We start from the raw sequence: 276,642 nt of genomic DNA on the forward strand, positions 1-276,642 counted from the left end.
TTCTTAAAACCTTGGTGCATGAGAGTTAGGACACCCTGTATACTGTTGTATCGTCAGGTCGCGCATGCGCTCCTGGAATGACCCCTTCCGATTAGACTGATCAACGAAGCACGTGTCTGCTATCAAACAGTCAACCAAAGCTACATATACCTGTAATCATCTATGAATAAAACACACTTCTCGTTCTTGTTTCATCTCTGCTGCTGGTCGTCACACTGCGCACCAGAACATGGTGTCAGAAGTGGGATAGATTTGCGCAAGCAGTAATGCATCGAAAGACGGGCGTCTCAGTGAACCGACAAGATGCATTTAGTGAAGCCGCCGCAACCGCTGGTGCTGTCAGGGAACACCGCAAGGAATAATAATAATATTTGGGGTTTCACGTGCCAAAACCACTTTCTGATTATGAGGCACGCCGTAGTGGAGGACTCCGGAAATTTTGACCACCTGGGGTTCTTTAACGTGCGCCTAAATCTAAGCACACGGGTGTTTTCGCATTTCGCCCCCATCGAAATGCGGCCGCCGTGGCCGGGATTCGATCCCGCGACCTCGTGCTCAGCAGCCCAACACCATAGCCACTGAGCAACCACGGCGGGTACCGCAAGGAATTGGTGCCTGTTGAAGCAGAGGTTCGAGCTGTTCTTGCAAGGAACGGAAACGGCAGAAGCACCGAGGTCGAAGCCAGCCAAGACTGCGCTCCTGCTCGCCATTGCCGGAGAGGACACCCTAGAGGTATTCAACAATTTTTTGTTTTCGGACAACGGAAGCAAAGAGGATTATGCAACAGTGACGGGAAAGTTTGAAGAATATTGTCGACAACAGCAAAACGAGGTGCATGAACGGTATGTCGTCCGTGCAAGGACTCAAGCTGAGGGGGAGCCTTTTGAGCATTTCGCTCGAGACCTGAGGAAGCTAGCCCAATGTTGCAATTTTGGGGACCTAAGTGATTCTATGGTCAGAGACCACATTGTTTTCGGCACCACTAACCCAGAATTGCGAAAGAAAATGCTGAAGGTTAAGGACCTTACATTACGCAAAGCCGAAGAAATCTGCAAGGCGGAGGAAGTATGTGCCGAGCAAAACAACGCATGGGTTCAAGCAGAAAAACAAGTGGTACCAATCGGAATGCGCAGTTCGAATGTTCAACGTGCGCAGTGCAAATGTCTGGCGCGCGAGGAACTTGCCTCAGGCTCCGAGCAAAGTTACGCTCAACCTGAAAAGGAAGTAGCGCAGATCAAAACAAGGAGGCAATTTAAATGTTCCAAGTGCAACCGCATCCACGAACGTGGAAGGTGCCCAGCCTTTGAAAAAAATGCTTCTCGTGCCGTGGCGCTAACCACTTTTCGGCTTGTTGTTGGAAAGGTCCTCAAGTAAGCGCTGTGAGGGACTAGCGCGACGATTTTCAAATCCTGGATGTTTGCGTGGGCAACAAAGCTGATTTGGTTATCGACGCCCAAGTCGCGTCCCAACTGGTGTCTCTGAAGGTAGACACGGGCTCGTAAGCCAACTTGCTGCCTCACACCATTTTTCAAAGGCTCAAGGTGAATCAATTTTTGAAGACAAGCCCCTCTGTTCTGCGCTCATACAGTGGCCACGTCATCAAGCATATCGGCGTGGCTACGCTACCAGTGACTGTGAACAACCGGAGCGAGTACTTTGACTTTTTTATCGTCAGGAAGAGCAACCAGGCCATCCATGGGCGGTCGGCAAGCGAAACTTTAGGACTGGTGTCGCGTACTGTGGGTTCTGTTTACATGAACACTACTGACCAAATCGCGAAGGAATTCCCAGAGTTGTTTCAGGGTTTTGGCTGCCTAGCACGCCCGTACCACATGGTCCTGCGGGAGGAAGCAACACTGGTGGTCCAGCCGGTGTGACGGGTGCCCCTGGCATTGCGCGAGCCCCTCCGTGAAGAGTTGGACCGCATGGAACGTGCAGGCATTATCGTCAAAGTCAGCGAGCGAATGGATTGGGTCAGCCGCTTTGTCGCGGCAAGGAAAAAGGATGGCAAACTTCGCATATGCATTGATCCTAGGCACATTAACGCAGGCATAAAGTGAGAGCACTATCAATTACCAAAAAGAGAAGTTATTGAGGCAGAGCTGGCCGGAGAAACATTTTTTACGCACCGCGACGTGTAATCTGGTTTTCATCAAATCGATCTTGATGATGCCACTTCAAGGATATGCACAATTGGAACGCCGTTTGGTCGTTATCGCTTCTTGAGACTTCCCTTCGGAATCGCTTCCGCACCGGAAGTATTTCAAAGAAAACTATGAATGAAATATTTGACCAGGCCCCAGGTGTGCGTATATATATCGACGACATACTCATATGGGGGAGCACGAGGAAACAGCATGATAGCCGCCTCCGTATGGTTCTGTATTTAGCAAGTAAGGCCGGCCTAACGTTTAATGCAACAAAGTGTAGATTCGGGTTGACTAAAATTGACTTTTTGGGCGACGTGATCAGCAAACTAGGAATAAGTCCGAACCCTACAATGTCGTCAGCATTAAGCGAAATGCCTCAGTCAAGCGACAAAGCAGGCGTCCCCAGAATGCTGGGGGTCGCAAACTACTTCGGTAAATACATACCTCGCTTGGCAGAAAGAACAACGCTACTGCGAAGCCTAATGAAGAAGGACACGGTCTTTGAGTGGCCTCAAAACCATTGCAACGAGTGGCAAGCTATATGCCGTATTCTAAGCAGTGCGCCTCTGCTAGCCATATTTAATCCGACCCGAGAAACCAAAATCTCTTCTGACGCATCACAGAATGGGATCGGCTCCGCCCTGTTTCAGCGGTATGGTGACAGTTGGCGGCCAGTGGCCTATGCTTCTCGGACAATGACCGAGGCGGAACAAAGATACGCCCGAATAGAAAAAGAGACAATGGCTATAACATTTGGGTGCGACAAATTTTTCACATCGTCTACGGTCGCAAATTTATCGTTGAAACCGACCACAGATCATTGCTAGCTATCGCGGCTAAAGCCATTGCAGACATGCCTCCAAGATTACAGCGTTTTTTCTTGCGCTTATTGAAATACGATTATGTCCTTCACTTTGTCCCAGGGAAACAACTGCTCCTGGCAGATATGCTATCCACATCGTCGCCCGTCTCTCCCCGCAGCGTGGATAACTTCACAGACGACTTCGACATACATGCAGTGGGCACGGCTTCAGAAATGGTGAGCAAGAAAATGTTAGACAGACTAGCAGAAGGAACAGCCGCTGACCCCGACTTGCAAATTGTGTTGCGCTGCCTTAGGAACGGCGAAGAAATTAGTGGCACGATGAAACCTGTTTCCCCTGAGTTATCAGAAGTTCAAGGCATTGTGATGAAGGGATCAAAGGTTATCCCAAAGCTCTTGAGAGCTGAGATGCTCACTCGTATTCACGAAGGACACTTAGGCATAAATAAGTGCAAAGCAACTGCCCGGCGCTTGGTGGTCTGGCCAGGACTGAGCGGCGACATCGAAAATTTGGTCAAGTCGTGTGCCGTTTGTGAAAAATACGCATATAAGCAGCCCAGCGAACCGATATTACCTAGACAGATCCCAGAACATGCCTGGTACCGTGTTGGGGTTGATCTCTTCATGTACGGTGGAGACTCCTATATATGTGTGTTTGGTGCATTCTCAAATTTTCCGGAAGTTGAGAAACTAGCTGACACAACAAGAGGAACTGTCATAAGTAAACTTAGTGCAGTTTTTGCACGATACGGAATTCCTATGGAAGTCTGCACCGATAACTGTCCGCAGTTCTCATCCCATGAAGTTGCCCTGTTCGCATCCAGATACAACTTGAAACACGTGATGTCAAGTCCAAGGTTCCCGCAGTCCAACGGTCTCGCCGAGAAGGGTGTCCAAATCGTCAAAAGGATCATGAAGAAAACAAGTGAAACGACGGCGGACTTCTGGCTGGGTCTACTGTCCTATGGTTCGGCCCCTCTTGAAGATGGCCGCTCCCCAGGAGAATTGCTTCACGCAGAAGGTTACGTACGCAGCTGCCAGACTTCTGGCCGTGCCCCAGGAAACAAGCACTTAGGTGCCAACCTCGGCAATTGTCAAACAGGAAGCCCCTACCCGAACTCCAGAAAGATGCAGTAGTAACAGTACGGGGAGACACGTGGGACCGCAAGGCTCGAGTCATGGACCTGGTGACGCCGAGGTCCTATCGCGTCGCTACAGCGGACAACCAGATACTCCGACGCAACCAGCAACACCTTCTAACCACACGTGAGCTGTTCTAGACGGACTTGGGAGAAGATGAAGCCGAGAGCTAGGAGATTTCCCAGGCGACGATGCCTGGGAGGGCGTCGCCATCTGAGTCGACCGCAACTACGCCATTTCAAGGAACGACAGCTGCTTCACAGTCAACAATGCTGCCAACGCAAGCGGTGGCAAGGCGATCCACCCGGCAAAGACAGCAACCCAATCGTCTGCATTACGGCCAGGATTTCAAGCAAGTCTCGTATCTTACTCTCCACTTATAACATTATCCCGGGGGAAGATGTATCGTCAGGTCGCGCATGCGCTCCTGGAATGGCCCCTTCCGATTAGACTGATCAACGAAGCACGTGTCTGTTATCGGACAGTCAACCAAAGCTATATATACCTGCAATCATCCACGAATAAAACACACTTCTTGTTCTTGTTTCATCCATGCTGGTGGTTGTCACTGCGCCCTGGAACAACTGTCACGTTGTAGTTACGTTAAAAATTCAGAGCCTTTCCAATCTGTGAAGGTGGATGACCAGGGGAGCTTTATATTGAGGATAAATATGTTGATAATAAGTATGCTTTTGAAAATAAAAGATAAATACCACAAAGAATGTCGTCCTCTTACGATTTTCTTGTTGTTTCATTGAATGCCGAACCTTCCCAAGAGAAACGACATTAACCACTTTCCGTCTGGCGGAGGCACGTCTATGCTAAAATCACCCACAATTACGATGGGCGTGGACTCGGTAGTGGTGGTCCACCGAAAGGTGCATACGCTTGGCGTTTGAGTTACGATCTTCGTCCGTATTACGTGCCGTCCGCCGTCACCGCACACATTCCCGCTTCTGTTCACAACGGTGTTCTTCGCAGACGCGCTGTTCCTCCGAAGTCCTCGCCACACACGGCCTACTCATTGTGCGGGTGGAAGGGAACTGTGATAAGATTACGTGGTGCGCCTATAGAGCCCGTGGCGTCACACCGCAATGCATACTATACAGTGGCTCTTCCGGTTTTTCTTTTGTTGTATTAGGATCTATTTTTTATCACATTACGCTTTGACACTTCTCGCGATTAAACGTAGCTGGTGTATACCTGGCAACAGGCTTTTCCTTTATGCTTTAGCTCTTTTAGCTCGAGGGTGGCCGCCATCTTTATTGACTACGTACACAAACCGCCAGAACCTAGCGCATAACAGGCCTGCTGGTAAACACCAGCAAAAATTGTGAACCACGAAACTTATTCTTTATTGGGTGAACCTGTGGCCAGAAAACTAGCTACTCTGAAAGCATAACGATAGCAGCGAATACAGTTGCAGATCGTCGAAAATGTTATTTGCCGGTCAAGCACGTCGGCTTTTATACATGACTCGTCGAAGCTTTCAGCGTAATCGTTGGTGCACACGTGCCACGCAGAAATTACGACACAATTTGTGTCGCGCGTACAGTCTGATTACACAAGGTTCGGCGAGAACATACAAAGCAGATAGAATCAACAATAACATTCGCGTAAGTTGTAATTATATAGGCGCATCTTGCGCTTAGCGATAACCCTAAGTTGTGAACAGGTGAGAAGCAGCCCCCGAGAAAAGTGTCAATATATATATATATATATATATATATATATATATATATATATATATATATATATATATATATATATATATATATATATTTATGTATTTTGTGTTAGCCGTTTACTCTTGAGTAAATACTCCCTGTAACATCTTTTGGTAGTGGAGATTGCGGGCTCTATACCTCCCGGCGGTGGATCTTCGGAGTGGACGCCCGTTTCTCCCGCCTCCATGGGCGAAGACAGTACGCCATCATCGCAGCCCGAGCACGCGGCTCCGGCAACTATGGTCCTTTCGGATACCCTCGACCTCAGTACATCTGGCCGTACGGACAACAATAACGTCGACGATTGGCTCCTATTGCACGGGCGCGTCAGCAAGTACCACAGGTGGGATGAAACGCTAATGCTCGCCAACATAATTTTCTGCCTACTGGGCACAGCTCCAGTATGGTTTAACACGCACAAGGAACTCACAAGTTGGGATGTGTGCAAGGAGAAGATGCGCGAATTGTTTGGCCGTTCGGTCGTACGACAAATGACAGCTCGGCACGAACTCACGGCCAAAGCGCAGACGTTGGCGGAATCGTACGTCGGATATATCCAAGACGTGCTAGCCTTATGCCGCACCATTGAAAAAGACATGCCAGAGGCGGACAAGCTTGGCCACGTGGTGAAAGGCATAGCTGACGATGCCTTCGCAATACTCATGTGCGAGCACTGCAGCACGGTTGACTTCACCATAACAGAATGCCGTCGGTTTGAACAAGCAAAAAGCAGGCGCAGTCATCATCATCATCATCAGCCTGGTTACGCCCACTGCAGGGCAAAGGCCTCTCCCATACTTCTCCAAATACCCCGGTCATGTACTAATTGTGGCCATGTTGTCCCTGCAAGCTTCTTAATCTCATCCGGCCACCTAACTTTCTGCCGCCCTCTGCTACGCTTCCCTTCCCTTGGAATTCATTCCGTAACTCTTAATGACGATCGGTTATCTTCCCTCCTCATAACGTGACCTGCCCATGCCCATTTATTTTTCTTGATTTCAACTAAGGTATCATTAACTCGCGTTTGTTCCCTCACCCAATCTGCCCTTTTCTTATCCCTTAACGTTACACCTATCATTCTTCTTTCCATAGCTCGTTGCGTCGTCCTCAATGTAAGTAGAACCCTTTTCGTAAGCCTCCAGGTTTCTGCCCCATACGTGAGTAATGGTAAGACACAGCTGTTATAAACTTTTCTCTTGAGGGATAATGACAATCTGCTGTTCATGATCTGAGAATGCCTGCCAAACGCACCCCAGCCCATTCTTATTCTTCTGATTATTTCAGTCTCATGATCCGGATCCGCACTCACTACCGGTCCTAAGTAGACGTATTCCTTTACCACTTCCAGTGTCTCACTGCCTATCGTAAACCGCTGTTCTCTTCCGAGACTGCTAAACATTACTTTAGTTTTCTGCAGATTAATTTTTAGACCCACCCTTCGGCTTTGCCTCTCTAGGTCAGTGAGCATGCATTGCAGTTGGTCCCCTGAGTTGCTAAGCAACGCAATATCAACAGCGAATCGCAAGTTACTAAGGTATTCTCCATTAACTCTTATCCCCAATTCTTCCCAATCCAGGTCTCTGAATACCTCCTGTAAACACGCTGTGAATAGCATTGGAGAGATTGTATCTCTCTGCCTGACGCCTTTCTTTATTGGAATTTCGTTGCTTTCATTATGGAGGACAACGGTGGCTGTGGAGCCGATATAGATATCTTTCAGTATTTTTACATATGGCTCGTCTACACCCTGATTCCGCAATGCCTCCATGACTGCTGAGCTTTCGACTGAATCAAACGCTTTCTCGTAATCATTAAAAGCTATATATAAAGGTTGGTTATATTCCGCACATTTTTCTATCACCTGATTGATAGTGTTGATATGGCCTATTGTTGAGTAGCCTTTACGGAATCCTGCCTGGTCCTTTGGTTGACGGAAGTCTAAGGTGTTCCTGATTCTATTTGCAATTACCTTAGTAAATACTTTGTAGGCAACGGACAGTAAGCTGATCGGGCTATAATTTTTCAAGTCTTTGGCGTCCCCTTTCTTATGGATTAGGATTATATTAGCGTTTCTCCAAGATTCTGGTACGCTCGAAGTCATGAGGCATTCCGTATACAGGGTGGCCAGTTTCTCTAGAACAATCTGGCCACCATCCTTCAACAAATCTGCTGTTACCTGATCCTCCTCAGCTGCCTTCCCCCTTTGCATAGCTCCCAAGGCTTTCTTTACTTCTTCCGGCATTACCTGTGGGATTTCGAATTCCTCTAGACTATTCTCTGTTCCATTATCGTCAGGCGTGCCACTCGTACTGTATAAATCTCTATAGAATTCCTCAGCCACTTGAACTATCTCATCCATATTAGTAATGATATTAAGGCACACATCTGATTCTTGGCAATTCCTAGTTTCTTTTTCACTGCTTTTAGGCTTCCTCTGTTCCTGAGAGTATGTTCAATTCTATCCATATTATACTTCCTTATGTCAGCTGTCTTACGCTTGTTGATTAACTTCGAAAGTTCTGCCAGTTCTATTCTAGCTGTAGGGTTAAAGGCGTTCATACATTGGCGTTTCTTGATCAGATCTTTCGTCTCCTGCGATAGCTTGCTGGTATCCTGTCTAACGGAGTTACCACCGACTTTTGTTGCACACTCCTTAATTATGCCACAAAGATTGCCGTTCATTGCTTCAACTTTAAGGTCTTCTTCCTGAGTTAAAGCCGAATACCTGTTCTGTAGCTTGATCTGGAATTCCTCTGTTTTCCCTCTTACCGCTAATTCATTGATCGGCTTCTTACGTACCAGTTTCTTCGGTTGCTTCCTCAGGTCTAGGCTAATTCGAGTTCTTACCATGCTATGGTCACTGCAGCGCACCTTGCTGAGCACGTCCACATCTTGTATGATGCCAGGATTAGCGCAGAGTATGAAGGCTATTTCATTTATAGTCTTGCCGTTCGGACTCCTGCACGTCCACTTTCGACTATCCCGCTTGCGGAAGAAGGTATTCATTACCCGCATATTATTCTGTTCCGCAAACTCTACTAATAACTCTCCCCTGCTATTCCTAGTGCCTATGCCATATTCCCCCACTGCTTGTCTCCAGATTGCTTCTTGCCTACCTTGGCATTGAAGTCGCCCATCAGTATAGTGTGTTTTGTTTTGACTTTACCCACCGCCGATTTCACGACTTCATAGAAGCTTTCGACTTCCTGGTAGGGGCGTATACCTGTACAACCTTCATTTTGTACCTCTTATTGAGTGTCACAACAAGACCTGCCACCCTCCAGTTAATGCTATAGAATTCCTGTATGTTACCGGCTATATTCTTATTAATCAGGAATCGGACTCCTAGTTCTCGTCTCTCCGGTAAGCCCCGGTAGCACAGGACGTGCCCGCTTTTTAGGACTGTATATGCTTCTTTTGGCCTCCTAACTTCACTGAGCCCTATTATATACCATTTACTGCCCTCTAATTCCTCCAATAGCACTGCTAGACTCGCCTCACTAGATAACGCTGTAGCGTTAAACGTTGCCAGGTTCATATTCCAATGGCGGCCTGTCCGGGGCCAGGGATTGTTAGCACCCTCTGCTGCGTCGCAGGTCTGACCACCGCCGTGGTTACTTCCTTCGCAGCTGCTGGGGACTGAGGGCCGGGGTTTGATTGTTGTGTTCATATAGGAGGTTGTAACCAAGTACTGCACCAGGGTGGACAATCCTGCTCTGGTGAGGGAGTGCGTTACCGGTTCTGGTCACCGGGATCAGGCCACACTCCAAGTCTGTTTATGCAATGATATCAACACGCGGATTTTTTTTAATCCAGTGGAAAATTGCGCGGCACCGGGATTCGAGCCACGGACCTTTTGCACGTGAGGCCGGTGTTCTACCTCTACGCCACCGCTGCCCTATCAGGCGCAATCAGGCAGGCGCAGTAATCACCCCTTTACGAGACTCCCGAACACGGCTGCGACATCCTCATGCGAAGATCCCGTGACGCCCCCTTCGTTCTCGACGCCTAACAACCTAACTAGGATTGTTCACCAGGAGCTCGGAGCTGTGGCTCCAGCCGCGTATCAGGCACGTGCTCACAACCATTTGGCGACAATACCCGCCATTCAAGACGTCGTCTTTCAGGAGGTTGTGAATATGGGCATTGCATCAGCCACCTGTCACGCACCTCAGCCCGTGTTCGCTTCCGGTCCTCACACCGAACACTACGCCGCCCCAAACGTTGCTGCTGCCGCTTCCGCTCTCCGGTTCACACCCCGCTACTGAAACCCACCTGAGTGGAGGACGCCGGACGACTGGCCAATCTGTTTTTCTTGCTCTCGCTTCGGCCATATTACATGCCACTGCCGCAATCGTCGGTATTAGTGACCAAGCTTCCACGTTGACCACAGCGAAGATCGTGGCCCGTCTTCTAGCACAGCTTTTTTTGAGGACCACCTTCAGGCCAGTGAACCTCACCGTCTGTCTTCGCGCTCTGCACCAACGTACGCCGCATTGCCGCTCCATGACACTGGTCTAGCCGATCGCCGTCACGTCAGGGTCGCCCGTCGCGCTTCCCTGAACGCCATCGCTCTCCATTCCCCGCTTACTCTGGCCCTCACCCGGAAACTAGCCAGTGCAGCTCCGGGAAGTGAGGCTGCATTGACGACAAGGACCGACAAACCTCTATTGAGCCCTACTTCAAGACGCAATTTGTTAGGTGTTCTCGTCGAAGGTGAGACCGTTACTGCTCTTATTGATGCTGGCGCCCATGTATATTTTGAGCTCTACGCTCCGACGCCATCTACGAAAAGGGCTGACACCTGCCGTCTCTCCTATTGAGCGAGTAACTGACGGCACCCGAACACCAGTTCTTGGTATGTGCCCTGCCCGCGTTACTGCTGCCGGCCGCCACACTTCAGTTCTTTTCGCTGTTCTCGCCGCTTGCCCACATGATCTCATTCTTGGTATTGACTTCTTGACCGCCCGCTCTGCCGTCGTCAATTATTCCCACATGATGTCATTCTTGGTACTGACTTCTTGACCACCCGCTCTGCCTTCGCCAATTGTTCTACTTTGATTTTGCGGCTCTAACGGCCCTTGTGTCCTGATGGCGCTCCATCACGTAACAATCGCCTATGTTCTGTGGAGTTTCTGCGACTCACTGCTCCTTCTGTCACCGTTAATTTGCCCCAGTAACTGATGGTGACTATGTGATTACTCCCCTCATAGATCTACCTTCTCGAGCAACATCGCACTTCCTTAAACCATAGTGGTTGTTGCCAACAACAGAGCGATGCTTCCAGTCCTCAACTTTTCTACTTTGACCCATATTCTTCCTCAATGAATTTCACTAGCCGAACTGTCACCGCTGGAAGAATGTACAGTTTCTGCATTAGCTGCTGACGCTGAGACCATGCCTAAGCCTGTGATACCGGCGCCAACCAAGGCACTCTTGAACAAAATGATATTCCCCGGTCTCTTACCTTTCGAAAGTGAAGCACTCCGCACTGTTCTATTTTCTTATCTTGACGCTTTTGATCTTGAGAACAGTCCACTAGGCCGTACACATGTCGTGGCCCACTGAATCGACACCGGAGACGCCAGCCCCCTTCACAAGCACTCTTACCGAGTGTCTGACTCTGAGCACCAAGTCATCCAAAAGGAAGTAGAGAAAATGCTTGACAAAGATGTCATAGAGCCTTACTCTAGCCCTTGGGCATCCGCTGTGGTGCTTGTGAAAAAGAACGACAACAGCTGGCGGTTTTGCGTCAATTATCGCCATGTTATTTGGGTAATGCAGAAGGATGTACATCCTCTCCCTCGAATTGACGATGCGCTCTACTGCCTCAATGGTGCCAGATATTTCTCTTCGCTAGATCTCTGCTCTCGATACTGCCAAATTGCTTTGGATGACCACGAGCGCGAGAAGACCTCTGTCATGACACCCGACGGCATCTACCAATTTAAGGTCATACCTTTTGGGTTGTGCAACGCACCTGCAATTTTCGAACTCATAATGGGCACTCTTCTACGAGGTCTTTGTTTTTGTGTTTTTGTTATCTGAATGGGGTCATGTTTTTTTGCGCAGCTTTGAAAGCCACCTCCCTCGTGTATCGGCCATTCTCGACATATTTCACCGCTCAATTCCTCTAAGTGCACCTTTGGGCGCCGCCAGATCAAATTACTTGGACAATTAGTTGGTGCCACTGGTCTCCAACCAGACCCTGAAAAAGTTCGTGCCGTCCGGGAGTTCCCGGTTCCGCAGTCTTCCGATGAAATGCGCAGCTTTTTTGGGCTCTGCTCAAACAATTGGTCGCTTTGTTCTCAACTTCGCAGACGCTGCTCGACCCCTGATGGACCTCCTCAAAAAGGATGAGGTCCTTTCTTGGGACGCGGACCAAGTTACTTCCTTGCATCGTCGATTTCTGCCCTCACATCACCAGCTGTGGTGGGTCATTCTGACCCAGCTGCTAGAACAGAGCTTCGCTCTGACGCAAGTGGCCATGCCATAAGTGCTATCCTCGCCCAAACACAGAACGGAGCTAACAGTGCGATAGCATAAGCTGTTCGCCTCCTGTCAAAGTCGGAAAAGAATTACACAATTTCTGAGCGAGACTGTGTAGCTCTCGCCTGGGCTGTCGCGAAATTCCGTCCGTACCTATATGGACGGGCGTTCGTGGTCGTAACAGACCATCATGCGCTCTGCTGGCTCTCAACACTTAAAGACCCCACAAGGAGGCTCGGCCGTTGGCCATTACGATTACAGGAGTACATGTCCTCGGTGTGTACAAATCTGGTAAGTTACACACTTACGCCGACTGCCTAAACCATCACCCTGTTTAATCATCCGACTCCACTGAAACAGAGCCAGACACATACGTCTTAACAATCACATACTTCATCGATGTGGCTGGCCAACAACGTAGAGACCCATCGTTGCTCTCTCTTATTTACCGTCTGCAATCCGGCACCGTCGACTCCTCAGTCAACATGTTCTTGCTTCAGGACAACGTTCTTTAACGCCACAACATGCATCTCGACGGTGCAGAACTCTTGCAGGTTGTCCCGGCTCATCTGGGCAGAGATATCCTCATCGAGTTTCATCACGCCCTAACTTCCGGGAACTTAGGCGTCTCCAGAATTTATGATGGCATACGACGACACGTTTTCTGTAAGGGCTTTTATCGTTCCGTCCACCGCTACATAACCTCTTGGCACTTGGGTCAGCGTCGGGAGAAACTTGCGACTCAACTTGCTGGTCTCCTTCAAGCAATTGACTTTCCAACCGAGCCATTTCATTGAGAGGGACTGTACTTGCTCGGTCCCTTTCCAATTTCTACAGATTATACGACACGATATGCGCTTACTCGAGCGCTGCCAACCAGCTGCGCCACGGACGTAGCCGACTTCCTACGGCGCAACGTCATCCTACAACATGGTGCTCCACGTCACCTACTCAGAGATCGCGGTCGCTACTTCCTGTCTCGTGTGTTTGACGATCTGCTTCGATCATGTGCTACGCATGACAACTTCACCACCTCATATCACTCTCAAACCAGTGGGCTCAGTGAACGCCTCAAGCGCTCACTGACCGGCATGCTTTACATGTATGTTTCTGATGATCACCATGAATGGGACTGGAGTTTGCATGCAACTCATCGCGTCATGACACCACCAGCTACTCAACCTTCTATCTTCTCTTTGGCATCTATCTCTTATTACCTTTTGACACCTTGCTCCCTTCTGATCCGGCGCCCACGTCCACGAATTCCTATGCGCAAGATGCCATCACGCGTGCGCTCGTCGCGCGCCCAGTAGCCCGCGCTCGGCTCTCGTTATCGCAGACTGCACATAAGTCCATTTACGATCGTCGGTACCGGAATACTGGTTTTCCACCAGGCTCTCTCGTCCTTTTCTGGCTGCTATCTTGTCGTGTCGGCCTCTGTGAAAAGTTAATGTGTCGGTATGTGGGGTCCTACCGCGTGCTGCGCCAGGTGACTCCTGTCGCGTATGATATAACCCCATGGCATCCATTCCATCGACGGCCACAGGACGAAGTGACATCGTACGTGTTTTCCGCCTCAAGCGTTACAACTGTGATAACCCATACTGGTGCCTTTTATTACTCCGAGGAGGACATTCTACCAGCGTCTATGTGGAATTCACTTTGTTCAGGGCCCAGCGGGCGCTTTTCGCCATCTTTTCCGTCAGACATACTAGGATCAGTGTTTCCTTGTCTCTGTAATCCGGTGACCTCTATTACACTGTCTCAATCCTATTTCATGCTATATAAATGATCTAACAGTGTAATCGAGGTGTTCATAGAAGTAGAGGCGATGCCCATGAAGACCTAATTTCTGACGTTGCCGGTGGGAAACAAACCCAGAATGCTTTACTAGACGCGTAAGTTGGGACTTTACCTACATTATTTCAGCAAAACGTGACTGTCCACATTGATGTAATGTTTTCATAAATGTAGTCAGAAATAATAAACACCTGTAAATCGACTGTAAAACAAGCTGACCATGACTATGCGGCAAACTTCTTTCTGGTCCGTTGTTTCTACTCTAACCCACCAATTGATACTTGCTTTCGGTAATTACGAGTTCGCTCAAGAGATTTAGCAAACACATCGCTACTCAGAAACGAAAGTCCGCGAGAGCAAAAAACATTGTGTCTCGCCTGCAGGCAGCAATTGTCCGTAAAGAGCTGTATGTTTGGTAAAGACAAAATGCAACAACAAAGCAATTCGTAGTAAACAGCTTATTTTGTGTGAAGCAACACTAGAAGCGCGGCAAAGGTTTTTGAATACGTTTTAACACTGTCGCTGGGCGTTAAGTAGATTTGGTAAGTTCGAAACGACGCAAACGCTTTACCAATGTTAGTGAACAGTTTCGTTTAGTACCGAAGCAACCCATTGTTCGGGCAAACCTGGAAGGCAGGTAGATATTTATTGATAAGAGCGAGATAAATTTGTGCAAGACGCACAGTTTACTCCTAAGAAGCTAAATTAGCAATGCAGTGCGCAGCATGTGCAGTCTTGCACCGATCATAGTTGCACGTACACTTCAACGTGGCCTCTGTTATGCAGTTGTCAAATTCTCGTCCTGCAATTTTCTTTTCCCAAACGAGCTCGCAGCTGCACTGACCGCAGTCTCTGGTGACGCTACCACCCCATGGGTTAGAACCAGAAGCTCCAGGCACTAAGGAAAGAAAGGCATATGTTATGTAAGGTAAAAACAGAAATAAAAACCTGTGGGGGAAGAGTTCCCGTAATAAAAGTTTTAATCGAGTCGAATAGGCATATTTAAGAAAAAGGAGCACAGAATCGAATGTTTTCTTATTTCTAATGAAATTGAAATATAAAGTATAACAGTAATTTGAAGAAGGAACAGTAGGGCACTGGATGCCGGCACAATGTTGTCTTCGTATGAGAAGTATGATATAAAACGGCTCAGCAAAATATATTGAAAGGATGCCAACATTAGGAGATTTGCCAAACAATAGATTGTTCTGCCTGGATCGAGACAACAATTTAGCACATAGGTTGCCTGAAAGTGATATATTTTTATTGGCTTCATTGTTTTAGTGGTCTTTGTGGAAGGAAGTTAAATAACCATGAGCGATATTATGCAGAGTCATCCCAAAGTATAATAAATACACCTGGCTACGGTGCAAACACTAGCCTGTCCTTTATCACACAAATGTGCAAAGCACAAGAAACAAGACTAAGGAAATCGAGATAGAAATACAGCAGACGAACATCACTTTTCATTTTCTTGCTTTTAGTGAGACGTGGTTTTGTTCAGAGGCGGATGTCATTGCTGGCTGAAAACATATAGCTGAAGTCGGGAAAGATGAACGAGGTTGAAGTATTGCCCCATACTTGCGGAGAAGCTTGTCTTTTGACGTCCAGAGTGATTACATCGGTGCTTCCAAGGAGTTAGAGTCTGCCATTATACTAGACCTGAACATTTTTATCATTGTACATAGAAGCTTTCCTCGAGTCGGTTTCAGAAAATGCGGCTTCAAATAAATGACGCGTTATTGCCCTTGGTTATTTCAATGTTGATGTTACGGCGACATTTCTTACTCAAATTGCTTTCAGTGAAATGATGCATCTCTATGTCTATGTTAACGCACTCGATACCCCGACGCGTTTGAACAAATCGCCAGCAACAATAACATTTCTCTGTTGCTCAAACATCCGCTTTAAAGCGGTCTTTGCTGGAGTGTTTTCATCGGGTCTGAGTGACCACTTTCCATTCTTCGTATCTTTTCTGTAGGTAAGAAACGTGTCATTCCTATTTATTCTCGTAGAATTAATGAGTCAAATAGGATCGCCATTTTGTGTGAGCTAATGACTACAACCGATTGGACGGACGTCTATGGTACAACTAACCCAAATGAAGCGTATATCTTCATAACAAAAATACTTAAGCCTTATAATGTCACTTTTCCTGAGGATGGGATTCGAAAGCATCAGAAGGTTAGAAAAACTTGGATGACTAAACCCCATAGGAATTTCACTTCACTTTATTCACCTTAAATTCTCCCTGGCGGGTATTATGAGCGGGTATTTCATAAGGGGTGGGTTAATATATTCAACAAAAAAATGCAAGTCACTGTCTTATAACATAAGCGGTTACAGCATTTGTAATGGGTACGACATCGTCGGGGAGGGCGTTTCAGTCCACAAGAGGACGGGGGAAAAAGGAACCTAAAAAAGTCGTAGCTCGAGAAAAAGTCCGGAGAATCTGAAACGGTTGGGCGGTGCGGTGAGATATGCGGGTCAGTTGTGTAGTGTAAGATGTTTGATTTAGAGGGCTATGTTAAAACTTGTGGAGCAAACAGAGGCTCGCGATGCGGCTGCGAGCTTTGAGGCGTTCGAGACAGGGCCGGCGCCAGAATTTTTTGACTGGGGGGGGGGAGGGGGGGGGCACCCATGACAGGTGAGCTCCTTCGGGGGGGGGGGGGGCAGGGAGGCGGGGAACTTATGCGTTGTGTTTTGACTATGTTTAACTGGGCTGAAGGCTTTCCAAGCAAATCAGTTTGAATAAGCTATTCCAGCCATCGCATAAATTATAAATAAAATTTAGGATATTTGCACGACAGTTCGTCTGCTAAGAAAATAAAAAAATATATAATACATGGTAAAGCGTACATACGTATAAATAATAGTATTATATAAAAAAAAACAGGTCCTCAGCCGCAGCAAAATAACATCAGTGAACTAGATCTCAATATAGCTTCAACAGAGTATATTTCCCAACAGGAGAGAGAGAGAGAGAGAGAGAGAGAGAGAAAATAATAAATTAAAGGTAAGGAGGTTAGCCAGGACTGAGCCCAGTTGGCTACCCTACACTGGGGAAAGTAAAAAGGGGACGAAAAGGCGGAAATCATTCGGTCACTCAGTTCGGATCACAGACGGGGGCTCAACCCCCTAGCTTTCAAATATCGCAGCAGCGCTTTTGTGGCTTTTTGAAGGTGCGATATGCGAGGCCATGGTCCAAAGATTTTGTTCAAGATGAACGGTTTTATATCTAACTGATTGAGAGCTGTGCAGACGTCAGCTCTCATTTTCAAAAGATGAACAGTAGCACAGTCGATGTTCTATAGTTTCCTCGAGACCGCAGGCATTGCACTCGGCGCTATCAGCCATTCCAATCAAAAACGTATATGCATTGGTGAATGCGATGCCCAAGCGTAAGCGGCACAGCATTGTTTCTTCTTCTCGCGGAAGCGCTGGTAACAGCCGCAGTTGCATAGCAGGGTTGAGGGAATGCAATCGATCTTCGGTGAGTTCAGGTGTGTGCCACTTCTCCAATGTCATAGAGTGCGCTAGCTTGCGTAAGTGTTTGGCTGCATCAGTCCGCGATAAAGGTACAGAAACAAGGGTTGCTCCTACGTGTGCTTTTCGAGCAGCTTCGTCCGTGAGGTCGTTGCCGGAGATACCGCAATGGGGGGGGGGGGGGGGGGCAGGCACCTACTGAAACACGACGTTGTGTCCTTTCGCGATCATATGATGGTGCGTTTCTCGCATCTCCGACGCGAGTTGTTCACAGGACCCGCCACGAAGAGATGACAGAAGACATTGTAAGGCCGCCTTCGAATCGCAGAATATTGTCCCCCGATTAGCCGGTTGATTGTTATTATAATCAACAGCACTTCGGAGGGCAACAAGCTCCGAACCGGTCGATGTTGTCAAGTGAGAAATCTTGTATTGGATGCTTACTGATCGTGATGGTATAACCACTGCACCGGTGGAGCTGGTCTGAGTGGAAGAGCCATCCGTATATATGTGGACTCGGCCAAAGTAGAAAGTGTGCAAACAATCCAGAGCTGCTTGCTTCAAGGCGAATGTAGGTGGGTTGGTCTTCTTTCTTATCCCTGGAACCGTAAGACGCACTTGAGGTTGTTTTAAACACCACAAAGCTGAGGATGAACGTGCTGAGGGTGTGAAGCCCGATGGTAGGGAGGCCCGATGGTTGCGGACCTCGTTGGAGAATGATGCCCGCAGTCGTCGTTCTGGCAGGCAGTCAGGAGAGTTTGAGTGCATCCGTGAAAAATGACGAACATGGGCCCCAAGTGCATCGGTGCTAATGTAAGTAGTGATCTGATGGTCTTTAGCCATTATAATGGTTCCTGCTGTTGAGGCGCTCCGCGGAAGGCCTAGGGAAACACGTAGCGCCGGTGCTTTCACGCTCTGAAGTTCTCGAAGATTTGACTTGCATGTTTAGCAAGCAAGGGAGAGCTATAGCGTAGGAATCAGATAAAAAGTGGTCGATATAACTGTAGCATGGAGCCCACTGACAATACCCATGTTTTGCCGGCTATGAACTTGAAGATGTGAACAATAGATGTGAGCTTCTTCAAGTGGGCAACAAGTGTACAACCTGAGGGCTCTAAGAGAGATCCCGGTCAACAATGACGCCCAAAAAACGATGATTCCTCTTGGAGGAGATAGGCTCGCCATTGATGCATACTGGATAATGCGACATCACTTTTCGCGTAAAAGCGACTAACGCACATTCTTCTGTTGAGATGGTAAGGCCTTGTGTGTGAAGATAGTCAGATGCCTGTGTTGCTGCTTTCTGTAGCCTTGCGCGAACCTGCAGGCGAGTGACCGCTGATGTCCAGATGCAGATGTCGTCGGCGTAGATTGAGACACTCACTGTTTCCTGTAGGGATTCGGCCAGCCCAAGAAGCGCGAGGTTGAAAAGAATAGGCCTTAGAACACCGCCTTGGGGAATGTCTCGGCATGTGTAGCGGTCGGTAGTCGGACCGCCTTCCGTAAGTGCGAACAAGGACCTTTCTGTCAAGTAGTTTCTGAACCGTCGATATACTCGCCATCCAAGTTTAAGTGTCAAAAGAGCATCTAGGATGGTGTCATGGGAAACGTTGTCGTAAGCGCATTTCACGTAAAGAACAACAGGAGAGAGAACAAAGACATCTAAGAAATGTGCATCTCAACTCCAACTTTGGTAAAGATCCGCTAGATTACAAAAAAAGAATAATAGACCCTTGTCGCACCGCCTGGTGATTCTAAACGATGAAAATGGGAAAAAATTAACAAAAGACATATGGGAAAAGAACGACAAAACAAAGAAAAGAGAGGATAGAACTGCAAAGATAGAGCACGCTACAGGCATTTCCGTCAGTGTCATATCTGACCATACAGTATTGCATGTTTCACAAATACAAATAACGGCTCTCGGACTATACACGGTTCACTACACAAGCTAGGCCATCGACGGGGCCTCTGACAGCACACTATATGGTGTCTCTTCCAAAGAGACGACAGGGACAAGGATGGTTTCGTAATAACTACAGATGCCAAGGTCTGCGCTGTGACAGTGCCAATGTCTGCGCTGTGACACGACAAAACAAAGCCGGCATTTCTTCGATGGCGAAGCGGGTGTTCCGATACCGGTATAGGCATCCGTCCTACGCCCGTGCCGCAAACTATTTCCGTGATAGCGCCGCAGAGGCGCGATGGGCTATCATTATACTGGCATACTAGGGCAGACGCTTACGCCCATTACTGTGCGCAGCATCTAACATGCCGACAACACTCTGAAGATGTATCTTATTGACAAGAGTTCACTCGACCGCAAGCACGCCTAGGTCGCTCAGACGGTTAATCGTCATCTTTCTGTGAACCTAAGTCTTCAATCTTCGAAGGCACGAAAATGTGCGCTCGCAAGATGATGCCGATGCCGGTATCGTCACGGCGATAACACCCGCTCGTGCACTTTGTGGAAGGCTAGTTTATATTTTCCACAGAAAGTCACCAATTGCCGCAGTGTTTCTATCTTGCACTTCCTTTCGGATTCAATGCGCTGAGGAAGTTTTGTTACCATCTTGTACTCAACTTCAACGCTTTTGATGTGGCATGCATAGTGGTCAGCGGAAGGCTTCAGCAAGGAAATGTCCATAAAATTCTCATTCCGGGATCGGAGGGTGCTGACTCCGCAGAGTGTATCATTATTCTCCGTGAACCGCCTAGTCAGCTCCGCAATCAGTTGGTCCAAAAGGCTAGAAAAACTTTGAGTCTCAATGTTTCCTTTAAATCTGAAGACTCTTCAGCGCGCCCTCCTTCGTTCAATACATACTGTTCCAAATGAAGCGGAAGGTGCGTCATTCCCTGTTTTTCTCTTTGGGATACCGCGTTCTCCGCGCCCGGCCAGCATCAAATGCGTTCTCGAAATTTCTAATTTCGGAGAACTCGTCAAAGATTGTGCTTGCCATGAGGCATGGCTGCTGAGTGCCTTGGTAAATAGGCTTAAATGAAAGAGAAACGAGAACTGCATTTGCTCAAGCAGACCCCTAGCTTCCGCTGCCCGCCTGTTGTTTGTAGCGATTACTTCGGCGAGACATCGAAAGATAGCAACAAAGCTTTCCATTTCCGATGTGCAAGCTGCCATCTGGCAGGCCCATCGTGAGTCGCTGAGACGCTGCAGCTTTATCACTGGCTAAGACAACCTTTTGGGCACATCTACGTACAGAGAACAGGCGTCAGGCGCACAGACGTACGCCTGACGTACAAAGGTACAGGCGTCAAGCAGGGAGATACGATATCTCCAATGCTATTCACAGCGTGTTTACAGGAGGTATTCAGAGACCTGGATTGGGAAGAATTGGGGATAAAAGTTAATGGAGAATACCTTAGTAACTTGCGATTCGCTGATGATATTGCCTTGCTTAGTAACTCAGGGGACCAATTGCAATGCATGCTCACTGACCTGGAGAGGCAAAGCTGAAGAGTGGGTCTCAAAATTAATCTGCAGAAAACTAAAGTAATGCTTAACAGTCTCGGAAGAGAACAGCAATTTACAATAGGCGCGAGGCACTGGAAGTCGTAAGGGAATACATCTACTTAGGGCAGGTAGTGACGGCGGATCCGGATCATGAGACGGAAATAATCAGAAGAATAAGAATGGGCTGGAGTGCGTTTGGAAGGCATTCTCAGATCATGAACAGCAGGTTGCCATTATCCCTCAAGAGAAAAGTATTTAATAGCTGTGTCTTACCAGTACGGGGCAGAAACCTGGAGGCTTACGAAAAGGGTTCTACTCAAATTGACGACGACGCAGTGAGCTATGGAAAGAAGAATGATAGGTGTAACGTTATGGGATAAGAAAAGAGCAGATTGGATGAGGGAACAAACGCGAGTTAATGACATCTTAGTTGAAATCAAGAAAAAGAAATGGGCATGGGCAGGACATGTAATGAGGAGGGAAGATAACCGATGGTCATTAAGGGTTACGGACTGGATCCCAAGGGAAGGGAAGCGTAGCGGGGGGCGGCAGAAAGTTAGGTGGGCGGATGAGATTAGGAAGTTTGCAGGCACGGCATGGCCACAATTAGTACATGACCGGGGTTGTTGGAGAAGTATGGGAGAGGCCTTTGCCCTGCAGTGGGCGTAACCAGGCTGATGATGATGATGACGTACAGAGAGTGAATTGCAGATGCACCCAGGAAAGCACAGAGGCATTCCGAAACAGAGAAAAAATCCCTCACCAGTTTTGTCACCTTGCAGACATCTACGATGACCACATTGAGACGGTGTTTCATGCAGCGGAAGTACACTGCCTGCGGCACTGTCCATGTGCATCGACGAGGACGGCCAAGCGTCGTCAGAAGTGATGCCGTACACAGTCTCTTCTAGCGGAATCAAAATGGAGCGCTGAGAAGGATTTTCTTTTCCGTCTCCGGATCTCCCATTGTTGAAACAGAAAGGGCGGTGTGGACGCATTGTTGCTTGGCCTGCTTGCTTGCATTAAAGAAAAAGTCGACAATGGACATTTTATGCGACATCCTGAGGCAACCCAAAGGTCCTGTCGTGTCGACCACACGTTGGAGCCTCTTCCGGTGGTGAGTCGGGCTGGCTTTTCCTGCCGCGACACGACCACTGCTTGCGAGCGAGCAAGCAAACTTCCTTAACTGGTTGGTGCTACCGCTACAGTGAACTAGAAAGCTCGAAATGGTCATCGCAATGAGCGGAACGGCTGCGCCGCATTGGGAATGGCATGCTCAGGCGCGATCGCAGCTGTGGTGCTGTCGTTGCTCATTACTGAAGTTCCCGTTACGTCTCAATGCAGCGATGAGCATTTCTTAGCGGCTTACCAGAGGCAACCCACCCCATTCATCACCCACCTATCCAGAACTCAACGCAGCTTTTACGCCAGCTGTCGACGGGTAAAGAGAAGAATGGAGGAAGGGGACCCAGGCTGACGGTTACTGAAGAACAGCACCTACCTTGGACTTTCCGCTTGCTATTTGGTCACAAATTTCATGCCATCGGAGGCGGAGTTCGGCTGAACGGCGTGAAATCCTGGGCGGGATATTGCGACCGATTCGACGTCTGTGACTGCCCGCGATACAATAATCAGATTTCCTAGTCTAGTCGCCGAAGGAAGGGATAAAAAGCGGAGACCTTTCGTTCAGAGAGGCTGACATGTCTTGATGTGAACTCGGACGTTTAATATGCTCCTACATGGAGTGGGCTTCCGTACCTGAAGCCCGTGTACGTACTGTAAATAAACCCTTTTAAAGCGAAGCTTTCTTTTCCTCTTTCTTCAACTTTCCCGCTGATGCTGCTGCTGTCTGGCACACAGCGTCGGAGGGTGGTTCAGAGCGTGTGTATATATGACAAAAGCGCTGCAGAAAAAGCGACGCGAGAATCTTTCTTGCACCTTTGCACCGCGTCGAACGTGCACAATACCCTCTGGAGCTCTCTGGGCATGACCACATTAGCCTCTAAGCAGCTGTAATTATCCGTGACCCCCGGCAAAAGTATTGCGGAAACTGCACATTACCTTTTTACTAACGTGCAAGTCCAGAGGGTAGCCACATAGAATGGCAAAGAGGCGGGGGAGAGGAAACAGAGATAGGATAGAACAGGCGCAGTCGCTAAACGAGTGAATAACAGCCTTGCTGTTCTTCGCTCGCAGTTCCCATTCAAAGGGAAGGGAGGGGAAGATAGGGAAAAGGTGACGTGAGAAGGCAACGGAACGCTATTATTTAGATACGACAGCGGTTGCGGGGAAACGGGATATGTTTTAGTTCAAGGTACGGTACGGTACGTTTCTGCCATTTCTGAAAAATAACGCCATGAAAGTATGTCAAGCGGACAACTTACGCAGGGCGTGCAGAAAAAGAGCCGCTATAATCAAAGCACACCGCAGGCTCTAGGCGACGCCACGGTAACGTCGGTGACAAAGCTGTAACGACGGCAATGGAACGACCATGACAGCATCAAGACCCCGAACAGATACCTAGTGGTACAAGTTATTATACAACTTAGACCACTAGGTCGGAGTAGAAGGCATGACAAAGACAGCACGATGAGAGTACCATGACGACAATGGAGCGCCCACGACTGCACCACATACATTGTGGCTCAGTCAAGTGGACAACTTGGGGCACTGGGTCGGCGTAAGGCTAGGTAGATGGATGGATGAACGAATAGATAGATAGATAGATAGATAGATAGATAGATAGATAGATAGATAGATAGATAGATAGATAGATAGATAGATAGATAGATAGTCTTAAAATGGTCTAAAGAGGCAAATAATGCTATTCACATTAAAGAAGTAAAGATTGCTTGGAAGCACATGAAACCTATACGGGCTCCTTGAATCGGAGTGCATATATGTATGGTTACGCACTAATCGCAGCTTTTAATATGTGTAAAGTTGATTTCACTGGCCTATTCCGCTGAAATCAAGTTTGTCAAAGAAGTTTCGCCTTCTTTGTTCTGTTTCCTTTTCGGTTTGGGCCGAAAATACTGCAAATTTGTCAGAATATAATAACTAGAGTGTGGACAAAATAAAACAAAGAGCAAGAAAACTGCATGCTGCCGTGTTTCATTGGTCACTAAAACGTTTTAATTTGATGATAATCCACGCACTACTACAGCCGATTCGAATATGCCAGCTGTATTTTGTTTAGAATGGATATTTAAAGCGATGTCACCTATGCAGAAAGCACAGTTTGATTTATTGAGCTTTTGATCTTGGAGAGGCGGACATTATTTGCACAACAAATCGAAGTGGCTATAGGAGTAAATAAGAAAATTACACTAGTTATGTTTTAGTTAAATGTTTTATAGTAGATGCATTGAAATTTACAAATTGTACGGGGTCATATTATAATACATATTTATTTAGAAGGAATGCTTAGGATGACGCCAATTTCGTGATATTCACGTCAAACATGCAGTAGACTGCAATCTATTTTCTTTTTACATATTTCTAAAAAAACGTAATTTTAGTCACTGGCGCACAAAAATAACTCGAAAACCAGTGTATTGTGTGGCACAGATTATGAAATAATATCTCGCTACTCATGTTATCCCAGAATTGGTTCGAAGTGCACATGCCTTGCTAAGTCACCGGCTACAATTCCTAAATTGAAACACATGTCGTAAAGTAAACGGTAAAAACGTAATTATTAAAATGATTTTATTTAGCCGAACACGCATGTGAGTTTCTTTTTGGAAATAATGTCCGTCTTGTTGGGTAAACCACCTCAAGGCCTAAATATGAGCATGTGCTACAGGCAGTGTTTAAGTACTCTTGCGGGTCAGATAAAAGAAAAAAAACACCCACTGTATCTACCCACGTCACACAACTGCGCTGTTATTCCTGCATGTTCCTACATCTGCTCTTCCGTGGTTGACACAGGTTCCTGCATTGCCGTTGGCAGAGTTGTGATCACAAGACTACTATTCCACTGAACCATTTGCGAAGACCCTTGGCAACGTGTGCTCTCCAGAAGAGGGCACTGCAATTTAAGACGCTGCTTGATTGTCACGACAAATCAAAGCCGCTGTTTCAAAATGCAAGAACTACCTCTGAGTGTGTTACTCACCATCAGTATATCAATCAATACGCATGCAGCATAAGGAGCACCTGCCCGTCCACAATAGGAAATGTTCTATGCTCTAGACACAAAGAGCGTTTTCTATAACTTCTTTTCCGGGAAATTTATGAAGATATAGATAAGACGATTATTGAATGCAAGATCGCCCAGCTAGACAGACATAGCAGTTGAACATATTCCTAGAGGTGGGCAGCGCAACCCGGACGAAGGGCAGCCCGGACAAGTCGTCCGGGTTGCGCTGTCCACCCCTAGGAATATGTTCAGTCGTCCACTCGCCCAGCTTGCTGTGGTACCAGCCGTTGAAACACGCAGAAAATTTCCATAATGAGAAACTTGTCAGTTTTGCCCAAAGGTTCAGCCATTGACTAGCGATACTAAGGCAACCAGCGTTGCGATCGAGCTCTTCGCGCGGCCTTCCAACTATACGAGATGGCGAGATGTTAGCGAGACGTAGCCCTCAAGGCAACCACTGCTTGGCATAAGGAACAGCTTCTTGGCAGCTACCAGGCGTCTCATACGCTGGCCGGAGCAGGAGCACCGTCAGTGATGTTGCAGCTGTCGCATCTTTGTGGTGTACGACGTGAGAGGGACGGAAAACCGTCGGCATTATTCAGTGCCCAGTGAAATTTTAGATGCGGTTAGATTAACGTTCTTTTCCCTATTCCATTCAGACTACTGCATCAAAAAATAGCAGCTCAGCAGGAACGATGGTGTGCTTACTGTATCCCTGCGCAAAACGCTGGTGGCAGCAGCGGGAGGCAGAACGCTGGCTTTGCTTCAACTACTGAGCACATCAAGCATGTGCCCATGAAGCGTCCACTCCACTTAGTCGTTTTAGCAGCTTTGCGTAATAGTGCCGATTGAAATAAACACAATAACAAGATGTTTGCTGTAAAATAGGGTAGAAGTTATACTTACACCCTTGTGTAGTTCCACTTGTCTGCCCTCCCTTTGCCGCTAAAATAGCATAAATATGATATGTTAGTTAGGCAGAGCATTGGAACAAGCTTCATACGTTTAAAACGTGATCTACAAAGCTTTATAGCAAACGAATATGTACGGGGCTCTTTTTCTGAAACCGTTGACCTTTTTAGTTTAATGTAGCGTTCTGCTAGTTGAGCAGCTATTATTTCTTTTCAATATCAAAAATCGTCAACTACGCAAGTAAAGGTATCATGTTATGTGATGAAAACGTTCTAAGCACGTCCCTCCAGGCAACTCGATATTTGAGATTCATTAAACATCTGGCGCGCCATTTCGGCGTTCCAGTTAAGATTAACAGAACAAGTTGAAGACATGTTTTCTTGGAAACAAAAATTACCAATGTACTTTGCAGCACATTTAAGGTCTTGAAAGTGATGCTGTCTTACAATCTCTGGTAAGCAGCCTTAACCTCACTACAGCCTGGCTTCGATTTGGCGTTTACATGTGCCCGAAATCTGTTGGTTAAAAATATAATTACTATATTTCACTTATATCTGGCAAATTATCACGGAATTTGCTATTGTAGCCATTATCCGCCTAGCCACGTAGCCCGTCATCACAAGCTACAGGGGCCATTATATGAGTGTCTCGCATAAAAGGAAACACCTGGGGCGCTATAAAGTAAAGCTATTCCAAACTTTTCTATTGTAATTCTGGAATCAGCCCACCGGGATTGGTCAAAATCTTTTTTGGACCACCCCCACTTCAGCTGTCTGTCATGCGACGTAATGAAAACAGCGATAGCTCCCTGTCTGATATGACGTGTAAACACTGATTATGCATGATTTGACCGAACAAGACAAAAATTGTTTTTTTTTTCTGAATCGACGCCTTTTCGCCATTAACCCTAGGCTATTGGCCAAATGTTTTCGGGCTGCACCTACTTCACCTGCTTCTCACGCGACGTCACAAAACCGCAAAATCACACCGCGTCAAAGTGATGTGTACGCGTTAAAGATGCATTAATATGGCGTACAAAACTGAATTTTCTTCGGAGTAGCCGCAGGCTGCCCCGTTCCGAAAGGAATAAAAGATGGCTGCCGCTGATCGCTCAGGCACTGGCTACTCACACTTGGCGGAGAGAATGGGTTTATTTGCGTATAATAAAACTTTTTGCATGGCCGTGTAACCTTTTCGAGCACTTTAGGCACGTTTACGACCTCGTTTTGCCAATTCTTCTTTGCTGAGGATCCGTTTTAGCGTCATTATTAAGCTTCCGTTGCGTGGAACCGCGATTTGCGACCAGCCACCGCAAGCTAAGTAATGGAAAGCGGACGAATCACAGACGCTGGCACCACCGTCTTCATCCGGTTATCGATTTTCAGTGCAGTGGCTCGGCCCCATTGACTTCCTCTCCACTTGAGCATGCTTCTTGCCTCCTGTGAGTCAATTCGATAAGACAAGCTGCTCAGTGAAGGCAGTGTTATTCGTTTTTCAAGCGAACAAAACTGATCTCCTATGAACGAGGAGAGCATTTCATTGGTGTGTTGAAACAACCCTGCGGGTCACCGCCCGATGCTTGCGTCGGCGGTTACGCAAATTCGACGTCAGGAGATTGGAATAAAAACATATTGGAATAGTTTTACGTTATAGGGCCTGGTTTTATAACTTTATTCTAATTCTGGAATTTCATATAAACCGAACTGCAAAAGTGTTTGATTTCTGTTTTCGATGGAAATATTTTTGTTGTTTTCCTTTTTTATCAGACCTTGAGATCAGAGGGAATGTTACCCACTAATCTGCAGGTTGGCGTTGGTGGCGCGCAGTTCTTACCAGTTTTCTTTGCGCAATAGAAAAGAGTAGTTAAAAATAAAATTGTTTTGTGAATGATGTTGCTGTTATTAATGCGAAGTTTCGTACTCCTCAACACTCAGATCCATTGTTTTTAAACATTCAGTATCCCATCTCGGCATCTCTTTTGTGTGAGGCTTTTCCAATATATTCCACTAAGAGCAACGTGGTCGCACAATTATGCATAAATTAACATATTGCACGCAAAGTGTTGCTGGCGCGTACTACTAATGTGATCATGGAGTGAAAGCACTGCCTAATCAGCTGGGAGGGGGAAATATGTGCTCCTCAAATAATTTGTTGACGTAATCCCTGCTATCATTACACAGTCCCTAGCAGAACTTTTTCTATAGGTATGTGACGGCTCCACTTACCCAGATCCATCCCTATACCAGCTATGTCACCCACGCGTTCTATGGTTCCTCTTGCTGAAAAAAAAACAGCGAAAATAAAGAGAGTAAGAAATAAACATAAATGTAAACAAACACAGAGAGATACGCGCACACACACGCGCGCACGAGATGACGCCGCAGCCATTGCCACGTTGACACCTGTGCGCACATTGGGGACCATCATGCAGCTAATTTCATTTCAGCACACGGCTGAGAAGCCCATCGTCGTTCACTGTTACGGCAGGAACTGGCACACAGAAAGCTGTTGCAGTGGTTTGCCGATGGAAGGCTTGACGATTTATGCATAAATTTCATGATATAGAGATGAGGTGTTGCTTTATATATTGTGCAGCAGTAACTTGGCGACTGACTGTGATGTTATTTATTCTTTTCCTTAAGGACAAATGTTTTGCTTCATATCTGCCTTTTCTCCGCAATCCACGTATTTCATTTCCTTGCATTTTCATTCTTTAAAGACCCCATGACGGGTTATTACATAAGGGGTATCTGCAAAGCACAACTGCGTCAACCTCCTGAAGATGACTCACAACAGTGTAGATGCAAATATATTTCACCTTAACATTTCCTATCTTTAGAGCAGGAGAAGCTTGATGTGGGCGAGTTATTTTAACATACTTGAAGAAAAGAGCGCTACAATAATGTGGACTAAAAGAACAATAAGTACGACGGTCAGGCGGTATCCGTCGTACATGTTCTTCTTTTAGTCCACGTCATTGTATCGCTCTTTTCTTCAAGCGTATCTTTAGAGGTGCTTCTATATGGGCCATTATATGACTGCCTATGATGTATTTTTTCGAAGTGTAAAAATGAATTGCCTAAATGCGAATATACGCTGGCTACAGCCCTCCAAAATTCTGCTTCGATTTGGAAAACGCTCTGCGATAAAATTCTTATACGGATATACCTGTTATTATTCCTTATAGTAATATGCGTGAACCTAATACTTCCATATATGGTAGCATATTCGCAGCAATATTGCAAGATTGGTAATTTTCAAGAGAGAAAGCGCAACTAGATATCATCACATATTCGCAGTTTACATGCATTCAGGAAAACAAATTTCCTGGTCGTCTCAAATAGACATGGTAAACTAGCGCACAGATGCAGCTCTACTCACCTATCTTGGCGGCCGGCTTCGGCACTTTTGCAGCAACCTTAGCTAGAATAGAAGATACATAAGATATACTCATAGCTTCTTCTAGTTAGGAGGTCCCCCCGACAGTTGTTACTTCGGGACCTCCGAATGTGTACTTATACCCTTCTTGTATTTGTTTTGTCAAAAATAAATATTGATTGATTGATTGATTGATTGATATGTTTACCACAGTCCATACATTTAAAAAAATCACCCAATCGGCAACACTTATGAATGTTGCGAGAAGTTCCTCAGTATAGGAAACGTGTGTACATAACCCGTGACAGGAGATATGTGTTTCGACGCTGTATTTGTTCTTTAAGTACGCAGCTTAGTGTTCAGGTATTACGTACGCGACCGTCTACAAGCAGTCGTTACGTATAATTTCGTAATTTTGAGGGGACACCAAAATTAGCCGGGGTCCTCCCGAAGTAGAGTGTTGCAAACTGCACAAAATCCTATTGGGCGTTATCTAAAATCTGTCTAAGCATTTGGGTGCTCGTCATGAAAACTTCATCATTTCGAATGAGGAAGTGAAGGAAAATCAAGAAATACTCGATTACGAGGTATTTGGTCTAACATTTTGATTAGCTGCTGTTAATGCAAAATGTCTTGAAAGCATTCATGATGACTCAAATTTAGAGCAGTTGTTGACTGCAGCAGTCGGCATCAGGTGTACACTGACGCAAGCTTGGTTGGGTGATCAAGCGCTCGAAAGGAGAACATTAAATTCTAATTCGTTAAAGAGTAAATTCTAAATTCTCCGCTATGGCGACATCGATAAGTGCGGAGGAGAACATTCTCAAGCTACTTTCTGAGACGTTCAATCTGCAGTTGTCAGATGAGGCAATTTCCCGTTCGCAGACCCCTGGGTCGTATATACCTAACAAGCGTGCGCCGTAATCTCACAGTTTCCTCATGTTAAGCTTAAGAAAGCCTATTGTCCTAGAAATCAAAACATCTGTGCAAAGGTATCTCTGTTGCAGAGGATTTTTCAAAAGTCGCCCGAACAACCAGAAAGAAACCTGCTAGACTTTGCGAAGATAACTGGACAGTCATAACGTTTCGTACAATAATGTGATTGAAAACAAGACAGCTTACGCCTATTGCCCTGTTACGGACAGTATTTGCGAATGTGAGGTATGAAACGCGACGTTGCGTTATCATGCTCTTCCTGAAAAGTCAAGAGTGCAGGCGGAACTTTCGCAGAAATGGCCGAAAAATGTCGTGGTTTCTGCCGAACGGGGAAGCATCGATTGCTATATCAAATTAGTGGACAGTTATACGAAGTGATGATAGTAATTTTATCGCCCGTATAATCTTGCAAGCATTCGCTTACTAATTAAATAAACAAGCAAGGTCTCATGCGCACACATGTAAACATGAACACACCTCACTCGACGACCGCAGAGACTCGGTGTAGAGACGCTGGAGTGAAGTAGCGCGGCATCAGCAGCGACACAATTGACCTTCATGCTGTCTCTCACTGCAGCCCGAACTCAATGTAGAAAGTACAGCGCATACGAAGCTACCGGCACTCCGCGTACTTTGTCCACATCGCAGATCCATTTGAATAGGAGGCCAGCGCCGGCGCCCACTTTGTTCACGTTGTAGATCGGTTGAGAGATACGTCGGCCGCGCGGCCGCGCTGTAAGCAGCTGCCGCCGGAGTAGAACGCCATCTCCCTCACTCGCCTCCCCCTCTTGCATCGCGCACGACCGAAGACAGGGCGCTTCCGCTCCGCCTTCCTCCCTCGCGCGCACGAGATTGCGCGGCGATTGCCGGCTGACCATCGGAAGCTTTCATTCGCACATACAGCGCACGTAGCACGGCGACGATGTTAGCGTGACTGGACTTTAGACGGAGCATCACGGCGAAGACGACGGCGACGGCAGGAATACGCTCGGAGTGCCCATGTAGTTGCTATCGCACTAAAATGCTTCTCGGAGTACGTCTGTTTTCTCATGAAGTATTTGTCGCATAATAAATAGACACGGTGCCCTCTCGTCGCCGGTTTGCACCTCCTCAGCAGACACCATCATTTAACAGAGAATCTGACCCTTGGCGAAAATAGATAACGCACAACTCTTCAAGGCATTGAGAACGAATTTTCGTGGTACCTACATTTTTGACGCAATGGCGTCAAATCTCAACGGTCAGAATGTCTAATCACGAAGCGGTAACGCGGAAAACGTCGAGGAACGTTTTATTTTTTATCAGAATCTGTCGATCTGCAGTAAGGATGTCGTCGCTCACTGGAAGCATGCTGAAAACGGTGATAGGTGAGCGCGATAGCCATTATGCGCCGGAATTAGTGGCAGGCAGACGACATCTGCGGCCGTAACTGTGAGAAAGTATTATTGAGTTCATCAGGTCGATGTTCCTGCGAATCATGTTTCCTGGAATGTTAGAGTATTTCTCCGATAAAATCTACGTGTTTTCGTGGTTTCCTGTTGAACTGCTTTGGTAATTACCCAGTCAAAACGAAACCAATCGGATCGAAAACTGAACGACGCTTTTACACGTGATACGCAGTTCAGCGTGTTGCCGCAGCCATGCGTACGCCTTTGATTTCCGCTAGTCTCTAATAATATAGCAACTGCAATATTAACCAATAATTATGTTGTACTTAATAGAGCCGACATACGTACAGTAATCTCATAAACTACATCCGAAGTACCATTCAGGCCTTGCTTCTACACTTACAGGCTTTCGAGACTTTGCTTGAAAATTTAATATAACTCCTACTTAAATCGCGAAAAGCGTGCTGGATTCTATAAGTCATGGCCATTTCTTTTCCATCAACGTCTCACAACCCATTCTGGCCAGTTGCCAGTCCCTTTAAGCTGTGACAAAAAGTACAACCTTTACGAACGTTCTCGCGGCGCGCGTGCAGGCGGTGGAGTAATAATGGCGGTGAGCGATAATTTCACCTCTATCAGCGATTTAGTTTCATTATTATTGGAATTAGTCTGGGTATGCGTTCATCGTATATCACAAGCACGTCATATTCAGGCCGTCTGTAGCCCTTCGAGCACACCACCAGGTTCTTCCTTTGAAATGTACGACATTTTGCTTAAGTTACAAATAAGGTTCTGCGCAGCGCCTGCTTTTCTTGTAGGAAGCGTCAATGTTCCATAGAATTGCAAGAACGCCCGTACGCTGCGCATTAAGTGCGCGCTAAAGAAACTCAACGTGTCCCAATTAATCCGGAGTCCCCCAGTATGGCGTGCCGCACAATTATTTTGTGATTTTGACACGTGAAAACCCAAAATAAGTTTTTTTGTCAATTTCCCTATACACCACGAAATCACCCTAACCCAGCAGTTCCTCAGTACGTGACGCTTTCGTTAAAACCTGTCTTACTCGATTAGTTAAGCTACAACATCCGCACGACGTCGTCGAATGCAAACGTCTTAGATTTTTTGCTAACCCTAAGCCCTTCAGAGTCACTCAGTGTCACTGCGCCACTCAGTGGAAACCGTCAACCAGCGTAACTTTTGCCAGGTTTAAGCGATCGTGCTGATTTTTCCAATACTTCACTGACGTTGATGCAAATTTCTGAGGCCTATCAGAGATTACAAGAGAGGAAACTTCAGTTTGGCAAATGCGGGGCTTGAAAATGTCTTGCGCAAGTTCCTGTCATGCTATCATGGTAAGTCTGTAAACGAGAACTGGCTTTTTTACAATCAAAAGTAATAGGGCCAAACATTAAAAATGAGCGAACTCCACATTGCTGGACATAACCAAGGTAATGTTGTGTGCCGTCGCTTGAAGATAATGATATTATTTTTTTTTCGTACCGTAAAATTAGACAATTGCGCCTAATTATATAATAAGCTTTCCAAATATTGTAATTAGATGACAAGTGTGAATGAGGAACTTGTAGAGCAACATGAAACACTCCCGATACAGCTTTCTGTTACTCAATACGTGCTACATAAAAGTGTTTTTCCTAGCGTGAAAAACACCTCACCACCAATAGACGCAAGAATGACGAGGCACCCTGCATGTTTTCGCGGGCTTCTTTAACGCTGGACAAAACAATTTAATGCAGCACATACCGAGCAACAGAAAGCCGTATCGAGAGTTAGTTACATGTTACTCTAAGATTCTCTCATTTACGTTTTTCATCGAAATATAACATTTCAGAAGTTAAGTAATATTGACTAATGATCCAATGAGGCGGAATGAAGAAAAATAGTTTGAGTATCTCCAAGCGACGGCAAACAACATTATCTTGGTTCTCTCCGGCGTCGTGGAATTTGCATGTTCTTAATGTGTGGCTCAAGTTATGTTGGACACCCTGTATTTGCATGGTGTGAGACTTTGTTAATGAAACTCACTATTATTAAATATATGCCAACGAGACTTATTCACCGTATTCAGACAAAACACTGTTAACCTATTCTGTGAATACAAATGCTGTCCTTGCATACTCATGCTGGCCACATAATTAACAATGCTAATCGCGCTCTTGGTTATCATAAATGTAATTTTAGTCTAGCTCGCCCCAACTTAAACATGTTGCTTTATAGAACATTAGTTAGGCCCAAGTTTGAATATGCGTCTTACATTTAGGATCCTTATGTCAATTTACGTAATATCAGCGTATAGGCCACAGAGAATCAGGCACCAAGTTTAAGTTTATCCAACTGCTCGCGTGCAGGAAGTGTCACTTTATTGAAATCCGATCTTTATTAGCCAAACAGGTCGCTTTGCCGCAGGATCTGGCTTCTCTGTCCATTGCATAACACATAACAGTACGATCCCAATTTAAGCGACTCTGTTGATATAATCATTGTCAATTTCTTTCAGAAACGATCATCCCTTCAAAGTTAACGTCCATGTCGCCGCACTAACCTTCATTTCCATTTATGATTTACACAATAAGCGCCCACTGGAATCCTCTTCCCGCTTCCTGTGTTTAAAGAAGTTTAAAGAATTTAAAGAAGGACTTATTAACAACTTGTTGTAACCCTACTGAGCTGCTACATTTTTGTTTTGTTTTGACACCACCCACTGCTCTCTGTAATGCCTCGGCCCTGTGAGAAAAAAAAAATGAAATGAAATTAATAGTACAGTGGAATGTTTACTAAATGACGTAAAAATAAGAAACACCATACCTTCAATATTTGCATAATTAAAAGCCGAAGCTCTTGGGCTAGATAATTTGTCCTGCAGCACTTTATATAATATGGACGCGAGGTCAAGAGCTCCCAATTTGCCGTAAGCGGCATTGCTGTCCCACTTACGATTTACTTGTGCTGCAGTTTTCCATCGCAACACTCATTGGTGCTAGCTATAGTTCGTTGCTTTTAAGAATAAGGGAATGACCGAAAAAAAGCAAGCGCAGGAGCAAAAGCGATCAGTGTTTGTGTACATTCGTGGCTTATAACGTTCGCCTCATTTGCTTTCTCAACGTTCCTTTAATAGTACTGCGTTTTCCGCCGCTAAAAGCTACTGGCCAGAACAACAGCTTATTTGCAATAGCTATTGTGTCCATATTCCTCGAAACCGATGAATGAAGAGTTTCAAACCAACGGTCATGCTTTAGGTACTCGAAACACACACCTTTCCTAAATGTATCAGTATTTTAAGCGCTAAAATGTTAATTGCGACGTCTTTCCTGATTGTATATTTGGCTTTTGCAATGCTTTTGTATCTCCTGCTACTGTAAAGAATTGACTGCGAAAATGACATTTTCTTGAGACACCCAATTTCCGATTATCGAAAGCACTCGGCCAAATTACACGCGGTACACTTTGGTTTCATGGAGAGTCAGTGTAATGCGGTGGCTTTTGGGCGGTTTCTGTGATTTCAAATTCCCATGAAGATATGTCCGTTATTATTAGGCCCAACGAAAGCACGAGACAGCAGGTAGGTCTGCAAAGTATACTCACCTATAGCTCCAACGATCCCCGCGTCTACAACAATGGGCGCAATGGCAACGAGTGCGACAGCGAAAGCGCTGGCCCTCATGATTGTTCGCCTTTGCAGATGACGGGTCGGCGAGAGCAGCCTGGTTATATGCAGAGGCAGTGGCAGCCGGATGCGGCAAATGCAGCTTGTACAAGAAATAGGCGAGCACGATCTCCACGGCATTTCTCACAATGCCCAGCGGCGTGACAATCTTTTATCATTCATCTGTGTCCTGTTTTGAGGAGTGAGGTGTTATTATTGAAACTGTTGCTACAGATGTTGCAATGCAATTCGGGGTATGGATCACGGAAGCAAATGTAATGAGAAATAGCTCCTACTTAAGTTTGAGGAGTGAGGAGTTATTATTGAAACTGTTGCTACAGATGTGGCGATGTAATCTGGGTATAGCTCGCGCAAACAAATGTAATGAGAAATACCTCTGACTTAAGTCTGTTTGGAGATATAATTACACCATCTGCGGTTAAGTGCACCTTCGCTAAGGACGTTCTCAAATTTTGACCTTTAAAGCGATAGCTTTCTGCGGCCCTTTCCCCTACATTGCGGTTTGTACCTCCCTGTTTGGCTGTTTATGTAACTTTGAGACGGATCTTGACACATGTCTACATATAATATAGGTATCGATAAATTAGGTTTCCGAGAGTTTGCTGTGAATTGAGGCATTCTGATGCCGATATTCTTTGCGCCCTCTCCTTCACGTTAATATATGCTCACCTGACATACTGCATCAAGTCGTGGGGTTGAACAGACAATACTTATCTAAAGCCGTTAAGACGATCACAAATGCAAGCACTCAGAATAAATTCATTTTCTGACTACTTTCGACCCAACAAAGCACTGTTTACTGAACTATGCGTGCTGCCTTTTGATCTCCTTCCTCTTAAAAGGCTTCTAAATGCATCCACAACATAGTAAAAAACAATAACCCGTCTCATATATATATATATATATATATATATATATATATATATATATATATATATATATATATATATATATATATATATATATATATATATATATATATATATATATGTACTATTATACTACAATACGAAGGCACACCTTCGGAAATTTTTAACTTAGCCGGAAAAAGAAGTGTTTATGATGAGCGTATGCTGGATCTTACTCGTGCAAATATTTGGAATAGTCTACAGTATGTGCTAAAACTTGCCAATAACTTTTCCATTGCAATAAAGAATCACTGCCTGAAAATCAATGACGCACTTTTAGTTTATGCTTACAGTTGATTTCCATATTTTGTCGGTGACGTGGTATTGCTGTGCGATGTGTTATGATATTATGCACATTGTGTGATTCTTTGTGATCTGCGCGATGTGACATTATTTGTGGTTTTTGTGATGTGATAGTATAAATTCAATCTACGTTGCTATATTCCTTGCATAAGTTCTACGTGCTCCTGTTAGATTTATTAGCTTTTAGCTTATAGAATTTTATTACTACTAGCAATTGGTACTCTAACGAGTGCGTAGAGTGAATGTTCACTTTTTTCCACGTTTCCTGTAAACTTATGTGTATTAACGTTCTTAAATTTGACAAATGGTTGCTTGCAGTTCTTTTGTCTTTCTCCATTGGACCCTTCACTAGCCGTTAGCTATGTGTCCAAGCAATGTTTTGCGTACATTCGGTACTGCAAAAAACAACAATAACAAAATAAAAGCTGGTTTTCCTCGGCACAGAAGCCGGGTGCTCTAACAATCAGGCCACGGACTCATGTCTAATAAGGCGGAGTGAAACACCTCTACCAATTTCACAAGTACAAAAAAGCGCAGTGACGCGATAGGCGCAATAACAGTTTATTTACACAAAATGAATGCGCGCATCTTCTAGCTGACGATGACGATATATCTTACGGAGCGTGTTCATCGCCGCAATTCGCTGCACGCCTCTCATCGCATTGCGTCGATTTGGCGCATTTTACGAGGCCAAGCACTTTGTGCCTTGTGATACACCGTGTCTAAATACGGCATATAGGTTGCACGTTCTGTGCAATGCCAACCATGGTTGCTGAGAGACGCGTTCTTCAATAAATATGCAGTGCGTCTCTTGTCGTACCCCTCTGAAAAGTTATCATGTACCGCTTCCCTCAGTGTGTGGGATGTGCAGAATTTTTTCTGTGTGTACGGGCGACGAACAGCACAAAGAGTTTGCCAGACTCAACTGTAGTCGACGTCTACGCGACAGAAAGCACTTATGATTTGTAGACATTGGTTGTTTGAGTTTGAAGTAAGCTTGTCTATTAACGCTTATGTGATGATACTACGCCGCAGTGTTTATATCCATAATGAATAAGACGGAATGTTTGCGATGGCAATATGTAGGATTGTAAGAAAACTAAAACTCAGTGCAAAACGAAGCGCACATACCCGGTCGTCCCTGTGGCACATAATTTTAGGCTGCCGAATCACCGGGCTCGGCCCATGTAAACGACAAGATTCACAGGGCGCCCATCCGCCTGCGTGCGTCTTCGCATGAAAGTGGCGGCCCTAGTAGAAGAACGGTTCGCATTAAAAAAAAATAGACATTCTCGCCCAAAAGGAACAGCTGAAAGCGCTAACAAGGTTTAGCGTAGTACTCGATGTCCTCACACGTTGTTATAATACGCGGAGGCGACACCACGCAACACTGGAACGCTAGACCACTGTTTCTGCGCAGCATTAGCGGTGCCCATCAGAAACAACGCTGGTGCAGTGAGCAACGCCGGTAGTGGCGTTACAGGCGTCAATCCTCGATGGGACGCGAGATGAGACGGATAAAAAACCGACGGCGTTTGACAACGCCAATGAAAATATTAGATAGATCGAGGTTCACGTTTACTACACACTTCACTCGGACCAGTGCATGTGCAGTCGCGGGAAATATGAGCTCCAACACGGTGTCCGAGGTCGCAGGTTTCCCAAGATGGCGCCGGCGTACGAGAATTCGGTTACATGAATACTGGTAATCGGAATGGTGTGTAGTTCTCCAATTTTTCGCATTTCTCCGCCAGCGTGCAGTAATGGGGCCCCTTGAACCACTGGCGCCATGTCGCAGCGCGTATTGCACGGGACTGTGGGTGCTTGGTGTAGTATCCACTAGCCCCTCCATGCAAACGATAATGCGTGACCGCCATGGTTCATGCCAACAGCGGAAACAAGAACGTTGCCCTGGCTCCGACCGACCCTATTGAGGAGAGCGTCATGCATGTGGTGCCTCCCCTTGGCTGCGAGTTTTGCAGCCAAACATACTACGTCTTTGGGGGCCCCCTCCAGTTGCAGGTGCTGTAGTGGCACGTGCAGTGGCAGGTGCTCGGTGCTTGGACAGCACGACGGTGAACGTACCGACGGCGCGTACGCGCCAAGAGTGTCCGTGTAATGGCTACCACCAGAAAGAAGCGCTTGGAAATCGCCGCGAGCATTGTCACTAAAATTTGTCAAAGTTACAAAAAACATGGACCTCATCGAACTTACCCTTGGGGGACAAATGCCCAAGTTGTCTCCTAGTTACGTAAGCACAGGACCAACACTTAGCATAGGCTTGCCCAGGCTGCTGCCTCAGCCGCAGTGCCTCGATCAGATATGATCCCTGGGTACAGAACAACAGATGACACAAAACACTGCCAGTATTGATGCACAACACAGATCTTGCAGAACACACACAATACTTACAACACTATATGCTAAGAGGAAGCGTCCATCACGAATATGAGATTTTGGCATACAGTTACAATAGCCCCGCATGGAAGCGGTGTTACAACGCGTATTGTACTTCAATACCTTGCAGCCGAATAACAAGCACAGCCGACAGGAATGCCAGGTGTCTTTATTATGATGCCATTTTTCGGAATCGCGGTATGCCTAATCAACCGACACATAGGTTTGCTTCGAATACCATTGTTAGGCCATTGTTTTCCATTAGAAGGCGTTGAACTTCGCCAGTCCTTAGTTTTCCGTAGGTGCTTCTAACTTCGGTGAACGCACCAAACGATGCGCTTTCTTGAACGATCGAGAATGCAGCCAGAGTATATTTCGTCAAGTGATGCCACCAGTTCCATTGCCGTAAACTCAATGCAGTTCCACTGTGGGATACTCAAAGTACCAGGTATTGTTTCACCGGTAGACGTATTGGTAGCGTAGGGACGCGATCAAGACGCTGTCTTTCAAACATCTGGCGCAGGAATTTTGATTCCTAATCCACATGGCCCTAAAATACCCATTTTTCCTTCTTCGCACTTGACTTATTATTTTTCTTTTTAAGTGAAATTTCCAGTCCATGCACTTCCATACATCAACTGATCGCTGATAATGAGAGTTTTTTGGGTGTTTCTATCCGAGGTGATACATATTGTGAAACAAGGCCAGAGCTTTCGGTTTAAAGGAGTTTACAGTATATTGTCCCGGCACAAGAATGTCGAAGACCAGAAGAAGTCAGCAACATGCATGGCAAACGCCATTTTTTGAAACATTACACCAGCTGGATTTTGCATAAGAACTATCGTTTAGCGCAGTATGGTGTGCTATGAAATAAATATATAGTGTGGTATAGAAGCATTCCCAACGAGTAAAATGAAAACAGCTTCTTTTATACACGTGGTTATGTCATTCTCTTAAATTAAAAATAACCGTGGTCCAATCACGCTTCGCTGAGGTACACCAGAAGTCATTGAAAGATAGCTACGATAATAAAGAATTGTCAATGAACTGTGTTCTGGATACCATTTTAGGGGTGATCAAATTATTTTATCAAGACGGAAAACCAAGTTTGCTAACTTTATTTAAATGTAGAGAATGTGAGATGGTATCAAATGATTTGCTAAAATACAGATCCGTTACATTAATTTGGTTAGCTTTGTCTGGTTCAGGCGAAAAAGGAAATAATATAAGCGGCGTGGGGGTGGACAAGCCCTTGCAGAAACCATGCTGATAAGGCGTTGCTGAACAACTATTTAGCGCATGCGTTAAACTTTCATCCACTAGAAACAGTCCCGTACTAAAAATATCTGTATTTCATTCTCGGACTGAGCTGTTTAAATACATTTTTCTGCAGACCAACGGGCAATGGAATCAAATACGTGATCGATACCTATGTCTTGCCTGTACATTTTGTAGGGACAGGTACAATCATCGTAAAGCCACGTTTCTCTGAAACCTGCGACAATAGGGTTGTAACACAGAAGTGTTACCTGCAGTTTACCGGTTTCATTGATTATGCAGCGTACGTTTTTATTCAACAGGCGCAAGGGCTGTGGTAAAGGACCATAGAAATTCCACGCGCTGTTCAATGAAATGTTCCCAGATAAGAGTTTGCCGCATTTTAGATTCGTCACATGCGAATATTTGGTCATTGACAGGAAGCTCATTGTCGACAATGTACACGCGCTTTCCTCCTGTTCTATCGCTTGCCGCATTCCCACGCTTGCCGCATTCCCACGCCTGCCTTCGCCTTGCAAGCACGTCTTAAGGATGTTCGTTTTTCATGAAACTTTGGGTGTCTTTAATATTGCACTCGCTGTGGTTGCTCAGTGGCTATGGCGTTGGGCTTCTGAGCACGAGGTCGCGGGATTGAATGCCGGCCCCGGTGGCCGCATTTTGGTGGGGAAGGAATTCGAAAACACCCGTGCATTTAGATTTAGGCGCACGGTAAAGAAGCCCAAGTGGTCCAAATCCCTACTACGGCGTGCTTCATGATCAGAAAGTGGTTTTGGCATGTAAAACCCCGTAATATTATTTCTCCCTGTTCTTGCACAAATCGAACCTGAAATTTAATAAATTGAAACGTGGCCTCATCGAAAAGTGCTCTTTGACTAACAAGCGCTAACTATGATCGTCCTAGTGGAGGCACGATAATTTCATTATATCTTTACTGTGAGGACGTGGAATCAGGCAGCAGAGGGGGCACTTTCGCTTATTGGTATAAAACATTAGTAGTATAATAGGGGCGTTAGGAATCTACTCCTTTTATAAAACAGACACTGTCATAGTGAACTGACAAAGGCATGGAAGACCGCCAAAGCCTCGACCTTCTCAGCCGTCATCTTCTTGGATGAACGGCGCACTCTGCTTTTCCAGGTATCGATAATATCTTCACTACATTCACTTCCCCTGCGGAAAAGAACCATCCTGGCTCCTTAGGGACAGGAAACGAAAGCAGGGTCATAGTACGGATATAGTCGGTCTATATACATGATCTCACGCCCTCAGCGTCGTTGATGTGAAGGCGGCTCAAGCGGCTCGATGACGTAATTCACCGGCGAAGTGTGCTTGACAACACGGTGAGGGCGGTGGTATTTCGAAACAAGTTTCGTCGACTGACCGGGACTGGTTAACGGGATCCAGAGCCGTACAAGTGAGTCGAGGGTATAAGACATTGAAGTCATCGAGGCAACACGATGGTGTTTTTGTCGTTGCTGATAAGTAGTGGTGAGGGAGCGCGCAATTTGGGCGACACTCTTCAGCGTATTTATCGTCTTGAGAGCCTGTCGTCGACTCACGTCAGGGTGGTACGGAATGATGGTGTCTAGCGTGCAAAAGGGCTCGTGTCCGTTAAGTAAGAAGTATGGAGACAATCCAGTTGTGGTCTGCGTACCGCTATTATGGGCGTACGTCACGAAGGGAAGAACACGGCCCAAAGAAGGTTGTAAATAATCGAAGCTGGCGTGAAAGCGTTCAAGTAGGGAGAGGAGCTGTGCGTGTTGCTGCGGCGTAAGATTGGCGTCGACGCATCGAGAAAGGGCGTCAGAAAAGGACGGTGCCGAGGGTAGAACAGAAGCATCAGCGACACCACTATGAAGAGAAGAAAGTGGGTCAAGGACGACGCATGTAGAAAAAGGATCGAATCGTCAACACTGCTAAGCCACTCGCCCCGCAGTAATGTGGAGGGGCAGAGAAATGGATTGGAAGCATAGATGGTGATGGAAGTATCGTCAATTCTCAGTGCGGTGAAGGGAACAAGAAAGTATTTGCGAGTACAGCGGTTTTAGGAGTAAAACATACGGCTGAACCTGTAGGGACGCCACAAGAAAGAGGTACCAGAGTGTATAAGAAAGGGGGTATCGTAATGTCAGCGGCAACAAACACTTTTGCAGGCAGATACGGCGAGTGAACGAAAGCGAGGTTACACAACGGCGGAAACACGACTTCGGCCCGAGCAAAGTCGATGACGGCATGGTGATGGGAAAGGAAGTCCCAGCCCAGTATTACATGGCGGGAGCAATGCGAAAGCACAACTAACTCGATGGTGCGCAAAACATCTTGAAGAACGACGCATGCTGTGTACGCCGCGAAAGGTCGCATACGTTGTGAGCTCAGAGTGCTCAGAAAGCGGCGTCGTTACTTCTCGAAGTTCACAAGAAAGTTTTTCAGTCATTACCGACACAGCGTTTCCCGTGTCAAGAAGGGCTAGAAAAGGCACATCTTCGACACAGACGGCAACAACACTGGAAGGTTGCAAACGAGGTCGTGAGTTCGGAAGGTGCGCAGTTCTTGCGCCCGGAACTGCGGCTTCGAATTTTACTCAGGGGCAGGCTGAGGGCGTCGCAGCCTTGGTGAAAAGGAATCGGCGACGCTGTGAAGGCGACCGGCGTGCGTTGAAGGTTTGGCCAGTCGAAGATTATTCAAGTGAAGAACTTTGAGATGTCGATGTAAAACCGTAGTTATTTGGTCGTAAGTATTCACGAGAGGCAGGCATTCTCAGATCATGAACAGCAGGTTGCCATTAACCCACAAGAGAAAAGTTTATAATAGCTGTGTCTTACTAGTACTCACGTACGGGGCGGAAACCTGGAGGCTTACTAAAAGGGTTCTACTTAAATTGAGGACGACGCAACGAGCTATGGAAAGAAGAATGATAGGTGTAACGTTAAGGGATAAGAAAAGAGCAGATTGGGTAAGGGAACAAACGCGAGTTAATGATATCTTAGTTGAAATCAAGAAAAAGAAATGGGGGGGGGGGCATGGGCAGGAAACGTAATGAGGAGGGAAGACAGCCGATGGTCATTGAGAGTTACGGAATGGATTCCAAGGGAAGGGAAGCGTAGCAGAGGGGGGCAGAAAGTTAGGTGGGCGGATGAGATTAAGAAGTTTGCAGGGACAACATGGCCACAATTAGTACACGACCGTGGTAGTTGGAGAAGTATGGGAGAGGCCTTTGCCCTGCAGTGGGCTTAACCAGGCTGATGATGATGATGATGATGATTCCCGAGAGAGAAATTCATGCCGGCGGCAACACTGCACTACATGGCCTGGGATGCCGCACGAGTAGCATATGGGAAGGTTGTCAGGGGTGCGCCATGGGTGGGGAGAACGAGGCGCCGGGGGTGAGCTAGGATGGACAGCCTGGTACGCAGATTGAGGCGGCGCGAGAAAGGTGCCTGTTGGCACGTAGTAGTTGGCGACGGATAAAGACCGTGGTGTGACTATGGCTTCGGCGTAGGAGCGCGGAGGCAGAAGCGTGACGACGGACCCCGCGTAGTTGAACGGAGCAGTCGGTGGTAGCACAGGGGCTGCCGGTAGCACCTCAGAAACTTGTTCGTGAATGACGTGTTGTATCACGGGCTGCAGCGTATTTCAGGTAAACCAGTACGAATACATCATAGCCATTCAAAGCCTGTTTGTCCCCCTTCAGTTTGCACCACCGCTGATTTCAAACCTTTCTTCGTTCAGACAGCGACAGACTGGAATTATCTTCTGAAGCGGTGCACCACTTCCATCATTCATACTTGAAAGCATTCATCGGAAATATTACCAACTAGATATGCCCACCCCTCTTGTAAAACACCAAGTGGGTTGTTTGAGGTATCAGCCAATAAATAAAAGCAAAACTATGAGGCGGAAACCTTCTTCGTGGTGTGGGTTCGAAAGCCACACTATATTCCTTTCCAAGAAAAAGACGAATTGTTGGTTCCGTTATACCACTGTTTCGTGTGATTTTGCAATGCTACTCTGGAGAGAATGGCTTCTTCGACAACGCAGGTCTGGGGAATTGAATCTTTAGTATTTAGAAAAACGGTAGTCAGGTGTCAAAGAGAGCGAGAGCGAAATAAGGTATACAAAGACAGGAAGGTTTATCAGAGGGAGCTATGGTTGGCTACCTTGCACGGGGGAAGGCGCAGGGGGATAAAGAGCGAAAGAGAGACGAGCAAGAAGAAAGTTCACGTGTACATTATAAAGTGACAGTGTGTGGCGCTCTTGAAGTATATCATGTAGACCAAAGGAACATGAGTAGCTTGAATAAATGCTTCTGTGCGTAGTTGCTTTCGCAGAACAGACTTAGACCCGCTTCTTTTATAATGGACGATTGTCCATTTCATTCTGCCAAATACACATCAATTGTCTTTCAGCCCCATAGAGCGGTCCTAAACAGATTATATACATGAGCATCACACCACAGGTGCACCGTCACACGTGGGACTGTGGGACATTGCAGTAAGTAAGGCACATTAGTTTGTCAATGCGACGCTGAGACGCAAACGGTTCAACATGGTATTTTCACGTCGTGATTACCCAGTTCATAGAGAGAGAGAGAGAGAGAGAGAGAGAATAATGCAGAGAAAGGCAGGGAGGTTAACCAGAGCTAGTTCCGGTTGGCTATCCTGCGCAGGAGGAAGGGATAAGGGGGATAAAAAGAGAAACAGAGTGGAAGGGGGAAATATAAAGAAAGGGAGACAAGCACGAACAAAGCGCGTACACTACAGAGCGGTAGGGGGCGGCATTTATATTCTGTGGTGAAGCCCCGTAGATCGCAAGAACCTTAATAGCGCGAGTAAGTCCTTGAACGCGGATGTACTTTCGGAGCATTGGCCTAAAGCTTTAATTCTGAAAGTGGACGATTGTCCAACTGGTCCAGTACTCTGCACATCACTTGTCTCTGAACGCTGCATCGCGGGCAGACACAGATAATATGTGCGAGCGTCTCGTCAATGTTACATGTGTCGCCCGGGGGGTTGTTGGCCATTCCAATCAGGAAAGCATATGAGTTTGTAAAGGCAACGCCTAGCCACAGAGAGTAGAGCATGGTCTGTTCCCGTCGTGGTAATCACCGACACATGGTGAAAAAATTCGAGTCCCACAGGGGCAACGTACACTCACGGGACATCAATCGCAGCTCAGCCGCAGCGTCTGTTCGCGAAAGCGGAATGAAGACTCGTTGACCACTTTCATGTGCAGGTCGGGCGGCTCCGTAGGCGTGGTCATTCCCACTGATGTTACAATGTCCTGGAAGCCACTGAAAGATTATGTTGTGTCCCTTGTCATGGCTTTGATGATATGTGCCGAATTTCTGAGGACAGTTGTTCATTAGGCCCGTGGCGCATTGGACTTCGTATGCACTGAAGGGCTGCCTTGGAGTCACTAAAGAATGTCCATTGTTGCGGTGGCTTCTGCTTAATGAAATGAAGTGCAGCATGCAGCGCCGCGAGTTCTGCTCCCGTCGATGTGGTCACATATGAAGTTCTTAATTTGATTTTCTCAGATTTTGCCGGGATGATGACTGCAGCAGCAGAGTTGTTGGGTTTTCCTGAACCATCAGTGTATACATGTTGCCGAAATGTGTGCACGTTGTGAATGTGCTCCAATTTCGCCTGGTTCAAAGCTTTCAATGGCGCTCCAGCTTCCTTTCTGATTCCTGGAATTGTCAGTTGCACTTGCGGCCGATGCAGACACCACATGGATCTGACAATCGTGTAGCGGGCGTAAATTCTGATGGCAAGTAGGACTGATGTCTTACAATAGCTTTAGCAAAACTTGAAAGTGGCCTTTTTGCTGGCAAGCAAGCAAGATGGTGTGAGGGAATCCGAGTCAGGTGTCGGATGTCCGCTCTCAGGATATCCGTATGAATGTAGACTGTCAAAGCAGCGTCTCTGGCTATGGCCACTGTCGCAATCGATGACGTAGTTTTGGGAATACCGAGACAAGTCCTGAGTGCTTGGGCTTGCACGCTCTGGAGTTTACGAATATTCGTAGTGCAAGTATTTCCTAGTACAGGTAAGCTGTACCGCAGGAAGCCCAAAAACAGTGCTTTATATAGTTGCAACATTGACGGTACTGTTGCACCCCAGGACTCCCCGCCGAGAAGCGCAAGAAGGTCCACAATGGCGGCCAAACGATTTGTCATGTACGAGATGTGAGGCCTCCAAGACAAGTCTCTATCAATGATAACGCAAAGAAATCGGTGCGTTCGTCTATGTCGTATAATTTGGTCATTAATCCGCAATGTATAAGGGTCCATCGCTTTGCGAGTAAAAGTAACGAGTGCACATTTCTCAGCAGAAAGCTCCAGGCCTTGTCTTCTTAGGTATGTTGACACAGCCGCCAAGGCTTTATGAAGTCGGCCGCGGACTTGTACACGCATCACGCCTGAAGTCCATATGCAAATGTCGTCTGCTTATACGGAGAGCTGAACGGTTAGCGGTAACGAATCAGTGAGACCAACGAGCACCAGGTTGAAGAGGGTAGGGCTGAGTACTCCGCCTTGGGGTACACCATGACTGGTATAGCTAGATGGCGTTGGTCCGTCTTCAGTCAAAATAAAGAAAGATATTCCATTTGAATACTTGCGTATCCAGCGAAAGGTGCGTCCACCAATCCCTACAGCTTCTAAGGCGTCCAGAATTGCATGATGATCTACATTGTCGTACCCACTTTTAACATCAAGGAATAGGGCCGCAGTGATTCGTTTCAGACGTTTCTGGTGTTGTACGTATGTTACCAGGTCGATAACGCTATCTATTGGCGAGCGGCCGCGTCGAAAACCAGCCATTACCTCTGGATAGACGTTGTAAAATTCCAAGTACCATTCCAACCGGTTAAGGATCATTCTCTCCATTACCTTGCCGACACAGCTGGCCAGTGCTATTGGACGGTAAGATGACGATTCCAACGGGGATTTGCCAGCCGTGAGGAGGGGAATAAGCCGACTGGATTTCCACGATGTAGGGACCAGGCCGTCATGCCATGATGCGTTGTATAGGCCAAGAAGGGCATCTCTGGCCTCTTGACCAATATTTGCAAGCGCAGAGTATGTGATGCCATCGTGTCCTGGTGACGAAGATCGCCTGCACCCAGCAAGCGCGGCCTCCAATTCTTTGATGGAGAAAACAGCGTCCATACGAGGATCTCGGGAGCAAGGGGGCACAATGGGAACAGGTGCGCAGGGTGAATACGTTAGCGCCGGACCCACGATCCTAGCGCAGTAATCTTCGGCTACCTCGACTTCTCGGCGTGCTTGATGTAGGGCTAGAGACTTAAATGGACGACGCTGTTGAGGAGCTGTTCGAAGTCCACGGATTGTTCTCCAGACAACCGACACAGGTTTACGCGGGTCGAAATACTCACAAAACGATTTCCAGCGTTGATTTTGCAGTACAGCAAGGCGACGCTGAATTTTCTTTTGAATGCGTCTGGCCTCTCTAAGGTCGCAGAACGATTTAGTCCGTCTGTACCGTCGCTCCACTCGCCGGCGGATTGCATGGAGGCTCTGTATTTCCGAATGAAAATCTGTGTATTTCTCTAATGGCTCAAATGAGCGCATAGCATCCTGCATAGCCTTGGCGATATCAAATTCTAGTGTGGACGAAATGCCTTCGTGGCATGCGTCTTCCATAAGTGATTTAAACACGGGCCAATCTATTTTTTTAATATTTGATGGAACGGATTTGTTGAGGCCTTTTATCTTCAGGTAGGTAGGAATGTGGTCGCTTCCGTGGGTCTCTGTATCTGCGAACCAACGGACGCAGCGAGTGAGGAATCGCGAAACAAAAGCTAAGTCTAAACAACTACTGTACGTCCAGCCGCCCAGAAACATGGGACTGCCATCATTTAGACAACAAAGTTCGTGGTCGCAAGCAAAGGACACGAGGTTTCTTCCTTTGGAATTTATCTTGTTGCTTCCCCAAAGTGAACGATGCGCGTTGAAGTCCCAAAAAACAATCAATGGGCCAGGTGTCGCATCTATAATGTCACACAGTCTCTGCCTATCGAAACGACTTGATGGAGCAAGGTAAGCGCCCACTAAAGTAAACGCAAGTTTTAGGTTTTTCACGGTCAAACACACATACTGATTAGTGTCATGTGGCCGCTCTGAATGAACGACGTAGGTCAGTTCACACCGCATGTAGATGATCACTTTGCTGATGTCAGTACAAGCCGATGAGACATGAGGTTCCTAGCCTGAGATCCGGACGGGTTTCTCTAGCTTCGGTTCACAGACAACAACAATGGGGAATGATTAGTGAAAACGTAATGGCGAAAATCACTGCGAGATTTCAGGCCACGGACATTCCATTGCATAATAGATGCTTACTTGACTTGTCTGAAGAACGGCTGACGCAGTAGAGCCATTGTGCTTGCTACTCGAGGCTCGCAAGAACCGGATCCAGGCCGTCCAGCACTTGTAGTGCACCTCGAGCAGAGGGCGTCTGCATGTCATTTATCAACACGCGAATGACTTCCATTAGAGATTTTATTATGGCGATTACTTGCTTGTCTTGACCTCGCACGTGATCTGTGCCCTCATTGGTTCGTCGGTAGTCCACCGTCGACCTTTGTTGGGCTGGAGGACTTAATGTCGGAAGTGCAGGCCAGTCGTTTGCAGTAGAGGTATTCACTGCGTCATTAGACGCCGTGTTGTTAGTGTCGGTGAGCGCCTTGGGAGCACTAGCTTCCGGAAGTAGCGTCTGTCTTGCGATCAGTATTTCTAGTAGACGAGGATCGTCTACGGTGACGGCGGACACTACGCTGTCGCACTTTGGCGGCGCCCTCTCTGTGAGTTGAGTTGTCTGTTACCATTTGTTTTAGGACTTCCCGCTCTGTCTTGTGTCTTGTGACGATGCTTCATGGGGACCAGAGCAATTGGCACACTTAAATTGAGTCGCACGGCAAGCATCAGCGCTGTGCTGCTCAGAACATTTTGCGCACACGGTCGAATTTTCGCATATGCCGCTGACATGCCGATCTTCAAACAATTATGGCACTGAAGTGGTCTTGGAACGAACGGTCGCACTGTGTGACGAAAAAATCCAACTTTCGCGTGGGACGGCAAGCTACGTCCCTTGAAAGTTATCCTCGCACAGTGTGAATCATTTAGGCAACGGATTTCAATAATGGTTACATCTGCTGTGGCAGGTTTGACCAAAATAGGCAGATCGTTGTCGTCGATTGACTCATCGACATCATAAATCACATCTGATATAGTATTGCTGTCCTGTGGTATTATGGTGGTATTATGGTGGTATTATCTTGCCGAGCGTTTTCACTGTACTCCAGATATCCAATGCTGCTCTGTTCTTGACATCAACCGCGAGAATGTTCTTACGGGTGTTAATTCTCATATCCGGGATCTGATTTGGAACAAGAGCCTCTAGTGTGACCGATATGGCTTGCCTGTTTAGCCGATTCAGGTTATCGGTCGCCGTCTCGGGCAAGAAGAGGACGGTATGAGCCGTGTCATTGGCCTTTACTGCCGCCGGCGTCCTTGTGGAAGACGAGGAAGCTGTGACGATTCTCCTCTTTTCTTTTCGCCTCACGACAGTCAAGTAGTCGCCGTCATCCGAGAAATCTTCTTCTGAAGTAGAGTATTAGAGTAGTACAACAAGGTGTCGTCACTGCCTGTGTCGCTCATCAGGTGATTGCGCTTCCTCGGAGCGCTTGACGCTGTGACGTCGGTCTCCTCCGGACGTCTAGCTGACTCCGCTTCCATCGCCGAAGGTCTCGGAAGCGGCGCCTCCCGAAAACACGCAAAAATACTCGCAAAATGAGAGCAGTAGAAAACGGGGTTCCACACAAGAGCCACTTCCCAGGTGGTATATATAGCTGGGATTTGTTGGGATATACCGGGATTTATTGCTCATGGTTAACGCCGCCGACACCCACGACACCGGCTTTTCTGCGACACGAGCTCTTTAACGCTGTCGCGTTAAAATGTTCGTCTCTGCAGAGGGTCCATAGTACAGTCGACTATGAGCACTCCGAAGGGGCTAAAGCTGGACATCAACGCGGGTACAGCGGCTGAGGAGATGCTTCACAGCATCCTCACAGTTACAGTGGTTGACATAGCACATTCAGCCAATCGAATGTGGAAGGCGTATCAGTTTCCAAAAGCCACGCGCAGTCGAAGCCGGCACAGCCGTGTAGTGTCGTGCCCGCGGATGTTTGATGAGAATCGTAATTGCAATGATGGTTAAAGTATGCCCAAAGGACTGTTGTAATGCTCCAGTGTCTTTCAAAGAGCCGAAGCCACGTTCCGAGCAATTGACTGAAATTCTCTGGCAGCTTCTGCTCAACAGTAGTGCGCTGATCGGGGAGCCCACTGTGGTGGTGGCGGTGGTGTTGGCAGCAGGCGGGGTTACCTTGGCATCCATAGCCTGAAATTGTTCCGCCTGAGACTCCTGGGAGTTGAGATCATGGGTAGGGCACCAGGTGCCGAAGAGCCCAGCGCGTCGCACGAAGGCAATCAGGAGTCGTGGCACTCTCCTCGTGATTTCCCCAGGTCCTGTGCGAAAGAACATTCTTTGTCGGGCTGTCGGACATCCCTTTTCATTTCGTGTAGAACTGCGGCCATAATCAAATGAAACGTTCTATGTCGCCTACACTACCACGGAAGGCGCAGAGCGGGGAAGTGCATCGTCCAGTCTCGAATAACCAAGCCAAGGTGTACGCGGAGTCGGTTCTGATGCGGTTCAACAGCGTTGCTTCTTCACGAGTAAGTTCATGGTTCACACAGGCTTGGTGGGGAGTCTTGTGGGTCACCCAAAAGTCATTGCGGATTGTATCCTTAGAATTCTGAAAGATGTCTTGCGCTCTCACTTTTGGGACGCATGTTAGCTATGGACGTGCAAGAACGTCAACTTTCTGATTCCCTTCAATTCCTACGTGAGACGGGATTCACTAAAATTTAGCGTTAAATCCCTTGCTCGTGCCTTGAATCAGTGCTAGAGATTGCTTTGTAAACTTTTCTCCAGGTGGGCTAATGTTTAATTATTGTATCGCTGACTTTGAGTGCGTCAGCACCAGGATGTATCGTGCAAAATACAACCGTAGGTTTCGCAAAGCAGCAGCAATTGCGGCGCTTTCTGCTGTTGAAGACGAAACTTCGCATTCCAGGCGGCCACACCTTGACAAATTAAGAGACGGTACGCAGAATGCCGCGGCGCAGCTATCTGTTTGTGCACACACCGACCCGCCTGCGTTTAATTGTAGGTGGCCTTGAAACGCTGTGCGCAAGTGGTCCAGAACAAGAAACTTTGCCCTGGGCGGTTGAAATAGGGCGTGTCGGCGGCTGGTTGGGTACAATGAAGCTGCAAGTAACATCTGAAAAAGACCACAGCGGGCCGAAGTGACTGTGTTTAGAACATTCCAATCCTAAAAATCGGAAGCTGTTCAGCGCCGCATGGAAATGGGAGCGAGTTCTTGGTTTTAGCCGTCGGAGAAGCGCTGTTCCTGCGCGGGACTTGCCCAGCCTCCATAGTTGCGTCAGCAAGGCCTGAGATGCCAAAAGGTGGAGTGAAAGAGACTCTACTTCATTATTAACCTTCTGATTTGGAGCTTCGTGAGAAATTCCCATCGCCAAGCAAAGTCCCTTCTCTGCACTGCCTCCATGCGGTCGAATTGGTGTAATGACGGTGACAGTGAAAGCTGACAGAGAATGCGGCTTGTGATGAGTGCAGCGTTGAGTTTAAGCGTGGACATAGGATTGTTTTCCCAGCGTAGACTTGCCATTCGACGAAAGACGTTGACTCTTTGCACAGATGCAGCCACAACACATTGAACCACGCATCGCCAGGATCAGCAGCAAGGTGGGGAATTACGAGGTAACCACTGGAAAATAACCTCATGGGCTTTTCTAACAACGCCATTGTACTTTTATATTTTTTCGAGGAAACTATGAACAGACTCTTTCAAATGTCTGTTTGAGTCGGAGAAAATGTAATCCGTTGAACCAGTGTACTTTTAATTAAATGTTGTCTTCCAGGAACTGCTGTCTTCTGCGAGACATAGCTTGAGTGGACAGAATACCTGCAATGCAGTCCAGGCTACAAAAAAAAGGAATAAGTTTTTGCCATTAACATAGTCATTTACAAGTCTTCTGAATGAAAAAAAAACGCAGTAAATATATAGTGAGTATAATAGCTCAACGGTCAGGATAAAAAAAATCATGAGCGTTTAGTATAGCCTTGATTGGATCTGAAGTGCCGATTGCTTATCGGGTGCATGTGGTTGGTGGGCGGGCGGAAGGGTTGGGGATCATGACGAATGATGCAGTTGTCGAATTTCAGTGAACTATATAGTGCAACATGGTAATATGTTCGCCCTCATTTAGGTGCCTTAGGAGAGAAGGTGATAAACTGACTGTTGATGCTGGCAAAATAACGCTGTCAGACCAGTGGAGAACAATCAAATCCCTTTCGTTTGCACATGTTCCAGCTTAACTATATTAGCTGCAAAAGTAGGTGACCAAACAAGACAGATACGCATCAGTGTTATACATGATATTTGTATGCAATGAGCTTGCGCGCTTTAGTGGCACATATTAGCGCTCGTTTTACGAAGCCAACTTAGGTTAGCGCTTGCGCAGGCTGGTTATATACGTAGTCGTTCAATTTAGGTTCTGAATTGTATTCTCTCAGGAATATGTACTACAGTGCGCGAAATTATAGCCAATATTGTCAGAGCCATGTACGATAGGCCCCATTAATGCGAGTGACGCTGCCTCGCGAAGACCACAATGCTTGAACGAAAAAACCAGTCAAAAACACAAAGGACAAGAGGAGAGGTTCACACCACAACGACTGGTGTGAACCTCTCCACCAGTCGTTGTGGTGTGAACCTCTCCTCTTGTCGTTTATGTTTTTGACTGGTTTTTTCGTTCAACTATGTAGCAACTGGCCCAGATTTCAACCCTTCTGCCAGTCGTTGTGGTGTGAACCTCTCCTCTTGTCCTTTGTGTTTTTGACTGGTTTTTTCGTTCAAGTATGTACCAGTTGGCCCAGATTTCAACCCTTCTGCCAGTCGTTGTGGTGTGAACCTCTCCTGTTGTCCTTTGTGTTTTTGACTGGTTTTTTCGTTCAAGTATGTACCAACTGGCCCAGATTTCAACCCTTCTGTCAGTCGTTGTGGTGTGAACCTCTCCTGTTGTGCTTTGTGTTTCTGACTGGTTTTTTCGTTCAAGTATGTACCAACTGGCCCAGATTTCAACCCTTCTGCCAGTCGTTGTGGTGTGAACCTCTCCTCTTGTCCTTTGTGTTTTTGACTGGTTTTTTCGTTCAAGTATGTACCAACTGGCCCAGATTTCAACCCTTCTGCCCAGTCGTTGTGGTGTGAACCTCTTCTCTTGTCCTTTGTGTTTTTGACTGGTTTTTTCGTTCAAGTATGTACCAAGTGGCCCAGATTTCAACCCTTCCACAATGCTCTTCATTACCGTGGTCCACATTTCCCTTGATCTTGCATGGCAATGATGGACCGCCATTGGAGCCAGCATAAAATTGCACGACCACTATTCTGCGTATTATTACTGGCAGCAACGGGAGCGGTCATGAACGAATGATATGCCACAGTATCTGCGATATCGGCCTGACGTTATGTTTTCGCAGTGTCTGCTAGTAAATTGACACTAGCTGCAAGTAACGCGCAACAAGGACTCGCGCCTAGAGAGGCTCCGTAGGCACCTAGCTCGCTCGAGGAGAAAGATCTTAAGATTAAAATTGTCGCTTTAACTTCCCCAATTTGTACACTCTTATAAGTTTGTTTATTTATTTATTTAAGTACTCATTTATTTATTAACTCAGTTACCTCACAGGCTCCCAAACGACTATTGAGTTCGTGGAGGGTACAAAGAAAACAACAACAACAACAACAACAACAACAACAACAACAACAACAACAACAACAGTAAGATATTCTACAATGCAAGCACGTGCTAATATGCGCAGTATTAGAGGACTCGGAAGTTCTTCTGTACGTTTCGAGCTTTTTTTTACTTCCACTCAAGGCACGGTACACGAGTGATTTTTTTTTTACATTACGCCCCTATCGAAATACAGGCGCCATGGCTTGGAACCGTATCAGTAATGTCAGCCTCAGCGGCCGAAGGCAGCATCAAAGCAGCTACCGCCGCAACGACGGTAATACAAAAGCCATTGTGTACTGAAAACAGGCGAAAGCCTCTGCAGAATTCAGGTGCGTCATAGATGTCATGAAATTCATGCTTGCATGTAAGGCAGTTAGAACAATTTTGAAGGTGACGCCCTATAAAGAAGTACGCATTATTCTCGCCTCGAAAACAGCCCATTGTGTGTAGACTTTGTGTTTACGGCGAAATAACATGTCAAGGTGTAGGGACTGTGAAGGAGCAGAAGCAATACCGGAAATACTTAATAAAGAATCGAAATATTTACTGCAAGAACTCGTACAGAAAGCAAGCAATATCGGAATTGAAGCGAGATTAGCCTTCACATTTGGCGAATATCGAATCAGAATAGAGACCACTCTCCAATGACCGATATACATGAAGGAAAATGTCCACCATGCGCGAAGGCACTTTGATTCTATCTTGTCGCTGAAAACTTGACTGTGTCCTTCCCTAAGTCTTTGAGAAATGAAATCCTGCTCACTCCGAACGAATGCCGCAGTAACTCTTCATAAGCCTGAATCAAACCGAATATCCGGCCCGGAATTTCGGTTTCTCTGTAGCAACCTAAGTAATCGTATTCATTATGCTCATATGGATGGCAATCTGCTATGAGCATCAATCAAGGTGTCCTTCATGGCTTTATCTCAGGCCTTTTTTTCTTTCTAGTGTCTAATAACGACTTACCTCATGTTCTGATGATTACCGTCTATATCTCCAACGGAGATGTCATGGCTATATTTACTTGCGCTATTACTATCGACTAGCTACAGAAAAAAAGGTATGGAGTAGAAGCTCTTGTTACCGAAGCAACATGGTAATCATACATGTGATCAAGATTGTTCTTGTAATATGTCTGCTCGCCGCTCCCCCCCCCCCCCCCCCATCACACATCATAACAAATAGAAATTTTGGCATCTACGAACGCCTCTCGAAGATAGAAGGCATCTGGTGCTCCGCGGGGTCGGGCGGTTTCATCGAATCCACTCTGCAGGAGGCAGTCGAAACCACCGAGTTGTACCTCAATCACGCGGGCCTTAAGCGCTCCTCCGCAAAAACGGAGCTGTTGCTGTACGGCCCAACACGACAAGGAAAAAGGCCAAAGGGATGGAAAGCCCGGACAGAGTGCGACAGAGTGCATAGACGGTCACCCCATCTCCAAGGTGGACTCCATCCGTGTCGCGAGAAGGATAGTCGAAGCGGGCGGATCAAACACTCAAACGGCCCACAAGCTGACGACAAAGAAAGACAGCGTGATACGACTCGTACGCAGACTGGCCAGTCGTCACCACGACCTCATAGAAGACAATCTGTTACGTCTCGTACACGCGTTCGTTCTATGTCACTTTAACTACGTCGCAGCAATGCGCAAGTAATGCAAGTAATGCACAAGCAATGCATAAGTGCAAACAATCGGAGCGTGACAAGCTCAATACACTCATCCGAAAGGTAGTGAAGCGAGCCCTCGGGCACCAGATCGCCACGCCGACGGATCGGCTCCTCGAGCTCGGAGCGCACAATGCGCTCGAAGAGAGCGCTGAGGCTCACAAGAGAGCACAGGTGATACGACTGATGACCACAAAGACGGGCCGCCACATCTTGCGCGAGCTCGGCTACTTCCCATCCACCACCCAGGCTCCACCGTAGTTTACGCCGGTTCCCCGCGATCTCCGCGACCTGATCACGATCGCAACGATTCCGCGAAACGTACGCCCGGAACACAATCGACGCAGGCGCCTAGACCGGGCGACCGAATTCCTCAAGCGCATAGACAAGAAAGTGGATGACGTCACGTCCGCTTTCTTAATACGCGGTACACAGCTGGACGCAGCTGTGTACCGCGGCAACCGAGCCTTCGCCGGGGTCGCGGTCTCGTCCTCGCATCGGACCCTAAACGTCGCCACGGTACGCACACGCAACCTCGAGGTGGCGGAGCAAGTGGCCATAGCCCTGGAAATTCTCGGTTACAAGCGAGAGGTAGTATTCAGCGACTCGCTACCGGCCATCATAGCGTTCGAGACAGCAGTCGTCTCCGACCAGGCGTTACGCATCCTCCGTGGCGCTGATCCGAGCCCCCTCAAGCACTAGGCCGTCATGCGGTTCCCGCCCACCTGGGTCCGATCCCAGACGCACCGCCCAACCTCAACGATAGGGCCCACGACGCTGCGCGTGCGCTTACCGATCGCGCCGTAACCATCGCGCAACCGAGCGTCGACAAGTTGGAGGCGAATAGGGACGCCCCAGTAAAGTACAACGAAATCACTGCACATGTTTACCTGGGACGACGTCTCTTTCCGGCCCCGAAGCACTAACTAAATAGGCCGCAGGCGCTAACGCTGCCCTTGTTACAGACACATACCTATTATTCCAACCCCGTCACGTTACACATCATATACCCGGACGTCTACCTCAACGACGCGTGCCCCTCGCGTGGCGATACGGCGATACTCCCACACGTGCTATGGGACCGTAGGAACGCTCCACCCGACTCTACCTCGGACAAGTGGAAGACGACCCTAGGACGCCCGCTGCTCCAAGACCAGGGATGGGCCGTCCAGCAGGCCCGCGTCGCGGCCGCCAAAGACTCACTGTCAGTCCCTGCGTGGGAGACGCCCACTGCGCGCTGACCTGCTTCCTGCAGGACCTTTAATAAACATTATCCAATCCAATCTATATATGTTTTCTTTACAACTTGATACGACTTTTCGGTAACAAAAAGTTTCATAGTGTAATTCAACCTTCAGGGGAAATCGCTCGTGCAAAGGTGTTTTTTTTTCAATATTTGCGTCGTTATCAAGTTGATAAATCCAGCTTTGTATGTTTCCAGGCTATTCAGTAAGGTAATTTCAGATTTCGAGAACCGTAGCATGAAAGGCAGTTCGTCGACTTATGCATGCAATTGCATAGGCGGTGAGCGGAAACTCGCGCTTTTATTCACCCATGTACTCATTGATGTCATTCACCAGTGTACGCACCTTCATTAAAGAAATTCGTAATTACACTCTTCTTGAGGCGAGTTTGACAATACTTATTCGGCAATGTCATGTGTATTGATGTTTAGCAAAATCACTACAAAGTGTGGCGGCGTTGAGCCATGAAGGATCGTTTGAGATATAAGTCTGCACCAACGACGTATGCCTGTTACTGACGTAAAGAAACAGTGTTACGGCAAGGGTAGAATAAAAAAAAAGTTGAGATATCGCACAGGTCAACCAATCTAAGCGGATACTTAGCACACTTCGTGTAACTATTGGCTCCATGGCGCTTGTTTCCTGGACAAACCTGGCACGCACGCGGACAGGGTTGTCCCAAACTCCAGTATCACCGTGTACCTCTCACATGGGCTTGCGTCTTTTCTGCAGCTGTCACCGCTGAATGAGCGGTCTGGCACACGGACAAAGGGGAAATCGCAGCAGCAAATTTCAGCCATTTTTCTGCAGTGTTTCCATTCGCTACTGCATCCCGAGCGTACTTTTGAAAGCGCCAGCTAGGTAGCCATCAATGGCGACTTTATAGGTAGTCCACTATGCGTATAGTTAGGACAGCGTGAATTGAGCCACACTCGATGCAGGCTTATTTGATGAGTTATTGAGCCCTCTGGAATTCTGAAAATCTAAAGTCGCTCAATAAAATGAGGTTATATACTAGCAGGATTAAGCGCTATTGCCTTGCCAATTAGATCACTATTAAACAAAAAAGCAAGCTCTCAAGATTTAATGTTCAATAGTGTAGAGAGGAGGCGCCCTTTCTCGCACTACATCGTCAGTCGAAATTTAATGGCTATATGAATCGGTTGGAAGACCTTGCGCGGGACCTCACATCCCTCTTCAAGTTCTACGCAGAAACACTATTAGTGAAACTTTTCTAGACGAAAGGGGCTTACTAGTTTCAGGGACACCGCACTTGCCGCAATTGCAAGGAACAAGAAATAATTGATCATGTTTTTCACGCTGTTGGGGAGCGTTGCGTTTTTGGGTTGTAGTAGAGGACAGCTAAAACGGAACTGCTGCTAGAACATCATGGAATAATGACCTAGTGGTGGATAATGACGTTAGAGTTCCTTCAGACATGAATAATGTTACATTGCCTTCACTGTATTTGGGGCTCCTGTATGTGTGGATACTATGGCGATAACGCATGGAGGGCTTGCGCGTACATACTTCAGAGAAAACAAATTCCTATTTAGTTAATGTCCAAACAACAGATCCTCAGTGTGCACCTGAATGATTGCCATGGACAGAAGCCCTGACGACCCTTAAGGAATTCCTGAAATTTAGAATTACGCTGGGCTGACGCCTATCTGCTATGCGATGGAAAAGTGGACATTTATGTTCATGTTTGTGATGTCGAGTTCCGACAATAAAAAGTCGCAGTTTCGCCATAAAGGCGAAGCATTGATTGTGACAGCCAATTATTACACAGCTGTACCAAGTAAGGTTAGCGATTGTATCGGCCATACGAAGTGCTGAACACATTTGCTTTCTCGCTAAATTAACAGGTAGAATGTCAGGTGCGCGCAGGCAAGCATCAACTCATCTCTCTCGATGACAGCGGACATTAGCTGTCCGCACTGGCCTGATGAAGAGCGGCAGCTGCGGTGAACGAATTATCCTCCGGGCTGTCTTTCAATTCAATGTGATCTAGTTGCCCGAGAACAGAGCGGACACGAAGCCATCAGCTATCTCAGGTCGGCTTGCGTTCGAATCCGCCGCTGACTGCTTCTAAGACGCGTGTGGCCGCGCCATGCGCCGCCCCGGACGGAGAGAAAGCCAACACGTGCTACCCTGCTCTCCTTCAGTTCCTTAACGTGCGCACATCTGCCCGCTCCACCCCCCACCTTCCTCCGAGCACGAAAAGTCGGCGCGCCCGCTCCCAGGCTTCAACTATACAGCAAGTAAAAAAAAAACATAGGAAGCATTCCGTCACGCAGCCAGCCTTTGCAGGCGAGCGCTCCGTGAAGCCACAGTAGTGGCCCAACACGTGACCTCTTGGTTCGAGATCACGGAGCAAGATTCGAGATTTTCTGTCAAGTTTTGGTTCGCAGTAGCTATGCCAGTAGTTTTTATTCGGCGTGCGCTTGTTCAGCTGCCCTGCCGTGGCTCTGCCTGCACAGCGGGAATACTTAAACCAACCGCGCACTTTGGAGTACGATCACGTGTTGGCCCACTCGTGGCCCACCATATTTCAGCTTTAATCGCGTTGCGGTATGCTCCGTTCTCTTTTTTTCCCTCCTGAGTATAGGTGTGCGCCGAGACAGGTGTGTACTATGGAAACACTAGCCGAGACTTCGGCGCCGATGTTGCTTGTCGGCGAGAGCGGCGCGCCATTTAAATTGAGAATAAAGATTCCTTTCTTCAGATAATCCATGTTTGTTTATGATTCTGTGTAGTCTTGTTTGACTGTTATGCCAGTCTCAAGCATAGAATCATGTCAAGCAGGGAGCAATGAACGCTATACAACCAAAGTTACCCTGCCCTCCGCATGTCTGCACGTGAGTGTCGCCACAAGTGAGCGCATTGTGGGATTCCGAAACTTCTCCTTCAAAAGCGCAATATGGCGCAACGAGAATAAATAGCGGCCTCGAAACGTCGCAAACACAATTTGAGGGTCGTAGGCACTGTAGTAGCGGGTAGAATCGGTGATATGTCTGAAAGCTGCATCAACACGAAAGATGCAACTTGTAGCGAGATAGAAATTTCTGACCTCGATGTGTTTAGTATGCTGCTTGGGAGTTGTCCCATTATTCCGGCTGTTGCATTCGAAGGAATTTATCAGCAGTTCTACATGCAAAAAACTACATCTTTTTACATGTCTACTACATGGTCCTGTTTCTTTGTAGCCTTCATTGAAAAATTAAACGCCACTGACGCCGCTAGCTACGATAAAACAGTTTGGACGTGCAGGTTAAAAAGGAACTCTTTATTACGGATATAATTATGCATCCGAGCAACGCCTACGTTTCTACTAATCCACACTTCGTTCATTCAACTTGGTGGTGAGGAGTTAACAAATTGAGCAAATTTGTTTTCTACCACGTCATAGAAATGTTCACCTGCTGCTGAAAAAAAGGTATGCCGATTCTTTCTTCTTCAGGGAACAAGGACCTTATCAGAAAACTTATATTAGGAAAGGGTAATTAATATTCTGAACATGTGAGTTCACTTGTCCAGTCGGGAAAGTGCGTTATAACATCTGATTGGTTTACAGCTCAAGGGCTTAACCCAGAAAAAGTTGGTCATAAAAGAGCTTTTTTTTACGTAAAGCATATTGAATGAACACAATCCCATTCAGAACAAGTGGAAGCAGGGTTAACATATCTAGAGCGTGTCACCCCGTACAAAAAAATTATTGAGAAGGCATTGAACTCTCGTTGGTAAATGTTGAGTTATTTATTGAGGAATTATTGAGTTTGTTGGAGAATTGTTGCGTTGAGTGTTGAGGACTCTTGAATATTGGCCACTGAAATTTAATTGAAACACCATTGGGTACCTCAATGTTGAATAATTGTTAGGTTACCATTGAAAGTCCATTGTACTTAGACTACCCGTTGTGTTCGTTTTGTTGAATGGTTGTTGAGTTACCATTGATTCTCCGTTGAACTGACGTTGTGATAGTTCTGTTGACCTGTTGTTGAATTATTATTGCCACAGCACTGAAAAGCACATTGTGGCACAGTTGAGATGGCATTGAGATTTCAGAAGTCGCCATTGAAATATGATTGACGTTTCGTTGGGCTAGTGGATTTTTATTCATATATTGAAATTGCTTTGCTGTTCGCACTTGCATGCCCCGGTGCCTGCTCATAGCTTTCCCAAACACAAACAAAATCAAAGGAGAGACTGATCAACTTGAAGTACCTTTATTTACACTAAAGATGCGTGCACGTGAAACATTATTACAGTACATAATGCACCACTACATCGAACCTGGAGGCATAGGCTAGTACCTACAGCACTCTAGCAGTGTAAATACATCTGAAAAAAAACCTATACATATGAATTCAATCAAAACGATCATTGTGGTCTTCACTTTCGACTTAAGTTTATGACTAGAAGGCAAAGCGACTCAAAAGGCAGGGCTTAAGCATACCCTTGTAACAACCAACTTTGAACACATGAACACCTGAAGCTGCTTGCGTGTGAATACACAAAATACATCTGAATATATTACATTAAAATGTTTCGTGCACTAACACATCACCGGAAGAGCTACAGCTGACTGTGAGAAGGCAAAATAACAGAGTTGAAACAAATGACTTCACGTAAATATATACAAGCTTTATCACACGTCTTTCACCGCGATTAAAACAACAGAGATGAGAGCTTGCTATTGAATCAGCCACATATCAACGGGTGTCTCTTGCACGACGCCAAGGTGCTTTTGGCGTAGAACACCTTAGCAACTGGGAATTTGCTGCATGCGTGACCTGTGAGAAGGGAATGTGGACGGAAAATGAGATTACGCGGATTAAGAATCTGCCACACAATGCGCATAACTACGCACGAAATAGAAGTACACACTATACTGGCAAGTAAAAATTTCCGACTTTGTACGAGTGCCGTCGAGAAAAGGAAGAAATGAGTTGCTACGGTAAATGTTAACTAAAACACGCACAGCGATGTTTCACAGCGGGGAAAAATATTCCCGGCTCTCTCGCAGAACCAAAGACCACGCGACAGTGCATAGCCGATACCAAGCAGATATGGAATCTTTGGGTAGAAGTCCAGCAGAAGGAATGACCTAAAGATACGCCGAGAGCGATGCGAGCGTGAGCGTGCCTGTACGAGTGAGAACATGTACCGCTTCTTTAAAGCTAGCCGCTCCGGCGTGGCTCCGATCATCCCGCGCGATTTGTGTGCAGAACGTCGCGTACACCCCCTCGCGGGTTTTGCGCGGTTGCGTCCAGGCAGTGAGCTAGCTTCATGCACGCGTCATTGTTCACCGCGCAAACGGTACTCGAGTACGACGCTTAGCTCGAGGCGACAACGCGCCGATTGGCGCTCCTTTCGCTTCTGGAAGCAATGCACATTCGGATAGGTCCAACTCAAAGAGGCAGCAGAGAACGGTGGCATGTTTCGGTTATCGCCTGTAAATGAATGCTCGCGCCTTTGGGCTAACTCTAATTGCTGTCGCTCTTGGACGACTCCGCTAAATTTTGCTGCGCGTTTACTAAGGTCGACGGCGTCGGCCGTGCACGCAGGAGCCTCGAAGGAAGGAACTTTACTCGTTGGGATACGTTTCGAGACTGGTTTATTTACAAAAGATAGATCGAAGAAAGGAGAAGGGAAAGGGAGAAGTTACACAAAGTCCACGTTCTCTTTTGGCCGCACCGAGGCCTTCGTCCTTGTCGGGGCGCCCGCGCCTCGCACTGAGTAGGCGGTTCGCCGAAAAGGCGGTGGAACGGATCAGGTTGTTTGTAGATGCGCCGGCCGGCACGTGCTGCAGTGGGGCGCCTCTCGTCCGTTCGCCGGCTCCCTCTTTCCCTTGTGTCGTCGGTCACCCAACCACGGGTGCAACAATGTATGGTGCTCGTTGCGACTTTCAACATCCTCCCCCGCAATGAGCGCCGGCTCATTCCGGGCCACCATTGTTAGCACAGGCAGGCACCTCACTGAGCTCGAGTGGGTATAAGGCTTGTACGGGTCGTCGCAGTTCGCTTTGGTTCGGGAGAAGGATCTTGCAAGCACGTACTCGGCCATCTCTTCCTGGAAAAGTCTCCAAAACACGACACATTTTCCACATCTGGCGTGGAGCCCGATCATCCCCGAGGAGAACTATGTCTCCCTCACCGATGCCTCTTCCTCTGCGTGGCTTTGTAACATGCGCTGAGCGAAGCTGCAGTAGGTATTCGCGTCTCCACCGTTTCCAGAATGAGTCAACAAGCCCGGCGCGTCTCCTCCATAGGCGTGTTAGTGTCTGTGCTGACGATTTGACTTCGGTAGTCTCCCGGAAGGGAGGCAAGCTCGTTAGCCTGCGACCGACTAAGAAATGTGCTGGAGTCAAGGGCATAAGCTCCCCCGCGTCCGAAGAAACGAAAGTCAACGGACGAGAATTTACGGCCGCCTCGACTTGGGTTAGAACCGTGGAGAGGCTGTCATGGTCAAGGCAGCTCCTTCCGAGCACTCTGCGAAGGGTGGCCTTCACGGTTCTCACCATTCTCTTCCAAAAGCCACCCCACCACGCCGCTCTCTCAACAATAAATTTCCAGCTGATATTTTGTGCGCTAAAAAAAGACTGGACCTCGCTTCCCTTTATGGCGTGGAACATCTGGTTCAGATCTTTAGATGTCCGTTTAAATGTCAATGCGTTGTCGGACAGAACCGTCTTGCAGATTCCCCTCCTTGACACAAATCTCTTAAACGCCATCAGAAATGACTTCGCCGAGAGGTCTCTAACAAGCTCGAGGTGAGCGGCTCGTGTTGTCGCACAAGTAAACAAAGCAATATAAGCTTTGTGTTCGGACCCGCTATCATTGTAGAATATGGGCCCCGCAAAGTCGACACCCGTCGTCTCAAATGGCTCAGCCTGGGTCACTCTGTAGGGGGGAAGCGGGGCAGTGGGCTGTTGTGCAGCTCGGCAACTCTGCCTCTGGCACGGAAGACAGCATCGAATGACCGTTTTGATGGCTTGTCTTCCTCGAATAATCCAGTAGCCTTCTCGAAGTTGGGATAACGTGTCCCGTACTCCGGCGTGCAGTAGGCGTCTATGCTCCGAAGAAATGAGCAAGCGTGTGGACGGATGAGACGGTGATAATATTACGGGATGCCTAGCGCTTTCTTCTTCTGTGCTGTACTGAAGCCGCCCGCCAACTCTCATTATACCGTCAGCGTCCAAGAATGGGTTCAACGCTATCACTGACGATGCCCGGTCGAGCGGTCTGGCGGCACGCAGCGCGCAAACATCGTTCCCGAACATGTCTAATTGACAGGTTCTTTGCCAAAGCTTTTCCGCGTCGGCTACCTCTTCAGCCGTCACCTCGCCCGTAAGTTTCGACCGGCCTCGGCAGTTTAGAATGAAACGCCTGGCCCACGCTGTTATACGGAGCACTCTCGTTAGTGAGCTATGGTCTTCCAGGTTCATTAGTAGTTCCGGTGCGCTCTCTGTGATAGTGTGAAGAATATGGACCGCTCGCTCTTCTGCCATGCAAAGCTCGCCCTCCCGGATATCTGACACCGCAGTGACTCGTTCTTCCGTTTTAAGCCACCCTGGGCCTGTCCACCAGTCCTTGCGTCCGACCAGCTCCGCAGGCAAGATCCCACGGGTAAGCAAGTCCGCCGGGTTCTCCTTGCCGGGACAATGTTGCCACGCAGTTGGGTCTGTTAGCGTTTGAATTTCCTGCACTCGATTGCAAACGAAGGGTTTCCACCTTTGCGCAGAGCTCCTTATCCAACTGAGTGCGATAGTTGAGTCTGTCCAACAGTGCACGGAAATGCCGTCTACGTTCAGTTGCTCTGTCAGGTAGCTTGCGAGCCGTGCACCAATCAGCGCTCCCATCAGCTCTAGCCGCGGCAGTGACAGTCGCTTCAGTGGAGCGACTCTGGCCCTTGCCATTAATAGTGCTATGGTGATTTCACCCTCTTCATTTTGCGCCTTGATGTAGGCCACTGCACCGTATGCTTTCGGGCTAGCGTCACAAAATAAGTGCAGCTCAGATTTCGTTCGGGCATGTCTTAGGTTACGAGCCAATATTCTTGGGACTGATATCTGCCGAAGTTGAGGAAGCTGTTGGCACCATTTATCCCATGTCTCCTGTAAATCTGAGGGAACCCTTTCGTCCCACGCCGTACCTCGCTCCCAGAGGCTCTGGAACATGATCTTTGCCGTGATGGTAATGGCCGAGAGAAAGCCAAATGGGTCAAAAATGCGCGCCGAGGCCTGCAATACGAATCGCTTCGTGTCTTGCCGACTTGCCAAAAATCCAATCAGGGCGGTCATCTCAAAAACGAATTCGTCTGTGTCAGGCCTCCACTCTACACCGAGAATCTTTGTGGGGCCTAGCTCCGGTAGAGTTTTTTGGACGCTTTCAGTCTCGGCAAACGATGCAATCAGTTCTGGGTAGTTTGATCGCCATTTTCTGAGGTTCATACCTGCAGCCTTGAGTATGGACTGCGATTCCCTGATTATGCGCTCTGCCTCTTCTACACTGTCGGCACCAGTAACCAAGTCGTCTACATACAGGTTGTCACTCAGGATCTTGGCGGTGCGAGGAAATTTCTCGTGTACCGTTTTGAGATGATGACTTAAGGTAGCTGCGAGGAGAAACGGGCTACATGTAACGCCGAATGGCACCCTTGTAATGCGGTACTCTTTGATTGGAGGGAGCGCGTCGCCCTGCCCTGGTGTACCTTGATACCACAGAAAGCGGACAGCGTCGCGCGCACTCTCTGCAAGCTCGATTTGAAGGAAAGCCTTTTCTATATCGGACATTATGGCCACATTATGCACTCGGAATCGAATCAGGATGTCCGCTAGGTTTGGATTTAGATTAGGTCCTGCGAAGAGGACGTCGTTCAGTGACAGCTTTCCCGCCGCTTTGGAGGAGGCATCGAATACGACTCTCAACTTAGTTGTTTCGCTACCAGGCCGGACAACACCTCGGTGCGGCATGTAGTAAATGGGCCCCAGCGGGGACTCACCCAGTTCGTTCGCTTCCTCGGCGTGTCCAGCTTGCAGGTAGTTCCTGATTGCCTGATCGTAGTCTAGAACGGTTTCTTCATGTCCGAGCAGCTTCGCCGTTAATGAGTGAAGTCTGTGCGATGCTATGCTCTTGTCTGTTAAGTCTGACGCGTTTTCTTTCCATGGGAAAGCTACTTGGTATTTACCGTTCTTCTGGGTGATGGTTTCTTCAAAGGCCCGAAGAACGCTGTCTTTTTTGGCGGTCAGCTGTGTATCGTTGACGATCCCAAGGTGCTCCAGCTCCCAGAATGACCTCAGTTGACGAGAGATTTCGTCGGGTGCTGTGGTCACACCTACCCGCATCACTCCGGTGCTCGATAGAAAGGTTGCGACGGACGATGTAGACTGTGCCCTGCAATGTCCATCCAAACGCAGTCTCCATGGCCACGAGCTTCTCACCAAGACGCTTGACATTTTCTGTTGCTATATCCCAGTAGTGATCGGCCCCGATAAGCAGCTCAACTCCAACACCAGGATGGTAGCCGTCAGGCAAGGTGTCAGCAAGCTGGAGGTCTTGTTCACGAGCGATGCTAGCCGTGGAGTCGTCAGGTGGTGAGAGGAGGTCTCCGCAGATCTCGGGCACCTCTAATGCTTCGATCCGAACTCTGGTGTTGTTGCGCCAGTTTCGCAGCCAGCATTCCACGCGATGACACCTTCTTTCTTCAGACGGTCTCTCGCTTCCGAAGGCGTAGATAGCTAGCTTCTCCCCTCCTATGACGCGAAGATTGAGGCGCCGGGAAACATCCTGTCGTACAAACGTTCTCTGGCTGCCACCGTCAAGCAGCATTCTCACCAGAGCGCTGTTGTGCTGGCCCTCCGCATACGCTCGTGCAGTCTGCAGAAGCACACGGGTCTTTCCCAGTGCTGGTCCCACCTGAAGCGATGATTGTACTGCTGTCTCTGCTGGTGCAGCATCTCCGATTGAAGGAGGGTGTGTCGGTCTTTGATTGAGCTCGCAGACGCCAGTTGCGTGTCGTCCAGAGCATTTGGCACACTTCAGCCACCTTGCAGTTCTACATTCAGCGGCACGGTGCTTCTTTTTCGCACACTTGTAACAGCGCCTCTCTCTTGACATCACCTTCTTTTTCTTGGCCATGGGCACGGGGGCGACACAGTTCGCTGGTTGATGTCCCTCTGCACCACAAAATGGGCATTGCGTTTCGCCGTTGGTTACGGTGAGAACAGATGCCGATGGGTTTTGCAGACGAACATCCCCTTTGATTGGCGCTTTCTGTCTGATAGCGGCGTCCTGGTACCCACGGCGTAGTGCACTCTGTGCTCTCTCTCTGCTCTCAACCTCCTCTCTCATAAAATCGAGGAAACTGAGAAGCTCGTGTTGTGGCGTTTCAGGTGAGGCAGCCTTCCGTCGGAAGTACGCCAAGCAAAGCTCACTTGGGATACTTTTACGAAGGACGGTGAGAAGCAACGTGCCGTAGGTGCTCGACGACACTCCCAGTGCCTCTAGACTTCGGACTCCCGAGCGGATTTCGTCGTAGAGGCTCCTCAGCCTTTCGATGTCCCGCAGATCGTGCACTGGGCGGACGTCAAGCAAGCGCGACATGTGGTCCTCAATTATGACGTCCTCCTTCCCAAATCTCTCAATGAGGGTCTTCACTGCGATGTCGTAATTTCTATCGCTGATCGGCAACCCCTCTATGGCAGCGGCGGCTTTTCCGGTTAGATAACTGGTTAATTATTGGAACTTCGCTATTGCAGGCAGGGTGCTGTTCTTGTGAATAGTCGATTCAAATTGGTTCCAAAATTGCTGCCACGAGCGCAGGTCCCCGCTGAATTTTCCGATTTCTAACTTCGGTAACTTGGTTGTTGCTGATACTGGCTGGAATGTCGCAGGTGGAACGGAACCGATGTGGTATGCTTCCTGCTCTGATGCGTTGCCTTTGACTGACGGAGTTGTCGACCGGCTCTCGTTGGCTGTCTGACTCCTGAGAGCTCTCTTGATCTTTGTTTTGATGGAGCAGATCTTCTCCGTGTATGCAGCGCAGGCTTCTAATTCTGCATCTAATTCTTGAAGATCTATCTTCCTTTCGATGCTCTCGTTAACAGATTTCAACTCATCCGCTTGTTCGAGGATAAGGTCGAGGTGTTCCTCAAGCTCACCGACTTGGATGGTTGGCGATTGCAGTAGGTCGCTGGCAGCTGCGATGATTTTTTCGATTGCTTGTCGCAGGGCAGCTTGCTTCTTCTGTAGTCGTTCCATGGCGCTTTCGATGTCAGCAGGCGAAGTATTCCCGGGTTTCGGCACCAAAAAATGTAAATGAATGCTCGCGCCTTTGGGCTAACTCTAATTGCTGTCGCTCTTGGACGACTCCGCTAAATTTTGCTGCGCGTTTACTAAGGTCGACGGCGTCGGCCGTGCACGCAGGAGCCTCGAAGGAAGGAACTTTACTCGTTGGGATACGTTTCGAGACTGGTTTATTTACAAAAGATAGATCGAAGAAAGGAGAAGGGAAAGGGAGAAGTTACACAAAGTCCACGTTCTCTTTTGGCCGCACCGAGGCCTTCGTCCTTGTCGGGGCGCCCGCGCCTCGCACTGAGTAGGCGGTTCGCCGAAAAGGCGGTGGAACGGATCAGGTTGTTTGTAGATGCGCCGGCCGGCACGTGCTGCAGTGGGGCGCCTCTCGTCCGTTCGCCGGCTCCCTCTTTCCCTTGTGTCGTCGGTCCCCCAACCACGGGTGCAACAATGTGTGGTGCTCGTTGCGACTTTCAACATCGCCTATTAAAATTGTACAGTACACCTTCAACGGCAACCCGCCGCGCTAGATAAAGATGCTTACTGCGGTAGTTTTGGCGGCGATAGGCGATAAGGTGAGCCCGTCGGCGGCTGTGTTTTTTGCCGACGTCGTCACCGCACCTCTGTTCATTTGTGCTGTGTATCCGTGTACAGTCACCGCGCGGAAGCTGTGACTAATCGGTTGGCCGTTCTCCGCAAATCCCAAAGAGGCGAAATATGTTTCGCGGTGCGCCGCATCATTAGCCGCAACATAAATTGAGGCGCGCTTAACCGTTACGGCACAAAAGGTGATCACACTAACCGTACGGTATACGATGAGCCACTACGAAAAAAAAATAATTCTAATGTTCCACGAGCCAAATCAACGATCTGATTATGATGCACGTCGTAGTTGGGGACTCCGTATTTATTTTGACTTCCTGGAAATTTTTACGTGCGCACAATGCACAATGCACGAGTGTTTTTTGCATTCCGCCCCTTTGGAATGCGGCCGCTGCAGGGATCGTATCCACGACTTCGAGCCCCAAATTGCCACGGCGGCCGCCATAGTTACGAAATGTGTAAGCGTGAAGTACAACGCTGCCTTCCGGTACGAGTGTGGTACAAGCGCAGCACAGCTGCACACCTGCTGCACAATTATTTGTCGCGGTTCTCCTAAGCTCGTAGTGCCTGCCTAAATACCTTGAAAGGCAGCGCGCCTCTCACGTATTGGAACGCGATAACAAGCGCTTAGACGGCCCATGTGAGCCCCCATGAAAGATGACGTGGCCACTGTACAAAATTATCACTGCGCAGAGAAGCCGGGTAACACTGAACTTAGTGTCACATATTACTTCCCCCCTTTCTCTGGCTTCTGGATTGGATTGGCGCGGCTCGCTACGTGCTTACGCGCGCTTTTCTGAGCGCAGATTGATGTGCGCCTGGTTTCTGCCCTAGGCTTTTATACAGTCGCTTTTTCGAGCGCAGATTGATGTGCGTCTGGTTTGTGCACTGCGCTTTTATACGATCGCTTGTCGCTGCTTTCCTTTTCTCTGGCTTGAATCGGTGCGGCTTGGTGCAGGCGCGCATACTTGGTGTGCGCCTGCTTTTTTTTTTTTGCGCTGGTCTTTGAACACATCGCTCGCTGCTCGCGCTTATATATAAGGAAGTGCTGCGCCGCGGGCGTAGCGTGTATGTAAGCGCGCCAGAAAACTGCGCCTTATTTGTTTTCTATTACTTTGCCATGTACCTTACCACTGAGTAGCACCGAGTGATCGCTTCTAACAAACGCAGAAATGAGTCTTTGCAGCGCGTGTGGCCATTAATTGACTCCCACCACAGCCATGTGAGGTGCGACTCCAGCAGCGGTGCAGTTACCCTGCAGCCGGCGGAGAGGAGGTGGCGCTTCAGTTTATTAACTTGCTAGTTTTTGCGTGTGAACGCCCGTGATAGCTCGTGAGGTCGTGCGGGACGAGCTGCTGGCGCGACACCCACTCGGTGGCCCCGAAGGATTGTGCAAATTGATGAATGCCTCCTTCGCGGCAAGCGAAAACACAATCGAGGCCACCTGATGACGGGCGACAAGGTTCCGCCGAGCCGGCAAAATCACGGCGGCATTGCAGACCTTGGACCACGGGTATTCGGCATGACCTGCGTGACCACCGGGCAGTTCCGAATATTCAAGGTCGACAGACGAGACGCGGCGACGCTAGGCCCCATTATTGCAGCCAACGTTGAACCGGGGACCACCATCCACAGTGATGAATGGGCCGCATACAACTGCATCCCGAACTTAGTGGATGCTAACGGATTGAGCCTCAATCTTCAATGGGAAACTAAACCAGACAGCATGAAATTTGTGGACCCGATCACGGGCGTTCACATGCAAAAAATGGAAAGTTATTGGCATGCAGAAAGTGAAGCGCCACCTCCTCTCCGCCTGGAGTCGCACCTCACATGGCTGTGTTGGGTAGTCAATTAATGGCCACACGGGCTGCAACGACTCATTTCTGCGTTTGTTAGAAGCGATCGCTCGGCGCTACCCAGTGTGAAGGTACATGACAAAGTAATGAAAAACAAAGCGCAGTGTTCTGACCCTTTGCTTTTGTATGAATGTTTCCCGGCATTACTGCGCGCTTACGTACACGGTACGCCAGCGGCGCAGCGTTTTCTTAAATATAAGCGCGAGCAGCGAGCGATGTGTTCAAAGACCAGCGCAAGAAAGCAGGCGCACACCAAATATGCGCGCCTGCACCTAGCCGCGCTGAATCAAACCAGAGAAAAGGAAAGCAGCGACAAGCGATCGTATAAAAGCCTAGTGCAAAAACCAGACGCACACCAATCTGCGCTCAGAAAAGTGATGGTGTAAATATCTAGTGCAGAAACCAGGCGCGCATCAATCTGCGCTTGAAAAAGCGCGTGCAAGCACGTAGCGAGCCGCGCCAATCCAATCCAGAAGCCAAAGGAGAAGGGGGAAGTAATGTGTGACACTAAGTTCAGTGTTACCGAGAAGCCGATCATTATGTTCCAATTGTGTTCTTTCATAGAAATGAAGAAAACGTTATTAGACAGGAACAAATGAAGCAATGCAATTTTACGCACATGGGGCGCCGCTGCCTCTTCTCCTACCATTGTATCAAACGAAGTGACGGCGGCAGCGAGAGTTAATATCGCGCGCATTTGCTCCGGGGCATGCGGTTTGCTAGAAGAAAGTGAACGGTGTGCTTAACATCTCACGCTCGTCAATGTCAAAATAGAAAAAGAGGCTACGTGCCCAAGAAAACGAGATTACTTACCTATCTTCAGAAGTGCGGCTGCGACTGTTTCGGGGTGCCTTCTCATCATGACCTCTGCCGCGCAACTCATCAAAACTACCAGGTTCGCACATCAGTAGAAGACTAGTAGCTGGGTGAGCCAACCACTTCAACGGATAAACGTCCCACTTATCGTCGTTAAAGCGTTTCACTAAAATAAGCGTCATGATGTCCGAAAAGAAAAAAATACTTTCGTCAAGAAGCACGAGGCGTGAACCACCGCACAACTGCAACCGAATAACTGAGTCCGAAAGCCGTTTACAGCTTCACTATCGTATTCAGTTATAAAAACTTTTCAAACACAACATAACGGCACTTAAAAATTACCGACGATTACATTACTTCCTAATGCGAAATTTGAGCGCAGCAAATAAGCTGTTTCACCTTTTCGATAGATTGAGGCAAAGAAATCGAGCAACACATGTATGCGCTATCACAGAATTTTTTTTTTATATTTCCCGTACTCCTGGATCATCTCGACGGCGGCGACGGTAAGCTTCTGCTTCGGCGGCACGCACCTCTGGATTCTGACGGCGACGGCGCTGGGCCTCTGCTCTGGCAGCTCGTTTAGCAGCAGCAGCAGCAGCAGCAGCAGACGGAGGACTTCCATCGGTCGTCTCGCTCATGGCTCAGAAAGAACTGGCAGATAATTTCGCAGTGGCGAACGGCAGCGGCAATTTCGGCTCGGGCGGTGCACATATACAGATCCGCCGCCACCGATCTGGCTCTCTGATTGCCACCGCACAGGGCGAACGGCAGCGGCAATTTCGGCTCGGGCGGTGCACATATACAGATCCGCCGCCACCGATCTGGCTCTCCGATTGCCACCGCACAGGGGTTGCATTGGAGGAGGAGCGAAGAAAGGAATTAAGTTCGAGCCGGCGCTTTGACAACCGGAGACTCGCAGGAAGAGGGGGGAGGGGGGCGGCGTGTACACCCAGCGGCAAACGATGGGGGCAGAAGCGCGCGCAGCAAGCGGACAACACGATAAAGGGAGGAGGGAAGAGATAGCAGCGACTGACTGATGCCGCTGACGCCCATACAGGGGGGGGGGGACCCTTTCCTCCTCTTTCTGCATGGCGTCGACGGTGTTCTATGCAGTCACGTTATCTTGACTCTCTAGCGGCGTCAGCGGCATCCAGCGGTATCAGTCGGTCGCTGCTAGCGCTGGGGGGATGAAAGGGGGGCGGAGCTGGTTACGAGGCCGACGACGACGCGAAACCCAGGAACGGACGCCAAAGAGCTGCGCTCTAAAACCACTAATTAATTAGCAATTATTTTTTATCAACTAACCTTTACAAATTTTTAAGAACAACCCAATTTGTAGCATAAACAATATATACTACGACCAAAAAATGCGACTACGAAACTAGCGGTAACCGTGTGTACTGTTGCAAAAGTGTGCGCAAAACGAAGCTCGGTTGCGCCCGCTTGCGCGCACACATAACGCACACATACACACCCGAACACTACCTTGACGTTTGTCGCGCCACCTAGAAATAAAGATTACTACTAGTTTTGCAATTTTTACAAAAATAGAGCTTTTAAAGTAGTTTCTAGCGTATTTGCAGATGACGAGGTGGCAAGTAAGGTATGCTAAGAGTCCGTTACCTGTATTTCTTTTATTTTGCTTTGGTGTTCTTCTCTGAACATACTAGACCTGCAGGCTTGGGAGATGAGACGACGACAATCCGGCGAAGCTCAAATAAATCGCGTGCTTCTTGCAAGGCGAGAGACGGGAGCAGCCGCAGATACAGCGATTAGCTGTGATACTGTTGCGGCCGTTGCTGAATCTGAAGCTCTTTGAAGTCGATGGTTAAAGCGGCTACGCGCTGCGATCTCAAAGCGCGTTCGTTCTTTGATCTCTAGTACCACGCACATTGGATAAAAAAACTATATTTGCTTTGCGGACAGAGGGTACGTCGTAGGAAATTCGAAGACCTCCCCCGTGTATGTTTGTAGCGTGTGCGCGCTTGCATCATACGGTTCCCACAGCGCGTCTGATGCTCGAAGGTAGCGTGGTCGCCTGTCGGCACCTGTCTTATCGCCGACCGCGCTGCTGCCGTGTCTACATTTGGGGAACTCCACATGCGCGTAGTCATCGTGTTTACAAGTGAATTTCGCATTCTTCAGCTCCCCGAAACGTGCTCATTTCGGATCGTACCAATGGTTATGTCATCTAGTGTATGTTAAAACGACGATGGCATTTGTACAGCGGCGAAGAAATAAATCGTTATGAACTTGGGTGGTCATGAATCTAGTCTAAAGTTGCAGTTTTTACGTCGCGAAAATGGCTACGAAAGTGGGGCGGTCCCGGAGATAGGCGCTTCAAAGCGCCAGCTGTAGCGACAGCACCAGGAAGTGGCACGCGGCGCACGTGCCAAGCATTTCAGAGCTTAGTGGCTTCCGAATGAGAGGAGTATGCGCGCGCTCGTGGCCTATTGGTTAGAATGCCGGGCTCGACGGCCGACCTTCGATTCCACCCCATCGGTCACACATTATTTTCTTTTAATGAAAGCGAGGCGAAAGAAGAACCTACCTGCTGCAAAGTGACAGGAATGAGGTTGGAACGCATCGCAATAAATGTTTGAAATGTCTTCATATGCGAGTCCTAATTATTGTATACTGGACTCAACTGCTACACAACAAAAAAACAACTAGAAAAATCAACACAAATTACCCAATAAATTGTTTATTGAGAACACTCAACATTAATATTGTTGTGCAAGGGTTGAGTGAACTCAATTGCTCTTGAAAATTTGTTGAAGTCCGTTGTTTCAACAATTCCCCAACAATATATCAATGGTTAATCAACAGTCATTTTTGTACGGGACGTGCGTCGGTGCTGGCTTAGCAATTCTAGATGTATTCACTGACTCTCTGCTCAATTAAAAAAACATCTCATATAAACCCAGGCAAAGCAAAGAAGAAAAAAACGGTGACTTCGGCGCAAAACACAGCAAGGTTCTGCATATTTGTGGAGGAAGGAATATACACACGCACTCAGCATAGAAGCTTTTAGATATGCGCCAAACTTTGTTTTAATGTGCCGGCTGAAAAGCAAAAGACCCACAAAAGGTTTCGTATTTCTCTCACTTTCGACACCTCTGTATTTGGTCCTCGCAGCCCTTAGTATGAAAGGGCCAGAATTTCAACCGGTTTAGCAAAGATGGATATAGCGGAACAGCTTTTCAAAATTTCGATTTTTGTTTACACGCCGCCGACGTCGCCGCCGCCACCAACGAACAATGGCGGTGCGCCGTCGCCGATGAACACCCGGCGCCTCGCTGCCCGTCGAAACTGACACGGCGCAGACGGCGCGCACCTCTGTTCCTGCATGCTTTTTTTCAAGGGCGCCACCATATTGCGTACGCAGTGGCGCCATCTATGAGAGATTGGCATGCTGCTCTGAGTGTTCCTTGTTGTATGCCAAGTATACGCTCAGCTGCTGTTTCTGGTGTTCGGTATCGCGGCGCACGGTCTATTTAGAATCCACGGCGTCTTGTACCTGAGAAACTCTTCTGTGCAACGCACTGAAACGATGGAGCACCTAGCGAGATGTGTGCTCGCGTGTTTCAGCCTACAATCGTCGTGGAAAATCAGTTTTGTATTTCTGAAAACTTGTTTCATTAATGTAACCCTACTGCAGCATTCTCAGTGTAGTTCCAAGCTGTGGTCTAGCAGCAATGAGTACTTCCGAAACATATGACGATCCTTACAGCTTGGGGACTGTTCTGCTAAGGAATAACTAGCGCTGTTTACTTTGAAACGCTTTCATATTGTTATCTGTAATTATATTGCGTAACTACCTAATTTTTTGACAATGTTGCTGCCCACGGATAAAATAGTTTTGGTTTGCAATAACAGCATACCGCATAGTGGGATTTACACTTGTTTGGTCGCATGACCATCTGCGCACTGCGCGAGCGTCCGAAGCAGGGATACGTGCTTAATGATAGATGTGTTTGTTTTGTACAGCGCATTGTCTAAGCATGCGGCATGGCCACGAGTTAGCGCGTTTTCATTTATCTCTCGCGAAAAAAGAGAATGAGTGCATGTTTTCTTTTCGATTGTTTTTCATTCCGTCATCTGCGACGCATCTACATATGTTACGGAAGTTGTGTCTTCACAAGTAGCCGCCGCTTTCTTTTTTATGTGCTCCCCTTCGGATATTAGTGCTTCCCAGTACTAAACGGCAATGGCGAAGCAAAGAGCTTAGATGAATCATGCTAGTTTACCAACCACTAGGATAGGATGGGATACGAATAACTTCATCAAAATGCCAAAAATCGACGGTTTAGTGCGTCGTGACGTTGGCCAATCGTCGACCTGGAGTTATGCCCTAATCCGCACTACCCCAGTTCGGGCCGTTTTTGGTGGATCGTGAGGCCTGTGCTTTTCGGGACAACCCAGGGCCTGCTGGACGGCCTATAGTTGAATGTCTTTGTCTGTGGACTCCACTGCACTTTGAAGTTCGGGTGGGTGTGTCCTGGAGGTAGCTTCGGTCGGGAACCGGGCACAGTGCCACATGATGTGCCATTGGTCCGCCGGACCCACTGCACAAACACCGCACACACCACTCGAATGATGTTCTAGGTGAAGCACGTGTAGCTGGGCGGGGCGAGGAGTGACCCGGTCTGTACTTGCCTTAGGATGACGGCCTCCTCCCGACTGAGTGCGGGGTGGGGAGGATGCATTGTCCGTCGAGCTAAGTGGTAACACTTGGTAACTTCGCCATAACTAGTAACTCGGTCCTTGGTTTCAAATCACCACACCGAACGATCACTCTCGGGGGTGCGGAGGGTAAGCGCTTGCGCCTCCGAATGGACCGTCTCGTTGGGGTTCGGTGATGATGCACACTCGCCGGCGTACGCCGGGAACCACTTGATACGGATGGCGCTGCCTCTGTCTTGGCGCTGGAGCTTGCGGATGATGGCGGCCGCAGGCGCGCATACTCGCCCCTTGGCAAACTCGCCCCGGCGTTCCTCGAGTCGCTGAGCATGGTGCGACACTCGGCCTCGGAGATCGCCAGAGCGATGGCAACCTCCTCGGCGACTGTGGCGTCCGGGCACTACACGCTCGCTGCCGTTGTCTTGGTGCCGGTAGCTGCCGCGAAGCCTTCGCGCTTGCGTAGGGTCAAATAATTAGCGGTCATCATGACCAAGGGGTGGCCAGCAAAGGAGTTAAAGGAAGGACCGGTGCAACCTCGTTACGATTTCTTGAAACATCGCCCCTTGGGGCGCCACACGCTTACGAAAATCACCAGGGCATGGGCGCAGACTTGAGGCACTCTGGCACTGGCAGTTTCGACAAGCCTTGATGTAACGCATTACGTTTTGAGTGAGATTAGACATGTAAAAGTGTTGGCTGTGGAGGACCAAGGCGGAAGTGCCCGTCAAATAAAAAAAAAGGAATTATGCGGATCCAACGATCCCGCTGGAATCGATGTGAAGCGAAGTTTCGTGAATTGCTTCACGAAATGCTGTGAATATGAAATGCTGCGTTTCTGTGTTTTTTGGGCTAAAGAAAACTGGCGCGAGCACGTGCTCTCATGTACCCAAGCTACGCAATGCGACAAATCATGTGTGGTCATATTATTTTTCATATATTCTTGTTGTTTTTAAACGTACCAGCAGCTTCTTAGTCCGTTCCCCGCTGTGGGTATGCGATATACTCATACATAGGCATCGCTTGAGGCCTCGCACACTCCCACCACCGGCAGCGCAACTCCATAAAACGCATGCGGTCGCGTTTAGGCGACTTCAAACAAACACATACCCACAACTGAAGTACATGAACAAAATCAAGGGGGGTAAGGAAAGCGACATCTGTAGGCGCTGTTCACAAACAGGGAGAGTCACACACATAATGTGACGATGCACCTCACTCCCGTTTTCTCATCCCCCGCTAAGTAGCGAGACTGGCTGGACCGCCTGGCTTAGGGCCGGGGACATCGATCGTAAGCTTGTACTGGTGGACTGGGCGGAGAAGGCCAAGCAGGCTCATGGCCTGACTTGAGCCCGACGCCTCAGTAACCTCCCCCCTTTCCCCTCCCCCGTTTCAACAAAGTTTATCACCGCCGCCACCACCCCTACCACCATCATCATCAAAACCACCGCCACCGCCAGCACGCGGCAATAATCTCATAGAGATAGTTAACGTTGCTACGATTTCAAGCGTTGTTTTTGAAACCTCCTTGCACGACAACTGCCATCCGCTTCGGAGCTAAACCCCGGGTTGTGGGCATGTGCCAGTCTTGGCTCTACATTGTCCCATTTTTCCTCATATTCTGACACTGCTGAGGGAATGGTTGTCCGCGGCAGTCGGTTGATGCCCCTGCAAGTAGACTGCGGAAATCTTAGAAGCTATTTCAAGACGATTAGTTGTCGTTGTGGCACTTTCAATCATTTTCAAACGCTTCAAATAAAGTATCTTAGAAGAAAAGCACACCTGCTAAAACCTATGTAAATGAACAAGCTCTTCCTAGAGGCACACACTGCAGAAGCAGAAGCCGTTCATTAAAAAAGGAAACCGTAAAAATTTTACTGCAACCGTATTAGATTTACCTAGTTCGTCCGTCCGTTCCATTACACTGACGAAGGCTGCCGTCGCCAGCGACGACAGAACATGACCAATGACATTTTTGACCATTTCATACCGCATTAGCAGAAAGAGTCGAAAGCATAAACGGTTGTTTATGGCCTCCAAGTTGGCGCACGCTGGAAGGCTTTGCTCGGGCCGACCCATTCGGCGCGCTCCCAGTAAATAAGTGTAATGCGCTGTGCGCGCCGCCGCGGCCTGAAATGGTGTTTTGAGGCGAGGCCTCTGACGTACACTCTACACTGACAGAAGCGGAGGGAGCCGTAGAACGCAGACCACGCGAGATCCTTTGCGCAGCCTCTTTTTTTGGGAAGCTTTCTTTGCCTCTTCCTTCGACTTTCCCCCTGCTTCTGCTGCTGCTCCACTGCTGCTGCTGCTCCACTGCTGCTGCTGCTCAGCTGCTGTTGCTGCTGTTGCTGCTGTTGCTGCTGCTGCTGCTGCCGCCACCGCCGCCACCGCCAAGGACATCGCGTCGAAGGGGGAGGGGCCCCAGCGTGTGCATACATGACAAGAGTGAGTCAGAGAGGAAACGCGAGGCTAGAAACTCGTTTTCACCTCTCCGCGTTGAATCTGCACAAAGCCCTCTGCAACGCCCTGGCCGTAGCCACGTTAGCCTATTGATAGCTGTAATTACCCATGACTCTCCTCAGAAGCATCCCAGAACCTGCAGCACTTCAATTTCTACAAAGGTGCAAGTCCAGAGGGGACGTGGGCAGCACTGTAGGGAGGAGGGAGAAGAAGAGGCAGTTCTAATACAAGAGAGGGTGGCAGGTGTCGTAAAAAGGCAAGCAAACACTGGAGAAAGCAAGCGGGGACACTGGATTAGCTTAACTTCAAGGTAACTTACAGTGCGTTGCTACTATTTCTGAAAAATAAACGCCATGCAAGTATGTCAAGCGGAAAAAACTACGCAGGGTGTGCAGAAGCAGATCCGCAATAATTAAAGTGCACCCCTGGGTCCAAGGGACCCTACGGAAGGGGTCAACCATCTAATCAAAACTTTTGTGCCCGCCACGTTAGCTTTGCGGCTATGGCATGCTGGACCCGGTGATTTGATCGAAACCACGGCAGTCGCATTTCGACGGGGGCAAATAGAAAACGCACGTGCACTTAAATTTTGCGACGCGTTAAAGAAATCACGGCCTGCCTCATAATACGATTGTGGTTTTTGCCCGTACAGTCCCATAATCCAATTCTAGTTTAATACTTCTGCCGCATTGCGATGTGCTATGTGAGGCAATGGCTATGCTCAACCCTCTCAGAGGTTATGAAATATGGCGCACAACAACGCCTAAAACAAACGCCTCTCCCTGTGTGTTCAGTGCACTACACTGACAAATGGCAGTGGTGCCCGCAAGGTAACGTTTAACATCAACTCACCACTCTCGTGTTAGACTAAACGCTGAAGAAATTAAGCTTTAGCCGTCAACATCACCGCTAATTATGGTCAATCAAAACATCAGCACGGTATGCTTCGCGCACATCGATTCCGGAGCGGAAGAGGTGCCCTGAATATATCGCACGCAATTTTTCAGCTGTGCCTCAGAACCTGCCGCAAACGTTAATAATAATAATAATATTTGGGGTTTTACGTGCCAAAACCACTTTCTGATTATGAGACACGCCGTAGTGGAGGACTCCGGAAATTTTGACCACCTGGGGTTCTTTAACGTGCACCTAAATCTAAGCACACGGGTGTTTTCGCATTTCGCCCCCATCGAAATGCGGCCGCCGTGGCCGGGATCCGATCCCGCGACCTCGTGCTCAGCAGCCCAACACCATAGCCACTGAGCAACCATGGCGGGTTCTGCCATCTTTACCTTCTAGTCCTTTGGTGCCTCTATTTTATCATGTACTCTTCTATTGGGTGCTTCTTCTTAAGCTGCACAAGAATTTTCACAAATTGCATGTGGCAGATAGCACCATTCAAGCCTCGATCTAAATTACTCGATGAGACGTATTTTACCTCTACAAGAAATCAAAATGCTTAATTGAATGATAGACGGAATTTTGCAAATTAACGTTTTAATTAATCCCTTCATGGGACATATTTCAATCTCCGAATTATAGCCGGTGAGTTCGCAAGGCGTGGCTACTTGGAATCAATTCCCAGGAGTGCACCACTTTCAGAATACGAATTTCTGTTGTGCCCGAGGACATGCGTTGACGTTTCAGTTACTCTTTTTTTTTTAGGAAAACACAATCTTTGGTATTGAAGCACAAAAGTAACTGGAACACCAAGACAGTTTGTCGGACACACTGAAAATTAATATGTCGGAACTGGTGCAGCCCATAAACTTCGTTCCAAGTGCGTAGGCCTTGATAACTCACTAGCTATAATTCGTAGACTAAAATGCGCCATATTATAAGTAATCACTAAGTTAATTAGCATAATTATGTCATTAATTCTATTAGGCCTTTTGATTTCTCATAGAAGTAATTGCCCTCTCATAAATTAGCTTGAAAAATGCTTGATCAAGTGTTAGAATTGTTCGTTTTGAAAATTTGGTGCAGCTAAAACAACAACGCGTGTAATCTTACCGTATTGAATTTGTAGTATGTATTATCCGTACTTTTTGTACATATTCAATTTTTACTGATAAAGCTTGCCTGGACACACACAGCACATAATGTCTTTGTTCATGCCTTTGTTACATTAGTGCATTTCTGGTCTGGTTGAATAATGCTTGCTTTGCATGTACGTAACGAAGGTTTCCCCATTATTCAAGGCATTCCTGAATGAATGTAAGGTAATAAATAAGTAAGCAAACGTACCGTAAGCTGACATGCGGAAACGCGACTAAATTTTTTTCGTTCCGCGCAATTAACGTTTCAATCGGTAATGTTTATAGTTGTGGTAGTGCCTGCTTGGGTGGCATCTAGATGTACTAAGAAACATGTAAATATTTGCATAATTTATGGTTTCACGATTGCGCACAATTACTTGTTCCTTAGAGCCTTGAGACTGCGGCAAGCAGTGAGCATTAGTATGCAAACTAATGACAGCTACGAGTGATGCGCGACATGAAGTTCCGTCAGGAAGGACTCGGTTGGTAGCTAGCTCATTTCAGGAGGGAGTTTCTCACACTAAAATTGTTGGCCTAATTTTTCTTATCTGCACAATAGGCTATTATTTATCCATTTATTTATTTAGGCTACCTTATAGGCTGTCAAAGGACTAATGCGTGAAGGGAGGATACAAAGAATACCACAAAAACGAGTAAGATTCATTTATACAATACTAGCCGGGGCTAGCAAGTGCAGTATTAGAGGGCTCTGAATTTATGCCGAAAAGGTCGGGTTTTTTAAGTGCATCCAAGGCACGCCACAAGAGTGTTAATACATTTCGCTCTAATCGAAGTGCAGCCGCCTTGGCTAGAAGTCGAAGCAGTGGGCTCAGCCACAGCGGTCGAACGTAACTTTAAGGAAGCTACCGCCTCACGGCGATGATGTAAACACTATTGTGTAATGAAATGATGTGAAAGCCTCTGCAAAATTCAGGTGCAGGTCATACGTGTTGTGATATTCATATTTTTATGTAAGCCAGGGAGAGCAATTTTGAAGGCTAGGCACTAAAAATAAGTGTCCATTCTACTCGTCTTAAAAACAGTCTATTGTCTGTATCTTTTCAGCGAATATAACATGTGGTCAAGGTTTAGCGACAGTGAAGAAGCAGAAGAAATACAGGAAAATTTTTTACAAAGAATCAGAACATTTATTGCGAGAACTCGCGTCCCAAAAAGCAAGTAATACAGAGTTGGCAACGAGAGTGGCGTTTAGAAGTGGCGAACGTCGACTCAGAAATCAAACGGCTCTCCAGTTTCCGCTTACACGATGGAAGAAATTCTACACGCGCTACGGCGCTTTCGTTCTATCGTGTCGCCTACAACTTCACTGTCTCCTTCCCTGAGTCTTTGAGAAATCTTGTTCAGTCAGAAGGAATAGCCCAGGGATTCTTCATAAACTTGATTCTTACAGCATATTTATAGTGCAGGGAACTAGTAATCCACCACAGGCAGTTTTGTTGTACGAAAAATTACGTGCGAAAGGCCATAGAAATGTGCTTCAGTGGAGACCCGGACATCCTGATATATTGTAGAGGATGTGGAAGCAAAGCTTGCTCACACAGTCACCAACTCAGTCACCATGGCCATCTCACGAAATAACATTAGAGCACTGCTCTACTATCTGCGCTAAGCTTACCGAAACTATCGCAAAAGTCACTATTTATTAATATACTCAGACGCAAGTTTCAGTAGAAGTGAAAGCGAACCGAAGTCATACGACATTATTACGGACACTCGCGATTACCTGACATTATTCATAAGGCTGCTTGGTGTGGCGCTACGCGGGATAAGGGGCGCAGAAAAAACGAGGGCAAGCGCTTACTACCGATTGAAATTTTATTGCCAGTTACAAATCTTTATATAGAAAGAAAAACAGGGGGAAAATAAACGAAATGAAAAAAAAACAATAATGTCCTCACCACCGATTGTTCGCTCAAGCGTAGTATAAGAATTCCGACTCCCTTAGTGGTAAGGCCAAGGATGGCTTGCTTACCTTTGCAAGGGCATCCTTGACGTGCCACGCTAGCTGATTCAACAATGATGCACGTGCGCTCTTCCATGTGCGTAAAGATTATTTCTGTTTTTCCGATTGCTTTCTCCAATTTCTATGCAGGCCTACAGGCTCCACATTTCGAAGTCAGCGACTGTCGCCGACAGAAAGGTCATGCCTCTACAATAAAATTTTCACCTTCATCCGTCTCTCACTGCTCCGCTGGACCTTAAATGCTGCCAAAAACGAACGAAGTCGCGAAAAAAATTGGCAGTGGCTTAGCTCGGCTCTGCCAGGATGTACGTAGCGAAAGCTAAGGCATAGCATGGTTGGCCTTGGTTAATCTTGATTGCAAGTCCAGGTTAGTCTGGCTGTCTAGCTAAGTTGAGACGTTCAGCCAGTCGTTCGGCGCGCTGTTCGTCTGTTTCCTGGGGGCAATTTGTTTCCTCTTCATCTTGCTTCGATGTCGATTCCAGGCCTCCTCCTGCTTATCAGAATTGCCGCCGTCCATACTGCCGCCTCAACTGTGGTTGTGGCGCACGCGAGCTCTCCTTTTCAATCCTCCGACATGTTATCAGGCATGCGACGCAACTGGCGAAGCGAGCGGAGGCGAACGCAACGACGAGGAACGCGCTGGGACGTGATGTGGCTCCTCGGAGCACGGTCACGCGAAATCGCAAGTTCGCGGCCAGTAAAGCTTTCGCTTTAAGACGACTTTTGTGACTCGTAGATATTTATCCTTGTGGCGTACAAGTTTCATTGTTCAAAATTAATACATCAAAAGGAATGATTACTCCCGTCTGGCTGATGTAGAGTCAGGATGATTTAGAGATGGGTAAGTTTGGACGAATTCAAAGTCATCTCTGAGGAATACGCCGTAATATGGACAAAAGGAGGGTGACGAAAACTGTGGACGGGAAATACGGTGCATGCAAAAGTACGTCCCTTAGGCATTTCTGTCGGGCCTGTTTTCTATCTCGGTGTTCTATTGTCCCTTTGACGTTAGCTGCCGTCTGAAGACCGAGAGCTGAACTACACGACGGCAAGTATCTCGCATCTCCACTTGCGTGCAATTTGAGTTGTGAAATCACTATTGCCACAGCAGAACCTGCAAGCGTCCTCAATTCAAGCCTCGCCGCCATCTTTTCGATAGTGCCACCATTTTCCATTGCTCATGGCCCATCACTAATTCGAAAGCGAGAAGTGGTACTACAACTGGCACCGCCAGCAGTGTAAGCCTTCGTTGCAGTGCACCACCTGTAACACTAACGTGCTAACGTGGCTAGAGTTCCGTGCATTTTTGTTCTTTGTGTTCAAAAACTGACATTCAGTGGCTCATACCCCCGTAAGCATTCATGCTCCAGCAAGCAAGCAAAATATTGCAATGGCTCACAGCCCCGTAGCTCAGAGGCTACAATCAGTGAACAAAGTGAAGCAAACAGTGCTTAAATTCTTTCTAATCACGCACACAACATGCCGAGCAGCATGTACAAAACAGTTATCATCAACGGCTCATACCCCCGGGAGCGATGTCTCATACCCCTGTGAGCAAAGGCTCATATTCCTGTGAGAAATGCTCATGCCACCGTAAGCAAGTAAAAAATTTAAATGACTCACAGTCCCGTAAGGTTCATGGCTACTCACTTTGCGCGAATTAGATGCGATGGCACTACGCCTGTTGTCGCTGTCGATAACTTCGATGTGGATGTGTCTGTAGCGAAAAGCGAGCAGTCTACGCTTTCCGTGTTGGAGACATATTCCTTTCGATGCCAGACAGATCCGCCCCAACCGGCCACCCAGCGGCGTATGTGTATCGATTTGACATGATGAAAGAATGTGATTACTGTTGGGAGTGAAATAATGACCACTGATCAAGACAATAAATGAGTGGGCGTACTATTCGCCACAATGACCACCCATCAAGAGAATAAATGAGTTCGTACCTTCTTCAAAATTATGTGTCATCTCCGTGTCGTGTGCGAAACAGCTTCTCTCGTCAACTATCTTCGCAGAGTGGAACGGCGCATGATTTCTTGTGCTTTCGGTACGACTAGTTCTGTTTTATTTGTGTGTAGTTCTTGTGTACCCATTGTTTGGCGTAATCTTTACGTGGAAAGAACACCCTGACACAAATTCGTTCTCCAGCATCACAGGAGAACAAGTGGGGAACCTAACCGTCACAGTCGACCAGTGGCCGTGAACGTTAAGAGCGAGCATGTGGCACACATATAACAAATCAGCTTATGTGGCAATCTGTACTACTGCAGCAAAATTAACGGGGCCGGCTCTGTTCCCTACGCAATTTCACATGGAAACAAGCGGTGTCTAAACATTCTAGCTACAGCTAAGCTGTGCTTTCCAGCTCATATTTAGTTTAATGAAGCGAGCTCTTTGCATTCCTCTACTGGGCACGCCACTGCGCTCAATGGAATAAAAATTCGTCCCGCTACATAACCTCTAGTTCATCAAATATGAAGCACAATACAATAACCTGAAACACATTAAATACGAACACTCAGTTTATTGCACCGATGGCTAAGAGGCTAATGGCAATGGCTTCCTGCTGCTGAGCACAGACCTTACAAAAATGTACTTTTCGTTCTGATTGAGTGTGTACAACATTCATTTCGGGTATGTAAAACACACTCAGCGTAATATTATAATGAGTAAGCTTGGCAGAGATCTGATTGAATCAAGCTAAGAAAGAATCAGTTGACTCACGCTTCATACAAATTGATTTGAATAAAGTTAAGAAGTGTCATTTGGCTCACACTCGTACCCATTCAATTAAATACACCGAAGAAAGCTTCGGTTGACCAACAGTGGATACACATTATTTTCTTATAGTTAAGACAGGGCCAATTGAGCCACACGCGTTACTCGTCTAATTGACGAGCTATTGAGCCCTGTCAAAATGTGAAAATGTAAAGGTAGTAATTGTAATGAGGTTTTATATTAGAAAGATCGGGTGCTGTTCTGTTGCCTGTTAGATTACTATAAACATACAAGCATGCTGTTCAGATTTATTGTTTATTTTCATGTAACAGAGATGCTCCCTTTAACACTACATTGACGGTCGAAACCCATGGCTATATATGTCACTTAAGATGCCTTAGGTGCCGGTAGACAATCTCTTTTAAGTTGTACACAGCTACTTTGCAATGAAAACATTTGTACAAGAAGCGGGCTTAGTAGTTAGGTGTAAACCCTAGGGTCTACACCTGCCTTATTTGCAAGAAACCGGAAACAATCGATTACGTTTCTTTACGTCATTGGGAAGGGGTGCATTTTTCGGATGTACTACAGAGGACAGTTAGAAAGTCACAGGCCTGCGAGGCACACGCAGCACAGTCAGAGCGTAAGCTGGAGGAGCGGCTCCATAGGAGTTCCATTTTTGGCACCGCGCACTATAGGTCTTCTCGGCGTTTTCAGGATCTGAACGGTCCGCCTGCGTCGCTGGTGAGCTGCGGCTTGTGCTGCGGCTTGGCCTGCTCTCTGTATCTCGGTCTGCTGAGCCCGATGTTGCTTAGTTGCAGCAGCGCGCGTAGCTCTACGATTCGTTTCTTTAGCAGTGGTTCGTACTTTGCGCGTGCCGAAGAGTAAACAAAGGCATCCAGACTACGCGGTGCACATGTCGCATCCCTCGACCCATGGCATGGTACGTTGCTGTTGATTATCACGATAATGATGGTGTATTGGGATTCCCTTCAAAGCTGGATGGTGACAAATGGTTTCCTAGCCTGCTTTAGTTAACCAGGCCCAGCTACTTGCAGCATGGAACTGCTGTATGCAGCTGCTACATGCCGGGACACCTGGTGGAATATAACGGAACTGCAATCCAAAGTTTGTATGCATCGGCACTACGCGGCGCGCATGTGACATCGCATGCCAAATGGCACGATACAATGCTAATGATGCTGATGCTGCTGATGGTTATTTAACAAGGAGGTTAGTCAAAATGAGCTAGATGGAGTTGATGTTGCTGTTGTTGTGTGGCCCAGTTCATGCAAGTACAGCAAAGCGCAGTGAGATTTCAGACGCTGCTGCATTGGCCAATTGCCGCAAACGAAGGACGTGGGTCGGCTCCGCGAAAAGATGATGGAGAAGACACCCACGCGTGCTAAGAAAAGCGGCTTAGTTCCGCCGTAGAAGCGCCGCCAAGTGCGCACCCTTGCTCGGAACAAAAAAGAAGGCGGTCTGAGCTGAATGAGAAGCGTTCGGGAAGACGGGCGTGAAATAAGAGGAAGGGGTTAGGCTTGAAGTCACCGCCACTGCTAACGCCCAAGCGCTTCCCAGATGTCCCGTTGACCTATTCGATCTCGATTGTGCTTTGTTTGTGGGCCTTGCCGCCAGACGGGGTAGCGTAGTCACGTAAATTGGGCGACGCGACACGTGGCCATCTGGTTTCGGTGTCATTGCTTAGCATCCGCGCGCGCCGTTTAAGAATGTCTTGAGAAGAGGGCGGTATATTTACCACAACTTAGCCGGCTGCGACCGATGGATGCCTTTATGTGCGATCTCCATCGGGCCGTAATTACTGTGTTTGGAGCGTTCAAGCGAACCGGCCCACAGCTGCACGGAGGGCCGAGTTTTCTTAGTGCTAGCAGGCAGCCCCCCCTCAGGGACACATGTCTTCAATAAGCCGTGACTTCGTGGGAGTATTCTCTGAGCTTGCGTGGCGGCTTCTTGCAGGAGATGTTTAGTCCGCGGGCTGGTGCACAGACAAAGGGGAACGACACAGACAATTTATGGTTTCAAGTGCGAACCTGAGCCTGGCCTCCAGTGCCGGAGGACAATAGGGCCAATACTCGGAACCTAAGGTAGGGGAGAGGCAGGTGACATGTGTCTCTGATCAAACCTATCGCCTTGCGTGTTGTAGATTGTGTCACTGTTTCTACCAATAACGTGTCGATCACTAACGTTTTTGTGCTATTGGGTGCAATCGTGTGAACCCGCATGTGTGATTGGCTGGTTTGTGACTCTTTTGCGCAACTGAGGGTTTAAAGAGTCATGTTTGGTTGCGTGAGAGAGAATGGTGGTCTGGGCTTGGACGCGGAGGGACGCCTTGGCGTTTTCCTCCCATGTCTTTATCTTCCCTATGGGAAGGTGGAGGCATTTGAGGAAAACGCACACCATACAGGCGGCCGTAAGCAAACAACTTGAAAGGTGTACTTGCAGGTCAGATGTTATTCCCGACGTCTTATCAAAGCAACACACGATTTCACCATTGCCTATAGAGGTGCTGCAATTGCTCTAGAGAAGCATGTATCGATAATTAAATACTATTACAAGAGCAGCGCGGCAGCACACTCCGTGTCCTGCTACGACGACTAACCGCGGTGGCGAGGGCTTTTTGCCCCGAGCAAGATGGCGGCGACCAGCCACTTCCGCTCCAGAAGATTTAGTATATAACTTCCTTGGATATAACGGCACCATTCTCTTTGAAAAAAGGTTGTGACGGCCACCTAGCCTGCTTGAATTAATGAGGTATGCCATACAAGTTTTTCATTAGGTCAATATTTATACATCTCCATAATCTTTTTCTTCCTCAAGACTGCTCCATCTACTTTGTACCGCTACCTATGCAACTGCTACATGGCAAGCCACGCGGTGTATTAATATGCAACTGGAATACAAAGTGCATCCATATAGACACTACGTTGCGCACATCTGACATCGCAAGGCAAGTGGCATGGTACGATGGTAACGATTATATATTGGCATCCTCTTTGAAATGTGGTGGTTACATAGCCACTTAGCCAGCTGGATTTGACAAGCGGCACGATACGATGCTAATGATAGTGATGACGAGGATTTATTGGCTTCCCCTTTGAAACACAGCAGCGCAAAAAATTTGGGGTTTTACGTGCCAAAACGATATGATTATGTGGCATGCCGTAATGGCGGTATCCAGAAATTTGGACAACCTGAGGTTCTTTAACGTGCACCTAAGTGTACACGGGTGTTTTCGCATTTCGTCCGCATCGAACTGCGGCCGTCGTGGCCGGTATTCGAGCCCGCGACCTCGCACTTAGCAGCCCGACACCATGGCCAATGAGCACCCACGGCGGGTAACGTAGCAGTGACATAGTCACATAGCCAGCTTTATTTAATGATGTATACAATAAATATTTTTTCTAGCGTTCTTGCATACATATTAGCACCTTCTTAGCGAGACGCTAAGAAGATGCCTGGATAAATTCGTTCTAATATAAGACCGCGCGTGGAAAATAGGAATACTTATAAATGTCAGTTCTAGCAACATAAGGTGTGAGAGAGCCTGACCATCAGGTTATCTGTGCTTATCAACCTTATTAGACATTATCTAACTCATATTAACATATGTTGGCTCTGATGAACCTTATTGGACTTAATCTGGCCCTTATCATCCCTTATATGTCGTTATTGACTTCATCAGAATTGCTCTGGCCATTACAAAGACTGATCGTTATCTAGGACCTTATCCATAGACGTCGAACCATTATCACCGCGATCAGACCCACATATTCCCTCCTCACTCCTTATCATCTTTATGCACTCATTGATTGCTTATCTGTCTGTGTTGCGCGTCAGCACAGACAACGGGCTACAAACAGATTCCTATGGTTCAGTTAGCATTCTGCAAGCGTGGGTGTTTAGCCCAGTGGGTGAGACACTCGGCTTCTGAGCATCACGAATCAGGGAAAATTTTTCTCAGTGTATCCACGTAGAAATGCTCGCAGATATAAAAGCACATGCATTGTTTGTATGTGAATGTGGCGCGCGTATATGTTATGTGTAGGGCGTTGTTTTGTAAGATGTGTCTATTCTATGAAAGTGGCTATAAGGCTGACCATGGGGTTTTATGACCAGGGGTCCTATAACGTAAAACTATTCCCATATGTTCTTATTCTAATCTCCTGACGTCACATTTGCGCAACCGCCGATGCAAGCATCGGGCTGTTAACCGCAGGGTTGTCTGAATAAACCAATCAAAGGCTCTACTGGTTTGTAGAAGGTCACTTTTGTTTGCTTTAAAAACGAATAACAGTGCGTACACTGAGCGGCTTGTCTTTTCTAATTGGCTGGCAAGAGGCGAGGAACACGTTCAAGTGGAGAGGGATCCAATGGGGCAGAGCCAGTGCACTGAAAATTGATAAGCGGTTGAAGGTAGTGGTGCTGGCGGCTGCGATTGTTCTGCTTTCCCTTACTTAGCTTGCGGTGGCTGCTCGAAAATCACGGCGGCATGTAACGGAAGGTTTCAGAATGCCGCTAATATGGATCATTATCAAAGCAGAGTTGGCAGAGCGAGATCGTAGACGTGCCGAAAGTGCTCGAAAACGTTACACGGCCACGCAAAACGTTTTATTATACGCAAATAAACCGAAGTTCTCCGGCAGGTGTGAGTAGCCAGTGCTTGAGCGATCGGTGGCAGCCATCTTTTATTCCTTCCTGAATGGGGCAGCCTGCGGCTATTCAGAAGAAGATTCAGTTTTCTTCTGCATATTAATGCATGGTTAACGCGTACACGTCACTTTGACGCGGTGAGTTTTCGCGGTTTAGTGATACCGCGTGACAGGCAGGTGAAGTGGGTGCAGCCAGAAAACTTTTGACCAATAGCCGAGGGCTGATGGCGAAAAGGCGTGGAATTAGAAATGTTTATTTTTCTTTTTTTCCGTCCAATCATGCATAATCAGTGTGTACAAGTCACATCAGATGGGGAGCTATCGCTGTTTTTTCGTGACGTCGCGTGACAGACAGGTGAAGGGCATGGGGTCCATAAATGTTTTTAACCAATCGCGGAGGGCCGATTGCAGAATGGGAATAGAAAAGTGTGGAATAGCTTTAAGTTATAGCGCCCCAAGTGCTGGCTCATAATTTCAATCTCCAGGGGTATACGAGATACGAGGGGCTTTGTGATCTTGGGCCGGCCCATAATGCGAATCTCAAAACATGCCGCCTAGTTTTTTTCTCGCGTTCTAGCGACACTAGGAAAGTTACTCTAATTAATGTCTATCATACAAGGCATCGCTGTTTCTCGCTCATTGTAGCAGTGTCACTTTCTTGTTAGTCGGGCTAGCCTAAAAGCTTATTTTGACTGAATAAACAGACGTTCAGTTGACGAAGAAAGCAACATCTTCAATTAAAACACGATGACCAATCTGTTTATGAAAGTTAGTAAAAAATAAATACAAGTGAAATATGCAAATATTATAATTTCTGAAGAAAAATGAATAAAAGTTCTCTGTAGAAATGAATGAATAATGTAGAATGTAGAATGAATGTGAATGAATAAAAGTTCTCTGTAGAAAGCGTTGTAAATGGAGGTCACGGTTTCCATTCCCTGCAACGGCATCTATAATATGATGGTCCTAAGTGCAAACGTGTTCCTCTAAAAATATTCAGAAGCACCTAAAGAACGCAGGTAGTGTGACAATAATCCAAATCAGCCTCCTAACTACCTCCTCCCCTTTCATAAATAGAAAGAAGGACACCCAACACATGCAAACCGTGTACAATGTCGGAATGAAAACCATATATTTTGATATCATAGTGGCAGCCTAGTGCACCGGGGAGAGGCGGAAGAAATGAGCCGGTTGTATAGATGGTACAGTTGAAGCAACTTTTAACATAGATTGAGCAACGTAGATCAGAATACACGCCGTACACATTGCCATTGCATCTAGAGATTGGATCGTAATCTTTGACCACTCCGTCGTAAAATGCGCGCGCAAGAATATTCGGCCTTTCGGACTACACCGAGTAACCAAATTTGTGTTTTTTAAGCTACCACTCTGAAGCCAAAACAGAAGGGAAAATGAGCTGGTTAATCAAAGCGATTTGAAACTTGCACTCACGGATTGTTTCCTGCCACTGGGTTGCTAAACGGAATGAAGAACTTTTACGCCTATACGCGAAAAGTGCTTCTCTTGAGTTCCATGTCGTTCAAGTAATGAGACAGCATAATTTAAGAAAAAAATGGGGCATTTAAAATGCTCCGAATTTGAGCTACAGGCATTTGTCTTTATTTTATTCGCATAATTACTATCGGAAATTGGTTATCCTTGCATAATTATACCATTCACATACATCCTCTAAGAAAATGATGACATGTCGACTCCTAAACTGCAGGATAAGCCCACTGCTCAATACCCGTGTCAATGAACAGTGATAAGCTTCTTTTTCAAGTTGCATGCAGCAATAGAAAGAAACAGATATTCGAGGCACAACTAGCTAAAGTAAAAATTAACATTTTTTACTCCGAAATAAACAAAGCTGCAGAGTGATTAGCTCTCCCTGATAAATGTGGAAGGCGTAGACCCTGCCACCAATCGACTTTCAAGGTCCATAGGGCGTTATTTCGATTGCAGTGATGTTTTTATAATTTGACACGAAGCGATCAGTGTCTTTATGAACAATATGAAAAGCATCAGTGGAGTGGTTATAGTTGTGAAGGCTATGAGAGGAAGAGGAGAAACATGGACCTTCTTTTTTCGCGGTGTTGCGTATGCACTGAGCAAAGACATCGCATTCAAGCCGCCAGAGTTAGAAGCAGCTAAGGTATGAAGTATACTGTAAGTGAAATTATTTAGTAAATTGTGACAAAATCATTTGGTACATCTACAAGTAAACCTTCAAAGAGCAAGCCTCAATCGATTGTCCCTTCCGCTAAGCATCAAAAGATGGTGTTCTCCTTAGTGACAAGAGGTGTCGCACTGTCGGTTATGACCGTTGCTGGTGCACGATAAGGAAGGATAAGGAAGCGGATGCGTACGTGGGCAGCAGCAGCTTAGCCATGATGGCTGCAGCCCCCCGAAATTTCTTTGTGGTGTCATGAACCGCCTACCAAAACGGCCCTCGGCGCTGGAAATCATTCTTGATTTTGTCTAGAATGTCTTTTTCACGCTCGAAAATACATTTTAGCGCGAACATTGAGAACTCGGGCTGCATTTCGTGGCAATGTCCATGCACCTGCAGTCAAATAACGCAAGGAGACCCGTCCGAACACAAAGTCTCATGGACACTTTGACGGCGAGCAGGCTCGTGGCGGCAGCTCGCGGAAGCCGCGAAATCTAGGGAGCGCATGGCTTTCAGTTCCGAAAGTTTATGGGTACAAACTTCCCATAAACTTATGATGGGAAAGGTGCATTGACCTTTCTGAAGTCGTGCTTTAGATTATCTATTCAGGAACACTGAGCAACCCGCCGTGGTTGCTCAGTGACTATGGTGTTAGGCTGCTGAGCACGAGGTCGCGGGATCGGATCCCGGCCACGGCGGCCTCATTTCTGTGGGGGCGAAATGCGAAGAAACACCCGTGTACTTCGATTTAGGTGCACTTAAAGAACCCCAGGTGGTCGAAATTTCCGGAGTCCTCCACTACGGCGTGCCTCATAATCAGAAAGTGGTTTTGGCACGTAAAATCACATATTTTTTTCAGGAACTTTGTAGGTTAAATGTTCTTATAAACATTTCATGCCAAAGGTGCATTGATTTTCTAAAGTCGTACATTGAACCATACAGCGAGACAAGCCAAATCAACACACCATCAGACAAGTTGACAAAGCACACAGCGTGGTCCGATGAGACGAAGCGCTTTGGTGGTTCATTTGTGTCATGTCACAGAAAAGAATATCATAATTTTTTTCACCTCCACCAAAGCATCCGTGTCAAGACACTAAAGCCAGAAAAGGTAATTACGTTCTTATTTATTTTTTCAACTTTGGCTTTTATTCGCAAGGACACATTGAACCTCTTCAATTTTCTTGTTCTCGCTACCCGCGGGCTGCCAGAGCCAGCCAGAGCGCATGCGCATTTCTCGTGTTGCCTCGACCACCGCGCGGCGCACCTCGGTGCGCGTTCGTTTTTCTCTGGCAGAGTGGAGTTTGGCCTGGCCGAGTTTCGGACGCTTTCTGGCTAGCAGACGAGAAAGGAAACAATGGTTGCTCACTGCCATCACTGAGGCGACTCGACGGATTGCAAAGCGTTCGGTTGAGAGCATCACCTTCACTTCGATTTCGTCGCAAGCTCTCCGGAAGGTCTTTTGTCTCGCCGGTGTAGGATACTGAGCAGTGTGCTCGTGGTTCCCTGTGGCCCCAATCTCTCACGTTTTCTTCGATGTTCCTTCGCTAGCTACATTAGTTGCCCAAAGTAGGCATTCCATGGTGGCTAACATGTTTTCCTTTGCATTTTTTTTTGTTCATTTCGGTGCTCCCGCCCAACCAAGGAAAGGGGAACATAATCGGCGCAGCGAATTCTCGCGTGGTGAAAGTTCGATTTCGTTACTTCTGTTTTGCCGAAAGTAATGGGCCACGGGACTCTTCAGTTGCCAGATACCCTTATCATATCAGTGACATAGCATTTATATGAACACTCCAGGCGCATGCCTGCCATCGCCGTCATGTTCCGTATAAAGTACAGGGACTATAACATTGTCGCAGCGCGCTGCGGGCTGCATGTGCAAGTGAAAGTGTATGAGTGGGGCGGTGGATGGGTCAGCCGTCGATGGTGGCTCAGTCTTGTGTACGCAAGAGCCAAGGGAGAAAAGCGGGAGGAAGCGTGCCGTCTTCCGTCACTCGCTATTCATCAGGGGGAGTGGAGGGAAGGATGGAGGGGGTGTGCCTTAGGATTCTGTCATCTGAGATCTGAGTTTATTTGCCTTGTCTACAGAACTATATACCGTGACTTTTGCAAACGTACCCAGATTTATTAGGAAAGTCTTAGTACGTAGATTAATATTTATTATTGCTTAGATGCGTAGGCAATGGCAATGCAGTTATTATTCGTGTATTTGATCCCTCGACAAAATATGTAAGGAGAATGCTGAGCTGCAGCGTGATCCCCCCCTCCCCCTCCCATTTCCCGCTCGAACGAAAGTTCTGGCTGCGCTACTGGTGAACATTATCACTGGCAGTGTCTTGCTGAAGGCTTTTACTGCGCAGCGCTGCGTCAGATAATTAGTGGCGATCATGAACCAGGGGTGGCCAGCAAAATAGTTAAGGAAGCACTCGCGGAACTTCACGGCAATTTCTTAAAGCATCAGCACTTTCGGGGCTACACGCTTAAGAAAACCGCGAGGGGCGCGGGCGCATACTTGAGGCAATCTGGCGTTGCCGGTTTCGGCGAGCTTTGACGTAACGCTTGACGCTTTGGCGGGGCTTACTCCAGTTGAAGTGTTGGCTGTGGGGGATCGAGGCGAAAGCACCCGTGAAAAAAAAAAGGGATTATGGTGATCAAACAATCACGTTGGAATCTAAGCGAAGCGAGGCTTTCGTGAAGCACTTGAAGAAACGATATAAATTTGACCATTTCATTCTTGCGTCTTTGGCGTGAACAAAGCTAGCGCGCACGCGTGCTCTCATTTACCCGTGCTACGCCGTGCGACAATTCTTGTGTAGTCATATATTTTTTCATATCTGTTTATTGATATTAAACGTACCGGCCGTTTCTTGGCCCGCCCAGTAAGATGTGCTCATGTTTCCTTGTGCGGGCACGACACAGTGCTTGTTAATTGAGTTAACTGCAGTTTATGCAGCTACAACACTAACTTTTCTGTGTAAACTCTCTGATAATTAATAATGTCACGTACGCGTTTGTGCCGCTGTGGACGAAGGGATGTTATTATGTGAAGAGTAGGTTGAAATGTCTCGGCGATCGGTACGTGGTGTTTTACCCTGACTACTGAGCTACAACCCCGTCTGCTACTATTTGTTTTATGGTCATAAAATAGTCTCGCGCCGGAAGTTTCTGCTTTGAGCAGCATCGGAAAGAGCAACTGTTGCTACCTTGGTGAGCATTGGAAAACAGCAACTGTTATCCATAAAAGGAGTGACCGAATAAAGAGTAGCTGTCAGTCGCTCATAATTGCTCCCGAAGAGACAAATAGCTGAAGCAAGTAAGCTACTAACGAGAAAAGCTAATCTCTGTATTCCACTTACTGCTTTTTTGCCTGGAGTGTGCAAACAAGACAGCAACGAATAGATTTTCTTTCCGTTGAAGATGACAATACACACAATACAACAGTAAGTAATCTAAGCTTTATTTAGTGATCCCCCAGTGGCACGTTTAGGCTAGAAACATCCCTTACATGTTGGAAGCCAGCTTATACATGCAGAGCTGCGTCTCCTTTTTGTCGCACTGATAACTGTTGCACGTACAGGTGAATTCGAATGCTTTTTTGCAGCCACTATCTTTTCGATGTTTTGTTAGTTCCCAAGCGATCTTGCAGCTGCATTGATTGCATATTGCGTACTTGGTACCACCTGTCACCAGTTCTGGGTGCGTAATAGTGGTGTCAACAACTGAAAAAAAAAGATCTCAGGTAAGTTACGTAAGCACAAAAACTGCGAAGCTTAAACTTGCACAATTAGATTTGGTGAGCATGCAATGAGGAATGTCTTAGTAAAACAGACGAAAGCTATGGTAAATGGGTTTGTATCTAAACCACATATTTTCGCAGTTCTGCCCCATGAAGGACCAGTCTGATTGTCTTAAAGAATTACTGGAACGTCACATGCTTCGTTGATGCCACAATAATATCATGTCGTTACGCGATCCCATCATTCGATAATTATGCATCGCAATCAATGTGCCACTTGCCATTCATTGCCTTCTGTACGTTATTAAAAGATCAAGAAGTTTATTACGTTTCGCTGCTAAGATCCAGGTCGCAGGTGCGATCCCGGCAGCGGTGACTGCATTAGGACGGAGCATAAAAAGCTACAGGAATTCTTAGAATTGTCTACTAATGCGTTAGCCTTGTTTCGCTCGGCTGTGACTTCGTTATCGCTTAGTTTTGCTCACTTGCGTTGCCTAGCTTATGCCCGTCTACCCATGTTCTTTCTGCGGGCAAAGAATGCTTAAGCTTTAGCAGTCAGTTTTGATATTTTCGGGTCGCATCCGGTTCCTTCACTGCAATAGTGCCAACTGCGCCGGCACGCAGGGCAGGAGCGCGGCTCCACAAAGCAGAACAGTGGGAAAGGAACACTGGCTGCCATAGTAGCGGATGAGGCGTTGTGTTAGGGGCGAGTGCATGGTACTTCGATGTTTTACTCGCCCGCCGCTCTGTTCAGGCGGGAGACATTCTTTGATGGAGCTATCGCCGCCAAAACAACCATTGTCGTGCCCAGCTCGCGTGTCGAGACGTGATCATTTGCCGCATTTCGATGGCGTCCCTCGGAGCAGGCACGAGAATGGTGGCGGCGCTGTCTCCACCGTGTACGCTGCGGCGGGCAAGGAGGACATCGAGGCACCCTAGAAGAGCGCATTGCTGCGAAGCCATCTCAACCTCGCTGTGGCTCTCGCAAGCCTGTGTTATGCGCGCGTTCCTTGTCCATGCTAGCCTTCGCGTGCTCTCGGACTGTTTGAAGTTGATTACGATTTTGACCATACAGGATTGTCATGGCGCCGGAGCAAAAGGCGAGACTGCACAAATGAAGAAATAAAGTAGGTACAGAAAGATACAGGAAGGCGAAAGCCAAATCGAAACAAAAAGTTTTAAAACGCATGAAATTGCATATCAGTCGGAAAACAGGAAAATCAATTAGAAAAAACATGTGTCAAGTGTCGAGAAAATACAGATTTTTTTCTGATTATTGAAATGGTTGAGGAACCTTGCATGATATTAAATAAAGCATGCTCACCGTTAAGTAAATTAGAAATCTGCCACTGTAAAAGCTGATTGCCGTACTTTGTTCTGGTTTTTACCTGAATAAAGTTCCTAGCTCTTAAGGAGTAATTAGTTGTGGTATTAGTGCATACAGAAAAAACGTTCTCACGATTACTTTTGAATTCTAAGAATGCTTGTTCGGATAATTTTTGTTTATATAGAGTAGCTACACTCAAAATACTGCCCTGGTGAAAGTACTCAGAGGTATGTTCTTTAATAATATTTAATATTTAATATTTGGGGTTTTACGTGCCAAAACCACTTTCTGATTATGAGGCACGCCGTAGTGGAGGACTCCGGAAATTTTGACCACCCGGGGTTCTTTAACGTGCACCTAAATATAAGCACACGGGTGTTTTCGCATTTCGCCCCCATAGAGGTATGTTCGTACATAGATATGTTATCAATATTACGAACACAATTTTGCTGCATTCGGATTAGAGTTTCCAAGTTAGCTTTAGAAGTGACGCCCCAGATAAGTAGACAATACTGGAATCTAGAATGCAGTAGAAAAGTACAACTGACGTTTAAGTTTTAAAGGTAACAGCGTGCGATGCTTATTCAGCATACCGATTAATTGTGCTAAGCTACCTTTAATAGACAGTTTTAGTTACACGTACGTAGAGACTTCACGTACGCAAACGTGGAAAGCCTAGGTACCTTACGTGTACGCCCTCTGAAACGCTTTTAGCTACACGTACGCGACGCGGGAGAAGAGGGACCACGTAGCTCCATCTATCGGGAAATATGAACACTGCGGCAGCCAATCAATGCGAGATGAGCATTTCAGCCAAGCCAGTGGTGTTGTGCATTGATGCGTGCCGGTCATTGTTTCAGCAATGCCTGGAATTGTGTTGTGCAAGCGTTACCTGCTGTCATCTTTTCCTGGAATGAAACAGATGACCTGTTGATGACAAAAATGCAGCGAGAGCTTATGAATGGTTCGTTGGACGACTTGAAGTACCACTTCAGGCACAAGAGAACGTCGGAGTTGCTTTGCTATCGGTCGCAGCGCGGACTGCTCGACATAAAAACATAGAGCCCTCACTGTTCAGGCAGCAATTTAGATTTGAGAAAGAGGATTTCAATAACTTGTTTCGTGCTCTTAAACTGCCGGAGACCGCAAAGAGTGCTCGAAATGTGACCGTGCCCGGTCGGGAGGCGTATCCATATTCGGCAGGTATTCATCTGTGATGTCGAGTGTGGCGTCAGAAGTTATTTTCTACATCGTAAGCGAGCAGGTCTAAATCATCGCTTCTCGAAAAGCGAAGGCGCGAAGCTGCTCCAGCCATCCCGTCGCCGTGTTTCGATGCAAGCCGTCCGCGCGCGCGGCCCGCTATCGCTTGTTTGCGATCTCGCGAACCTCCCACGTGAAGATGTCTACGTGCGCAAGAAACGGACGCAAAGATTCGAATCTCACGTACGCCCGTGAGACCAGCGCGCGGTCGCTACGTTCTGCGCATGCGCACTGCTTACACGCAGAAGCTCTACGTACGTGTAACTAAAAGTAAACAGTAGAACGTAACGGCCGCGCGGTAACTTGCCCGGCAGATCAGATTTCGACGATTGCCCACCGTGTTCGCCATTATTGCTGTGCTTTCAGTGTAACATGCTCCTGTGGCCACAAGTTCGCCCAATAAAACGCTAGTTTTGTCATTCGCAGTTTTACAGCTGTATCATGCACCGTCACTACTTCGTGGCATCTGGTTGAGGCGCTAGTGCGTTCATGATTAAATAAATAAACAAATAAATAAATAAATAAATAAATAAATAAATAAATAAATAAATGTGCCGAACGCTATCGCAAATCCACGACCCAAGCTCTAGCCACAAGACAACACCAACGTCGCCTAGGACCAGCGAGCTAGCCGCAGGCTGTAAGGCCTACACCTAGCACGGACGTTTGTCTGAGAAGACCAGGAAGTGCACGGCCACAACAGCAGCTACAATGACAGCCCCAGTATCGCCAACACCCACTGTGCTTCAACAGCCCAAGGAAACATTGACCTTCCGCAGTTCTACGTTCGAGGACCCGGAAAGCTGGCTGGAGACGTGTGAAAGGGTCGCTATGTTTAACAGCCGGAGCAGTGACGACAAGCCGCTACATCTCTATTTCGCATTGGAAAATGCCAACAGGACGTGGTTCGAGAATCGAGATGCGACCTTAACGACGTGGAACCTCTTCCGAAGCGCCTTCCTGCAGACATTCACAAGCGTCGTGCGAAAAGAGCGCATCCAAGCTCTACTAGATACCCGAGCACAGCTGCCCAGTGAACCATAGCGATCTTCACGGAATAGATGGCCCGACTTTTCCCGCACGCCCAACCAGAAATCTCGCAGGAGAAAAACGTCTGCTTCCTGACGTAGGGCGTTAAGCAAGACCTTTTTGATGGACTGATCCGCAACCCGTCGAAGAACATCGCTCAGTTTACTACAGAGGCGTCGACGATTAATGAAGCTCTGGAAATGCGCACTAGGCAATATAACCACACAGTCCTCACGCCGCAGTGTGCCATCCAAGCACTGTGTTCCAACGACCTTGAGGAGACCATCAGGGGCACTGTGCGCGAACAAACTGCGCCAGAACTTGCCTTCGCCGCAGCGCCAGGTGGCCTCGGTCACTGACATGCTCAAGGACGAACTACATCGATCACTTGGAGTTCCGTAATTCCGCCATCCAGCGGAAGTCCGCCACTGCCAGCACGCCCGACCATGATCCAGCACAGCGTTCCTAGGAAGATCAACGTTTGGCGCGCCCCCGACTATGGCCCGCTGTGTTATCACTGCGGAGAAGCGGGCCACGCCTACGGCCGGTGCCCATACGGCGAAATGGGACTGCAAGGGCTCACCGTCAACGCTCCGCGCCCGCAGCAAGCTGGAAGTCTTTGCGATATTGCCGACTACCTCGCCGCTATTAAGTGAAGCCCTCGATGACCGTCTCGTTCGCCGTCACCAGGACACTACCTCTCGCCGTAGCACCGACCATAGCATAGCCTGGGGCCGGTACGTCAGCCTATATCCGGAACACTGAAAGCAGCAACCGATGGAGGTACGGTTGATATTCGTCGAAGTGACGAAGATACTCCACCGCCGACGAAAACGCCGGGGGCACTGTCTCAGCGACACAACGGCGACACGCCGCCATGTTGACGAAGCCTGCAAGCAATGAATGCCCCGACCAAGGACCTCATGACGTGACGTACCAGCCACACGTCAACGCGATACAGCCACGTCCACGACCTAACTGCAACGCAAAACAAAGAACCACAGACCTCGACGTGCTTCTCGACGGCCACGCAATCACCGTCTAAGTGGATACAAGGTCCTCAAATCCAGACAGCTGGAGGACACCTAATAACGCCAACTGGAATTTGCACGGGACGAATTATGGTTAATAACCAGACATAGCCTGGCACCTTCGTTATCCACCAACGGTGTTCGCGAGATGTCATTCTCGGCATGGACTTCCTGAACCAGCACGGCATAATCATCGACCTGAAGTCGAAGTGCATAACGCTGTCGGAAAACCATGCCATACCGCCGGAGAACTGTTGTAGTCACCACGCTCTGAGCGTGCTCAAAGATCAAGTGTGCATTCCGCCTCGCTCTAGCATCGTTATTTCCGTCGGCACCAAAACACCCTCAGACGTAGAAGGCGTCATCGACTGCGATCAAGGTCTAGTGCTCGATCGTGAAATTTGCGTCACAAGAGCAATCGCTCGACCGCATAATGGAAAAGCGAAAGTGATGACGACCAACTTGAGCCAGGAGTTCAAGGACGTCAACAAGGGCATGACGATCGCATCCATCGAGGAAATTGAACAAACCAACAATGCGTTTGTCCTCTCAGATTGCGCTTCATTTATCCTGACGAGCATAGTTCCTGAACCAGACTTGGACATAAATCCAAGTCTCAAGCAAGCAGCAACAGCTCAGAAACCTCCCCCGATGATACCAAGACTGCTTTTCGATGTCATCAATGATTCGAAGTACACCAGTTGCAAACCATTGCATAATATAAGAAAAGTGCGCTCGACCACTCTGCCAGATCCCTTACCGAGTTTCGACGAGAGAACGTGAAGCTGTCAGGCAAGAAGTCGGCGAAATGCTGCGCGACGACATCATCCAACAGCCTAAAAGCCCGTGGGCATCTCCTGTGATCTTGGTGAAGGGAAAAGACGGAACCCTGAGTTGCTGCGTTGTTTACCATCGATTGAACAAAATCACGAAGGCCGTGTACTGCCTCCCACGGATAGACAACGCATTGGATCAGCCCTGCAACGCTAAATACATCTCGTCGTCGGATCTCAAGATTGGCTACGGCAAACAGAAGTCGACGAGAGGGGTCGCGAAAAGACCGCCTTCACCATGCCAGACGGTCTCCATGAGTGCAAGGATATGCCATTCGGACTGTGCTCGGCACCTGCAATGTTCCAGTGCGTCATGGACACGGTGTTAGCAGGATCGAAGTAGCAGACCTGTTGTTTTTACTGGAAGACGTCGTAGTCTTCGGTTAAACTTTTGGCGATAACCTTCAGCGGCTTGTGGCTGTGCTAGAGGCCATCAAGTCATCAGGACTCACTCTGAAGCCGGAAAAGGGCCGCTTCGTTTACGACGAGCTGCTGTTCTTAGGACACGTCATCAACAAAACCGACCCACAGAAGACAGCTGCCATCTCAAAGTTCCAGCTGCCCATAGACAAGAAGGCGCTACGTAGATTCCTTCGGATGTGTGCCTACTACAAGCGCTTTGTCAAAACATTTTCACTCATCGTCGAGCAGCTGACGCATCTAACTATGCCAGTGGGACAGTCACAAGAGGGCAAGAAACTACACCGTTATTCAACTCGAGTGTGTAGGGGTTGTCTTCGCCGTTCAGAATTTCGGTCCGTATCTGCACGGCCGCACCTCCACGTAGTGACTGGCCATAATTCACTATTTTTGCTTGTTTGGCTGCGCGACCCGTCAGGCCGATTGACCCTGTAGCGTTGCGCCTTGAAGAGTACACCTTTCCCGTCACCTACAAGAGCGTACGGTATTACATGGATGCTGACTGCCTAAAGCGCCTCCCTCACTACACACTAAGGCTGACGGTAATGACTTCGACAACTTTCTCGTTTCTATCGCAACTGTCTAGTTTCCACACCTATGTACCTTCAAGAGCGAGCAATGTTAGGATCTCCTCATCAAATCCCTATGGGCCGCTGCGCGTGAGTCGGTTTGAAAGACACCATTTACTGTTCGTAATGGTTTGATGTACAAGAAAGTTTTCAGCCGGCGGCCCGTCATTGCTCCTAGTAGTGCCCGAAAACCTGCGACCCGCGGTTGTTCGTCCGATGCACGACGATATCATGTCCGAGCACATTGGCTTCGCAGTCACACTGCACCGGCTTCGCCAGTGCTTTTTCTGCAGAAATTCTTGAAAAGAACGGTGCAGCATGTCGCCAGCTATACTGTTTTTCAGGTTCACAAGCAAACGACGATGGCTTCAGCAGGCTATGTATAACCAATTATTCCATAGATATCACTCTTTGAAAAATATGCATCGGCTTGCTTGGCCCGCTTTTGAAGACCTCAGCTGGCTACCAGTAGTTGGATTATATTGTGCATTGATTACCCGTCTCGCTACATGGAACGGGGGGCACGTCCATCTGCCACTGCAGCAGACGTCTCTTCCTTTTCGTTGCGTCATGCCATACTACGTTACGGTACTCTACAGGCTGTCATCGATGACCGTGGTCGCCAATTAACTGCCGACGTCATTGAAGGACTTTTACAGATTTGTGGGTGTGCCTGTCGCCATAACATTTCTTAGCACCTTCAAACCAACGGCTTCACTGAGCGTACGAATCGAACCCTTACCAACATGCCACCATGTATGTCACCGCTGACCAAAAATTGGGACGCCGCGTTTCCTTTTATTATGTACGCTACAATGCTGCCAAGCAAGAAGTTACTAGATATGCGCCGTTCTTTCGGCTATACGCACACTCCACAGAGCCTTCTGGGGCGGCCTCCATGAACATTTACTCAAAGAAAATTCGGCCGACACTTAACACTGCTTACGTGTGGAAATGCGAAAGCATTGTGCTGTTTGTAGAGCTCGGAATGGCTCTCCTGAACCTTATTTTACCGTTGTTTTGTCAAGACGACCCTTCAGTCACCCGAACTTAATGAAAAAGCACAAGCGCATCTCGAACGTTGTCCTCACAAGGCCATAATAATACTCGGTATGATACCCATCAACTTTCTCTCAGTGACTATGTTTGGTTGTGGATATGTGTTCGGTAAAAGGGACTGCACAGCAAATTTCTCACCACTTACTATGGACCGTTCCATGTACCCAGTCGCTTGAATGATGAGAGCTATCTTGTCGCAGAAGTGACGGCGTGTAATCGGCATTCACGCGTGACCCAAGGCGTTCACACGAGGCGCCTCAAACAGTAAAATTTACAGGGCCCTTGAGCTCACTCGGTGTCCATTGTCTGTCTGAGGGGAAGATAGCGCTGCACTGGGCGACTGAGCTACAGGAAGAAGTATAGTCGGGCGCGTGAACTCGGCTGTATTCTGCGGAGGGTGGTCCTTCGCATTGGCTTCTACCGCATCTAGTTCCATCGTGTAAATAAACATCTGCTGTAACATCGTAAATATATGACTATTTAATGCGGTGGACGTTATAACGACGACGGAACTTGTACTTCGCCAAAGAAATGGTAATCCTTGGATTACATGGTGATCATGAAGTCTGCACGACGTCGCACAGTTTCTACGTAGCGTAAGCTGCTACGAGGAAAGTACTGGGTAAAGTGGGATGGTCGCGTAGATGGTGAAGCGTAACTCGCCAACAAAAGCGCGAGCATTCAGAAGCAAATAAGTGGAAATTGCACACCATTGTTACGAACGGCCAGGTGCTGTGCAAGTTTGCCAGCCATTTACGCTAGCGGTGGTAACCTCATCTTGGAACGCCGCCGCCAACCTCTAGCCTCGTCGCTGTTGCGAGTGAAGGAGTTTGACGAAGCAGGCTTTGTGCTGAAACCGCCACCGTAGCGCTCTAGCCTCGTCGCCGTTGGGAGTGAAGGAGTTCGACGAAGGAGGCTTTGTGCGCTGCACGACAGCGCCACCCTGTTCTGCTGTGAGTGGGGGAGTTGCCGCGGGAACACCGACAGGGGCCCCTTCTACCCGGAACGGCTCAGAGTTCTACGAAGCCCCTCTGACGTCGGCTCCGGACCATTACACCTGTGTGTATGTGCGGCACGTGTATGTGAGTCCTCATCCTCCTCCAAAAGGGCTGGTCTACAGTGACGTCGAACGGTGACGTCGAACGACGACTGGACGAACGTTTCCGTCCGCTTGGAATCAAGGGGGGACCAAGTGCTTATAAGCAGCGATTGCCGGCTGCTAGTGTGTGCTCGTTGTCGTGCTAGAAATGTACTAGTGAGTTACGTGCTCGTTGTCGTGCTCGAGATGTACTAGTGAGCTGAGTGCTCGTCGTCGTGCTCGAAGTGTACTAGTGAGATGTGTGCTCGTAAGCCGTTTGCTGTATGCGTCGTCTTGCGTGCTCCATTTGGGAGTCACGCTAGACTGTCGATGTATGTCTTGTCTAAGATGCAAATAATGTAAATAAATCCTGTTCACCGAGTTCCTCTCTACAACCGTCAATTCCTTCAAATGGTGGCAGCGGCGAGATCGTCCGACGACTCCTACATCTGGTTGACAGCGGTGGTATCGTCCGACAAAATCTGACACCATGCACGTTCCAAGTGTTTCAAAGATCTGGCTGACTTTGCAACGAGACAAGCTAGTTAGAGCGCCCAACTGCTGGGCTCGATGGCAGAGACACACTGCTTAAGCGAAGCTTTCTTGCAAAGTTCGAGGGCGTTTTCGGACGTATCTGGCCTCTAACGCCTAAAGCGCGTAACTGGGTGGTGACCCCATCATGGAACGGTACAGCGAAAATGTAGTTCAAATTTCAAACAGAGTTTCATAAAATAATTTGTATAGTTTCCAACTATATTACCTAGAGGGAAGTATTGCACCACCGTCTATGAGAGTTTTCGAAAGAGCGCTGTGCCCTCATGGGAATTACGACATAAGGCTCTGCAAGGTTCGTGTTGGCTGGTGTTGTGCGTGGCTTCGTCTACTGGCGTCAACATGGCTACACAGACAACGCGCCCTCAAAATATAATCTTCATAAAAGGTTTTATTTATCGATATTAAAAAAATTACCGACGATTACGTTACTTCCTAATGCGAAATTTGAGCGCAGCAAATAAGCTGTTTCACCTTTTCGATAGATTGAGGCAAAGAAATCGAGCAACACATGTATGCGCTACCACAGAATTTTTTTTTTATTTTTCACACGTATTCCTTTAACAAAGACTCCACTAGGTAAGCTTCTGCTTCGGCGGCACGCACCTCTGGATTCTGACGGCGACGGCGCTGGGCCTCTGCTCTGGCAGCTCGTTTAGCAGCAGCAGCAGCAGCAGCAGCAGCAGCAGACGGAGGACTTCCATCGGTCGTCTCGCTCATGGCTCAGAAAGAACTGGCAGATAATTTCGCAGTGGCGAACGGCAGCGGCAATTTCGGCTCGGGCGGTGTACATATACAGATCCGCCGCCACCGATCTGGCTCTCTGATTGCCACCGCACAGGGCGAACGGCAGCGGCAATTTCGGCTCGGGCGGTGCACATATACAGATCCGCGGCCACCGATCTGGCTCTCTGATTGCCACCGCACAGGGGTTGCATTGGAGGAGGAGCGAAGAAAGGAATTAAGTTCGAGCCGGCGCTTTGACAACCGGAGACTCGCAGGAAGAGGGGGGAGGGGGGCGGCGTGTACACCCAGCGGCAAACGATGGGGGCAGAAGCGCGCGCAGCAAGCGGACAACACGATAAAGGGAGGAGGGAAGAGATAGCAGCGACTGACTGATGCCGCTGACGCCGATAGTGAGTCAACCCCAGCTGCGGAGTTGGTTTCAGGGACAACGCCGCCGATGCCGACACAAACAATATGATACCCTCGCTTCCGCACCGCTAAGAACCAGGTCTAGCCGTGGGAAGGTGGTCACGTATTCGTCGACGTGCCGGGGCCTACGTGAAATAACCGGCGCGTCGGCAACTGAAGAGCACCCTATCCGCCACACAAGAACAGGGGGGGGGACCCTTTCCTCCTCTTTCTGCATGGCGGCGACGGTGTTCTATGCAGTCACGTTATCTTGACTCTCTAGCGGCGTCAGCGGCATCCAGCGGTATCAGTCGGTCGCTGCTAGCGCTGGGGGGATGAAAGGGGGGCGGAGCTGGTTACGAGGCCGACGACAACGCCGACGACGACGCGAAACCCAGGAACGGACGCCAAAGAGCTGCGCTCTAAAATTTTAATTAAGTGTATTCACCTACAATGCATACTCAAACGAAGAAAATCGCGAACAGACGACAAGTTGTCCCAAAGCAAGCGAAAATCTTGTCTTTCCTCTAACTTCAGCGGCCTGCTGATGCTTTTCACGTTTCATATAATTGTATATGCAACCACACGTCCTCATTATAAAACAAAACGCGTTTTTGTACAATAATAAAGTTACAGGGAACTATTTACGCGCTGTTTTAGTAAAAAAATTTATAATGGAACATACGGAATGGTGCTACTCAGGCGCGTCTTCAAAGTGTCTTGGCTATCCAAGCACGTTGCCAATCCGAAGTCACCGTATGCGGGTATTCCCATGCACATTCACCGCCAGATTTCCTTCTATAGGGAAAAAAAAATTGGCAGTGGCTTAGCTCGGCTATGCCAGGATATACGTAGCGAAAGCTAAGGCATAGCATGGTTAGCCTTGGTTAACTTTGATTGCAAGTCCAGGTTAGTCTGGTTGTCTAGCTATGTTGCCGCGTTTAGCCAGTCGTTCGGAGAGCTGTTCGTCTGTTTCCTGGGCGATTCGTTTCCTCTTGGTCTCGTTCCGATGTCGATTCCAGGCCTCCTCCTGCTTATCAGAATTGTCGGCGTCCATACTGCCGCCTCAACTGTGGTTGCGGCGCACGCGAGCTCTCCTTTTCAATCCTCCAACATGTTATCAGGCATGTGACATAGCTGGCGAAGCGAGCGAAGGCGAACGCAACGACGAGGAACGCGATGTTACGTCATGTGCCTCCTCGGAGCGCGGCCTCGGCTAAATCGTAAGTTCGCGGCCAGTAACGCTTTCGCTTTAATATATCGAGATACTCTATGCAGTAACTACTGGAGGGCTCTGTGGCGCCATTGTATACGGCAGCTGCAAACAAAGCGGCTCAGACGACATGGGACGGATGGCCAGTACATGTATTCGTCCTTTTCTCTTCAAATGGCTTTGCAAACTCATCATTTTCTATTAAGTAGGTGGCTATAAACAATTCAATCAACATTATTAAAACTGTCCCACACCAGAATTTGAACACAGGACCTCTAGCACACAAGGCTGCTTCTGAAGCCATTACGCCAGGATCGCATGCGATTACAAGCGACATAAAAACCCTTGCTCTCGTACAACCGCGTGCGTTTAGATCCTGTTAGGGTTGGCGTCTGGCACTACGTGCAGAAAGGAATTTCAACCGACCATCTCTCACCCTGCCTTGTCAAAATGAGGCGTGACTTCGCCTGCTATGGTTGGCGTCCCGCACCTCGTGCAGAAAGAACTTTCTCTCACCCGACTTTCTTCCACCAGGCCCCGTCGAAATGAAGCGTGACTTCCTAATTCGCCATGACCATTTCGAGTGTCTGCCGGTCTGGCGGAAGCCCCGCAGTGTACAGGCCTGTTTTGTGTGTGTGTGTGTGACGTTAGAGGGACCTGTTCCTCGAACGGCCAAAAGGAGAACTTCCACGAACCAGCAACGCGCAAGGGAGACGGACAAGCGTCTACGATTCCAGGAGCCGGGACGGCCTCCTCCTTCCAGCTGGCTTTCTGTGCCGGTCGCGTGACGTCGACGGAAGCAAGAGCCCTCCTCCTTGCAGCAGACTTTTTGTGCCGGTCACATGACGTCGACGGAAGCAACATCCCTCCCACGATTGTAGAGAGCCTATTTAAGGGGCTACAAAATGTACTTTTGATCACTTCATGCTCTTCTCATTTTCTTTCTTCTACCTTTGAATAAACCGTGCAAGTTTCGCACTAGAAATCGTCTCGTCCTTGCTTGGTCGCCATGGTATACCGGATGCCTGCAGCCCGCCGACAACGCCACGCTACCCAATAGGTATCGTCGGTCGAGCTTCGATAGGCAGGCGCCGCTACAACTCGTCAGCAGTACAATACGCTTGCCTGGAGGTCGCAACAATCTGCAGTTGCACAGGACAGTGACGCATAAGAAGCAGCGCGAGGGCCACACGACGATATGAACACCACTGAAAATTTAGAAAACAGAATATATATATATATATATATATATATATATATATATATATATATATATATATATATATATATATATATATATATATATATGATTCGTATGGGACAGGGAGATTATGGAACCGGATTCGCTTCCAAGGTTCCCTTGTTAAGGGCACGAAATCTTTCGGACCTCAGGTTGCCCAGAAACATGGTCGCTGTCCTATTTCATATAATGCTTTTGATGTACTCTTGCATTGTCCTGCCGCAGTCCGTGTCCAGGAAGTTCCTGAACAATGTCTCGTGAAAGACCTTGTCGAGGGCTCTCAGAACAGAGACACCGAGAGCAATAAGCTCTAGTTTACATAGGTGAGCGGGACCATCCTCGGAAGTGTGGGCTACGTAGGTAGTCCGCCGAAACGCAAAGAGAACGCTAGGATCCTCCTGCACCTGAGGGAAACCATTAGAGCAGCACCGATCCAATGGAACAAGCAGCTCTAACATACTTGAGGAAGCAGAGAGGAATGGCCCAGGGCCCTAGCGATGGCCTCTGGAAAGGACCTAAACATGAGGTTTGTTGAATTCGCAATAATACTGCCATTTCAACGTGCATGCTCACTCGTTAGTGCCTATTCCCATCATATCATGGCGCTGTTCCTGTTTTCTTCCACTGGATCCTCCCGTAAAAACCGATGGCTTAGCCATTGCCGCACAGTCGCGTCGTAATTGACATAAAAAAAAGCTAGAAAGGTATTGCTGGCATGCTTATGAAGATTCAGCGCAAGAATTATGCGGTAGGGGGTGCGTCAGTAATTTGTGTTCCATAAATTCCTTATCGTCATGCCATGCGTAGTAGCATCAGGAATTTCAATAGACTTTTTTCACTATGTAAGTAACCTTTCCACTTACCTGGTGCCATAGCTAGGCCATAGATGCCCCCCATGGATTGTCCAGCTCCTCCTGCTAAAAGAAGAAAGGAAATATTACGCATAAAGAAACCATTTTATCAATAAATAACGAAATAATCCTGCATATGGGGATTTCAGAGAAAAGTGAAAAACTATATAACACTCGTAAGAGTTTCTGAAGGATATCACGTGACTTAGAATGATCGGTGAATTGGTGTACCTACACGTCAACTTGCAATATGTCGTGTTAGCTCAAGCAAGGTTGGATTATATAAATTTCAATATTCTATTTGCGGCATGTGTACAAGTGTGGAATTGAAGCGAAGCAGCATTTGGCAGAAGTGCTGCGCTTAGTACTAAATCAAGTAATATAACCATAAATTTCATTTGGATGCATAGTTATTAAAATGCAGCACTCATACGTCGTAAATACGCAATTCTTAAATTAAAGTTATGGAGTTTTAGCTGCCAAAACCAAGATATATTTAGGAGGCACGCCGTAGTGGAGGACTCCGGAAATTTGCACCACCTGAGGTTCTTTCAGGTGCACCTATATCTAAGTACAAGTGTATTTTAGCATTACGTTCCCATAAACATGCGGCCGCCATGGCCGGGATTCGAGCCCGCAACCTCGTGCTTAGTAGCCCAACGCCGTTGCCACTAAGCTACTACGGTGGGTTTTCCATTGTGTTTCGCTCAATCTGTTTAGCACTTATATAGGGTTCTCTAGTTATAGCATAGGAGTTCTCGTAATGGATCTGTTCTCTTTAGCGCCCTGCTCATGTGCCGAACAGAGACATGGTCAGTAAGAAGAATATTTAGTGACACACTTGGTGAACCTTGCCTTAAAAAGTTAAAAAGAACAGTTGTCTACATGCACACCAGCTGACCCTGAAGGTCAGCTGGTGTGCATATTAGGTATTATAATATAACACTCAGGTATATTACTATAACACTCGGTTGGCATGAAATTATTATCTGACTGTTCCCGTAATATAGTTCATGTGGCAGAATATTGCGTCTGCTACCTTTAAGAATCAGCTGGTGTGTATGCAGACAACCGCTTTTTTTAGATTCAATTATTTAAAAAGATCCCCTGTGTTAGAAGATAAAGCTGTTTTGCCTGTGAAAACAAATTTTTCGAAGATAGGGAAATAATCTGTGAGAGAAATCAAAACGACCAAGCATATAAATGAAGATGTTCAGATAATATATTCTCATAAATGATTTCCGATATATATCAAAATGCACACTTGAACCGAGCAGCAGTGAAGTCAAGTCCTTAGTACAAAAACTAAAGTTAGCTTCACGCTGCAATGTAACTTGGCTGTGGAGCATCGGCATTGGCGGCAAGGAGTTACGGAGTCGCCATCTGTCGGAAGCTCCTCGCTTGCGTAGTATGAGGGATCACGCGGCGCGCTCCTCATAGGTTTCGCTTACGGCGCTCAATAAAAACACCACACGGCAGCCCTCCTGGACATTTATGCAGGTACTCTCAAAAGGAGGGAAGTTTTTGACTGTCGATATAATAATCTTGGGCAAACTGAAAGCACAGAATCGTTTATAGACGCGATCTCTTTACCGAATACGTACAGTACGTGAACGCCACTGCGCGCGGTCGCCGCGATGGAGTCTCCCGAACCGGCTTCTTGCGTGAAAGGTAGGCAAACGATGAGAGTAAACTATGTGAAATATGTTCTTATAGTGGGCTGACCAAATGGGGCATAACAGGATGGAGCCTCAATCCAGCGTTCGCACGGGTTCGCAGCGACCGACTGCGCGTCTGCATGCATGTGCGCGCACAATGTTTTGCTTTCGCTGTGAGCGCGTTTTCGCACCACACCGTGAGCTTTAGGACGCAGCATATGAGTATTTGGCAGTAGACTAACAAACATTGTTGCGTGGAGGCTATCGGAACTGTTCAAAAGTAATTCCGTTATAGAGACTTCGACGCCTAGCTACGGCGACTGTGATGTACCGTCGCGACGATCCAATCTTTTTTTTTTTTGTCTTCCAAATTCTTGGACATATCAATATTGTTTCTCAAGGTGCGTTGCACTGTATGTTTATCGGTCTTTTCAGCGTGCGATTTCCCTCTGCTTGATTTTCGTAATCCAGTGCATTAATTCATAACACAAACGTGACCATATGCAGTGCCTTTTTATAATGTGCGTCTGACCGCTCCCTTTCCGTTCCACTGAACTTGACAGTATCTAGCATCAAAAAGTTCATAGACCAAACCCCCATGACATTAGCCGAGCAGCGGGCGCGTGCGAGCGTCTCGGTGCGCGTTTTCTGCTTGCTACTCACCGAACATCGCGCAATCCCGGAGCCGTAGCAGGAATGTCCCTCGCGTCTGTGCATGCTGCATACCCGAGTTGTAACCGACGGCTGTCTACCGGTTCTAAGTTTCGTCAGCCAAGCTTCACGCAGCTCGTTGCCCTGTGGCTCGTGTGAATACGGCTGACACCGGGTTCCGTTGCGTGCGTCCGGAACTGCGGCACCGAGCAGTAGCCTACCTTGTTGCACGCCTCCAAACGCAGCCACTACCTATTATAGTACTTTCAAATGTTATCAAACAGACACCGAAGGGGGTAAAGCGTCACCACTTAATCAGAACCGCGGCGCAATTGGGACTTTAAACATTCGTTTTCAGCTCGCTTCGGCGCTTCCGAAGCAGCCGACGCGGCCGCTATGTCCACGTGATCCCTCATGCCACGTCAGGCCGACGGTGGCGCTAGCTTTTCCAGTGGTAGAGCTCACCGCCAATAGTGTCCAGATCGCACACTAAGGGCTATTGGTTTGAACAAAATTATCGGTGACAATTCCTTATATTGTCAAGGCGTTAGACGCTGATGTTACGAAGATAGCCGAATTCCAAGTTGAAGCCTGCTGAGCGCAGTAATACAGAGTACTGTCCCAAGGAAAAGAGCTAAGTATGCAGTCTTTCGTCGTGCCATGTTTTCCTTGTCGCCGACAGTCTACTCCATAATAGCTGAAGGGGCCGTTATGTGGATATCCGATCATTGCCATAGCCGTCGCACTATCCGCACGTAGTCATCACGAGCGCTGTTTTTCCTTTTCACAGCTTTTCAATATCCACGCCTGCTTGTTGCCACCGAAGCGCTGGGGTTGGGTATTTGCGCGTGGAGGATTTAAATCGATATACCTATTAGAACGGCTCTCTAATACGGTGTCTGTGCGATGAACAGAGCCTTATAGCAGTTAACAGGACAAATAGGTGCCGTGGACTGGAAACGCGGTAGCGCAGAAGCAGGCATTCAGCTATCGACTACGCCTTAGTGTCAGGAACGGTCTAAGAACAACTAGATAATGTTGTTATATATGAGCGTGGAAAAGGTAGCCAGGATAGCAATTACAAATGTTTAACCTTAAAAGTTGAGAGATACTCTATAGCAAAACATGAAGTAATGACAGCAGAATGCTTAAATATGAGCGAACAACAAAGAAAAGAAATCGCAAATAACACAGAAAAGAAAATGAAGGCACTTCCTACAGCAGTGCGGGAATTGGTAGACGCTGCAGTAGGATATAATGCCGACACGGCACAAAAATTGTTCGGTTGGTAAGCGGAAAGCCCATAAAGGGTGGAACGATGAAGTAAAGAAAGCCACAGAAGGATCATCCAGAAGCAAAAAAGTTGAGCTTACACAAAGAAGAGATACTCGTTAGATGGAACAAATACCGACAAAAGAAAAGGGTGGCGAGCAAGCTTGTGGAAGAGAATTATAAATGCACAAGGGAGCATTGGTTGCAAAACACTCGCAGAAGAGATCACAGTGCAGTAAAACAGTCTGGAACCATGCTATAGCACTCGCACTCCCGACTGAAAATTTGCTAACGGCTATAAGGGATGAAAATGAAAACATCTTCGGAGACGATGCGCTGTGGTACATCAGATGCGCCTTTAGATATAACTTTAGAACGAAAGAAAGCGCAGTTCCGACTCAAACAGATCCAGCGTCAACAGACCAAAATTTAGCATAGGAAATGTTTACTGAAAAGAAAACAGAAGAAAATGTCCTGTATCACACGGCTGCAAGAACTGATGGAATTCCAAGACAGCTAATTAAACACATTGTTCCAAAGACCAAGGCACTGCAGACTGATACCAGAGAACATGTGATTAAAGCAAAGAAAATTGCGGTTGGATGGCGTGAAAGCAAGGTGAACTTCATCTAAAAAGATATATTGTAAGGAAGATAACGAATGTACGCACACAGTCAGCAGCATCGGCAGCATCAAGTGTCTTTCTGTCGTGGCGTCGGCGTCGCCGTGGTGTGCCGTATTATGTCCAAAGGCAATAATACCGTCGCCACGCGCCATTTGCTGTATGTGCCAGTGAAAGGTTGCGAAGGTCAGCTGACGGTCGTGGCTCAATCTCGCGCGCGCGAGAGACAAAAACGGGGAGGACACGCGCCGTCTTGCGTCGCGCGCGAGGCACCGGGGCGAGGGCCGGTGCCTCGCAGGCATATCTTGAAAGCTATCTGCAATGTGGACAAAGTGCGGTGTCACGCGGGCCTCATTTTCAATGCGATTTGCGATGTGTAGACAGTGCGCCGAAGGCTGGTATCTTCGTATGCGCTATGCTTTGGTCGCTTAGTTAGCGTTAAGACGAGACGCAGCACGAAGGTCAATTCGCTCGCTGATGCTGCTGAGCGCCCTCACTCCAGCATGTCGTCAGCGAGTTTTCAGGGTCATCGACTGAGATGTGTTCATGTTTACCGAGCGGATCCGTTTATCTTCAGGGAGTGAGTGAGGGAGAAAACTTTATTTCGAATCAGAACGATTCGCGTCCGGCAAGTTAGTGGGCTGGGGCACCCGTCGAGGTGACGACCAAGGGTTCTTGACTTTTGGCGGCTTCTTTGGCCCGATGGACGGCGCAGAGTTAGTCTTTCAGGTTCGAGCTGAGCAGCGCGGCCTGCCATTGCGCGCGGAGGCTGTCGATGGAGGCTGCGCTCGCATTGTCCTGCATTAGTTCCTGGCATTCCCATAGAGTCAAAGAGTCAAATAGTTTATTGAGACAACGCACGGTACACTTGCCTAGGGCGCAGACCAAAAGGCAAGTGGACGCGTGACAAGGAGTGTGCGCCCTTCTTGCTCCCATTCCAGAGCACAAGACATTCAGCGCATAAAATAAACACTAAACGAGATGGAAATACAGAGTGCTTGGTTAACAATGAAACTGGAGTTATTTCGTATTGAACATTTATGTACAATTAGGAAAATACTGTAAGAAACAACGGAAAAAAAACAAAAGGAATGGTCTTGCCTGCAGTGACAACAGATACGTAGTGATGCTATCTTTAAAGCTTTGAATGATTTACTTTCCTGGATAATTTTTACAGCAGGATGGTGATCGTTTTAAAAACCAGAAATTCTGTAGCTAAGTTTCTGGGTGCCGTAGTTCGTACGTATTTTTTCTTTATTATAACATATGTGCCGGGTGTTGTAGGCGTGTGTGTTTGTTAGATAATGACGAAAAAAAGCCGTAGGAAAAAACCGTAGGTACGTAACTAGCTAACGCTATCGTTTTGTTTACAACATCCCACAGTGTAAGCAGTTCACGTTTTCTAAAGAATGGGGCTGTGTGGCTAAGGTATGGCGCATTATCTATTAGGCGCAAAAATTTATTTTGTTATAAATATATGTTTTCTATGCTTGTTTTAGGTGCTCTGCCCCAGACAAGAAGACGATACTGGAAACGCAAATGTAGCAGTATGTAGTATAGTTGTTGCTTTAGCCAGATAGGAAGGAGGTCTTTTATTTTATAGCATGTGTTGTAGCTTGGCTCTGGTGCCGCACAATTGGCATCTGTCTGTTGTGTATATGTCTGGATAAATAGCGTGCATTAGCGTCGGGCTCTTGTATGAGTTAGTTTGTAATTGTCGCCATTGGACAGCTTGCGATCTAGTGAGTTGTGGATGTGGTGGTGGATAAGTGCATCTTTGCATCTTGTAATGGTAGGTGATGTCGTTGAACGTGGTGATTCTATCTTCCCATTCCTACACCTCGGAGGGCCCTGTTGAGGGGTATACATTCGTCGCAGCTCGGAAAGTCCGTCCTCGAGCTACGCTGTGTGCCGCCACGTTAGGGTTGTCCTCTCCTGTTGAGTCGGTGGTGTGGGCTGGTATCCATAGGATTTAGGTGCATCTGTCTTCCTTTGTTGGTTTGCCTTTTCTGAGTATGCTTAGCGCCTCAGCTGAGATCCGGCCGTTGGCGAAGTTGCGTACTGCCGTCTGGGAATCACTGATTATATAGTATGCGTTGGTTTGTGCTATGGCTAATGCTATAGCCGCTTCCTCCGCCGTTTCAATGCGTGTAGTGTTTATAGTCAAGCTCGTGCAGCATTGTCTGTTGTGGTTAAGTACTGCTGCGACAAAGCGGCGTTTGTGTTTGTAACGTGCAGCGTCTACAAAGGCCGCGACCTTGTTCCTTCCGTAGTTCTTCACCATGTTCTTTGCCCTGCTTTTTCTCCTGCCCTCGTGGTGCATAGGAATCATATTCTTGGGTAAGGGGGGGTCCGTCAGTTTGGCCCTTATTTCCTTAGGTATGTCCCGTGTGTCTCGGTGTTGTATGTGGGAGCGGATCCCTAATTTATCTGGGATGTCTCTGCCCGCCGTCGTCTAGGAGAGGCGTTCGTATTGCGCTATACGTTGCGCTTCTATTAGATCCTCCAGCATGTTGTGCAGTCTCAGCTCAAAGAGTTTCGCCGGGCTCGCGCTTAGCATGAGTCCAATCGCTTGTTTATATATCTTCATAATCAGGCCGTGTAGCTTCTTTGCTGCGGCACCCCATCTGTGCTATGCCGCCACATACGTGATCTGACTTATGACGAGCGCCTGGATGATTCTCATGACGCGTGCTTTTTTCATTTCCTCGTGCCTGTTGGCGATTCTCTTGAACAATCGCATCGTCTGAGAAACATTGGCTTCGATGTTGCGAATAGACCCTGAAACGCTTTTCGAACTTAGTAAGAAAAGTTGCCGATCTATCGTAGTGGTTGCTATGAACATGCGAGCCACTTAGTGCACTGCATGTAACACGGAAATTGCAATTTGCTGTCTACCATAACGCAATGTCGTCATGCAGCGTCATCGAAGGCAGCCGGTCCTTCCAACGCTATTGGCGTGATCGCGAGAGCCTTCTGAGTATTACGTAAATTACGATTTTGAGTTAAACTAATAAAAAATGGACATGTTTGCAATCTCAAGAAGACCGAAAAAATCATTCAATCTTTGCACTTCATGTAGCTTTTCCCGCTGTGCGTGGCCTCCAAGATGGCAGCGGCCTGCCCTGTAGTTTACTGTGACCGCCACAGAGTTACGCCACGAGCCCATTTGTGGCGGGACACTAAACTTTTGGCGCGGCCTTTGTGCTATTGGACTCTCCGTTGCGGAGATGCCAGTGCGCTTGCGGATACGAAAATCGAGAGAAAGCCGTGTAATGGTGCGATAACTCCCCTTATAGAGGATTCGAACAATTTTTCAGGGTTAAGCTTTTTGAGACGACGTCCTTTAGTAGTGATTCTATTCTATGATTAATTGAAAAGGTGTTTCAGGGCTGCTTTGATCACGGCCATTTAAAGCCAAAACACGATAAAGCGAAGGAATGTATATAAAATAAATTAGCTGTGGTTGAAATAGAAATCCAGAAAATAATACCGACAATGGAAAAAAATTATAGGGGACGAAGAAATAACATGGAGCTGGTGAGATCTGAACCCACATCCTCCACATGACACGTTCGTTCCACCAGCAAATGTGCTATGACGACGGCTACAAATCCATCGACAATCTCGGGTATCTGTATTGTACTAGATCTAGCCCTGGAAATGTTAGCCAGTGCCACTGAGGGCCACGACGGGAAGGTGAGGAACAGCCCTTTTTTTAGGCCGTAGACGTCACATAGTCGGCGAACATTAGGAGCAGGCACATGCTAATAACCAAGCGGAATAACGGAATGTAACCAACCCTTATATATAGCTTTCATTGATTACGAGGAAGTGTTTGAATCTGTGGTAGCCTCAGCGGTCACAGAGGCATAACGGAATGAGGGTGTAGACGAGCCCTATGTAAAAATACTGAAAGATATCTATAGCGGCTCCACAGCCACAGTAGTCCTCCATAAAGAAAGCAACAAAAACCCAATAAAGAAAGGCATCAGGCAGGGAGATACGATCTCTCCAATGCTATTCACAGCGTGTTTACAGGAGGTACTCAGAGACCTGGATTGGGAAGAATTGGGGATAAAAGTTAATTAGGAATACCTTAGTAACTTGCGATTCGCTGATGATATTGCCTTGCTTAGTAAATCAGGGGACCAATTGCAATGAATGCTCACTGACCTCGAGAGGCAAAGCAGAAGAGTAGGTCTAAAAATTAGTCTGCAGAAAACTAAAGTAATGTTTAACATTCTCGGAAAAGAACAGCAATTTACAATAGGCAGCGAGACACTGGAAGTGGTAAGGGAATACGTCTACATATGGCAGGTAGCGACCGCGGTTCCGGATCATGAGACGGAAATAGTCAGAAGAACAAGAATGGGCTGGGGTGCGTTCGGCAGGCATTCTCAGATCTTGAACAGCAGGTTGCCATTATCCATCAGGAGAAAAGTGTATACTAGCTGTGTCTTACCAGTACTCACGTACGGGTAGAAACCTTGAGGCTTACGAAAAGGGTTCTACTTAAATTGAGGACGACACAACGAGCTATGGAAAGAAGAATGATGGGTGTAACGTTAAGGGATAAGAAAAGAGCTGATTGGGTGAGGGAAGACACGCGAGTTAATGACATCTTAGTTGAAATCAAGAAAAAGAAATGGGCATGGGCAGGACATGTAATGAGGAGGGAAGATAACCGATGGTCATTAAGGGTTACGGACTGGATTCCAAGAGAAGGGAAGCGTAGCAGGGGGCGGCGGAAAGTAAGGTGGGCGGATGAGATTAAGAAGTTTGCAGCGACGACATGGCCGCAATTAGTACATAACCGGGGTTGTAGGGCAAATATGGGAGAGGCCTTTGCCCTGCAGTGGGCGTAACCAGGCTGATGATGATGATGATGATGATGATGATGATGATGACATGCTAATAAGCCTACGTATACCCACGCGCCGAAGCTGTATGCTAGGATCCCGCCGGCAGCATAGTATCTTTTCTTCCACTTTCTTTCTCCTTTTTCCTCATTATATTGTACATTTTTATTTCAATCACAGCTAATTTTCTCTGTGCTGTCTTTGGCTTCATTGTCTGTTCGCTTTACATCGTTGTGATTCACTCTAATCGAGCTCCTTGGTTCCTTTTCTTCTCGTTGAGACATAGCGAGGGCCTCAAATATGGTAGCCTCGATGTTATTACGTAGCATACGTGGGTTTACTAGCGATATTCCTGCGGAAGACTGCTGTTCGTATAAAGTTTGCTTTGTTTGTTATTGAACCACTTTTCTAGACTGGCTTTCGTCCTAATGCTCTAAATCTTTCTTCTTATTCGGTCTCACTGCTATGTTCAGGAGTCTGTGGCTAAATCTTTCGATTTTTTCTTCGCTGTGTTCCTTGAGGATATTCAACAGTGAAAGTGAGGCATTGTTCATTGTTGTTTGCAGGATGGTGTGGTGGGAGTGTTCATAGAGCTGGTATAGCGTTCAGTGTTACTCCTTTAAGGATTATATTGAAGGATTCGTCAACCGCCAAACTAACTTCAATTTTTAGATTGAAAGAAGAAATAACCAACAGTTCATACTCGTTCAGCACCAATGTTGCAACACTGCTACTAATAAATAGAATATTGGTCCTTGTCAGATCTCATAAGTCTGTCATTAGTATGGGGTGTCACTTGTAACACATTCTAAGCACGTGTCCAGTGTGCCCCCCGCGCCATGCCTGCTTGTGCCACTGCTCAAGCCATAATTTGAGGATCGTATCTGCAAACAAGATGCTCAGTAGAGATAAAATATGGTCCTCCAGTTCAATCGATATTACTGGATATGCCCATAATAATTGGTAACGAGGCTTGTTATGGCAAGCTTACCCACATTTCAAAACGAACGAGAAACAGTTCACTGTGGCCTGCATTTAAGCTTACTAAAAGGCATGAAATCATTTTCATTAATGAGGTATGAAATGGAGTTCATTTTTGACAGACTCGACTATTGCTGCAGTTCGAAATCCAGCATTTTGCATTCTTGAAGGTATGAAAGTGTTGCACTTAGACCATAGTTATTACTTTATTAGACCTACTCTTTGTTTTGTGCATGGCAGACGACTGATAACACATAATTAAGGCAACGTTTTATTTCGATACTTTATTTATACAATAAAATATTAAAGCAATAAACATATTTCCATCTGCCATGCAAAGATGGAAATGCGCAGTAGTAAAATTTGTGCAGTAGTAAAATGCACAGATTACGGTTGTAACCCCCAGAGGAAAGGTGATTTAACTGTTCGTATGACATAACTCTGAAGCGCCAGCTCATATTAGCAAACGTATAGGCATGCATCTCCAAAACAGTAAGAGTATGTAAAAGGTCCCTGAAACTGTAGAGTAGCCGGTATATTCGATCCCGATGCATAACTCGCCACTTGAAAATTCACAGAGATGGTACACATAAGCACCTTTTCACATTCCCACCGAACTGGAAAGCCGAAACGTGAAACATAAAAGCAAACATATATTCTCACCATTTTCACGCATCAGCAAATATAACTCAGTCTTATTCCGCCTAAAATATGAATAACTCATGCGTTTTTAGTAACTTGAAGATAACGTGCCCAAATGACCCCTCGCAGCATGCAGCTGAATGCCTGGGGCGGAGTTTCGAACTAGCATAGGCGCTGCACGTAACTTCAGTGGTCGCAGATTACCCATGGGCGAAAGACAGCGTCAAGTGCGCGGCTTATTTAACGAAAGCTGCCCGCCAGCAAAATAACGCCTTCTGGTATGTGACTCCTTCGATCAACAGCGTTCCGTACACAGTACACTGCCAAACTGAATAAATTAGAACGCACAAGACGCACGCTAAGCACGCTTTCCATAGGCTCGGAATCATGAGCTGGTAAGCAAAGAATTTCGTGCGTCACCTCGCCTCAGGTCTTATTCAACGTACCATGATTCCGGCAGCGTTTGCGGCTTTCAAATCTCTTGTGCCTAGCAGCAAGTGATAATATCACGTGCAGTTATCGCGAGGACTGGCTTTTTCGAATGACATCGAGCTACGCAGCTCGCTTGCCTAGTCCGCTGTCTATCGCGTCGGCAAAACGTCGCGACGACTATCTGGCGATAGCATGTAATATGCTCACAATGTGCACTTCAGTTAGGATGCACTTACCGTGGAGCATTTGTTGTTACATCGAATAAATGACGAACGACTATCCTGTTTGCGCAGCGACGCGAGATGGCTGACACACCGTCTCCCTTGGATGGCCTTCGTTCCTGGTCGCTGGACGGATCACTTTTCTCCGGTGCTGTGCTGATCCGCGATGTTGTGCGCGCGCGCGGTGGGGCAACTCCAAGTGGAAAAGTAGAGCGCTCGCTCCTCTTCCCTTTGCACTGTGGCTCCCTGTTTTATTAGAAGCAAAACTGTGTGCTCTTTGCTCAGCGTGTGTTAGTGATGCATTGCCTTTTTCGAGACCAGCCTCCTACAGTTGAAGGAGGAGCTTGCACTACCATTTGTTCTTTATTTCCGCAAGAGTAGAACGGACATTCTAGCCTCTCACAAACGGGCAGAGTGAAAAGAACATTTCCCTCTCTCCTTGTTGACGAAGTGAATAGTGCATTTCACTCCAGTCGACATTTTACAAGAGTGAAACAATGCTGTGAGGACTAAATCGACCCATTTACTCTTGCGATAATTTCCCTAGTTTCTAGAGTGTCCACAATTTCGCTAACGTTGCACGGTCCCTCACAGAACTTCTAAAGAATCGCGCGGTTTTTTTCTTGGGTTTGGAACAAGCTACTGAGTTCGGTGAGCTAAACGTGCGGCTCACTTCACCACGAGTTATCGCCAATTTGACGTGACTGCTACAACGGAAGTTCGCAACGACTCCAGCGGTCATAGAATCGGCGCTGTTTTGGCTCAGCGCCAGCAAGGCTGCCACCGTGTTTCTGCGCACACTAGCCACATTCTATCGCACGCGAAGCGCGATTACTACATTACTGAACGGGAGTGCGTTGCCCTCGTTTGGGAAGTGGGTAAATTTCTCCCCTACTTGTACGGCTGGCCATTCACAGTTATCACCGACCATCATGCCTTATGCTTAATTTCGTTCCTAAAGCATCCAGCTTGACGTCTCGGTCGGTGGGCTCTACGATTACATGAGTAGTCATACACAGTTTTCTAAAAGAGCGGCCGACTGCATGTAGATGCTGATTGCTTGCCGCGCCATCTAATAGATTCACCGGAGCATCCAGATAGCTGCGAGTGTATCTGCGTGCTGCCGCTTAATGCGTTTCAGAACATGGAAGATGAGCAACGCCGTCACCCCTATTTGCGAGACCTCATTCTCAGGCCAACACCCGGGACACCTTCCCCTTCTCTATTTGTACAGCAAGGTGACATCTGTACCACTACAACATGCAACCTGACGGTCCTGAACTGATCTTGGTTAAACTGCCGTCACACAGCTACACGATGTTCCTATCGCGGGTCACCTCGGAGTATCTAGGACGTATGACTCTCTTCGGTATCGCTTGTTCTGGCCCGGTATCTACTGGGTCGGCTGTTACGTCGCTTTCCGTGAGCCATGCCATCGACTCAAGAAACGAACATTGCTCCCAGATGGCAGCCTTTAACCTCGTAACCTACCATCGGAGCCATTCTTTGAGGTTGGTCTTGACCTTCTCGGCTCTTTCCAGCTATCTTCATGCAGAAATGAGTACATATCAGTCACTATTGACTATACGACAAGGTGCACGATCACTGGAGCACTCCTAACCAGCTGTGCAACCGGCGTCGCTGACTTCCTCCTCGAAGATATTTTACTTCACTATAGCGCTCCTCTACAGCTCCTCACAAATGGGGGTCACTATATGATACCAATCGTTGTCCAAGACCTCGGGCATTCATGCGCTAAAAACACAAGTTGACAACGGCGTACCAATCTTAGACCAACGGCGTCACAGAGCATCTTAATGGAAGCATCAAAGACATCCTTGTTATCTATGTTTCTGCCGAGTATCATGACTGAGACGCCGCTCTGCCCTTAGTAATATTTGCCTATAATTCCTTCCGACATGACTCTGTGGAATTTTCTCCGTTTTATCTCGTGTAGTACGGAACAAATCCCTCGTTGACATTAGACTCACCCCTTCCAGCGGTTCTTGACACGGCCTCAAAATACGCCCGTGACGCCATCTTCAGAGCTGTGGAGGCACACGAGATTGCACGCCTGCGTGTTACCGCTTTGCAGGAATAGCAACGACGCTGCTATGATGATGCCCGCCACCGTGATGCCAACTTCCACTTTGGTGATATCGTTGTTGTTTGGACACCGTCACTGCGAGTTAGCCTTTGCTAAAAGCTGATTTCGCCTTACTCTGGCCCGTAGCGTGTCTTGCGCCAAGTGACCGGCGTATCATATGAAATAACGCCTCTCGATTCTTGTATGTCTCCACCTTCCACCGATGTCGTCCATGTCACCCGCCTCAAGCCATACCACTCAGACGATCTAGCAAGCACCGGGATGGCGCCACTGCCACCGAGGGTCATGATGCCATGTACTGCCAGAGGCGAAGCTGAGGACACTACACAAGACGACGACGCTCGCTTATGTCGGGCGTACTGTCTTCCATATTGTAGGCCTTGTATGCCAGTAGGCGCCTTGTAAATACTGTGTAAATATGTTTTAAACCTCTGTTCTGCCCGTAACAATAGCTAAGTAAAATTTAAGCGCGAAGAAGCTTTAGACTCGTTCTGATCACGCTAATATTCCCTTGTTAAACCTTCCAAGTATGGTTAAGGTGACTTCATCAATCTACTGAAAGAAATCCTTTTTAATTAATATGTAGAATTTGCCATGCTACATTAGAGTCCTCACTGCGATTTTGAAGCATGAATACCTTGTGCGGCATTATTATTCGATTGATACACAGCCAGACTTATCCTTTGACTACATGACTTGCAAAAAAACAAAAACAAGGATGTCTGCTCCTTGGAAAATACATTAGTGGAAAAAGAAATCTTGTCATTAAGCGAGATCTATGAAATAGTAGATTTCCGACTAATAATTACCGAATAGCGCTATTGAGGGGTGAAGTGCGATAATGGAAGACGTCACATTATTATGTCGGACTATTACGAAATTCTTAGGTTATACTTTGCAAGAACGCAATTTAGGCGGAGGACAACGTTGAATATTCGCTGTGGTTACTTAGTGAGAGTTGGTGTTACTCCGCTAAGCACGAGGTCGCACGATAAAATCCCGGTCACGGCAGCCGCATGCCGATAGGAGCGCAATGCAAGACCACCGGCGTACTTACATTTAAGCACGCGTTAAAGAACGCGACGTGCTCAAAATTATTTGTGAGTCTCGCGATACGGCGCGCCTCATAATCAGATAATAGCTTTGGCACATAAAACACCACGTTCTTTTTTTGTATTGAAGAGGTAGACTATTCATGGCACAGCTGTCGCAAGCAGAAGTGGCACGATAACCTTATCACTTCACTGATGTCAAGCTAACCTCCGCGCCAGCACGACTAGCAGCTCAAATGCATTCAAGATCACGGCATTTAGAGAAGTGTAATAAAGATAATTCTAAAATAAATGAAGACTCTGTTGGGCGCATTCGGAAGACTACATTTCGGAACAGCAGCGCTGGCAGTGTGGTAAAGACGCCAGGCTGCTGAACACAATACGCTGAGATGAGCGCAAATAGAGGCATGCACAACATAAAATACTAGTGTACCTGGTATAGTGTTCTTCTTAGTGTTTGTCCATTTAGTCCTGTTACTTTCCAAAGCACGAATTACCACCACCTCGCCAGTTTCCCTTCTGGTATGCCTACCTAACTATATGTCAAGTTAAAGGAAGAGGTGGAACACATTTGATCATGATTGTCGATAGTAATCCATATAGTATTTAATAAATGTAGAGACACAACATATCGCCGCCGTTAAAACGAGTTTATGAGATGTGAACTGAGGCGGGATTCTTCTTTTGCGCATCCCTAAAAACACTTAGTGCCATCTAGTGCCGCCGCCTAGAAGCCAGCGTATTGTGTACGAAATGTATGGCGTGCCAGTGTGTGCGAACGATGTGTAATGCGGCTACCGCGCTTCTTTCTCACACTTCTGTCTGGGTACGCTGCGCGATCTGGTGGCACCGCCGAAAACTACGCGCCCGTCTTCAGAGACCGAGGATAGTATTAGTCCAGCTCACTGAGCACACCAGGAAAGTCAACTGTGAACTACGTATTACGCATAAGAATAAAGTAGGAACACTATAGCTATTTTAACGTAGTACTAAGGCTGAATAGTACAGATGTAAAACTGTGAATTCGAAACTTACTTTTTATCTGGCCAACTTGTGGCCCCAAAAGCAAGTTACACTCAAAGCACAGCAATAGCGGCGAACATGGTCAACGATCGTTGAAATCTGATCTGCCGGTCAAGCGTGTCAGCTTTTATACAGGAGTCATCGAAGGTTCCAGAGTAATCGATAGTGCCCGCGTGTCTTCCTGAAAGTTCTACACAATTCGCGTCGTCCATGCGATCGGATTACAGAAACTTCGGTGGCAAACGCAACCATCGATACCATTCGAGAAACTTCCTATACATGCGGGTGCGTCCTCCTGTGAGCGGTAACATTTGTTAAACGGTGAAAAGCGTTCATCCGAAGAAGATAAACAAGTATACCTGTCAATGCCCCCTTCTCAAGAAGCATCGTCCCGATGCTACAAACATGACAGGAGAGCGAAACACAAAAGTCACTTATCGAAGATACAGGCCAAAGTAACACAGCGAAAAAAAAAAGAATGTCCAAAGGTCAGCTACGCAAAGTCTCAAAGTTCATTAGCTCTGGTAGAATGGCTTAAGAGGAAGCTTTAGCTCGGGTGCTCCTATCTAAATACATGTAAAAGAAGAATTCGTTTTTCTCGGCAACCACTGCACCAAGCTTGACGAGGTTTGTTGCATTTAAAAAGAAAATTTAAAATATGGTGACTGTTGGTTTCTAATTCTTCTGTTAGGTTGTCAATTTTTTATTAAAAATTGGCAAAATCGAATATCTTAGAAAAACGAAGCTGTCAAGTTTACAACCCTGTCTCTCAACAACGAAAAATGATAATAAAGTTCTGTGAATTGCATCTAATAGTATATCTAAAGTTGACAAAATAGATATGTTACACATCATTATAAAAAGTGTAGTAATATGGAAATACAGCTTTTGCAGAACCCTTGTAACCAACGTAACAAATTCAATTAAGATGTAAAATGACATACCGAATTTTTCAGCTTTGAATGATCCCATGGATGCCATTTACAGACCGCGAGATCTGTTCTTGATGCAAAGCTATGAATTTGTAAACTTCGTGCTTCTACTTCTTTCAAACCTTCGAATTTTTGAAAATCTTGTTAACAAATTTCAAGCCCTAAATTGAAATTGCGCTTCAAACAGTCACTAGAACTTAACTTTCGCTCACAAATGCAACAAATTTCATTAAAATCGGTGCAGGAGTTGTCTCAGAAAAATGTTTTTGCGTTTTTGCATGTATTTCAATAGGCCGCGTCGGAGTTGGGCCCAAGCTAAAGCTTCCTCTTAAGTCGCACAACGTCGACTATTTCAGGTCGTGAGCGGCACCGCTGTGATAACGAAATGCCGTCTGGTACGACATCATAGTCGAGTGCGCCACTGCGTCTGATGATCTTGTAGGGTCCGAAACAGCGGCGTAAAATCTTCTTGTCGGTATATTGGGGTACAAAACCAAACACGGTCGCCGGGCTCGTACTCGACGTAGCGTCGTCGAAGGTTGTGGTGTCGGCTGTCGGTCTTCTTCAGCGCGCTGGAAATAGATGGCGACGTCAAGATTTTGTTCTTAGGTGACGTACGGCAGCATGGCTTCGAGAGTCGTGATCGGGTTCCTGCCGTAAACCAGCTTGACTGGCGTAATCTGTGCTGTTTCTTGCACCGCCGTGTTGTAAGCGAAGGTTACGTACTGCAGGATGGCGTCTCAGGTCTTGTGTTCGACGTTGACGTACATTTCTAGCATGTCGGCCGCGGTCTTATTCAGGCGCTCCGTAAGACCAATTGTCTTCGGGTGGTAGGCAGCTGTCCTCTTGTGGCTTTTCTGGTACTATTGCAGAATGGATTGGGTAACAGACGCTGTAAAAGCCATTCCTCTGTCGGTGATGAGGGCTTCTTGGCCGCCACGTCTCAGCAGGATATTCTCGACGAAGAATTTCGGCACTCCGGCTTTTAGGCAGAGCTTCAGTTTCAGCGAAGCGGGTAAGGTAGTCCGTCGCCACAACGATCCACTTATTTCCGGATGTTGACGTCGGAAAGGCTCCCAATAAGTCCATGCCGATCTGCTGAAATGGTCGGCAAGGAAACTCGATGGGCTGTAGTGATCCCGTTGGCCTTGGCGGTGGTGTCTTACGTCACTGAGTCTCGGCATGTCTTCACACAACGGGCGACGTCGGTGGTCAGGCACAAGCAGTAATACATTTCCTGTATCCTCGATAGTGTCTTGGAAAATCCGAGGTTCCCATCGGCCGGATCGTCATGTAGGGCGTGCAGTACTTCTGAGTGCTGCGCTGAGGGAACAACAAGAAGGTAGTTGGCGCGGACTGCTCAGAAGTTCTTCTTTAAGAGTAGGTTTTTTTGAAGCGAGAACGAAGACAATACTCGCCTACATGCTCTAGCGACAACTTCGTTGTGCCCTTCCAAATACTCGACGAGGCCTTTTAGCTCGGATCTGCTCGTTGCTGTTCAGCGAACTCTTCCGCGCTTATTATTCCAAGGAAGGCGTTGTCATCGTCGTCATCTTACGGTGGCGCGTGATAGACAATCGGCCTCAGAGTGTTTTTGTCCCGACTTGTAGGTTACACTGATGCCATATTGTTACAGTTTGAGGCTCCACTGCGCGATCCGTCCTGAAGGGTCTTTTAAATTCGCTAGCCAACACAACGCGTGATCGTCGCTGATGAAATTGAACGGCCTGCCGTATAGGTAAGGGTGAAATTTTGCTGTAGCCCAAAGAATAGCGAGCCATTCCTTTTCGGTCGTAGAATAATTGCTTTCCGCTTTCGACAGCAACGGGCTTGCGTCAGGTATGATCCGTTCAAGTTCGTCTTTGCTTTGGACTAGGACGGCACCGAGGCCTAGGCAACTGGCGTCAGTGTGGATGTCCGTATCGATGTACCCATCGAAGTGCGCAAGTACCGGTGGTGACTGCACGCGTCGTTTGCGTTCTTGAAAGGCGTCGGCCTGCAGCGTTTCCTACTTGTACTCCACATCACATTTAGTTAGATGTGCCAGCGGCTCAGCGATGCGTGAAAAGTCCTTGAAAAAGCGCCTCTAGTAGGCACATATGCCAAGGAATCTACGCACTGCCCTCTTGTCGATGGACTTCTAGAACTTTGCGATGGCAGCTATCTTCTGTGGTTCGGTGCGGAATCCAGATTTGCTGATGACGTGACCCAGGAACAGAAGTTCGTCGTAAGCGACGCGGCACTTTTCTGGCTTTAGAGTGAGCCTTGATGACTTGATGGCCTATAGTACTGTCGCAAGCTGCCTAATGTGATCGTCGAAATTTCCGGCGAAGATGACGACGTCATCCAAGTAAATTAGACAGGTCTGTCACTTCAATCCTGATAACACCGTGTCAATGACGCGCTTCAACGTTGCAGGCGCCGAACGCAGTCCGAGTGACATGACCTTGAACTCGTATAGAGGCCGTCTGGCGTTATGGAGGTGGTCTTTTTGAGAGCTCTTTCTCCGATCTCTATTTGCCAGTTGCCACACTTGAGATCCATCGACGAGAAGTATTTAGCGTCGCAGAGCCGATACAATGCGTCGTCTATCCGTGGGGGCGGGTATACGTCATCCTCCGTGATCTTGTTCAGTCGACGATAATGGACGCATAAACGTAGGGCTCTGTCCTTTTTGTTCACTAAGACAACAGGAGGTGCCCGCGGGTTTTGCGACGGCTGGATGATGTCGTGGTGCGGCACTTCGTCGACTTGTTATCTTACAGCTTCACGTTCTCGCATCGAAACTCGGCAAGGACTCTGGCGGTGTGGTCGAGCACACTTTTCGGTTATTATGCGATGCATGGCGACTGGTGCTTGTAGAATCCTGAATGACGTTGGAAAGCAGTCTTTGTATCGTTGGAAAAGACGTTTGAGCTGCTGGCGCCTAATTATCGGGATACTTAGATGTTTATAGAAGTCTGGTTCGGGAACTATGGTCGTTGGGGTACATGCGGCAGAATGCGACAGTACAAATGCATTGCTGGTTTCCTTAATTTCATCCATGTACGCGGTCGTCGTGACCTTGTTGATGTGTTTGAACCCCTGGCTGACGTTTTTCAGCATCACTTTGGCTTTCCCTTCGTGCAGTTAAGCGATCCCTCTTGCGACACAAATTTCACGGTTGATCAATAGACGTTGGTCGACCTTATGACACCTTCTACTTCTGTGGGTGTTTCGGTGCCAACAGAAATAACAATGCTAGCGCCAGGCGGGATACTCACTTGATCTTCGAGCACACTCAAGGCGTGGTTACTACGGGAGCTCTCCGGCGGTATCGCTTGATCTTCCGAGAGCGTTATCGACTTCAACGTCAGGTCGATGATTGCGCCGTGTCAGTTCAGGAAGTGCATGCCGAGAATGACTTCTCGTGAATACTCTTGGAGGATTACGAAGCTGACAGAGTAAGTCTGGTCATGAACGGTAATTATTGCCGTGCAGATTCCAGTTAGCGTTAAGAGGTGTCCTCCAGCTGTCCGAAATTGAGGGCCGTGCCATGCAGTCTTGATTTTCTTCAGCGTGATGTCAAATAATCCACTGATGACGCAGTAGTCGGCTCCTGTGTCCACTAAGGGTGTGACTGCGTGGTCGTCGAGAGTAAAACATCTTTATTAATAATATTTGAATGGCGAGAGCAGTGTGGGAGGAACCCTCAGTCCAGGGTCCCTAAGATGATTCCGGCGATGTTTCGAGCCCGTTGTATCACAGCTCGGAGAACCTCGGGAGATCCGTCGCGGAGGGCATCGTCCCACAGCTCTTTGTTGCGTAGGGGGTAAAGGAGAGTTGGCAGGGGAGGAAAGAGGTTTGCAGTGCACTCAATCGTGACGTGGAAGATTGTGGGCGAGCTGCCACAGCCAGGGCAACGATCTGCGTAACAGTGTGGGTAGAATTTATTGAGAGAGACAAGATTTGGAAAAGTTGCGGTTTGTAACTGGCGTAATGCCATTGCTTTCTCCCGCGAAAAGGACGGCGGTGGTGCGGCGTGGGTGCGACGAATGCGTGTATAACGACGGAGTATGTCTTCGTAACGGAGCAAGGGATCCCCCCACTCTGAACTAGCCGCCTCACCACGCCGAGTTGCCCGGAGGGAAATTTCTCGGGCAACCGCATGTGCGCGTTCGTTACCCGGCAGCGAGGTATGACCAGAGGTCCAGAGTAAGTGGATGCGGGGAGGTGTGGTTGGTGTATTTTGCGGGATATATTTGAGAATTTGGTGCGCCGCTCTCGGGATGCCATGTCCTGATAGGAACGCCCGGCATGCCTGTTGCGAGTCCGTCAGTATATACACTTCCTCGGGAACACGGATGGCGTATCGAATTGCAAGAGCAACACCGAGAATTTCTCCGTAAGCGGCATTCGTTCCGCGCATTGCAGCAGAGTCTCTCAGGGATTCGGTGCCATCCAAAACTACCGAGGTATAGCCCTCTTGAGTGCGTGATGTGTCCGTGTATAAAGTGTGTGTTTCCGGGATGTTTGCAAGCATGCGGCCAATGTATCGTACACGGGCTTTCCGCCATCCTTTGTCATGCTCGGGGTGCATATTACGTGGCAATGGATGAATACTTAGTGCTTGACGTATCGCTGACGACAAGATCGTTGGACGGGTTTCAGACTCAAGGGGTGGGACAGAGTATCCTAGCTGTGTGAGGAGATGGCGGCCAGTAGGAGTGAGTAGGAGGCGCTGGAGATGGCTGACCCAATGTGCCTCTAGCAGCTCGCCTAGTGTGTTATATGTCCCTAAGTTAAGGAGACGGTGTGTGGAAGTATAGTTCGGGAGGCCATGGGCCAGCATCGTCGCTTTGCGAATCATTGCGTCTATGCGAAATTGTTGCGCTTGGGTCAACCGCTGAAATGGGAGATGGTATGTAAGGCGGCTGATCACGCATGGCTCCACCAAGCGCAGCAGGTCCTCTTCTCGAAGGGCCGAGCGCCTGTTGGAGACCCTCCGGATCGTGGCCAGAATTTGCTCAATCTGTCTGGATAGAAGGGAAACAGTGTAGTTTGACCTGTCATCCGCTTGGACGTGTAGGCCGAGGATACGAGCACGACTAACCTGTGGTATCGGTGTGCGATCCACGTGCACAGTGATAGGGGGAGTAGAGGAACGGCTCCGCGGGGGCGAGTGATTACGAGCTCCGACTTTTCCGGAGCACATCTTAAGTCACATTTTCGCGCGTACTCGGAAACTGTATCGATTGCTTGCTGCAGTCGGTCCTGGATGGCTCCGTCGGAACCCCGTGTCGACGAGATAGTAATGTCGTCCGCATAACAAGCATGGGCGACATCAGGGATCTGGTCGAGTAGCCGGGGGAGCCCTGCGAGCGCGATATTGAATAGAGTAGGGGAAAGAACTGAGCCCTGGGGTGTCCCACGTCCTAAAAGGCGAATCGTACCGGATCGATGCGGTCCCATTCCTACGGTGGCTGTGCGATCTCGAAGAAATGCGCGGATATAATTGTACATACGAATTCCACAGTGTGAATGTGCAACATTGCGAAGGATGAGGTCATGTTCAACATTATCGAATGCCCCTTTAAGTCTAAGGCGATGAGTGCTCTCGTTTGGGCGGAAGACGGAGGTCCTATGACTTCCGCCCGCAATTGTAAAAGCACATCTTTGGCAGACAGATGAGCCCGATATCCGAATTGAGAGTTAGAAAAGAATGATTTTTCTTCGAGGAAGCGCTGCAGACGCCGCAAGAATACATGCTCCATGAGCTTACCAATGCAGGACGTTAGGGAGATGGGTCGTAAGTTTTCAACCTTAACAGGCTTGCCCGGTTTGGGGATCAGTGTGATGTCGGCGTGTCGCCATGCTTACGGAAGCATGCCCTTGTGCCAGCAATCATTGAAGATATGGGTGAGGTGGTTAATATCCGCGTCACAAAGGTTACGAAGGGCGGCGAGTCGGATGTTGCCGGCTCCCGGTGCCGTGTTGCGGCGTAGGTCTTGTAGGATCACCCGCACCTCGTCAGATGTGATGTCTGCATCGAGCAATTCGTTCGCCTCGCCTACATAAGGATAGTCAGGGTATTGCGGCGGCGGGCCTGTGGGTATGAAATGCTTCTCCAGCTATCTGAGGAGTGTCGAGACATCGTCCCTGTACTCGTGCATTAGGATGTGCAACTGTTGAAATGTTTTTCCCTTTGTTGTGGTGGGATCTGTGAGGGAGCAAAGAATCGACCACGTTTCTGCTGTGCTCATTGTACCTGAGGGGCGATCGCAAAATCCTCGCTAGTTATTCCTCATAAGGATCTCTGCATACTCCTGAGATTCCCGGGTAATTTGATCTATACGTTTCCTAAGTTTGCGGTTGAGGCGTTGTCGTTTCCATCGTCGTGTCAACCCTCTGCGGGCGTTCCAGAGATGAAGTAAATGCGGGTCTATGTCTGATGTCTCGGTTGTGGTGCGCAGTGTGCTCGTGGTGGCCTCTAGATCTTGTGCGAGAGTCAAGCCAGCGTTCCTACCCTTGGCGCTCAGGTGGGTCCTGGCGACGTTCCCTGAATTTCGCCCAATCCGTTGTACGCACATTTCGCTCGGGCTTCCGCGCACCCCGTAATGACAAGGTGGTCGCCACAATGTAGTGGTTTGGCGCTCTTTGGCCATACCTGGCCCTTGCGCCAATAAAAACCAAACATTCATTCATTACAATGTAGTGGTCACTACCAAGGTGCTCCTCTAAAGGCCCGTGCGCAACGACTGGGCCAGTATTGCGCACGAAGGTAAGGTCAGGGCAGGTGTCACGAGATACGCTGTTGCCCATCCGAGTGGGGTGCTCTGGGTCGGTAAGCAGTGTGTATCTCATGTTACAGATGGCATTCCATAAGCGGGTCCCTTTAGCCTGCGATTTAACGTAACCCCATGCAGTATGCGGAGCGTTAAAGTCGCCGGCCACCACACAAACCCGTCCAAACCTACCAAATTCTGTTAGTAGGTGCTGAAAACAGTGCGTTCGCGAACAGGGGGAACTGTATGCATTGAGTAGAAACAGACCCTCGCTGCGTTTACCTTGCGTAATTATTTCCAATATTTGGTGAGGAATGTCAATGTTAGTGGTATGCATGCGACATGTAACATGTTTCGAAACTAGGGCTCCCACAAGAGGAGAGACACCCGAGAGCGTGCTGTAGCCGGATAAAGAATGGGTGCAATTGACTTCCTGTTAGAGGATGACATCGGGAGGGTTCGTGGATGTGGCGATGTACTGCTGTAGGGAACCTCGTTTTCGGCGGAATCCCCTACAATTCCACTGCCACACCACTAGTTGCTCCGCGTTACGCGGCGCTATGATCATCGCGAGAGGAAGCAGGCGGTCGTGCATAGGGATGTGGGCGCCGGATGACCAGATTTGAAGGTTGCGGCCGAGAGCCTTGGTTGGAAAGCGCGCTTTCGTTGTTACCGCTAAGCTCAGGAACTTGCATGCGTGCGAAAGTGCACTCTAAACATGATTTCACTTGCTCCTTAATCCCTATTTGAAGAGCCTCCATTCGGCGTTCTATCCTGTCCAGAGCCGCCTGCATACTAGTGCTCATGTCTGCCACCAGCGCGTCCATTTGTTTTTGCAGGCGCTCACAGCGCGCCTCCATGTCACGACGTAGGCGGGCTATTTCTATTAGACGATCGGGATGTCGTAACGAATTGGTAATAGGGGACGGGGTAGGGAGAAATTTACGGGGCGGAGGGAGCTGTGGGGGACCCTCCGCCCGACCTACCTCCCGAGGCGCCTCCATTGCTGTTTTCTTCTCCGGGGTCCGCTGCACCCCTGAAGGGACCAGGGTCACCTTGGCTGGGGCGTTGGTCTGCAGGGCCTTCTTGCAGGGTTGTTGGGAAGATGGGTAAAGAGGGCGCTTCTCTGGGAGGCGCACCGATGCGTCGCGGGATCGGGAACGAGACTGGGAGCGCGTCCGGAACTTGCGAGGGGATCTCGAACGGGTCTCCGACCGGACTTTTCTCGTCTCCTTCGTTGGGGCGCGCGACGTTAGGGTCTCCGCCGTATCTGTGGTAGTGGTCGGGTCGCTGGAGGGTTGGAGTTCACGCTGCTCTTTCTCGAGTGCTTTCCGCACCCAAGCTTTGTTCAGTGTCTGCCTAGCACGCCTCGGGCAGTTTGGATCCGCTGTAGGGTGGGTCCCGTCACAGGATCTGCAGTGTGGGGTGCACGGATGTGACGGGGTGGGGTTGTCAGTCCCGCACGTCGCGCAAATGACCACGTGCGGCGTAGGACAGTAATCAGCCCAATGGCCGAGCTTGTGACATATCTTGCAATCAAGTTGGCGGGGTCGATGGGGGTAGCATCGGAATTCTGCACCACAGAAACGCACGTAGCGAGGCACTTTAAATCCTTCAAATGTTACCAACGCAACGTTGGTTTGACCCATCATTCGTGCTTGAAGTATTTGAGTTCCAGGAGCCACAAGCTCATCCACTAGCTTGGAAGACGGTGTATCGGGCAAAAGGCCAGGAACAATTCCCTTGCATGAGTTGTCTGGGGCCGCAAAATATGTCGTGATGGGATAGACCCGCTGACCAAGGTTCAGCTCCCTCACCTTGTACAATGCGTCGGCTACGTGTGACTGGGGTGTGCTGATGATTGCCAAGTTCTGCTGATGTCGCAGTCGGGATATGATGTCCTGACGATCGTCGGTGGTCAAGCCGGCTGCCCTCCATGGAGCACTGGCGAGCTCTGGGCGCGTCCACTTATCGAGAGAAAGTCCTCCGTGAGGCGGCAGAATTATCTTTTCATCGTGCAAAGGAAGTTGAGGCAGGTTCTGATTCAGAATGCGCTTGCGTACGGTAGGCTGGGAGGCGTCCGGAATGTCCAAGATGTTCTCGGAGGGTTGCGTCTTAGCGCGCGTTTGAAGGGTGCGTCGCCTATGTATGACTGTCTTCCAACAGCCACCTGTGTCGTCGTAAATGTTCGGGGCAGCATCTTCCTCCATCCTTTCCCCGATCGGAGTATCCCCCTCTCGCTGTTGGGAGGGAAAATTGGCGACGATGGGATCGGCGGCCACTCCCACGGTATCCACCTCGGGCGTCTTTGTTGTTGTTGAGGGACGCGCGGCGGCGTTCTCCGTCGCCGATTGCGTCTTCTGCTCGTTGGAAAATGACGTTGCGGTAGATAAATGCTCCATCGAAACAGAGCGGTGAATTGGCCGAAGGCCCTTTGCACGCCCGTTTAGAACATGGGTCTCGGAAGAGCTGGTCGCTTGGCGCTCTTGGTTCATGGTGTAGAAAGCACGCCAAGGCAGCTATGGCCCCGGCAGGGGCAGCCGCGTTCGGTCGTCGAGAAGCACGTTGCGGTCGGTTGTTCTTTGTCTTGCGTTGTAGTTACGTCTTGGCGCCGGATCACGGCTGCGTCGTGTAGACATGTGGCTGAGACGGCGCGTCGTCAGGTCATTGGTGGGTGCATTATTTGCTTGCAGAGTTCGTCGGGACAGCGGCGTGTCATTGTTATATTTTTGAGACAGTCTCTTCGGGGTCTTCGTCCGCGGCGGAGGATCTGCGTTAGTTGGACGAACAGCAACCGCACCTACATCGCTTACTGCCTTTAGTTTTCCGAATATGGGTTGACAGAGCGGTCACCGGTTGGACTAGCGTATAGATGGCGCTGCGGCGACAGGTAGGGGCCTCGTGACGGCGAACGGGACGTTAGTCGGCGGCTCCACTGAGTAGCGGCGAGGTATTCGGCGATATCACGAGGGCATTCACCTTCCTGAGGGCGCGGTTCATTGACGACGAACCCTCGCAGTCCCATCTCGCGGTAAGGACATCGGCGGTAGATGTGGCCGGCTTCCCCGCGGTGTTAGCACAATGGACGGTGGTTGAGGGCGTGTCAAATTTCCGTCTTTCTCGCGTAGCTGCGCTGGGCAACGGGTGGGCGTGCTGGCGACGGTGGCGATTAATGAGGGAATTGCGGCGTTACGGAAACCTGGCGCGGTCGCAGAGGGGGACGTTGATCGCGGGCGACGGCGGCGTAGGTGATCACTGCTGGCTGGGGCGATTGAGCCCACTTGAGGTTGCCACTTTGGAAAGCGCGTCTGCAGTTCCTCGCGAAGGACCGCTTTGATTGTATCCGGCAGGTCGTCGCTGCCGATTGCTTGAACGTCGGTGTGGCTTGCGGTCACTGGTCGGCGATTGTATTACCTTGTCCGCATATCGAGCGTCTTCTCGATAGTTGTGGCCTCGTAAATAAATTCAGCAACATTCTTAGGCGGGTTGCGTATCAATCCGGCGAAAAGCTCTCTCTTCAAACCGCGCATCTGGAGACGAAGTCTTTTCTCTTCCGACATGTGTGCGTCGGCGTTTTGGAAGAGGCGAGATATCTCCTCCGTAAAGATCGCGATGTTCTCATTCGGCAGCTGCATGCGGGTTTCCAGCAGAGCTTCGGCTCGCTCTTTGCGCAGGACGCTCGTGAACGTCTGCAGAAAGCACTCGCGGAACAGGTCCCATGTAGTCAGGGTTACGTCCTGGTTCCCAAAAGAAGTCTTGGCGGCGTCTGCTAAGGTGAAGCACACATGCCGCAGCTTGTCATCGGAGTTGCAGTTGTTAAATGCAGCGGCCCTTTACTATGTTTCCTCCCGGTTATTCCCTGGACTTTTGTAGCACGATAGGGGACGATAGGGCTGCCATTGGGATTCACTTGGCGACGAACTTCCTGATCGTCTCAGGCAAACGTCCGTGCTTCTTGGTCAGTCCTTGCAGTCTGCGGCTTCCTCGCTGGTTTTAGGCGACGTTGGTGTTTTCTTCCGCGTTCAGGCTTGGGCAACCGCTTGTCGGGAGCGTCCGGAACGTGAACAAAACACGTCTACCAGATGTCACGTGGTAGTGACGGTGAAGAAAGCAGCGAAACTGTGAGTAACGAAACTAGCGTTTTATTGGGCAAACCTGTGCCCTCAAAGATAGACTACACTCAAGGAACAAAGAGGGCGCCGATCACAGCCGGCGATCGTCGAAAATATGATCTGCCAGTCAAGCGTGTCGGCTTTTATACACGGGTCATCGAAGGTTCCAGATTAATCGATGATACCCGCGTGCCTTCCAGAAAGTTCAACGCATTTCGCGTTGTAGATGCAATCAGATTACACAAGCTCCGGTCACAAATAGAGCCATCAACAACATTCGAGAAAATTCGAATACATGCGGGCGCGTCCCGCGCTGAGCGATAACATTTTTGAGATCGCGAGAAGTGTTTACCCGAAAAAAATAAAGTTCACGTGTGACTATAAACAAGGTATAAACAACATGCCTCAAATTGTTGACTTTAAAAGGCCGAGAAAACCAACTTTACGTTTCTCATAACGCGTGAAAATCGGGAGAAAACGACCACTCAGCATATACTTTCAGAGAACAAAACTCTCCTACTAACTTTCAGCTTTCGGTAGACGTCACCAATAAAATGGCCCCCACTCGTTTTAAATATAGAATGACTCACATTGTTAGCGCTCCCAGTGAGGCTTGTAAACTTTACAAGCGTTTCACATAACACCTCCAAACTGGCTGACAACTAGGATTTCGTAAATTTAATTGAATCTGTAATTACTACATATATGCTTTTCGTGTCTGTCTGTATTTCTGCTTTCAGAGCTCATTGAGCAATGCAATAGCAGCAAGCCCAAGCATGCAATATTTTAACCCAAATGGTTCAAAATGTGCCTGCATGTCTTCTCTATGATTTCGCACGTTTCATTCAAATTTAAACAACGCTAGTAATCGATATTTCTCTAAATATTGCGATAACCTACACAGAATGGTTTCGAATAGACTTAGTCGCAATATCAGCTTCGCTGTAACTCGCATTGAATACTAACACTAGATTTGAGCACTATGGGCTCCAAGTGTGTCACAAATATGTAGCCTTTTCTAAATACAATTTATTATGTGCCGTCTTCAGAGGAAATCTTGGTCGGATTGTTAAGATAAATGTTGAAGGCCGACATAAGTCGAGAAGAACGGTATACTAAATGGATCTGCTCTCGTGCGTGCCTGCTTATATATGTTTTAAATACCTGACCACATATTAATTCGCACACTTTGTTTATTAACAAGTTTACTTATGCATTGTGTAAAAATCTTCCCCTTTCTTAAGTCATGTTTGCAATTGATGTTGTGCCGCCATTTTTCTGAATTGATGCAGGAACGCTTTAAAAAACAAGGTTATCCTTTCAGCACTGGCTAAATGTAACACTCGAATAACGAGTGTTACATTTAACGATTTAAATTAATTAGAAGTGCTTCTCGCTCACCAATGTTGTGTGTGCCTCTTCTCTGAATGTTGATCACGGAAAGCTGTTATGCACGCCCTGCACACCTGACTGAACAAGTCTTTCGCGCTCGGCGTAAATACACGTGGTATAGTAGAGCACATACTACTTTCTAGACTATTTTTGCAAAGCGAAATTTCTGTGTCATGATTAATGTGCGCAATGGAACTGATAGAAAATGCATATCGATAAAGTACACTCACCCACAATTGAAGCGACGATAAAGACAGCCAGTGCCCAAGCCTTCATGATAGCTCGCTTTAGGCAAACCACGACTTGAGTTTGCAGCCCCTTTTTTATGCAGGTGCAGTAACAGCTGCAACGACCCAGCGTACACAATGTTAATAACAATGACGCGCACCTGTTTCATACAGGAGTTCTCTTTATTCCTCCGTGGCCTACTTGCTTGGGTCAAGAATCGCTTATCTTAGGCACCGACGCACTATTATCAAGTGCAGGCTCACGCAAAATGAAGCAACGAGAATAAACAGGGGCACAATTGTAATGTTCACTTTTACTCCAGTTCTATTAACGGTCTCGCTCCATTCTGAGTGAAGTCTTCGCTTCAGTTTTAGAAGGAATTAACAAAATTTGAAGCGTATCGGCAGAATTTAACTGTAAAAATAGCGTTTATTGCGATTAAAATTTTTTATCTACGTCAACCTTTTGGAGCGTATCTATCTATCTATCTATCTATCTATCTATCTATCTATCTATCTATCTATCTATCTATCTATCTATCTATCTATCTATCTATCTATCTATCTATCTATCTATCTATCTATCTATCTATCTATCTATCTATCTATCTATCTATCTATCTATCTATCTGTAGCTTCGAGAGAAAGCTCACTCAGTGATTTACGCCGAATGGAAACTTATTTCCGGAATAGCTTAAGTCAGAGGGGGCTAACACATCTCACTTTTCATATTCGCAAGGAAAGGACCGCCAAGCTCAACTAAGAAGACGTGCAATGAATTGGTCACCGGTACAGCGGAGCTACGTTTGGTTTTGAAGGCGATCAGTAAGATGTGCACCTGTAAACTTGCCTTTGAAATCTGGAACAGACTGCGTGCACTGAGTATGTGCAGCTATGCACCTATCTCCTCTTTCTTTCTGCTCGTTACCTCTGCCTTGAATTATCGGGCGTGAGTCCATTGGTGGGCCGTTCAGAGCAGTACGGTGAAGCGGCTCTGCAGTAAATAAGATTGTGCGTACAAAGCATCATTCTGCTGCGAGCAATGTGTACCACGTTGTTCCGCGCACAGCTCTTTACCGTCTTCCTCTGTCAGCAGTTGGTTTACACTTACAGAGCAGATCGGAACGTGGGTTGTAGGCGCACTCTCAATCAGAAAATAAAAAAGACGGGGGGATTGCATTGAGCTTCGCATGACGACAATTATGACTGATCACCGAAAGTTTCCGCTTTTAAGCCTGACATAAAAATTGTTACAGCGCAATCACATGCAACCACAAAATATGAAGGACTGACACAAGCGCTGACTGTCAACTGACAGTCAGCGCTTGTGTCCCGTCCTTCATACTTTGCGGTTGCATGTGATTGCGCTGTAATAATTTTTATGTCAAGTATGCACCAACTCGCCCAGAAGGAAGTTTTAATGAAGTGCGCTTTGAAGACACTGCACTGCTTCATCGTTACTTGAATATATTACAAGTGCTGTAATTACACCTGTAGTACACTGATCTTCATACCTATCGCAAATTAAAAAAGTGTAGAGCCGATGGTACGTAAATCTACTGTGCCTGTGTGTAGTATAAAATACTATGCATTAACATTTTTCATTCCGTGGACTCCACCCTGATGAAACGGCTCGGTTTTCATGTGATACTGCATTAAGATCACATCCCCAAGAGTGGTGGAGTACATCATGTGTGTACCAATTTTCTGTGCGTATGTACTGCGATTCTTGTTACGTTACTTTTCCTCTTTCTGATACAGTGAATCTGCATATGAGGGTAAGAAAGAAACTTGGCAAGACAAAAGGCGCTAACAGTTTGTTTGTATTTATGCTATATTGTAATCGGGTACACTCTATTTTTTTTCGCGCGCTTTTGTAGAGAACATGCACCATGGATACATTTATGAATAAAGATGTGCCAATCTAGACCGTAATAAATGTTATTCGCTGAAATTTCAGCTTCATGTGCTTCTTGTCTTTTTTGTGAGTGCGTGCACATTTTCTAAAATTGCCAGATGAAGCACGCACGTAGTTAGAGCGTATATAAGGTATTATAGAGCAATTAGCGGCGGCTGTAGCTGTGTAGGCTAAATCTACTACAGTGCAAGGGATGCACCGTAACAAAATGCTCCATGAATAACAGTAGCGCCACATCGAATGCATTTTTTTACGAACGAAATTTAGAAAATATAGTGTTTCCTTTTTGTTTCAATAAGAAAATCGATAAAAATGCTGGCGTTTTCTCCCCTGCGCTGTCAGAAAGTACTTCTGAAGTCACTACCCCAAAATTAATAAAGGTAATTTAGCCAAGATGGAAGTTTACAGAAAGCTGAAAGTTTGAAAGGATCAGCAACGGTGAAAACAAGGAATGCTGCTGAAAGCAACGCTTAGATAAGCGGACTTTACTTTGTCAGGGCAGCAACCTTTTTCGAATGTAGTTGCTGCCATAACTAAAACAAGTTTCCTTGTCGGTACGGCCTTAGCGACATGCCTCGTTGGGCTAATTATCAAATTTATTATAGCGTAAGGTGCTATGGGCTCAATAAAACAGCCGTTTCGAGTGGCGATGGCGTCCGCCGCCGCCTCCCGTGTCCATTGCCTGTAGCAGCTGTCGCCGGGAATGAGAAAAAAAGAAGACCCAGTTCCAGCCTGGAGCGAACCGTGGCCCACTACGTGGAAGTCACCCACTCTACCACTGAGTCGCGCCAGTGCTTGCTAGATGCAGTAGAAAAATGCCCTGTAAACGAGTTTTAGTGCCCTGGGAGGCACGCCATAAGCATGCGCGCCGCGTCGCTTCGATACGTGCACATTTTGCATTGCACTTGCAGAGTAGTACACCAGGTAGAACGCCATGTAGCGGTACAAATCAGCCAAGAAGGTTTGAGGCAGATATATATATATATATATATATATATATATATATAGTCATATCATAAGAAGCCAACAAACATTGACACCAAGGACAACATAGGGGAAATTACTTGTGCTTAATAAATGAAATAAAGAAACGAAGAATTAATGGAAAATAGAGTGGATGAAAAAACAAGTTGCCGCAGCTGGGAACCGAACCCACAACCTTCGCATTTCGCGTGCGATGCTCTACCAATTGAGCTACCGCGGCGCTGTTTTCCCATCCACTTTCTTGGGTATTTATGTGTCCTAGTAGAACCCTGGGAGTGTTAGCCAGCGCCACCGCACACAGACCTTGGCGGCGGACGTGGGACGTCCTTTTTGCCGCAGGCGTCACGAGAACGTGATCTTTTTGGGTGAAGGCAACTGGTCAATAAACCCACATATGCTACCTGAAGGCATCAATGTAGCCGGATTCGAGACCCTCGTTATGTAATAAACGAGAAGAAAGGGGGTTAACAGAGGGTCCCGATTTTATTAGTCATATCATAAGAAGCCAACAAACATTGACACCAAGGACAACATAGGGGAAATTACTTGTGCTTAATAAATGAAATAAAGAAACGAAGAATTAATGGAAAATAAAGTGGATGAAAAAATGGGTTCGGTTCCCACCGGTTCCCACCTGCGGCAAGTTGTTTTTTCATCCACTTTATTTTCCATGAATTCTTCGTTTCTTTATTTCATTTATTAAGCACAAGTAATTTCCCCTATGTTGTCCTTGGTGTCAATGTTTATTGGCTTCTTATGATATGACTAATAAAATTGGGACCCTCTGTTAACCCCATTTCTTCCCCTTTATATATATATATATATATATATATATATATATATATATATATATATATATATATATATATATATATATATATCAAGCTGGCGAGCTGCTGCGACTCAAAGCGGATGCAGATAAATCATGTTACGCATTAGCTTGGTATTGTACCACTACCCTTGCAATGTGAGATTCGCACCGCGTAGCGTCCATTCGTGCGCCCTTTGCATTACAGTTGCATAGTGCTATACAAGTTGGCAGGCCATGTAGCACCTGCATAGGTAGCGATGCAAGGTAGATAGAGAAGTCTTGAGAAGGGAAGCAATATTATGTAGATTTATAAATATTGATATATTGAAAAAAACATATATTATAAACACCATTAGTTCACGCAGGCTAAGTGGCTCTTTCTTACCGTCCCGTTTCAAAGGGAATGCCCTCAAATGAGCCTAATCATCATTACCATCGTAATGTGCCATTCAACACGCGCGCCACGTAGCGTCGATACGTACAAACGCTGCATTGCATTTACGTTAAAGTCCACAATGTTTCCCGATATGTAGCAGTTGCATATAGCAGCATGCTGCGCGTAGCTGACCCTGGATGTAGCGGGCTAGATGACTATTTGTCACCATGCCATTTCGAAGGATATGCCATCATTATCATCACCGTCTTCAACAGCAACGCACCGTCTCCCGGGTCAAGGGATGTGACATGTGCGCCACGTAGTCTGGATGCCTATGTTTACTCTTCGGTACACATCATGGTGCCTCCTCGCAAGGGACGAACCCGAAGAAGCGATTCGTAGAGCTACGCGCGCGGCTGCAACAAGGCAACACTGGGCTCAGCAGGCCGCCGCGCAGAGAGCAGGACTAGCCACGGCTCGCCGTTGTCACCGGGCGGACACTACAGATCGTTCTCGTGAAAACGACTCAAAGACACATCGCCGCGATGATATGTAGTGTGTAGTGCCGAAAATGGAGCTCCTATATAGCCTCTACTGCAAATTACGCTGTGACAGTGCTGTGTGTGCCGCGCAAGCGTGTGACTTTTACAAAAGCCTTTCTCTGCTTCCTGTTATTTTTTATGTCGTGCAGTAGAAATCTACTTGCACTTATAACAACATCCGCAGCGCATATGTCAAAAGTAAATCAGTTTCACTTTGCGTGTTCAATGTGTTTGTAGACAAATCTCTAACAGCTGATGTTCGTAACAAAAGAAAAGCCTTCATGACGATAGTACCTATAGAACCACTTCTTATGAGATAAAAATTACTCTTGTAAGTAATAAGGCCAGCCGGCACATAATTTCCGGCTCTGTATTCACTTTCCATGCAGCTGTGTTCTCGTATAATTCTTAGCTCCTATTGTAGAACACAGACGTGTAGCTTAGTGCGCTTTGCTGAAAGCTTCACATTTCCCTCTCTGTTTGGTAAGCTGCACTATGCTATTTGTTACGGTGATTTGATTTTTTAACATGAGAATGCCACTAGATCGTAACAAAGCCCCTATAGAGAGTTGTTCTTTGATCACCTCCTATATATTGTGAGAAATACTGAATATGCCGAAAATTATAAAATAACATTACCATGCCGCATATACCGCTGCAGAACAGAATTTGTGCAAGGCTCGCATTCATGTAATATTTAAAATGATGTGAATTACCCGTGACAAGCTTTCAGCGTCTTGAAGCAGGAGGCCAGACTTGTAAGCCACGGATTATGAAAACTCGTGGAGCTTCAAAGCCCATCGACCAAGCCGGCCCATAGATTCCTTTGGAGATGAAAGCCAGCAGAGAGCCCGATGCTCGTTTACTACTTAGAAAGGACGACCGTGGAAGCAGGAAAGGGCTTCGCAACCGCCCAGACAACAGCAAGGTATTCGCTTTCCGTAATTTAACAGCTGTGTTCCGACGATGATAGAAAGCTGCCCGTATGAGCAATAACGCGATCCTGGCCACGCTGACGCTTTCAATGTAATTTTATAATGGAATAAGCTTGGCACAGATCTTATTGAATCAAGCTAAGAAAGGATCCGTTGACTCACACTTCATACAAATTAAGTTGTATAAAGTTAAGAAGTGTCAGTTGACTCACACTGGTACATATTCACTTAAATACATTGAAAAAAGCTTCGGCTAAGCAACGGTGGATACGCATTGTTTCCTTATAATTAAGACAGGGCCAATTGAGCCAAACGCGTTACATGTCTAATTGACAAGCTATTGAGCCCTGTCAAGATGTGAAAATGTAAAGGTATTAATTGTAATGAGGTTTTACATTAGCAGTATTTTCTGCTGTTGTGTTGCCTGTTAGAGTCCTATAACCATAAAAACATTCTGTTCAGATTTATTGGTTTTTGCATGTAACAGAGATGCTCCTTTTCATACTACATTGTAGGTTGAAACCCATGGCTATATATGTCACTTAAGAGGTAGACAATTTCCTTTAAGTTGTGCGCAGCTACTTTTGCAGTGAAAAGTTTTGTAGAAGAGAGGGCTTAGTAGTACCGTAGGGTCTCCACCTGCCTTATTTGCAAGAAACCGGAAGCAATCGGTTACATTTCTTTACGCCGTTTGGAAAGGGTGTATTTTTGGGATGTACTACGTAGAACAGTTAAAAAGCCACAGGCCTGTGAGGCACACGCAGCACAGTCACAGCATAAGCTCGAGTGGCGGCGCCATAGGAGATCAATTTTTGGCACCACGCACTATAGGTCTTGTGGGCGTTCTCAGGAGAACGATCTGAACAATCTGCGTCGACGGTGAGCTGCTGCTTGTGCTGCCTTCCGCCTGGCGGTCTATCGAGCCCGATAATTTCTGGTCGCAGCCGCGCGCGCAGTTCTACGATTCGCTTCTTCAGCAGTGGTTCGTACCTTGCGCGTGCCAAAGTGTAAACACAGGCAACCAGACAACGCGGCGCATATGTCGCATCCCTTGACCCGTGGCATGGTACGTAGCTGCTGATGATCATGGTTATGATGGTTTATTGGGATCCCCTTAAAAGTTGGATGGTGACAAATAGTTTGCTAGCCTGCTTGAGTTAACCATGGTCTAGCTACATGCAGCATGTAACTGCTATATTGTAACGATGCTGAGGAACACAGGTTAACAAAAGAACGATATTTATTATGGGCGTACCTGTGCCCACAACTAAAAGTCACTGCTGTCGTGAAGAAATCCCCGGCAGTCGCGTTCTAAAACTAGCCTCGAGTCGTCATCTTCTTTCTTCTCCCGTGATACCTCGCGCGCGTGGCGCATACGAGCCGGCTCCAACAGGCTACCCGTGCCATGAAGACCGCTGCCTGTTATTTCTGAATAACAACACGGTACGGCGTGCACAGTGTCCAATACGAAGGGCGCACAACTTGAATGTGACCAAGTTGTCGCGGAATTATCCTCCTCCTTACCGCATCGGTCCGCTGCGTGAGAGGAAGTAGGGGTTCCTGTGGGCTCTCACTTTTTTTTTGTTCTTGATCTCTCGTGGTAGGGTTTCATGTGGAGAACATGCACAACTTCTGTGGAGTTCTCTGTGGCTCTCGTTTCCAGCCGATTTCACTTCGTAAGTGACGTTGCTTATACGACGGAGTATTTCATAAGGGCCGAAGTATCGGCAGGGACGTTTTTCAGACAGTCCATGGCGTCGAACTGGGATCCATACGCAAACCTTGTCACCGGGCTGATAATGAGCTTCACTACGGCGCTGGTTTTACCGGCTGGAGTCGATGCGTTGTTGGCGGCGTGTTCGGTACTTTGCCATCTGTCGTGCCTCCTAGGCTCTTTGCAAGAAATCATCTAGGCCAGATGGGTTATTGTTTTCTTCATCTAACTGCAACATAGCATCCAAAGCTGTGGTTGCTGCTCGGCCGAATACAAGTTCAAACGGGGCGAACGGCCGCATTATATGGGAAGGTGATGTCGAAGGTGTGATGCGAAGCTATGCGTCGAGTCCCTCCACGTGCTGTATAAGTGGAAGCAATAACGAGTCATTTCGTTGTTGTTGAGCGATTTGTGACGAGTTAACAATGCCAAGAAACGGGAAATCCTCTTCTTCTGACACAGTTGCCTTGACTGGTGCGCGGGACAAGCAGTTGGCATAGCTCTGTTTCTTTCCGGATCGGCATACGACAGTAATATCATAGTCTTGAAGCCTAAGGCTCCATCTTGCTAGTCGTCCGGATGGATCCTTGAGATTCGCCAGCCAGCGTAGCGAATGGTGATCACTGATTGTGATCACGATGTGTTAGCTGTGCTATGTGCTCCCTCTCTCTGTCTCCTCCCCATCTTTCATCCCCCCCATCGCAATCCCATGTGTAGGGTAGCAAACCGGTAGAGCTAAGCTGGTTAACCTCCCTGCCTTTCCTTCTCAACTTTTTCCTTCCTGACTGCTCTGAATGGTCTACCATAAAGGTAGGGTCGACATTTACATATTGCCCAAATGATTGCAAGACACTCTTTCTCGGTTGTTGTGTAGTTTGCTTCTGCTTTCGAGAGCTTGCGGCTTGCATAAGGTATTGCTTTCTCCTGGCCATTCTTCCACTGCACTAGTATGGCACCGAGGCCGACGTTACTCGCATCGGTATGAGTTTCAGTGTCAGCTGTCTCATCAAAATGCGCAATGATTGGAGAAGCTTACAGGCGTTTCCTTAACTCGTCAAAGGCGTCTTGTTCGCTTTTCCACATGATAGGTTAATCTTCTCTTGTAAGTATTGTAAGGGGCTCAGCAACCTTTGAAAATTTTCTACAAATCTTCTGTAGTGTGCGCATAAACCCAAAAAACCTCGAACTGATTTTTGTCGGTGGGTGTTGGGAACCTCGCAACAGCTGCTGTCTTTTCGGGATCTGGTCGAACGCCTTCAGCACTGATGACGTTTCCGAAAAACCGAAGTTCCGCGAAACCACATTGACATTTTTTCCGGCTTAATTGTCAAGTTTGCTGCGCGAATAGCTTCTAATACTAGTCACAGCCGCTCTAGATGTTGCTCAAATTATGTGGAAAATACGACCACATCGTCTAAATACACTAAGCACGACTGCTCCTTCAATCCTGCGAGCACAGTGTCCATCAATCGCAGGAACGTTGCATGCGCGAAACAGACGCCGAATGGTAGCGCTTTAAATTCGTAGATGTCATCAGGGGTTACGAATGCTGTTTTTTCACGGTCCCTTTCATCCATCTCTATTTGCCAATATCCACTCTTGAGATCCAGGCAGGAGAAAACATTTGCACATCAAAGCCAATTTAACGTATCGTCGATACCCGGAAGGTGGTATACATCCCGCTTAGTCACGCTGTTCAATTTACGGTAGTCGACGCAGGATCGAAGTGTGTTATCTTCTTTCTTAACGATCTCTACGGCCGACGCCCATGGACCGCTGGAAGGCTGAATAACTTCATCTCAAAGCATCTCCTCTGCTTGCTTCTTGATGATCTCCCTTTCTTTTGGTGAAACACGGTACGGCTGCTGGCACACCTGTCTTGTGGCGCCCTCTGCTATGATTCTGCGCTTTGCAACAGATGTGCGCCGTACCTCGAGGAAGTGGAGGAGCACTCAGTAAAATCCTTTATCAGGGCATATATCTGTTTCTTTTCGGCTTCCGGGAGTCTCGGGCTGACGGTAATTGATCTGTCGACACTGCAGGTTCCGGGTAGAGCAGTTGACGTTGCCGTTAGGCTGCATAATTCGGTCGCTACATAGAACTCGTGGAAATAGGCAATAGCTGTTCCTTGTGCGATGTGTTGGAATTTATTTCCAGAATTCGTAAGTGCGATATTTGCACGGCCATTGCTTAAGTGGACAAGACTCCGAGCCACGCAAATACCTTTTTTGAAAAGGAGCTCTATGTTTGCATCGACTATGCCTTCGCGATCGTAAAATGTTTCATTCTCCACAAGAACCATTATACTGCAGCGTGGCTGCACATTTACATCATCATCAATGTCGCGCAGTGCAGCAAGGCGTTGCTCCTGCGATTCTTCTACAGGTATAACTTGTTTTGTCGAGAAAGACACACTGGACCTACGTAGGTTAATTATGGCGCTGTTAGCTTGTAGAAAATCCATTCCGAATGTAAGTTCACATCAATATTCTGGCAGCACAATAAAGTCAGAAACGTAGATGAAGTCTTTTAACGCAAGTCTTGCGATGTGTCGGCCAAGGGGCGTAATAAGATGAGCGCCAGCCGTGCGTATCTGCCGTCCAGTCCACTGCGTTACAACTTTTTTCAGGTGCTTGGCCATCTTGAAGCTTGTAACCTCCCTGCCTTCTTCTTTTCTCTTTCCTCCTCCCTTACCGAATAACCATCGCCGGTGTGGACTAAGGCATTCCGCTCGCATCCGTCTATTACAAACCGAAAATCTGATGTAATTGTTTCGTACCTGCACCTGTTTACTGGAATTATCTCGTTATCGCACTGGAACCGCGTTGGCGGATCTTCGTAACTCTGGTTATCACCGGCCTCACCTCCACAGGTGACTTGCTTCAGTTTTCCTAGTGTGGGCTCTGTGAACGACGCCTACGCAATCTTAGAGACGCGCGTGGGCTAGGCGATCGGTAGCGCATGGGGGATGGTGATCGTGGTTGACGTTGGCGAACAGTAATGGGGCCTTGGCGCGTGGACAAGTATTCTTCAATTACTGCTGGCCGTTCACCGTTTCGGGGGCATGGTGCACTTAAGGAAATACCCCTTAATCCAGCTTGACGGTACGGGAGAACCAATACAGGTGACTCGCTTCTCCGCAGTGAAAACACAGAGGCCTGCGCTCGTGGTCACACCAGACGTCACTTTTCCGGGGCTATTGTTCCACAAAAGGAGGTAGAGCAACGAAAGAAAATGAATGAATGAACGTCTCTTCTCCCTGTCTCTCGCTTTTAACCCTTTCGGTCTCTTGGGGTCACGTCCTTTTCCTCCAATGGTAGGCGCCCATTCAAGAACCGTGACATTCGGTCCATGGAATCGCTCCAAGGGCTCCACTGTCCGATGGGTGACTTACCACCGGCGTTGCCTTGGTGCTGCCTCACCGCCTGAAAGCGCTCAGCTGGAGGAGACGGGTTGTTTTCGAATGACCTTTCAGAGCTGCAAAAAAAAATCTTTGCTCGGGACCAAAATCAACTACCTGGAACCGTGTCAGCCTCCCGTTCCACTTTCGGGAAGAGTCAAGCACGGGTGGAGACAATAGCTCGACGTGCGGCACATGAGGTGGAGGTCACCAACTTGTCTGACAGGTCCGGCAGCGTGGTAGACGCGCCCCTGCGCACAATTATCGGAATGCGACGGCGATTGGATGCCGTCGCCGAACTCGAGTGATGCCAGGAAAAGGGTCCGTATCCAACATGGCTATACAAGTCGGTCCGAAGATCTTAGGCGTGGCTAGACATTCCTCCTTAAGTTGCACACAGAAACACAATCCGCGACACTTTTCTAGACGAGAGGGGCTTACTAGTACCAGGGGCACCGCACTTCCGCAATTGCAAGGAACAAGAAATAATTGATCACTGATCAATCATTGATGTTGGGGAGTGGTGCACTTTTGGATCGTAGTAGAGTACAGCTAAAAAGGAAATGTTGCTAGAACCTCATGGAATAAGGTACCTAGTGGGTGCATAATGATGCTAGAGTTCCATTTGACATGAATAATGTTACACTGCGTGCATATTTCAGAGAAGATAGATTTATGTTTTGTTAATGTCAAAGCAGCAGATCCTTAGTGTGTACCTGAATGATTTCCAAGAATAGACCCCCTGATGACGCTGAAGGAATTCTTGAAAAACAAGATTACGCTGCTGACGCCTTCCTGCTATGTGATGGAAAATGGACACTTATGTTCGTCAATGTGAAGTCGAGTTCTGACAATGAAAATGTCGCGGTTTCACCATAAAGGCGCATCATTGATTGTGACAGCAAGTTATTAGACAGCTATACGAGGTAAGATTAACACCTTTTTCGAGCTAATAAACACGTTTGGTTTTTAGCTAAATTAACAGGCAGAATGTCAGATGCGCGCAGTCAAGCATCAACTGATCTCTCTCTATGACCGCGGACATTCGCTGTCCGTACAGGCCTGATCAAAAGCGTCCGCGCCGGCGAACGAATTATCCTCCGGGCTGCCTTTCACTTCAACGCGAACTAGATGCCCGAGAACACAGCGCACACAAGCCATCAGCTATCTCAGGTCGGCTAACGTTCGAATCCGCCTCAGACTGCCTCGAAGACGCGTGTGGCCTCAGTGGAAGCCAACACTTGCTACCCTTCACCCCCTCAGCTCCTCTCTTAACGTGCGCACATCTGCCCGCTCGCCCCCCCCCCCTTCCGTGAACGAAAAGTCGGCGCGCCTGCTCCCAGGCTTCACCCATGGAGGAAGAAAGAAACATAAGAGGCACTACGTCAGAGAAGCCAGCTTTGGCAAGCGAACGTTCCGTGAAGGCACTGTGGTGGCCCAACACGTCTCCTGTTGCGTCGAAATCACGAAGCAAGAATCGCGATTTGCTGTCAACTTTGGTTCGCAGTAGCAATGCGAGTAGTTTTTATTCGGTGTGCGCTTGTTCAGCTGCCCTGCCATGTCTCTGCCTGCAGAGCGGGAATACTGAAACAAACCGCGCACTTTCACGTACGATCACATTTTGGGCCACGCCTGGCCCACCAGATTTCAGCTTCAATCGCGTTGCGGTATGCTCCCTTGTCTTTCTTTTTCTCTGCTGGCATAGACGCGTGCGCCGAGACTAAAGTGTATTATGAGAACACTCTAGCCGAGACGTCGGCGCACCGCCTCCGCGGCCACCACCACCGATGTTTCTTGTCGGCAAGATCGGGGCGCTATTTTAATAGCAATAAAAATTCCTTTTTTCAGTCAATTTATGGTTGCTTAAGATTTTTCTGTCGTCTTGATTAACTATTATGCCTGTCTCAAGCATAGAATCATGCCAAGCAGGGGAGCAATGAAGCAACACAAAACAAACAAAGGTAAGCCTGCTCTTCAAACGTCTGCACATTAGTGTCATCACAAGTCAGCGCAACGTGGGATTCCGAAACTTCTCCTTCAACAGCGCAACATGGCGCAACGAGAATAAACAGTGGTCTGGAAACGTCGGAATCACGGCTTGAGGGTCGTGGGCACTGTAGTTGCGGGTAGAATCGGCGATATGTCTGAAAGCGCTATCGACGCGAGAGATGCAATTTCTTGTAAGGTCGATATCCGTATGTTTGCAGACGTTTGTGTAATTTATCGTAAAATTAACAGCGTTTCTGATAGCACGTCTCTTCAAAACTACCTGCGAAGTGTAAAGGAATGGTGTAAGCTTTGGCTAATGGAACTAAACCCTAACAAATGTAAGACTGTCTTGTTCCACCGAAGCAGAAATCCACTTGTTTTCTCGTACCAAATTGCTAACGTCAACCTTGAATCAGTTCCTTCCTGCAAATATCTCGGAGTAACCCTTTGTAGTGACTTAACCTGGGAAACGCACATTATGAACATCATTTCATCTGCCAACAAAACACTCGGGTTATTAAAACGCCATTTGCACCACGCCCCCAAAAGTGTAAGATTACTTGCCTATCAGTCTCTCGTCAGGGCGAAATTAGAATATGCATCTCCCATTTGGAACCCTCATCAATTATATCTCATCAATCAACTGGAATCGCTTCAAAATCGAGCTGCAAGATTTATTCATTCTAATTACTCCTACGACATCAGTATATCGGCACTAAAAACAGAATCCGGCTTATCATTGCTTGCATCTCGCCGCCGCATTGCTAGTCTTTGTCTTTTTCCCAAGTTCTTTTACAGCTCACTTGGCAAAGCACGATACATTCTCCCCCCCGGCACGCATATCCAGCCGCACCGGTCACCCGCAAGAAGTCGCGCGCCCACGTACACGCACTGCCACTTTTTCGTCTTCATTCTTTTTTCGTGCAGCAACAGACTGGAACGGTCTTTCCAACGAAATTACAGTCACAACCTGTCCTAGCACATTTTTAAACACCGTAACAAATTATCTTGCCCTGTAATAAAAATATGGCCTTCAATTTTAATTTATGTATATACCCACCTCTTATGTAATACCCAATCAATGGGGCCTTTAAGGAAATAGAATGAAATGAAACGAAATGAGAAATTTCTGGCCCCAATGTGTTTAATATGCTGCGTGGGAGTTATTGCATTATTCTGACCGTTGCATTTGAAATAATTTTTCAGCATTTCTACATGTAAAAAAAATATCTTATAGGTGTACTATATGGTGCTATTTATTTGTAGCATTCATATAAAAAAATAATGAAACTGACAGCGATACCTGCTATAAAACAGTTTCGACGTGCAGGTTAAAAAATAACTCCTTTTCTTTCGGAAAAATTGTGCATCCGAACTACGCCTGCGTTTCTACTAACCCGCACTTCTTTCATTCAACCTGGTGATGAGAAATTAACGAATTGAGCAAATTAGTTTTCTACCAAATCATAACATATCTCAGCTGAAAACAAATGTTCGCCCGCTGCTGAAAAAAAGTATTTTAATTCGTTTTTCTTCAGGGAGAAAGGACGTTATAAGAAAAGTTAGATAGGAAAAGGGTAATTAATATTCTGAAAAATGATTTCAAGTCGGGAACGTGCGTTATAAGATCTACAGATTGGTGGACAGCTTAAGGGCTGTGCCCCGCAAAATTAGGTCACAAAAGCTTTTTTTGTTTAAGGTAAGGCATATTGTATAGACACAATTTCATTTAGAAAAAGTGGAAGGAAGGTTAACACATCTAGAGAATGTCACGTGCGTCGGTGCTGGCTTAGAAATTCTAGACGAATTCACTGACTCTCTGCTCAATGAAAAAAATCTCTTATAAACCCAGGCATAGGGAAGAAGAAAGAAAATGGTGACTTTGACGCAAAAAACATCAAGGCTTTGCACATTTGTGGAGGGAGGAATGAATGAATAACTTGAGCAAAAACGTATTTAGATATGTGTCAATGTTTGTTTTGATATTCCGGCTGAGAAGCAAAGGACCCACAAAAGGTGTTGTATTTCTCTCACTTTCGACGCCTCTGTATTTGGTCCTCGCAGTTCTTAGTATGAAAAGGCAAGAATTTTAACCAGTTTAGCAAAGAGGGATACGGGGGAACCGCTTTTTAAAATTGTGCTTTCTGTTTCCACGCCGCCGACGCCGCCCCCATCCACGAACAACGGCCGTGCGCCGACGCCACCGCCACCGCCGATCAGAAACAACCACCATGTCGCCGCACGTCGAAAGCGACACGGCGGACACCTCTATCCCTGCGTGCTTTCTTTCAACGGCGCCACCACATTGCGTACGCAGTGGCGCCATCTATGAGCGATTGGCATGCTGCCTTGGGCGAGTGTTCTGTGTTGTGTGCCAAGTATACGCTCAGCGGCAGTTTCTGGTGTTTGGTTTCGCGCCGCGCGGTCTATTTAGAGTGACGTGGCGTCTTGTACGTGTGAAATGTTTCTGTGAAACGCACTGAAACGATTTGAGCCAGCATGGTTGGAACTTCTGCTGCAGTGAGGCGGATGGAGCATATAGCGAGATGTGTGCTCGCGTGTTTGAGCCTGCAATCAGCGTGGAATATCAGTTTTCTATTCCTGAAAGCTCGTTTCACTAATGTGACCTTACTTTAGCATTCTCGCTGTAGTTCTAAGCTGTAGTTTAGCCGCAAGGAGTACTTCCGAAACATATGACGATACTAACAACATGGGGACTGTTCTGCAATGGAATAACTAGTGCTGTTTACTTTCAAAGGCATTAATATTGTTGTCTGTAATTAGATTGCGCAGCTACCTCGCTTGTTAGATGAAGTTGCTGCCAATGCATAAAATAGTTTTGGTTGGCAATAACAGCATATGGTATAGTGGGATTTACACTTGTGTGGTCGTGTGACCATCTTCGCACTGCGCGAGCGTCCGAAGCAGGGGTAGGTGCGTAGTGAGAGATCTGTTTTGTTTTGTATAGCGCATTGTCCAAGCATGCGGCTTGACCATGAGGGGTGTTATTGCGACGTCAGCCCCGTTTTCATCTCTCTCTCACCAAAAAGGAGAAGGAGTACTGAATTTTTTTCCGATTTTTTTTTCATACCGTCATCGTCGACACACTCACATATGTTACGGAAACTTTGTCTTCACAAGTAGCCACCGCTTTCTTTTTCGTGTGCTCCCCTTCGAATAATAGTGCTTTACAGTACTAAACGGCAATGGCGAAGCAAAGAGCTTAGATGAATCATGCTAGTTTACCAAGCACTAGGATAGGATGGGATACGAATAACTTCATCCAAATGCCAAAAATCGACGGTTTAATGCGTCGTGACGTTGGCCAATCATCGACCTGGAGTTATGCCCTAATCTGCACTACCCCAGTTCGGGCCGTTTGTGGTGGGTCGTGAGGCTTGTGCTTTTCGGGACAACCCAGGGCCTGTTGGACGGCCTATACTTGAATGTCTTTGTCTTTAGACTCCACTGCACTTTGAAGATCGGGTGGGTATGCCCTGGAGGTATCTTCGTTTGGGAACCTGGCACAGTCCCACATGATGTGCCATTGGTCCGCCGGACCCACTGCACAAACACCGCACACACCACTCGGATAGATTTGTGGGTGAAACACGTGTAGCATTACCGGGGCGGGGAGTGACCCGGTCTGTATCTTCTTTATGATGACGGCCTCCTCCCGACTGAGTGCCGGGCGGGGAGGAGGCATTGCCCGTCGAGCTAAGCGGTAACACTTTGTAACTTCATCATAACTAGTCACTTGGTCTTGGTTTCGAACTACCACACGGAGCGTTCACTCTCGGGGAAACGGAGGGTAAACGCTGGCGCCGCCGAATGGGCCGTGTCGTTGTGGTGCGGTGAGGATGCCCACTCGCCGGCGTGCGTCGGAAACACCTTTATACGGATGGTGCTGGCGCGGTCTTGGAGCTGGAGCTTGGCGATGATGGCAGCTGCTGGCGCGCATGCTCGCACCTCGGCAAAGCTGCGCACGGTGTTCCTCGAGTCGCTGAGCCCAGTCCGACACTCAGCCTCAAAGATCGCCGGAGCGATGGCAACCTCTTCGGCGTCTGTGGCGTCCGTGCACGACACGCTAGCTGCCATTGTCTTGGTGTCGGTAGCCGCCGCAACGACCACTGCCGTGAGCCTTCCCGCTTGTATTATGCTGTGTCAACGTACCGGACATGCGGGTCTTGAGCGTGTTTTTTGGTGAGGGCCTTGACCCGCGCCTGCCACCGTTCCTGGTTTTACTCGCGGTGCATGTTCTTCAGTATGGGGTCCACATGGATGTGGGCCCACGGAAGACGAAGATGTGGCTCTTGTGTGGAACTCCGTTTTCTACTGCTCTCATTTTGCGAGTATTTTTGCGTGTTTTCGGGAGGCGCCGCTTCCGAGACCTTTGGCGATGGAAGCGGAGTCAACTAGACGTCCGGAGGAGACTGACGTCACAGCGTCGAGCGCTCCGAGGAAGGGCAATCACCTGATGAGCGACACAGGCAGCGAGGACACTTTGCTGTACTACTCTGCTTCAGAAGATCTGTCGGATGACGGCAACTACATGACAGTTGTGAGGCAAAAAGGAAAGAGGAGAGTCGTCGCTTCCTCCTCGTCTTCAACAAGGACGACGGCGGCAGCAAAGGCCCATGACACGGCTCATGCCATCCTCTTCTTACCCGAGACGCCGACCGACAACCTGAATCGGCTAAACAGGCAAGCCATATCTGTAACACTAGAAGCTCTTGTTCCATATGAGATCACGGATATGAGAGTTAACACCCTTAAGAACATTCTCGTGGTTGACATCAAGAACAGAGCAGCATTGGTTATCTTGAGTACAGTGAAAATGCTGGGCAAGATAAATGTTCGCGCGATAATACCACAGGACAGCAATAGTATATCAGGTGTTATTTATGATGTCGATGAGTCAATCGATGACAACGATCTGCCTATTTTGGTCAAACCCGCCACAGCAGATGTATCTATTATTGAAATTCGTCGCCTAGGAGATTCACGCTGCGTGAGGATAACTTTCAAGGGAGGCAGCTTGCCGTCCCACGTGAAAGTTGAATTCTTTCGTCATCCAGTGGGACGGTTCGTTCCAAGACCACTTCAGTGCCGTAATTGTTTGAAGATTGGGCATGTCAGCGGCATATGCAAAAAGTCGACCGTGTGCGCAAAATGTTCTGAGCAGCACAGCGCTGATGCTTGCCGTGCGACTCACTTCAAGTGTGCCAATTGCTCCGGTCCCCATAAAGCATCGTCGAAAGACTGCCCGAGACACAAGACAGAGCGGAAAGTCCTAAAACAAATGGTGGGAGACAACTCAACTCACCGAGAGGCTGCCGCCAAAGTGCGACGGCGTAGTGTCCGCCGTCACCGTAGACGATCCTCGTCTACTAGAAATACTGATACCGTCGCAAGACAGACGCTACTTGCTGAGGCTGGTGCTCCCAAGGTGCTCACCCACAGTAACAACACGGTGTCTGATGACGCAGTAAATACCTCTACTGCGAACGACTGGCCTGCACTTCCGACATTAAGTCCTCCAGTCCAACAAAGGTCGACGGTGGACTACCGACGAACCAATGAGGGCACAGATGACGTGCGAGGTCAAGGCAAGCAAGTAATCGCCATAATAAAATCTCTAATGAAAGTCATTCGCGTGATGATAAATGACATGCAGACACCATCTGCTCGAGGTGCACTACAAGTGCTGGACGGCCTGGATCCGCTTCTTGCGAGCGTCGAGTAGCAAGTGCGATGGCTCTACCGCGTCAGCCGTTCTTCAGACAAGTCAAGGAAGCATCTATTATGCAATGGAATGCCCGTGCTTTGAAATCCCGCAGTGATTTTCGCCGTTACGTTTTCACCAATCGATTCCCCATTGTTGTCGTCTGTGAACCGAAGCTACAGAAACCCGTCCGGATCTCAGGCTATGAACCTCATGTGTCATCGACTTGCGCTGACATTAGCAAAGTGATTATCTACATACGGTGTGAATTGACTTACGTTGTTCATACAGTGCGGCCACATGACACTAATCAGTATGTGTGTTTGACCGTGAAAAACAAAAACTTTCGTTTACTTTAGTGGGCGCTTACCTTGCTCCATCAAGTCATTTCGATAGGCAGAGACTGAGGGACATTATAGATGCGACACCTGGTCCATGGATTGTTGTTGGGGACTTCAACGCACATCATTCACTTTGGGGACGCAACAAGATAAATTCCAAAGGAAGAAACCGCGTGTCCTTTGCTTGCGACCATGAACTTTGTTGTCTAAATGATGGCAGTCCCACGTTTCTGCGCGGCCGGACGTACAGTAGTTTAGACTTAGCATTTGCTTCGCGATGCCTCACTCGCTGCCTCCATTGGTTCGCAGATATAGAAACCCACGGAAGCGACCACATTCCTACCTACCTGAAGATAAAAGGCCTCACCAAATCCATTCCATCAAGTTTTAAACAAACAATCGATTGGCTCGTGTTTAAATCACTTATGGAAGACGCATGCCACGAAGGCATTTCGTCCACACTTGAATTTGAGATCGCCCAGGCTATGCAGGATGCTATGCGCTCATTTCGGCCATTAGAAAAATACACAGATTTTGATTCGGAAATACAGAGCCTCCGTGCATTCCGCCGGCGAGCGGAGCGACGGCACAGACGGACTAAATCATTGTACGACCTTAGAGAGGCCAGACACATTCAAAAGAAAAATCAGCGTCGCCTTGCTGTACTGCAAAATCAACGCTGGAAAAGGTTTTGTGAGTCTCTCGACCCGCGTAAACCTCTGTCGGTTGTCTGGAGAACAATCCGTGGACTTCGAACAGCTCCTCAACAGCGTCGTCCATTTAAGTCTCTAGCCCTACATCAAGGACGCCGAGAAGTCGAGGTAGCCGAAGATTACTGCGCAAGGTTCGCGGGTCCGGCGCTCACGTATTCACCTTGCGCGCCTATTCCCATTGTGCCCCCTTGCTTCCTAAATCCCAGTAAGGACGCTGCTTTCTCTATCGAAGAACTGGAGGCCGCGCTTGCTGGGTGCAGGCGATCTTCGTCACCAGGACACGATGGCATCACATACTCTGCACTTGCAAACCTTGGTCCGGAGGCCAGAGATGCCTTTCTTGGCCTATACAACGCATAATGGAGTGACGGCCTGGTCTCTACAACGTGGAAATCCACTCGGCTTGTTCCACTCCTCAAGGCTGGCAAATCCCCGTTGGAATTGTCATCTTACCGTCCAATAGCACTGGCCAGCTGTGTCGGAAAGGTAGTGGAGAGAACGATCCTTACACGGTTAGAATGGTACTTGGAATTTTACAACGTCTATCCAGAGGTAATGGCAGCTTTTCGACGTAGCCGCTCGTCAATAGATAGTGTTATCGACCTGGTAACATACGTACAACGCCAGAAACATCTGAAACGAATCACTGCGGCCCTATTCCTTAAAGGTGCGTACGACAATGTAGATCATCATGCAATTCTGGACGCCTTAGAAGCTGTAGGGATTGGTGGCCGTACCTTTCGCTGGATATAAACCTATTTGAATGGAAGATCTTTATTTTGACTGAAGACGGACCAACGCCATCAGGCTATACCAGTCGTGGTGCGCCGCAAGGTGGTGTACTCAGCCCTACCCTTTCAATCTGGTGCTCATTGGTCTCGCTGATTCGTTACCGCAAACCGTTCAGCTCTCCGTAAACTCAGACGACTGTCGCATATGGGCTTCAGGTGTGACACGTGTACAAGTCCACGCATGACTTCAGAAAGCCTCAACGGCTGTGTCAACGTACCTAAGAAGACAAGGCCTGGAGCTTTCTGCTGAGAAATGTGCACTCGTTACTTTTACTCGCAAAGCGATGGGCCCGTATACTTTGCGGATTAATGACCAAATTATACGACATAGACGAACGCACCGATTTCTTTGCGTTATCATTGATAGAGACTTGTCTTGGAGGCCTCACATCTCGTACATGACAAATCGTTTGGCCGCCATTGTTGACCTTCTTGCGTTTCTCGGCGGGAAGTCCTGGGGTGCAACAGTACCGTCAATGTTGCAACTATATAAAGCACTGTTTTTGGGCTTCCTGCGGTACAGTTTACCTGTACTAGGAAATATTTGCACTACGAATATTCGTAAACTCCAGAGCGTGCAAGCCCAAGCACTCAGGACTTGTCTCTGTATTCCCAAAACTTCGTCATCAATTGCGACAGTGGCCATAGCCAGAGACGCTGCTTTGACAGTCTACATTGATACGGATATCCTGAGAGTGGACATCTGACACCTGACTCGGATTCCCTCACACCATTTTGCTTGCTTGCCAGCAAAAAGGCCACTTTCAAGTTTTGCTAAAACTATTGTAAGACATCAGTCCTACTTGCCATCAGAATTTACGCCCGCTGCATGATTGTCAGATCCATGTGGTGTCTGCATCGGCCGCAAGTGCAACTGACAATTCCAGGAATCAGAAAGAAAGCTGGAGCGCCATTGCAAGCTTTGAACCAGGCGAAATTGGAGCACATTCACAACGTGTACAGATTCCGGCAACATATATACACAGATGGTTCAGTAAAACTCAACAGCTCTGCTGCTGCAGTCATCATCCCGGCACAATCTGAGGAAATCAAATTAAGAACTTCATGTGTGACCACATCGACGGGTGCAGAACTCGCGGCGCTCCGTACTGCACTTCATTTCATTAAGCAGAAGCCACCCCAACAATGGGCAGTCTTTAGTGACTCCAAGGCAGCCCTTCAGTGCATACGAAGTCCAACGCGCCACGCACCTAATGAACAACTGTCTTCAGAAATTCGGCACATATATCATCAAAGCCATGACAAGGGACACAACATAATCTTTCAGTGGCTTCCAGGACATTGTAACATCAGTGGGAATGACCACGCCTACGGAGCCGCCCGATCTGCACATGAAAGTGGTCAACGAGTCTTCATTTCGCTTTCGCGAACAGACGCTGCGGCTGAGCTGCGATTGATGTCCCGTGAGTGTACGTTGCCCCTGTCGGACTCGAATTTTTTCACCATGTGTCGGTGATTACCACGACGGGAACAGACCATGCTCTACCGTCTGTGGCTAGGCGTTGCCTTTACAAACTCATATGCTTTCCTCATAGGAATGGCCAACAGCCCCACGTGCGACAAAGGTAACATCGACGAGACGCTAGCACACATTATCTGTGTCTGCCCGCGGTACAGTGCTGAGAGACAAGTGATGTGCAGAGTACTGGACCAGTTGGACAATCGACCACTTTCAGAACTGAAAGCTTTAGGCCAATGCTCCGAAAGAACATCCGCGTTGAAGGCCTTACTCGTCCTATTAATGTTCTTGCGGTCCACGGGGCTTCACGACAGACTCTAAGAATGCCGCCCCCTACCGCTCTGTAGTGTACGCGCTTTGTTCGTGCTTGTCTCCCTTTCTTTCTATCTCCCCTTTCCACTCTTGTTGCAACTTAACGCATTTTCGAAGTGCGCGCACCTTTTATCGCCTCATCTGGCGATCCTTCGGGTTCGGACTATCTCTACTAACACGTGCTCCCTTCTATCTTCCTGCCACTCGGCTACTTATAAATACGCTCTACACCTTTGAATAAACGTTCATTTTGTTCTACTGACTACGCTGAGGCTTCACTGGTCTGGCGTTATTGCGAGCACGCCATGGCTATGCTACAGTGGCGACGAGGATGGACATAGCCCATGCAGTGAAAGTCGACGCTGAACCGGAACCCACGCAGAACCGAGAAACCAAGGTCATCATGGCTCACCAACTTCCCGACTTCGAAGAAGGCAGAGATAAGTGGAAGCCGTACCTTATTAAAGTAGAAGCATACTTCGAAGCGAATGCGATTGAAGACTCGACTAAGAAAAGAGCATTGCTTGTTGCTGCGTTAAATACGCATACGATCCAAGTGCTGGCAGGGAAGGTGGCTCCACGCAAGCCAAATGCATTGACGTATGAAGAAGTCGTCGAAGTTTTGAGTGAGCACTACAGTCCCAAAAGACACGAAATCACCGAAAGCTACAAGTTCTTCAGTCGTTGTCAAGCGGAGGGCGAGCCTGTTAATGAATTCCTGGTAGACATTCGCCGAATAGCTGACAATTGCAATTTTGGCAGTGCTTTGGATCGCATGCTTCGAGATCGCATTGTTTGTGGAATACGGTCAGGTGCCCTGCAGAAGCAGCTACTGGCACAGCGAGAATTAACGCTACAAGACGCTGAAGCGATGGCCCTTGCAGCTGAGGCTGCGGATAGTGATGTAAAAGAGATGATCGGACCGGCAACGACACCAGTGTTAAAAGTACAGGCGTATCGGACAGAAACTCTAGTGGATGAGAGGAGGGCTGCCACACGTCAAGAATGCGCAAGGTGCGGTAGTACAAAACATAATGACGCGTGTTGCTCCTGGTCTAACGCTCGCTGTTACCGCTGTGGACGACGTGGTCACCTTGCAAGGAAATGTCGAAGTCGCGGGGCTAGAGAACAAGGCACGGCAAGGACAGCCCAAACTAACACCCTCTTGGGGACGGAAGCCTCAGCCGACAAGGAATCCGAAGCCACCCACATTTGGACTTTGGTATCCCAACGAAAAAGCTGTCTGGAACCGCCGATCCGCCGAACGTTTGATTGGTGCGGTGTGCAGCTGAGCATGGAAGTTGATACCGGGTCGCCCGTTTGTGTCATCCCGCGTGAACTATATTATAAGCACCGTGAGCAATGGCCGAAACTGAAACCGTCCAGTCTCAATTTATCTTGCTACACAGGACGCCTTCCAGTACTTGGGGAGCTTGCGCTCCAGGTTTGTCATAAAGGGGTGACAGTGGAGTGTGCGCTGACAGTCTTGGACTGTGCGGGACCGCGCCTCTGCGGTCGCGATTTAATCCAGCGGCTGAACAGCGCAGGTGCTCCAGTGGTTAGTTTTGTAGAGAACTCGGCGGCAACAAATGACTCGAGCGAATCCAGCGTGAACAGCATATTCAATGACTACAACGACGTGTTCTCCGAGGAACTGGGGCTAATCAAGAGTCCTCCAGCCAGCCTGCACATGAAGGAAGGCGCCGTACCCAAGTTCTGCAAGGCCAGACCCATTCCATACGCGCTACGCGAGCGAGTGTCACTCGAGCTAGACCGTTTAGTTTCTGTGGGCGTGCTGTCGCCGGTGGCACACTCTGAATGGGCAACGCCCATAGTCGTAGTGCTTAAGAAAGACGGCGCAGTAAGAATCTGCGGCGATTTCAAGGCCACAGTAAATCCAGCGTGTGCAACTGAGCAATACCCATTGCCAATCATTGAGGATATGTTTGCCCGATTACACGATGGGGACTATTTCAGCACTTTGGATTTACGGGGTGCATACAATCAAGTGGCGCTAAACGATAACGCGAAGAAAGCTTGCGTCATTAATACGCCAAAAGGGCTATTTTGCTACAATCGACTTCCTTTCTGTATAGCCTCAGCGCCCGCAATATTCCAAAGGAAAATGGATGAGGTATTGGCTGGCCTTCCAGGAGCACAGGCTTATCTTGACGATGTGCTCATTTCCGAAAAAGCGAGTGACGGCGGCTAAAGGCTGAAAAACGTCTTGCAGCGCTTCCGAGAGCGCGGTGTAAAGCTAAGGTTCGATAAATGCAACTTGCGCAGCCCAGCAGTAACTTATCTAGGCCATCGGATCGATCGTGATGTGCTTCATCCGACAGAAAAAAACCTTGACGCTATCATGAAGGCACCGAGCCCCTGTAATGTCGGTGAGCTTCGTTCATTCTTGGGTATGATTACTTTTTACGCGCGGTTTCTGCCGAACATGTCAACCACACTTGGCCCATTGTATCAACTGCTTGAAAAGAACGCACGCTGGCAATGGAAACAGCCGCAAGAGCACGCGTTTGATCTTGCCAAGCAAAGCCTTAAAACAGCCAAGGTTCTAGTTCATTTCGACCCTTCGAAGGAACTTAAACTTGAGTGTGACGCGTCTCCGTACGGTGTGGGAGCTGTCTTGTTTCACACGACCGGTAACGTTCACAGGCCCATTGGGTTCCGCTCGCGAACATTAACGCAGGCGGAGCGCAACTATTCGCAGCTCGAGCGAGAGGCACTGGCACTGGTATTCGGCGTCACGAAATTCCGCGACTACCTTCTAGGTCGGGAATTTACCTTAGTGACTGACCACCAGCCATTGTTGGGCCTGCTGAAATCGGACAAGCAGACGCCCACAATGGCCGCCGCACGGATACAACGTTGGGCACTCCACCTGGGGGCCTACCGCTACCGGCTACAGTATGCACCAGGACGACAGATGCTGAACGCTGACGCCCTCAGCCGACTTCCGCAAAGATCTTCGGAATCTGACGATGACGGTGAGCCGCCCGAATATGTGCTGTCGCTAAACCAGCTGAACAATGGCACCATAACAACGCGTGAGCTGAAAGCATTAACGGCTTTTGACCCTGTCCTGGTCGAGGTCAAACGGTACATATTACATAGGTGGCCCAGAAACGCAAACGGATTGGCCCGGGCCGTACTGCCGTTTTTTGACCGCAAGCTTGAATTATCCGTAGCACATGAACTGGTGTACTGGGGTAATAGGGTCATAATACCGACCGAAGCTAGGGAGCGAGTGCTGCATCTTCTACATGAAACGCACCAGGGTTCACCGGCAATGAAATCTGTCGCTCGTTCTTTGTTCTGGTGGCCAGGCCTCGACAAAAATATTGAAGACTTGTCTGCACAATGCCAGTACTGTGTGCAAAATCTGCCAATGCCAACTGCAGCTCCCGTCGTTAACTGGCCTGAAACAGGCGAAAGGTGGTCCCGTATTCACATTGACTACGCGGGTCCGATCTGCGGAAAAATGATACTCGTAGTAGTCGACGCACACACCAAATGGCTCGAAGCAATACCTTTGTCACATGCCTCAACGCAGACTACCATTGACGGTCTGCGTGGCATTTTCAGCAGGTTTGGAATACCGCGCACGATCGTTTCTGACAACGGGACCCCATTTGCCAGTCAAGACTTCGCGTTGTTCGTGGCAAACAACAACATTGTGCACCTTCGATGCGCTCCATACCATCCCCAGTCTAATGGTGCGGCGGAAAGGGCAGTGCGAACGATAAAAGATGGTCTTCGAAAAATGACGAAAGGAAAACTGGAAGAGAACCTAGTACGGTTGCTATTTAACTACCGGAGGACTCCGCGAAAATCGGGTAAATCCCCAGCAGAGCTCCTTTTGGGCTATCAAATACGCTCACGCTTGGACACATGCTTTCCTCCAGCACTTGCAGGGCCAAAAAAGGACCAAGATGACTGGCTGCCGCTACCTGCAAGTGAAGTGTATACCCGCAATTACGGTGTGGGGAGCAAGTGGACGCCCGGTCATGTGAAGGCGACGTCGGGAGCGAGAATGGTGACCGTGGAAACATCAGACGGAGTCATCCAGCGGCACGTGGACCAGGTCCGCCCTCGACAGGAAGTACCAGGCGTCAAACCGACAGTAACTACAACCACCACACATCGCAGTGAGCCGGACCAAGCAACACAACTACGGCATCCAGAAACGGTGAATCCGGATGAAGGCATAACCGCTCGGCGCATTCCAAATGGCACTCGTTCTCCAGACTTTGCGGCACCAGATATTCCAGTGGCCCCGTTGCATACAGGTGTCGCCCAACAAACTCTGAGACGCTCAACGAGAGAACGCAAGCCAGTGCAACGCTTTCATTTCTGAGGAGGAAGGAATGTTGCAACTTAACGCATTTTCGAAGTGCGCGCACCTTTTATCGCCTCATCTGGCGATCCTTCGGGTTCGGACTATCTCTACTAACACGTGCTCCCTTCTATCTTCTTGCCACTCGGCTACTTATAAATACGCTCTACACCTTTGAATAAACGTCCATTTTGTTCTACTGACTACGCTGAGGCTTCACTGGTCTGGCGTTATTGCGAGCACGCCATGGCTATGCTACAGTGGCGACGAGGATGGACATCGCCCATGCAGTGAAAGTCGACGCTGAACCGGAACCCACGCAGAACCGAGAAACCAAGGTCATCATGGCTCACCAACTTCCCGACTTCGAAGAAGGCAAAGATAAGTGGAAGCCGTACCTTATTAAAGTAGAAGCATACTTCGAAGCGAATGCGATTGAAGACTCTACTAAGAAAAGAGCATTGCTTGTTGCTGCGTTAAATACGCATACGATCCAAGTGCTGGCAGGGAAGGTGGCTCCACGCAAGCCAAATGCATTGACGTATGAAGAAGTCGTCGAAGTTTTGAGTGAGCACTACAGTCCCAAAAGACACGAAATCACCGAAAGCTACAAGTTCTTCAGTCGTTGTCAAGCGGAGGGCGAGCCTGTTAATGAATTCCTGGTACACATTCGCCGAATAGCTGACAATTGCAATTTTGGCAGTGCTTTGGATCGCATGCTTCGAGATCGCATTGTTTGTGGAATACGGTCAGGTGCCCTGCAGAAGCAGCTACTGGCACAGCGAGAATTAACGCTACAAGACGCTGAAGCGATGGCCCTTGCAGCTGAGGCTGCGGATAGTGATGTAAAAGAGATGATCGGACCGGCAACGACACCCGTGTTAAAAGTACAGGCGTATCGGAAAGAAACTCTAGTGGATGAGAGGAGGGCTGCCACACGTCAAGACTGCCACACGTCAGTGCACTGCATCCCGTCTTGGTGATGGAGAGGTGCTCCATTGCTGCGCGGTGAGCTGCGCCTCGGCTATTTCTTCTAGGATGTTATGGACGCCAAGCCAATAAGCCCAGCGCCGGTATGGCTCCTTGGTTATCAGCCGCTATGATCACTGGGTGATCACCCGATATTGTCACTGGTTATCAACCGTTATAGTAGCTGGGTTGAGTAACGCCATCGGGTTCACACATGAGACTAGAATAGACATCGCATAGTGATTTAAAGTCTGGTAAACTTGAAATGAATGAGAACGATGCCGGTCGCTGATGCTAATGTTTCATAACGACTGGCGCATTTTTCATGCGATGTCTTTGCTCGACATAACATCACAGCTGCCAGAGACGCAAGAAGCAAGGGGATCAGAAAGGCTGCATATAAAAAAATTCAACGACTTGTATTGTAAAAAAAAGCTTTTGGTAAATCTATAAGTATACGCTTCCAAAGAGCAAGCATCAATAGATTGCTCTTTCTACTAAGCATCAAAACTTGGCGCATTACTTTAACGATAAGAGGTGTCCCATTGCCGGTTATGGCCGTTGCTAGTGCACCATAAGGAAGAATAATGTGGATGAATACGTGGGCATTATCACTGGCAGTGCCTTATCATTGGCAGTGCATTATCACTGGCGGACTCGGGAAATTTGGACAAACATGTGTTTTTTAACGTGCACCTAAATGTAAGTACACGGATGTTTTCGCCTTTCGCCCCCATCGAACTGCAGCTGGCGTGGCCATTACTATAGCTCGAGGCCTCGTACTTAGCAGCGCGACACCATAGCCACTAAGCGCAGCAAAATGTCGCGTGGTGAAAGTTCGATTTTGTTACTTCTTCTTTGGCTGAATGTAATGGGCCACGGGACTCTTGAGTGGCACGATACCATTATTATATTATTGCGATAGCATTTATATGACCACTCCAGGCGCATGCCTGCCGTCACCGTCATGTTCCGTATAAAGTACAAAGGCTATAACATCGTCACCAAGCGCTGCATGCTATATGTGAAAGTGAAAGTGTAGGAGGAGGGAGGGTGGATGGGTGAGCCGACGATGGTGGCTCAGTCTTGTGTACGCAAGGGTCAAGGGAGGAAAGCTGGAGGAAGCGCGCCGCCTTCCGTCACGCGCGGTTCATCGGGGGGAGTGGAGGGAAGGAGGGAGGGGGGCATGCATTAGGATTCTGTGATCTGTGAATCTGTGATTGTCTGTGAATCTGTGACATATTTATTTCCCTTGCTTGAACATGTATTTGCCTATGCACAGTGACTTTTCCTTATGCACTCAGATTTATTAGGAAACTCTTAGCACGTAGATTATTATTTATTATTGCTAAGGTACGTAGGCAATGCCAGTGCAGTTATTATTCGCGTATTTGGTCCCTCGACAAATTCTGCAAGGAGAAGGCCGAGCTGCAACGGGAGCCCCCACCCCTCTAGAACGAAATTTCGGGCTGCGCTACTGGTGGAGATTGTCAGTGACAGTGCCTTGCTGAAGGCTTTTACTACACAGCGTTGCGTCAGAAAATTAGTGGCAATCCCGGCCCAGTGGTGGCCAGAAAAATAGTTAAGGAAGGACTCGCGGAACTCCATGAGAATTTCCCGAAGCATCAGCACTTGCGGGACCACACACTTATGATAACCGCCAGGGCGTGGGCGCATACTTAAGGCATTTTAGCGTTGGCGGTTTCGACGAGCTTTGACGTAATGCTTGACGCGTTGGGTGGGTTTACTCAAGTAGAAGTGTCGGCGGTAGAGGATCGAGGCGAAAGCACCCGTGGAATAAAATAAAGAATTATGCGTATCCAACATTCACGTTGGAATCTATGTGAAGCGAAGCTTTCGTGAAGCGCTCCGAAATATGATATAAATTTGACCATTTCATTCTTGCGTTATTGGCGTAAGAAAGCTGGCGCGCGCGCGTGCTCTCATTTACCCGTGCAGTGTGAAGATCTCATATCGTCATATGTTTTTTTCATATTTGTTTATTGATTTTAAACATACTTGCCGTTTCTTGGCCTGAAGAGTAAGATGTGTTCGTGGTTCCTTGTGCGGACATGAGAGAGTGCTTGTTAATTGAGTTAACTGCTGTTTATACAGCTGCAAAGCTAACCTTGCTGCGCATAGCTCTCTGATAATTAATAACACGATGCACTGCTACTATTTGTTTTAGGATCACAAAAAAAGGTCTCACGTCGGAAGTTTCTGCTTTGAGCAGCATCGGAAAAAACAACTGTTGCTACCTTGGTGTGCATTGGAAAAGAGCAACTGTCGCCCATAAAAGGAGTAACCGAATAAAGAGTAGCTGTTAATCGATCATAGTTGCTCCCAAAGAGACGAATAGCTGTAGCAAGTAAGCTACTACCGAAAAAAGCGAACCTCTGTATTCCACTTACTGCTTTTTTTGCCTTGGGTGTGCAACCAAAGACATCGACAAAAGGATTTCCTTTCCGTTGAAGATGACAATACACACAATACAACAGTAAGTAAACTAAGATTTATTTAGTGATCCCACAGCGACACGTTTAGGCGAAAAACATCGCTTACATGTTGGCAGCCAGCTGATGCATGCAGAGCTGCGTCTCCTTTTTGTCGCACCGATAACTGTTGCACGTGCAGGTGAATTCGAACTCATCTTTGCATCTACCATCTTCTTCATATTTTCTTAGTTCCCAAGCGATCTTGCAGCTACATTGATTGCATCTTGCTTTGTTGGTACCACCTTTCACCAATTCTGGGTGGGTAATAGTGGTGTCAACAACTGAAAAAAATAAAGATCTCAGGTAAGTTACGCAGGTAGAAAAATTGCGAAGGTTAAACTTGCACATTTAGATTTGGTGAGCACGCAATGAGGAATGTCTTAGTAAAACAGACGAAAACTATTGTAAATAGATTTATAAGTAAACCACATATTTTCGGTAGTCCGACTCGCAGTTCTGCCCCATGAAGGACCAGACTGATTGTGTTAAAGGACTACTGGAATGTCACCATGCTTCGCTGATGCCACAATAATATCATTTCGCTACGCGATCCTATCATTCGATAATTATGCGTTGCAATCGAGGTACCACATTTCATTCATTGCCTACTGTGCGTCAAGAAAAATGTCAAGAAGCTTATTACGTTTCGCTGCTGAGATCCACGTCGCAGGTATGATTCCGGCAACGGTGACTGCATTATGACGGAGAAGAAAAAGCTACCGGAATTCCTAGAATTGTCTACTGATGCGTTAGCTTTGTTTGCCTCGGCTGCGACTTCGTTTCAGCTTAGCTTTGCTCACTTGCGTTGCTTAGCTTATGCGTGTCTACCCATGTTCTTCCCGGTAGCAAAGAATGCTTAAGCTTTAGCAGTCAGTTTTGATATTTTTCTCGTCCCATCCGGTCCCTTCACTGCAATAGTAGCAGTTGCGCCGGCACGTGGTGCGCGAGTGCGGCTCCACAGAGTAGAGCAGTGGAAAGGGAACACCAGCTGCCCTAGTAGAGCATGGGGCGTTGTGTGGGGGGAGAGTGTATGGTACTTCGACGTTTTACTCGCCCGCCACCCTGTTCAGGCGGGAGACATTCTTTGATGGAGCTATCGCCGCCAAAACAACCATTGTCGTGCCCAGCTAGCGTGTCGAGGCGTGATCATTTGCCGCATTTTGATGGCGTCCCTCGGAGCGGGCACGAAAATGTCGGCGGCGCTGTCTCCACCCTGTAGGCAGCGGCGGGCAAGAAGGACATCGAGGCACCCTAGAAAAGTGCATCGCTGCGAAGCCATCTCAGCCTCGTTGTGGCTCTCGAAAGCCTGTGTTATGCGCGCCTTCCTTGTCCACGCAAGCCCTCGCCGGCGCTCTGACTGTGCCTCGGTGAGGCCCAATGAAAGCACGCCAAGCGTTACAATGCGCTTGCTTACCCGCGACGTGTTCAGAACCCGAAGGAAGCTTAGCAGCGTTCAATTGGAGAATCCCCCCCCCCCCAATATCTCAATTTGGCTTACACTCAAATTTCAAGTTGCCGCACACTGAAATTGAAGTAGGTCCAACCCCAAATTTTAAGTTGGCCTAACCCAAAATTTCAGTTGGCCGACCCCTACTATAATCTTCCCCATGCATTTTCATGGAGCCTTAGGTATGTGTAGTTGCATTTTCCTTTCATTTTTTTTGCGTTAGACTGTTCCTGATCTCGTAAAAGTAACCGATCATCTAGATTTACACTATCATAAAGAATAAATGTCTTAGCTTGGCAAATGACGCGTTTTTGTGCATATACAGGCAGTACATTTTTCGCGGGACAGGGCTTGGGACTCCAGCTTGCCAGAGAATGCGAACGCATTCAAATGCAAAAGCTAGGAGGACGATTAAGCTTTGCCTTTAAGAGTGCAACGCCAGAGCGTTCAGAAATCTCTCACTGCTTGTCGCACTTCCCGGCAAGCGCAGCTTTCTTTCAGATGCACGGAGGTTTGCGCCATCTAGTTGGTGTAAAGGTAGGTCCTCACTTGCGGAAATAAGCGCGCGCGATTAAAAACGCGCGCCGCGAAAGGCGCTTTCGCGGCAAGAATTATCTGCTGCACAAGGATGAGTAGCGAATCCATTTTTTTTTCGCAGCGCCGCGTTTCCGCCAACGGAGATAATCTACGGCTAATTGAAGTCGACGAGAGGGATCGCGAAAAGACCGCGTTCATCACACCAGACGGCCTCTATGAGTTCAAGGACATGCCATTCAGACTGTTCTCTGCGCCTGCAATGTTCCAGTGCACCATGGACACGGTTTTAGGAGGATTGAAGTAGCTGACCTGTCTTGTTTACTGGAGGACGTCGTCATCTTCGCTTAAACTTTTGGCGATCACCTTCGGCGGCTTGCGACAGTGCTAGAGGCCATCAAGTCGTCAGGGCTCACTCTGAAGGCGGAAAAGTGCCGCTTCGCTTACGACGAGCTGCTGTTCTTAGGCCACGTCATCAGCAAAACCGACCCGCAGAAATACAGCTACCATCTCAAAGTTCCAGCAGCCCATAGACAAGAAGGCAGTGCGTAGATTCCTTCGCATGTGTGCCTACTACAAACGCTTTGTGAAAAAATTTTCACGCATCTTTGAGCAGCTGACGCATCTAACTATGGCAGTGGGACAGTCACAAGAAGGCAAGAAACTACGCCGTTACTCAACTCGAGTGTCTAGGGGTGTTCTTCGCCGTCATGCAGCTCTGTCTGTATCTGCACGGCCGTACCTCCACGTAGTGACTGACCATAATTCAATATTTTGGCTTGTTTGGCTGCGCGACCCGTCAGGCCGGTTCACCCGCTGGCGTTGCGTCTTGAAGAGTACACCTTTCCCGTCACCTACAAGAGCGTACGGTGTTACATGGATGCTGACTGCATAAAGCGCCTCCCTCACTACACACTAAGGCTGACGGTGATGACTTCGACAACATTCTAGTTTCTATCGCAACTCTCTAGTTTCCACACCTATGTAGCTTCAAGAGCGAGCAATGTTAGGATCTCACCATCAAATCCCTACGAGCCACTGTTTACTGTTCGAGACACTGTTCACTGTTCGTAATTGTTTGATGTACAAAAAGGTTTTCAGCTGATGGCCCGCCATAGCTCCTAGCAGTGCCCGAAAACCTTCGCCATGCTCTTCTTCGTACTATGCACGGCGATATCACGTCCGGGCACCTTGGCTTCGCACTCACGCTGCACCGACTTCGAAAGAGATTTTTCTGACCAGAATTCTTCAAAGAACGATGCAGTATGTCACCAGCTATACTGTTTGTCAGGCGCACAAGCAAACGACGATGGCTTCAGCCGGCTATCTATAACCAATTAGTCCATAGATATCGCCCTTTGAAGAAGTATGCATCGGCTTGCTTGGCCCGCTTTTGAAGACCTCAGCTGGCTACCGGTAGCTGGATTATATTGTGCATTGATTACCTGGCTCGCTACATGGAACGGGGGACACGTCCATCTGCCACGGCAGCAGACGTCTCCTCCTTTTCGTTGCGTCATGCCATACTAAGTTAGGGTACTCCACAGGTTGCCATCGATGACCGTGGTCGCCAAATAACTGCGGACGTCATTGAAGGACTTTTACAGCTTTGCGGGTGTGCCTGTCGCCATAACATTTCTTAGCACCTTCAAACCAACGGCCTCACTGAGCGTACGAATCGAACCCTTACCAACATGCCACCATGTATGTCACCGCTGACCAAAAATTGGGACGCCACCTTATGTTTTATTATATACGCGTACATTGCAGCCAAGCAAGAAATTACTAGATATGCGCCGTTCTTTCTGCTGTACGCAAACTCCACAGAGCCTTCTGGGGCGGCCTCCATGAACATTGAATAAAAAAAATTCCGCAGAAACACTTAACACTGCTTATGTGTGGAAGTGCGAAAGCATTGCGCTGTTTGTGGAACTCGGAACTGCTCTCCTGAACCTTATTTTACCGTTGTCGTGTCAAGACGACCCTTCAATCGCTCGAACTTTGTGTGGCACTGAAGAAGCACGCAGACTAGCCCATCTCGAACGTTGTCCTCACAAGGCCATAATAAGACTCGGTACGATCCCCGTCAATTTTCTCTCAGAGACTATAATTGGTTGTGGATACGTGTTCGGAAAAAGAGACTACAGCAAATTTCTCACCACATACTATGGACCGTTCGTTTTACTCACGCGCTTGAATGATGGGAACTATCTTGTCGCAGAAGTGACGGCAAGTAATCGGCATTCATGCGCGGCCCAAGTCGTTCCCATGAGGCGCCTCAAAAAGTAAAATTTACAAGGCCCTTTAGCTCACTCGGCGACCATTGTCGGTCTCAGGGGAAGATGGCGCTGCACTGGGTGGCTGAGCTACAGGAAGAAGTATAGTGGGGCGCATGAACTCAGCTGTATTCTGCGGAGGGTGGTCATTCGCATTGGCTTCTACTACATCTAGTTTCATCGTGTAAATAAACATCTGCCGTAACATCGTAAATATATGGCTATTTAATGCGGTGCACGTTATAACGACGACAGAACTTGTACTTCGCCAAAGAAATGGTAATCCTTGGATTACATGGTGATCATGAAGTCTGCACGACGCACAGTTCTACGTAGCGTAAGCTGCTACAAGGAAAGTACTGGGTAAAGTGGGATGGTCGCGGAGATGGTGAAGCGTAACTCGCCACGAAAAGCGCGAGCAATCACAAGGAAATTAGTGGAAATTGGACACGATGCACGTTCCAAGTGTTTCAAAGAGCTGGCTGGCTTTGCAACGAGATAAGCTAGTTAGAGAACCCAACTGCTGTGCTCGATGGCAGAGGTTCGACTCCATCGTTGGTCACACACTACTTAAGCGAAGCTTTCTTGCAAAGTTCGAGGGCGTTTTCGTACGTATCTGGCCTCTAACGCCTAAAGCGCGTAACTGGGTGGTGACCCCATCATGGAGCGGTACAGCGAAGATGTAGTTCAACTTTCAAACAGAGTTTCATAAAATAATTTGTATAGTTTCCAACTATATTACCTAGAGGGAAGTATTGCACCACCGTCTATGAGAGTCTTCGAAAGAGCGCTGTGCCCTCAAGAGAATGACGATATGTGGCTCTGCAAGGTTCGTGTTGGCTGGTGTAGTGCGTGGCGTCGTCTAATGGCGTGAACATGGCTACACAGACAACGCGTCCTTAAAATATAATCTTCATAAAAGGTTTTATTCATATATATTAAAAATTTCAATCAAGTCTATTCGCCTATAATGCATAATCGAGCAAGCAAAATCGCGAACAGACGACAAACTGTTCCAAAGCAAGCGCAAATCTTGTCTGTCCTCTAACTTTAGCGGCCTGGGGATACTTTTTACGTTTCATATAATTGAATATGCAACCACACGTCCTCATGATGAAACAAAACGCGTTTTTGTGCAATAATAAAGCTACAGGGAACTATTTACGCGCTGTTCTGGTAAAAAAAAATATATATATATCTATAATGTGACAGACGGAATGGTGCTAGTCAGGCGCGTCATCAAAGCGTCTTCACTATCCAAGCACGATGCCAATCCGCAGTCACCATATGCGGGTATTCCCATTCATATTCACCGCCATGTTTCCTTCGATAGATAAAAAGAAATTGGCAGTGGCTTAGCTCGGGTATGCCAGGATATACGTAGCGAAAGCTAAGGCATAGCGTGGTTAGCCTTGGTTAATTTTGATTGCAAGTCCAGGTTAGTCTCGTTGTCTAGCTATGTTGGCGCGTTTAGCCGGTCGTTTGGCGCGCTGTTCGTCTGTTTCCTGGGCGATTCGTTTTCTTTTCATCTCACTCCGATGTTGATTCCATGCCTCCTCCTGCTTATCAGAATTGTCGCCGTCCATACTGCCGCCTCAACTGTGGTTGCGGCGCACATGAGCTCTCCTTTTCAATCCTCCAACATTTTATCAGGCATGTGACGTAGCTTGAGGAACGAGCGGAAGGGAACGCAGCGAGTGACGTCGTGTGCCTCCTCGGAGCACGGCCACGGGGAAATCGCAGGTTCGCGGCTAGTAAAGCTTTCGCTTTTATATATCGAGACACTCTATGCAATAACTACTGGAGGGCACTGTGGCGCAATTGTCTACGGCAGCTGCAAACAAAGCGGCTGAGCCAACGTGGGAGGGATGGATAGTACACGTATTCGTCCTTTTGTCCTTTTTGTCTTCAAATGGCTTTGGAAACTCATCATTTTCGATTAAGTACGTGGCTATAAACAATTCAATCAACATTATTGAAACTGTCCCACACCGGAATTTGAACACACGACCACAAGGCTGCTCCTGAAACCATTACACCACGGTCGCATGTGATTACAAGCGGCATAGAAAACCCTTTCTAGCGTACAAGCGAGCGCCTTTCGATTCGCAGTTGCACAAGAAAGTGACGCATAAGAAACAGCGCGAGGGCAACACGTCGCTATGAACACCACTGAAAATTTAGAAAATAGTCTCTCTCTCTCCCTATATATATATATATATATATATATATATATATATATATATATATATATATATATATATACATATATTTCTACATATGATTCGTAAGGGACAGGGAGATTATGGAACCTAGAGGGGGATTCCCTTGCTAGGTTCCCTTGTTCAGGACTTGCAATTTTTCGGAGCTCAGGTTGCCCAGAAACATGGTCGCCGACCTATTCGATAGAATGCTCTTGATGTACTCCTGCATTCTCCTGCGGCAGTCCGTGTCAATGAAGTTCCTCAACAATGTCTCGTGAAAGACCTTGTCGAGGGCTCTCAGAGCAGCGACACTCAGAGCAATAAGCTCCAGTTTACATAGGTGAGCAGGACCATCCTCGGAAAAGTGGGCTACGCAGGTGGTCTGCAGAAACGCGAAGAGGACGCTAGGATTCTCCTGCACCTGAGGGAAGCCATTAGGGCCGCACCGATCCCATGGAACAAGCAGCTCTAACATACTTGAGGAAGGAGAGAGGAATGACCCAGAGCCCTAGGGAAGGCCTCTGGAAAGGACCTAGAGGTGATGTTCGTTGAATTCGCAATAATACTGCGATTACAACGTGCATACCCACTCGTTATCATATTAGATCACTCGTTATCGCCTATCATATCATGGCGCTGTTCCTGTTTTCTCCCATTGGATCCGCCCGTAAAAACCGATGGCTTAGCCATTGCTGCGCAGTCGCGTCGTAATTGACATAAAAAAAGCTAGAAAAATATTGCTGGCATGCTTATGAACATTCAGCGCAAGAATTATGCGGTAGGTGGTGTGGCAGTAATTTGTGTTCCAGAAATTCCTTATCGTCACGCCATGCCTAGTAGCATCAGACATTTCAACAGACCTTCTTCGCTATATAAGTAACCTTTCCACTTACCTGGTGCCATCGCTACGCCATAGATGTCCCCCATGAATTGTCCAGCTCCTCCTGCTAATTGTATAAATGAAATAATTACGCATAAAGGAAGCATTTTATCAATTAATAACAAAATAATCCTGAATACGGGGATTTCAGAGAACAGTGAATAACTAAATAACACTAGTCCCTGAAGGATGTCACTTGACATAGAATGATTGATGAATTGGTGTACCTACACGTCAACTTGCAATGTGTCGTGTTAGCTCAAGCAAGATTGCATTATATAAATTTCAATATTCTGTTTGCGGCATGTGTACAAGTGTGGAATTGAAGCGAAGCAGTATTTGGCAGAAGTGCTGCGCTTAGCAATAAATCAAGTAATATAAGCATAAATTTCATTTGGATGCATAGTTATTAAAATGCAGCACTCATGTGTGGTAAATATGCAATTATTAAATTAAAGTTACTGAGTTTTACGTGCCAGAACCAAGATATAATTATCAGGCACGCCGTAGAGGAGGACTTAGGAAATTTGGACCACCTGGGGTTCTTTCACGTGCACCTAAATCTAAGTACGCGGGTATTTTCGCATTGCGACCCCATAAACATCCGGCCGCCATGGCCTGGATTCGAGCCCGCAACCTCGTGCTTAGCAGCCCAACGCCGTTGCCACTAAGCTACTACGGTGGGTTATTCCATTGTGTTTCGCTCAATCTATTTAGGACCTATAGGAGTTCTCGAGTTATAGCATAGGAGTTCTCGTAATGGATCTGTTCTCTTTAGCGCCTTGCTCAAGTGCCCAACAGAGACATGGTCAGTAAGAAGAATATTTATTGACACACTTGGTGAACCGTGCCTTAAAGAGTAAAAAAAAAACGGTTGTCTGCATGCACACCAGCTGACCCTGAATCTAGACCTTGAATTAATATTCTGCCTGTTCCCATAATATGGTTCATGTGGCAGAATATTGCATCTCGTACTTTTAAGGAGCAGCTGGTGTGTATGCATACAACCACTTTTTATAGATTTGATTATTTAAAAAGATCCCCTGTGTTAGAAGCCTAAGCTGTTTTGCCTGAGAAAACAAATTTTTTGAAGATAGGGAAATAACTTGTGGGAGAAATCAAAAGGACCAAGCATATGAATGAGGATGCTCAGATATTTTATCCTTATAAATGATTTCCTACATACATCAAAATACACAATTGAAGTCGAGCAGCAGTGAAGTCAAGTCCTTAGTACAAAAACTAAAGTTAGCTTCACGCTGCAATGTAGCTTGGCATGGAGCATCGGTATAGTATCCAGATCGCACACTAAGGGTTATTGGTTTGAACGAAATTATCGGTGACAATTCCTTATGTTGCCAGGGCGTTAGGCGCTGATGTTACGAAGATAGCCGGACACCAAGCTGAAATCTGCTTAGCGCAGTAATGCAGAATACTGTCCCAAAGAAAAGAGCTAAGTCTGCAGTCTTTCGTCGTACCATGTCGTCCTTGTCGCCGACAGTCTACTCCACAATAGATGAAGGGGCCGTCATGTGGATCTCCGATCGTTACCATAGCCGTCGCGCTATCCGCACGTAGTCATCATGAGAACTTTTCGTAGTCATCATGAGACCTTTTCGATCTCCAGGCCTACTTGTTGCCACCGAAGCGCTGGGGTTGGGTATTTGCGCGTGGAAGATTTAGACCGATATACCTTTTAGAACGGCTCTCTAGTGCGGGGTCTGTGCGATGAACAGGGCCTTATAGCAGTTAACAGAAGAAATAAGTGCCGTGGACTGGAAACGCGGCAGCGCAGAAACCGGCATTCAGCTATGGACTACGCCTTAGTGTCAGGAACGGTCTAAGAACAACTAGATAATATTGCTATAGATGAGCGTGGGAAAGGTAGCCAGGATAGCGATTAGAAATGTTTAGCCTTAAAATTGAGAGATACGCTATTGCAAAACATGAAACAATGGCAGCAGAATGCTTAAAATGAATGACCAACTAATACAAGAATTCGCAAACAACAGAGAAAAGAAAATGGAGGCGCTTCCTGCAGCAGTGCGGGAATTGGTAGACGTTGCAGTAGGATATAATGCCGACGCGGCACAAGACTTGTTCGGTTGGAAAGAGGAAAGCCCGTAAGGGGGGAAACAATTGAGTAAAGAAAGCCACAGAAGGATCATCGAGAAGCAAGAAAGTTGAGGTTACACAAAGAAGAGATACTCGTTAGATGGAACAAATACCGACAAAAGAAAAGGGTGGTGAGCGAGCTTGTGGAAGAGAATTATAGAAGAATTCTATATTAATAATAGAGAAGCTATAATAGAGAATTGTAGAATTATAGAAGAGCTTGTGGAAGAGAGGATTGGTTGCAAAACACTCGCAGAAGAGATCAAAGTGTAGTAAGATATTCTGGAACCATGCTATAGCACTCGGACTCCCGACTGAAAATTTGCTAACGGCTATAAGGGATTAAAATGAAAACATCTTCGGAGACGATGTGCTGTGGTACATCAGATACGCCTTTAGATATAACTTTAGAACGAAAGAAAGCATAGTTCTGACTCAAACAGATTCAGCGTCAACAGAGCAGCTTGAGAGACCAAAATTTAGCATAGGAAATGTTTACTGGAAAAAGAAAACGCAGAAGAAAATTTCCTGAATAACCGGGCTGCATGAACTGATGGAATCCCAAGACAGCTAATTAAACACATTGTTCCAAAGACCAAGGCACTGCAGACTGATACCAGAGGATATGTGATTAAAGCAAAGGAAATTGCGCTGAACAAATGAACGGGGCAATGAAATTGCGGTGAGAGAAGCAAGGTGAACCTCATCTAAAAAGTTATAGATTCTTGTTCTACTATGCGCGCTCAATATGCTCACCTGTTACGCTCTGGATCGTCATTATTACGAAAAGAAACTGAATAAAGCATCTCGTTTTTTTATACGGCAATTGTATCGAAACTTCGGGCGCATTTCTGTCGCGGCGTCGGCGCCGCCGTGAAAACGTTCATTCTTGCATGAAATCGAGAGACTTAAGGAAATAAGTCGCAAACTGTTTTCTACACAATTGGTCTGATAGATAGCGCGGCTACAGCACGTCAAATCGCACCGAAGTTCGTAGCAGGCTGTGCGGCGAAACTTAAAGGAGCTTACTTTAAGTAAAGCTGCGGATCGTCGAATGCTGGCATCACCTCCCTTGCCTTCAAAATTGTTGATTTGCTTAAAGGATGTGTAAGGAAGAAGTGCGCCGTGTCGAGCTCCGCAGCCGGATTGCCAGCGCTACGGAAGTGGGGCTCGGGCTAGACGCTGTTCCTGGTTTGACTGGCTAAACCTACGCTGTTGCACCTTCTTGTCCGCTACCTTCGTGTCGTCCACAGCCGTGTCGGACTTCTTTGCCATAATTGGTGGTGGTTTGCTGGGTCTCCTGCAATCCTGGAATTGCGCAGCCGCACTCTTCCTGCCATCATGACCACCGAAAGCGCCACGAGCTTACCACCACCTGCTCCCCAGTCTACCGCATGCCCCGGCACGTTCCGCCAGCGGGACCCTCCTACTTCAGCGGCACTGACGACCACGACGTTGATGACTGGCTCTCATCATACGAACGCGTAAGTCGGAACAACAAATGGGATGACACCACGAAATTGACCACCGTCCCTTTCTGCCTCAGCGGAATTGCCCACTTGTGGTTTTGGAACCACGAAAGCGAAGTCCCAAGCAGGACGGTGTTCAAGACAAAGTTCAGCGAGATCTTCGGCCGCCCTACTGTGCAAAAGCTTCGTGCCGAACAGCGTCTGCAGTCGCACTTTCAGCAGCCTGGTGAGAACTTTACCAGCTACATCGAAGATGTCATCGATCTCTGTAAACGCGTCGATGCATCCATGACTGGGGGCAATAAAATCAAGCATATCATTAAGGGTATCGACGAGGACGCGTTTCAGATGCTCATTTCAAAGAGCCCCTCTACTGTTGCCCAAGTTATTGAACTGTGCCAAAGCTATGACGAGCTCCGCCGTCAAAGCCTCCTCACCCGCCGTCCTGTTCCCCAACAGGAATCGTTGTCCGGCTTGACCTCTCCTTTTCCAGACGCCACCCTCCTCTCGAAAATCAAGGCTTTCGTCCGGGAAGAAGTTGCTCGCCAGCTCTCCCTGATCTCCAACTTCGGAGTCAAGTTCGTCCCTTAGTCCGACCCTACGACACGTTATAGAAGAACAAGTGTCCGACGTCTTTCCTCTGGAACGGGCGCCTCAACTCACCGCCCCATCGACTTACGCCGACGCCGTCGCACGACCACGACCACCGACCTTCCTGGCTTCGCCTCCGATGCCTAGCCCTGTTTTTACCCCCATGCCGCCACGACCTCCAGCCAATCGAGGAATTAATCCCTGGCGCACACCGGACAATCGGCCCATCTGCTATTCGTGCGGTATTCCCGGACACGTCGCACGCCTGTGCCGCCGCCGTCCACTTCATCCACGTGACGACCCACGCACAGCCGCGTACGACCATTCGTTGTCTTACGCTCCAGACCGCGATTTACCCCTTCCCCGCCCAAGCCTTCGCCCAGTTTCCGACCGCCGTTCTTCTCCTCGCCGTCGCTCGCTCTCCCCGATGCGTCGACGTCCCTCTACCGCTGACACGGAAAACTAAGTGGCGCAGTTCCCGGTGCAAGAACTGCGTCATCGTCACAACGCTCAAGCGCTCTTCTTTCGCTGCCCAACGTTATTGATGTCGCTGTTGAAGGAGTCTCTGTGCTTGCCCTCATTCACACAGGTGCCGCCATATCTGTAATTGCCGAAAAACTATGCCGCTCAATACGAAAAGTCCCGACGCCTTCCTTCGGTCCTTTACTCAGCACGGCCACAGCACAGCACGTCCAGCCGGTGGCTGCGTGCACCGCCAGACTTGAAATTCAAGGAGTGCTCTACGCAGTCGAGTTCGTCGTTCTTCCCCACTGTTTCCACGATATTATTTTAGGTTGGGACTTTCTCTCCTGTCACCAAGCTGTTATTGATTGCTCCCGTGCAGAAGTCGCCTTCTCTTTGCTTGGCAATGCCATCTCTGATGACGTTTCACTTTCCTGCACCAAGTTGTCCCTCACTGACGACATCCATATAGCTCCGCTGGGGTCGGTCGTTCTTTGTCTTGCGTTGTAGTTAGGTCTTGGCGTCGGATCACGGCTGCGTCGTGTAGACGTGGGGCTGATACGCAGCGTCGTCAGGTCTTTCGTCGGTGCATTATTTTCTTGCAGGGTTCGTCGGAATGGCGGCGTGTCGTTGTTCCGTCGTCGAGATAGCCACTTCAGCGTCTTCATCCGCGGCGGAGGATCTTCGTCAGTTCGACGAACAGCAACCGCACTTCCATGGGTTGCTACGTTTAGTTTTCCGGATGTGGGCTGACGGACGGGCCCCGGCCTGGACCAGTGCGTAGACGGCACTGCGGCGCAAGGTAGCGGCCTGGTATCGGCGAACGAGACGTTCTTCGAGGGCTGCACTGAGTAGCGGCGAGGTAGTCGGCGATATCACGAGGGCGTTCATCTTCCTGAGGGCGCTGTGCATAGATGCCGAACCCTCGTACTCCTATCTCGCGGTAAGGACATCGCCGGTAGATTTGACCGGCTGCTCCTCAGTGATAGCACGGTGGACGGTGGTCGGAGGCGTGCCAAATGTCCGTCTTCCTTTTGTAGCTACGCTGGGCGACGGACGGGCGTGCTGGCGGCGGTGGCGGTTAATGACGGAACTGCGGCGTTACGGGGCCCTGGCGCGGCCGCGGAGGGGGATCTTGACGGTGGGCGACGGCGGCGTAGGTCATCGCTTTTGACTGGGGCTGCAGTTATTGTGGTTGCACCTCAGGAACTCCAAGGGATGGCTGAACTTCTTCTTTGACGATGTCGGCGATTGCACCTACTTGAGGCTGCGACCTTGGAAAGAGCTGCAGTTCATTGCAAGCGCCCGCTCTGAAGGTCTCCCGCAGGTCATCCCTGCCGAGTGCTTGAACGTCGGTGTGGCTTGCGGTCAGGGGTCCACGATTATGTGCCTTGTGAGCATATCGAGCGTCTTCTCAATAGTTGTGGCCTAGGAAATAACTTCGGCAACAGTCTTAGGCAATCCGGTGAAAAGCTCTAGCTTCAAACCGCCCATCATGGAGATGTTTTCTCTCTTCTGGCATGTCTGGGTTGGTGTGTCGGAAGAGGCGAGTTATCTCCTGCGTAGAGATCGCGATGTTCTCATTCGGCAGCTGCGTGCGGGTTTCCAGTAGACCTTCGGCTCGCTCTTTGCGCCAGACGCTAGTGAACGTCTGCAGGAACCCGTCGCGGAACAGGTCCCATGTCGTCAGGGTTTATTCCCGGTTCTAGAACCACGTTCTGGCATCGTCTTCTAAGGTGAAGCACACATGCCGCAGCTTGTCGTCGGGGTTCTAGTCGTTGAATGCAGGGACACTGTCATATTTTTCCAGACAGTTATCCGGGTCTTCAAATGATGATACACAGGAAGTCGGTGACTCCCTGGGCTTTTGTAGTACAATGGGGGACGCTGGGGCGGCCATTGGGGTTAAACTGGCGACGAACTTCATGTCTCAGGCAAACGTCCGTGCTCCGGCAGCAGTCCTTGCAGTCTGGGTCTACGTAGTTCATTCTTGGCAATGTTGATGTTGTCTTCGCGTTCACGCTTGGGTAAACGCCTGTGGGGCGTTCAGAACATGAATGAAAACACGTCTACGAGATGTCACGTGATAGTGACGGTGAAAAAAGCAGCGAAGCTGTGAGTAACGAAACTAGTATTTTAATCAGTGCACCTGTGCCTTCAAAAATAGGCTACACTTAAGGAAGAAAGGCAGCGGCGAACACAGTCGGCGATCGTCGAAAATATATTCTGCTGGTCAAGCGCGTCGGCTTTCATACACGAGACATCGAAGATTGCAGAGTAATCGATGGTGCCCGCGTGTCTTCCAGAAAGTTTTACGTAATTGACGTTGCACATGCAATCAGATTGCACAAGTTTCCGTGACAAACAGAGCCATCGATAACATTCGAGAAACCACCGATACATATATGCTGAGCGATAACCTTTCTTAGATAGTGAAAAGCGCTTACCCGCAAAAGATAATATCCACGTGTGACTATAAACAAGGTATAAACAATGTGCCTCACATCGTTCACTGAGAAGACCGGGAAAACCAACTTTACGTTTCTCATAACGCGAGAAAGTTGGTAGAAAACGAGTATTCAGGAAATACTTTGAGAACAAAACTGTCTCACTAACTTGCAACTTTCGGTAAACGTCGCTAATAAAATAGTCCTCACCCGATGTAAATTTAGAATGAGTGCCGCCATTATCGCTCCCAGGGAGGCTGGTAAACTTTACAAGCGTTTCACGCAACGCGTCCAAACAGTCTGAAAACTATGATTTCGTAAATTTAATTAAATCCCTAATTACCCCCTATATGCGTTTCTGCCTGTGTGTTTTTTCTGTTTTAGAGCTCATTGAGGAATGCAATGCCAGCAAGACCAGGCATTCAATATTCTAACCCAAACTGTTCAATAGGTGCCTGCATATCTCCTCTATGATTTCGCACGTTTCCTCCAAATTTAAACAACGCTAGTGATCGAGTTTCTCCTAAAGATCACAGAAAGTCATGGTAAATTATGTTTTGGAATAGACTTAGTCGCCATATCAGCTTCGCTGTAACTCACATTGAATAACAAACAGTAGATTTAAGCAGTATGGGCTCCAAGTGTATCACAAATATACGGTCTTTTCTAAACAACATTTATCCTGTGCCGTCATCACTTGAACCCTTAGTCGGGTTGTTAAGATATACGTAGAACGTAGACATAAGGCGAGAAGTATAATAAATGGACCTGCTGTCGTGAGTGCCTGCTTATTATTGTTCTGCCTTACCTATCCCTACCGCATAAAGTTTGTTTATTACCAAGTTGTAGGGTTCTCAATCGTGCTCTTGGGACAAGGGAACGACAACACAGTAGTGCAAACAATCACAAGGGCATTTATTGCACATTTTATAGATTACTAGCTGAGTTGCTATCCAAAAAACATGCCGACGGGCGCGCGACTAATCGCGGAAGTCCGACTCACCGCTACCGGATAACGAGGAAATATGTTCGCCCTATGCTGGACACCAACGCGTAGTCGTACGCACCTACGGTCACGCGAGCGGTGGCGCGTTCGAACGATCGTATTCGTCCATTCTGGCGTAGGGCTCGAGAGACGGTCTCGCAGAAGCATGGATCGGCGCACGCGCAGAACGTCAGCCGAGCCCAAGCCAAAGAGCAAGAGCCTTCTCCTTTTTTGCGCCCATGTAACCCCACCGTCAAGTGGGATAAGCAGAGCAACACTTGCGCCATCTCTCGTACTACCAGGCCAGCGTACCGACCGCCGCAGTAAAGCCACGCGGCGAAGCCGGATAACAGGCGACGGAAGCTATTAGAGAAAACAACATATCAGGGGACGCGTGAGAGTCACGCATCCCCTCTTCCCCCCGACCATAAATCTCTACATATTCCGGCGAAACATGTCACACGGTCTAACAACAACGCGTGGTTTGCGAACAAGGTAGTACATGCAACAGTGGCCGCGCCGAAGAAATGTCTACACGCTGTACATAACATACGAGCGGACATTGTCCTTGGGGACACCGCCAGCGTCCGCTGGTCACAGCAGCAGCTCTGCAGACTCGACGGCTCGATTCCAGGCCAGGACTCCGGAAACGGTGATGCAGTAGTCGGTACGAGTAAGCGTCGCTCGCGCCGACGCGCCCAGCTGGCGAGAGGGGCAGTATCTGTTAGTGACCACCGGCTCTTTTCTCTGCCGCCGAGGGTTGCGAGCTGGATGCAGGCGGCCGCCGAAGTCGCTGCGCCGAACTATCCACAGCATCAGCATTGCCCGGGGTGGCTCGATCTTAGTCCGGGGCAGCAGCGCAGACGATGTGCAGGTGATAGCAAACCAGTGGTGACTCCAATATTGCTGGGTACGCTCAACGCACTCGGCAAACACTAAAGTCGTGCAAGGGAGAGGAATTCTGCATGCGCATCGCCCACGTGGTGCGATGTTCAACTCGGCTAGCAAAAGATCGGACGGCCACTCAGATGCTAAATTCACGTGAACGAAGCTCGCTTCCTTGAGTCGAACAAGTAGTTTAAATTCGTGTGAAGCTAACTAGAATGAGGGAAGAAAAGTGCAACACCTCAGCGCCACGGTCCACCAGGTTGTGTCCCTCCACATGCGACAGGCAGCTTCGTAAAGCCTTAAGCCTAAAGCGTCGCTACCCTGACAACAACCGGCATTCAGAAAACAACGCCCAAAATGGGTGCAAAACGGGCAGTTGCGTTGATACATCATCGGTTAGGTGGTCCTACCCCGCTCGGTGCACACAGCATCCGAGTTGACGGCACCCACCGTCCCTGACGGTGTAGCAGCGCCCGGTGCCAGTCTGCAATACCAGTCAGCCTGTACCGGCACCCGTGGCCCGCGGACACCCGGTTCCTAGAGCCGCGACATCATGAGAGGCAAAGAGATAGAAGAAGCTATTTACATAAGAAATTCGGACCACCCACGAGGCTTCCGTACTCAGTCGCTTCAGGCTTGCCAATGCTCCGCGGGCGATAAGCTTCACTCTCTCAGGATATAGACCATGTGGCTCTCGTACCGACGAATGTCATTAAAAATGATTTGCGAAAAGGCTTAACATGTTGAAAAGTTCAAACACACTACAGCCACTGTCGCCTCGCTCAAGAAAGCACGCCACCGACGCTAGCGATCAAAGCACGCTAGCCCTACGCTTCAGTTCAAAGGTCTCGCACGAAGCAAAACTGGTAAAACTATCGTCCGATGCCCCAAGGGCCCAATGTTGGGCGCCAGATGTGGGGTTCTCACCCGTGATCTTGGGACAAGGGAATGACAACACAGTAGTGCAAACAATTACACGGGCATTCACTGCACCTTTCATAGACTAATGTCTGCTAGCCGAGTTGCTGTACACAAAACATGCCGATGTGATCGCGACAAATTGCGGAAGTCCGACTCACCGGTCGCGCGAACGAAGGCGCGTTCGAACGATCGTCTTCGTCAATTCCGGGGTAAGCCTCGCGAGACGGTGTCGCAGAAGCGTGGACCGGCGCACGCGCAGAACGTCCGCGCCGCAAGCCGAGGCCGAGCCAAATAGGAAGAGCCTTCTCCTTTCTGCGCGCGAGTAACCCCGCCGTTAGGCCGCGTTAGCCGAGCAATTCACTCGCGCCATGACTCGTGCTACCACGCAAGCATACCGACCGCCACAATAAAGCCACGCGGCGAAGCCGGATTACAGGAGACGGGAGCTATGCGAGAAAACAACATATCAAGGGACGCGTGAGAGTCGCGCAGCCCCGAAAAGTTTACTTATGCATTGTGGAAAAATCTTACCCTTTACTTCACCCATGTTTGCCAGGAATGCTGTGTCCCCATTTTTGTGAATTAATGCACGAAAGCTCAATAAAAGAAAGGTTATCCTTTCAGTACTGGGTAATTGTAACACTCGAATTACGAGGCGCTCCTAAATTTTCTAACACAGCAAAATGGGATTGGTAACTTATTAAGCTCTCTATAAGTGCTTCTCGCTCACAATATTATGTGTGCCTCGACTCTGAATTTTCATCACGGAAAGCTCTTATGTGCACCCTACACACCTGACTGAACCTGTCTTTCGCACTCCGCGCTATAACACGTGGTGTAGTAGAGCACATACTACTTTCTAGAGTATTCCTCCAATGCGAAGTATCTGTTTCATGATTATTGCACGCAATGAAACTGCTAGAAAAATGCACATCAAAAAGTACACTCACCCACAATTGTACCGACGATCAAAACAGCCAGTGCGCAAGCCTTCATGACAGCTTGCTTTAGCCAAACCGCCGTCCGAGGTAGCAGCCCTTTTTTATGCAGGTGCAGTAACAGCTGCGACGGCACCGTCTCAGAAGAAGCGCACACAATGTCATTAACAATGACGCACACGTGTTTAATACAGGACTTCTCTTTCTTCACCCGTGCCCTACCTGCTTGAGTTAGGAATCGCTTATCTTAGGCACCGACGCTCTATTATCAAGCGAAAGTTCACGCAAAATGAAGCAACGAAAATAATATTTGGTACAACTCTAGTGTTCCCTCTTGCTCCAGTTCTATTAACGTTTCCGTTACGTTATGAGTGAAGTCTTCGCTACATGTTTAGAAGGAATTAACAAAGTTTGAAGCGCATCGGCAGAGTTTAACAGTAAAAAAAAAAGCATTTTATTGCGATTAAAGTTTTTTGTTGGTGTCAACCATTTCGAGCCTGCCTATCTATCTATCTATCTATCTATCTATCTATCTATCTATCTATCTATCTATCTATCTATCTATCTATCTATCTATCTATCTATCTATCTATCTATCTATCTATCTATCTATCTATCTATCTATCTATCTATCTATCTATCTATCTATCTATCTATCTATCTATCTATCTATCTATCTATCTATCTATCTATCTATCTATCTATCTATCTATCTATCTATCTATCTATCTATCTATCTATCTATCTATCTATCTATCTATCTATCTATCTATCTATCTATCTATCTATCTATCTATCTATCTATCTATCTATCTATCTATCTATCTACCTGTAGCTTCGACAGAAAGCTTATTCAGTGTTTTACGCCGAATGAAAACTCACTTGCGGATCAGCATAACGCAGAGGAGGCTAACACATCTTCTCGCTTTGCATATTAACAAGGAAAGGACCATCAAGCTCAACTTATAAGACGTTCAATGAATTGTTGACCGGTATAGTGGAGCTGCTTTTGGTTTTGGAGGCGATCAGTAAAGTATGCACCTGTGAACTTACCTTTGAAATCTGGAACAGACTGCCTGCACTGAGTATGCGCAGCTATGCACCTTGCTCCTTCTCTCCCTCTGCTCGTTACCTCTGCCTTGAACTATCGGACGTGAGTCCATTGGTGGGTCGTTCAGAGCAGTGTTGTGAAGCGGCGCTGCCCTAAATAAGCTTTTGCGCATAAAGCATCATGCTGCATTGCCAGCAATGCATACCACGGTGTGCCGCGCACAGCTCTTCACCGTCCTCCTCCGTCTGCAGTTGGTTTATAGGTACAGAGAAGGTCGGAACGTGGGTTGTAGGCGCACTCCCAATCAGAAAATAAAAGAAAAAGACGGGGTATTGCATTGAACTTCGCGTGACGACAAGGATCACTGATAACCCAAAGTTTCCGCTTTTAAGCCGCTGCGCTGCTTCATCGTTACTTGAATATATTGCAAGTGCTGTAATTACACCTGTGGTACACTGATCTTCATACCTATCGCAAATTAAAAAAGAGTAGAGGCGATGTTACGTATATCTACTGTGCATGTGTGCAGTATAAAATAATATACATTAACATTTTTCATCCAGTGGACACCGCCCTGATGAAACGGCTCGGTTATCATGTGATACTGCATTAGAAGCACATCCCCAAGAGTGGTGGAGTACATTATGTGTGTATGCATTTTCTGTGCGTATATATTGCGATTCTCGTTACATTTCTTCCCTCTTTCTGGTACAGTAAATCTGCATATGAGAGTAGAAAAGAAACTTGGAAAGACAAAAGGCGCTAACAGTTTGTTTGTATTTATGCTATGTTGTAATCTGGTACATTCTTTTTTTTTTCGCGTGGTTTTGTAGAGAACTTGCACCATGGATACATTTATGAATAAATATGTGCTAATCTAGACCGTAACAAATGTGATTCGCCGTCATTTCAGCTCCAGGTGCTTCTTGTCTTTTTTGTGAGTGTGTGCACATTTTCTGAAATTACCAGATGAAGCGCGCACGTAGTTAGAGCTTATACAAGGTATTATAGAGCAATTAGTGGCGGCAGTAGCTGTGTAGGCTAAATGCACTACAGCGCCAGAGATGCACGGTAACAAAATGCTCCATGAATATCACCAGCGCAACATCGAATGCATTTTTTACAAATGAAATTTCAAAAATATCATGTTTCTTTTTTTCTTTCAATAAGAAAATCAATAAAAATGTTGCTGTTCTCTCCCCTGCGCTGTCAGAAAGTACTTCTGAAGTCACTGCCCCAAAGTTAATAATGTTATTTTAGCCAAGATGAAAGTTTGCAGAAAGATGAAAGTTTGAAGGGATCAGCAACGGTCAAAACAAGGAATGCCGCTGAAGGCAACGCTTAGATAAGCGGACTTTACTTTGTCAGGGCAGCAACCTTTTTCGAATGTAGTTGCTGCCCTGACTAAAACGAGTTTCCTTGTCGGTACGGCTTTATCGACATTCCTCGTTCGGCTAATTATCAAATTTATTACAGCGTAAGGTGCTATGGGCACACTAAAACAGCCGTTTCGAGTGGCGATGGCGTCCGCCTCCACCGCACGTGTCCGGTGCCTGTAACTTCCATCGCCAGGAATGAGAAAAAAAAACAGTTCCAGCCTGGATCGAACCGTGGCCCACTACGTGGGAGTCACCTACTCTACCGCTGAGTCACGCCAGTGCTTGCTAGATGCAGCAGAAAAATGCCCCGTAAACGAGTTTTAGTGCCCGGGGAGGCACGCCATAAGCATGCGCGCCGCGCCGCGTCGATACGTGCACATTTTGCATTACACTTGCATATTAGTACACCAGGTAGAACGCCATGTAGCGGTACAAATCAGCCAAGAAGGTTTGAGGAAGAGAGATGTATACAAGAATGCTAGAATCTATATATATATATATATATATATATATATATATATATATATATATATATCAAGCTGGCGAGCTGCCGTGACTCAAAGCGGATGCAGATAAATCATGATCCTCATTAGCATGGTATTGTGCCACTAGCCTTAGAATGTGGGATTCGCACCGCGTAGCATCCATTCGCGCGCCCTTTGCATTACAGTTTCATAGGCATTCAAGGTATACAAGTTGGCAGGCCATGTAGCACCCGCATAGGTAGCGGTGCAAGGTAGATTTGAGAAGGGAAAACAATAATATTAAGGTGTACAAATATTGATATACTGAAAAAAGACATATATTATAAACAGCATTAGTTCAAGCAGACTAACTTCTGTCACACGGACGCGGCTAAATTCCTTTTAACTCCCTTCAACCAAGGACGTCTTTATCTCGAGGAAGATGCGCGCCGTGTCACACGGCAGTACTTTAGCAAAGGAAGTTTAAGGAAGTTCCTAGCGAAAGGAGATGGAAGATCTCCCTTGCAGACTGAAGGGAGCATTCTTGTTCCCAGCGTGCTTCAATTTCGAGTAAAGAAATCACCCTCATATTTATTAATTTCACATTTACCAGCAATTATAATTGTTTTTATTGCATATCATATAGTATTTGAGCACTGACAAAGATATTTGAGTTGAGCAGCTACATTCGACTCTCGCACCGTGCGTTCTCGGAATGGCCTCTGCGTTTGTCCTGACTGCGCCATTTTTTTGTTGTTTTGGTCAACGCGATCGCATGTCTCGCGCATGCGGAATGAGTGATACACGTCTTTCCCAAGACTTTTTACCAATATAAAACGTATTTCTTTCATGACGCGTACGAGGTGAGCAGCGCCTAATGGGTCCCCAGCGGCAGCATTCAAAAGCTCGCTTATATGCCGTGTGACACTGAGCTAACTCCTTTGAGGTGAAACTCCCTTGCGGTCATTTAAGGGAAGGAAGTTTGAAGGAGATCCGAGTTGCCCGTGTGACATGGGTATTTTCACCGTCCCGTTTCAAAGGGAATGCCCTTAAATCAGCGTCATCATCATTACCATCGTAATGTGCCATACAACATGCGCACCCCGTAGCGTCGATACGTACAAACATTGCATTGCATTTCCGCTATATTCCACAATGTTTCCCGATATGTAGCAGTTGCATATAGCAGCATGCTTCATGTAGCTACCCTGGATGTAGCAAGTTAGATGACTATTTGTCACCATGCCGGTTCGAAGGATGTGCCATCATTATCAACACCATCTTCAACAGCAACGTACCATGTCCCGGGTTAAGAGATGTGATATGTGCGCCACGTAGTCTGGACGCCTATGTTTATTCTTCAGCACACATTACAGTGCCTCCTCGCAAGGGACGAAACCGAAGAAGCTATTCGTAGAGCTACGCGCGCGGCTGCAACAAGGCAACATTGGGCTCAGCAGGCCGTGGTGCAGAGAGCAGGACAAGCCGCGGCTCGCCGTTGTCACCTGGCCGACACTAAAGGTCGTTCTTCTGCAAATTACACGAAGATACTTCGCCGCGATGATATGTGTAGTGACGAATATGGAGCTCCTATGTAGCCTCTCCTCCAACTTACGCTGTGACTGTGCTTGCCGTGCAGGCCTGTGACTTTCGGAAGAGGGTTTCTCTGCTTCATGGTATTTTTTATGTCAAGCAGTAGCGATCTACTTGCACTTCCTAACACAGACAGCCCAAATGTCACAAGTAAATCAGTTTCACTTTGCATGTTCAATGCCTATGTCGACAAACCTCTAACTGTTGATGTCCCTAACGAAAGAAAGGCCTTCATGACGATGGCACCCATAGAACCACTTCTTATGATATATAAGCGGTTACACTTGCAAGTAATAAGACAAGCTGACACATAATTTACGGCTCTGTATTCGCAGTCCAAGCAGCTGCGTTCTAGTGTAATTCCTATCTCCCAATGCAGAGCACAGACGTGTAGCTTAGTGCACTTTACTGAAAGCTTCACATGTCTTTCTCTGTTTGGTAAGCTGAAATAAGCTATTCGAGACGGTGATTTGATTTTTTAACATCAGAATGCCTCTAGATCATAACAAAGCTCTTATAGAGAATTGTTCAGTGAGCGCCTCATATATTGTGTAAAATACTGAATTTGCGGAAAAATTATGAATTAAAATTTCCATGCTGCCTGTAGCGCTGGAGAGTAGAATTTGCGTAAGGCTCGCATTCATGTAATTTTTAAAATGATGTGAATTTCCCATGACAAGCTTTCAGCGTCTTGAAGCAGGAGGCAAGACTTGTAAGCCACGGATTATGAAAACTATTGGAGCTTCAAAGCCCGTCGGCCAAGCCGGCCCATAGATTCCTTTAGAGATGAAAGCCAGCAGGGAGCACGATGGTCATTTACTACGGTGAAAGGACGACCGTGGAAGTAGGGAAGGAACGTCGCAACCACCCGGACAACAGCATGGTATTCGCTTTCCGTAATTTGACAGCTGTGTTCCGATGATGATAGAAAGTGGCCTGCATAAGCAATAAGGCGATCCTTGCCACGCTGACGCTTAGCCAGCACCGCACCTACGCCATTACCACTGGCATCTGCACGCAATCCTATAGGGGCATCAAGGGGGGAAATGGTCCAGGATAATTAGTCAGGTGATAAGGGCGACGAGATGGAAGAAGGCGGCGGCTTCTGAGGCAAACCAGAAGAACGGTACGCCTTCAGAATATTAGTGAGAGGTCGATCAATTGCCGCAAAACATTGAACAAAACGACGCAAATACAAGCATAGTGCTACAAAACTTCGAGGGCCTGCGACCATCTTCAGAACTAGGAAGTTCCGGACTACGCAAGAGGCTGGACTCTATAACCATCGACGAGAGGGCCCAGGATATTAATTGGGCGGTGGACAAAACAACATTTAGACGAGTTGAGTTGCCGCTTCGTCTTTAGAAAAACACCAGCTATAGCTACATATGGACCATTTAAAGCCTTCGAGCGAGATGTTCATCATGCGCTCATAGGCGGCCGGAGCGTTGCATAATTCAAAGGGCACCACTTTGAATTTCTGTAGGCCATTGGGTCTTGTGAGCACTGTTTTTTCAATAGATAAAAAGGACGCAGAAAAACGAAACTATTTGAAGTCTAATACACGGCAGCCAGACTGCAAGATAGATACTCGCTCACGCCAAGAGACATTTATTTCATCGTCTTTCTCGCGGGGGCTAGTGTCATCATAGAATCTGTCGATGACAGTATAATAGTGAAAGCCTGTGCATTGCAAAACTTAGGATAAATAAGAGTGACATAAAACGACGTTTATATCACTCCTTCCTGCAATATGTGGGAGAATGTATGTATGTAGGGAATGACAGAAAATGTTTTTCTTGATGTTGGTGTCTGTACTGTCCACCTGCTCGGAACGTTTTTCCTCTGCTTTCTTTAGCATTCCTCCATTGAGTGACACGAGCACGTGGCTTGGTTATCCAGAACCACGCAAACATGAGACTTGCCGTCCGATGCTGTCACGCGTAAGGCAACGGCGTGACTTCCACAGCGCTTCACTAAAGCACATATTCGCGGTTGCCCTATCGACAAGGTTCATATGTGCGAAATGAAATAGTAAATCTGCATTACTTGCACTAGGTTTGCAACGCCAGAATGTACTCCTATCGGTGATTGTACATTTATTGCGAAAGAATCTAATCCTCCAGTCGCATGATATTTGAATTGTCAATTCTTTTGGATTAAGGCAGTGAAGAGTAGCGGTAAACACGGAAGCAGATTGATTACTAGCACAGTCAGATGTGCAGTCAATAAAACTAAAAGTCATCAATATATATAAAAATGTTTGCAACGTTAGATTCATGAAGGCGCTCGACAGGTCCCGGTCCGATTTGGTCAAGACCAGATTGGTGAGTACTTGTGCTAGGCAAGAAGGTATACACAATCCTTTGTGCAAATAAGCGGTACCATTGCAAGAAGAAACGTCGACAAAAATAAAATTTAACCAATTCTCAATTATCTTTCAATGGCTTGCAATGCACCCTTTCAATCTTTCAATGTACCCGCTTCCTTAGTAAGATTATCGACACTGTACTCATCATTGGAAATGTTAGTACTCGTTAGTGATTCAGAGGGCGACAGGGAATAATAGAGATGTTTAACCTGTTCGGTAAAAACCTTTAAGCCTTGATTTTCATGAGCTCTTACACATGTTAGAACCTGCTGAGAACTTTTGAACAGTAATGGACCATTGATGCTAAATAAGTTTAGCTTTCCTTGTATGCACTAGGAAACATATTTATGTCATGTGCCTTCGGCTCGGATTTTTCGAGTCCTTCTGGAGAGGCAGCTGCGCGCCCCCGTTTAAACCACACACAGCGGAAAGGCAAGTCCGAAAGCATATGCGGATGGCCTGCCAAATGATGTAGTTGCACTCGCATCTTCAGCTTAGGCATTTACGTAGGTGAGTGAGCCAAATGCGCGCGAGTGCTACCTGTAACCTGCAAATACCCGAAGGACTCTACCTCTATAATGCCGCACGTGATGTCTGGGGGCTCGGACCAAAGTTTGCTGTAAAACGGCAAAAGAAGCTTGAACTATTATCAATTGGGCGTCAGATGTGCAGGCGTGCTCTTGAGGAGGAATCCACCAGGATCACTTCCGAATGAGTCAACGCCTCGAAATGATGTAAGCCCCCAGATTCAGAATCAACTATGTTCGCGTTCAACGTATACATACCTAGCAATTAGTGTCGCTAAAAATGCCTGCACTGGTTTACCGTTTTTGCTCATGTTTACCGAGCTATGCACACGTAGAGCATGTTGTTTTGACTTTATAAGTAGCAACAAGAACTGAAAATGAATTTTTTGTACGAAGTTAGCTCTGCGTGGTTGTCAAATGTAGCTTTGCGATATCTCTGTCGTTGAGCTTGCGCTACAGTAAAGTAGAAGTAAGAAAGTTGAAAATCAGTTCTGCATGCAATGTTGAGCGCCTGCAGAACTCCGTGATGCAGAATATCCGTGATGAGCTGTGCTGGCTGTTCTGCTTTGAGAAACCTGTCCTATTTGCAGCTGCCGTGTTCTTAGTGTTATATGGGGAAGAAAAAAACCTTAGTGGGCCAAAAACTATTTACCCTTTATTGAACTCCACGCTCTCAACGTTCATCCGTGCGCCAGTAATTGACATCTCTGCCTTATTTCGAATGGTAAACATAAAAATCAATTCTGTGGCTCTCAAACAACGAATATGCGATGCGTGCAACGTAGCAGATACACATTAACCTTTTGAGTTGTAGCCGGTACTATGTGTTGTTAGGAGCGGGATTCTACAGCAGCGAAGCAGGCGTGCTCGCTACGCGAAGGATCTGACGCTGCTAATCCCAGTCCCCTTCTTGCCACATGCGTCAGGTAGTTCGTAGTACAGGGCTTGCACACCGCAGTTTCCGTAGCTACAATGTGTTCAGCCGCATAAGGATGTAGAAATTGCTGCTCCGTCAGCGCTCAGGCGGACCGCTTTGTCTAATAGTCGTAATAAAAAAAGAGCGCTTAGATGGAATATCGTATCGCTGCAGAATTTTATCGATTTGAAAAGACTGAAACTTTTGTTAAGTTATTTGTCGTGATTGAGTGGCGAGGAACTGCTCACTTCAGGAGCCGCCGGGCCATGAATGTAGGCTTACTGACAAATGCCGATGACGAAGATCACGGCTGCTTAGCCGGGCGCCGAGCGTATTCTCTGCGGCGTGCGGAACGAACTTCGCCCTCGTAGTGACATCATTATCAGTGACCCTATAGACACTCATGCTTGGTGCAAACTAGAAATTTCTGCGAAAATATAAATACGAGAAAGAATATGTACGCCAGAACGCGGAAACTATAGAAAAATATGGCATTATCGAACTGCGCACATTATATAGAGTTATGTACCGAAATTTACAATCCCCGCGTGAGTCAGAACGGCACGTCAAAAACGTAGAGGCTTCGCGGTACACGCAGTTGACAGTTGTGACCGGATGTGAAAGCGTTGCAGTAGGCGAAGGCATGGCGATTTTAGTTGACTGAACATATCGCCACTCATAATTGCACTGTATAGGTCGCAAGGACTGTGACAGTCTTGCCGTAAGCAGGAGCTGCCGAATTGTCTATGTGTGTGAGCTATGAGGTCCACGCCTTTGGTAGCAGCCAGAACACGCATTTGTTCAACATTGCGTCCGGGGACAGACACGCAATGGTGAGTTGAGAACAATGCGATAGACGCTGCAGCGTGGTAAGGTGATGAGAAATGTGAAGGAGCATCTCGGTCATTCGAACGCGCACTGTAGCAGCGTTTCGCTTGACGCCTCTTAAAGTTGCCGCAGAGGTAACGACAGTAAAAGGGCGAGTGGGCGATGGCCCGCTGCTGGTGATGAAGGAAAGACCTTCATTGTCCAGTCGCGCGAGCCAAGGAAGCAGCTTTTGCAGTAACCTTCAAGGCAGTGTATTTGAGGCACGAGAGCGGAGGAGGCAGAGTAAAGTGCTATGTGAGGGATATTGGAAGCGGAAGAAAAAAAGAATGACGCTGGCATTGAAGAGATGCAGTATATATGTCAGCGCTGGCGGACCAATTTCTCTGTGGCTCTTTGGTTGCACCTCACTCTGAAGAAGCATGCTGGTATACGTGCCACCAGTCTCAAAGGCACTTCTAGGCATTAGAATTTCTCATGCATGGGCCGATGTTGCTATGCAATTTAAGCAGTATGCACGCAAGCCATCCGGGTATTTGGAGACATTGGTGTATTGTGGGGGTCACTGGTGAGTAGCTGTGGACTATCCTTGGCGTAGGTAAGGGAAGTTTGGCTGTTTTATTGAGATGGAAATTATGTGGACACTCCAGGCACATTTCTGCTAGACTGCTGCCGTCGGCGTTGCCGTGATGTTCCGTATAAAGTCCAACGGTGATGAAATCGCCGCTGGGCGCCATATGCTGTATGTGCAAGTGAAAGCGTGCCAGGGTGAGCCGGCGATCGCGGTTTATGCTCGCGCACGCAAGACAGGAAAACGGGGAGGAAGCGCGCCGTCTTACGATGCGCGCATGACTCTGGGTAGAGCATAAAGAGAGGGAGGGGGCGTTCTTTCGGTTCCTTGGATAAGAAAGAAGACCGACCTGCCTACCTTGACCTTGAAGCAAGCAGGTCTAGATTGTTTGCACACTTTTTGCTTTCACCGAGTCCACATATATACGCATGGCTCTTCCACTCAGACCAGATCCACCGGCGCAGTGGGTATACCATCACGATCACTAAGCATCCGGCACAATATTTCTCACTTGACAACATCAACCAGTTCGGAGCTTGTTGCCCTCAGAGGTGCCGTTTATTATGTTAATAACCAACCGGCTAATCGGTGGGCAATATTCTGCGATTCGCAGGCGGCCTTACAATGCCGTCTGTCATCTCTTTGTCGCGGGTCCTGTGAACAACTCGTGTCGGAGATACGAGAAAAGCACCATCATATGATCGCGAAAGGACACGACGTCGTGTTTCAGAGGCTGCCTGGCCATTGCGGTAAGTCGGGCAACGACCTCGCTGACGAAACTGCAAGGAAAGCACACGAACGAGCAACCCTTGTTTCTGCACCTTTATCGCGGACTGACGCAGCTCAACACTTAAGCAAGCAAGCGCACCGTATGACAGTGAGAAGTCGCACATACCTGAATTCATCCAACACCGATTGCATTCCCTTGATCCATCTATGCAACTGCGGCTGTTACTTGGGCTTCCCCGAAATGAGGAAACAATGCTGTGCCGCTTACGCTTAGGTGTCGCATTCATCAATGCATATATGTTTTTCATTGGAATAGCTCATAGCGCCGAGTGCAATGCTTGTGGTGTCGAAGAAACTATAGAACATCTACTGTGGTATTGCCCATATTTTGAAAATGAAAGACATAACCTCTGCGCAGCTCTCCATCAGTTAGATACAAAACCACTCACCTTGAACAAGATCTTGGGACCATGGCCTCGCATATCGCAGCTACAAATTAAAGTCCACAAAAGCGCTGCTGCGATATTTGAAAGCTACCGGATTGAGTCAGCGTCTGTGATCCGGATTGAGTGACCAAATGATATTCCCAGTGGACTTTCTCTTCTTGTTTTAATCTTTCCGTCCCCTTTTCTCTTTCCCAAGTGTAAAGTAGCCAACAGGGCTCAGTCCTGGTTAACCTCCCTACCTATCATGCATCATTTGCTCTCTCTCCTTTACGCTGACCTGGGTCACTGCAGATAAGCGACTGGGCAACCACCGCTTTTCAATACAAATTTTCGACGCCTCCTTTGAGCATTATCAATGTGCCTCTACGTCTATGTTTGTCTTCAATGAACCTATTTGATAGCAACTTCGGTAGCGAGGTATGGGCCAGTAGGCGTGTGCCTCTCGTTAAGGAACGTCTTTGTCGCGAACTTGGGTGTGGCGCAGGCAATCTGCCGCTCTATAACGACCATGCAGGAAGCGGTGCGAAGAGTGAACCGCCCTAGTCACGGCTTATTTAGGCCAGCCAGCCATAGTGCGAGTTCTCCGGAGTGGCCGACACCATGGCCGCTCAGGTATAGCGCGCTAGCGTGTTGTATTCTCGCACTACCTGCACGTCAGCCCATCGTCTTCGCCTTCTTTTGCGGCAATAGCCGCGCGCCTACAGGGACCCCCTTTTGCTCCCCACCCCAAGGTGCAAAGCGCGATTGAAATAAAGTGCAGTGGTAAAGACTAGGCAAAGTATGCGGATGGTGTGTCAGGTTCGCGCTATCCGAGGGAGATGTATACGAGGCAGCAGCGGCAGCGTAGGATGTGAGGGAGGCGCTGCCACAGTGATATCGAAGCGCGAAATCGCGACCGGCCGCTGGTTCTCATAGGTGCTGGGCCAGTAGAAGTCGGAGCACCAAAAGTGACCATCTGGCAGCTCGAGACTTTCGTGGAGATAGCGCAAGTGTTGGTCACTCACATTGTTGTCATAGCAGTTATTCTGGAACTGAAGAAACCAGATGGCAGAGCTGGCTCCTGCAGAACTTCGGTAGACCACGTATCCGCGGAAGGTGTGAGCACAGATCATTAGAAGGCTCGTCTGCTGCTGTTTGCGGTGAAATCTCGAATGACGATAGCGTAAGGGCTGCCGTGGTCGCTGAATGCGTCGCGAAGGTTGTGCTTGTGCCGTCTCCGCGCCTGCGAGAGGGAAATTCGCACCTAGTGCAGCCGGTGCGAGAGTCGGCGTATCGGTGAGGATTGAGGTACCCCCGAACGAAGGGCGGACATCTTAGGGGAACGTCCAAGGAAGGAGAGCGGCGGGCCGTGGAATAGCCGAAAGCGCTTACTTTTGGCCCATTGAATGCTTTGCAAAGAGTCGTCGGGCAACTGCCTTTGAGCTGGGGAGGAAGCTTACGAACCGAGCAGATCGTTTGTTGTTGGGGCCGGCGCGTGCTGACGATGGGCACAGGAGAATGCAGGCGATGTGAAACGACAAGACGCAGATACGCGAATGTTCAAATGGCGAGAGTGGGTGTGACTGAGCGCTCGAGTTAAAACAGTGAGCACTGATGGCTGCCGACAAGTCGTCGTAGAAGTCGGAGCCGGAGAGCGGCAACCGGAGCCTGGAACGCAGCCGGTACCTGGAACCTTGTTGAGAGTGAATTGGCTGTCCAGCTGGATGAACCAGATGTCCGGCGAGTCGATGTACAATTTCCAGACACCCTACAACCGCGTGATCCCTACCGGACTGCATCGGGGCTACGTCACTCGCCTTGGTAGAGTCGGTGAGCAGACGCTGGCATGGATGGGCCCAGTCGTCAGGGTCACTAATTCGTGGTAGGCGGCGCGAAGAGGCAGCCCACGTATCGACGGTTTATTTCGGCCGGCCAGCCATGGTGCAGTGGGATCTTGGGGTTGGCCGACACTGCGGCCGCTCAGGTCGATCGCGAAAGCGTGCTTTCTTCTCGCGCTACCTGCCCGTGAGCCCACCTTCTTTACTTGCTTTGGAGGGAGTATTCGTACTGCAACAACCAAAACAATCCCTTAGTTTACCCCGACGTGAGCAGAATCAAACACACGCCACAAGCTCGCCTCAAGGACAGCAACCCGTTGCTTTAACATGCTCTACTGGGTGTGCGACGCTTTTCAAAGAAAGTCTTTGACGCCAGCGCTTTGGCAAGCTGTGCCATGAATGCACTGGTTATGTGCCCCACTTCAACGGACCTCTCGCCAACTTGGGTGATTAAGAATGCGCCACTGAGTCTGCGGCAAGCGAGGGAACAATTCCCAGCATTTGCAGGCACCGGCGTGCCACACTTATAATCTCTAATGCCACGTGGTGCACTTCGCGACTGTGCCACTAGATGGCGCATGGTGTTCAGAAACAAATAGTAACTACTTAAGAGGAAAAAAGGATATCAGGAAAGAAACAATTTATGATAACTCAAACATAAGCTCATTATTTTTGAAGCGAGATTGGGATGCCTTAGAATACGCACCTATAAAACGAGATATAAGAAGGAAGAAGAAGCATGTGCTTGCTGCAGTAAAGCTAGGGAAACTATGGAGCATATTTTATTAGAATGTGAAGACATATACCTAGCGGTTGATTTAGGCACCACTAGCCTCCTTCAAGCCCTTGGGTTTAGCGACAGACAGACAGACAAAGAACTTTAATAACAAGGTCCTGAGAAGCTTTGCCCTAGGGCAGAGCTGCGGGCCGCTCCCACGTGGGGACGGGTAGGCCGAGCCTAACCGCCGCATCGTGGGCTCTCTGGACAGCCCAGGTTTGACGTGAAAGGTCTGAGCTCTGGATGGCAGAGCTCCATTCTTGTTCTGTGATGCGATTGGGTCCCTGTAACAAGGGGCATCGCCAGAGCATGTGTGCCAAATTGCTAACAGCCCCACAGTGAGAGCAGTGGAAAAGTAAACATTGTCCGCAATAGAGATTAGTAAGAGGCGACTGGAGGATGTGTGGAAGAAAATAGGGAAACGACGAAAAAACGGAGACGTACAAAAGCAGAGTTCGCATTAGGGGATCAGTAAATTTGATTGTGGGAGTTCATAGGGTGTTTTTTTCTTTTGTTATTCTTTAACCTAGGTAGGACATTAGGCAGCATAATAGTAAGAGCTTGGTGGCGCAACCCACAGCCCCGTTCCAAAGGGTACGCTCATAACATCCATCCATTCATCAAAATGCGAGAGGAGCCCAGTTGCCGCATGATGCGCTTTTCTGCCTTCGCACGCATGGGCATGGTATGCATGTCGGAGGCCACGCGCAGGTTTCACGGTGGTGGCACTAGATGACACCGAGTGTTCTTGGATAAGCACTAAAGAAGAGTTCCGCTGCAGTATATGCCTCATAAATGAGGCGGCAATATGTTGCGTCGCAATAATGATTCAATGCTAGTGCATTACAGTCGACAGTCACCATAAACTGAGTTCTCCCGTAAGCTTTTGGTGAATGTAAACGGTGTGAACTTCATGAGCAGTTTTCTTTAAATTGCAGCAACGCCGACGCATTCGTCCGATTTGTCAGTAAAAAAAACCTGAGTCGAAGCAAACAACACGACAACGCACAAGCAATATTACGTAGCTAGGCCTTTATTAAAAATTAGAGGCAATAGATTTGTTGCAGACGTTGCTCACAATTTCCAGATGCCAGATTTTTTAGGCACTTCACAATCGTCCGACTGCTGCAGCTACTCCGTTTGCACGAGCAGCTGAATTTTTTCACCGTTGAAGTGCAACCGATTCTTTTTCCATAAAAGTCCGCTTTCCAGTGAAACGTACAGCTGCACTTTCCGCACTGTAGAGATATTGTGCTGTTGGCTGAGAATTCTGTAGTACCTGAAATGCCAGGCCCTAGGAAGACGAAGTGCAATCATTATTCAGTATTGCTAGACCAGGAGTGCATGCTAGAACAAGTGTTTGGCGCAAACTACTATTCGGCAGCAACGACCATTGAATATATATTTGTAAGTATATTTTTTTTGTTTCAGCTGAGCGCTCTTAGCACACCGCTTAGCATTAGGTGCACTGAACCGAGCAAAATAGTATGTTTTGAAGCAGAAAATGAACACTCTACAGTACTATGCATCGCTTGACTGAGAGGCGGAAAGTCTCGTTGCAGTACAATTGCTGCGCACAATTGACTTCACATGCTCAATGAACACCAAATTTTGCCCCCTCAGTAGGATTCCGAACCTGGTGAAAATTTTAGTACCTACATACCTTACGTACATGCCCAAGGTCATAAACTAATTCGTTAAACCTCCAAACTTAGGTTTTTAGCGCCATGCTCACCTGTACTGTAAGTTTTGTCGTCACAATCTTAAAACCACCCGCAAAGTCTTAGTAAAACAATCACAGGGCTCACTCCCCGCACTACGCGTGGCCTCAAAAATATTGCAAGACAGGCGTATCCACTCCTACATGAAACAAGCTATGTAAAGGTTCAAAGTATTTCTTCTTCGAGATGAGCCTCAGAGCTGTGCGTTTCACAATATACTTTTGCATTGCAGTTTGGTCTGTTCATGGTAAGGCGCAAGACCTCTTACTGGCGCACCAGCATATATTGCATTCACTTAATGCCAATAAGCAGATGCACTGGTAACCACGTTAAGAGAATGCGAACCGAAACTACGAAGCTTTGGCAACTGATACTAACGCTATATGAAGACGCAAATGTTCCCCATGTCACGGTTGCATTCTAATGAATCATCGCTAACAGCATAGAAGCTGTACTCACCAGTATATCCAGTTATATTGTCGTTTGGGTTTGGAAGAAGGTCAAAGGGTCGTGGACCTAAAAACAAAGAAAGCGAATGTATTAGACATGCAGCGTTAAAAAATATTCGATAGTGAAAAGCTAGTTCGAGAGATTCAATAAACAAGAGTAGGTAGGATTACAGCTGAAATAGGTGAATACAAGAAAAAAAAAGAGCTTGTATTCGAATTACTTCATTTATTCTGGCGCCAAAAAACATTTAGGGTGTTTTGTGTTACAATAGGTCTTAGTCAGAAAGAGTTTCAAGTCAATACTGTCGGGTATTTGTTTCATGCGTAACACAGAAAAACGGAAGGCACTTGCTTGCGGCAGCATACACTTGATACAACCACAATTTGAAGCTGATTCTTTGACTCGCCATTCGAGGACTAGTTGCTTACAAAATGTTCATTACGATTCAACAAAATGTGGAGGTCTTGGCTCAAACAATGTTTAAGACGGACGCGTCATATTTTGGCTAGTTATCTGTACATCTTGAATTGAAAGAGCCTGCTGGGAAACAGTAACGCAAAAAGAAAAATACAATGAAGTCACGTGCGATCCCAGTATTGGCTCATATTATTTTTAAAGATGCGTATGTGCATTTTGTGCGCTGTACGTTGAAAATTATTCCGGTTTATTAGCGAAACTTGTTATGTAGTAGGCCAGAGCCTCTGGTTCACTGAATGTCCTCTTTTAAGTTTTCAAATTTTCTCTGAGACACCATGACTTGCCTTATTTAAGTAGATACATTTGCTTACCAAAATGTATTGTTAACCCGTACTAAACAAGATAGAATTAAAGCTAGCAGCAACCACAAAGAGCGTTCGTTGCAGATCTCGAGCATTTGATCTGGCTAGAGCATGGTGAGTTTGTTTTTCGACGCTCTACACACAGCCGGATGCCATCATAGCTGGTCCGATCCGTTTCGAAGTCAAGTATTCACGCTAACGCAAGTGATGTTGCTTATTCCCACTGAATCGCCCCCATTCGATATGCTAACATCTTTATCGCGCATAATTCAAGCACAATTTCAGTTTTTAATATTGTCAATGTTGAGATTAACTTTCAAACGTAGTGCACCAAATTGTGCTTGCGCATTTAACAAATGTACTTATTGATAGAACGAAGATCCTAATCTGTGCTAAGCAGTAATCAGCGCTCCGAGAGTACTTTATCGGCGCGTCGCACTGGCTACCATTACACAATTTACCAAGACATGGCTGCCTAGTTACGTGACCGCTCGACTTACCCGGTCCCATTCCGAGCACATGTATGTCGACCACATCCGCCTCTTGGAGCTCTTCGGGTTCTCTTTCTGAGAAAATAAAATAAATAAAAAGCTAACACTTGGGCACTGAGCCACCATTTATCAGCACAGCGTGTTTGTTGGCGGTGCTATATATTTACAGTAAAGTACATGAGCGCGTGCAGCGATTTAGGCCTGACTACTGCCAAAATAACAATAACCTGCATCACAATTCGCGCGTCTACCTTACTTCATGGATATATCAGAGTGCCGCCAGGTTGACCCTTGGTTCTACCTACCGTCAGGCTTTGCCCTAGCGCCATGTTGGTATGTGCGGCTGGCTGTGTAGCGGCACTTTTCTCTACGTGAAGAGCCGTTCGTCGCGCTTCATAATCGATTCTTCTGCATGCTTGTCAAAATAAGTTTCCACGTATAGCTGTGTATGCAGGGACAGTGTGGTGAAAAGTAATAATTACGTTCGATATGTGTCCTCACTGCAAGATTACTTTCGCAAGTGGTTTCGTTCAGCTGGGAATTTGCGACACAACCTCTGCAAGCTGCCGCTGGGAATCACGACGATACGCACGCACTACTGCTAGGAAAAAACAGTGAGGCTGCAAAATTGCACTGAGTTCGAGGCTACATTCCTGCTGGCCAGGAAGAACGTCTGTAGACCAGAGCTCGTAGCGCTTCCAGGGGGCAGCTGCCGTGAATGGCGGGAACTGGTGGACAAAATGAACCAAAAACTGAGATAACGCTCAGCGTTTCCTTATCGTGTGCTGAGCTACAGTGCTCCCCCGCCAAAAATTTGTCGTCAGCGGCCGCATCATCAAATTCGCAGCTTAGCGCGTGCTGTGCCAAGAGCTGGTGGCTGTGTCGATAATAAGAAAGTTTAATCCTAACGACTGTACCAGAGCAAAAGATCCCGGTTTCCAACTCGATTCTGTCACTCTTATCGTCCACTGTTCACATCCGGCTCATCCTCTCGATAACGTGGGCAGAGCGTTTCTATGACCACTGACTGAAGCGCGAAAATGAATAGCATCAGAAAAGGCGTCGTTACGAAATCGTGGCCTTGGTGTATACGTTGGGGTGGTGATTCTTGCTCCACAAGGTTTCTCACAGTTTGTTCCTGATGCTCTATTCGGGTCGCTGTGTAATACCACGGTCTACGGCTATGTGCACTTAAACCCTCCTGGCACCTTTGACACTGCCGTCTCTGCCTGGCCCTTCCCTGTGGTATGGGCCACGAGAAGGCATCCGCATGACTTCGCTAGTCTATGCCGGTATGAATTCGAGCACTGCCTCACAAACGTCGACCGAGGAAGCAATTTCAACTGAGAAGGGGCCCTTATGTGAAGTACTGGACGCTCACTTCTACCTCTCCGATGTCCGTAAGTCTAGTTTTGAGCCATCGGCAACATATGCATAACTGAGCGGCATTTGCGCAAAATATTCGCAAAATTTTCGGTACTCCCCCAAGCCTACACCATCTACATTGAGGACGTATTGAAATGTGGTCAGCGCGAGAGCTCCGTTTTGTCCCAAAGCACTAGGATACGCCATATTATCGAAGACGTAAAATGCTCGTGCTATCGGAGTCAATTTACCGTTATGGACGCCACAACTATTTACCTTTGACCTGCCAGCCATCCCATCGCCTGCACGCTGTGCGCAGTTACGTCGGATAATCGTCGACCTTCGGTAAAGAATTTATTAATTCATTCATTCTGATTTCGGCAATACGGTGCGTGTATACCATCGACAAAAATGCTGGGGGCATGGACTAAAAGCCACAGAAGGCTTGACGGGGTCTGTACTATTTGATAATTTCACTTTCAAGGGTCAAAAAGAAATGTTCGTATGTGACAAGCACACATTGACAAAAACTGTACATGTGAAATATAGTCCATAAAGTCTAACACTAAAAAAGAAATATTTTGCTTCTGTGCATGCCATCAAGAAAAGAATAGCAACATAACAGTAAAAAATGCTGGTGGAATAAAAGACTAGGCAATGTATGTGCGATCAATTGTCGGCCATAGTTAGTACAAGTCCGTGGAGAAAATCAAAAAGTAATTCTGCGCATATTATAAACATTCACTATTCCTGTCAAGTTAGCAAGTTCCTTCAAGTACAAATTGTTCGTTTTACTCCTTTGTTTGGAGCATATCATTGGTAAGGAATCGTAAAAGTAGGCAACAAGTGTTACGTTTAGGATTTACAGATGGACCTTGTTTGTGCGTTATACGAATCATTCACAATCAAACGGACCATCCTTTTTTGGAATTTAGAAAGCCTGTGAATGTTCGAAATTGTTGTTCCTCCCTACACAAGGTAGCAATAGCACAGTTTCGAAAGGAAACGTGAATCATACAACCACAGTTTTAGAATCTCAGGCAAAAGAAAACGGGCGCACGATGGTATACCAACCATGCGAGAAAGGCTGGAACAAACAGGATCCGACAGACGAACACAAATACATGACGCTGCTTTCAAAGAACTCCACGGCCCCAGAAGATGCTCTTCCTCTGTTCCTATAGCATCCATTCCTACTCATCCGACCGATTTAAGCACCATCATTAGGAAGAGATTGCGTCGGCCTTGAGTTTCAGGAGTTCAGACGATCCCAATGCTCGTCCTGCGCCTATACAGAGGCTGACGTTGCCACGCTGTCCTCAATCACTACCTCACCTGAGCCTAAACCAGCCGGTCAGGCAGCTGTGGCTTCACTACCACCAGCAGAACTTGCACAGCAGCGTTACTCCGCGTAGAGTACTACCCGCCCTGCTTGTTATTACTGCGGCCATTCAGCGCACAGCTCCCGGAACTGTTAACTGCGCCAGTGCGGTGAGAGGCGCGGGTTCGCTCCTCAATAATGTGCGAACATCGGTCACTCAAAAACTACCAGCCGACATCGCACCCTGGCCTCCGTATAACGCCAACGATCTCCACGTATCCTTCCTCGCGAGGGTGGGAAGACCGCCCTTTCTTCTGTTTTCATCGAAGTTTTTCTTGCCTTAAGCACCATTCATAAGACAAGTTCTAGCTTTCATACACAAATTACTGTACAGAACGTTCAAGTGCGATGCACATCTGTGCGGACCCCAGGAACCGTGATGCCATTCTGCCGTCTCCTACTTTCGCAGAGTAGGAGATGCTACCGCTCACGGAACGAGAGTGTCTCCTTATACAGCGAAGCAGTCTTTGGCTAGGACCTGAAAAAAAACAAAAACAGATGTGCCCGAAATGTTTACACAAACATATCATCAGTTTGGCCGACCCTGGTGATAGTGCAGAACGTGTCCAAGCTCAATGGCACATACGCCTGTGGGCTCGCTAGACTATGACGATGCGCGTCGAAACGTTAGTGCATATATATGTAAAGTAAAATCATTAAATAAATAAAGAGTAAGGCGATAAAAAAACAGAAACAGAAATATAAGGATAAAGAAAAGATAATATAAACAACGAAGTTATGTGTTAATATAGCATAACCAGCATATATAACTTAATATACTTATTGAGCAATGGAGCTTCGCTGATTTTTCACCTTCACACAATGGCAGTGCTCTGAATTTTCTTCATGGTGTCTAGGCCCGCTCACCTAGTTTCGTCCTGGATTTATCGTTCTTTTCGGCTCCCTTACTAATCCTCAGCTCTCTATTACGGACAGCTTGTTGCTAACCTGTCCTGCTACCGTTACCATGCCCGCATAAAGACCGGCATCTCCAGGAATGGCTGCAAGTGTCGCGGAGACTCGACTTTCCGCGATGTGAATTTCTCCCCTGGAGAAAAGGTTTTACTCTGGATACCGGTGCGCCTTTCCTGGCTTGTGCAATAAATTTCGCAAGCGTTATTTCCAACGTTGAGGAGTTCTTAGGCTGATAGGCTTTGTTAATTGCCGCATCTTGCCCGTTCGCGCTCCTTCGTTTCTCCTTTGCGGCAGGACGAAGTTAATGCAGCTCTCATGGTTGAAACATAATACTCGGCTTTTCATAACACTGCCGCGAGGCCAGGTGTGCGATTAATACACGAGGGGAAATCCGTATGACACCATTGTGCTACTTCCATGTTCCTCATTGGTGGAGGTCGTGATCAGCATGCCTGAAATCTTCGCTGATATATATATATATATATATATATATATATATATATATATATATATATATATATATATATATATATATATATATATATATATATATATATATATATATATGTGTGTGTGTGTGTGTGTGTGTGTGTGTGTGTGTGTGTGTGTGTGTGTGTGGTCATTTTACAGAAAGCCACGTTACCAAATGGCACGCCTCAGAGAACGCTCAAGTCTGTGGCATAATTTAGCTTATTAGAAGTGATCGTTGTTCACAAGGCAAAAGACAATCTGGTGTTTGCGAAAACACGCTCCTCTATGCATATTTATTTATTTAATTTAGGGTACATGTCCAAATTGCACAATTTCTTTCAAATACCACTTGGTATAAGTGTTGCGTGATCGCCATTTTATGCAGGACGCCCTTCCCGAAAATTTCTATGACGCAATCACGGTCGCGAAATTGTATCGATACTACTACTAAAACATATATCATGGAAAGTGTGACTAGCCTGTTAAAATCAAATAGGTGTCCCTTCTAAATAAGGATGAATCAATCCATAATTAAAAAATAATAATAAATAAGTAAATAAATAAATAAATTATTTAATTCATTTATCTACGTTGCCTCCCAGACTACAGCTTTGGAGCATCGTGTGAGGGAGATTACATAGATAGCGGTGTGGTAAGGACTATGAGTAACATATATAATCAGTGCTTATCGATTCTGAGTACCCATCACTGAAAAAGTAAGAACATCAAACGACGTGCAAGGAGGTAAGGCAGTACAAGAGGCAGCAACGAATGATTGGCATTGTAGACTGTTTTAGGAAATAGACATATTAGGGCGATTAATCTTCGTCATTGCAATGCAGAAAGAGGGCGATGATTTCATGTTTGTTACGCTCGAGTGACCGTTTAGTTCCTGGAAATAAAACGTGCGGCGCGATTTCGAACCAACCGAAGGGAATCAATTAATTAGGCACGATGAGGGGACGAATGGCTGAAGCGTACAGGAGCTGCGGACGAAGAAATGTTTAAGAAATGCGAAATGTGTATTGTAAGACGCAGTGAGCATCTTTGTTGGACATTCACAAATAAACGCCCCTAAATGCGTACAGTTTTTCATTAACACACCTTAGGCCGAAGGCCGAAGCAATGATGACGATAGCAAGCATGCGAGGCCCGTGCTGCTAAACAGCTCAAACAGTAGCTCGGAGTTTACTAGGCTCCATAGGCATAATGGACGCGACGGTGAGGGCATGTGTGGCGAAGCTGAGAGTTGCGGCGGCCTCACAGCTTGTAAAAATATAACGTCATCAAAAGCGAAATTTCTTTATAAGCGCCAACGTTTGTGACCATTCTATGCTTACATTGCTAATCGTTAAGCAGGCACTAAACGACAAAGTATCGTCATCTCGAGAATTCGGGTTATGACTGCGTGACGTACATACATGGGACAGACTTTCTCTGAACTCCGGCAGAAAGACTTTCCAGCTCATATGCTGATCAAAATGGCAGCTGGATCATAGAGAAAGATATTCAACAAACGCGGACACTCCCATAGAGTCTAGAGGCCGAGTTGACTGTAGAGCACGAAGCGGATGGGATTAACATCTTCCGGTTTCGGTTCTGTGCGTGCGCGTTTTGAAAGTTTCCCAGCATGCGCTGCACCAGCTGCGCTAATCGGCGCGGCATGTTTATTTATTTTTTGCTTCCGCTTCTCATGCGCGCGCGTTCTTAGTACAAAATTGTTTTATTTAGTACACATGATGGCGAACGATCTCTACAAGCCTTCGTCGAATCTGTGCCATGTGCAACATCATAATGTAAGCGCCAGAATCCTCGTAAATGAGGAAATCTTTATTTTGCTCTGTATAAATACTCGTTCCGGGCTTCTTGTGCGTTCATCTTACGTTGTGGCGCTAGGTAAGTAGCAATAGTTCTTGTACGAAGCTCCACCGGACGACATCAGCTGAAATAAATTACAAGCATGTTTCATTTTGGTGTTTAGACCTTATATGATTACTGCGTGTAGAGACGAAGTGTGCGAAATTCGTAAATGGTCGGCATTACAAACCGAATCAATTCGGTTCTACATACACATATCGTAGATGCGCGACTCATCCAAAATAGTACCATAAAATATGAAAACAACTGATTTGCAACCATTCCCCGTTCCCGGTCATTATATGATGCACTTTAAGAGCACAAATAAGCGGGCGACTGCTCGCTTCCAAAACAACATGGCCTCAGCCGACGCAATGATAAGCTACGTACACAGAAGTGGCCATAAGACAGGCTCTCAGCCAGACCTTGCTAGACGCTGGCAGAAGTCCTAGTACTCGCACTCAAGACAAATGCGTGGTTGCAAATCGTGCTTTCAGTCGTTCCGAAGACAGAATATAGAATTTTTTCGTTTTTGATCTACTCGGCGTTATCTTTCGCGCGTTGTGCCAGCGCAGGCAACACACTCCAGTGTTATCACTCCTGGAAATTGGTCATCGTGTTTTCGCAAGCACGAATACCAAAAGAAGGCATATGTTGTTGCGGGGCCACTAAAAGCTTCACAAACTTGTCCCACTGAGATTCAGTACACGCAAAACTTAATTTGTCGCCACGACCGAGCTGCTTTTCGCTAACTGCGTCGAGACGCCGGGCGCGGCCACTGTGCTTCAGAAGTACAGCCGCCCTGATTTTTAATAATATAGCGCGAGCGTCGACTGAACTGCTGGTGAGCGCCTTATAACGGCGATAAGCGTGCAACAAGGCGAGAGTTCGCGCACGAGCCTTGTTGCCTTGTTGCACTCGCCTTGTTGCACGCTCTTGTTGCACGCTTATCGCCGTTATAAGGCGCTCACCAGCAGTTCAGTCGACGCTCGCGCTATATTATTAAAAATCAGGGCGGCTGTACCCCAAAAATTAATGAAATTAGTCACAGCAATGTTTGGGGTCAGAGAAAAAAAACTTGTCCCAGTAAGACTCAGCACACGCGAAACTAACTGCGTCACAAAGCCGAGTGCAGTGTGTATGCCCAAGAACTGCCGAAAAATGTTCAAATATTGCTGGCGCTCATAGAAAGCGTCAGGAACATCTCCCAGTACGAGCCATTGACTCAAATTATCTACTCTGGGACGCTACGCCAGGACGCTAATTTTTCGCTAGCTGCGTCACAAGCCTCGGTGCCGTGCCGTAAAAGCCTGAATTTCTCACCTTGCAACAGTCCAATAGTGCATTGGTGCCATGTCGAAGTGCACAAGGAACGCAAGAATACACCGGGAACCCAACAAACCAGGCGACGTCCAAAAGAAACGTGTCACCGAACATGCGAACTTAACATGCGTCGCCGACCTCGCTCGCTTGGGTGTCGTATCTGGCGCATAACGCACGCATATGGCGTGTCTGGCATGCCTCTTGCTTGTTGCTAGGTAACGCAACAAAATAAGTCGAAAATAAGTCCATGTATACGCAAAACTTTTTACTTCTAGCGGGAAAGAATGAAAAGAAAAATAAAACGTTGTCTAAGTTTATTTCACATTCTTTTTATTTTCGATGCTCACGCCAGCTAACGGTAGGAATCAAACACTAAGCGTGACGTGTTTCATTTTGCCAGTTTTCGCCGAGTGGCCCCTTTTGTTGAATTTATTTCTCTATGATGCGATGCCAGTAATGTGTGCTAAGGTATACTTTGTTATGAATTCATGCCTACTACGATCCGGCATGTCATGAGAAAGTGGTGCCTTCGGTATAAACGCTCAACTTACTAAGTTCCAGCAATCCTCCACCTAGATGGCCCAAGACATGTGTGACTTCTCCTGCCAAAAAGAAAAAGAAATTGAAGGATCATCCACATGCACAGAAACACCACAGAAACATACATCTAAGATGCGTCCCAGCTAACGCAGGTGAAGCTGTTGAACAAAAAGGGCGACGAGATACGGCGACGGGGCCAACGCTGTTTAGTCAAATGCCACGTTTAAAAGAATCAACACTACTGGGTTTCAAAGAACCAACGCTACTGAATAGCTAACATGGTGACCGCGAAAAAGTGTCCAGGCAATCGGATAGGTGTTGGCTGCTTCTGCTAAACAAGCAGCCGCGACATGCGTTCCTTTTCGCTTCATTTGTATTTTTCATCTCGGCTATACGCCGACGCACAATGCTTTAGTAAACAGTAGTACACAGAGTGACAGGGCTGCTGGCTTGTAGCAGCAACCAACAGCTTCGCCGTATACTGTTCTCACTTTTCGCGGTCGCAAAGCGAGCCTTGAAAAGGATCGTTCTTTATGAAACCCATTTTGAGAGCTCTCTTGCTGCACGCGTGACACAATCAGGCCCACATTCACTTCACATTCTTAATTAGTATTGATAGCAGAACAATGAAGTTGATGTCGCATAATCTGTACCAGAGATTCAAATACCACTGATATTTGTGTGCGCTGTAGCTGTTTAAAGTTTTAGAGTAGTGCTTTTTGTCACTCCATTGTGGTTCCTTCTGGAGATTTAGTTGCCACTTTAGGGAAGTCTTTGTTTCGTTAGTCTTCAGTATCTTGCTGAAAATGTCACAGTCCTTGTCTTTCGTTATCTAAATTCTATTCGCGAAGTCCAGTTTGTTTGGAAGATACCAGTAGTCCAGCCATTGATGTGTATCGATGTAGTCGAGTTATGAATTGTTCACGCGAAAGATTTTCACACTCCGGTCTCTGCATTTATGAAGAAAATTTTTTTGAAAGCACAATTTGGAGAGGTAGAATTCAACAGAGGATTGCATTGTGGCGCTTTAGTGGCCTACATTACAGCGGGGCACTATATTAGAGCTTGACGCACTTATATGCCGGGTACGGAGAAGTCCACGAGAGAAGCAGGCGAGCGTGGAGGATAAAGTCGGTAACTTCGGCCACCGGATGTTTTAGACCAAAGTTTTTCCCCTCTTTACTACATTTTGCGGAAGATGGCTGGTTCTGTCTCGCCAATCAAATAACTAAGGCCTCTGAGTATTTTAAAATGAAGTATTCCTTGCTTCACCACTGCACCGCCCTGCACAATTGCGGCTGCTGCTGCTCCTGTCTACCTGAAAGTATATTTTAAATTGCTTGGTATGCTGTGATAATCGAAGTGAAACCCACGTAACCGAAACAGCTGAGTACAGTTTTGTGATCGTTTTTCGTTTGAATAGTTCGCAATAAAACAAATATAGGCGCGCAAAATTGATGACTCTGATGGCTAGTAAAACAAATTGCAGCTGAATATAGGTAAACTAGTTTTGCGGAAGTTCGCAAAGTGTAGAAAGGTCCTCGAAAGACAGAATTGTCATGGACCGCTGTGATAGCACTAAGGCACAAAGAAAATATCCATGAGTTTCTCAGAAAGAAAGCCTGCCAGTTGAAAAAAAAGTTATCCTTGTGCAGAAATTGAACCCAGAACAAATGCCTTTTCGGAATGATAACTTTGCCGTTCCACCTAACCAGACGGCTAGCCCATTGTCACGTGAAGAAAAATTAATCGACAACTTGCAGCACACCGAAAACGTTGCTCCGCCTAGAGGGCTTGGGTAGAACTGGAAAATATAGCCAATGTCTCTGTAGTTCGAAAAGAATGAAAAAGAATTTAACGCCAATATTTGTTAGAGAGGTAAAGAATTGCTCTTAATATGAAGAAAGAGCAAAACTATTCAAGTCGGAACAGGCTATTATGGCAACAACAAAAAAATTGAATATGAAATCGGTCTTATGCTTTTGAACAATTATCCGGATTTAGAAGAAAAAGATTAAGGTAACATAGTGACAACAAATAAGACCTTAAGTAGATAAATTTCTGAAGATGAAATTAGGTCGGCCGTAAGTCACCAAAGCGACAAATAGGCAAGCTTGTCCCATAAGAAAGGACATAACAAGAAAAACGACGAGGAGGAGGAGGATGAGACAAAGGAGAGGAAAGACAGGGAGGTTAGCAAGTGTAAGTACCGGCTGGCTACGCTGTGCTGGGGAAAGGGGTAAAGGGAGTAAAAGGAGAAAGAAGAAGAGGAAAAAAATGAAAAAAAAAGAAAATTCACACAGTAACGCGATACTACGCGCTACAACGTTCAAAGGCGGTCGCACAATTCGCATGCCCTTAGAAACTTCAACAAAGCCCTTAAGGCCTTGAGTTCCGAAGCACGTCTGGACCGACGTCCTAGAGCTTTTTCCTCTGTAAAGGGGCGATTGTTCAGTTTTGCGAGAGCGGTCACGAGCATTTTTCTTGGAACTTTGTAAAGGGGACAGTCACAAAGGAGGTGTTCAATCGTGTCCTCGCAGCCGCAGGTGTCACAAGTAGGGCTGCCGGCCATTCCAGTGCGGAATGAATAGGAGTTCGTGAATGCTACGCCGAGCCACAGGCGGCACAAAAGTGTTGCTTCCGCTCGTGGTAACCCTGGTGGTAGGCGGAGTTGCAGACGTGGATCCGATCTGTGGAGACGTGCGTTCGTGAATTCACTGGTGTTCCACAGATGCTGTGTAAGCTCGCGGGCGAGGAAGCGAAGACTTGTGGCTGCATCTGTTCTTGACAGCGGTATGGGTATAATCTGGGCACCATCATGAGCCGACCAGGCAGCGTCATCCGCACTGTCATTTCCTGAAATTCCGCAGTGACCCGGTATCCACTAGTAGATGATGTTGTGTCCCTTGTTGATTGCGTGATGGTGAAAAACGACGATATATACTATCGCGTTAAACACGAGATCAAACTCGAGGGAGATTTTGTCTGAATTTTGCCACTACATTTAATTAACGATGGAGGGGTTATTATTGTCGAAATTATTCTCTATACGCTTTGTTCGCAATTCCCTAAGACTTCAACATACCAGAGAATTGGAAGAATACCAGTAATGTACTAATAAACAGGAAGGCACAAGTTTACGATTTGAAAAGCTTTAGAAGGAGAACTTTCACTTCAGTATAGCACAACATGCAGTAGAAAGCAATTTTGAATTGAATCAGGGCGCCAACTGACCTAAATGTACTATTTGAATTGGCTTGTTACAGGCAGGTGCGTTCAACAGTGAATCATATCCATTCCATTATAACGGAATTTAGAAATATGCGCAGTAGAACGAGCCACTCTGTATGGTTTTCGTCGATTGTTACAAGGCACTCGATTTAGTATAGATAGGAACAGTGATGGAGGCGTTGCGTAGCCAAGGAGTACAGTGACGACACGTTATTATCTTACGAATATCTTCGGACACGCGAATATCTTATAAATACACCCCAGCTACATTGATTTCCCGCCAAGAAAGGGGCCGGATAAGGAGGCAAAATCAGTCTCAGAATATTCGGCGCATGCTTAAAGGTATTTCATAGATTGGACTGGAAATGTCAGGATTCAGGATAAATGACAAATAATTCAGCTACTCGCGGTTTACAGATTACATTCTGCCGCTCAGATGTGCTGGAAATCACTAGCAAGAATTGATTGAGCCCCTTCACCGAGAAAATGTAACAGTATGCTTGAAGAATAATAATCCGTAGAATACGAAGATAATCAAATGAGTAATTGGCAGAAATTTTCTACAAGCTGTACAACAGCACGTTTATCTAGGACATATCCTCGAAGGGGACACTAATTACGACAATATTTACAGAGGAATAAAATGCTCCGCCAAGCGGGCTTAATAAAATGAGTTGGAACACATCGCCAGGCATTAGAAAATCGTCACAGGCAGCTTATGGCTATGCTTCAAATGAAGTCTAGAATGATCGCGTTTCTGGTGGCGCTCACATATGAGGCATAAACTCGGAGGTCAAGAAAAAAGCTCGAGGAGCAAGTAAGGACCACGCAACGGACCAGTGAACTAAACTATAATACGCGTAACGTTAGGGGACATGAACGCATTCTGGTGGAGTAAAGATCGTATAGGGGCTACGGTTATTCTAGCTGACTATAATAGAAAACAAAGGGACATGGGTGGACCAGGTTTGCGTAGGATGCGTAAACAGCGGTCTAGCTGAGTTACAGAATAGGTGCCGAGAGAAAGGTGATACATTCGAGGACAACAGAAAAGAAGGCGGTGTAAAGGAATTAGAAAGTCCTCAAGCATAGGGTAAAGCCAGCTGGCGTCCTGCAATGCAGATCAATAGACAGATGTAGATAATGATGATGTTGGATGCTGATCATTATTTGCTTCACAGTGGCAGGAAACTTGAACAGAGTCGTTTGGCTGCATGATGCCTGTAGAGATTGTCTTCTCAAATATAGTAAAACCTGTACTCACCAAACTTGGACAAGGGCCTCAACAAGACTGGCAGTCTCACCGCCAACCTTCCTGAATATGTACAGAAAAACAAGAAATATATTTTACGCACTTCATTTTAAATCTGGGTGAAACTGTTAAGCGAAAAGCATCGTGAACTAATACATCGGCACAACATCAGTGCTCAAACAGGGCCTTCATTATAGACGAATATGGAAACTCGGGTTGAGCTCACTACTTCTTAGAAAAGCCTAATAATTTTACCGCAAAACTTCGCAGTCATGGCTGTAATCTTGCAGAATAATAATATTTTACAACACTTTTATTCCCTCACAGAACACAGGAATTCTCCTGTTACCACATCAGTTGCCAACTAGCACCACAGTAGTAACAACAGGTCTGATTAAGCAGAAATGCGTCTGTTGAGAGAAAATTTATCAGTTAGTGCAGACACAAGTAGCAATAGTTCTCGTATTAACATTTTTTGAGAAGCTCGAGTGAGGGGAGGGCGAGAATTGGAGAGTGACGGAATTTTCCTATCATATTGCATAGAAGATGTTAAGTTTACCACTGCAACAACGCAATTTAAGCAAGCTATAACAAATTAGAAATTGAACCTTACGGATAACGGCTTTCAGAAGTTAAGAAGGCTGCATGTGGCCTTAATTGACTACCATTTACAGAAACCTCTCGCCAGCACCACTGACAGCACATATGAATTCAAAACAGAGGTACTTGGAAAGTTTTGCAACGGATGATTGTCAAACACATCAAGAATAATTTGGCCTTGTCGTATAGTATTTAATTCCGGAAACCGCCGAACACGCTCAGTGGTTTAGGTGTATTACAGGGAAATATATGAAAGGGTAACCATATCTGCGTGCTTACATATATTTAGGAAACGTTACGCCAAAAGTTCGTTTACAAACGTGTAGGGTAACTTTAGCACCGTCAGTTGGATATCTTATTATAGCATACCCACTGAGCGGGCTACTATAGGGTGGCAAAAAAATTATTGAGCCATTCCACTCCGTGAAGGTTGACGAGCAGAGAAGCTATTGAAAACCACCACTACAACAGCTCAGGGTGGTATGCAGTGCTTTATGGCTTCAGAGTAATCGTAGTAGTGCTATGCTAGAGCGGTGCTAGGAATGGGAGAAATTTTGACGGCACGCCACGGCCCATAATAGTACTGCAACAACATTGAGATCAGTTCCTAGGCTGGTTATCTTGTATACAAAAGCCTACGCACGTCATACTCTACGTCGAAAGCTTTCGTCGCCCCGGCAGCTTGCGCAACTGTAATCTCTACCGGGGCACGTTTGTGGGGAGCATTACGTGCTTCGCATTGCTATCATAAAGTATGTGGTTCGGATGCTTTTTTTTGACCTATTTATTGTAACCTATGCTGTTATCTATGTGGTATGCGTGTTTCCAAATAATGTATCAACTGTTCGCTGCTCTTTGCTGAGTGCTTGTGGCCCCAGCAGTTGCTTTGGGAAGGACACGCGCAGGACATCCTACCCCCGTCGCCAGGCGAAAGTCTCACAGGCTGTGCTGATATGTGTGCCGTTGGCACAGCGGACGGAATTGTGGTATAGACTGCCTACACCCGGGTACACTCAAAAGTCAGATTGAGGTTCTCGGTCAGGGATGATAAATCCATGCACATCATTTTCGTTGGTGATTTCAACATCAACATATCCAGAACGGAGAAGTGGTATATGCTTTTTGTGCTGCAGTGCTTTTCGCAAACCCCATCACTTCCAGCTCATCGTACATAGACTTGACTAGGGCTAAGAACGCGTGGAATGTTGTAGCCGAGCCGATCAGTTTTTAATGGCGAACACGAGACTGTTGCCACCCCCATAACATCCAAATAATATCGGCTCTCCTAGCAAGACAATAAATGTGTGCGCGTAGCTTTCGTCACAGCGACCACCGATCAAGACGATAAATGAGTTCGTAGCTTTCTTCAATTTTCTGTGTAACCTCCGTGGCTACTGACAAAAGCATTTCATTCGATGTGCATTACCCATGAGAAAGTTTACCAGTACATACGCCAGTATATTAGGGCGAATAAATCTTGCAGTCCGAAATATTTATCAGCTAGCCGTATTAGTTTGAAAATACTGTAGAGCTATTGTGAGCAGCACTGTGATTTGTTTTTTCTGATTAGGACGTATACACTAAATTTTAGATATGATAGTTTTTAATTACAATCGCAGATACCAACGCTTCATATCACAATTGGGTCTAGAACCACGGACATCATTGTTAATAAAAACTGCTAAATAACCTGGTGAGATAATCGGAAAAGTACTTCTTAAGAGAGAAGTCAAAGCATCAGCTTAAGCTAGAAGCTGAACGTTATGCATCTACTAGTGCTTCAGACTCTGTGCCGTGAACTAATCGTCCAATTCATTGCTATTTCAGTAAATTTTTATCAGTACTGATTTCTGTACTTCGTAATTTTAATTTGATGTTTGCATTGGTGACTTTCGAATAAATACGTTACCAGCCACTCCTACACACCACCCTAAAATATGATGGTAATGTCTGTAGACAGGTAACTGGAGTAAAAAAAAAGCGACAAGTGGCACCATTACACACGGCACATTTCGTACACTGGCGCAGGTTGCGCCCTTTGGGTCCTTTATGGGATGCTGAGAACGGCGAAAGGTAGATGCATATGTTTGAAAATTACATTGTGCAACCACCGTGAAAAATAATGAATAGGAATAAATACACACCCAAAAACGCGCCGAAACCGAGGACTTCAGGAATCGGTGCCAGAAGGACAAGTATGACGAGTGCGCCTTGTCTCATGATTTTGGGCATTACTAGAAACGGTGCGTCGACGAAAGCAGCTCTCTTTTATGACTATACGCTCACCGCTAGAAACCAGGACTGCAGGTTCTTTAGCAGTGAGAGTACAGGTTATATTTATATACGTCACACCTGCGCTTCTCATTACAATGGAGCGGTTTCTCTGACGCTCGAAAACGACAAAGTGCACTGCAACAAAGGTGCGATAGCTCCAGTAACAACACAAACGTACTCCATAAGTGCTATGTTTTACCCGTGTTCCGGCAAATTTTCTCCCGGTGCCGAACATCTAGTAGCTCCTTGTAGTTCCAGGCAGGAAGGGACTTCGCAATTCCTCTATAGTTTTTTGAATCTCTGCTATTTGCTTTTCAATAACGTTTAAATATTCTGCTGATATTGCTTTCAGTCGTGAATTTTTACCTTTAGCAAAGTGGAAGGTTTTATACGTTTACCATCGCTACCGAAGCTGTCTTTTTCTTGTTCACTGTCATTTTGTCTAGTCATTCGTAAACCGTCTTTAAGACTAAGGTATAGTCGATACATCGCTGTTTATTTCAACGTTCTCAAGATCACTGCCGAATTCTACATTGTCACTCTATTAGTTCATGACACACATTCTACTTGTTCACAAGTACAAGGTTCTGTCCCGCGCACACTTTTGGCATTGAATAGCCATTGTAATCAGTATATCAGTCTAGATCCTTTACACTCTTGAAATACGAACCCTTTAGTTCGTATTTTGCTACAGAACAATAACCGTCATCTTCCTTGTCCGCAATGCCTTTCTTTAACACCGTGAGCCCGGTCCTCCCAAGTCAGGAACGACATGCGTGTTATCAGCATGACAGAGCATTCTCGACAGGAAAGTAACGAGCGCAACGTTTTCAAAAAGGAAGCGCAAGCAAGGCAGAAGATTATCGTTGTATGGCAAATATACACTTCTACGAGTGTAAATTTACCTGAGAGTGTATGTCCGTATTTTTATTTCCTGTTGATGTCATTTGGCTAATTTTGTGAGCTCACTATTACCACTTGCCATGCAGCCAAGTTAGTCTTTATTTCGCCCTTTGCTGTCGGTACCTGTTAATAAGTCGGCTACTCTCAGCACCGTCCTCCTTTCCCTTCAGCCGCTTATGCAGAAAGGTTTCTCACAAGTCTCTTTTACATTATGCTACTTCGTACCTCATCTAATGAGCAAGACTGCGCCCCGTCTTCCCTTGGTCAAGTCATTATGTTCGGTACTTACGATATAATACTATTTTCACTGAACCGACTGCTCCAAAATCGCGTAGACGCGTTCAGTGAAGGCGCACACGCTAATAGGGTGTTCTATAAATGCACAACGAGCTGGCAAAAGCTATTTCCACCGTTATTGTTGGCGCGTAGTTGCGAAGGACATATATATCGTGTTGATTGACCGACCTCGCCGTGTCACTATTCAGCGCTTTAAAATGCAATAACCGCTCCTGCGGTTATTGAGGCGCCAACTTCACTGCCGTCGCCCACCCTCAAGTATCAACGATGCCAAGCCCGCTGTTTTTTGCCCACCTGGATATCCGTCCATGTCACATTATCAACAGGCGTCCTGATACAGAACGGAGACTTTCGGTGAACCACTTTTCGCGGCCTTGCATTGCCTTACAATCGGTCAGATTCGCTGCGTCCGCATCAAAACACGCCTCATGTGACAAACGCAAGTTCTGGCACTAATACTGTTCGGCGAAGCTGATACAGCTCCATGCATGCTACTAATGAGCACATATCCACCCACATCAACACAGCGGCTTTAGAAGTAGAAATAATCTCTCAAGCAGCGTCGTAGGACAACAATCACCTCAAGCAAAGCTGTCCTTATGCTTTTCCCAGCGCTCCCATTTGCGGTCTCCTACGAGGCATGGCGACAAATCAAGCTCAGCAAATTACACTAGGACGCAGCGAACATACCGAATCAACACTGCAATCAGAGCGCTGATATCATGCGGATCCCATGGCCGATAGAATGTCTGGTAACGAAAAAATGGCCGACGATTACGCTTCTTGGTAATTCATTCTTTGAGCACAGCTGCTGACTTATTGAAACAACAGACAACCACATACAGAGCACGCAGGGCCGAGCAGAGGTGGTTCTGCGTTTCGGATCGGGTAGCACACACCGCGATCCACCGCTATCGAGCGGGCGCTCCGGCTACGAACCATCGCGCCATATTTATAGTGGGTCACCGCCGCGGAGAGCAGGGTGGGGAGAATAGCAATTATTATTTAAGCTTCCTTTTGAGGTGGGATGAGCAAACAGGCGGAGAACAGGGGTACTGAGTAGAGGTCACACTCATTCATTAACAGGCAGGCCTCAGTGTGGCCACACAAGGTTGGGGTGCCAAGTAGAAGCAAGGGGACGAAACGCTATAACTGTCTTTCGAGTCATGGCAACGCCATTGTGCCAGGTAAGGGGACGTATAGGGCAAAAGTCGAGGCGGGAGCCAGGCGCAAGCACTGGCAGAGGCGACAAATTCCACTGGGGAACGCGCCCCGCGAACGGGGAAGCGAGAGACACAGATGAGAGCCGTAAAACCACGCGACGCGGAAACGGAGGAGCGGAGGGCCGTGGATCACGCGCGAGGCGTCAAGGAGCGCCTGCCACCGGCACCGCGGCAGTGCTGCGACAGCGGGAGAAGGGACCGCGAGGGCAGAGTGGACGCTAGCGGTGAGAGTCACCGCAACGGCGCTGCGCGTAGGAAGGGGGCGAGAAGATAAGCGAGAACACGTGATCTGGCTGTGTAGGACAAGGCGAGAGCAAGACTCGTGCCGCGCGTGAGAGATGGCAGCAGGAGCGCGCGCAGCTAGAGCAGCGGGCGGATGATGACCTTGGTTACGGCGAGGGACTACGGTGCCGCGAAACGCAGGAACGGGCGCCTATGAGCTGCACTTTAAAAGCTAACGGGCTAGCTTAAGCTGCAACACTGCATGCGCTACATATATTGCGCATGCGCAGGGTGCTTCAAACCATAGCAATAACTTACTGAAGCACCTAAGGCTTGACTTAATTTACCCAATTTCTTACTTCAGCGTGAGCATGCCCTCCTGATGAGGCAGGCTCTTACGGGCAGTCTTTAGTGTCCTGTATTGGAGACATGAGAAATGAGCATTAGAGACATGCGAAGCAGGTCGGAGACGTGTTACGGAACGACGACGTGGCGATGGCGACCTATGGCGAGATTCTCGAGAATTCAGAGGCGTGTTGGTAGGGTACGGAGGAGAGGGTGGTCGTGAAATGAAGAGCGGTAGGAGGTTGCTGATCCTGCTACCACGTTGCTGATCCTGTTGACGCTATCAACATAACCGGGAGATATGCCCGCGGTAGCCACAGTAGTAGAAAATGGGTCGAGCAGGAAGTGAAGCGGAGCGGTAAGGCTGTACATGCACAGGCAGCGACAATGAAGCCACATGAACCTGTCTGTTTGTAGAGGGGCCGCGGTGATCAGAGGGAACGCCGCGACGTCGGCATATGTAGGCACCTGTCGAGCGCAGGGGCCATCGGAGCACGTTAGACACGACGACCTCTTGCTTGATTATCTCGCGTAAGCCAGTCGGAGAAAGGGCGACGCCGTATCTAGCGCACAGGAAGAGCACCTCCCGTGAAGTTCCTCCCGAACGATATCGCGTATGATCGTGCACAATTCTACTGCTGAAGGCAAACGAAGGTCTGTGTTATCCGTGCATAGCCGGAGAGATTGAAGTTCCTCGAGGCCGTGGCAAGTGACTATTACATCTTGGCTGGTGGCAGGATTATCTCTGGCGAGTGGGCTAAAGGCGGCGGTGTTTATGCCATTAATATTATGCCGTATGGGGTCGGTCTGGTACATGGTGGCGTTGACACGTTTGCACAAAACTAGCACATCATCAATATAGGATGTGTACAATTCCCCGGGGAACTGGACGCGCTCACCGAGCTTCTTCGCGACCTCAATGCGGACAGCGGAAGCGCCACAGATCTGACGAAGTTGTCGCGTGAACGTGTCCCAGTCGCGGAGGTCAGGCTGATGGTTCCAAAACCATGTTTTCACGACATTGGGGATATTATGCAACTTCTGTGAGTTATCCCACTCAATGAAATCGCTTGTCAGGTTGTTCTTTTGGAGCCATTCCTCGACATCATCTCCTCGCAGGCGAGCGAGGGCTGGCGGGTCACGGTGGCGGTTGTGGATAGTCCGGACGGATGGCAAAGGCTGTGCTGGGGTGGCAGCATCGGGCGTGCTCGGATTTTCTTTAGTAAGCAGGGCAAGAGGTGGTATGCGCCGACCCGAGCGGGCTCCAGTGAAAAGAGCGAGAGGTCGCGGGGAACGAAAAACACCGTCCACCATTTATGAGGAACCGTTTAATCCGGCGGAACTCGAGCTACGACGAACAAGCTGCGTGGCTGATCATGATAATTACAGATGAGGAATTTGTACAAGTGATGATGATGTGTAAATGCGATGTGATGATCTACGGGCCCATATATATATATATATATATATATATATATATATATATATATATATATGGGCCCTTAGATCCGAGGGAGACCATCGGACCACCTCTACCTGACACCAGCAAAATATGGCAAGAGCCAGTGCAACGAAGTTATCAAAGCCCGCTAAGCTTCACCATAAGACAGTCCCTCACCAGAACAGGGATCGACCTCCCTGATGGAGTATTCGGCCACTAGTTTCTTCCCGACTCCTACAAATAACCCAAGCGGTACCGAAGCCACAGTTCATCCATGCCGCAGTACCCAGCAGCTGCAGAGCACCTGACCAAGGCATCGGTCAGACCTGCAACACAGCAGAAGGGGATGAGAATCTCTGAAACCGAGCAGGCCGGCACTGAAAACTGAACTGGCCAATGTTCAGCACACGAACCGTCTCCAGTGAAGCTAGCTTAGCAGGATTCTTCTAGGAACTACCAGGCATTACAGTGGAAATTATTGGTTTTAATGAAGCTAGAATTACTGGTGAGGCTTATTCAATGCTGACTAATGGTGACGTACTCAGCTACAGAAGACTCCCAGGTAAGAAACAACACGGAGTAAGATTCCTAATGCATAAGGACATAACGGGCAACATTGACGAATTCTACAGCCTTAAAGAGATGTTAGCAGCCGTCGCAATAAAGCTAAATAGGAAGTATAAAATAACGGTAGTACGAGGCTGCGCTCAAACCTCCAGTCACGATCACGAAAACTACGATGTTTTATGAAGGGCTTGAATAAGCGACGAGAAAAGTGTTGACTCAGCATGCTGTGATCACTGGCCATTTCAGTGCAAAAGTGGGGGAAAGCAGGCTGGTGAACAAACATTTGGCAACCACCGCATCCATCATGGGAACACCAAAAGAGAGATTTTGGTGGAATGTGCGGAAAGGAATACGCTCGCCATAATGAATGCCTTCTTCAAAAGGCGTAGCAGCAGGAAGTGGAGCGGGAAAAGCACTACTGGGGAAACAAGAAATGAAACAGATTTCATCCTTTCTGCCGAACCCAGCATAGTGTAGCATCTAGAAGTGTTTGATAGGGTATGGGGAACCAGCGCTGGAATTTTCACGACGCCTGCAGCGCCACCCGGGAGGTCAGAACGTGCACAATGCAGCCGCTCCCACGGATGAAAATTGCTACTGGTAGCATCGTTGCGTGCGCTGAAAGTCGAAGGAAAACAAAAGCACGCCGACACTACTGTTGCGTATACAAGTGTCACAACTACGTCGGAATGAGCAAGAATGTATCCTTCTGAGTTTTTCCATCTAAACCCTACCAACAAGAACGGAGGCGGCGTTGGATCCAAGCAGTCAGGCGAGCGAAGTAAGTTCCCGTCTTGTCGCCCATAGAAAAGAAAGAGAATTGGTCCCAGTATGCTACCCTGTAGAACTCTAAATTCAATAGACCGTAGGTGAGATTTATGCTTACTTATTTCGACGTATTGATGGCGCGCACTCAAGTAAGATTTAATAAGTTGCAGTGTTGTGCCACGAAACCCATAATGGTCTAACTTATCCAACAACGTAGTACGGTTGACTCAATCGAAGGCCTTGCTAAAATCTGAGAGTATACTCAATGTCATTACCTTATTCTCAAAATTGTTTAATAGTTCTTCCTTCTGAGCTAGAAGTGCTGTTTCAGTCCAGTGTCCCTTTCTGAAACCAAATTGGTAATCCGTCCAGAGGTTATAATTTCTAGTAAATTTCTCAATACGAGAATTAATCACTTTCTTGAGTCCCTTAGAGAATACAGGCAAGATTGACACCGGGCGGTAATTACCTAAACATTTTTTGTCACCCTTCTTGTAGATTCCTGAAACTTGCTATCTGCATGTTGTTTGGAAAAATTCCCGTCGAAAGAGAAAGGTTATATAAGTGTGTAAGCGCTGGCGCAAGAAAATCTGTAACGTATTTCATTGGTTTTATTTCTAGATTATCTACATCACCGCTACTGCTATTTCTAAGCTTCTGATACAATGTTGTCTCTTCAGCGATGGATGTTGGCAATAAGTACATTGTGTGGAATAATCTCGGAATATGATTAGTAGCTTAATGACAGTATGTACTAGTATCACTTTCACCAAAGAAATCCGCAAAAAGGTTAGCTATTTCGCTTACACTAACTCTATTGTTATTTATAACAAGGGTGTCAATCGTGGCATCCTTAGCACTCTTGTTTTATACCTCGTTAATTTATAGACGCTTGTAATATTCATTTTTTGATCTTTTTATATCTTTATTCAAGCCATTCCGAAACATTCTAAATTCTTTTAAATTTTCCATGCTACGTGACGTGAGAAAGTTGTCAAAAAGTTTGTTCTTATGCTTAATAAGCTTGATATGTTCATGTGTGATCCATAGTTTACGCAACCTTCTTTTGTTTCTGGTATGTGCGTTTGCCACGTAAAACCTCATATTTTAATCTGTTCTGAAGCATCTTTGACACTCTCCAAGTCTGCCCCATAAGTCAGCACTGGCAAAATGCATTGATTGTATACTTTCTTTTTCAATGATAACGGTAAGCTGCCATTGAGGAGCTCACGACGTCAGCCGTATGCGATCCAACCAATTTTACCCTTCTGTGAATTTCCTTCTCATCGTGAGCGTTCCCAGTGATTAGTTGATCTAGGTAAACTCAAATAGACTCTAGAGGCTGACTTACGATCTCGAACTCTTGTTTCCTTGCCCGGTTATTTATCGTTATCTTTGTCTTCCGCATATGAATCTTCAACCCCACTCTTACACTCTCCCTGTTATGGTCCTCAACCATTTGTTGCAACTCGTACGCAGTGTTGCTGAATAGAACAATGTCATCGGCCAACAGAAGTTGATGAGGTATTCGCCGTCGATCCTTACTGCTAAACCTTCCCAGTTTAATAGCTTGAATACTTCTTCCAAGCATGCAGTCAATAGCATTGGAGAGGTTATGTCTCCTTGTCTGACCAATTTCTTTATAGGAATCTTCCTACTTTTCTGGTATAGAATTAAGGTATCTATGTAATCTTTGTAGATAGTTTCCTGGGTATTTATGTAAGCGGTCTGTACTCCTTGATTACGCAATGCTTATATGACTGCTGATATCTCTACTGAATCAACTGCTTTTTCGTAATGTATGAAAGCCGCATAGAGAGGCTCACTGAACTCTGCGGATTTCTCGACAACCTGATCAATGACATGGATGTGATTCATTGTAGAGTATCCCTAGCTGATGCCAGCCTGTTCCCTTGGTTGACTAATGTCCAGTGGTGTTATTCTATGGGAGGTTATTTTGGTGAATATTTTATATAATACTGGGAGTAAGCTAATGGGCCTATACTTTTTCAGTTCTTTAACGTCTTCATATTTGTACAGGATTAGTATAATGTTTGCATTCTTTCAGTTTTCTGGGACCCTTGCAGTCGATAGACACATCGTATAGAGAGCAGCCAGTTTTCCTAGCATTATGTCTCCTCCATCTTTGAATTAATGGACTGTTATTCCATCCTCTCCTGCCGCTTTTCCCCGTTTCATGCGGCCGTTCTGAGCTCATGTCTACTTGCAGGAGGAGTTTCTGTGCACATGTTCATTATTTTTTCGAACAGAGTACTCCTGGGTCCTCTGGGTACTGTCAAGATCTGTATAGAATTCTTCCGCAGCTTTTATTGTGCCATCTAGATTGCTGATAATATTATCCTGCCTACCTTTCAGTGGATATATCTTGGTTTGTCCTATGCCACGTTTTCTTCTAACTGATTTCAGGCTGCGTCCATTTCTTACGGCTCCTTCAGTCTTTCTCACGTTATAATTTCGAATATCACTTATTTTCGCTTTGTTGATCAGTTTTGACAGTTCCGCAAATTCTATCTCATCTGTTGGGTTGAACACTTTCATACTTTGTCGTTTCTTCATTAGGTCCTTTGTTACTTGGGAGAGCTTGCCTACTGTTTGCCTTGGTGCCTTGCCTCCCACTTCAATTACTGGCCTCGTTACGGTTTCATTCAGTAGCTATATGTCATCATCATCATCTCTGGTCTAAGGCAGCATATTTGTTTGCAAGTACCAGCGTAAATTTGTTTGCTTTTATCCTTACTTATTAAGTTGACCTATTTTCTTCTTGACCAATTTCACTCTTTGCCTGTTCCAATTGAGGTGAATCCTGGCCCTCACTAACCTATGATCGCGGCACTTTACCCCACCTATCACTTCTACATCCTGCACTATGCTGCGATCGGCAGAAAGTACGAAACCACTTTCATTTGTTGTGTCACCATTAGGACTTTTCCAGGCACACTTTCTGTTGCAACGTTTCCTGAACAAGGTTTTCATTATTCTCAGCTTATTCCTTTCTGCGAATTCTACCAGCATCTCTCCTGTAGCGTTTCTAGAATCGTGGCCGTAGTTGCCAACTGCCTGTTCACCAGCCTGCTTTCTCCCCGCTTTAGCATTGAAGTCACCCATTACTACTGTATACCGAGTTTTGACTTTTCTCATCGCTAATTCAACATCTTCATAAAACTGATTTACTTCCGCATCATCGTGACTGGATGCCGGAGAGTAGGCTTGTACTACCTTTAATCTATGCCTCTTATTAAGTTTCATTACGACTACTGCTACCCTCTCGTTAATGCTGTAGAATTCGCCAACGTTGCCCACTATATCCTTGTGGATTAGGAATTCTACCCCGTATTGCTTCTGATCAGGCAGACCTCTATAACGGATTACATGGTCGTTATTTAGCAATGTGTAAGCCTCACTAGTTCTAATCTCTCAAAGGCCGATAATATCCCAAACAATGTCTGATAATTCATCAATGAGTCCTGCTAGGCTAGCCTCACTCGAGAAGGTTTGGGTATTAAGCGTTGAAAAGGTCAGTTTCCATTGGCGGCCTTTCCGGACCCAGCGATTCTTAGCACCCCCTTCTGCGTTACCAGTCAGACCGCCGCCTTGGTCAGGTGCTCCGTAGCTGCTGGGGACGGAGGGCCATCGGTTAATTGTAGATATCATCAGGGAGGTTGTGGCCGAATACTGCACCAGGGAGGCCAATTCCTGTTCTGGTGAGGGGGTGTCTTTGTTCAAGCTTAGTGGGCCTTTCTAATCTGGTTGTACGTGGATCAGTATAGCCCCACTCGCTCTCGTCAACTTTCGCCGGTGTCAGGCGTCACTCCAAGCCTGCAGATGTAGTGCACCGGAGAATGTCAAACTTAAAAAGAAAAAAAAACCCGGGGGAGGGATTTGAACTACCGACTACCGCAATCGAGCATTCGACCTAGCTCAGTAAGATAATCCCGCAGGCATCTAAGCTACGTTGTCGCCGAAACGTATGGCCCAGAGGGCCCTACATGCCTAAGAGCTCCGCAGATTTTTCCGCCATTTGCGGGCTTGCACGATGTAGGTTGCACGATATAGTGTCGATTCTCCATGGCAATAACGTCTTGTTTTCCGAATCTCACACATGCACGCGGTCTTGAATGCGCCTAGGTACACGATATATTTTCACTGAATTTGAACAGCACTTAGCACTTCTGCGTAAAAATAAAAAAAGGAAAAAGCTTTCAGCGCTTACTGAGAGGTCCCGGGTCGTGTATCACCCGCTCGTCGCGTCTGCTTGTCCCTTGGCGCTGGAAAACCAGCGCTCCCGGGTTGATAATCAGAATGGTGAGCCGCGCAGCCTTATCAATACTGCTCTGAGCCTTCCGCAAAGCAGGCGACCTTGACATCTCCCAGTGGTGTCTTCAGCCATTCTCCAGCTTTGGACAGCGGCTATACTAGAGCTACTGAGAAGGCGAAAATGGGGGGGGGGGGTTTAACTGACCTCGTAGTTTATCTGGGAACGCTGCGGGCCTGAACACTAGGGAGTTCGGAATTGTATGCCTCATTCAACCTGCAGTGGTGCCTTCTTCGATCAGCCAAACACGGTTTGTACATTTCGCGTTTATAAGAAATTGTCCGCCCTGCTACCGCCGCAGTCGCAATACGATTCTCGGGAACGCAAACCAAGATAAGCAAGAAAGAATAACTGCAGATGTAGAGAAAAAACATGGACGCATATGCGATCGTTCTGACGTGCTCAAAATATGTGTGTTAACTTTACAGCTAGGTGGTAGTTGCTACTTGCTGTCCCTTCTTCTTTGCGTGAATACTGTAAGCAAAAACCTTTCCGTCATTTTTGTCACACTCAATAGCCAGATTTAAGTGGTATGACCGAAAACACTGCGTGGGAGCATTCATGCGAAGGGTTTAGTTTACCAGAGAACACATGCATCCATGCATCGTCTGTGCATGGGCTGCTCATTGTTATATCAGTGATACCTGCCAACCTGAAGATTTGGAAATTCGTGAAACTATCATGGAGGGGCGGGGAGAGTGGGGCTGCACTCATTTTTTATAGAGATTTACCTTTTCCGAGAAGCTTACTCACGTTTCCACAACCGCAAGTGAAATCCGTGCCTTGGAGAGTAAAGAGCGAAAACTCCACTGGGGCCCAATTTCTTTTGCAGTGATTTTTCTCTTGCTGACTTTGCCTGCTTCAGAAACTTCTCCGTGTAGGTTTGCTCAAAGCAAGTACCATTATGGTGCCCCTTGACCATCAGCAGACTTTCGAATGTTTTCTCGCACACAGATGAGCAAACATTCGTTCGAGTTTTGTTCAGAGTGTTGGATATTCTCTCACATTCAGCATTGCTGTGAGGAATGGAGAGAATACCCGGGATAACCATTCAAATGCTGTGGAACCAGGACAATTCGTCGACACTTCAAACACTTCCTAATTACGACCACTGCACGTCGCACCTTAGCTCATTCAATATGTCTGCTGGAACCTGATATGCTTGCAAGTTGGCGAACTCGACTTCAAGTGCGTCGATTGCTTCTTCTTTTGATTCTCCACTCTGCTGGTGCAGGATAGCAGGGACGACATAATAAAATGACGTATGCTGTTGAATGAAGCAGTTTCCAGAGCTTATACTTTAGCAACTTCAGCCATCTTGAGATTGACGTCTCGTAGTGGTAATTTCTGGCGAATGTAATCGTATGCTGCCGTTAAGTACAGACGTACAGAAAAAAAGGACTGCTCTCTCTCAATGCAGCTCAGTGTCTCAACCATGCAGTAGGTTGCACGGCCAATGACTATGTCTTCATCACCTTTCTGGTTCTCTGCAGCTCCATAGTCAACTTCCAGCAATGAATGACATGCCTTGTCAACACCTGGGCGCAGAAATCTAGTTAGGAGATGCTCGACAAGGCGGTTCAAGAGGCCTCTCAATACATGAAGCTGAGGACCCCGTGCCTGAAGAAGGCAGTTTGCTTTCTCAGAAATCGGTATAATATTTTGGAGAAAAAGACAGCATGCCCTGTTTAGCTCAGATGAAAAAAATAAAACAGGCGCTCCTCACGGGTCAAGTGGCTGGCTTCCCCAGAATCCTTGGTATGAAGTTTTAGTTTTTTTGTTGCTTGAGAATCAGAATGAGCTCCTTCCCTCTATAACGAAAATTATTCCCGAGGCCTGTAGCAGTCTTGTGGAGATGTGTAGCATACTTTGGGGTCAGTGCATGGTTCTGGGGGGTTTGTGAGGAAGTCTTCGGAATTTGGTATGACTCCAAAAACAAGCCTGGTGGTTGCACTGCTTTGTTCCAGGTAAAAAAAAAAGCTGAGTAGTGGTTTCCACTGGTCCGAGCAGCCTCTTCAGACACTTTCCCAACGACAGCCAACATGTCGGCGAATGCTTCATCTTTCTGAGCTAAGGGTCATGCATTTTTTCGAACTCATTAAGTTGATCTTTCCGTTTCGAGCTTTTCTCTATGTAAAAAAAAAGTCAGCCAAAGCCTCATGAAAATTTACAGGAAGACATGTAGCTCCTTTTGGGGCAGCCAAGTTGACGAGCTGCCACGGGCAACCAACCCCTATCAAGCCTGGTTCAGCCTCTCTCAATACAGTAGAAACACAGTTTTTCCTACCGATCGTGACATTGGCATTGTCATACACATAGCCTACAGGTTTCGAACAGACAAATTCCGAGACTTCGTCTCGTCGAGAACCACAGTTGCAATAGTGTGACCCATCCCTTCGCCTTGGATTGTTCCGCGGCAAAGAAGGCGGCTTTCGACTCTACTCGTTTCTTTAACGAAATATGTCGCAACAATATGGTAAAGCTGCGTATCCCTATTGTTACTGCCATCCAAAGCGATCGAAAATACTTGTTGCTTTAGGGCATCCAGACAAGAAGTGTCCGCATTGGCGGCCATCTCGCGAACAATTGACGTCCTTGTTCGTCCACAGGCGTAGCGTTTTGAACGTCTTCCGGAAAAGCGGTCCGGCATGATCGCTGACACTATGCCGGATGTTGTGTTCAACTAAAAACGCGGTGAAGAGGCATTCTGCACAAATCACACCGAGGTCGTTGTCGCTGCGTACAAAACTTGCTAGGCTTGGCTGGCTGTCCGCGGCTCGCACGTATCCTTGATGCTTTTTCCTTCGACGGCACGAACCACGGAAATTCTGCCGTGTACAATTTCAAGATACTTGGAAGTACTGTCGGTACGTCGAGCCCGCCATTTCACTGCAGAACCGCTACAGGCCGGAGTCGCGCTGTGTCTGACGCGGCAGCTAGTCATACAAAAGGCGAGGCCAACACTGCAGTGACTGAAGCTGACTGATGCACATACCCGCGCGCCCGCACGAACAAAGGCGACAGCATGGCACCAGGTTTGCCGAGGGGCTATCAGCACTATTGAGCTTTGGATATTGATTCGTGACCCCCGTAGTAGACGACAGAAGTCACTACAATCTTGCAGCTGCTGATGATGATACCACGCATACATATTGCCCTCTCGTGGCGGCGCAAGGTGTCAGGGTGTAGTTTTACAACATTTTAAAGTTTTTGTTTTTCGCAAATAAAATGTTTTCACGAAAAATTTCAAGCAAGATTCGTAAAATTGTAAGACTGCATCAAATTCGTAGATTTTACGTAAAATTCTGGAGAGTTGGCAGGTGTGTTTATATTGTTAAAACTCGTATTCTTACGAGTGGGCTTGAGTGTACATGAAAGCAAAGTAGGGGCGGTACTCCGTAATGGTTCGCTTTGGAACCGGTTGAGTCTGGCTATTACGTCGGGGTGACGCCAGTCGGAGAAAGAGTGGAATGTCGCAGCGCGAGGGAGACCAATGAGCGAGCGGCGTTCTGCTGCAAGGTCAAGTCATTATTTTTTTTGTACTTTGGGGACGATACAGTCGTTGAAAGATGTTGCCATTGTGTTAAGAAAATTGCTTTGTACACAACACTTGCACATTAATTTCCAGTAATACCTGAGCTTCCAACGCGGACAGCAAGTGGCTTAATTTCATCTGCGTTGTTTATTTATTTTTTGACGCTAGGTGGTGCATTATACACCAAGTAATCAAAGCGGTTCTCTGCATGCAGACCGTGGCTCTAATAGGATTTCGTTTAGACATGGCTGAGCTTCTTAAAGTGACGATTGCAATGATAGTTCAGTCCACACATCCAGACCTTCGAGAATCTTGCCGCGCTCAAGGAAGCACTCTTGACCGGCTTTCTCCTGCTGCATGGAGAGAAATCTCACACCCCTTCTTCTTTTTCCTCAACTTTTGTTACCCTAGCGACGGCGGTAACCATGCGACTGACTGACGGTTGCGACAACCCAATAGCTTCTACATCGTAGACGCACTGCTGATAACACCCCGTAGGAAAAAAAAGAAACGCATAAGTCTCAGCTGCCTGTAACAATCAAAACGGTTACGCTACTTATTAGACTATTGCTCGTTCGCGTGCTGTCGTATTTTTAATAATTGGGAACGTTTGTCTCGGTTGAGTGTTAAATTTATGTAACGCGACTACGCTAGTTAAGCGGGTCCTTAAGCTTTGTCTGCTGTTTGAAATCGCTTTCCGTAACCGTTCGATTGCGAGAGTGATTGTAAAAAAGGCTGGTATAAGTATACTTTTGTAACTATTTGTGGCACGATCCGAGTGGTTTGTGCACGCCGATGGTTGGCCGGCCAAGCTACAGAATTCTCACGTTTCTTTTAGGCCAGTATATTGATCGTTCCAAAGAATGCCGTACGCTTGTGTTTCTGGAAATAACGAAAGTTTTGGGCGACTTGTGAAATTGCTGCTTACTAACACGTTCTCGAATACATGCTAGCATGATGGCGAGGTCAAGCTTACGGTTCTGCTGTCTGTAACTATCGAAACGCTTACGCTTCCTATTAAGCTACTGCTCCTTCGCACGTAGTCGTATATTTAGCAATGGAGTCCCGGCTACGGCGCACGCATTTCGAGGGGGGCGAAGTGCGAAAACGTGATGAAATTTGGGTATACATCACTCTTCGTTGGTGATCAGCACAGAAACAAGCCCACGGAACTTGGGTAACTTTTTTAGTATCTCTGACTTTAACAGTGCATTTTAATGTCTGCGACCACTGGAACCGATCCTACAGCATGACCAGTAAACTGTGTAGAGTACCCGTGATCACTTCTGTTGGGCACCTGCAACCATGGACAAAAGGTTGCACCCAGCGAGGGCACAGTGCGTAGAGGCACTGCAGCCTTCTTTAGCATGCTTTGAGATGCGGTATTCCTGGCCCGTCTCCTGCTAATTCAGCTTTGGTTAAGAAAAAATGTATGGTCGTCTTATCGGACCGCTGGGATGGATCTTAAAGAGCCCTGCAGTTATTTTTCATCATTGTCCCACTAGCCTACAGAATACCAACCCAAGATTACTTTGTTAATGGTATGTAAAATGCAGCAGGCCTGCTGCAAGGCTAGGGCACATTCTGGGGAACGTTCCTATTATGTCAATTTACAATCAATATGGACGTCCTGTCGATATTCTAAATCCACAGCCAAACGTCCCTCAAATATCCTTTGAATGATTGCTAGCACAAAATGTCCCAGAAGCCTCTACATGCTGACAAGAAATCTGGAGGACGCTTAAGTTTTGCTTTTAAAAGTGGAACGTAGATAGCATTCAAAGATCCCTGACTGATTCTCACGCTTCTGGTCAAGTGGAACGTATGTAGTCGTAATGTTTACCGGGAAATGCTGGCCGCCAACGCTATACACGAAGGCGTGCTTTGTCGTAGAAATGTTGCCTGTTGTATGGGCCGCGATGCGATGAAGGCGAACGCCAGCTGGGGGTATTGCAAGGAACCGGTTGGGGCGCCGTTCCCTGCCTACTTAGATACCCGCGTGTCGGCGCGCACTAATGGCGGACGCCACGGCTGGTGTGTGAATGGCAGAAATGCTGGCAAAATGGTTGTCTGAGATTTCGCGTAGCAAAATTATGTTTTCTCGTATAGTGAAATTACAATCCCAGAGCTATCATGTCTGCAGATTGCGTGTAAGTCACAGTTTAGGATTGTTCTACGTAGTTTAACTTGAGAAACTGAATTATTTCAGTGAATTCCTCGCGTCACATGAACCGCCCGGTTATGTATGGTTCGAAACACGGGATTTCCGCCAACGTCCGATTTTCGGCTGGACCGGCTCGTTATCGTTGTCGCGTTAAAATTTCCTGAGGACGTACTCGGGATTGTGCAATAACAGTAACTCATATTTAAACATCACTTGGCCATCCGAACATCCCATTACGACGTTCGTGGGACGTTCCTATGAATGTCGATTTAGGTGCACGAGACGACCCCATGGGCATCCAAGGTTGATCCACAGGCTTTTTACATATGTCCTAGAGACGTTCGAATGTCCCATTTTGAATATTTTCTCGACATCTGTAGGACGTTGGTGATCCAATGGAATATACGCTTATGAAAATGACCAAACTTATGACCAAACGAATTTGCCGCCGAACGGTCGTGCATCATAAAACGGGCAGCTTGTTTGGTGGATAATTATTGAATAAAAAGGTGGTACATCATAAAAAGTTCATGTGGTTTATTGGCATTACGCTGTGGTAGGTACAGGTCAGATCATTTGGCAGTCCCGAATCAGCCAGGTTGGTGCTCAATAGTTTTCTTTTTAAAGTCGGGACTCTCCTGCTAATTTGTGGGTGGTGGGCCACCCTATATTTACGACGTTCCGGGTAAACTGCATTCTGTTTTCTACCACATTATTGGTGAGGTTAAACCCTATTGATAACTGCGTGCGGCATTACGTATGTACAACACTGAAAACACAAACAACATGTAAATACAAATATTTTTCATGTTGCACAAGTGACCACAAAAGCAGGTGGCACCAAACTTGGATTGCTATAATGAGCAAGTGAAATAACACACACTGCAAACAACAATGCCTTCGCCGCTATACAACGGATGTTCAGAATAATTTCTGTTTCTGTGTGAAAGTAGGTGGGATCGTGGGTGTAAACATTTTCTAGAATACCGTTTCAATAACGTTACAATGCGGACGCATGGAAATTGCTCCGGTAAGCAGGAGGTCGTGGTCGGCTACCTACAAGATGCTTACTACATAATTTCCCGTATAGAACTCTGAACATAAAGTGTCGTTCTTAAGTACAATAGAATGCAACACTTATTGTATGTTTACAACCTCTAGCAAACTGCAGGCGAAAAATATTGAACAAGGCTGTGCAATTTGCACAGCTATGTTTTGAAGGCCTAACATAAGAAGAAAAATTCCGCATTACCACTGGCTACGGGCCACTTGCCAAGAAGGACCCTGCTAGTATCCGCTAAACCAGTGTGCTCAGCTCCCTCTCCTAAATGCAATTTTAGTACAAGCGTGCTTTTCACATTGAGAGAAGCTCGCTTATTTCAGGAACGACATTAATCACAATAAAGTTTTTTGGTTAACATTTCGGAATTCCACACTTTGTTATTCGGGTGATTAAGCACAGGGCTCCAAGTCAAGTTTGAACGCGCACGAAACACAATTGGTAAGCTAAGGATTTTTTTTTTACATTCTGCCACTTTCTATATGCACTTTCCATGGCCGAGACTCACACCAGCGGCCCCGAGCTTAATGATAGAAAGCAGGAGGACGTGAGACAACTATGCAGGTGGAGTTATCAATTTAACCAGATATAAAAGCTATCGCGGTACAAAATTACACAAAAACGTCATCGATATAGATGTAAACGTTCTACTTTCTGCGAAATCTACTTCACATGGAGGGAGGTTATAAGGTATCTCAAACTAGACGAAGTAACAAAGGTTGCGCAATGGAACGGCCTTGTAAATGAGGCATTGTTTTTGTTCTTCCTGTGAATAGGATATGTTATCAAATGGTAGTGGCTGTAAAAAAGTACGAACTCTACCAGAAGAAAATTATTTGTGAATCGGAAGAATTACTGCGCCAACTCGCGCCCAGCAAGAAAGCGAAACTAAGGTGTCAGTGATACGGGCAACCAGATTCATTGACCAACTAATCGGGACACCAAACACACTCGCACGTCCACTATACATGAAAGAAAAGTTCAGCATGCGCGAGTTCGCATGCTATTTATATTGTCAGCGACCGTATAATAGTGTAGCACGCCTAATCATAGGTAGACCACTAATCTCTGTTTTAGAAGCCTCGATAACGCAAGATCGTCGGTGACTGGAGGCATCGGAAGTAAGTCACCTTGTGGAGGCAATCGGCGCTCTACTTTGGAGATATATTTCACCTGTCGTCAGTTCGTCATCTTTTTCAAAGCCAAGCTTTCTTGGCCTTTTCTTTCTAACTTCCATCTCCTGCGCCCTCTGTCGTTGTCTTTCACGTAGCGTCGGGTGCTGGTTCAGAACGCATACAGATATGGCAGGAGGAAGGTAGAGAGGAAATGCGACGTGAGAAATTCGTTTGGATATTTTCATCGCGTGGCAACCATTCCTTCTGGAGACTTCGCCACAATACCGTCTGTACTGCTGTAATTATGTAAACCCCGCGAAAGCATACTAGAAACTGCAGCGCCTAACTTTCTACTAACCTGCAAAAGTCCATGGGGAGGTAGATAGAACGCTAGAGGGAAGGTTTGGAGAGGAGGCAGATAAGTAAAACCAGTGCAGTCACAAAACGAGTAACATCCTTGCCACTCTTCGCTAGCAGCTCGCATAAGTCAGGCCGGAGGGGGAGGGACAACGCGGCACAAAAAAGCAAGAAAATTCGACTACCAGATACAGCAGCAAAAGCGAAAAACAGGATAAACTTCAATTCTAGATACGCTGTGGGGCTTCTATAATATTTGTAAAGAAATGGCAGGCGACCCTAATCCTTGACTTATGTGTCTCCTGGTGGCACTCGGACCTCGACGTTGATGTTCTTTGGGTTAAGCGAGTGAACGACTTTGCCCTGGCACAATAGAGAGCTTTAGTTTAGGGGACGCAAGCTGCTTGCGTACGCAGGAACTAGGGGCGACGGTACTGCGCATGCGCAGAAACAGACGTAGGGGTCTGCGCAATTGCAGTACCGGCGCCTCTAGTTCTTGCGTGCGCAAGCCAATTGCGTCCGCTAAACTAACTGTCTCTTAAGGAGCGAGGGAAGGTGAGAAGGAAGCGCAGCGCGCTCCACCTGGCGGGGCGTAGCCTCCTAGCAAGCGGCGTGCTCAGTGCGCCTCACGTTCCCTCTCCGGTGCTGATGTCAGAGCATGTAACGAGCCCGCTCGCTCACTTGTTGCTAGCGAGCATGCGAGCGAGCAGGGGAGTGCCGCGAGAGGAGAAGCGAGAGAGGGGGTGGACGTCATATCCGCTCTGCTAGGCAGGTGTTCAGTCTATGCCTTGAAACAGTTTTCCTTTAATTAGACGGCTCAATATCATCATACAATTTTGTGCGTGTTGTCATTAGCTATGTCATCAAATCGTATTTCTACTTCAGAGCATCCAGAAATTTCGACAAATATATGTTCACGTGGCGGGTCTCTAAAGTGTATGATACTAAAAAATTATGGCGTTTTACGTGCCCAATTCACTTTCTGATTATAAGGCACACCATAGTGGGGGACTCCGGAAATTCGAACCACCTGGGGTTCTGTAACGCGCGCCTAAATCCAAGTACATGGGTGTTTAGGCATTTCGGTCCCATCTAAATGTGGCCGCTGTTGCCGGGATTCGATACCGCGACCTCTTGCTTAGCAGTCCAACACCACAACACCACACACACAAAGCAACCACGGTGGGTTGTCTATGATTCTTTGCTTTAGTGTTTGGTAATCGATGATTTCTAATTAATTCTAATTATTGCAGACACTTCAATAACTCAAATTGGAACTAACCTTAGGCTCTAATAACATGTGTATAATGAAACACATGAATTTTGTAGTGTACCATCTTCTTCTATTTTTTTTCTGACTTTTCGTCCCCTTTCGTTTCAAAGTTGAATGGGAAGTGCTGCGCTAGAAACAAGAGTACCATTCGATGCTCATGCCACTAATAGACAACATGAAAACTTGTAAAGAGGACAGCTGGCATACGGGGTGCAGATGCAAAGCCGCATTAATGTTTCGCAGTGCCTAGACGACACACCGGAAGCTGCCGCCCTGAAAATGAACACATCTATAACCGACGAGGCTGTTTTGTGGCAATAGCACTGCTCGATGTCATCGGGGCAATCCCGACCACGGCAGTCCTACGTTTCCCTATGGTCCCATTTCGATGGGGGCGAACTGCAACAACGCTCGTCTACTAACAGTTAGGTGCACGATAAGGTATCCCAAACTGTCAAAATAAAAACGCGTTGCCCCGCTGCTGCGTTCCTCATAATCAGGTTATGACCTTGGCAAGCAAACACCCTACACAGAGTAAAAATTTAATACTTCTGTCATACGTTGCGTCGTGTGAGGCAATGACAGTGCTGACCTTCTCAGATACTATTAACAAGAGCGCACAAGGATGCTTCAAGCAAACACGTCTCACTGTGTGTTCTGTGCACTACGTAGACAAAGAGAAATGAAGCGTGCAAGCGTTTACCGTCGGCTTACCACTCTGTTATTGCAGTAAACGCTGATAAATATAAATATTCGCCGTAAACTACACCGCCAATGAACTTCAGCGAACGGAAACAGCACAGAGGGCTTTTCTAACATCGATTCTCACAGTGCATGTGATTCGCGCAATTTCTTTTCCACGGAATTGCCTGCTTTTGGGGTGGATAACGACGTAAACAGGTTGGAAATCTTTTCTTGTTGGCCATTGCTACGTCGACGGCCAATTACTTTATAATCGCTAAAAAAATTGGCGATTAAGAAAATTTTTTTGTAAGAAAAAGATACCCATACGGGTTCACAATATTGCAAATGCCCTTACCAGAATGAAGATACAACACCCCACCCCCTTCAAACGCGAAAAATCACAAACTGTTAGGACCGCAATATTGTAACAGCGTGAAGGCAAGCTTGAATAAGGAGAGTGCCAGGTGGACGCTGAAGCGGACAATATCAGGATGTGGCCTGCTCTCTTATTTCCTTGTACACAATCTGCAAATAGATATCCCTGCATTAATCCCTGTGCCAGGTTATGGTGGAGGCGCGTGGCATATATGATGCAGCATGGGACTCAGAACGAACGTAGCTTGGCGGCTAACAATGGGGACTAACGAAGGCACTACAACAACGACTGTCATGATAGCGACCACTGTGCCAACGTCGAATTTGACGTCGAAGCCCGGCTCCGGATGTACGAGCACGTCAGCGAAAACAGGAGGGATGAGACCCTTATTTTTGCCAACGTGATCTTGCACTTGAAAGACATGGTGAAACTCTGGTTTCGGACACATGAAAAAGAGCTAACAAGGTGTAAGCAATGCAAAAAGAAAGCTCTTTGGCCGTTTTGGTAGGACAGTTGGATGTCAACAAGCAGCGAAGAAGGAACTTCGGACTCGCGTGCAGATTTAAGACAAGTCATGCGTGACGTATATTAAGAAAGTTCTTGCCCTTTGCCGCAAGTTCGACGAGTGAATAGTGGACGAAGAAAAGGCGAACCTGCAAAACAGACGACACCATTTACCTTCCCATGTACCAGGACTTTACCAGCATAGACATAATAAGTGAATTGCGGCGTCCTGAAGAAGCCAAATGCCGTCGAATTCAGCATAAATATACCAGAGCTCGTGAACCTTTGTGTTCACTCAGTTTGCTCAGTCAAACAATCCGATACATTTATTGCTGTCGCGGCTGCGCGGAACCAGTACTCCTCAGAGCTCTTTCATATTCCGATGGACTGGTAAACACCAGTTAACAGGGCGGTGTGTTTCTGCTGCCAAAGTGTTGGATAAATACCCGTCTCTGCGGCAGCGTCCGGACGCCCACACTTCTACCTACGCTCCGTCAATTACCATTCACCGTTATTCACCAGGTAGTCGCTGTCCTTCGGCGACTTACCGCCATTCATCAGTTAGTCGGCTGCCACGTAAAGAAACCAAAGAACCACACCACCATACTTAAGCCTTGCCACCTACACGGCAGGGTCGTTCACCTTCGCCTCGCCCTCTGTTTCGCCAACCGCTATGCTGTTCACCCTTCACTTCGCCGTTGTTCATCGCTATGAACAGGCGCTTCTTCAAAATCTGATGAGTGCAGCTATTAAGCGTGATGCTGCTACAAAGAGTCAAACGGAAATTCTTCTATTGACCCCAGCGACAGATAGGAATTCACTTGATGTGTGGGTGGTGCGTTTGTAACGTCTTTGATTGATACAGTGCCACAAATTTCTGTCATGAGTGACAGCCAAGACTAAAGTCCTCACTCCTGCTTCGCCTTATGTTGCACAGGTCGCTCACGAAAGAACGGCGGTCATTGTACTATTGTCGCAATCATCCCAAAGAGCTGCTTGACGTTGGAAAGCTCTGACCTCCTGCTTCTTGGCTAATCCCCCGTTTTAGGTATACCCCACTGCAGCGCCTGATTCTTGGTCAATCCCCCGTGAACAATCCGAGAACCAATTTGCGTACATGGCCTAAAACTATTTATCCGACAGCACATGAAAAGACTTGAGCCCTCGAAGGGGCTCAATGGCTGAAAGCGCCAGGATAACAGTGTGCACCGAATGTACAAGAAATAGTGTCAGTCGTTTGGCTTGCTTCTTCCCGACCACGTCCGCCGCAATACTCCTTTTCAAGCGGTGGTGTTGGCTTCCTGCCTGCGTCCAGACTGCCCGTGACGCCTTTAACCGCGAGGGAACTCCCGGGAAATTCGGTGGACAAACAGTGACTTCAGCTCTGGAATGAATCCTAGCCATCATCGATGCCCCAACTATTGTTACTTGTCCAAATTGAGCCTTAAGGCCATTTACTATTCAAACAAAGTAGCTGTCTTGTTCTGAATTTTGTGCAGAAATTGTTTTCTCATGGCATTCGGGGGTTGTTTCCGTAAACCCCAGCGAAGTGTCCTTTGTCCTTACGACTGTTACACTACAGAGCCCGAGCATGCATTGTTGCGAAATCGGCACTGTTGCAAGTCCTGTTCATTTCTCTGCACCAGGCGAAGTGGAGGTTGGCGAACGTTGCTGCCGCTAGAGGTCGAAGCTCTAGGTGCCGTACTTTGAGCTACATCCCGATTTCCTGTACCATGGCCGCGGCGGAGCGTAGTTCCCGTTATTTTCACTGAACAGCGTCCTCCAGTCGAGCATTCGCCAGCGGTGTTTCTAGAGGAAGACTTGAATACACCTTAAGGGTCTCCGACGGCGCGGCATCTGCAAAGTTCCACAACAAAGCCGTCCCGGATCAACCTTGTGCGGAATACAGTAAAAACGCAGCGGTCTGCCAAGAAACGTAGAGCGGTTACGAATTGGTCAACCGTCTCTCCGGGCTTGTGTTGCCTATCGTTGAAACAGCCCCTTAGATACACCTCGTTGTTTCTCGCCACGAAGTGAGCATGGAACTTCTTGTAGAGAGCTTCGTAGATTTTCTTATTCTCCGTGCGAGAGACCAAGCGTTCTGCAAATTTTCCTGGCTTTTCTGCCCATGGTATAGAGCAGTTTCCGGACTTGGACTTCTGACCTCTCATTCGCGCTTGTGGCTTATCGGCAGTAGTCGAACTCCGAAGCCACTTCGGGCCACTTCGACTTGTGGTCGAAGATGAAAATTCTCCTCGACGGTTAAAGTTCCAATGCGGTGGCTGGAGGGCGAGTGCTGACGACGGATTGTCCATCGTTCTAGCCGGTGTCAGTCGAGCGCCCCGATAAACGCCCGCAAGACACTTAGAAGAAGAGCACTATCCCACTTTTCCCACGATGTCGAGTTTCATGCATGCCGCGACCTAAGAGCAGACTCAGATGCGCCATTTGTCAAATGCAGAGCAAACGATCCCGGTGTTTAGGCCTGCCTTCCTTATTTACCGACGGCTCCTGATAAGGCACGTACATGTGCGGCGTTACCACATTTACGCCGGACTGTATGTGCAAATACAGATTGACACCACGCTTTGTAATATCTGCTGTTAGATAAATTAGTAAATTGTTGGGCTTTGAGTGCAAAATCACGATTTACTTTTAAGGTAATGGGGGACTCCGGAATAAATTTGTCCACCTGGGTATCTTTAACGAACCCCCAGTGCACGGGACATGTGCGTTTTTCCATTCCATGTACTGCAAATGCAGACGGTCAGAGTAATGTGTGCTCTGCCTTATACAGTCTTGAGTCTATTTGGCAACAACCTGCTCAGTCCTTCCAAATCACTTTCTCGGCTACTTAGTTCTGGGAACCCAGATCAAACAGCCCCTGCATGTAAAGCAAACGACAGCACAGCAATATCCGAACAGCACGCGCGAAGGCAATCTAGATAAAGCAGCTACATTTATTGGTGCGGAAGGGGCTCCTGACGACATCGTGGCGCCGATACCTGCGTATACACAACCATTTGTAGTGAAAGAAAATTACATATAGCCATAGTGTAGCCAGTGCAATTTCTAAACATAAACATTCACGCTAAGCGCATATACGGTTGCACGAGCTTGCTCAGTAGCACCTTATCGTCAATGCCAACTATGACTATTGCTGGCGGACCAACTGAGGGCTGTCCAGAGGGCCCGTGTGACGGCTGAGGTGCTCGGCCTCTCTGTACCGACGTGGGAGTGGCCGCATCAGTCCCAGAATGATCCCACAGGACCTAAATAAAGTTCTTCATGCCATACCATATGTCCATTCGTTTACGAAAGCAGGTGAATGTCATTATTAAGTCTCTCAGATTCATTGAAGTAAGGCGACACCAGGCCGATGCGAACACACGTATGCGTACGCGTTCGCTATATATATATATATATATATATATATATATATATATATATATATATATATATATATATATATATATATACCTGAAACTCAGAAAAAAACGAATATTGCTACTGTTCTTTTCTAATATCGCCTTCCACGTGACCTGGGGGAGAGTTCCTATGGAACACAACCTAGTTTCCGGTCACAGCCGTATGAAAGCACTGCCGATTCTGCATATACGGGGGAATCGTCAAAGAGAGAAACTTTTATAAATGATTAGCGAAACGTCTTTATTTCTCCATCTTCACTCCTCTGTAGCTCAAAGCCATTCATTCAATGCATGCGCTTCATCTATCATGTTCCTTTCGCTTCTATATCCATAATTACCTGCTGTGATAACGGCTTCTTAACTGTCAGGCCGTTGCGCTAGTTTTTTTATTTGAGCAGACACCGAGTGACACACATTCACTATGGGTGCTCGTTCAACATTGTTCACATAGGCAGTTGCACGTTTACACATACCTGCCACACAACCAGCAGTCCAAGTGTTCTCTTCAGGCGCATAGCTGGTAAATGAAGTCCATAGACACCAAGCGAGCAATAGCCAGAAGCCGCAAACCGGGCGAAACGGTAAAGAAATATAGGCTTTAAAAATAAATGCATCCCAGCGCCCGCTCATTTGCGGCAGCTGACACCAGAGGATTTTATGAACTAGCTTTTGGTGAAACGCACTGTGTCGGCTTTTTCTGGCGCAGTATTCCACGTACTGGGCTCAAAATACATGCGAAGGCTCTATCCAGGGTACAAAAAGACGGCACTAAACAGCCAGGAAACATCCACAGTCGGCAAATTTGTGAACGCTGAATAAGATGATAAGCAAGTTTAATGCACTTGCATTATTAAGGCACTAGATGGCACCCAGTCTTCTTAGAGAACCACCAAAGAGGAGTTCCGTGGCAGTTCATGTCTGATAAATGAGTCGGTACGTTTCCTCGCTATACTGATTCAACGCTTGTGCACTGCCGTCGACAGTTGCCATGAGCTGGGTTCTCCGTTAGGTTTTTTTTTCCGGATGTAAACGCCGTGAACTTGATAAGTAGTTTTCCGTAGCTTGCAGCAACGCCGACGTATATACACTTTATTTCCGAAAAATAAAATGAAATCGAAGCAAACAATAGACAATGCACGAGCAATATTATGTAACTAGGCCTTTATTGAAAATTAGAGGCAGGAGACTTCTTGCTGATGTTGCTCACAATTTCCAGACGCCAGATTTTTTAGGCACTTCACCATCTTCCCAAATCTGCAGCCACCGCGTTCGCACGTGCAGCTGAATTTTTTTACTTGCAAAGTGCAGCCAATTGTCTCACCATAAAAGTCGGCTTTCCAGTCAAACTTGCAGCTGCACTTCCCACATTTTAGAGAAGTTGTGCTGTTGGCTGAGAATTCTGCAGTACCTGAAATGCCAGGCCCTAAGAAGATGAAGCGCACTAATTATTCAGGTTGTTAGACTAGGACTGTATGCTAGCACAAATCTTTCAAGCAATCTACTATTCGGCTGCAACGGCCGTTCAACATAGCAGTGTGCTATGTTGACGTAAGGTTCCGGGCCCTAGTGGCACATGAGCATCTATTGCTCTGTATAGATGTGTTCATTCACTCAATGTGAATGAACAGATGCAACCGTAAACACATTAAGGGAATGCAAAACGAAGCTACAAAGTTTTGGTAACTGACAGTAAGGCTACATGAACACGCAAATGTTCGCCATGTCATCGTTGCAGTTTTATGAATGATCGCTAATATTGTACCAGCTGCACTCACCAGTATATCCTGTTATATTAAATGTTATAAATAAATGAATAAATGAATAAATTGTAAATAATTGTTTTTTTCTCTGAGCACTCTGTTAGCACACCGCTTAGTATTATGTGCACTGAACACAGCAGAATAATATCATATTTTGAAGCAGACGATAAACACGCTACAGTATTATGCATCGCTTGACCGAGAAGCGAGAAGTGTCCTTGTAGTACAATTGATGTGCTCAATTGACTTGGCTTCCTCAGTGAACTCCAAACTTTGCCACGTAAGCAGTACTACAAATTGCGTATAAATTTTCATACCTCTGTATCCTACGTACATCTCTGAGGTTATAACACCATTTTGTGTAACTAACTTATGTTTGATCAACATGCTCACTTCGAAGTTTTGTGGTCGCATATTAAAAGCATTCTCAAAAGCATGGTGAAAGATTCACCGGGCTTCCTTCCAGTTACGACGCGTAGCGTGCAACAAGATGGCAAGAGAGGCATATCCACTCCCACATCAAAGTTATGCAAAGGGGGAAATTAATTCTTCCTGGAGATCAGCATCAGAACTCCACCTTTTACAATACACTTTTGCATTGCAGTGTGCTGTGTTGACGTAAGGTTCCGGGCCCTAGCGGCTCATGAGCATCTATTGCTCTGTATAGATGTGTTCAGTCACTCAAAGTGAATGAACACATGCAACGGTAAACATATTAAGGGAATGCGAAACGAAGCTACAAAGCTTTGGTAACTGACAGTAAGGCTACATGAACACGCAAATGTTCGCCATGTCATCGTTGCAGTTTTATGAATGATCGCTAATATTGTACCAGCTGCACTCACCAGTATATCCTGTTATATTATTGTTTGGGTTGGGGAGAAGGTCAAAGGGTCCTGGAACTAAAAATAAAGAAAGCGAATGTGTTAGACATGTAACGTCAAAAAATATTTGATAGTACGAAGCTCGTTCGAGAGATTCAATAAAGAAGAATAGGTGGGATTACAGCTGAAATAGCCGAATAACAAGAAAAAGTGATCTTGTATACAAATTAGCTCATTTCATCGGACACGAAAAAAGTATTTGAGAGTTTTGTTTGACAATAAGTCTCAGTCAGAAAGAGTTTCAGGCCTATACTGTCGGGTGTCTGTTATATTCGTAACACAGAAAAACAGAAGGCACTTGACTTCGGCAACATTCACTTCGTACAAACACAATTTGAAGCTGATTCTCCAATTCGCCTTTCGAGGACTAGTTGCTCACGAACTGTTCATTATCAGCCAAATAAATGTGGAGGTCTTAGCTCCAACAACGCTTAAGTAGTATGGCTCATATTTTGGCTAGTTGTCTGCACATCTTGCATTGCAACGGCTTCTTGAGAAACAGTGCGCGGTGAGTAATCAGTTTATTGGTTCCAGGTTTGGAGCATTTGATCTGGCTTGAGCACAGCTAGTTTACTTTCCGACACTCTGCACACACCCAAACGCCATCACAGCTGATCCGATTCATTTGGAAGTCAAGTATTTAAGCTAATATATCTGAAATTGCTCATTTTCGTTGAAGAGCCACCGTTCTATATGATAGTGTCGTCGCGATTCTTTAAAAACGAATCTTGTTTTTGTCAATATTCACATTAACTTTCAGCATTAGTGCAGAAAGTGGTGCTGTCGCATTCAACAAATGTGCTTATTGATAGAAAGAACACCCTAATCTGTGCTAAGTAGTTACCAGTGCCCTGTAAGTGCTGAATCACCACATCACGCTGGCTGCCATCACACATTTCACCAAGATTTCGCTGCCTAGTTCCGTTACGGCAGCACTTACCGTGTCCCATTGCGATTGAATATTCGTTTAACACTTCCATTTCTGGGAGGTCTTCGGGTTCTCTTTCTAAGAAAACAATAAAAGATAGAAAGATCACTTCTGCACACTCAGACACCAACTATCAGGTCAGTGTGTTTCTTAACCAAATGATATATTCACATTGAGGTAGACGCGCGTGTGGAGCGATTTAGGCCTGACTACTGCCGAAACCACGATAACCTGCATCACAACGCTCGCGTCTACGTCACTTCATGCATATATCAGAGTGCCGCCATCTCTACCGAGGGGCTCCCCTACCGTAAGACTTCGCCCTGCTACCATACTGATATATTGGGCTGGCGATATAGCGGCATTTTGCTGTATCTGAATAGCGCCTAGTCCCAGTGCACAATCGATTGTTCTACGTGTTTGTTAAAATACGTTTCTACATACACCTGTGTATGCAGTAGCACTGAAGGGAAAAGTAATAATTACTCTCTTTCTTTGTCTTCGCGGCAAAAGGAATTTGGCAAGCGGTCTCGTTTAGCTGGGCGCCTGCAACGGTACCGCTGCAGGCTGCCGCTGGAAATTATGAAAACCGCACACAAGCCGGGAGGCTGCAAAATCACTCGCCAGGGATTAGTCGTCAGCTGTCGCATTAAGAGATTGGCCGCTTAGCGCGTGCTGTGCGGATAGCTGGCGGTTGGGGTGAATATTAACGAAGCGTCCTCTAAATGACTGTGCGAGAGCAAAACATTCAGGGCCGCGACCTTTTAGCGATGCCTTCCACTCGATTCTACGTCTCTCTTAGCGTCCAGTATTCACGGCCGGATCATCCTATTGATGACTCAGGAGGAGCCTCTCTTTGAACACGTACTGAAACGCGAAAAAGAATAGCATGGGAAAAGGCATCGTTACAAAATCGCGGCCCACGTGCATAAGTTGTGGTGGTGCTTCTTGCTCCCCAAGCCCTCTCACGATTTGTTCCTGAAGCTCTACTCGGGTCGCTGTACAGTAACATTGTCAACAGCTATCTGCACTTAAAACCACCGTGGTGCCTCAGAGACCGCCGTCTCTGCGTGGCCTTTCCCTTTCCTGTGGGCTATCACGAGACGTCAACGTGACTTCGGTGGTCTACGCACGTTTTGCTTCGAGGACGGGCTCAAAAACCTCGACCGAGTCAGCAAGTTCCACTGATAAGGGAGAGTTTTCCAAACTGCTGGAAGTCCACTTATACTTCTCTGACGTCCGTGAAGTTGGTTTGAAGCCATGAGCCACATATGCATAACTGGGCGACACTTACGCAAAAGCTTCGTAAAATTTCGGTACGCGTCTGAACCTACACCATCTACATTAAGGACATCATTGCAATGAGCCAAGTGCGTAAGCTCTGTCTTGTCCCAAAGCATAACGATACGTATATTTATAGAAGACGTAGTGCTCTTGCTAATCACGGCCAACTTACGGCTCAGGAAGTCGCAAGTATTTGCCGATGGCTTCACAGCCATCCATTTGTCTGCACGCTGTGCGCAGTTACGCCGGACGTTCGTCTACAAAAGGCCAAGGATTTACGAACACAGATCTGTCACGCTGTTTTTGAACAGCTCCACGAATGCGGGAGATGCTCTTCCTTTGTTCCCATCGCTTGCACTCCTCCTCATCCGACCGACTTAACAGCAAGTTTTAGTCGGACCCGACTCTGACGCGGCCTATTCTAATACATGTAAAATGCAGAAACGCTTTTCTAAGATAACCTCTAGACCAATTTAATTAGATTTGTTAGGTTTGAGAGAGAAAGTTCAATTCTAGTTCCTGTTGAAACGGAATTTTGATTTAGCGCCTGAATTTTGTCAAAGAGGATTTTAGAAAATTCGAAAGTTCTAAATATAATAGAAGCACGAACTTTACAAATGAATAACTCCGCATCAAAAACCGATAGCACGGTTCTGTAAACGCCCCCTATTAGGCCATTCTAAGCTTAAAAATTCAGTTTGTCATCTTACATCTTACGGGAAGTTGTTAGCTTGTATACAAGGATTCTCCAAAAGCTGTATTTTCATATCACTAAATTTTTTGGAATTCATGTGTTACACACCAATTTCGTCTGCTTTAGATGTACTATTAGATGCAATTCACGGGATTGTGAGGTCATATTTCATTGCTGAGTTACGGAGTGGTAAACATGATACTTTCGTTGTCTGAAAATTTGCCAATTTTCCCAATTTTTAATTAAAGATTGTCGATCTAAATAAAAAATTCGAAACGAACAGTTACTAGATTTTCAGATTTTCTTTTTATGCAACAAATCTCGCCAAATTTGGCGCACTGGTTGCCGAGAAAAACGATTTGGTCTCTTACATGTATTTAGATAGGAGCACAGGAGCTAAAGCTTCCTTTCGGCAACATCATTATGAGGAGATTGCGTCGGCTTTGTGTTTCAGACGATTACGGTGGTCGTCCTGTTTCTATGCACGTTCTGACGTTGCCGCATTGTCCCCAATCACTACCACGCCTGCGCCTACACCAGCCGGTCACGCAGCTGCGGTGTCACTATCACCAGCAGAACATACACAGCAGCGTTACTCCGCGTGGAGTGCTACTAGCACGGCTTGTTATTACTGTGGCTATAGAAGGCACATCTCCCGGTATTGTCAACTGCGCCAGTGTGCTCCTCAATAATTTGCCAACATTGGTAACTCAAAAACTACCAGCGGACATCCTACCCTGGCCTTTGTATAACGCCAACCATCTACACGCGTTCTCCTCGCGAAGGTGGGTTGACCGTCCTTTCTTCTAATCAAGCCGAAGGTTTGCTCGCCTCATGCACCGTGCATAATTTGACAGAACGTTCTCTTTGCGCACTCCCTCACAGAATTTACACGCACATCTGTCCGGGCCTCAAGAATCGTGATGCGTTTCTGTCGTTTCTGCCTTTCGCATAGAATACGGTTACAGAACGCAGAACCAGACTTTCTTCCCCCCTTTTTAGTCGTCTTTAAGGCCGCTGACGAAGTTTCGACCTGGATTTATCTTTCTTCTCGGCTCCCGTACCATTACGAAGCTCTGCTTCCCCGAACAGCTTGTTGCTCGCCTCGCTCGCTTTAACTTTGGCATCTCGAGGAATGCTGGCAAGTGTCGCTGCGACTCGAGTTACCGCGATGGGAATTTCACTCCCTTGGAGACAAGGTGTTACTCTGGATAACTCTGCGCTGCTCGTCGCTTTTGCAATAAATTCCTTTGGTTTTTTTTTCCCGCGTTGAGAGGTTTTTCACGCAGCCACGTTATCGTGATTGCCGCATCGTTGGTTTCTTCTTTGCCGCGGGGCAAAGATAATGCGTCTTTTACGTTTGAAACCAAATATGCCGCGTCGCGTGAAATTCCCGCGGGGCCAGGCGAGCGATTATTCCACGACGGAAAGTTCGTATGACACCATTATTTGACTTCCACGTTACAAATATATATATATATATATATATATATATATATATATATATATATATATATATATATATATATATATATATATATATATACATATAAGGGAGAGATGTATTGGCAAACCTCGCAGTGCGCTCAAGTCTCTGGCGTCATTCAGTTTACTGGAAGGGGTCGTTGTTCACGAGGGACATGTTAACCTGGTGTTTGTGAAAACACAGATCCCCTATGCATATTTTCTTATTCAATTTTGGGTACATGCAAAGATTGCTGAATTGAATCTGAGCACCATTTGGTATAAGTTGTGTGTGATCGCCATTTTATGCCGCACGCTCCTCCCGAGAATGGCTATGATGGAATCGTTGTAGCGAAATTTTACGGATATTACTATTAAAGTACCTCATGAAAAGTGCGACTAGTGCGTATAAATTAAATCGCCTGATGAAATTTTCGGCCGAATTATTTATTAAACAACCAATAATTTATTTATCTCTTTATGCATGGTGTATCACAGACTACAGCGTCAGAGCATTGTGTGAGGTACATAACATGGATAGTGGTAATCTCAGGAGCATGTGTAACAATGTAATACAATTCTACAATGCTAATTGACTGTTTTTACTGATCACTAAAATGTAAAAACTTCATTATGTATTAGTTAATGGCTTTGGTTATTTGAAAAAAAAAATGGCCGTTGCTTTGGCCATAAAACCAGTTGAATCACGGATGCGCATGATGTGGTCCGGAAGATCATTCCAGTGAATGATTTGCTGTATCAAAGCGAATGAATTAAATACGCCAGTATTACCAGAAATTCGGTTGTTTAAAAGACATACGGTGAGGTAAGGCTGTACAAGAGGCTAAATTGAATGACTGACACTATGACTATCTTGTGTGTTTAATCTCCGTCATTGCAACCTAGAAACAGAGCGCGATTATTTAATACTTGTTACATTCGAGGGAGGGCTATATATAGTCTGTGAAAATAAAACGTGCGGCGCGATTTTCGAACCAATCCAAGGAGAATTAATTACGTAAGCACGAAGCAGGAACCAAATCGTTGGCACGTACTTCAGTTGCCGACAGAAGAATGCTTTGTCGTGCATTCTAAGAAGTTGTTGCACATCCACAAATACCAAGTCCCTAAATGCGCACAGTTCTGTATTAATGACAGCTTCGGCCGGAGGGCGAAACAATGACATTGGTAACAAGCATGCGAGGTAAGTGTTGCTGAGTAGCTCAGACACCAACCCAGAGTTTACTAGGCGTAATAGGCATAACGGACGCTACGATGAGGGCATATGTGGCGAAACTGAAGCGCCAGAGCTGCACCTTGGGTCGTCAAAATATAACGTCATGAAAAGTTAAATTCATTTATTAACGCCAAGCTTTCCGGTCATTCTATGCCTACATTCCTCATTATTAGGTACGCACTAAACGACGAAGTGGAATCATGGATGATTCCTGCGTGACGCACATACATGGGACAGATTTTTCCTTCAGCCCGGCAAAAACCAATTTCCTGTTCATATGCTGATCTACATGAGAGTGGGATACCAGTAATGTGTGTTCAAGGTATACTTCAGTAAAAAATTACATAACGAGGTTTTACGTGCGAAAACCACGATGTAATTATGAGGCACGCCATGCTTCGTCGTCAAGCAGATGCCTGCATTCAAGCAGAACGCGGTGCCTCCGCTATAAACCACTCAACTTACGGAGTTTGAGCAATTCTCCACCTAGATGGCCAAACAGGTGTGCGAATTCGCCTGCCAAAAAGGAAAAGAAATGAAAGATCATCCACATGCACATAAACATACATATTTTGCTACCAGTGGCCTAGAGCACTCTGGTGAAATTTTCCTTATAATTGATTAGTTATGTAGTCAAATATCAATGCACAAACTTTAGATTCACTCACATCCCTGCGAAAACATGCACGAATGTCAAATTGCGGGTCGTATTCGCAAACCTGGAAATCAAGTTTTCAACTTGTTAGGTTACCCCAATTATTATTTCAGCGTTACAACGTACCGGCAGGAAACCAGAATAAAAAAGTCACTGCAAGGTGAAGGAGAGTACCCCCTTCTTGCGCGCGTGGCAGCAGCACTCTGAAAAGTGTTTCAATCAACTAATGTTACTAACTTGCTAATTTGGAGACCGCGAAAAAGTGACAAGGCGATGGGATAGGTGTTGGATGCTTCTCCTAAAGGCTTATTCACACTAGGCAAACCGGCATCGATTTCGGTCTGCATACTGTCGGCGGCAGCATTTTTTGCCTTCTTCTTGGCGCCACTGTCACACTGTATCGACGCCGAGCTGTCCGCTGACCAGGCTGTCCGCATCGGTACACTGTGACAGAGGTGCCAACACGAAGGAAACAACGCTCTTGCCGACATTCTGCAGACCGAAATCGGTGTCGGGTTGGCCTAGCGTGAGTGAGCCCTGAGAGAGCAGCCGCGACATGCGTTCTTTTTCACTTCAATTGTATTCGTCATCGCAGCCATAAGCTGGTGCACACTGCTCTAGTAAGTAGCGTGACGCGGCTGCCTGCTTGTAGCAGCAGGCAACAGCTAAGCTGTAGCCTTCTCACTTTTCAACGGTCACAAAGGCTGCCTTGAAAAGTATCGATTCTTTATGAAAGCCCTTTTGAGAGCTCTGCTGTTGCCCCCGTGACACGAGGAAGTAACCCTACACTTCACATTAAGTTCTTGAATTCATAGTTGGACATTTACTTTTTGCGGCATGTTCTATGTAACAGGTTCAAACACCACTGATATTGGTGTGTGCCCTGTTTAAATTTAGACAGTATTGACTTTAATCCCTGCAGTGTGGTTCCTTCTGGAGATTCACTTGCGAACTTGTGAAGACTTTACCTCGTTAGTCTTTACTATGTTACTGAAAATGTCACAGTCCTTGTCCTTCGTAGTCAAAATTCTATTCGCGAAGTCGTTTGTTTGGAAGATGCGTGTAGTACAGCCATTGATTTGCATCGATGCAGTCAAGTTGCTATAATGCACGCACACATTATTTTGACACTCTGGTCTGAATTTATGCAGAAAATTTTTGAAAGCACGACTTGGAGAGGTAGAATTTAGCAGAGGATTGCATTGTGACGCTTTAGTGGGCTACTCAACAGCGCGCCACTGCATTAGAAGTTGAACTGATATGCCGGCTATAAAGAATCCGCAAACGAAGTAGGCGAGCATGGAGAACGAAACCGACAACTATGGCCACCCGCTGTTTTACAGTGAAGTTGTGTTACCTCTTTATGCATTTAGCTGAAGATGGCTGGTGCTGTCTCGCCAATTAGATAACTAAGGCCTCTCAGTGTTTTAAAGTAAAGCGTTCATTGTGCTTTGATGGCACTGCAGAATGGCTGCTGCTTCTACTGTTGCTGCCTTGCTGAACATGCATTTTAAAACAGTCGCTCTGCTCTCTAAAGCAAAATGATATATACGAAAGACTAACAGCTGAGTCCAGATTCGTGATCGCCTTCTATCTTAAGAATGCGCAATAAAACAAAGTAATTGCGCCTAATTGATGACTATGGCAAAACAAATTGCACCTAAATATAGCAAATTAGTCCTGGAGGTGTTCGCAACATGGAGTAAGGTGCACGAAACGAAAAATATTGATACATGCACATTGCGTGTTCCTTGTGGACGATGCACGCTGGCGCCCCGGCTAAGACAACGAATGCGATGTGGCTATCGAGCTGTCGGATGAACTGGCCAGCGCTGCAGTTATCCTTTGTAACTATACTTTGTAAAACGTCTCCTGTTCTTAATGCATCGTTCGCGTAACGTTTTGGTGGAGGGTGCCGTTTGCCGTCCTCGACATGCAGCTTCCCAGTGGCCGCACCATCCTGCTTTGCGCCATGGCTCCCGGTGGCGACACCTCGTCTTCTTCTACTCCTGCGACTTCGACAACAACGTACGTTACGGTTACCAATCGCCGTGCTTCTAGCATATTCTCCGACGAAGAAAATGTAAACGTTGAAGACTGGCTCAGCCTGCATGAGCGCCTTAGCCGAAACAATCACTGGGACCCTACCATTTGCTAGCGAATGTAGTATTCTACTTGGGTGGAACTCTTCGCGCCTGGTTCCGGACACGTGAGGACGAGATCTCTAGCTTGGATGCTTTCAAGGAGATGCTCAGTGACCTCTTTGGAAATCCCACCGGTCGGCAAATGGCTGCTAGAAAAGAGCTTGGTACCCGAGTTCAGTATTCTACTGAATCGAATGTCTCCTACATACAAGACGTGCTCGCTCTTTGCCAGAAAATCGACGAGCAAATGGCCGAGGTTGACAAAGTCGGCCACGTACTCAAAGGGATCGGGGACGACGCGTTCAACTTGTTGGTCTTCAACAATGTCTCCACCATCGACGTCATTGTCAAGGGATGCTGCCGCTTTGAGCTCACCTAAAGCGGCCGCACATTCCACATTTCACCCGGCTCCCTAACATGGCTGCGACATCGTCTTGCGTGGACCTTACCGCTTCACCACAATTAAATGAGCACGTCACACGTATTGTGCGCCGCCAGGCAGAGGCTAAAAGTCCTGCGTCGTTTCGTTGTCCACACCATTCACCAACAAAGCGCAAGCTGACGACGTCTCACTATCCCCAATCTAATGGTCTCACGGAGCGTTTGAATCGCATGCCAACAGATATGTGCTCAAACTATGTATCTTCCGAACATACTGTTGGGACCTTGCCCTACCCTATGTCACTTTTGCATATAATCCTTCGCGTCACGACACTGCCAGTTATTCCTTGTTCTTTCTGTTGTTCGGCCGAGAACCCACATTGCCACTCGACGCATTCCTTCTATTCGCCGGAGCGGAGCCCAGCGAGTATGAACTTGACGCCATCACCATGGTAGCCCAAGCCCGCGAAATCGCTCGCGCTCTCCTCCTGAGCTCCAGAGAGAAATAACGGCGTTTGTATGATCTCCAACAAGTATTGTTGAAGTTCCTGCAGGACACCAAGCTCGACGGGCGGCTCTAGCGGGGCAACTGTCTCATGTACATAAGCACTCACCACTTCTCTTATCATCATCATCCATTCCAATACTTTCACTCCCCTTCCCTCTTCTCCAGTGCAGAGTAGCAGACTAGAGCGCACTAGCTCAGGTCGACCTCTCTGTCTTTCCTATCAATAAATTCTATTCATTCATTCCACTTTTCGCCTGGATCCTGGTATTCCTGTGGTCCTCTACTCGTCACGTTGGCCTGTCAGAAAACTCCTATCTCGGTACACAGGCCCATATCGAGTGCTGCGTGCCGTGACTCCAGTTACGTACGGAATCGCGCCAGTCGGTACCAGTGCCTCATCTACTCCGAATTCCACTGACGTTGTGCATGTCGCATGCCTGAAACCATATTACTCTCCTGTTATCGCCAACATTTAGACGCCCCGGTACGGTGCTTCTGAGCCGGGGATATGGATACATGCATATTGCGTGTTTCTTCAGGGCTATGCACGCGGTCGCCCCAACTAAGACGACGAACGCTCTCTGGCTCTCGAACTGTCGGCTTAACTGCTCAACGCTGCAGTTCTCCCTTGTAAACATGCTTTCTAAATAGTCTCCCGTTCTTAATCCTTCGTTCGCGTAACTATCGTCATCGTCCAGACTTAAATCATGAATAGACAAAGGAAATATTCGTGGGTTTCTCATAAAAAACATTGGCAGTTGAAAAAGACAACCTGGTGCAGACAATGAACCAGCTTAGGAGACGAATGCCTTTATGTAGAATGTATGTTTATGAACCCTGCCGTTTAACCTAACCAGAAGGCAAGCACACTGCCACGCGAAGAAACGACATTGACAGCACGCAGCACACCCGCAACATTCCTGTGCCTCGCAGGCTTGCACAGAACTGGATAATCATACTCATTGTGTGTGTAGCTCGAAATGGGCAAAAACGAAATTTACCGTCGATACTTGGTACACTGGTAAAGCATTACTCTTGATACGAAGAAACAGTAAAATTACTGAAGCGGGAGCAGGATAAGGTGAAAGCAATAAAAAATGAATATGACATCGGCCTTGTGCTCTTCAAGGACTATCCGACTAAAAACAAAAAAGATGAAGGTAGCGTAGTGACACTAAATAAGACCGTAAGTACGCCAATCTTTATGGCCGGCATTTAAGTGGAAGGTAAGGCGCTAAGGCAACAAATAGGTTTGCTCTCCCAATAACAACAGATATAAAAAACATTAAAAAACAGCGAGATATAATAATGCGCCACTCAACAGACCTAAGTAAAGGAGGCTTGCTGTGAACTTATCCAGTCCATTTGATCAACGAAACAGGGCATAATATGCTCGAAATTATTATCTATACGCTTTGTTTGTAATACCTCAAGAATTCAAACATGCGAGAGGATTGGAAGAATAGCAATAATATAATAATCAATAGGAAGGGACAAGATTCCGATTGGAAAAGCTTTAGGACCAGAACTTTGATTTGAGAATTGCGCAAAATGCAATCGAAAGTAATTTCTAATTAAATCAGGGAAATCATTGACCTAAACCCACATAGATAATTCGCTGGTTTCTGGCAGGCGCGTTCTATGAAGCATCATATCCATTCTATAGTAACAGTATTTAGAAATGTGCGTACTACAGGTTTTCCCGCTCAGTTTAATCCAAACGCCATTGAAAATAATCCATGTGCCAGCCAAGTTAATCTGAGCGCCAGCATTTTTAATTCCAGTGCCAATAATTTAATCCAGGCGCCACCACATTTAATCCCAGCGCCATCCGAATTAATCCGCGTGCCAACTCATTTAATCCTTTAGCCAGCCATTTTAATCCAAGTGCCACACATATTAATCCCAATGCCAGCCAATTTAATCCTGTTGGAAATTGATTGAGAAAAGAATACTTCTTGCAGAAGAGCTCGTAACAGGCGTCATGAATGCCGTATATTCATTGATGTGATCATTATATTGGCGTCAGCACTACAGGAGCACAGTTGCCACGCTACCGGTGCTGTCATGGTTTCTTCAGAAACACTTCCGTGTGTTATACCGCTCGCTCATTTCCTCCTTTTCAAGTCTCATTTCCGAGTGACAAGAGACTCACATAAGTGAGGCAGAATCGTGACGGATATTACGCGACTTGGGTTGCGATCATGACATGCGATTTCCTTCCCTATCGTCTTGCATATCGATCGACATTGTTCGCAAGGGTAACAACTTGCTCACCATTACTCAGGCGCTTGGCGTAATCACTAAATGATTCAATATAGCTCACTAATCTTGTATTTTGCATGCAGTCTTATGCTTCCGTCATGCATACCAAATGAAACGGTTCCGAGAATGTAACAGCTTATCCTTGAGTGACATGATTAGCTCACTTGTGACTCGCTCGACGCCACCGCCGTTGCACCTCTCCTAACCTGCCTACTAACATATCAAAGGAAATCGCTTTCAATGATCAAAAACATGCTCCCTATCAATGACTCAAGTGACGTGATCACTAGTGACTGGCGTGACGTCACCACGCTTCTTACGCATGCACTGTCCTAAACTGCCGGCATGCATACCAAACGAAGTGGCTTATAAAGGGTAATAACCGGCTCACTATCACCCAGCCAATGACATGATCACTAGTGACTCCCATGACGTCATCATGGTTCTCACCCAACCATGCACTCTCCTAACCTGCCGACATGCATATCAAAGAAAATTACGTTTGAAGAGCAACAACCGGCTCATTATCACAACGTCGAATGAGGTGATCACTAGTGACTCACGTGACGTTCCCACGGTTCTCACCCAACCATGCACTCTCCTAACCTACTGACATGCATATCAAACGAAATGGCTTTTAAAGAGCAACAACCTGCTTATTATCACAAAGTAGAATGAGGTGATCACTAGTGACTCACGTGACGTCACCATGGCTCTCACCCAACCATGCACTCTCCTAACCTGCCGACATGCATATCAAACGAAATGGCTTTTAAAGAGAAACAACCTGCTCATTATCACAAAATAGAATGAGGTGATCACTAGTGACTCACGTGACGTCACCATGGCTCTCACCCAACCATGCACTCTCCTAACCTGCCGACATGCATATCAAACGAAATGGCTTTTAAAGAGAAACAACCTGCTATGATGGTGATTCGCATGACGTCACCGTGGAGACTATTTAGCACGCGCTCTTCATTAAGTGCTGCAATAATATAAAAATATCTTTAAAAGGTGAAGTATGCGAATTGAGTCACACCTTTTTCTTACAAATGAATTGGTCATTATGGAACGGTGGCTCTTATATTACCAGAAACCTTGTCATGTTACCGACCTCGAAAGAAAATATCCTTGTATAGGCTTAGACTTTGATGGTTGCCTCGCGTTAATGAAATATAGGTGGAAAATTGGCGAATAGCTGAATCTCGGATGCGTGGGATTGAGTGCGCATTCTTTTCTCCTAAAGCTCGAGGATGGACGGCAAGAAGTACAACCAAAAAAAACAGCGTCGTGATGTATCTTATGAGACATCTCACTCGACACGAGATGTACAAAGATACGGTGAGATCTTTTGAACGAAAATATGTAATTTATTCGATGCGGTATTTAATTTCACAAGATACCAGGGCACTTCCTGAATGGGATTATAGAAACAAACCGAGAACAACTACATGTCCTCCTCTCTAAGCGCAGCCTGAACAAAAGAAAAGTTGTGCCTATCAAATGCAGCGCAATCCACGCGTTGAACAAGTGCCGTAGCGTGTTGTGCAGCATTTACAAGCAACGAGCCCAGTGCTCCTTTCGTGTGACTCCTTGTGGAGTCACCAGCACTGCGTCGCGCCGCTCACTGAGGTACTGTTTAACTTGACATTTAAACTTGGAGAAAACTTCCCCAATGGGATTAAAAAAAGGGCTGTATGGCGGCAGGCGCTTGATGGAATGGATCGAGCTGACCAGATTTGCCTGTTCTGCGCGATTGTGAGCGGGAGCGTTGTCGAAAATGAAGACGGCCTCTGTGTCTGCCTCCTCAGAGTCAACCTGGACGGAAACGTCGGCGAGAAAGTCATTGAATACGATCCAATGGACTCTTTCGACAATTCGCCAGTGCAGCACACGGTTTGCCGACATGCAGGCGATGATGTTGATGTTCGCGCCTTTCGTCGAAGTCGTCGTGCCCTTTTTTGCACGGCCGAATTTTCTTGAGCACCATATATTGTAATTCGTTTCGTCGACGTAAAAGCGGCAAACCCGGGGCCCATTGGTTTGTAACCATTGCGCATACTCTTTTCGCTTTTCCTTCACGTCGCAGCGGTTGCGGTCCACCGGCCTCTGGGTCGCTAATTTGATGGAGTAGGTGTGTGCGTCGAGGAGGCGGTCAACAGAACTGGTGCTGATTGTGAGGCCAGGTATTTCTTGTTCAACGGTTCCCTTTATCTGTTTCAGCGTGAACGATGAGTTCTCGTCGACAGTTCTTGTTACGACAGCGACAACGTCGGCACCAAACTTTCTGATGGAGCCCCCCGTTTTCAGAGACACTTCACGGTCTGTCACTGCAATCGACCTTACAGTTTTTAGATTTATGCCTAGCGTCTCGGTGAGTTGTTTCAAATCTCCGCCGCGCTTTGAGGCTTCGACGATTCTTCATCGGTCGACGTCAGATACCTTGTTGTTTTTCCTTCGTGGCTTATTTTGATCCTTGAACGGAGGACCCCAATTTCGCACAACGCTCGCCTGTTCGTCTTCAAGAGTCCCACCTTCCATGGCGGTCAGCTCAGGTAAAAATCAAGCACAGCTGTAGCACCGGGAGCACCTAACAAAAGGTCAGACCGCCACTATTACAGAAGCGCCGTGAACGCCGTCAGCTGAGTCCCCTAGGTTACGACACGATAGCGTCTGCTTTTCAAGCGAAAAGTCGAACGCGCTCGCAGACGACAGGGAAATCGTGGAAGTACTGAGAAGAGTTTGTGCTCTTTAGAATTACATTACTGGAAGTATTTCTGAGTGACATAGAGCAGTAGAACAAAGAAAGGTAAAGCAGACAAGTTATCGTCTGCGTCACCGCAGGCGAAATTGCACACGCCGTTCTCCTGCGATGGTGGTGAAACAAAAACAGAGGACTCAGCAGACGGCGTTTTCATTTCATTTGGTATGCATGAGGGAAGCATAAGATGCATGCAAAATACAAGATTAGTGAGCTATATTGAATCGCTTACTGATTATGCCAAGTGCCTGAGTAATGCTGAGCAAGTTTTCTACCCTTGCGAACAATGTCGATCGATATGCAAGACGATAGGGAAGGAAAGCGCATGTCATGATCGCAAAGTCGCGTAATATCTTGCGCATGCCAAGTCGCGTAATATCTGTCACGATTCTGCCTTACTTATGTGAGTCTCTTGTCACTCGGAAATGCGACTTGAAAAGGAGGAAATGAGCGAGCGGCATAACACACGGATGTGTTTCTGAAGAAACCATGACAACACTGGTAGCGTGGAAACTGTGCTCCTATAGTGCTGACGCCAATATAGTGATCACATCAATGAATATACGGCATTCATGACGCCTGTTACGAGCTCTTCTGCAAGAATTATTCGTTTCTCAATCAATTTCCAACAGGATTAAATTGACTGGCATTGGGATTAAAATGTGTGGCACTTGGATTAAAATGGCTGGCGCAAGGATTACATGAGTTGGCACGCGGATTAATTCGGATGGCGCTGGGATTAAATGTGGTGGCGCCTGGATTAAATTATTGGTACTGGGATTAAAAATGCTGGCGCTCAGATTAAATTGGCTGGCACATGGATTATTTTCAATGGCGTTTGGATTAAACTGAGCGGGAAAACCTGTAGAACCAGCCTCCTCGTAGGGCTTTCATCGATTACTACAAGGCGCTCAATTCAATGGAGATACGATCGTTCATGGAGACATTGCGTAGCCAAGGGATGCAGCAATGATAAGTGTATACCTTATGAAACATTTATAAATAGTCCAAGGAAACCTTCATTTTCCATTAAAAAGGGTTCTGGCATGGTGACAGACTCTGTCTCATGATATTCACCGGATGCTTAAATGTACTCAATAGATTACAATGGGAAATGTTGGGACTGAGGGTCAATGTCAAATACTTCCGCTACGTGCGGTTTGCAGATTGCCTTCTGTTCAGAAGCGCTAGAAACCACTTGCAAGAAGTTTCGTGACCTCAACTCAAAAAGTGTAACACCTTCATCATCATCATCATGATTAGCCTGGTTACGCTACTACAGAGCAAAGGCCTCTCCCATACTTCTCCAACTAACCGAGTCATGTACTAATTGTGGCCATGTTGTCCCTGCGAACTTCTTAATCTCATCCGCCCGACTATCTTTCTGGCGCCCCCTGCTACGCTTCCCTTCCCTTGGAATCCAGCCCGTAACACTTAATGACCATCGCTTATCTTCCCTACTCATTACAAGTCATGCCCATACCCATTTCTTTTTCTTGATTTCCATGTCATTACCTCGCGTTTGTTCTCTCACCCAATCTGCTCTTTTCTTATCTCTTAACGTTGCACCTATCACTCTTTTTTTCATAGCTCAATTGCGTCATTCTCAATTTAAGTAGAACCCTTTTCGTAAGCCTCCAGGTTTCTGCCCCGTGCGGGAGTACTGATAAGACACATCTGTTATACACTTTTCTCTTGAGGGATAATGGCAACCTGCTGTTCATGATCTGAGAATGCCTGCCAAACGCACACCAGCCCATTCTTATTCTTCTGATTTTTTCAGTCTCATGATCCGGATCGGCAGTCACTACCTGCCCTAAGTAGAAGTATTCCCTTGCTACTTCCAGTGCCTCGCTACCTATCGTAAACTGCTGTTCTCTTCCGAGGCGGTTAAACATTACTTTAGTTTTCTGCAGAATAATTTTATACCCACCCCTCTGCTATGCCTCTCCAGGTCAGTGAGCATACATTGCAATGGGTCGCCTGAGGTACTAAGCAAGGAAATATCACCAGCGAATCGCAAGTTACTAAGGTATTCTCCATTAACTTTTATCCCCGATTCTTCCCAATCCAGGTCTCTCAATACCTCCTGTAAACACGCTGTGAATAGCATTGGAGAGATCGTATCTCCCTGCCTAACGCCTTTCTTTATTGGGATTTTGTTGCTTTCTTTATTGAGGGCTACGGTGGCTGTGGAGCCGTGATAGATATCTTTCAGTATTTTTAAATACGGCTCGTCGATTTCGATTGAAAAATACGCTTACTCGTAAGCAATGAAAGCTATATATAAGGGTTGATTATATTCCGCACATTTCTCTATCACCTGATTGCTAGTGTCAATATGGTCTATTGTTGAGTAGCTTTTACGGAATCCTGCCTGGTCCTTTGGTTGACAGAAGTCCAATGTGTTCCTGATTGTATTTGCGATTACCTTAGTAAACAGTATGCAGGCAACGGCCAGTAAGCTGATTGGTCTATAATTTTTCAAGTCTTTGACGTCCCATTTCTCATGAATTAGGATTATGTTTGCATTCTCCAAGATTCCGGTACGCTCGAAGTCATGAGGCATTGCGTATGGAGGGTGGCCACTTTTTCTAGAACAATCTGCCCCTCATTCTTCAACAAATCTGCCGTTACCTGATCCTACCCAGCTGCCTTCCCCCTTTGCATAGCTCCCAAGGCTTTCTTTACTTCTTCCGGCGTTAATTCTGCGATTTCAAATTCTTCTAGACTATTCTCTCTTCCATTATCGTTGTGGGTGCCAGTGGTACTGTACAAATCTCTATAGAACTCCTCAGTCACTTGAACTATCTCATCCATATTAGTAATGATATTGCAGGCTTTGTCTCTTAACGCATACATCTGATTCTTCCCTATTCCTAGTTTTTCTTCACTGCTTTAAGGCTTCCTCTGTTCCTGAGAGCATGTTCAAATCTATTCATATTATACTTCGTTGTGTCACCTGTCTTACGCTTGTTGATTAACTTGGAAAGTTCTGCCAGTTCAATTCTAGCTGTAGGGTTAGAGGCTTTCATACATTGGCGTTTCTTGATTAGATCTTTCGCCTCCTGCGATAGCTTACTGGCATCCTGTCTAACGGAGTTACTACCGACTTCTATTGCACACTCCTCAATGATGCCCACAGAATTGTCGTTCATATCTTCAACACTAAGGTCCTCTTCCTGAATTAAAGCAGAATACCTGTTCTGTAGCTTGATCTAGAATTCCTCTATTTTCCTTCTTACCGCTAACTCAATGATCGGCTTCTTATGTACCAGTTTCTTCTGTTCCTTCCTCAAGTCTAGGCTAATTCGAGATGTTACCATTCTATGGTCACTGCAGCACACTGACAAGCATGTCCACATCGTGGGTGATGACAGGGTTAGCGCAGAGTATAAGGTCTATTTGATTTCTAGTCTCGCCATTGAGGCTACTTCAAGTCCATTTTGGGCTATCCTGCTTGCGGAAGGAGGTCATTATCCCCATATTAATCTGTGCTGCAAACTCTACTAATAATTCTCCCCTGCTATTCCGAGAGCCTATACCATTCTCGCCCACTGACATGTCTCCAGCCTGCTTCTTGCCTACCCTGGCATTGAAGTCGCCCATCAGTATGGTGTATTTTGTTTTGAGTTTACCCATTGCCGATTCCACGTCTTCATGGAAACTTTCGACTTCCTGATCATCATGACTGAATGTAAGGGTGTAGACCTGTACGACCTTCAATTTGTACCTCTTATTAAGTTTCGCAACAAGACCGGCCACTCTCACGCTAATGCTATATAATTCCTGTATGTTACCAGCTATATCCTTATTAATCAGGAATCCGACTTCTAGTTCCCGTCTCTCTGATAAGCCCCGGTAGCACAGGTAGGATAAGCCCCGGTAGCCCGCTTTTTAGCACTGTATATGCTTCTTTTGTCCTGCTAACTTCACTGAGCCTTATTATATTCGATTTACTGCCCTATAATTCCTCCAATAGCACTGCTAGACTCGCCTCACTAGATAACGTTGTAACGTTAAACGTTGCCAGGTTAAGATTCCAATTGCGGACTGTCCGGAACCAGGGATTGTTAGCACCCTCTGCTGCGTCACAGGTCTGACAGCCGCCGTGGTCAGTTGCTTCGTGGCTGCTGGGGTCTGAGGGCCGGGGTTTGATTGTTGTATTCAAATAGGAGGTTGGGGCCAAGTACTGCACCAGGGTGGCCAATCCTTCCCTGGTGAGGGAGCGCGTTACCGGTTCTGGTCACCGGTATCAGACAGCACTCCAGGCCTGTTTATGCAATTTTATCAACGTGCGGACTGATTTTTTTTTGATCCGGTGGAAAATTGGGGTCCTCCTACGGTCCTCTTGCACGCGAGGCGGATGTTCTACCTCTACGCCACCGCTACGCTGCCATGCTTGGACCATGCTTGGAGTTAATTACGTAGAAGACCAACATAATGATTAGTAGCCCAGCAAGAGCGCCAGAATTCCTAAGTGGCAGAAATTTCCCAGACGTTGTCCAACAGAACGCTTATGTAGGTCATTTCCTCCTCGCAGGGGACCCTAATCACGAGAAGATTTACAGAGGGGCAATTAAGGTAGTTGGAACGCATCGTCAGGCATTACAAAATCATCATGGCAACTTACGCTATGCCTGCAATGAAGTGTAGAATGATCGCATTTCTAAGCCCGCAATTATTGAGGCAGAAACTTAGAGGTCAAGAAATAAGCTTGAGAAGTGTGTAGGGGCCATGCAACGACCCAGGGAACGCATTATATTACGCGTAACGCTAGGAGACAGCAAAATTGCATGGTGGAATAAAGTTCAAATGGGGGCAATGGCTATTCTAGTTCATCCTATAAGTGAAAAAATTGGAGCTGGGAAGGCCACGTTTTGCGTAGGGTGGATGAACGTCCGCATGTCTGAGTTTCGGAATGGATGCCGATAGAAAGGCAATGCATTCCAAGACAACAGAAAATGAGGCGGTCTAATCACATTAGGAAGTTCCAAACCATATTGTAAGGCCAGCTATATCTCGAAGCTAAGACGCAACCAAGGGGGGAAAAGCTTTAGGGCCGGAAAAAGGGTTATTTCTTAAGGTCAGCAAGGGTCCTGCAGTGCACATGAATAGGCAGATGTAGATGATGATGCGGGTTGATGCTGATCACTGTTTGCTGGACAATCGCACGAAGCTTCAACAGAGTCGTTTGTTTCCCTGCATACGTCACGTGGAGATTGTTTTCTCAAATACAGAAAAACGTGTACTCACCAGCCTTGGACAAGGGCCTCAGCAAGGCCGGCAGTCTGGCCACCAACCTTCCTGGAGTATGTAGAGAAAAAATGACATCTGTGCTTAACAGTTCTCTTCAAAGAGGTGTGACCCTTTTAATGCAAGAGCATAGTGCGCTATATAATCTTCAGAAGATAGGAGGGCTCAGATAGGTTTCTCAATATCGACGAATATGGAAGCTCCGATCGAGCTTATCGCTTATTAGAAAAGCTCCCCAAATAATTTTACCTCGGAAAACTTCAAAATATTTCATGTAATCGTGCAGAAAAATATCTTTCTTGCCCATTTGTCTCCTCATGCAACCAACTCTCTTGTTAGCACATCAGGTACAAAGTGACACCACGATACTAAAAACATGTCTGATTAAGCACAATTGCGTCTGTTCAACGAAAATTTATCATTTAGCCCACACACAACACAAATATTTCTCGTATTCACATTATTTGAGTAGCTCGAGTGAGTGAAGTGCGAGAATGGGAGAGTGCGGAAATTTACCTATCGGACTATATAAAGATGCTACGTTTACAACAGCAAAAAGGCAATTTAGGCAAGGTATGCCAAAGTAGAAATTGGACGCTTCCGATAGCGGCTTTAAGAAGTAGAAAGCAGCATGCCACCCGAATTAACTTCACTGCCATATAGCGAAGCTCTCGCCAGCGCCACTGACAGCCCATGTGAATTCGCAACCGCGGTGCTTGGAACGTTCCACGACAGACCATTGCCAAAGAAATCTAGATATAACTGCGCGGGCGATAGTGTCTAGCATTTCATTTTGGAACCCACGGAGCTGGCTCAGTAGTTTAGGTGTACTGCCGAGCAATAGTTTGAACGGTGACCGTATGTGGCACTTACATGCATCTAGGATACGTTTAGGCGAAACGTTCGTTTACGAAGGTTTAGGGTAACCTTAAAAGCCTCAATTGTAAAATCTTAATTGTAGAACAGAGCCTCTAACAGAGTTAAAAAAAACTATGAGCCATACCACTCTGTGAAGGTGGATGAGCAGCGGAGCTTTGGAAAAACCCCAGTACATCTGCTGAGGGTGGTGTGCTATGTTTTATGGTTTAATAGTAAAGGCAGTAGTGTTATGTTACAGTAACGGCAGTATCGGGAATAACTGTTTTTTTAAGAGAACACCCCCGCCCATAGCCGTGCTGCAGGAGCGTTGAAATCGGATGCTATGCTGGTTATTTTATGCATGAATGTCTAGGGACGTCATACCCCACGCCGAAAGCGGGCGTCGCCGCGACAACTTGCGCAACAGTAATCTTTAACGGGACACATTTGCGGGGAGCGCTACGTGCTTCGCATTGTTATCATGAGCATATAATCTTGAATTACGTGGCGCGGATGCTTCTTTTGAACTTATTCTTCCTAGAGACGTATGCTGTTCTGTACGTGGTATGGGTGTTGCCAAAGAATGTGTCCACTGTTCGCTGCTCTTTTATGAGTGCTTGTAGCGTCTGGCTTACGGCGGTATAAGCCATGGATGATCATAGTTTTTGTTGACGGAGAACAAAAATGCGCGGAACCATACCTATACGAAGACTCGCTGTAAAACCATACTATTAAATTTAGATATTCATCTCAGAAGTTGGTACTTCCAATCATGCTACGGCTGGAAAGTGCATGGGGCTGTTAATCACACAGTTGGCAACTGCCTCCCTACCTAAACTGAGCACGGAATGGGTAATTTACACAGTGACCTGCCGGTAGTAAGGAGAAAAAGAATCATATAGGTTACAAGTGGGAGAACATATACGAAGGCTATACTTCTCATATAGTTACGCAGCTTGGTGTTCTGTTGTGAAGTAACCTAATGTGTCAGTCCATACAAATTAGTTCCACGGATGCGGCCCTAGATGCGTCTCCAGAATTGAAAAAGAAGGCTCTTGACTCTTTGCCTCATAAAAGGACGTCTTTTAACTTCGTAACCTTCCCTTATAGTAAGCCGGAGCGGTCAAGCACATCGTAAGCAACAGCGACGCCGATCCGATCCACCAGTTGCAATACCGTGTATCTTAAACTTAGCACCATGTCATTCAAATGGAGGTCAACAGAATGCTAGCACAAGATGTAATTTAACCGGCTACTTTTGAGCGCATGGAGATCTTCATTTACGGCTTCAGAGGACCCATTGGCCTTTGTTGTGTTGAGACGCCAGTGCATTCCAACCGTGGTTTCGCTCTTCGTTTTACGCCACATTCGTTATGAACATGGATAAAAGAATATAGGGGAGGCCCTCATGTCACGTTTTGAAGCTGGATGTGCAGCCACTTTTGTGTGCCATCTCCCTTCGCGTTTCCAATCAGCTCGCCATGGTAGATGTCGGGAACATTGAACTTGCATCGCAACTAGCTGAAGGAAGTACATCATAAGGAAGCACATCAGAACAAAACCAATGACACTTCTGCAGGAATCCTTGTGAAGCACACGCGCCCCTGCTTTTCCGTTGGACGTTGAAGAATGTGACGAATACACTTGCTGAGATTACACGCGTACTTCTGCTGCTGACACTCGCACTCACAGACCCAAAACACAGTCTCCCCCCCCCCCTCCCTCAAGCTTACACTCCATCAATAACTTTCTAAATGCAGCTTGTCTCACGAACGGAATATTCTTTTGCAAAAAATAAAAATAAACCGCACGTGACTTTAGCCACACTCTCTTCAATACATGGGCTAGCTGTGGCCTCCTCTGCTCATTCCTTTCTCCATGGCTCCTTCCTCCTTCACCTTCCTTCCTCCTCACCCTACGAGAGCTTATTCTAAAACCCGATTCGGCAACGACCGACAAGTCCTTCTTATGACAAGTGCTTGTTATGCCTTCTCATCTAGGTTCGGACATTCTCGTCTACGCTCAAGACGACGCGACCACTTTTCGCCTTTGGCTCTGCACCATCTACGATCGGGATTGGCGTCAATGTTTTTTACCCTATCTCTTTCCGTCTGTCTTTGTACACGTCTACACATGCTTGACCATTCTGACGACAAGAAATTCACCCATGATTTGTGATGGCCCAATCAGCTCTTGACGTTCCACTTGACCCATTCTTTTAAGTTGGTCATAACTTCCTCCGATCATTTATGGCCTCTGTTTCTAGTAGTAAGATGCCTGCCTTTGTTCTAGACAACACCGCCTGATCTAAAAGCGCACGTGTTCTTCCGAACTACTTTGTTGTGGTCGTCATATATTTTCTTGTAAACTGTGTAGTAGTAATTCGGCGCCCCTCACATGATGCGCCAGCATAGTGGCTATGACACTCCGCTGCTGAGTGGTAGGTGTCGGGCTCGCACCTCGCAGCGAAGGCCGTATTTCGATTGGATGAAATAAGAAAAAGAGGCTACTATAAATTTCATTTCATCTAATTTCATTCATTGAACCTTAAGGACCCGAAGACATTATATAAGGGGGGGGGGCGTGCATCAAAGTTGTACAGCTTCATAGGAGTGTTCATAGGTTTAGGTGCGCCTTAAGGACGCCTAGGTAGTCCAAATCCTACCGAAGTCCCTACAGCGTGCCTTACAAATACGGCGTGCCACACAATCGCTCCATGGTTCTACAACCCACAATCATACCATACCTTACGGGGCCTCACTGAGCGATTCAGCAAAGCGTTAATGAGTACATTTCCCTGTATGTTCCTGCGGACGATCAGGGCTGGCACCTTGCAGGCTGAAGGTATTTTAACATTTTATCTTCTATGTAACCACGACCTAATGCTGCCTTTTGACAACAATTTTTGCGCCGCTATGGATTCGTCGACGGGCTGGGAGTTCAAGAACCGAAGAGGCACACCAGATTGCTCGCCATTGCCATGATTCATCGCAAAACCATGGAAGGCAGCTTGATGTCTTCTAAAAACAGGCGAAGTGGGCGCAGGAAAAGACTTCAAGCCAATACCGGTGCGCTAATGAAAAAAACATTTTGGTATTGGAAATAATTATTTTACTGCGAAGCTGTATATTGGTAGGGTTCCGTGTATTCTTCGTGGGCGTCAAAAAAGAATGCCTGTGATGACAGAACACCTGTTGTGCATCAGCCGGCGGTTTTATGTACGGAGAAAATCGCTGATGGACATCTTGTCCAAATTTGTCGTTGGACCATTAATTGAAAATATTATATTGGAACCTTCCGCTGATCGTCGTGATCAGCCTGATAGTCTGAAGGGTCTCAACACATTTTTGTATGAGAGCGGATTGGAAAAGGGACTTTGAAGAGTCTTGGAGTGTGCAAGATTTTCCCCACCATCTTTGTCCTCATAATCAACGTCTTCTATATTCTTTCCTTCTACACCCTTTTCCCTTCCACCACGCTGAGTAGCAGGTCAGAACATTGATTCAGGCTGACCTCTGAGCTTTTCTATTGTAAGAAATACCTCGCCCACTCGTGTGCGTCGACAAAATATATCATCAATGGCTCATACCCCCGTAGGCACTCATGCCTAGATAAGTAATAAAGGAATTGAATGTCTTGTAGCCCCTTAATGCAGAGGCTACAAGCGCGTAGCAAAGTGAAGCGAACAGTGCCTACATTTTTTCTTATCGCGCATACAGCATACAGAACACCGTGTCGAAAGCTTTCATCATGCTTATACCCCAGTAAGTAATGGCTTATGCCCTCGTAAGCAATGAATACCTCCGAGCAGTGCATTTCGTTTATGTTCTGAAGTCGCTATGGGAAGGCCACGCATCCTGGTTCCGTCGCCAGATAATACTCCCTGGCTGTGCCGATGTCTGTGCCATTCGCACAACGTGTAGAATTATGGTATACACTGTGTGTGTAGCTCCCGGTACACCCGAAAGCCAAATCGAGATGCTTATGTTAACGCATCCTAAGGTGTCAGGGATAATAAAACCACGCTCATCACCGTCGCTGATGATTTCTACAGCCACATCTCCAGATCAGACAAGTGGTTTACGCAATATGTATTGCAGTGCTTTCTTTTCGTATGGCCAATCTCGCCAAGCCGACCTCTACCCACCGGTCATGTACAGATTTTACTCTAAGAAAGTGTCCAAGGTGTATCTGAGCCGATCATTGTGTAGCATAGTGGCACGTGTACTTATCTTTATCGGGCGACCACGTTTCGCCGCATAACTAATGTTATCGCACAGCGCGGGACGCGCCTTCATGTATCCGAAGTTTCTGGAAAGTTATCGATGCTTCTATCCGCTGTCCGTGAGTGAGTGAGTGAAGCAACTTTATTTCGGTCCAGAGAAGACGCAGGGGAGACCCCGTACCACCCGGCTAGTCCCACGTAGGAGCCGCCAAGCCGAGCTTGACGGCCCGATCACGGGCACTCTGGACGGCCAGAGTTTGGTCGTTGAGTTCGGGGCTGCCCAAGAGCGCAGCCCATCTATCCTCGCTGAAGGAGGAGCCGATGGCTTCACACTCCCACAACACATGGTGCAATGTTGCCCTTAGTCCAGTTGTCGACGAACTTCGTGTTATCTGATTTCATCGCGTGACGCGAATGGTGTAGAACTTTGTGGAAGGCACGCGGGTCCCAACGATTAGTCTGGAACATTCGACGACTGCTGTATAAAAGCCGACGCGCTTGACCAGCTGATCACATTTTCGACGATCGCCGACCGTGTTCGCCGCTATCGTTGTGCTATAAGTGTAGCCTGCTTTTGTGGGCACAGGTTCGCTTAATAAAAGTTAGTTTTGTCTTTCACAGTATTGCTACTGTGGTCTTCAACGTTACCACCACATGACAATTGTGAACACACGGCCATTATCATCACCATCACGTCCATATAGTAATAGCCTACCAATCAAGTCAAATAATCATCGCTGATTAAGACAATAAATGTGTGTGCATACCTCACGTCACCATGACAACCGATAAAGACCAGAAATGAATTTGTACCCTTCTCCGAAATTCTGTGTCACCTCTGCGTCGCGTGTGAGGCAGCTTCGCTGGTTATCCACCTTTACAGAGGGAATCGCTCAAGAATGTCTTTGCTCCAGTCTAATCAGGCATAATCAGCATGCACACTTTTTCTAAGATGCGTCGTTTGCTTGTTTTCTTGACGTCGAGTGACAAACCGGAAAAGTGGGGTTGCCGGAAGAATGTTTCCCGAATCGCGGTTGAGGCGCCAGTTCCAAGTGATCTCTTCAGGCTACAGACGAGTATAGCGTTTGCGTTATCGCAGCCATGCCCGCGACCTACATAACCCAGCATTTTTGTCGCCAGGCAAGCAAGCTCAGCATGTGGAATAAGCACAAAGCTTGAAACTCTGCCGCGGCGGCACCGGCGGGAATGCGCGGAGGTGAGCGCGATGTGGCGGTGTTGCAAGAAACCCAGTGGCGCGCACACGCAAGACCACAGAAGGAGCAGCAGCAGAGCCAGGAAAAACGGGAGAAGAGGCACATAAATCTTCGCTTTCAAAATTTGCAGTGCCAATTTCTGGACGAAATACGTTGCTTCATAAAGCTTATTGCTGTTCCTAAATGATTTGTAGTGGGTGATAAAATCGGCGTTTCGGAAACGACGAGAAAGAGAGCAGTGACAGAATATAGAAGTGGATGTCGCATGACCGAGTCATTCCACTGATAGTGGGGACAGAAACGATGCACTCGATGTGATTTACGCACAAGGAAGTTTACCGGCACGTATGCCTGTATATTAGGGCAAATAAGTTTTGCTGTTCGAAGTCTTTATCAGCCGTGTGACCTCGAGAATGCTTTTGACCCATGGTGAGTACCATTGGGTTTCGTTCTTTCCGATTCAGACACGTACACTAAATTTCGGATATTATGATAGTCTTTACAGACCACCGCTGGCACCAACGCTAGACTGTTCAAATTAGGCAAGAAACGCTCACGTTAAAATTAATAAAAATTTATAAATAACATTATGCGATCATTGCAAAGGAGCTTCTTAATACAGAACTCAAAGTATCAGCTTACGCTAGAAGCTGAATGCCATGCCTGCATTCGTACTGCCCACTCTGTGCCAAGAATACATTGATAATTTCATTCCTGTTTTAGTAAATGTTTATCAGTGCGGAGTTTGTACTTGATAATATTAGTCTGATGTTTTCATCGTTACTTCCAAACAAGTTCTTTACCAGCCACTCCCCCAGACCTCCATAACATGAGATTACAATGTCTTTAGACAGGTCAATGAAGTAAAAAATACGACAGTCGCCACCATTACGTACGGCACACTTTGTACTCCGGCGCAGGTAATGCCTTTGGGTTGTTTATGTAATGCTGAAAGCGGGGAATGCTGCGTTCATACGTTTGAAAGCTGCATTGCAGAACGACAGTGCAGAACCGGAAATGGCAATACACACCCAAAACTGCAGCGAAACCGAATGCTCCAGCAATCGGTGCCACGAGGGCAAATACGACGAGCATGCCTTGCCTCATTATTTTCGGCGCTAGCAGAAACGTCCTATCCACGAGATCAAGCCCGTTTTATGAATAAGCAATGAACGCAAGAGACTGCGACTGCATATATCTAGCAGTGGCGAACACGATCTTCATACTATTGTATTACATTTCCCGGTACAGTTTTTTTTTTATCTGTGTGAAACCTACGTGGGTCAATACAAGGTTGATGTTTGTCGGATGTTTTAAGAGCACAGTATGTACGGAAACAATCGGGCGATAGCTACAGCTGCGATGCACACGTATTCCATAAATACAATGTTTTTCCCCTGCGCGTGTTAAATCGTCCTACATGACGTCTACAAGCTCCTCGTCGTTCCAGGTTGCTGCAGAAAGAGACATTGCTTCTTGCTCTATAGTGTTTGCAATCTCTGATATTTGCGTTTTAATATTTTAAAGTATGACGTTACTGTTACTTTCGGTCGTGAATTTGTATCTTTCCGAAAGTGCAAGGTTATGCACGTTCAGCATCGCTACTGAAGCTGTCTTTTGCTTTGTTCATTCATTGTCCTTTGGTGTAGTTATTCGTAAGCCGTTTCTAAGACTAAAGCATAGTTGGCGCCTTAATTACAATTTCTACACTGTCATGCCACTTGTTCATGACACTTGTTCTCTTCTTTGGGGCCGTATGACGTAAAACTATTCCAATATATCTTTATTCCAATCTCCTGACGTCAAATTTACGCAACCACCAACGCAAATGGAGGGCGGTACCCGCAGGGTTTTTCCAACATACCTATCAAACGCTCTCTTTGTTCATAGGAGGTGACTTTTGTTTGCTTGAAAAACGAATAAGATTGAATAGGCGGCTTGTCGTGTCCTCATTGGCTCACAAGAGGCAAGGACAACGCTCAACTGGAAAGAGATTCGATGGGGCCGAGCCATTGCACTGAAAATTGATGACCGGATGAAGACAGTAGTGCCGGCATCAGCGATTGGTCCGCTTTCCCTTACTTATCCGGCGGTGGCTACAATTTCTACACTGTCATGCCACTTGTTCATGACACTTGTTCTCTTCTTTGGGGCCGTATGACGTAAAACTATTCCAATATATTTTTATTCCAATCTCCTGACGTCAAATTTACGCAACCACCAACGCAAATGGAGGGCGGTACCCGCAGGGTTTTTCCAACATACCTATCAAACGCTCTCTTTGTTCATAGGAGGTGACTTTTGTTTGCTTGAAAAACGAATAAGATTGAATAGGCGGCTTGTCGTGTCCTCATTGGCTCACAAGAGGCAAGGACAACGCTCAACTGGAAAGAGATTCGATGGGGCCGAGCCATTGCACTGAAAATTGATGACCGGATGAAGACAGTAGTGCCGGCATCAGCGATTGGTCCGCTTTCCCTTACTTATCCGGCGGTGGCTCGTCGACAATCGCGGCGGCTTCTAACGCAAACTTAAGAACGACGCTAAAAGGGATCCTCAGCAAAGAAGATTTGGCAGAACGAGGTCTTAAATGGGCCGAATAACCCCGAAAACGTTACACGACCATGCATGAAGCTTTATTACACGCAAATAAACCCATGATCTCCGGCAGTTGCAAGTAGTCAGTGGCTGAGCGATCGGCGGCACCCATCTTTTATTCCTTTCGGAACGGGGCAGCCTGCGGCTGATCAAAAGAAAATGCAGTTTTGATCGGCATATAAATGCATCTTTAACGCTTACATATCACTTTGACGCAGTGAGCTTTTGCGGTTTTGCGTCGTCGCTTGACAGGAAGGTCATGTGGGTGCAGCCCGAACACTCTCGACCAATATCCGAGGGCTAATGGCGAAAAGGCGTGGAATCAGAAATAACTATTTTGTCTTTTTTCGGTCAAATCATGCATAATCAGTCTGTACACGTCTTATCAGATGGTGAGCTATCATGGGTTTGTGAGGTCACGTGACAGGCACAAAAAGTGGGGTGGACAAAAAAAGTTTTTCGATCAATCGCGCAGGGCTGATTGGAGAATTGTAATAGAAAAGTTTGGAATAGTTTTACGTTATGGCGCACTTGACTACTACAAGTTTTTGTTCGTCGCCCATTTCTTGGCACTAGAAAGCCGTTGTAATTAGTACATCAGTCTAGATCCTCTATGATCGCATTTTTACTTCCTGCGAATGAGTTTACAGCGCTAAGCCGGCGAGGACGAAATGAGATACAAACGGGTGCGAGCCGTAACGGTTCGTGGGCGCCAACCGTAAACCTTTTTAAAGTCATAAAGCAACTAGCCCAGCAACAAGTTTTGTAAAATTGTGTTTATGCTAATGGCCATTTGGTCCGATCTTGTGAGCTTATTATCATCACTTGTAATTCAGTCACATCATTCGTTGTTTTGCCCCGTGTTATCACTACATGTTAATAAGTCGGGTACTCCCAGCCACACGTTTCTTTCTTTTTCTTTCTTTCTTTCTTCCTTTATTTATTTATTTATTTATTTCTACCCATCAGTCGCTTATCCATATCTCTTCCTTACAAGTCTCTTCTACGCTTTACTACTTCGTACGTCGCCTAATAAGCAAGCCTTCGCCTCGTCTTTTCTTGATCAATTCATTATGCATGAGCTGGGTGGGCCAGTTGGTTATGCATGATTGCAGCAAAGGCGCCAAATTTCCTTCTTCCGTTGTTTTATTTGGCGCCTTAGTTGTAATCAATTCATTATTTTGCATACTTTACATAAAACATTCTTACCTTATTTATTTATTTATTTATTTATGCAATAGCCACCACATCTACAGACATTTTAGTGGGAGCAAATACAGAACATAAAGCGCATTCGGGCAATACGACTAGAAATTGATAGTACAGTACGAATGGTAAGCATAATGATCAAAGAGTTATAGACACTACCTGCAAGCAGAAAAAAGAAACGTAAAACATCTGCATAAATTCAACAAGGCATAAAATGCATCATTCAATATTACAACTACCACTGACGATGGCAGTCTATTCCATTTCCGTATTGTTCTAGAAAAAAAGACAGACATCATGAAAAGTTGTATGCGGCAAAACATTTCTCGCGCTTTACGCGAAGGGGGGGGGGGGTCACCTCGAGCTGATGCATAATAAGGCACAAGTATGTACTGTTGGCTGTCAAAACCAACTGTTGTGTGAAAAATACTATGAAAAAGCTATAAACGAAGATTTTCCCTGCGATTTTCACGAGACTCCCATTGCAAATTATACTTTGCTTGTGTAGCGCTAAAGGCAAAACTATAATTTCAATTAACAAACCTTGCAGCTAAAGTTTGTACCCTTTGAAGGCGTTTCTTGTCACCAACCATCGGTGGGCCATATACCTCGCATGCATATTCTAACACAGACATAACGAACGTCCTGAACAGCAGCTCTTTAGTAGCCATACATACAAAAATTTGAGCGTTGCGCAGTAGAAACCCCAATGACTTGCCTGCACTCGCTATTACATGATCAGTGTGACGATGCCATTGTAAATCACTTGTTGAATAAACTCCTAGGTATA

At 47.0% G+C, this 276,642-nt stretch overlaps 3 protein-coding genes across 12 annotated transcripts; all 3 read right to left on the reverse strand.

Moving 5' to 3' along the window:
* Positions 1-14,737: 14,737 nt before the first annotated feature.
* On the reverse strand, positions 14,738-139,059 carry LOC142579785 (uncharacterized). Of its 6 annotated transcripts, XM_075690351.1 has the most exons (9): positions 138,816-138,866; positions 109,875-109,928; positions 38,950-39,064; positions 37,867-37,986; positions 35,443-35,693; positions 29,522-29,563; positions 28,366-28,419; positions 26,135-26,173; positions 14,738-15,027 (listed from the first exon to the last, which is right to left on the reverse strand). In XM_075690351.1, the coding sequence occupies exons 5-9, from the start codon at positions 35,642-35,644 to the stop codon at positions 14,822-14,824; spliced, it is 543 nt and encodes a 180-aa protein (XP_075546466.1). In that variant the 5' UTR covers positions 35,645-35,693; positions 37,867-37,986; positions 38,950-39,064; positions 109,875-109,928; positions 138,816-138,866; the 3' UTR covers positions 14,738-14,821. The 6 variants fall into 6 exon arrangements, with proteins under 6 accessions (XP_075546466.1, XP_075546465.1, XP_075546467.1 ...); XM_075690350.1 differs by lacking the exon at positions 37,867-37,986; XM_075690352.1 differs by lacking the exons at positions 37,867-37,986; positions 109,875-109,928; positions 138,816-138,866 and adding an exon at positions 55,522-55,611.
* Positions 139,060-168,653: 29,594 nt separating this feature from the next.
* LOC142579788 (uncharacterized) lies at positions 168,654-186,958 on the reverse strand. 5 transcript variants are annotated; one of them, XR_012827445.1, is made up of 3 exons: positions 186,033-186,185; positions 176,010-176,063; positions 168,654-168,936 (listed from the first exon to the last, which is right to left on the reverse strand). XR_012827445.1 is itself a non-coding variant. In XM_075690357.1 (3 exons), the coding sequence occupies exons 1-3, from the start codon at positions 186,868-186,870 to the stop codon at positions 168,719-168,721; spliced, it is 318 nt and encodes a 105-aa protein (XP_075546472.1). In that variant the 5' UTR covers positions 186,871-186,958; the 3' UTR covers positions 168,654-168,718. The 5 variants fall into 5 exon arrangements, 3 of the variants coding, with proteins under 3 accessions (XP_075546472.1, XP_075546473.1, XP_075546475.1); XR_012827446.1 differs by lacking the exon at positions 186,033-186,185 and adding an exon at positions 179,141-179,230; XM_075690357.1 differs by lacking the exon at positions 186,033-186,185 and adding an exon at positions 186,825-186,958.
* Positions 186,959-201,296: 14,338 nt separating this feature from the next.
* LOC142577942 (uncharacterized) lies at positions 201,297-218,976 on the reverse strand. The gene is made up of 6 exons (XM_075687379.1): positions 218,800-218,976; positions 216,068-216,118; positions 211,584-211,634; positions 203,730-203,795; positions 202,460-202,516; positions 201,297-201,573 (listed from the first exon to the last, which is right to left on the reverse strand). Exons 1-6 carry the CDS (start codon positions 218,885-218,887, stop codon positions 201,323-201,325), a joined length of 564 nt encoding a protein of 187 aa, XP_075543494.1. The 5' UTR covers positions 218,888-218,976; the 3' UTR covers positions 201,297-201,322.
* Positions 218,977-276,642: the final 57,666 nt, after the last annotated feature.

The sequence above is a fragment of the Dermacentor variabilis genome, chromosome 4, assembly GCF_050947875.1.
Source record: "Dermacentor variabilis isolate Ectoservices chromosome 4, ASM5094787v1, whole genome shotgun sequence".
Lineage (NCBI taxonomy): Eukaryota > Metazoa > Arthropoda > Arachnida > Ixodida > Ixodidae > Dermacentor > Dermacentor variabilis.

Bases quoted from the DNA above. Each gene is read 5' to 3' on its own strand.
- LOC142579788 (XM_075690357.1), bottom strand. From the start codon at position 186,870: ATGAAGGCTTGCGCACTGGCTGTTTTGATCGTCGGTACAATTGTGG. The intron at 176,064-186,824 runs GTGAGTGTACTT...TTATACAATTAG, and splicing joins GATCGTCGGTACAATTGTGG to CAGGAGGAGCTGGACAATTC. The intron at 168,937-176,009 runs GTAAGTGGAAAG...TATTTTTTTCAG, and splicing joins TGGCGTAGCGATGGCACCAG to TTGTTGACACCACTATTACC.
- LOC142579785 (XM_075690350.1), bottom strand. From the start codon at position 35,644: ATGCCGTGGAGATCGTGCTCGCCTATTTCTTGTACAAGCTGCATTTGC. The intron at 28,420-29,521 runs GTGAGTAGAGCT...TTTTTTTTTCAG, and splicing joins GAAGCCGGCCGCCAAGATAG to CAAGAGGAACCATAGAACGC. The intron at 15,028-26,134 runs GTAAGTATAACT...TTCTTTCCTTAG, and splicing joins AAGTGGAACTACACAAGGGT to TGCCTGGAGCTTCTGGTTCT.
- LOC142577942 (XM_075687379.1), bottom strand. From the start codon at position 218,887: ATGCCCAAAATCATGAGACAAGGCGCACTCGTCATACTTGTCCTTCTG. The intron at 211,635-216,067 runs GTGAGTACAGGT...TCTTTTTGGCAG, and splicing joins GAGGCCCTTGTCCAAGTTTG to GAGAAGTCACACATGTCTTG. The intron at 201,574-202,459 runs GTGAGTACAGCT...TCGTCTTCCTAG, and splicing joins CAATATAACTGGATATACTG to GGCCTGGCATTTCAGGTACT.